A 278,697-nucleotide genomic window follows, 5' to 3' on the forward strand; every position below is an offset into this window, starting at 1 on the left:
CTTACCAGTGTGGGAAAGAAACTTGTAGGTAACCATTTAGGTAGGCAGGTCAAGGGTCAGATGTCTGGGAGATTGTCCCCAAAATGCCCTGTCAAAACCAGCTCGAAAACAGATAAGGCAGGTGGCCTCCTGTGCAGTAATCCGTAATTTTGAAGCTGCTAATCAATATAAGCATATTTTTAATTCACGATGTTTTAAAAAATTGTTTGCTTGCACTGATGTACTGATCTCCATAAACCTATAAATCTAAATCTACACGATAATTTTCTGGAAGGTCAGGGAGTATCTTAGCGGATGACCTCTGACCTCTGCAATAGCTGTCCAAGGTTCTGCCTGATGTGAGCTCCCACATATCTCATGGCTCAACTGGGTGGTCTTTACAGTACTAACACACAACCCTCTCCTGACAGGTCAGATACTGCGGGAATTCTCCCTTAAGTCAGATCTAGCAGGAACTAGCATACAATGATTAGGCATTAAGCGATGCGAAGTTGGAACGCTGCAACGAAAGGTATACTGCCAAACACACTGCAATTCCAGTTTCCAGCAAAAACATAATCCACTCAACATGGGCCCCGGATCCTGCCAAAAATCTCTATCTGAGACCTTGAACTGAACTGAGCGATATGCAATCCTTCCCTCCTGTGTAAGTAAATATTAAATATTCAGTGGAGAATAAAAAAGGGTCATTCAAATCCTACTTTGTAGATGCAAATTTGATGCTAAAAAGAAGCTAAATGAAAACTGATATTTTAACTTAATTGTATGTTAAAATATCTTCAGCATCTCATTAAACAAACAAACAACAACAACTAAGGGAAGTTGCCTTCTTTGGCAACTCCAACTATTGCCCAGTTTTTCCAAAGCTCTCACAGTCCTGCAGACGAGGTGTCCAGCCTGCCGACGTCAGCAATCTCATGAGCCCTACACCCCTGCTTTCTGTCTTCAGTATATTTGAAGGGGTCGAAGTTCAGACCTCTCACTGGGACCCTTTTTATCACAGGAGGGGTTGTGTGACCAAGGCAGCGGTGTAGAAGAACTGATTTGTGTGGGAGCAGAGGTTGATTTCAAGAGGTAACCTCCAAGGAAGCTCCCAGACAGAGCTAATGACCCACGGGTAAAAGCATGGTGAAGAGGACATGGTATAAAAAGAGCTGAAGGGCCAGATAGGCAGAGGCAGACAGTGGCAGCTTCAATAACGGAGGAATATTTTTGCTCATACAGGCATCTTTTTTTCTTTTTTAAGCCACAATGATACTACTGACTAATTACTGGATGTGTGTAGTTGCGCTATCACTGACAGTGACCACGAGCCATGCTTTGAGAAGGTAAGAAACTCATGTACTCGCTTTGCTTAAAGATGGAAACACATGGAGTAAGGGCCTTACAGCTACACCAACTGCATCCGCACGCCTAAAAGAAAATTGTGTACAAATATTGAAAAGAGTCACAGCCGCAGTTCCTCTCTGCATAAATTTAGCTTTAAATTTAGCTTGAAGATCTTTTTCCTGGTAATGCTGTTCTGTCTCCAGAATCGCCCTGAAGAAAATGCCGTCCATCAGAGAGACACTCCGGGACATGGGTGTTTCTGCAGAGCAAGTGTTAACTGAGCTGACCCAGAGGAGCATAGCTGACAGCAACAATGGGACTGTTCCCACACCTTTGACCAACTACTTGGATGTGAGACACTTTGGTATTTTACAATGCACTGTAGTTTTAATAGAACAATTCTCTAGTTTACAGAGAAACTGCTTGAGCCTGGGAAACGAGTCTGAGTCATTCAGATGCTAGCAATCAAAATCATCTGCATTTGTTTTTGTTTTATTTATTTATTTTTTTTCTTCAAGACAAAAACAGACTTATCATAACATCTAAAGATTAAAACCTCAATTTGCCTCTGCATTAACACTTGGGATAGGAAAAAAAATCGAATAATATTAAACGAACACTGGTTTAGGAAAGTCAACATAACATAAATGTACGTTTTCCCCTTTTATTCCCAATAGACTCAGTACTTTGGGGAAATCAGCATCGGCTCTCCTGCCCAGATGTTCAATGTTGTGTTTGACACAGGCTCAGCCAACCTGTGGGTGCCCTCGCAAAGCTGCTCACCTTTCTCAACTGCCTGCTGTAAGTGGCCATGAGCACATGTACGTTGTGGAAAATAGCATTTACCTAGAGTGGTGATAATTAATATGGATAATGTGCATTTAATAGTAATCAAATCATGGGGAAAAAAATGCTTGTTCATCGTGGTGAACCCACAGGGAAGTGCCCCCTGCATCTGTGGCTCATTGCTCACAATTATCACTCTCAAATTGTTGTTTTCATCCGCAACAGGCAGCCGAAGAGCTCTAAAAACACCATACACTATACCTGCTTAGTACCAAACAACAGAGTTGAGAGAGAGAGAGAGAGCGCGATGAAATTGAAATATAAATACATTTCAAATAAATTTCTAAACCTATTTATCATGTAGCTGACACACAACTGCCAGCGAATGATCATATTGTGCTACAGCTGATGATATCAACCTAAGACAAGTAACCTAAACAAAGCTCACTGAGTTTCTGCTGCACCCAAGTGAGAATTCAAGTTATTGCAGGTTTGAATAAATGAAAGTAGATATTGTTTTCAAATAATTATGAACAATATTCTTTAAAAACTGATATTGGAGGAGTCGTGTTTGCATAAATCTTTCCTGGTACACAATTGTTTCATGACTCAAATACATTTTGAACTGTTAGTTACTCATAACAGGTATGATGCTTCAAAATCTTGGACTTACGTCGAGAATGGAACAGGATTTTCCATCCAGTACGCCTCCGGCAATGTTCGGGGGTTCCTGAGTGAGGATGTGGTCGTGGTGAGTTCAAAATAAAATAACATTTTCTACGTAAATGCGTCAACCTCTTGCGTGTAAATCTGTTGACACTCTGTTTGTTTTTTCTGTGCAGGTGGGTGGTATACCTGTGGTGCAAGTGTTTGCAGAAGCCTCCTCTCTATCTGCCTTGCCGTTCATCTTCGCCAAGTTTGATGGAGTCCTGGGAATGGGTTACCCCAACGTGGCCATCGATGGCATCACTCCAGTGTTTGACCGCATCATGTCTCAGCACGTCCTCAGGGAAGAGGTGTTTTCTGTCTACTACAGCAGGTGGGCAGAACCGACATTGTTGTCGAAAATTTGTTTTGAGCGAGACAAATATGAGCATCAAGGCAAGTTTATAACTGAATACAGAAGAGTGTTTGTGTAAAAAAAAAAAAAAAAAAAAAAAAAAAAAGCTAAATCTGGAATCAGTGAGAGTCTTGAAAAACATGTACCAATTTACAATGCCCATTTGTGTCCCTTTCCTCTGCCGAGCCAAAGAAACTTCTGCTGGATGATGTTCATTATTCGGTTTAGAGTGCTGCCTCTCTTTCTTTCAGAGACCCAAAACACTCCCCAGGGGGAGAGCTGGTCCTCGGTGGCACAGACCCAAACTACTACACTGGAAACTTTAACTATATGGACACCAGGGAGGTGGGGAAATGGGAAGTTACCATGAAGGGGTAAGCTGTTTGCCTCATACCATTAACACACTGCACATGTGCTTGTGTGTGTGCCCTTTCAGAAACAATTTTACACCCCCTCGTTCATTCTTCCAGAGTTTCTGTGGGAACGGAGATGATGTTTTGTGCAGAGGGCTGCACAGCTGTGATTGACACAGGCTCTTCCTACATCACCGGCCCCGCCTCCTGTGTGTCTGCGCTGATGAAAACCATCGGAGCACAGCTGGATGAAAGTGGGGTAAGAGTTTACGCACACAAGATCCTTTGCTACACAAACACTTCAAACCCGTCCTCATTCATTATTTTGTGTTTCTCAGTACAAAGTCGACTGTGACAGTGTGAAGATGTTGCCCAGTGTCACGTTCCACCTGGGTGGCCAGGAGTACTCACTTACTCACGAGGATTACATTTTGTGGGTAAGGATGACAAAAATCGGAATCATTAAATTATGCTTATGACACTCATGAAGTATGATAAAATACTGTATGTGCTCTTTGTGTGAATTGAATGCCCTGCAGGTGTTTTCATTGGAGCAGTGGTAAACTTGATCAGGTTTCAGTGAACATGCTGGGAGTTCAGTTCAGAATGTACTAGTACAACTTTGTTACAACTTTGCAACAATGAACAACAGGCGAGCTACTGAGGACCTAAAACTTTATAGGTTCTTTTTTTTTTTTTTTTTTTCTTTAGCCAATGCAAACAAATTTGTTTTTCCCAGCCTGGATGATTTAGCCTTCTCAGAAAACTTCCTTTTGATACTTCAAGTACATTTTCCTGTTCTACGAATTTTAATTGCAGGATTTTGAGTTGTTGTAGTGTATTTTTGCACTCCATTTTTTGTGCTTTCACATAAGTAAAGGATCTGTATAATTCTTACTGTTATCAAAATGACCGCAGAATGACCCTGACCGCTCTGCCCCTCTGCAGCAATCACAGATCGAAGGGGACGTCTGCATTGTCACTTTTAGGGGTTTGGATGTGCCGCCACCTACAGGTCCCATCTGGATTCTGGGGGCCAACTTCATTGCCCGCTACTACACAGAGTTTGACCGCCGCAATAATCGCATAGGCTTTGCTACTGCAGTCTGATACGAAGTTAGATGTGCCTGTTTTTCTTCTGTCTCTCTTTTGCTGCTATCTCCCAATGTTTTCTTCGTGCTTCTTTGTCCAATCATCCCTTCTTTTGCATTTCACGAAGTGGGATCAAAAAAGGTCTGTCACATGAAATTGGTAAAGGAACTCATCTTCACATTTCTTACAAATCATGGTCTTCTTTTACATATACCTTAATATTTCACGCAAGTTGCACTGAATGCCTTTTAATATGTTTTTTATTTATAAGTTTTTACCCGCAAATGTGTGTATGTGTGTGTGTTAGTGTGGTTGTGTATGTATGAATCTGCTGATTATCATCACAAAGCAACGGTTTAAATCTATATATGTGCTGTACTCACGCAAAAAGAATAAACTTGTTAGCTGGGGTGTCATTTTGGTTTACATTCAATTCCATCAGTGACCGCAGAACCAATTATTTCAGCCCACGTGAATAAAACAGCTAGACAAGACCAGTTACTGTGACATTTGACGTGTCATTGATTATTGACTGTATACCGAGTGTAAATTTCTCTTATAGCTAGGTATAGAGAAACAATACGTATTTGTTGAATGTGTGTTAAATGTGATATGAACAGGCATCAGTGGCTCATATACAGTACAGTCACAATTCTATTTTCCACATGAAATTATCCCCTTTCAAATTGTGGTGCAGCTTGTGAAGCCTGACAAATCTCAGTGGCATTCTTTCACTCATATCAGAGTGTGAACTTAGTGCAGAGATCCTGTGTTTTTAGTTTCAGAATAGCGCTCATCAAAAAAGTTTCTGAACTATGACTCTAAGGAGTAACACAACTCTAACCCTAACCCAACCCTGCTTGTGCAGGGTGATTTTTAGAGATAGACTGGACAGAGACAATTATTACTGCTTACTTAGCAGACAGAAGAGACACAAAGATAACAAAACAATAAAAGCACACATATTCATCAGAGACTTTTGTCAGATTTGTTTTTCTCTTTTTCTCTGAATTGGTCAGAAAAAAAAAAAAACAAAAAACCCATCCTCTGGTGAAATGGCAGTGGGGGTGTCATGCTTCCTTGCGTGCACATCCATGAATTGTCTACTTTGGGTTTTTTCTGTCGATAGTGTGCTATGAGGTGAGGGTGAATAGGTCTGCCCTGGTATTTGCTCAACTGTATATTCAAACCATTGCGTAAACATCTCTCAACATCTCTATGAGTCAATCAAAGTCAATCAAAGTATTTGTCCTGGAAAGTTGCCAAAACAGTCAGACAGGCAGACCTTTCTTCGGGATTATTGCTATCAATTTATTTGCTAAATAAATTGATAGCTGATACCCTGAACTTTGAACAGCTGCTCAGTGTTTTACTCCTAGAACAATAAATATACTAAACATATTATCCAATGGACATACGAAAGAAACTATTCATTTATATTTCATTTGTGCTGTTGAAAGAATAATACTCCCTCACTTTCTTGCAGAGTGTCAGATGAGTAGGTCAGTGCTGCTCATATTACTCTGTTCAGTATGACGCTGGAAAAAGGAGATGAATAGCTGTTCTGAGAATCAGCTGGGCTCCACCTTTGACTGTCGAAGACATTGTAACTTTTGTTTAATACGAACGAAAGCCAACATTTAAAAAGGCATTGTTCCTTTGACACATTGTCAATTATTACATGGTGATCAACGTAGCCTCATGTGAAATTCCAGAAATGTCAGCAGTCAAGGTATTTTCCCAATTACTTGGACACTAGTTCCACCCCTGTGCTTTTATTCTGGACATTATGTACAGAGCAGAAAGATTGAGGAGGCACAGAAACAAGGCAAAATAAATGGCATGTCGGCTGACGTTTATACATGTATACCGATTTTATTGTTGATACTAAGAGCTGCATTGCCGTGTTTCTTCTGTTTCTACGCAGAGCTAATCTCTGTGTAATCATGCTTCATTTGTTTTTCCACATCTTTTCTATAAGAGATTAAACTCAGAAGTAACTGGTAGATCAAAAATTCCTCTGTAGTACGTCAGAAATGAGTCACTCCTCTGCGTGAGTAATGCCCCCATTTATTTTATTCCACTGATTCACCCCCAAACTGCAAAAACACTGCAATCCACACTGCCACACCGAAAACACAGCTTTGCACAGAAATTCCAAAGGTAAGTGATCCCGTCGTAATCGATCTAAGGCCAGATGCTTTCAGTTTGAGTCTGTTCATCTGAAATGTGGGTGATTCATATCATCATCATAAATAGGCCATTAATGCATATTTGTGAATGGGGGGTGTCGCTGCAGCCAGTCCTAACTTACGCTGGACAGGTCGGCAGTCCACCACAGGGACAACATACAGACACTTAACATAAACGTGATGTCTTCGGACGCTGGGAGGAACCAGGAGCGCCCGGGGGAGCTCCGCGCAGAGAGGACCCGTGCCCGGGAACCGAACCCGAGACCTTCTCACTGCGAGGCAACAGCTATCTGGGCTTGGTCAGTTCTTTCAGAAATCAGCACACAGTAAATCCAGTTAAAAAAAAAAAAGGATAGATAAAGCAGCGAGCCTCTGCACACACCCGATCTGCGGAGCCGCAGCAGAAGATCTGGTCCAGTTAAGACTGGAGCGACTCCAGCACAACGCAGCACACAGGAAAGAGGAGCTGCACGGATTCCTTCTGAAAGCTTGTGTATGGAACTGTTTTGATTAAATATTGCTTTCAGGGAATCGAGTTTGGAGAACAGAAACAGATGTTGCCAGCAATCTCTTCCACCACACACAAGATCCCTCCTCTCTGCAATCCTTAATTTACATATATATATATATATATATATATATATATATATATATATATATACATATATATATAATAATTTCTTTTTTGTTTTTGTTTTTTACCCTTGCTGCAGACTTGCAGAGACTGCATGCTGACAACGACGCAGTATCTTGTCAAGCAGATGGGAGGTCTTTATAAAGGGCCGTCTGTTGCTAGAGACAGCTAGTCTCATTTTGAACTCAGTGCAGGAGGAGCACATCAGGCTTTGAAGAACAGCGCCACATGACGAGGGGTCAAATTTACCTAACAGCAAATTCCTTCCTGTGGAGTGGAACTGAATTTATGAAAAGGATCTCTTTGCTTCAATGTGTGTGACAGAGGAGTCTGGTGTTTTCCACAGTCAAACACTTACCAGATGACCATCCTTGTGTCAACCCTGATTCAGAGCAAAGCCAAGGTAGGTGAGAAACTTCTTTCTCCGGCCACTTCGGTAAAAAAAAAAAAAAAAAAGTCCAACGATTTACTGAGCAGCAACACGAGGAAAAGCACAGAAATGGCTTATAGTTTGATTTTGCAGTCTGCTGATTTTCTTACACTTTTTGGATAAAGTGGAGAAAATAGATCATGTGGTCGGTGACATTTGCATCATGTGCTCCACATACCATTCACACCAATAATTTAATCAGATTACATTAATTTGATTATTATGTGTCCTAATAAATCACCAAACGCTTTCCTAATAAGACTTGATGGCTGGGGTGACGGTCTTTGATCTCAGACAGCGCAGTCACTGTTGCTTTGAGAATCACCAGTTTAACGCATGGAAGGTGATTTAATCTTATAATAGATATAATAGACAGTGAAATGTGAAAGGACTCGTTCTTTTGCCTGGAGAATTCTCCTTTGTGCTTTAATACGTCTCAGAGGTCCAACAGACCTGAATAAATTGCTTGTTGCTCATTGGTTCAGTTTGGCGTTTTTTGTTTTTAAAAAAAAAAAAAAAAAAAGGTTCGAGAAAAAATTGAGATCACAAGTCAAGATAAGAGGCAGGCTATCATGAAAAATCCTTCTTGTGTAAATACAGTATATTGCCCACAGCATTAGGAATGTATGCTTGTCGCCATGTTTTATACTCAAGTTGAAGAATTAAATCAATCTGGAGTGCATTTCACTGTTAGAGTTGCCAAAAGGTGCCTGAGAGTAGACATCACTGGCCACGGGCGCAATGCGTGCACGGTGCTCTCTGAGGCCAAGTTCTCATGGTAGATGGCACTATTTGACCACGGCTGGAACCTTTTTAGCTCCGAGTCAGGTTCCTCTGAGGTCATAACTCAGTTGCTGGTTGTGTGACAGAAAAGAGGCTCAATATTAAAGCACTGCACAGTCAAGAAGCAGGGCGGTTATGCAGAAATGACGTGCAGGGATGGAAAGAAAGTATTGTTAGTGTAGACAGCTTCCAACCACGGGCTATTAGACTGTGGTGGGAAGTGCTTAGATGCCTGCTTTTATACTTTCTAAGTTCTATTTAGGTTTCCTTTGAACTTCTTTTTTCTTAACCTTTTAAAATGATTTACACGATCATCTTTCCTCTGTTGCAAAAGAATGATAATCCCGCTGACATGTGGATTGTACTCAAATGTGGGAATGTTTGACAGCGGCACCCCACAGCGCCTCTTGGATGAGTGTGCGGCTTGGAGCGCGGCTTATTTTGGAATGGATATTCCACTTCGGTAGTGTTTGGAGGCTGGTGCACTTTGCGGCTGAGACAGTTTCTGAGTGAGCTTCCCTTTGAGAGTCACGTGGTGTGAAGAGGATTTACGTTTGTGTCAGTTGCAGGTAAAGTGTCTGTGTGTGCTTATGTTCCTGAGCTTCCCTCTGAACATGGCCGAGATCCCTGGGCCGTGCCGACACTCCATTACCAGGGAGCACCTGCTCACAGTCAGACATCTGGTAGGTGTTGAGACAACACTAGAAACAGCTGCTTAAAGTAAGGACGTTGATCACACAACACTCCGTTTGCTGTTTCTGCAGATGGATAACCAGTTGAGAAACGGGTGCTCGATAACCTACACGTTCATAGAACGGAGAACTCTGGTAAGGCAGCATTTGGTTTTGCCAGTGTTTGTGTCATTGATTCAAATTTCCCATGGACTGGATCATGCTTTGTGATTTTAGCATCTCACGCTCTGATTTCCTACAGAGCAAATGCTGCTTTGTAAAAGCTGCTTTACCCTGGATCCTGGAGCTCCTCACCACTCACTTCAGATATAACCGCGGCTCAGTAAATGATGACTATGTTCAGTCCCTGAGAGCGCTCATCCTCAACATATATTCTCAGAAATGTGTGCCGCAGATTAATGAGGAGGTCGAGGTGAGCGAGCTGTGTCCTTTTAAGCCTATGGCTTAAAATTCAAAATGAAACATATCTTATGATGTTTTGCTTTTCTTACATGTCCTTTTTTTTCTTCCTCTGTATTTTCCACTTTGTTCTCAATCAGAAGATAAATAGATTGATTTAAAACCGGCCAGCAGAGAGGTATACTGCTATATTCATGAAGACGTTCAAGATGTGTTTCTTTGATGCATGCAGGACAAGCCAGAGAGTTTTGAAATTGTCTACACGGGGTCGCCTACGGAGGCGCTGCAGAGCGCCTCGGAGGTGTTGACCGTTTACTGGGAGCTGGTCACCGCCAGCGACACACCGGTAGACTGGAGATGTCAGCATGAATACACAGAAATATTTGACTGCTCCACAGAGCCACCCTCTGTGCCACCCTCAGAGTCAGCCACAGAGTCAGAGTCATCCGCAGAGTCATCCACAGAGTCATCCACAGAGTCATCCACAGAGTCATTCACACATTTCACAGGTCGGAACCTCACATTTCTGGACAACCCCGTGGTTATTGATTCAGATGTCCGAGGCTGTTGGGATTATGGATCTCTTTCTTCTTTCTCTACAGACAGTTATGGTAGAAAGTCAGCGAAAGCCTCACAGAGAAGACCAGTCAGAGACGACTTCAAGCTCGTCTTCATCATTACCTCCATTTGCGGAGGATTGTTGTTCATACTTACTACCTACTGTCTCATCATACAAAAGGTACCAGTGGTTTGCACGTCGCATCCGATCACATTCTTTGATTTATTTCACAAACAAGGTTATCGCTCAGTTTTTATGTGCCTGTTAAAATATGAAACAGGCAGAAAGTGCAGCAAGAGCTAAATAACCCCATAAAAGGCAATAAAACAACCCAGCTGCAAAATGGTAAACACATAGAATTTATAGAAAGTAATAACGTTGCGGGGCTGCTGTGCTAATGGCGTTAAAGACGAAACATCAGTTTCTTGGACTGCATCCAAAGCTTGTTTCAGTTCAGTTGGATCGCTGTACAATTTATGGCTTACTTCCTAAACATTTTATCTCAGGAAAAAATATCTAATGGCTCACATATGGTCACATATGAACCATCTCCCTGGCTCAAGAAGAAATTAGAATCTGAAAGTATGGGGAACTGGTAAACAACGGCACTCTATAGCCGCGTCCAGTGTTCACATCATCACTTTAGGTCAGCTTCCTTTTGTCATTTGTGTGTTCTGTGTTTGACCCAGACGTATATCTCGGAACATTTGTTGTCACTTGATCACCTGGGACCGACGAACTCTGAGGCCGGCTATCAGAGGCGTATTGCTTATGTTGGAGATGCACGGGGTGCAAGTGTTTTGTTTATTACATAACTACAAGACTGCAATCATTACAAGATCAGTGTAGGCCCCACTGAGCTGCTACAGTTAGGAGGTGACAGAGTTAACGCACTCAGTTGGAAGGCCACATTGTGTTTGCTCCTCTAATAAACTTGCATAATGCTGATGATCACATGGGAAACAAGTGATGGATTCTAAGTGATCCAATTACACTAGAACTGAAAAGGAAACAGAAAGGTTGAAATAAATTGGCCAACACTTTGTTTTAGTTTGACTGATAACTACATTAAGGCTCCTTGTTTTGGCCACAGAAGCAGCACAACGGGAATTTTAAGTGCTCTAACGAGCTAAATCCAAGCTCATGGGAAGGAAATGAAATCCTATGAAATGTCTTCTCGACAAATTTTGAGATCAGAATTTAAACTATCAGCAGGCAAACACAATGAGGTAAAAGTTAACCAACAAGGGAGACCCCCCCCCAAAAAAAAAAAAAACAAAACAAAAAAACTCCAGGCTGACAGGCAGCACTGGACATCAGAGGGTTTGGTGTTTCAGATGCAAATTTTACAAAATGTTATAAAAGGAGATACGTTGCACTGTGAAGCGTAGAGCTTAACTACACTTAACTGCAGATCGTAACTGTCTTCATGCTTGATAAGATGGGTCATCATGCCACCGATATCCTGCTAGCCACAGCTTTTGTTGATTGTCTTGCTTCTCGCCACGCTGTGTGGGAAAGTTTTACTCTGGCGGTGGCCTCAAAGAAACCAAAGATCTAAGCAGTAAACCCGCTCTGATTTTAACTGGCATCATCTGTGTTCTCAGTGAGAAGCAGTGACGCACAAGATTAAGATGCTGTTTGATGAGATGGACAACATTTTTAACTACTGTGCTGTCCCATGACTGTCAACTGAATGGGCAGTGTGACAATAGTATGCCTTTTGCATTTTCTGCAGTATGTGTGAGAAAAAACTGAATTTTATGCATGCATTTGAGATCAATGTCTTGTGCAAATGCGGACAATCAATTAAAAAAAAAAAACACAACACGATAGAATAAAACGAGTACAGTGAAATTTCATTCGCACAACGTGTGAAAAATATTCTATTATCAAATATCAAAACTTTCCTGATTGAAGCTTCAACCAGGAGCCAAACATCTCCTGAGTTGCCTCTTTCAGCAGGGCTGGAATTTCCATCACTACCGCATAGTTTCTTAGCCGGAAGAAGCAGTATGGCTAAATTCCTCAGTGCAACACTGAGAATACTTCAACAGATATATTTATTTCATTAGGATCCCCATGACCTGTGACCCACCTGGGGTCGCTACTAAACTACCAAGACCTTGCTCTGGTTTGTCTAGAGGAATGAAACAAGGTAATTTAATAAACATTACATCTCCAAGGAACTGAAAAAGTATGTGTTGACCTAAATTGAAAAAGTTGTAGTCCAACTTGGAGCCACGGCAGTTTCTTCCAGATTCTATTCACGATAATGAAACGTTTAACAACGGAAAAGAAACTTGCAAACATTTTGACTTCTTACAAAATAACTGCTGGCCCGTCCGTTGATGTGCTTGATATGTTTCAACACCCCGATATTCTTCACAAATTATGCCAAAATACATTTACTTTTGCACACAACTTGTCAGTTGCCAGGCGCTTGCTCTTTTATGATTCACAATTCTTGGACATTTTTATCGAGTCATTCAGTCTCTTTAGAAATGTAAAAAAAGAGGTGTTTCTTTGTTTTTACTCACCCTGTGATTTTAATTTCACCCCTTCGCTTCCTTTTCAAAACAGAAAACTCTCAACACTCACAGATCACGATTTCACACAAACACAAGGTAAGAATTTACTGGATGTATGGACTTTAAATTGAGGCCATGTTTGTTGACGTGACCCTGACAAATTCTTCTGCCATCTGGATTAAAGCGGAGACTCTCCAGACGTAGAGATGGAGCCGCATTAATGTGAGTATTCCTCCAAACAATAAAATTCGTAAAACAGTTGAAACTGTACCCTTTGGCATATTGAGGCTTTCAAGTGTTTGTGTTTAGATTCTTTGCTCTTTTATTGTTTTTCTCTCCCGCTCAGGTGGTAAAGAGCACATCACCGCAAACGCAGGCTGAAAACTTGTGAGGCTGTACATTTTCTCCATCGTTAACAAGTTTATGTGGAACGGAGCAGGCTCACCTGTTTAATCGGAAGCTTCGCTTTGACTGAAAGCAATGATTGACCTTATTTGGAATAGTATGCCATGTGTATTATGTTTGTGCATTATCTTTTGCAAAAATCTTTTTTGAGTTCACAAAAAATTTATATTTTTACATTAGCTATGAATGTTGAATGGTGTGTCTCCATTTGGTGCCACTTAAACAACTATTTTGAATGTTGTTTCCAAACAGTTCCGCGAGTTATTTATTAGTTTGACTCATTCAACGATTGTATTGATCGTAAAAACTAACCAACAGTGCTAAATGCAAAATCTAATACTCCAGCTCTGCAGGTATATACCCCAACTACCACCCACAAGCTCCGCACACACTCACAGACACACCCACAAATGCAGCTATATGTATCGCTGTAATTGGGTATAATAAGACTGTGTGTGCTGCCACGGAGTTTTATGAACACCTCATAAAATCCTATCTAAAAAACAGTCAGAAGCCTCACTAAGTGATTTATGCCTTCAGGCCACAGGATAGCCAAGCCTAAAACGCTGCATCCTTTATGAGAGATCAAAAATGCAACAAAACGTTCTTTCCAACACTTTGGAAAGGAGTTTAGCTTCTTTGATCTTCGGCTTTCACTGCTGATCAACACACCGTCTTCATGAAAACAACTTGGTTATAAATATGACCAACCAAATGTTTTGAGTTGTATGAATCACATTGAGTTTCACTGCAAAACAGTATTGATAGTCTCAACATTAACCTTGCAGAATATTCTGTTGCTGGAGAAAGACAGAGATTACACACTATGCTGAATCAGGGTTAAGATCACTGGACAGAGAAGTACGGCACGTTACTGCATCACTCATATACATGTATGATATTTAATTATAACTACATATCATCAGTAAGAAACAGGATCATGCTGACAGAGAGGGAGAGGTCAGTGGATGTGTTTTCCGCAATGTTCTCATTGTTTTTGCTTGTGTTTACTCAATAGCCCACCCTGAGAGGTCTGTCAAAAATAGGATTATGTGCATGTGTGGTGGTTTCTGCATTGTTTTCAAAGAATCTGTGTGGGAAACAGAGGAGCCAAAATAACAAAGCCCCACCCTGTCATCCTCCACAGAATTGTGTGCAGCTTCAAATGCAACCTATAACTCTATAACTAATTTCACGGGCTGCTTATCAGTGAGCAAACCACTTGTGCTCTGGCAGCGACCCATTCCCTATCGTTCAATGCTGCTCTATTGCAAAACAAAGAAAGTATTTCTGTCATGCAATGTAGTATATTTCAGTGAAGGATTAAAAGCAGCTGTGGAGGAAAAGGCAAATTGACCAAAACAAGTAAAAAATCTCTGAGGCCATTTGGAATTGGTGATAGGAGTGCTGCCTCTTTTTTCTTTCCAAACCTCTGAGTCTACAGTCAAATTAGAGGAAGCAGACATTTTTTTTCCCTGTTGCTAAAAATATCACTGCAAGCAGTTAGGGAGACAAATAAATGTGGAATGTGTGTCTTTTTTCTTTTTTTTAACTTAATTAATTCGTACTAATGGGTAGGAAGTGATAGCATTTCTCTACATATTTCCACGTGATAAACAATAAATACAACAGTACAAGAAATTATGCTTCAGAAATGGAGTTACTGAAAAATAGTTGGACTACAAAACAGACACCAATGACAATGGTAAATGTCAATGAAAAAAATTTGTCACAGTCTTTAATTTAAATGTTTAAAGTGACCTTACAAGTTGATAATAAGTAGAATGATATCCAGGAAAGATTGTGGGCCCGCTGAGGTCAAATATTGAAAAATATATCAAAATAAAAGGAAAGTTATAAAAAAAAAAAAAAAAAGAAAAAAGAATGGACTTTTCGATGATCCACATCACATCCCTCCACCCAGTTTGATGCAAATCAGTCTAATACAGTCTAATCCAGTCTTTCTGCATCAATCTACTTGATTGGCATAAATAAAATTGCCACAATTAAACCTACTTTAGTCGTGTTGTACCACATGGTGGAGGCAAATAGCCAAACTAAACCTCATATGGATGATTGATGGTTTTAGAAAGCTATACTTTGCCAAACATGACACACGAAGAACTTGCTGTGTTCAACATATTCACGGCATATCAGTTTTCCAGAATACTGACACCGATAATTGAATCAATTTGTTCAACAGATGTCCCTCATCACTATCATCTGCAGGCTGACATCTGGAAACATGATTGTACAGCTGTGGTATTTCCCGTTGAATTATGCTGGAACAGTTTAAACATTCGGAAGGATAATAGCTATGCTCGTGACAGCTCAACAAAACATTATCTTAAAGGTGATTTGGTGGAGAGGGCACAGAATAAGATATAAGATAAGTGTAGTAGCAGCACCATGTATTTAATGGAGGTGGCCCAGTGAGAGATCAGGAAGTGCTACACATCAATAAAGGCAACACGACGCAAACAGTAGGCAGCCTCAGCAGGAATGTCTCCGGCACTGATCTGATTGGCGTCGAGACGCAGCACGCTGAGCTTGGAGAAGTCCGTCATGTCGTTTGTACCGCAGAAGCTTCTCAGGGAAAATTCTGAAAGACACAGGAAGGAATATAAAAGGGGGCGTCAAGCTGTCTCTCCAAACCGAGAAGCCACACACAATTCACATCACACGTTATCAAGTCAAAGCTACTTTCAGAAGACCATGTGAAAACCTGCAACATGCATGTAAGTGGACTGTGGAAGTGGTTCATGTCTAAAATGATTTTAAGGACTGGATGACTGACAGAAATTTGTTGTATTTTATTGCTGCACTGGTCATTTGTTTGCAATTGAATAAATAATTCTATATTTTGAAATATATAAAATAAACGCAAAAATATTTTAAAATATTTTGAGCTATTGTTCTGTATTTGGTCGTTTGTATTTTTTTTTTTTTTTTAACTTCGACTTCTGTTTGTTTTCTTTCTAAAGACTTGTTCTTTTTGTGGCACTCCAGTGACTCCACAGATTAAAGTACTGAAATACAACCTTTATTGTCATGTACTGGCAGAAATTTGTGTTCTTCTCAGTCAAAGCCCAGAAACTGCAATGTCACTGTTTGCACTTAACAAGTGCAACAAATCCACCCTTAGGAAATGGAAATGATAAAAAGAAAACAGATGAAGTTTTAGGAACTGGCTTAATACAAAGCCAAAGGATGTTCTAAGCACAACTGAATAATACTGTTAAGAAGAGGCAGCTGGAAACATCATGGTAAACTGGTACAGGTACAACGAGAAGTATCCAGAGTAATAAAAATCCACAGTGTGGATGAGGCACAATAGGGAAATGACCACAGTTGCGTAGATTTTGTATTTTATCTTACTGCTCTTGTATGTTTTCATAAGATACTGTATTCCAGGCTGGCACTGCATTACCTTTTCACTGTGACCTTATAATACCTCCATTGGATTTTGGTTTCCTTTGGATAAATAAAGTATCTTTTCATCTTAATCGAACCACCACTTCTCTGAAATAGACCACTTTTTGGTATTTCGTTTCCTTCTACCCTAAAATCCACCCACCCAGTCTTTTCTGCTGGTATGGTTTAAAGTCTTCAAGTTTGAATTCATAACTGAACTTACTGCCACTGAAGTTCTGTGTGATCTTGATTCCTCAGTGAGCACAGTACCGAGAAATAACAAGCTTAAAACAAAATCTTCAAATCTACCTTGTCACAGATTAAAATGGCATCACAATCAAAAATATATATTTAAAGGCTAAGACTAAAAGTAACAAGATGCATCCATACCTTTGATTTTATTGGCTTGCAAGTAAAGGTACTCCAGGTTCTTACTGACAACTGGGATCTTTTCCAGTTTATTAAAGGACAGGTCAAGCTCAACCAGCGTGCTGACATTGAACACATTAGATGGAAGTCCTTTATCCGTGACTTTGTTATGAGCCAAACGAACAAACTGCAGTTGAGGATACTTGGTGAAAAAGCCTGCTGGCACACTCTCAATGCTGTTAAACCCCAGGTAGAGCTGCTGCAGAAGCTCAGGGAGGTTGCCAGGGATCTTCCTCAGCTTGTTCTTCCTCATATCCAGCGTGGTCAGAGACTTCAAGCCCTCGAACACACCTCCAACATCCTCAATCTCGTTCCCTTGGAGATGAAGGGTAGTGAGGTTAACCATCCCTTCGAAGGAGCTGGGGAGCACTTTGGAGATCTTGTTGTGGTCAAGTCGCAGGTCTGTGATTGACTTGGGTAAGTTCGCAGGCACATGGGTAAGCTCATTGTGATCCAAGAGCAGCCGGTCCAGGTTTTTCAGTTTGCTGAAGACGTTCTTGCCAATCTTGTCTGAGTTGAGCTGGTTATGAAACAACACCACCCAGACCAAGCTGGTTGCATTGTCAAACACCCCGTCCTGGATGCCAGTGATCCAGTTACGCTGCAGGTAGACATACTTTATATGCGAGGGGACAAAGGGAATGTGCTGAAGATTGCGGCTGTGACAGTACATTGCTGTAGGGAAGTTTGAGGGGCAGTCACACTCCAGGGGACAGTCCACTTCTTCAGCCTGCCAGCTGGCCTGCCAGCGCCGACCACGCAGGCGTGACAGCCATTGAAACTGGCTGTGACGATAGCTGAGGCTCATATCCATTAATTGCACAGTGAGGAGGAACAACAGCGTCCGCATGGTGGCTGATGGGAAAACCTAGGGAAAGAAATCTAAAGTTTAGGATATTTCCTCATTACCCAGCTCCTAAAACAGTGTTGACCGATAATAAATGCGTCAGTAATTCATGTTTGGCTCTAGGTTTCAAAAGCAGGTGCAATGTACCTACCAGGTGTTTGGTCAGAGATGCCGCCTTCCTTGCTCACCTTGCTTGTGTGCTTCTCAGACTGAGCAGAATATGTTGTTGGTATAGAGTAAATATCCCCCTCCTGGCAGCTCCAGCTCCAGCCACACAGTCTCATTGGAGCACATACATTTTTCCATTTGCTTGTTGAACCTATACAACAACGTATAACCTCAAGCCATGTCAGTATCAATCCCATCTGTGAACTGGCCCAAACATCTGCTTTTTTACAACCCTCTTTTATCCTCCTGTGTCATTCCTTATCATTAGCGCAGCCATGCCAAGTCTGGCTTGCTGTTTATTGTTGTGATGTGGAGACTATGGAGCAGGAGGGGGTTTATGGTATATAACAGTGAATAAACCAGACTAGACCGTATAATTAGTGGTGCATTATTTATTCGTCAGATAAAACAATGCAGCTTAGTTACAGTTTAAAAGGTTAAGTTGTGGCGTGCTTGTGTCTGTAATGTAAAATTCAACATGTACAGTTTCTGACAAGCCCTGAGGTTTTTTTTTTTTTTGCTTTCTCTGTTCCAGGTACCTACTATACTTTCGTCAATTACAGTGTTCAAGCTGTGGAGAAAGTTAACGTGTTTGTGCTGGCGCCTGCAAAGAATCATTAAAATCCTGCAGATTTTCTTCACAACCAGCCTCAGTGTTTATGGCTTCCACTAGGACAGGAACTGGAAACAAATTCAATGATCAGATTTGTTTTCCCCAACTTGTTTCCTGATTTATTTATTTTATGATTTTTTTTTTTTTTTTGTCATTTTTGCCCCTAACCCTGACCCTGTTTGTTAAAAAAAGGGTAATATGGTGAGTTGACATTACTCATAAAACAACTGCATCCTCTTTGAGAGGGGAGGGAACCCGTGAACACTGATTTTTAATTATAGCATACAAATGTAAGCCAAAAATATTAATTTCAGTTTCTATGTTTAATGGGTTGTTTCTATTACTGTGTTTATCTGCTCTGTCAGCATTAATTAGAGAGGGAAATCCATACACACTGAACCGTCCAAAAATTCGATTGAGTTGATGTTCAAAAATGATCCAAATTGCCTCAAAATGTATTTAATACAAAAGGCATTTCTATTTTGTATCTGGCAAATCAAAGTTGATTTTCTGTCTGCGTCGCTCTAAAAGAAAGCCTTAATCAAAACAGGATGGAAAGGTCGAAAATATTATTGCATAATTAAAACATTGTGTTTACATTTTAATCAAGTATGGATTATAATCTTCCATTCATACCATAACACAGAATAATTAATCAGCCTGAAAACCGTTCGGTCATGAGCTGCAGATTAAGGTAAAGCCCCAGTTATTGTGCTGTCACGGGTGCTTTTAATGGAAGAAATTAGAAAGACTAATGAAAACAATACGTTAAAATGTGGGAGATATGGGTGTTTTCTGCATGGGAGCTCTTTTGAAAAATTTGTTGAGGGAACTGTAATTTTTAAGCATGTGTTTGTATGATATTCAGTGGTATTCAGCTTGTTTACTATATTATGACTGATTTAAACTACATGTTAAGGTTATGGGATTGCTTTCTTTCGCACCATGTGGTTCTGTTGTCTGATATTCCTTAATGAGCTGCAGGATGGATTGCCATGACATGTCAACACTTCACTTCGTATTTGTTTAATCTCATGACACCATGAACAATTTTTTCCCCCAGATTCTTGCATAAATGATTGAGCCTGGATTTGAATGGGCTGCAGATCATCACATTTTTCAGTTCTTTCTTCAAAAGTAGAATTCCCTCTTTGCTAAACTTGCCAGGATAAATTCTCAAACAACACCATTTAGTTGAGGCCTTCAAATGAAAAATGTCACGTATAAGAAATTCTAGTGTTGATTAATTTAACATGACCACAACTCTAATTTATCTTTTATTCACTACAGCATGTACAAACAGATGCCAGTTTATAGCTCAAATACAAATGAACTCGTATGCAGTGAAAGCAACCAAAAGGTGGACAAAATGCAGCAGGGTTTATGCCCAATAAGCACTTTTATGTAATAGGCACATAATGTCTTTGATTCACTAGTGGGTGGTCATTTATTTTACTTTAGATGCTCTTGATGATTGGCTAATTGACAAATAAACAAGCAGGGTTAAAAAAAAAAAAAAAAGAAAAAGATAAATGAACAATACTGGGTATTTAATCTGGCATAAAAGGGAGACAGCATCATAAAGATACGCAATGTTCTCACTGAACATGTCATGGCTACCCCTTTGATGTAAAGGTTTACGTCATCCACCCTTATATTCTGCTTTGGAAAAGGAGAGTGCTACACAGACATGAAGAAAGATTTCATAAGCATAGTAAGTGTGATTATTGGTAAAGATGACAAGTTCTAGATTGCACAATGTGGAAAGCAAAGAATTTAATTTTACTGTCCAGGAGAAACGCTTTTGTTGTTCCTTCAGCACACAAAACAAAAGTTGTCGTTTCTGAGCATGAGTCACTTCATAGATGAACTGGCAAAGTTTCTTACTCCTGACACCCTCAGGGAAAAATATTCTGTTCAAAACGTTTTCAGCACTCAGAACAGACTAGCAGTCCATAAAGCAGCCCTACAATAATGCAGGAGTTGGACAGCTTGCTCAAATGTCCAACTAAACATTTATGTTGAAATATTAACAGAATCCATATATCAGCGATGGGACAGACGAATAAGCCTCAAGAGTCCTGATAACACATTTACCAAAATGCCAAGGCGCTTTTCCTTCTCTCAGATATTGAGACTAAAATCATGTACAGTTCACGGATGGAAGTAAAAACAGCTGCAACATATAAGATTACAATCGACACGTTGTAATGTTATATGTTGCAATACACAGATGGCTTTTTGCATCTGTGTAAAATTAAATACATTTTTAACATGTAAAAAATTTTATGTTGCTAGTCTGGAGTTTTTGTGGCTGACTTTTTAGTTTTCTTTCTTCTCTTCAAGAGGAGACGATTTGTCGAGTCTTCAATAGTTTTGATTGTAATTTGTTCATAATCCACTCTCATTGATTGCAGGGCATTTGTCATTTCCTCCTAATGATGACATCAATAACAATATAATTTTTCTCAACAAACAATATACTATATATCCATGAAAATCTAGAGCAGTTTCTTTTTTTTTATTTTGCTGACATGTTTTCCCGGCATACAATCATAAATAAAAGCAGAAAAACTATTCAAAGTGTTTCTTTCCTTTCCAAGAAGCTACAAAACTGTTGCACGCATTAGCATCACCAACACTGACCTCAACTTTCTCCCAGACATCTTTTTCCTCATGCAGCACATGGCTGGTGTGAAGAGGCGTTCGTGGGACCTCCACCGACTGCTGCGTTGACAGAATATGGTGTTCACTATATTTCACAAACACTGAGGTCATCACCAAATCAATTACTTGAACAGACAAGCCAACTGAGAGCATCTTACATTAATCCAGGGATGGTTAATGAACTCTGTGATGCCCATTCTCTGGGTGGGCTCAGTTTTCAGTAAGTGGCGGATCAGCTGTTTGGCTGCAACAGTAAAAGAATCATCATCATCACTGTTCAGCTTTCGTGGGTCTTTGAAAATCCAATGTATGCCTGTTTCAGTTTCCTCAAGGAACTTCTTATTTAAAAAATTAAATGATTAATAAAATATCATTCCATCACTGCTGGTGGGCACTAATCTGCTATTGTCAAACCAAAAGCCGTGAAGATATGAGAAAATATAGAATATAAGTGTTAAGAAAAACAAAAAAAACAAACAAACAAACAAAAAAAAATCAATAAAATGCCACTAGCCCCATGATGATGGTTGACTGGATGAAGAACTTCATCACAGGGCAGTTTTATTTCTGTCGCCTTTATATTTTTTCAAATATTAATGATTTCCTGCATGTCTCATTAAATAACTAATACATTTCAACAGATATCAAGAAACTGTTTAAATGGTTTGTGCCCAAGTCTGGGGAACATTTAAAATGGGAGGTTTTAAATGTCAGCGATCCAAATGCTTTAAGAGCACGTCCATGTACCAGTGTACATTGTCGTTACCCCAGTTGCCTGCATCAAAAGGGTTGGACGAGATGAATAATCACTGGACTGTTTTGGGCCTACCAATAAAACAAGCAGTTCCTTTGAAAATCAGGCAGGTTTGCTTAGCACATTGCAATTACAATTTTGCGGCGCTTCATGCAGAATTACATAATATTTGAGGTTAATTGGGTTCGTGTTAAAACTGGCCAGTGAACCTTGTCCAAGTAAATGCATGCAATGGCTCTATGTGCCCTGAGAGACCAATATGTCATACCCATGCAGTAACAGTGAAATACAGTGCCAAAGGCAGGACAGGTTTTTTTTCTGGTCAGCCACAAGACAGCAATATGTCAACTGAACGCACTTCATTCTAAGATGAGAAAGAGCATTATTTTCTTTTCCACTCAATCAAACATGATTTTGTTCAACTTCAACCATTGATTAGAAACACAGAATGATGACCAAAAATGAATACTTGCTGGAAGAAAAGACAAAGAACAGGGTGTTTACTGGTAATATGGAGAGAAGCCATTTGCCAATTTATTTTCCGTCCAGCTTCCTTCTCACCTTCCTCTGACACATCACACCACTCCGGATTGGGAAACTCATACTGTCCGTTACGTATCCGTCTTTTCATTCCCGGAGATATTGCGAGACCGTGATGTGAGAAAAAAGGCGGATATCCACAAAGTCTGTGTGCAAGAAAGATCAAAATTACTCAATTACGTTTATGACAGAAATAAATTGAGTCAAATTATAAAAAGTTCACCACAGTCGACTTACAGAATATACATTATGACACCCAGAGACCACATGTCACACGATCTGTCATACTTCTCTGGTCCAAGAACCTCAGGAGCTGCCACAGTGTCAAAAGAATTATTTATTGATTTATTAGCTTCTGTTTTCCCTTTTATCGTCAATGAAATAACACATGGCCGTAAAAACCAGACCATTAAAGTAGCATGTTCATTTTCCAACAACTCCACAGGATGTAATCTCTTATATCCGACAGCATTCATTTTCCACAAGAAGAAAAGCGTCTGTACATTTTTGAAATGTTATATCCCCTCAGGGAAAGAACTGAGCTAAACAAAGTTCAAGTTCATCTTGAAAAAAAAAAATAAATAAATAAATAAATGAAAGTAAAATCGCCCATCTTGACACAGTCAATAAAATGCCGGCTGCTTATATATTGCACTAACAAAATAACACTTTCAATCTGAAATTTTACACAGCGACTTTCCTGGGTGCGTATGAACGCAATTTTGCTCTAAAATATGGTCAGATCAGAGGACACAAATCATTGTAATCCTCTCATCTATTGTGAAAACAACATTCACAGTCTTCTCCAGAAGTGAAGTGTAAAACCCTAGACTAATGGCAAACGCTAACTAGAGTCAGGCGTTTAACCAGATTGGAGATGTAGGTTAGATTAAGACTTTTTTTTTTTTAAATACTTTGAGTTTCATATTCTCATCTTCTGGTATGAACATTTCTTTCCTTGCAGATTTCCATTCACCCTAGGATAAAGAATTCTTCAGCTCCACAAAGCTGCCAGGGTCAAGTGGTCATCTTAATGAGTTTAGATATTCATCAGACAGCCGTCAGCCAAGCTGTTAAATGGATATATTTTAATTTTCTGGCACCTCTCCATGGAAGTACGGCACAGGCCATGGCCATGGACACCACAGAGGAAGCCACCGCCTTCGAACAAGCTGAAACGTAAACATCTAACATCTAAACATCTACTACAGACTGTCACCAGAAAATACAGCTGATCCAGTGAGGTTAGATGAGGAAGAAGGGTCCAAAATTCGTCCTAATTTCTAAAGTGACTCACACAATTCCACTGGATATTTATCTAAACAAAAATTCATATTCATAGCAGAGACTGCCTCACACCAAAGAACGTTTATAGGGGCTGCTGTGAGCCGTGCCACTCTTATATCTGTAGCGTGAACGTGAAGCTGCGTCCAGCAACGTCTTGTTTGGCAAACATAAAGCTAATAAAGCACTATTGTGGTCTTACCAACATAGTAGGGGGTAAAACACGGCGTTGCCAACGAGTTTAATGTCGTGATCTCTTTCGCAAATCCAAAATCAGTCAGCTTGAGGATGGCATCTGGTCTTTTGGATGTGTACAGCAGGTTTTCTGGCTGAAAGAAGAAAGCAAGACAGATTTTGAACGGTAGAATTTAGACCATATTCACACAGCGGGCCCAGGTGGCCCAAATCAGATCCATAAATTTAATGTGTGGTCTTAAGTCAGGTATAGGTCAGATTTTTTTTTTTTTTTTTGGGTAAAAAGCCACAGTCTGAAGAGCCATGCAACCCATACTGGAAATCCAATGTGACCTTTTACTCACTGCAGCTCGACTGACTGTCATAATTTTCAGTTTATATATTCAAACTGCGGTTTTCTCTCTGTGTGAGATTCATATGTCACGTGGTTTGGTTTGAACTTGCACAATTAAAAGTATTTCACATGTTCAGCCTTTTCTGAGCTTATTCCTGATATCATCCACTAGTACCCACTGGAAAACACTAAAGCATCGGACCTCATTTTACCTGAAAAAGACTTGGGAGCATGTATAAGCACTAATAAAAAAAGATTTTTCAAGGATGTTGCCGTAAGAAACAGACAGGGAGCTGTTCACTTTGAAAAGGGGATGTTTGGACTTAAGCGATGATGCCAACGTTTGTTTCCATCAGCAGATGTACTTTTTGGTGAAATACAGCTTTCATCAAAAATATTGTTTTGTCCTTCAACTTCCAGCCGAACAGCAAATAAAGGATTAAAGACGCAGAAAAAAAAACTGGGGAACTCACAAAACGCGCAGGAAGGTTTATTGAACCTGGGCTGATGTGGGGCTCACCATGTGCAATTAAAGACTTAGAATTCATTGCTGGAACAGAAACTTGTGCACGAATGACTAAATACAAAGAGCACAAGAGTACGAACATCAGCAAGGGGCGGGAATTGAAACCAAATTATGTCAATTTCCCCACAGTCCAATCCTAAGAGCTGACTGAATAAAACCAGCTATGGCAGAACAAAGTGTTTTAAATTACGAAAAGATGTTACATGTGAACACGTCCAGCAGAAGATTTACTGCAGGAACCACATCATATACAAACAGTACAGAGGAAATTTTTCAGGCAGAAAACTTGACTGTACCTCAAATTCATGTTGACACATGGTTAAAGTCCTGGAGAGAAAACAGATACTCCCACTTGATTTATACAGTATATGGATAGCTAGTGATAGCAGTCCTGGAACTCCATATTCCTTTAGTACTTCCCAAAAGACACCAAGGGGAACCCTTGACTCTCACCAAGACCACAAATTACAGATATGTATAAGCTTCCCATGAGCTTTGTCAGGGTTAACATTTGGTTTACTGTTGCAAAGCAAGGTTTATATATATATATATCACTGGGTACACAAGAATACTATTGGTTATGTCTAAGATACAAACACAGTGACATTTAAGAGTTACCTTGACGTCTCTATGAGCAATATTGTTGGAGTGCAAGAAAAGTATGGCTTCTCCTATACTTTTCATGATGTCTGAGGCCTCTGAAGAATAACGAGGAAGCAGAGGAGAAAGAAATAACATGGCGGAAAGAGTTCATACAGAGGGGAAAAAAAAAAAAACTGATGAATCCACAATACATTCAGCAGACGATAATCTCTTCCTCCTACCTCTCTCGGTAAATGCATGATTCCCTCTGTCTTGGATATGACTGAACAATTCACCCCCATCCATACTGAAAATTGCAAAGAAAACATGAGTTGAGGTTTGAGGTAGAGCATGACATAATAGCGCAAAGTTGATGGCTGCAAGGGCTTTTTACACGTGGCGGCCAGAGACGTCTGAGAGCTACATAAACAAGAGAATGAACAATCACCTCCATATGTTCATTTAGGGACTGAAGCGGACTTTAAACATTCCTGCTCAGGGCTGTAGCTAGCAATCATTTCCTCATTTATTATTCAGTTCATTAATCAGTTCTCACAAAAATACAGCAAACTGGTGAAGTGGTGAATTGAATTTGAATTGAAATGAACTGCTGAATTTATTTATTTATTGCTGGAATATGGGACGATTTTGTTCATGTTTTGAAATTTGTGAATGTGTCACTTTTGCTTGAAATGTTTTATTTTTATTTAATAATAATAATATAATAATATAATAATGATCTGCCAAGGAGTCCTATGAGGATGAAGCTATTATTCTAAATCTATCATGACTCAAAGCATTCAACATTCAACATTTACAGTCTCTTAAACTTCAGGGATCATCTCACATTCTGCTCCAAGGGCATTTTGCTGCTTTCTTCTATTTGTGGTGGCTGAAGCTATAAAGTAGACGCCTGCCTGATTTTGATGTAGACAAAGCAGCTTGCTTTGTGCTTACTTTGTGCCCTGAAGTGTTGTTGGTGATCACCTCAGTTGGTTTGTATTAAAAATGCTGGCTCAACCATCAAACAGAACAACTGACACAAACCACAATAATGGAGAAACTCCAAAGAAGAAAATCTACTTTGGTTAATCGCTATCACGCAAACATTATTAGTTAACACACCACTCCATCACAACCAGGAGGCATTTCCGGCCCTGGTAGACATTTTCATAAACATCTATGATGGGCACAATGTGGGGGCAAGGGGACACCCTCCAGTGGAGTTCCACCTCCCGTCTGGCCTCTGGACAGTCATGCAGCATCTAGGACATTGTGGGAAAAAAAACCAGCATGTCACATTTTGTTCAATCAAATAAAATATTATGGATTATGTGACTGATCTTATTGAAAATTATTGCTTTGAATACTGAATAACATTCACGTTATTCACGTTATACAACATCTTGGACGTGACACATTTTAATGTTGTTTGAAACTATAAAGGCAAAAAAGATCAAGAATCCAAAGATTATGAAGATGATCTGCTATCCTTCTTTTAAAACTGTGCTATCATTTTCCCACCTTAAAAACACCTTCACAGCCCAATGAAAGCTCAGAGTGTGCTGCCCGCCTGTACCCCACCACACGTCATAATCTCTCAGTCATCTCAGGCTTCCAGTATGAAGCTACTTTTAGACACAGACATGCGCTCCTCTCTCTTTCTGGCTGGCAGCATTTCGATAGGGAAAATTTTAACCTCTTTCAAAACAGACGTGTCAGAGCAACTGCAAAATGCACAAATTACAAACTCTAACACAAAAATTTGAACATGAAACAACTCATTTGTTGTAATGTCGGGGGGGAAGAGGGGTGATCACAGGTTAAATGCCTGAAAAATCTACAATTCACCAACAGCAACCCAACCTCCTGAACTCCCGAAGCTCTCAGTTGAACACTAAATACTGCCTGTCAGTGCAGCCACACCAAGCTGAACAGTTTGTCTTCGGTTGGAAAAAGGCCACACATTCCACAGGAATGGCTAATTGATCCCTGAGGAATGTAACGGAATTACTTTTTCATCTTGACTGAAAATTATTGTTTTGAGGAGTTGAAAAAGGAGGTGGAGTTGTTTGGCAATCTGCTTTTCTAAAATTAGAGAGACTCGGCTACCACTTGATAACTTAATTTTACACATCTGGTTTTTGCCCTTCATCAACTCTCTCTCAGAGCAGGGAAATTTAATGTGCGTTGTGTGTTAGGTGTTACAGTAGGCGTAAACAGTCTGAGGAATACAACAAAAGCCTCTATCGGTTCATATTTCATAGACCTGTTGAAATTTGTGGGTGTGGTGACTTTATCTCGATAGGTCAAAATCAAACAAGGGAATAGTTTTCATGGATACGTTCTGTAAAATGTGCAAGACAATGATAAAGTTGTTGCATTCACAAGAGGTGATATAACCTGTTGAAGAGCTTGTCAGCTGCATATAGAAGTGTCACCTCTGAATGAACTCAAACATAAAATGGCATATTGTAAAACACAAACAAATCAAAAATATTTATAGGAACTGGCTTTGGTGTTTTTATAACAAAACCAGTCCATCAGTAGTCAACAAGTAGAGCGATCTTAATATTATATATATATATATATATATATATATATATATATATATATATATAGACTCGATCTACTTTACGGTCACATGCAGCAAAAATACATTTTAAAATAAGTTTTTCTGTTTTTCTTGTCTGGAGTTCTTAAGCTGTCCTCGCTTAATTCGTTTGAGTATTTTCATACACTCCCTGATCAAAGAAATTTAAATAATTCTCCTGAGGGAAATTTCTTTGAAACATGTTTTTCCATCTGAAATATCTGGCTTTTGAGCATGATGATCAGTAACATCGGGGAAGGGGGTTGTGTTTTTTTCAATGTTCAGTGTTTTTTTTTTTGTTTTTTGTTTTTTTTTTTTTTTTTTTAGGCAGGACCACATACTTCCTACTTGATAAAATTATATCAATATTGCAGAATAAAACGCATTTATATATATATATATATACACACATAATGAATTGCAAATATTGGCCACACTGGTGACTTAAAAGAGAAGCTTCAGCATGAATTACCAGAGATAAACACTTCTTGGCGGTTACCTTCAGTGCAAACTTTTGTCCACTCTCATTGTGGTGTATTTCCAGCACCCTGCCGTTTATTCCCATCCCCAGCACCAGACTCGTCACGCGGTAATCGTCCGTTATCACATTCCGTCTCATTTGCAGAGGACTGTTTGCGGGCTTCGGGTGAAACAGTGGGAAGGGTTCAGAGATCAGGGCTGGCTGGTGCTGATTCGACATCTCATCTGAAGGTGACACCTGAAGGGAGACAACGCGGCCGGACAGGTGTCCGCTCTGCTCCGGCTGCACTTGTCCGACATTAGTGTGTCCCTGACTGGACCGCCGCGATTCACAGTGTAACGTCTATAAATACACAGATCGACGTGAGCGTATCATTTAATGGTTAAACTCGGAGCCAAACTGCATTTCCGGGCGAGCTGGAGCTCAGTCCTGCAGCGGCGGACCGGGTTAGTGGGGGCACCCACTGTGTCACAATCAGTACATTTACTTGAGTACCGTCCCTAAGTGCAGTTTTTGACTTCTGAGTGTCTGTATTTTACTCGAGTATTATCTTTGGGGGACACTTTGACTTTCACTCCACTACATTTCTATTGTTGCTCTCCTTACTCACTATTGTTGAGCTTACATAAGCTGATGACTTTTTTTTTTTTTTTTTACCCGCAAAATAAACTTTATGCTGATTTGTGTATGGGTTGTCTCAACCGTACGTTCAAGACGAAACATAACTTTGGCGGTGTGGATGAGATAGAAAATGGACGAAGAAACAATCTATGACAAGAAGTACTGTCGTAAAAGGAGGCAGAGGAGGAACACAGGACAGTCTATTCATCAAGGTGAACAGCAGAGACAGCAACACGAGGTAACACACAGCACAACATCCACAGACCTCCACGGACTTGACCCCCAGACTCCCCGGAGTTTAGACTGAGTTTACTGTGTCCATATAATATATGTTTTGTGACTGACTGCTGCTGGATATGAAGCCGCAACCACAAATACTTCAAACTGCAGTTTTCTGCCTCTTTCCTGATCCCCTAAAGTGGAACTGTGTGGATATTAGCCAGCTGTCGTAGCACAGTATCTGATGTGGCACAACTACATACATTTCAATATACTTCCCCATTGCTGGGCTGATTTTGTGTTCGCCAACTTTTAATCATCTTATCTCTACAAAAGCTCTGTTTGACTGTTATGTTGGGAAGTAAACCCTTGAGCAGCACAGTGGCATAGAGGTTAACGCTGATAGCCCTACAACAAGAGGATCGCGGGTTAGTAGTCAGTTAGTAGATGACCCTAAATTGTCTGTAGCTACAGCACGGAAAAGTAGAGACTAGACCAGACCCCTCTAGAGACTAGAGATCCCCTCCAGAGACTAAACCAGACACCCCCCCATCCCCCAGGAGACTAGAGACTAGAATCCAGAGTAGACCGGACCCCTCCATAGACCGGTTCTTGTAGGGCCTCTTTAACTGAAGATATTTTTGAGCTATAAACATGACTGTAGCAGAATGGCATCAGTATTTCCAGAGGCTTTTTTTTTTTTTTTAATACTTCTACTTAAGTAATTTTTTAATATTTGACAATATTTGACTTTTCAAAACAGCATCAGTGTTTCCTCTATAACCGTCAGGTCGTTATTTAATAATTGATTAATGTATCTATATATCTAACTTTTATTTTTGTAATGTATGTATTTGATTACTTGTTCAGTTATTTACCAATATAAGTCTTGTACAGCCAGGGGGAATATTTCCCCTCTGAGAGCCAAGCTGGTGAGCAGACTTTTGCTGCAGGTCGCTGCTTGGACCCGGAGCAGGAGGGCTGCTCTGGCTGCTACTACCAGAGGAGCGACTGGTGTTGCCATCATCGCCCTGTGAGCGTTTTAAAAACACTGATATTTTGCTTTGCTTTTTCTTGTGCCATTCTTCGACACTCGCTGGCGGGAGTCTGCTCACCTGTGTGCGTGTCTGCGCATGGAGGCGGAACGCCGCCGTGTGTGATGCAGAGCGCAGAGGAGAACTGTGCAAACATGGAGAGAGACAAATGACATTCTGTCGCGTAAATAAAATAAATAACATATTACTAAGTTGTTGAATAAAAGTACAAGGTAGCTATAGGCATGTTCCATAGGAAAAATAACCTTAAATGACGTCTGTTGTGTTCTGGCGCTATATAGAAAATTATATTAAATTAACTTGACCTTCTAGGGGGGTGCAGTCCAGTGGAGTGCTTTACAAGGCAGCAGAAAGTTTTGAGTACAAAATATAAGGCTACACCACTGAACGAACATAACAATACAAACAAGAAATAGGTGAAAGATTACGCATGAGGATGGGACAAGTCCCACGCACTTTTTACAATAACTAGTTTGAATCCACTTTTATCAGGTCAATAATCAGTAAATTGGACTTTGGATCCACTAAGTGGTTTATTTTAATTAATGATTTTTATTTTTTTTTTTGGTGACATTGATTTATTATACAATCCGTTCCCCTTGTTTACTGAGAGAAACCCCAAATCAAAGAGACTCCAGTCCACGTTTTCACTGTCAGCTACTTGTCAGCAGCTGCCAGTAACTGTCAGTAATTTAAAACAAAACCAAACATTTTTTAGCTTACTGAATGTCTCAATGATTTATAGTAGTCTTTAATAATGTTATGATTGCAGATGGCTCTGAATTAGTCATCAAATCAACTCCTGTACTTCTAACTTTTACACACACACACACACACACACACACACACACACACACACATATATATATATATATATATATATATATATATGTGTGTATGTATGTATAATCAAATCTGTGCACAATCTGGGCACAAACGCTTACAAAAATCTCATGGTATCTTCAGATTAAACTGTCAACACACACACCTATTAAAAGGCATCACAGTATAGGAAATTAAATCTATTCTGTAAAAAAACGTGGAGGGGAGCGGGGGAAGACCAGCATTTTTCAAGTATAGTTAGGGGTTTTGGTGGTTAGTGGATAAATTACTCACAAGTGTAAAATGAAAAGTATTTTTTTGTAAACTAACTAATGCGTTTCATTCGCTCTGCGGAACCTTCGTTACGTCGCTTTGGTGCGGTCCAGTTTCCGGTCGGAAGTAAATAATCGTTGGACCATTGGGCCAGTGAGGCACAGCCGAACATTGTTGAGCCAAAATAAGACACATGTCCGCTGGTGTCTTCTCGAAGAGCGGCTGTTTCGGGACATCTGCTCTGCTGGGCTGAAGACGCTTTCTCAGTCGCGGACATGTTGAGTTGGTTGTAGTTCCGGAAAGCAAAAATGTTCAGCAAATCTTTCCGTGTCAAATCAAACACGGTGATCAAAGGATCAGACAGGTGAGTCAGTGCTGCTGCCTGCCAGCTCCCGATAAAAGAAATCTATCAAATATTCACCTGATCAAGGCAAACAAGTTGAAGCGTCAAAAAAGGGAAAAGGAAGTGTTGGACCTGACAATCTCAGCGTGCTTTTGTCTTGTTTGTCCCTGAACGCCCCAGATTCAGCGTGACTGAGCTGCATTTAATTACCTCAGATAACCTGTACGTTTCAGCTGAACGTTGTTTATCATCGAAATGTTATTTTTCCGATTTATGTTTGTGCTGTGATTAAGTACGTCACTCTTTTCTTTTCAAGCAAACGCCAGAAAGCCAACAGCAGCGAGAAATATTTTGATATGCTGATAGGTTAATGTCTGATGGGATGATGTAGTCCCCTAACCAATGATTGCTATCATTACTAGTTAACGTTGATATACTGTAACACACGAAAAAGGAGCAAATTCTCACTATTGACAACCTGGAATGATCAAATATCACTATGTGCGCATTGAAAATGTCATCAATCATTGTTTATTTAACGTTTATTTTGCTTTCAATTAATCCTCATATAACATAAGTTTGGCAAGCAATTGCTAGGAAATATAAAATATGTATGTAAAAAAATATGCAGCACTGTGTAATATGTTTGCAAGTTCCCATTATTTGGCAAGTCTGAGGAAGTATATTTTATGGCATGACTCTTAAGTGTGACAACAGCAGAGGGCTGTGCTGAGCCAAAGTGACCATAGAGCAGATATTTTTGATAAAAAGCAATCAAGAGATTGCATCTGTAAATAAACAGTATATGTAATTGCAACATTACCCACTGAATGACTCTTTTGTGCTGTCTACAGGAGAAAGCTCAAAGCTGATGTATCTGCAGCCTTTGCATCACTCTCTGCCGATGAGCTGTCAGAGCTCATCCCCAACAAGGAGGAAATAAATGTAGTAAAGATATATGCACATAAGGGAGAAGCTGTGACGCTCTACGTTCTTCATAAAAATCCGTTGTTCTTTGAACTGGAGAAACGACTTTATCCTACAGGTAATGAACTGGCTGTTCAGTCACATTGTGATAACCGTGTTGTTCGAATGCCGTGAGTAACTTCAAGTGCGTTATTTAAACGTTGTCTTTTTATATTTTTCAGTCTATGTGCTTTGGCGCTACCCTGCTCTCCTGCCAACATTCAAGACATGGCCTCCTGTGCTTCAGAAGTTGATAGGAGGGGCAGGTATGCCTCTTTTAAGATCAACACCTGGACAGATGTAAAACTGTTCATTTTTATTGATATAAAGTAACAAATCACTGTGTGTCCCAAAGATCTCATGCTGCCCGGTGTAGTAGTGCCTTCAACCGGTCTCCCGCAGGTGAAACGGGGCGACTGCTGTGCCGTTACGTTAGTAAACAATGGGTATGTATTTGGGAAGACACAGTTCCGACGTGCCCTTACAGGAAACAGGTGTGACACTGTTTTCCTGGCTGATTTTTAGGGCTTCTGTTGCAGTTGGCACAGCTGCACTGTCCAGTGAAGAGATGCAGAGTTCAGGCATGAAGGGAAGAGGAGTGTGTGTTCTCCACACATACATGGATAATCTGTGGTGAGTAATTACATTCAGGAATAAATTGATTTGGTTATTTCAGCCTAAGAATATCCCTTTTTGGACATGTAATTCGGACATGGGTTGTGTCAAGCAAATGACCTCCACACTTGGGAGGCATTACACAATAAATTGCTCAACTCTATCCTCCTCAGCTCAGCTTCAAGTAATGTTTCTACTTCCATCACAATTGAAATAAATATTCGTCAAAATTATTCAGCATTTTTACATTATTAGAATTTTTTTTCTGAATTGTTGAAGGAAGAACCCCAATAACATTAAACGTTTGCGATTTGTTATGGCCTTTTTTTTTTAAGGGCTTTCGGAGACAAGTCAGGTCCTCCTACTTTACTGGATGCAGAGAGCAAAGGACAAAGGGTCAATGAAGATGAATCTGAGGAGGAGGAGGAAGAAGAAAAGGAGGGGGAGGAAAAGGAAAAGAAAGAGATCGAGAAGAATGTGGAGGAAGAGCATGGCAGTGCCTATGGAACAGCCACAGATCATGTCTGCCCTGATTTTGAGGAGCTGGGTTTGGCTGAAAAGAATGAAGAAGAGGATGAAAAATGTAAGGAAGGAGTGGAGGAGAACCATGATAACAGCAGAACACCACAAGGTACCAAATTGATTCATGTTACCATCATTTTTGGTACAATTTCATTAAAAAAGGGGATGTTTTTAAAAGGGGGGCTTTGAGGTACTAACCATCAATTTGCATTTAACAAAACGGAGTTGAAGTGACATTTTCCTTGATTTAAATCCAATTTTCACACATTCACCAGCAAATGGTCTCAGGGGGATTTTTGCGTTATCGTGTTTGCGCTTTGTTGTTTGAGATACAAAGATGTGACCCAGATCTTGTCACGACCCCTCAGAGATAATGGATGCCCTGCTGGTTCAGTGTTTTCTGCATGCTCTTAAAAGCAAGGTGAAGAAACCAGAGCTCCCTCTGCTGACCAGCACATTTCTGCGTAACCACATGTTCTCCTGCTGGTAACGTACAATCTGACTTTTAAGAAATTTGAGAAGGAATGAAATTTATTGCTGAAAATAATGTGCTTTTTTTTTTCAGCCCAAGTGGAAAGCAACTTGATATAAAGAAGTCCAGTTATAAAAAGGTATTGAAAATCCTGACGATGACACTCAAACATATAAATAGATGACTTGAGAGCGCCTCATATAAATCTATTCACTGTTTAAACAGCTGTCCAAGTTTCTTCAGGCCATGCAGCAGCAGCACAACCTTGTGCAAGTGAAAGAACTGACCAAAGGTGTGGAGAGCATTGTGGAGGTCGACTGGAAAAACCCACAGTGAGCTAAGCCCCGCTTAAACTTAAAGAAATTCTTAGTGTACGTTCACACCCAAAACCCACCTGCATTCAGCCCGACTAACCCTGCGCCTTTCCTTTGGGATGACTTTGATACTTTATAGATTGCGTTCCTTCATTGTTCCTGAAGAGACTGGCGGCGAAGCGGTTCCCGCGCAGGGAGGAGGTGAAGGAGAGGCTCCCTATCATCCTCCTGAGATCTCAACTTTGTACTGTGTGTCTGCTCGAGTGGAGCCTCTCTTTCTGGAGGCAAACAAACGGTGGGTTGTGTCAATGTGTGCGTGTTTTGTGATACTGCATGTGTACATTTGTTTTTGTTTTGTTTTGTTTTGTTTTATTTTAAGCCATACACCAGCAGAAGACCAGACCACCCTGACTCACCACACCAGTTTTTTTTTTTTTTTTTCTCTTCTTTTCTTTGTAGTAATGACTAACGAAAACGATGGAAAATGTATATATGTTTGCCTTTTTATTTCAGAAATGTAGCGAGGAAAAAGTTTGTCATAATGTGCTGCTGGTGTGATTTTTACCTACATTAGCTGAAACACTGACAGTGTCAGTCTGCAAATAGCGTGCTGGCTTTGGAGATGCACCTTGTTTTGTTTTGCTTTGTTTTTATGATTTGATGTATAAGTTGAAACACTAAGCCGGGCAAAGTGACCTTCCTTGTTAACATTGCTACAGACACGCAGTCCTCTGTGTTGTCATTTTTGAATTTAGTGAGTTGAGCTTATGTTTTGTGGTAAAGATGAAAAAAAAAAAAAAAACAACCAACACAAACCAGTACAAAATACATTACTTTTTTTGTCAAATCTGTCTTGTATGCAAGATGATGTTCAAGTCAGTAGCATTACAATGATTAAAAAATTATTTCAACCAAAGATGCCCTGAAAACATTTTCACTCTTCCCTTTTTTTTTTAAACCTACATTTGTTTCCAACAGAAAAGGAGCAATTGTGCAGCCTGCTGAAGTAAGAAGTATTGTCACAGAGTATGTGAAGAAGAATGAACTAGTGGATGAAAATAATAAAAAGTAAGTAGATGCTTAAATTCTCTTCAGGGAACTTAATGTGTCCATTTTTTTCCCTTCTTTTTTATTTTGAAATCAGAGCGTTACAGAATATATTGTTAAAGCTCATACTTTTGGGATACAACACACAATCCCACTGTGTGTGTGTGTGTGTGTGTGTGTGTGTGTGTGTGTGTGTGTGTGTGTGTGTGTGTGTGTCAGCTGACATTAGTGGAAGCAGGTCTGCTGTTGATGAAATTAGGCTCAGATTTAGTTTATATGTGACTGCCGTGCTGCTTTTTGTAAAACCTGATGCAGTGGTTAAAGGGCAGCTAATTGGTTTCTTAAAATGTGACTGAAATGAAAGGGACTTTGATGTTTGTTTTTTCGATCAATGAAATTTGGACATCGTCACATGAGAAAAAAAAAAAAAAAAAAAAAATCCGTTAAATAGAACCTATGCACCTGACGCATCGTAAAACAGCACTGTCTTGCCCTCTGAGTGTGTTTCAGTGCTCTTCTCCCCTCTTCACAGTTATGTGTCCATAAACACGACTCTGTGTGACTGCTTGCTGGAGAAATCTGAATACCAGGAAGTAGAGTTTCTCAAGTGGGATGACCTCTTCAGCAGGTTCATTATTTTATTTCTCATTAAATTTTTCAAGTGACCGAATACACCATTGCACAAAAATGTTGAAATTCTACAGTGCATTTAGCCATGGAATATTACTATCCATCATACCAATTTGCAGTTGACGTGAAAAGGCAGTCAGCATCGTCACAAGATATAACAATCTACAACAATAACACTGTTATTCTGAGTAGTCAGTCTGAGTATTATTGATTTTAGTCAGCTATATTCCTTACATTGCTTTTTTCCTACTCTCAGGCGTTTTTAAGAATTCTGTCATGTTTGATTTGAATAACTTCAGATGACTTATTACTTATTTTTTTTTAGCAGCCTCTATTTTTAAGCCAGATTTATGTGACTGCCTCAGGGAGCTGCAGAAGTACTGTAGCTACATTTAAAGCACAGGACATGCTGACATGCACCTTGTCAAAACATTTGGATACGCACTGTGTGCAAAACCAAGAACTGTGATTTGCCCGGCGAGGAGAGATTGTCCATAGCAATGACAACAGAGCAGGTTGAAGAAGGGCTCAGTTAAAAGAATGTCTTACATCAAAGCCTTTTACATGACAACCAGTCTCCATCTCTCCACCATCTAATATTTGTTGCATATATAACTATCAAACATAATTTCCACAGGACGTTGGGAAAAATGCAGGAATGCTACCAAATTGTGTTTCCTGGACAAACAGCCATTATAAAGAAGGGACACATAGAGCCCATAGACATCTCTGTGGCTTCCCGGGGCTCCAATAAGAAGGTAACACTTTGACAGTCTTTAGTCCACTCTCATGCAAGGCATCTTACTGTCGCAGCCAGTTCATTCAAACCACAAATATGAGTGTTGTGAAAGTCACTGGTTTCATGTTCTGGGGACTTTTAATGTCTGTCATGTCTTTGGTTGCAGACTGATGGGTGCTTGCAAATTTGCGAAGAACTCAGAACTTTACGCTACATAAATTTTTTTCAGGCTACACATTCTGAATGATAAACAAATCATTATGGCCATAATTCATTTAGTCAGCCGGTGATGATGGTTTTATATGGACAGGCTCATTGATTTACACAAAGAGAAAAGATGCATATCATTCATGCCAAAAGCAAATCCAGATGTTTACGCTTAGATCATCAAACTTGTAAATAGTCAAAACTGCAATAACTTATAGTTTATCAAAGAAAATGTTATTTGAGGAAGAGTTGAACCAGGACCTTCGACATGACCTTGAAATGTGAGTAGTGCAGTTTTATACAGATGACCAGTGTTCCCTGCTTATGTCAGGATTAGGATTAAATGACAGGAAGAAGTTGTTTCCCCCAAAACTCTGGCATGCCCTACTTGTGCATATCAGGCAAGTCTTCCCCTCAATGTGCACTCTGCCTGTAGGCATGCTAATTACTCTCTTGGGGAATGAGCCCTGAATGCAACAGTAAAGTTCTGCATCACTGACTTCAGGCCAGATTTTTTGCCAGTCAGTTTGCGGTCTCTTTTCACTGAGCCAAGAGAGCACTGCATCAACAATGCATGGCACTATTTATATTAAAACCAACCCCTTCTTGGAGTTTTGATTGGTTTGATTCACTATTCAAACTATTTGGCCACTGCATGTTAAAGTTACAGATTTGTTGGCCGGAACTAGCGAGGACATTTGTGAAGTGCAGGACAGTAAATCAGCCCTGTCAGAATGTAGTGGATGAGACTACATGTCTCCAGTAGTTCAGTAATCCTCATTAATCTCAGTGAACAACGTCCTCTGAAAGCATTTCAGTTGGCCGTGCATCTTATGTGTCTGGATGACTCTGAGTATTAATGTGTTCCTTCCCAGTGCTCACACACAACATAGTCATGAAAAAGAAAAAGAATCGGAGGTTCTTTTGGATTTTTCAGAAAATTACAGCTTTCTGACCCAAAATGCACCCCAAGAATGTTCCTAGAAAAACTCACACATCACTATCCATCCCTCTGTGGCCTGAAGAAGACAATGGTGATACCCATCACATCAGCATATGTGCTAGCGGCGACCTGCTTCAGCATCATGGAATAACTTGAGGATTTCTCATATACATCAGTGTGGTCCAGGAAAATATTTGTATATCAGATGAGATGTGTTGTCTTGGATGTGACCGATTGTGCCTGACAGATGTGCATGCGAAGACTAATGTGGGGAGTCACCCAGGATATTTTTTGTGGCCACAGTTTACAGATATCCCTTAAAGACTTCACAAACAGCTGGATCAGTGGACTAAACATCTCACAATGAAAGTGTTGTGAGATATATATCGCAGACCATTAGGCACCGTGAGCTTCCTGCTCCCCGCTCGTTCAAGTTTCAGTGACAATAAGTGCAATGGCTCTACTTGGGATAATGTACTGCAGTCAACTTTACGGGTTTTTAGCTACAAAGCCATATTTTACTCCATCTGTGACACTCAACTGGAATCTGCCTGCATTACAGTTTGACTCATTCATTTGGTTACTCTAAAGCATGAAGATGCTGTGAATGTTATGTTACGACTCAGCAGGAGATCTAAAAATTCATTTGAAAACTTGACGTAATTATATGTATACATCTTCTCAGACATGTTGCTGTAGAATGGTGTTTGTGCTCAATACAGGTGTATACAGGTGAACTTCATCTCTCAGCCAGGCTGATATTCTAGTTGTAACTGTTTCCGTATGCTGCCTCAAGGTGACTCTAATAAAGAACTTGGAAGTGTACTGTTTGGATCCTGCAGTCGTGGCCACTGCTCTGCAGCACAGAGTCCAGGCCAGCTCCGTCTTACAGCCCATCCCTGGAGCCAAAGATAAAGTCCTTGTCCAGATCCAGGGCAACCAGATTCACCAAGTTGGCAGTTTGCTTTTAGGTTTGAAACTTAATTATACCTCACACTTTCTACCGCTTGCATTTTTCGTACAAATAAATTAAGTTTGTCTAATTGTTTATTTCGATTTCAGATCACTATCGAATTCCTCGCAAGTACATCCAAGGACTAGAAAAAGCCGTAAAAGGTGGCAAGAAGAAATAGCATTCCTTCCTGCTATGGTGGTGTGAGAAAGTGTCTGCCCCTTTCCTGAAATCTTATTTTTTTGCACGTTTGTCTCATGTGTTTCAGATGATCAAACAACATTAAAATTGGCTAAATATTAGCTAAAGATAGCACAAGCAAACGCAAAATGCAGTTTTTAAGTGATGGTTTTTATTTTTAAAGGGAAAAAGATCCAAAGCAAAAAACAAAAACAAAACAAAACAAAAAAAAAACCTAATAACTGGTTGGGCCATCCTTAGCAGCAACAACCGCCATGAAGTGTCTGCGATAACTGACTGAGTCTTTTACAGCGCTATGGAGGAATTTTGGCCCACTCAGCTTTGCAGAATTGTTGTAATTCAGCCACATTGGAGGGTTTTTGAGCATGAACTGCCTTTCTACGGTTATGCCACAGCATCTCAATTGGATTGAGGTCAGGACTTTGACTAGGCCACTCCAAAGTCGTCTTTTTGTTTTTCTTGAGCCACTGAGATGTTGTCCTGCTGGTGTGTTTTGGATCGTTGTCCTGCTGCAGAACCCAAGTGTGCTTCAGCTTGAGGTCACGAACAGATGGCCGGATACCGTATTCTCCGTCAGGATGTTTTGGTCACAGCAGAATTCCTGGTTCCGTTTATCAAGGCAACTCTTCCAGGTCCTGGAGCAGGCTTTGCAAACAGCCCCAGACCATCACACTAGAGCCTCCATATTTTCTGTTGGTATGATGTTCCTTTTCTGAAATGCTGCATTACTTTTATGCCTGATGCAATGGGACACACACCTCCCAAAAAGTTCAACATTTGTCTCAGTCAACTGAGACAATGTTTCCCTGTTGGGATCATACAGATGTTTTCTGGCAAAACTGAGACGAGCGGTTACACTCTTTTTTGCTCAGCTGTGGTTTTTGTCCATTTTTCCCCCGAGTCTCCTCTGAACGCTGACCTTAACTGAGGCCTGCAGTTCTTTAGATGTTGTTTTAGGGTCTTTTGTGACCTCTTGGATGACTGATCACTGCGTTCTTGGTATAATTTTGGTTGGCCGGCCACTCCTGGGAAAGGTTCAACACTGTTCCATGTTTTCACCATTTTAGGATAATGTTTCTCACTGTGGTTCACTGAAGTCCCAAAGCTTTAGAAATGGCTGATAGATCTCAATTACTTTCTCATTTGTTCCTGAGGTTCTTTGGATTGCAGCATGTCATCTAGCTTTTGAGGATCTTCTGGTCTACTTCACTTTGTCAGGCAGGTCCCATTTTCAGGAAGCAGTTTCTCAATTGAGAACAGGTGTGGCAGTAATCAGGCCCAGTTGTAACTAGAGAAATAGAATTCAGCTTTCCAAAGGTGTGATAAACCAGAGTTTTAAGAGGGAGGCAGACAATGACTCACCCTCCCCCCAGAGGGCCACGAAGAGTTGGATTTCTTTTTTCCTCTTTATAAAAACCTTAATTTAAAAAGAAAAAGTAATCTTTGCCTAATATTTTAATTGATTTGATAATCTAAAACATTTAACTTAAATATGCAAAAGAAATCAGGTAGGGGCAGGCACTTCCTCACACCGCTGTACATCAGCCTATTTACTGTATGTTCACAACATGTAATAAAAGTGATTCTTTGTCAATCTCAGCGTTGAAGACTGAAGCAGTCTCTTTTTTTTTGGGGGGGGGGGGGGGGATTTGACTCTGGAATATTTCAGATTTACTGATGACTCAGATAATCCACACCAGCATTGTTTTGCTTTCACCACCAGAGACAAAAAGAAAAGTCTTTTCCTTAGGTTCTGACATTTAAAAACAAGGAAATCAGTGAAACTAGCATTGATTAAATTATTTTAATGTTAATCCTCACGTAAATCTCATGAATAAAAAGTAATCAGTTAAATATAAAGCCAGGTTATTTCACAAGATACAGTGATACAGTGACGTGAACACTTCATGATTGTGCAAAGCTATATAAAAAAATAAAAATAAAGTGGTTCAGAAATAAAGCCACTTTAGAGTCGTGTCAGCAATATAAACACCCTTTTCAAAAAAAAAAAACAAAAAACTATTGCAACACTAAATGTAAATAAAAACTAATGCATTGAGTTGCAAATCTCAAAAACTCATATTTAATCCCAATGGAACAAAGATGTCAGAACATTTTACCATTTCAAGGAAAATATTAGCTCATTTTTAATTTGATGGTTGCAACAAACAAAACAAAACAAAAAAAAACCTTGAACAGGGTGATGCAAGGAGACTTTTACCAGTGAAATGTTGTTCTACTCTTGTCTGATGCAAGATTCTGCTCAGTCCTGAGCCTTTGCTCCTGGAATTTTCCATTTCCTGATGCGCCAAATACATTCTAAAAATCAATCAAAGGTCTGGACTGCAGGCAGGCCAGTTCAACACCCAGACTCTCTCTTTTCCTGTGAAACCATGCTGTTTTGATGGATGCAGTATGCAGATGCAGGTGGTTTAGCATTGTCTTGCCAAACTATGCAAAAAAAAAAAAAAAAAACCTGAAATGTACTTTTCAGCGTTGATGATTCACATCTTTCCAGATGTGAGCTGCCCACACCTTAGGCACTAATGCAACCCCACATCAGATGATGGCTTTTGAACTGTCCTCTGATAAAAACCTGGACGGCCCAGCTCCTCTTTAGTCCATGGTTTCCAAATAAAATTTCAAATTTTGACTCACGTGACCACAGAGCAGTTTTCCCACGTTGCCTCAGATGATCTTTGGCCCAGAGAAGACAGCAGCATTTCTGGACTGTGCTCACATACGGCTTCTTCTCTGCATGATACAGCATTAATTTGCATTTGGGGATTGGACAGCAAACTGAGTTCACAGACAGTGAGTTCTGGAAGTGTTCCTGAGCCCATGTAGTGATATCCAACGGAGAATCATACCTGTTTTTAAATGCAGCAGGGCCCAAAAGGTCACAAGCGTCCTGATTTGACCTTGGTCCTTGTCCCTTGCGCACAGAAATTTCTGCCAATTCTGTGAATCTTTGGATAATATTATGCACTGCAGATGGTGTGAGCATCAAAGTCTTTGCAATTTTATATTGAAGAATAATAATTATTATCATCATTTTATTTATTTATTTATTTATTTATTTTTATTTTTTTTGTGGAAGTTCCTCCTCAATTTTTGGACATAGTTTTGTCGCAGCCCATCTTTTCATACTACCTTTATATGCAGTCATGCTACTGGCCTGTTACCAATTAACCTAATTAGTTGTCAAATGCTCCTCCAGTTGTTCTTCATTTGTGTCAATTACTTTTCAAGCCCTTTGTTGCCTCTGTTCCAAATTTTTTGAGATGCGTTGCTGCCGTCAAATTCAAAATGAGCTAATATTTTCCATGAAATTGTAAAATGTCTCAGTTTCAACATCTGACATGTTTTTATGTTCTATTTGGAATAAAATATGCATTTTTGAGATTTGCAAATCGTTGCATTTGGTTTTTATTTACATTTTACACAGCATCCCAGCTTTTTTGGAATTGGGGTTGTATTTGCATCGTTCCAAATTATTTTTAATGTTTTATATTTAACCCAGCATATTGGGAGGCATTTCAGACTGATAACAGCAGAGATGTAAGAATGTAAAGACTGAGAGAGGGGAGGAATGGTACACACCAAAGGTTCCCATCTCAAAAGCAGCTCAAAGATGTGTAGCATCATATTATTAGGGTTAAAAAATAATTAAACAAAAACGAATATGGATACAATAAGAAACTAACTGAAACTGTTTTAAGCAGTCCAGTATTTTTTGCAGTGTTTTGCCCCAGCAAAGGAAATTTTAACTCTCCTGCTGTAAAATTCTGGCTTCTCACTGAATTTATTAGAAGTATTCTTTTGATTCTTTTGATGGTTTTGCCAAGTTTTTGTTTTTGTAAGTGATAGACTCAGCTGGGTCTGTAATATTAATGCCTCAGCTATGCTGCAGTCAGATCTCATGTTGAGCAATGAAGAGCCCCTCCTGCAGTTTTTTATTTCTTTCTTTATTTTGATATAGTAGATATAAGGATGGAATTTGTGTCTGCTATACAAGTATTGTGCTTTTGATAGTTGCTAAGAAAAGCTTATATCTTGTAAAATGTCATTTCTTACATGCCTAAAAGATTCCTTTGAGCTCAAAATGTCAAATTTAATACATATATGTGTTAAATTTGACATTTTCTATTTAAATTTCACTTAAATCCATAATGTGTATACACATATGCTATGTGTTGAAGTGAAAGATACTCATTATGCTCCCTGTTTGATTCAACAGGCTTGCACGTTCTGTAGTAAAATCATTTTATCTCCTTGTTTGTTTGCTCTGAGTCTCAGCGCAGGAAATTATTCTGAAACTTGAAGATTGCAGGTGGGTGTCAGAATTGTTTACACAGAGGTATAATCTCCATGGAATACAGAATAAATAAAACACAGTGGTGAAAAGCATTACACTATGTTTTATGAGTCCTCATGGCTTGTTTTAGCTATCTGTCATTAACTGATTATGAGAGCATTTCCTCTGTTCTTCGAAACTGGGCAGAGTGCACCTCCACGAACTTCCTCAAAGACAATGTCACCAACTGTTTTCAAGTAACAAGAAAAAAGGCCTCAGCTCAACATGACCAACAGCTTTTTTTCTAGAGCTTTGCTTTGCAGTAGAAGGACACTTGTCTCATACAGGCTACGAACTCTCTGCGAAACTTGGATTGAGTGCAGATATACAGGTACATGTTGACAGCTGCATTGCTCAGGCTCAGCATGGTGCCGGTGTCTGCTGCTATATTTATCTGAAGGTTGTAATCGTTGCGGTCAAAAGAGTACATGTGAGTGGTGCGGAGGATGAGCTGAGTCACAGCACGGGTGGCGGACAGCAGTATGAAGCTCATGGACACCATCACTAGAAGCACCACAGATTTCCTAATCCTGGATTGCAACAGGGGCGCGACTTTGTTGACCCTGGAAGTTAAACCTGCAGTGACGTGAACTCGATTGCTGTGAGAGATGAGGCGCAAGGTCAGCCCGTTAAGTGTGAGGATGATGAGGAAGGGGATTATGCAGGCCTGCAGTGTCTGAAACCAAACCAGGGTATGGATGAACTGCCACGGAACGTCTGTGTTGTAAACGCACCTCGTCTGGTTGTTCTCATGCACCGAGGCATTAGACCAGTAGTAAGGAAGGGCAAAAAGATGACTGAAGAGGAAGACGGCTGCGATAGTCCATGCTGCACATCTTGGTGTGCAGAGTTTCGTTTTCAATTTCCACGCGTGGATGGCAATGAAGCGTTCGACCGTAAATGCAACCACCAGCCATGTCGAGGCGTTATAGGCTCCGTAGTTAAAAATGTCCCTGAGGCTGCACCACGGGACGTAACTCCAAAAGGGCTCCTGCTGGTGGTATTTCACAGAGAGCTCAAGAATCACGATGAAGATCAGAACAAGGTTGTCAGCCACAGACATGGCCATCAGATAGAATGTGCTGGACCTGGAAAGCATGCAGTTCCTCCTCCATAATACCAAAAAGGTGATGGTGTTGGCTGAGGAGAGGATTTGTGTCAGTTAAGGTCTTACATGCAAGAATTTATCCAATAGATTAATATAAGTGACCGAAAATATGGATATTTTTGAATCAAATCGGCCGCCCGCTCTAACGTGATGTACTCACAGGGGATTCCCACGGCTGCCAGGGCAGGGTAGAAAACTTCTTGTAGTGTCACCATCCAGTGTTTCTTTTGAGGGCTCATCGTTTCACGCCACAGGCAGCGCCCCAGCCTGCAGGCTGATCAAAGACTCCGTTTGAACACACTGCCGAGGGCACAACATGGCCCCTCCCATGTTACGTCAATGTACAAACAATGGGAGTGAGTCTACAGCACCGGATGTTGATAATGTGAGAGAGTTTTTGAGATTGCAATTAAATGAAACGAAATGAGCTATTTTAAGCTATTGCCTACCGCGACCGCACATTTAAACAGTGCATTAGCTGATTTTGTGCACCCAGAAATATATTTATTTACAAAATGATGCATACAGTTGTGGCCAGCTACTGTTTTTTTTTATGAGGCCCAGTTTTTTCTTTCTTTTGCTTCCAAAATAAATAAATAAACCCCCGTCACTGACCAAGACATATAGAACAGGGCTGGGGGAGAACACAGGGTTTCCTTCTAGCGCTCAGTTAAGTCTCACAAATACAGGTTAAAAGTATTCAGTTCTCAGCGACGCCTCTGTTCCACACGAGGTGTTTCATGGACTGTTTCATGTCCAGATAATTACTGGAGATAGAGATGATTGACTCCTACAACAAAAAAAAAAAAAACAAACCCTGTGTCTTGTTGAAGCGTCCAGACCACAGAACAAACACCATTCGTTACTCTGCTGCCAGTTACTGGAGGGTTTTTATAGAGATATCTCAATAATCTAATTCTTTACACAAACGCCTGAAGACTATCTGGCAACCTTTGGATCCTCATGACATGGGAATTCAAATGTTGTACAAGCAACACACACTGAGACAAATCCTGGGAAAAAGAGACTCCCTCCCCAACCTGTAACCAATCCCTCACTCCAGATGTCCTGCCTACTGTGATATTGCCCAGATTCACTCACTGTTCTCTGTGACCATTTTCAAATTCCTTCCGACTAATCAATTAAAGATGCAGCATGCATAAAAATTATACACAACATGTGCACCATGTTAACTTGTTTTCAACAAGTCTAATCAGCACGTTGACTAAAGATAAATGTGAATTTGCTCTCTGGTCAGTAAAATCAGTGATATGTCAGGAGCATGTCATGGGAATATTAGTTTTGACATTGCCATGTGCTTCTATAAAAAGTCAGCTTGATGGTCTTTAGCAAACAAAAGTTTGGGAAGCAAAGAATTTGATTGCCTTTTTCCAGCAGATATCAGGATTAATGCTGGTGATCTCCCCGTGTCTGTTACATGTCAAGCTAATTAAAGACAACACAACTTTCTGTTGAGTTATTACTTAACAGTTGAGGATGAATGATGTTTTTTTTTGGCTGCTGGATGTAGAGGGGAAAAGGCAGGTGATTTGAGAAGAGTTTGAGTTGGGAATATAGTGGAACAGCTGTGCAAATCAGGGGTGCAATGGTACGCTAAAGTTTTGTCAGTTTTGGCCGTTAGACTGGTTCATAAGTTAGTGGACTTACTCAACTTTGTTTTGGTAGCTCAATCTCAGTGATGCTGGTCTGTGTTGCGTGCTAAACGAGGTTGCTAGGATAGCTCGACAGCAACATATGGGGCTTTGTGATAACGTTCTGTCACCCGGAGGACACAAGGAGTGGCGAGTCGTTCCGCTTTGCTTTAGCGTGGTGATATTTTCGATTTGTTTGGTCCACTGGTGTGTTCGTACTGAACACCCTGTACCGATGCCTTTATACCACGGGCATGCAAACTGTTCTGCTGCTGACAGGAAGGTGCTGCAGAAGGTGGAGAAATGTCAAATGACATTGGACCGTGTTTCTTTGGAAAGCAGGTTTCGTTTGCTCTCTACAGAGATGTTGGGCTCATCTGAGGAGGGTTCAATGTCTCTGGTTGCATGGAGGGTCATAATTCACATCACATCTTCACAGGGAGCCCACAGCAATCAGCTGGTATTTAAATAGCTCAGCATGTAATGTGTGTGTGTGTGGGGGGGGTGCTCCACCCTGCAGGAGAAGTCTGAGTGTGCTAATGCTGCGCCAGTAACATGGTACAAGAATATAACAGTGATTACTTTGCAGTGCAGAGGTTACATAATGCTCTAAGCCGGTCATTAGGAAAAAATGCGTACAAACATGAAATCTATGTCTGGCACTCATCAGCCTAACCCATATATCTGAAGACACGAGTGTCCAGACATCTGTGCTGCTTTTCTCAATTTCTAAACCCATGCTGAAATGAAGCAGAGGTACCCAAACATCAGGGTGTGGCCAGATGGACTGGTCTCGGCACGCAGCAGCCTCTCTGGCAGAAGACGGTTTTAAATATTAAGGCGTACACTGAAACTGCAGTGCACGGAGGACGCAGCTGTGGTCAAGACCTTCAGAGCATGAAACAAGCAAAAATGCTGGATAACTGCTGAGGTGTGCCGGCTGCTGAAGACCTTGAAAGCTGCGTATGGAGGAGGGTATAAGGCGGCTCTCTGTTCAGCAAAAAGAAACTTTTCAAGAAAAGCCCAGGAGAAGCTCTACAATACGGGAATGTGGGAGGACATCCAACAGTTTACAGACTGCAAGATCAGGCTGGGGTTTGAGGACAGTGATGTTTCTCAGTTTGAAGCATCAGGTGGACGGACCGATGGAGGTACAAACCTTTTTCATCGTTGGAAAATGTCAACCCTTTGCTGATGAGCTGGAGATTTTAGTGAAGACCCGCAAAGCATATCCTGAGTGCCGAACCGAAACTTCTCAGACTCCTGTATGAAACTACCTGGCTTTACTCAGATACCTTCAGACAGAGATGCTCAAACGTGTGGCAAAATAAAGATGGAGGACTGGCTATATTTGGGAACCAAGACGGTGTATCCTCAACCATAGCTGACTCATGGTCTGAGACCAGACTACATTTCACGATAATTCAATCCTGGAATTCATAACAATCCCGATTCACATCCAACCCAAAGCAAATGCTGATGGTCCTTTTGATATCAGCCATTAAGCTGTTGCTAGGATACAAACTAAACATCCTGAAGCACTTACCTTAATACAGACAGTGTGGGGCGCGACAAACGGGAGGAAAATTTCAATTTTATGCCTATCTTACCGTCAATGCTTTTCTTTATTGACAATAAAGATAATTCACTCTAAACAAAACACCCACACGCAAACAAAGCAATAATGGCTAATGTGGTCAAGGAGCATTAGGAGACCGGGAGAAAATGTAATCTGGGACTAAAGGGCAAAAACAGTGATAGATGTCGGGATGAAAATCGCAGCGGGACAACAAGGTAGCAAGTGGCCGTGAGCAACATGGATACATTTGTGGCACGGACTACAAAAGAGCCAGCACCATCACACACACACACAGAAGACAGACTGTTGCGAAATACAGATCTCAGCTCAACATTGAACCTGACTTGACAGTGGCAGTTTCATGCCTGCAACCCCGTTTTGAGAGGATGTGCAGTGCAAAAGAGGCACATTGAAAGTTCTCTTGGTTTTGTTTTTTGCACAGATTGCAAATGAAACACTATTTCACTATTTGACTACTATACTTTTTGTTTTTCATTCAGTTATGATGGCATAACGGCACTCTTATGGAACTTGGTGTTGATGTTTTTAATTTTGATCCAGTATAAAATGTGGCTGATATGCTTGGTGTTAGTCAGTCCAATAACATGAAATGTAATTTGTCGAGATTTTTGGGTTTTTGTTGGCGCGAAAGTGTCAAATGGGGCTTGAAAATCCCCACCTGTTCAAAGTGGGGAATGACCAAAACAGTTTGAGAACCACTGCCTTAATATATGGAGACTTCAATCATGTTTCCCTCTCCTTGCACCTGAGCGGAGTTTGTTAAGTGTCCCACCAGAGGAAATAAAACCGTTGACATGCTTTATGCTAATGTCACTGAGGCCTAAAGAGCTGCTGCCTTTCACTGAACTAGACGGGTCAGATTACAGCCTGGTTCTCCTGCAGACCTGGATCCACTCCTGTTCACACTGTATGCAGCAGACTTCAATTACAACTCAGAATCTATTCACATCCAGAAATACTCAGATGGCACTGCTATTGTGGCATCTCTCAGGGATGGACAAGAATCTGATCAAAGCCCTCAGGGACTGGACTCACAAATACTGCCTCCTACCGAAACATCTCAGAGAGAAAGGAAATGATGGTGGATTCCCAAAAGCCCAAGCTCGCTCTTCAGCCAGCGTGAACAGCGAGGTGGTGCCACCCTACAAATATCTGGGCGTACACTTGGACATTCACTCTACAGAGAGCAGGAGTGCCACCTCTTTTTCTGAAAGAGGCTCAGCTCCTTAGACATCTGCACAAAGATGCTGCAAATGTTTTACCGGTTCTCTGCTGGAGTCTGCTGGGAGGAAGCAAAAAAAAAAAATTAAAAGCAGCTGGACATCCTGGTGGAAGGAACTGGCTCTGGGATTGTGATCACATTAGGCTCAATGGGAGCTGTGGTGGAGCAATGCAAACAGTGGAAGGCAGAAACCAACTTTAAATGTATGGACCACCCGCTTCACAGCATCCCAGTGGACCAGAGAAACTGCAGCAGTGTACAGTTTATCCGATGAAAAAGAAGAGGAAAGACATAAAATCACTTATTTCCAGTGCAATCAGAATTTACAACTCCTTCACTTCAGGCTACCAATTTCCCTCTAGAGACGAATAAAGTATTTCTGACACGACGAAGACACCGTTGCTGCCTAGAAACGAATAGAGAAACTTCCGGACTAAGAGATTCCAGTCAGTCTGTGTTTGGAAAAACATCCTCGACTCCATCACGCAGAGAGGCAGATCTCCTCAAGGAGGTCATTCCAATGTTGTTCACGTTGCTGAAGCACGATGCACCACCACGACCTGATGTTTAAGTTCGTCGACAGTCATGTATAAGGAAGAGGTCGAAGTCTGCAAGCTGGTGCAGAGACAACAACCGCACAGCATGGAAAAAAAAACCCCAAAAGAAATGATCACCAATTTCTAGAGGTCACAATTAAAGAGCATGTTGACCTTTGCCATTTCAACGTGATTCTCAAGCTGCAGCATGAACATACTGAGAGACTCTTCACAGACGAAACGTGATTTGCAGCTGCTGCCCTCCCAGAAGTGCTATCAGCTTCGACATACTGTCAGACTGTTATGTGGTGAAATGTGGATGTGCCTTTTATTGATTCTGGAGGAACTCTCATCATTTTGCTTTTAATAACAAGCAAAATGACAATGACGTTGATTTGATTCGATTTGGCATTCATACGCCACCTATAAAATCAATCAACTTCAAAGTGTTTACTGCTTTTCCCTAGCCATATAATTTTATAAGCTACTGGCTCCATCTTTACCCAGAACAGACTCATTTAAACGATTAACTCTAATAATAATATCCCATTCTAATAGAATAACAGACTAGTCTAGAGAAAGGACTTTCAGGATGTCATTTAGCTTCTGCTGAGGCATACAAATACTTTAGACTCCCAGGTAATATTTGCTAAAAAAAAATAAAAAAATAAAAAAATAAAAAAATAAAATCAGGCTTTTCTGAGGATATTTATCTTCCACCAGTAAAACTATTGTGCAGTTAAATCACACATCTCTCCTTTTGTTGTTCTTTGGACAATGCACTGTGTTGGACCTGTGTTCGCTCAAACAGAGATAGTCATTTAAACTTATACACTATATTGCCAAAAGTATTCGTTCACCCGCCTTGACTCGCATATGAACTAAAGTGACATCTCATTTTTAATCCATAAGGTTTAATACGATGCCGGTCCACCCTTTGCAGCTATAACAGCTTTAACTCGCAAAGGTGTTCTACTAGGGTTTTTTTTTTTTTTTTTTAAATCTCTTGGCATGCCACCATGCCATACCATGCCATATGTTATATGACATTGTATGTAAGAGATTTTGGAAAATTCCATGCTCCCAACTTTGTGGGAACAGTTTGCGGATGGCCCTTTCCTATTCCAACGTGCCTGTACACCAGTGCACAGAACAAGGTCCATAAAGTCATGGATGAGAGAGTTTGGAGTGGATGAACTTGACTTGTCTGCACAGAGTCCTGACCTCAGCCCGACAGAACACCTTTGGGATGAATTAGAGCGGAGACTGAGAGCCAGGCATTCTTGTCCGACATCAGTGTGTGACCTCACAAATGCGCTTCTGGACGAATGGTCAAAAATGCCCATAAACACACTCCTAAACCTCACGGAAAGCCTTCCCAGGAGAGTTGAAGCTGTTATAGCTGCAAAGAGTGGACCGACATCGTATTAAACCTTTTGGATTAAGAATGGGATGTCACTTAAGTTCATATCAAAGCAGGTGAGCGAATACTTTTGGCAATAAGTGTAAGTGCACATCTCATGTGCATTTCAATTCAAAAGAACAGATTTTCTGATTGCATAACAAGGCAATGCCTCTTTTGTGCTTATGTCAGCTGGCCCTAACCCATCAGCTGAGAGGATGAGAAGATCAAAATTATTTAGCCATAGTTACAGAAAATGCGAATCTGATTAATCTGTTTTTATAGTATCTGTCAATTCTCAAGTGCGCAGCTCATAAAAATGTCAAAAAGGCATATTGCAGGCAAGCCAGTGTTCTTTTCGGTTGAGCATCGACACAAAATAATTATCTCTCGCTTTTGAAATTATGTCATGGTAGAATCCAACCCAAGTTGTGAAAACATAAAACAACAAAGAGATGAAAAGATTTGTCCCGGATTTCTTCTCGTAGTTTCCATTCTAACTGGCGTATGACAGCTGTGAATCACAATGGTGCTGCCAGATGAATGAGAAAATTGAAATTCCAGTGTGCTCTCATAAGCGAAGAGCAGAGAAAACCTCACGGCAGAAACAGAAGGCAGATGTCAAAACACACAAAAGACAGAAATAATATCGTTGTGAAAAAAACTGATGAGAACAATATAGCCCCATATACCTACCCTCCCCTATCTAATACGATTAACCGTGATTATCCAGGAAGTGGCAGGTGCACAGTCAATGTTGCCCTCTGTTGGACAGATGCACATCTACTAACCATCAGAATGGAAAGGCACTCTCTGCTAATGCAATGTGAATTCAGCTTCCTTTCCATTAGTAAAACCTATGATCACGTTCTTTGGTGTAAAAAGTTAGCCTGTGTAAAGAAAAGAGAAATCATTATTGTTTTAAGAGCACAGTGAAGCCGGGTCCACTGAATTATTTTCCAAAGGTGTAGGGTAACCATTCAGAGCCTTTACGTGACGGGAATATAGCAAGACCTGTGTGTTATTCAACTACCCGAAAATTCAGACGGTGCTTTTCAACCTTTAGGACACACCAAGTGAGCTCGGGAGATGGTGCTGCCAGCCGTTGATCCATCAGAGGCTACGGGACGTCATCGTGCTGAGAGGATTGCACTGCTAGAAAGGATTACACCATTTGACATTTTTCCTGACCAAAAGTACTTAACCACTTTGATTAGAGAACCAAAAAAAAAAAAAAAGATAAAATACATTTATGACGAGGGCAGATCAATTCAGAATATTTTTAAAGGCTGAGCTGATCTTGTGGGATTGATGTGGCCAAATCAGGGATGGAAGAAAGATTATTTGAGGACAGAGATGCAACAACATCCACACATTTTGGAAGCCATGAAACACTGTATAATGTGATTTTTGATCATGTCCTGCAATTTCACGAAAGCTGGATAGTGAATCAAAGCACGTCAGTTCTCATAAGGCACCTTTGCAATGTCCCTGAACACAGTCATCCATCAAACAGATAACAACTCTATAAGAAAGCCTTCACTGAGGTAAGGGCCGGTTGTTTGTGTGTCTGTGTGCGTTCAGTGGATATAATAACCTGCATATAGCCTGCTTACTGTGTTTTGTCCAGCTGATATGAATTTCAAGTATTATGAATCTATAAAACAAAAATCAATCTGCCGTTAACCCATAAAAGCCGTGTCATAGAAAGACACAAGTCTGGAGATGTTGCATTTTTTTCTTCTAAACAGCTGAGATGGCGTTTGTGTCAGCCTTTTTAACATGCCACCCATAAGTGGAACAAATGTAAATCTGCCAGTCAAATCAGCTCAGCAACAGTTAGCCTCTGTGTCATCAGCATCATTATCATTTCTCCTGTTTCAGACCGCTCTACATTTCAGCTCCCAGAGCACTGTTGTGTTCAGCACAGCGTCTTCTTAGAGCCCATTTCATACTGAAATCCATACCACTCTAGCATGGTGACTGTGGGGTTTATTGAATATGTATACATATGGCAGCACAGTCGTTAGCGATGTTACCCCGCAACAAGAAGTTCACTGGTTCGGTTCACAGGTCTGGGTTCATTCTCTGTGGAGTTTCTATGTTCTCTTGCCCGTGTGGGTTTCTTCCGGAAACTCTGGTGTTTTTATGTGACTAAGCGTATGTATAGAAAGACAAGTCACTGCAGCACCACGGAACGTTTCAGCATCTGGTTCAGGTTTTGAAAACGATGGCGACCAAAAACAAAGTTAAAGGGCAAGAGGTCAGCCAGATGTGTTCTGTTTCACCACTGACGCGGCAGCACATACAGCACACCTCAATTCTGCCCTCTCAGCAGTACAGGCACCTGTCAAAAGACAAATACTGCACCAGGGACACAGAGAGGGGAGAGCAAGGGAAGGGCGGAAGGAAAGAGTGAGAGAGAACAATAACAGCAGTTAAGGGAGCACAACGCGATGCAACCAGAAAGTACAGCTGTGCAGAGGATTAATGACGGATACTGCTAAAATTACTTTAGTAAGATCAGCTGCAACAAAAGTTGTGCCAATAATGATCTTAAAAATATCACCAACTAATAATAATTATTGCAAGTGTTGAGCAGATGTTGAGTGGGAACGTGGGCCGGTGTTGATTCGGTATTTGCAGTATGACGGACAGGGAGAAAGAGCACAGGAGAGAAAAACACAAAGTACAGCAAAGGGAATACGCATACAGACACTGTGTTCATTTTTATGGGCGAAGGAGAGTTGTCATTTTCTTGTTTTGGAGGAAAGTCTTAAGCCTTGTGTTAAATGTACAGAGAACATATAATTATTTTTTTTTCTGTGCACTTTTTTTTTTTTTTTTTTTTTTTTTTTCATTTTCCACAGGAATAACAGGAAAAAGGGACTAGGTGAAAATTACTTCTCCACATTCCTTTTAAATACAGCCAGCTCTAAAATGATGGATATGCCTGACACTCCTTTTAGATTTGTGTGGATACGAAGATGGTGTGCTGGCAGGTGGCCGGATCACTCCCCCTCTTATTGAATGAGGGTGATAACAGACAGATGGTTTGGCGAGCAGGATCAGAGATCATTTCTGCCTTTGGATTCCCTGGCACAGTTCAAGCTTGGAAACAAATTCTGAAGAGCTCGGTCTCTCACCCTGTGTCCCAGCGCCTGTCAGAGCCCCATATCAGTCATAAATCTTAACTGTACCAGGAGATTGTTGCCAATAATGACTAATGACTGACCCCTGTAGGTATTAAAGGAATTTGGGGCTCTACAGTCTGAGACTGCAGCAGGGGTTTAAAGTGGTCACTGATGATGACGTTCAGCGATGGAGGTGAAGGACTCCTACTCCTACTTTTAGGATACATAAAAACCTGAACCCCCTCAGAGAGACACGTATTGTATGGCATGAATTGTGATTTATGTGTTGATTGTGATGCAGCGGTGCAGAAAACCTCGGATTAAACCGCTCGTCTAATTAGAGTAAACTTCACTGATCAAACGGGTCTGTTATCGGAATAGATGTTTTTCAGATAAGTGGTTGTGACAAGTGTTAGATGTCAGCTCGCAAGCTGACCAATAGATAGAGCAGGCCCTCTGTTTGATCAGGAAAAAGAATAAGTGGATTTCAGCCCATCGCTGCATGGCCTTAATCTGCAGGATTAGGGCATCATAAAGTCCACTCCGGTGTGTGCGTGTGTGTGTTTGCATATGGCCGTGTGATTGTGCTTTCTGTTTAGGTAACGTACATGTGTGTAGCGTCCGTTTGCATGTTTTTGTATACCAACAGAGGTGTGAATGAATTTGTAAACTCTCGTATCCAGAGCCACATGTGCAGCAGCGGGCAGACAGGAGTGGGATGGAGGGAGGGAGGTGCTCATGGGTTAAGAGCCAAAGCCGCTTGGCCCAGATGACGATTGCTCTCAGGCTTTCTGCCAATCAAAGCCCAGCCAAGAGCCCACTCTCATTGACAGGGCAGGGAAATGGTGTACAGCACATAGAGCACCGAGAGCAAAACAGAAAAACATAAAAGCACATACCATAACAGAATTTGGTGTGATGACAATCACATTGACATATAATCGCCTTTTAATCAATTTGTCTATCACATTTATAAATAATGAATCAATGATTATTTACGGGTTTATTTCCTATAACGCCATCTTAATAAATAACGCACACTACTGAAGTTGTGAATAGAACAGACAGTAGGTGAGGTGAAGGCGCACTTCACCTCTTCTACTGAGTGATGGATGGATGGAATGTTTCTGGGTGCCCTGTCAAAGCCAAATTTCTGTCACCATGCGGGACAGACAATGTCTCTTCCGTCCATCTATGGAGGACTTCATGCTGAAAGATTAAGTCCAGGATTGCATCTTTATTGTTTGCATAGTTTTTTTTTTTTGTTTTGTTTTTTTTTTTGTTTTTTTTACCTGCAACTACATGGATAGAGACAAGGGCATTTATTATTCTATTCCTCACTTGTGCTGAATGCATAAAAAAAAAAAAAGGTTTTTCTGAATTCACATTTTACAGCTGGCCCTGTGAGATTTTTACCTTAAGCTTAATAACTGCTCACATCTTTGCTCCCTATAATAAACACCAGACTAAAATATTATTTCCAGGAAATCAGGAAAGGATGATTATTTAAAAACTAAACTGGACTTAAAATAACGCATTGCCTTGCTGTGTTAAACATTGATGAAGTAAAACAGCATGCGATTTTTCCATCGTAAAGAGGAAAGCCTGCGCACATTGCTGTTGGTCTTCGCCTTTATCTTTCCAATGCAAATCCCAAAATTTCAAGTTGCGCACACTCTCACTCTGTTTTTAATGAGTCTCCTGTTGCGTGTGTTTCTAATGGTAGAATTTATTGACTGAACTGCCCATAAATTTATCTCAGTAAATTCCATCCTTCTCTCTTGGGCCTCACCCTGTGAACATAATTCAGTTTATAGCTGCTGCTCGCTTTCAGCACACTTCTCCTTCTCAGGATAAATATTTTCTTTTTACTCCCGCCGTTCTGTCACTCAACCATCAGCACAACTTTTTTTGCAACTTGTGATCATTACCGCGGAGCCAGAGGAGTGAACATCTGATGTCAGTGCTTATCTGGCAGGCCTTGTAGCTGGTTTCCGATAGTCAGGATTAGATCCCGCTGAACATCTGCCAAAAGTCTAACCAGAGATGGTTTCACAGGTCACTGTGGCAGTCAAATATACAAATACTAATGGTCTGAAGGGGAAAAGCTCTCTCTCTCACTCCTCTCCATTAAATGCCTGTTGTGTTTTTGGCCATGCTATCTTTATCACTCGACAGGTGGTTCGGATTAATGATGCTCTCTAAACTTCAGTGTGGGATGATGTGTAATCCATGAGTGTGCAGCTTTTTAGACTTTAACAGCCTCTTTAAACGTCCCTATCTTCTTACTAACTTAACTTACTGTTAACCTTCCCCCAGTTTCGTCCTCTTCTCCCCGTCTACTGGTTCTGGTTCGTCCTTTTTTTTTTTCTCCTTCTGCTCCTCTCAACCTCTATATTTTCACTAAACCATCTGTCCTCGCCTGTGTGGGGCTTTCCTCTTCACAAATTGCAATTCTATAGGGGAGTCCTTACAGTAACCTCTAGTGCAATGATTGAAAGATATTGATAGATTGATACATAGTCAGAAATGAGTGAGGGTTCAGCCTTGTCAGTCTTGCGCCTGTTGTTTGACAATACATTTAAAACAAAGTGGATATTTTCTTCTTATTTCTTCAACCATAATCTTCATAATTTCCAGATGAAAGCCTAAAAACGCGCTACAGCACCACTGTGATGGATTTCCGCTACTGACTCCAGCCGAGAGCTGAGCTTTTCATTCAGATTAAGATTTTAAACCAAAAGAAAACTTTGACGTTATGCATTTTAAGTTCATGGAGTATTACAAGTGCAGCCTGGAGCCTTTTTAGTGGTAATGGGTTGTGATCATGCAGGAATGATGTGTGTGTGTGTGTGTGTGTGTGTGTGTGTGTGTGTGTGGATGAACACTAATGAAATGGAATCTCATTTTCCATCTGAAAAGAACATCAAAGAAGATGTTTTCTCTCAGGAGACAGTACCTTGTCTGACCTGCGTCTTTCATTCATTCATCCATCCATTTCATCAAAAGAGACATTTGGATGGATGATGATGAATATGCGTTCGGGAAAGAACGAGGGAGGGGGGGGGGGGGGGGGGGGGGGAGGAGAGGGATAATACCTTCTGAATACATGATGAATGTAGTCAACAGGCTTAAACTGACTGGGGGGCGAGTAGCGCACAGACCGAGAGTGTGCGTGTGAGTGACACTGAGCATCATCATCAGCTCTCCTCTGCAGCCGCTCTCAGTCTCTCCGTCCTCTCCGTGACGAGATCACGCAACAATCAAGACAAGTAAAAGAAGGGATATAACAGATTTTTTTCTCAGCAGTTCTTTTTTTTTTATTTTGTTGTTGTTGTTTGTTTGTTTGTTTGTTTTGGGTTTTTTTTTTGTTTGTTTGTTTGTTTTGTTTTTGTTTTTGTTTTTTAAACTGAGGCACCAAAAAGAAGAGGAAAGAGGCGTCAGGAAGCAAAAGTTCAGGACATCTTGTTATTGTCTCCAACCCATCCTGTGCTTTTTTTCTCAGCAACAAGCTCCACACGGTGTTGCACAGCCTGAGGAGGACACAGGATGTTGAACAGCATGACGGACTGTGAGGAGGGAGAGGGGGGGCCCAATAGCCAGGGTGAGTGACAAAACCTGCTGCAGACTGGTGAGTCAGGATCCCCTGTCAGTGTGCATAACAGTGTGTGGATGTGGACGCATCAGTTTGCAGCTGCATGCAAGTGTCAGCACTGGGACTGAATGTATGTATGTACGCACACCTGCAAGTCGGGCAAAGTTAGGAAAACCAAATTACTGATTACATATTTTGGGATGCAGACGTGAATATGGGAAAAGCTAAGAAAGATCGATATGGACGCAGGAAATTACTGGACCAACAAACTCTTTGTCTTTTGCTTTGAGTTTGGTTGGTTAGGCTTAGATATGGCTGTGCTATTGCAGATGTTGTGAGAACGGAAGCAGCGGGATGCACTTCGATCTGATCTAACCACTTCGCACTGCTTCGATAGTTTGTTGCTGATTTCTCACAATGAGTGAGCCCTCTTGCTGGAAGGATCGGCAACTGGATGAATTTGGCACCTCGATGCAGTAAGTGTGTGCCAGAGGATCATTCAGCGTCAGTAGGTTCTTACGTCCATCTCAAATACTTCCAGCCCTTTGAAAGAAAAAAAAAAAGAGGCTTATAGAGTATGAGTTCTAAAACTCATTCATTGCTATCCCCATTAAGAAACCTCAAACCCTGGGGCAAGATGCGGCTTTCATAATAGTCAGAGTGTGTGTAAATGCGTGGGTGTGTGCGCGTGCATGCATGTTTGTGCATGTTTGTTTCTGAACATACTGCATGGATGCAGTGTGTGCCTAAAGTGTGTGTCTAAAACGCAGTACGTATCTCTTATTCACCAAAACAGTTCATCTTTTGAATATTTTCATTATTTACTACCTTCAATTTCACTGTTATATAAAAACTAATCAGTTGCTCAAAGGTGAAAATGTCGTTATGATTTTGGAATGAATCAGACAGAACAAGTAAAGCAATGAAAACACCGTGGGAAAGTTTGGGCCATTAATTCTTAGGTCTCTTAGGTCATGACAAAGAAAGGGAACACAGCTGAAACTGAAATTTGGAATAAACGGAGGAACACGAAATACAACAACTTAATTTCTCAAATATCCAGTCAATAGGACAGCAGTCCTATATTTGTCCTAAAAGGTGCTGAATATTGTGAAATAGAAACCAAATAAAACAAGACCACATCATGAGATCATGTCATCGTAAATGGATTCTGGATGGATAGTCAGTGCGCCCAGTTGCTCCAATGATAACTCCGCCTACCAGGAGGGAGGACAAAACCCAAGCAGCACCATGTCAGGACAACCCTCATCACACATTCAGCAGCGTAAACTCTGAAATCTACCAAAGCTGTCAACAGATTACGTAAATGTTCTTTTTCGCCGTCAGTACAGACGCTAGCCAGTTTTTCTCATCCCACTCTGAGACGGTAATAAAAATGCACAAAAAAGAAACGACTGCACAATTTCCATGACGCCCAGTATGGTTGCATCAGCCAAAAGTTCAGGATTTAAGTTACATCACACCACCGGCGGTAGGAAATGAGGCGGTATTTGGGGTGCAAGAGCTGGCACACTGGAGTGTGAACGAGAGGGCATCACACCTGGAGGGAAAGACAAAATGCACTGACCCCCCCCCGTCTCTGTCTGTCTATCTGTCTCCCATGGATGTGCCTTACGTGTCTCCGCAGTCTGTGTTGTGTCCCCCCTGTCCTCATCCTACAGCTGCTTCATGTTCCTGCTCAGTACCTGCTGCTGCAATAGTTACCTTCAGTAATTATTACATTCCCATGGTAACCTCTTCTCTAATATTTACTGGAGCACATTTAGAACTTCCAGGTTGCAATCACTGCATGCTTTGTGTATGTTTTGTTTGTACTCTCAATGATATCTTCTGTCTCTCTCTGCACCCCTCTGCAATCTCTCCCTCTGAACCCAACCAGGGTTGGCTGCAATAAATTGCCTTGATGTAACTTTGTTATGATTTGGCACGATATAAATACGTTTTTGAGAAATAAATAATTAATCTGTAAATTTGATTTGATTTGAAACATCAAGTTCCCACCAGTTTATAATTATGTTGATATAAAACTTAATCATACTTAACAATAAACTTAAAATACATGAAGTTGATTAAAGGCTAAACCACTTAAAACTCTTTGTGGAAAAAACATCTGCACACCAACTTATTACCTTCGTTACTACATTACATACTCAATTGTCAAATACAATTATCCAATCAGCCATCATGTGGCAGCTGTGCAGCGTATATACTCAGAAAGCTTCAGTCAATGTTCACATTCAAGCTAAAATTAAGAAAATATGTGACCTCAGAGACTCCAACCTTCAGATAAATGTGGGAGCCAAAAGAGGTTGTGGAGTTTCCTCTGATCTACGGCGGTTTCACACACAACAGTAAAGGTTCCTCAGAGTGCTGCGCGGAAGAAAATCATCCGGTGGGTAGCTGTTCTGCAAACCGAAACATAGATGACGAATTTGGTCTGAGGGGAGTCTGAGAACCTGAACGCCAAAACACGTGTCCAGCATCTGTGGCTGCAGGGGGGCACAGTCTCACTGAGACTGTACAGCCGAAAACTGGAACAAGTACGTATAGTCCATAAACTTGCTTTCATTTCCTGGACACTTACTTCAACACTGACAACACTGGCCAGGACGCACAAAGAACAGCGCTTCATAATCCGTCCATGCTGAAATGTTTAGGCATTCAACAGTTCATTACAATACAATCATCATAATGATACCACTGCCTCGCTGGATCAAACTAATGATGTAAAATTATGGTGAGGGGGGACGTTTTGTCCTCCGTTAACTGACATCAGTGTTTCCGGCATCTTTCATCCGATGTCCTGTTTGTCTTCTCTCTCAGTGAAAAGGCAGCAGTGACTACAGCATTAACATATGGGCAATCAGACAAATTGATTCACATTCAAACACCCGGATGACAACATCTGGCAAGCAGATTAAATGAATCTCAGCAGACGGTAGCTGTATCCTAAAGGGCCGGGGGCGCGCTCTCCTCTGCTCAACTTTTAACATTTTTGCATTGTTGCTGAGTTTTAGATGGAAAGACTGATACCACATAACTGCATGTTGAACACAAAGCTAAAGCAGGGATAATAATCGGTTCACTCAGAATAAATGCTGGACGCAGCAAGCCTCACTTTTTGTGGTAGTAAATAAAACTATATGGGCTTCTTTAATCTGTACAAAAAATTGTTTTATGGGAACCGGCCAGAAATCTGTCCAGGACAAACCCCACCGCCAAACCAACTATTTTTTACGCTTTTGTTTTTGTTTTGTTTTTTTATTAAAGAAATTAGTTAAACATGCCTTGAGTGCTCCAGCTTTAGTGCAAAAACATGCACATGCAATTGCCTGAAAGTGTGAATGTGATTGTGTCTGGCTGCTTGTCTCTAAATGTTAACTTTGTGATAACATCGTCTCCAGCTCCCTGCGACCCAGTAAGGTTGAGCATTGTAGATAATGGATGGATGCTCAGGAACATGTATGTAAATGAATAAAAACATAGAGTCTCTGGACAGTATCATTCATACAAGCTGTTAATGAAAACAAAAACTCTCAGCAAACCGACATATTTCCCAACATGTTGGAATGTTCCTGCGTAGATTGCAAGAGGAAAGCCAGGCAATTTGTTTAACACGGTCCGGCAGTGATTGATTCGTTTCAATAATGTAAAGAGGCATACTATAGGTGATTCCCGACCTGGTAGGTCACACAAACATCGGAAGGGATCCGATGGTTTATCATCTGATTAGAACCAAAATGCCACCTATTTCTATTTCTGCACATGAAACACATTTTTGCAGACTTTACACTCAAATTGAACTTTGTGTGTGCGTGTGTGTTTCATTCATCTTGTGTGGCTGAGTTGTCGTGGACCTGAGCAGTCATGCCATTGCAGCAGATATCTCATTGCACGGGAAGCTCTGCTTTATGTAAAACTGCCCTCTTTTCATATAAAGGATTTGAATATTCCTGCTTCCTGGTAATATTACTGATGTACAGCCTTAATAAACTGGCTCAGAACAGATAAACAATGCCAGTAATCCTCTGATGTGCTGTCCTGGTTCTTCAGTGACTGAACGCTGAATGAAGAGGGTGTCAGGCGCGAGTGACAAGGTCAGGGTGGTAAATTTGGAGACATCTTGTTTCTACGAATTGATCCAATTCCATGTCCTTGATGTGCGCATGTTACTCATTTTATTTCATTCTACATCCATCTACATCACGCGTCAGATTCAAAGGTCAAAAACAGGGGATGCAGCATCACATGGTTGTTGTTGTTATTAGATCACCAGAACGAATGCAAAACTCCAGTTTCCCTCCTAAACATAACATTCCTTTCAGTACTTTACTTTGCAATTTCACTAGTAAGTACTCTGTTCATTTTAATTTAACCCACCCACACAGGCTCGGTAAGAACATGCAAACTCCGCGCAAAATGATCCCAGACCTGGGAACTGAACCCGCGACCTTCTTATTGTGGGGCAACAGCAGTAACCACTATGCCACAGCACTGCCCCAAGCAAAACATTGTTATAGCTTATTTATTGAGCACCATTTACGCCAAAAACAAATCCCCAATGACATTAGTGGTGTTTTTATGTTAGAACAACTCCACGTGCACTGTGAGTTAGTGAGCCTGGGCTCGATAACAAAATACTCTGACACCATGACTGATGCAAATCCACATTGGTCGTTTGTCCGAATGGCTTAAAGCTAGCCATGTCTTTAGTCAGAAATGAATGGCATTATACTGAGAACCAGAGCCACATTTAAACATTACGACATTTTTCTTTCTTTCTTTCTTTCTTTTTTTTTTTAACCTCAAGTAGTTTTAGTTTTCTGTTTCGGACAAGGGCCCTCTATTTCTGTGGCCAAAAATATGAAGTTTCTCTATCTGGATTTTTTTTTTTTTTTTTTTTAACTGCAGCCATGACTGAGACCACAAGATGATTGAGAGCTATTATCTGATCCATTTTGGCATGAGAAATGAGTGTGAAATGAGTGTTCTGTGGTCACAGAAAAAGACATTCAGCCTCTACATGAGTTTCTCAAATGAAATATGTTTTGGCTCACACGGTTATGAATGTCTGGAGCAGCGTAGACTCTCCATTATTGGAAAAAATGATGCTTTAACCTCTTTGCATAATGCATACTGCATTTGATTGTTTTTGACTGGGACACTTTTGAAGCTGCTGTCTCCTCTGTTCAGAAGTGACTAAAGGGTTTTCTTATTATCTTGAAACTGCATTTTCCTGTTTATATTACTATATATTATAAATGGCCGTATAAAGATTATGTGACGGTGGTATTTGCACAGTTGGTTTCAGTTAGACAAAGCCGTTATATATAACCTTCTCAGCCTTCGGTTTCCAATAGACAGTCACTGACATAGTGGGACATCCACCAGATTAAGACATATCAATATTTTCAGAGGAATCAGTATTCAAACAGAGCAAAGTTAATATTTTAAACATCTTCTGAACATCACATCCACCACGTCACCAGAACAGCCTCTTTCCACCTCAGTTACATTGACCTTTTTCTCTTCTTAAGAGATCCTGCTGAAAACCTGATCCATGTGTTGATTATTTCATGGTTAGGCTATTGCAAATGGATTCTTCACGCCACGTCATCCAAAGTCCCCAAAAAACTCCAGTCCAACCAGAACGCTGCTGCACGTCTCCTCACAGTGACCACATCACCCGTGTTCTAAAGAAACCACTCCCTGTTTCAAAGAGGATCAAATTCAAAATCCCCCTCCTCACTCGTGAAGCCCTCCATAACCACGACGACCACTCCAACTGCACCGACATGCGCCACCATCACTCACTCTCCGCTCCTTTGATGTCAACCTTCTGGCACCATCGCCCAGGACCAAGCACCAGTCCTGGCGGGGGTAGAGCATTCTCCATTGGTCACCCCTCCCCAAACACATCCCTGACTGCACTAACCTGTCCACTTTCAAAACCCATCTCAGAACTCTCCTTTTCAGGGCTGCTCTTAATGTGTGATTGTGTCATTGTGAGTGTTTTCATTTGTGCGATTGCCATGCATCTTATATTTAATTTCTTTACTGTACTTAGTTTCACCGCTTTCTTTGTTTTTACATTTTGCGAAGTGGTTTGAGCATTGTTAAGAGTGCTAGACAAATAGAATGCTGTTTTTCTTTTTTTATGAAAAAGCTGTGGTAAATGCCACATATAGCCGCAGCCACTGTTATATTTTTCTTTGTGGGATGAGCCATAGTGGATCAAATGAATTAATCAGATTATACAAGTGTAAAAATGTGAAAATGTTGACTCAGAAATATACAGAAATATAATATGCAGCTGTATTTGACCCCAATCCCAACAACTGTGATCATGCCCTTATTTACCTACAACCAGCATATAGAGTATGCAGCACATGATGAGCTCACGGCGTTGGCTGTTTGTCACATTCACTTTCTTGCCTCATGTGATGTGTTATAAACGTCAACAAGGAGGAGAATGTTGGTCCAATTAACTGCCTTGATATCAGATTCCAGCACTGGTTGAATGCTATTTAAACACGCTGATTTTAGAGCAGCAGAAATGTCAATACATTTCAAGGACAGCATTGTTTTGTTTAGGAATAAAAGCTTCACATTTGGAAATAATGAGGCTTGTCTCACTTTAGGCAGGTTTTTACAGCCTCTGTATTTTACCTTGATTAACGGCAGATGGATGAACTGAAGTTTAGATTGAGTATGGTTGTGTCCGAAACCACCCCCTCTCTCCCTAATCCCTACTCCCTATATAGGGAGATGAATGTAGTGGACTACATAGTGAACTCCTTCACCAAATGAATGCTCAGTTTCGGACACTACTTTTGGCGCCGTTAATTGCGTCATCGCCGTCGCACAATTAAAGCGTGCCCAGCTCACGGCTACATTTTGTCACAAAAGATTTCGGACTCCACTAGAAAATGATGAACTCCCAATATAGTGCACTAATGAGGGATTAGGGAGTGGTTTGCGACACAGCCCAAGTGTTTGCATATCTTGGGAAATATGCCCACACACACGCACGTAATGTAATATTTGCAGTGTGTGGGTGTGTGTGTGCACATTTCCTCACTGGCACTACAAAGGAGGTACACTTGAGCCTCACGGGAATGTCATTAATAGTTTCACATGTTTCTGGATTAACCGAAATAATGTCACAATGATGCTCAGCCCGTCATGGGTTCATCCAATGACTTTATGAGCCAGTTCCTTCCTTAACTCTCTTAATGCCTTTTTGATGGAAAATTTGAATTTGAATTCAATCCATATTTTATTGAGGAGATCACATTTCAGTGTCTCTGTTGCTGAGAAGGATCTGAGAAACCCAGCCAGGCAGGCAACAAGCCGCGTGTGACTCAATGAAATAGAGTGTCAGCGAAAAGAGAGAGATTTAAATTAAACAAATTATTTCATGGAATTAGCTTTAATTCCTCGGTTACAGCAGAAAATGACCGTGGTATGCCGGTGAGTTTTCTGGCCGTCTGATTGGTGCAGCCCTCTCACATGCCGAAGTTAATTTCTGCCTCTGTCTCTGTGGCCTCCAACAGCTGCTGGATAATCCCCCTGAGCCTGTGTCCTATTAAGCTTTTAAAAGCCGGTATAAACTGTTCATTTTGTAATAGCCATGTCACATTAAGGGTACAAATCTGCACCACTGCCTTTCATGTGTATTGGTGTGCATGAGCGTGCCTGCGGTGGTGGCCTCAACAGAAAATATCTTCAGATCTTCATCTTTCTGAGCTGATCACTTCTTATCGATAAGTGATGGCTGTCCGTCCTGAAGCTAAAACACGGATGTCGACAGAAAGATTATCCACCAGTGACATTTGAGTTGGTCAGAAAACCTGCTCTCGGGAACAATAGTGTTAATAAAACAACAGACGATACATTTGGGAGTTTAGTTCTTTCCCATAAACTTTAAAAAGACCCGGTTGAAGTAATTAATCTGTGACCCCTCCCCACCCCCCACTGTTAGGTAGACTCAGACTCCAGTTAATTGACTTTCTAAGCTTAATTCCTGCAATATGGAGGTTTGTTGGTTTTTAAGACCAAATTTGCTTACAGTTAATCTTTATTTTTATTATCTTTTCCTGGAGAAAAAAATCTTGTAAAATTTTAGCTCCCTATAGGCTAAATTGTGTAGCATGGTAAGGTCTTTTTTTTTTCCTTAAGGTTTTTACCAGTGTTTCTAGGAGGTGCTTTTGTGACTTGGACTACAAGTGCTACCTTTATATCAGTTCAAGGATGTTTGCTTTATTAGTGTTATTTCTTACTTCTTTTATCTAGAACTTTTGGTTGTATATTAACATTGATAAAGTAGGTCGTTCCTTAATTTAATCATTAAATCTTCCCATCACATGATCATGATTGTTACTATTTAACATGGTGGTGGTGATGCATTCAATTATATTTGTTTGGGGAAAAGTGTTTATTGGCAGATGTGTATCACGATGAAATAAGAACTCAAATTGCCATCAAAGTGAAAACATCTGAAGTCTTAGCCTTTGGGAATACAGGTGTGGTTTATAATTTGAGATATGACCAGTTTAGACCAGATGTTAATTTTGAAATTGAGAGTTATATACTCTAAATCACGGGTGTCAAAGTCTGGCCCACGGGCCAAATATGGCCCTCGGTGTAATTATATCTGGCCCGCCAGACTATAGCGCATACACTGCTAGTACGCCAAATCCCAGAATGCTTTGTGTTGGTGCATCATGCAAGACTGCTAAGCGCCCCTTCTCTTTCTGTTGACAATCATCAGCATCCATTGTACCAGGCACCTCGGGTAAACTTACCTCACCCGCCGTGTTGCCTACTGCACAGTTTGCTGAAAAACTGAGCATACTCAGAGTGCACCTGGCGATTCCCTGACTTTGAAATCCAGAAACGCTGATTTGGACTGCTCAGTAATCGTGGAAAGTGCACCAGCCAACCTCCAAACGGAGCTGACTGAACTCCAGTGTGGTTGCACGCTCAAGTCAAAGTATGAGTCTGCGGGTGCTGCACAGTTTCCGTGTCTCCTCCCCGACACGCTGCCCAAACTCTGTGCCCAAGCTGCTCAAATGCTCTCCGTGTTCAGCAGCACATGTCTATGTGAGCAACTGTTCTCTCTGATGAAGATGAAGGAGTCGTCTCATTGGTGACCCTGAGGATTTCCTCAGCTCAGAGCGCTTGCATCTAAGAAGAGATGTCAGGTATCTGGCTCGAACCAGCGTGCATCAGAGTAAATCAGAGCAAACTGAGCTTGTTGTCTTGATGCACTTTTTCTACTCCAAAGCACAGACCGTTAATAGTTGAGTTTTTATTGAAGGAAATTCCTATTATTTTTTTGGTTGTTTTGTTGCTGGCCTGTGAAAAAAGATTGACATGAAATAGGAACTTGAAAGGCTACAGATGGAGAGAGACACAATAAGAAAGGAATACGACTGATATGTGTTTTATATTCAAATTTAATTTCTCATGTGTTAATAATATTAAGCTTTGGTTGTTCCAGATTCAGTGTTTACGCAAAAATAAAGTCGTTTCAACATTACATATCTGGAGAGAAGGGAAAAGATGCACAGTTGCAGTCCATTTTTCAATAAATATTGAGTTTGGCCCACAACTTAGTCCCAGTTTTTAATTTTGGCTCATTGTGAATTTGAGTTTGACACCCCTCCTCTTAATGTATATTTATATATCAAAGTGAACAACTAAACGAATGTCTTTCAACAATAACTGTGATCTGAGCCCGTGTTTCCTGGTAACGTTTTACAAGTGAAGTGACCAGTCAAGTGAAATGGAAAACGCATTTTTATTAAGCATGAAAGTTTCTTTTTTTTTTTTTTTTTTTTATATCATGACAAAATGACACGTGAGTAGGATGTTTTCTACCAAAATATAAAATTTTGGACAACAGTGTCCCCTTTTTCAGGCACTCACAGTAAGGGATCTGAGGCATTGTGATTTGGTTTAATTCATAAAAGGTCACAATGCATTCAGATACAGTATGCGCATGAATCACAATCCTTCCATAATTTTAACTGAAAGGCTTTTGGTTTTTGTTTCGCTAACACAGACACAAGCTCAAACAGGGGAAGCTGAATCCTTCCCATCCAGCGCAGCTCCATCTGACACGATCCTCAAATTATACACACAGTGAACAGGAAATCATTAATGCAATCATTAATGCAAATTCAAGAAAGCTTACCCATATTTGCAGCTTTCAATCCATTTTATTTATAGAGCACATTTAAAACAAAACCTAGTTGACCAAGGTGCTTTACCTAGACATGAAAATAAATAAAATCACTATTAAGTAAAATATAACAACATGCTAAATAGAAGCCATTAAAAGAGTAAGATAAGAGAGATAAGATAAGATATTTCTTTATTTGCCCCAAAACGGGGAAATTCACATTGTTCCAGCAGCAAGTGGACAGCGAACAGAAGAGAAGAACAAAAACAAGAACATGGACAACAAACCACAAGCACCAAAAACCATAACCACAGCAGAGAAAATATGCAACAAAAATAACAACCGTGACATTATTTACAAGAGAAATGTTGGTACTGATTACTACACCAGAGATGAAGTTGTTATTGCACATAATAAATAATGTCCTTCATGAAAGCCAATAAGAACGTAAAAGCTGAAATGTTGGGCCCCCAAACTATGTTAAAGCCAAAGAATTCAATTTTAAAAACAGCTAAGCTGGGGGCTTGTTTCACATGAAGGAGCAGGGAGTTCCAAAAAAGCATAATTTCAAACCGGACTGGAGCGCCTCTAGAATGCTGTGCTCATTTAAAAAGGACTGGAACTGTAAAAAGTCTTTGAGATAAATAGAAGTTTTGAGATGGGGCCGTAAGTTAGAGAGCACTGATGGGTCCAGATTAGATTTTTTTTAATTAGCAGCTGTACTACCGCCTGCTTAAAATAAGAAGGAACATAACCAGAAGTCAGAATACTGTTTATGTTCTCCTGAATACTCATTCCAATAGTATCCCAAACCTCTATAAAAAGATGAGGTTGGGTGACATCAGTGGGGCGGGCAGATGGTTTCGGTTTGGTAACAACATCTGTGAGGCAGGAGGGGAAAACTGGTTCAAACTGGTGAAAAAAAAAAAGGGGTCTGTAAAGTAACAGATGGGTGAGATGATGGGGTTGAAATATTGTGTTGTGTTGATTTTATTCATCAAGTCTAAAGGTTTTTCACAGGCCTGTGGGGAAGTTTCATAAAATGTGGATTGAGGAGGATGAAGGAATGATGGTAATTTGTTTATTTTGCGGTTGCATCTTAAATCTTTTTTCCCATTTATCTATTATATCTAACTGTACTTACTAATGTATCTTTCTGAGTTGTTCTATCATATGCTTTCTTTCTTGTTTGAATCTCTGACAGTATAAATCGGCATGCTCTACTATTTCGTATTGCCCGCAGGCACGAGTCGCGATATCTCATTTGTCCCACTCAGCTTTTAATTTGAACCACTGTCCTTTGCAGCCCTTCTTCCTGCATTGCCTCTGCTATATTTCCTTCAGGTTTTGTCAAATAATGCTCTTGGTTTCTCTTTTGCTGATGCGAACTGTGCATTAAGACGAAAACAGGAAGAATACCAGCCAAAATAACTGCAAAACACCATAGCCTCGTGCTATTCTATGCTACAGGCACAGACAAAGCTGGGTTTGAGACAGCACCTGTTTGTTTTTTCACAGGACTGTTCTTTTTGTTTACTTTGAGATGGTTCTAAATTTCCTAACTGCTAATTCCTAATTGCTGCAACAATCTGCCACTCTGGATCTGCAAGATCCTGGAGGTACTGCCAGGAGCTAGAGTGGGTTACTGATTCACGTGGTAACGTCGTTCCCACAGTGACCTGTAAGCTTAAATCAGTTTGTTTTGCCTTGATGATCCTCAAGAAAAGATTTTTCACCTGATGAAAACCATATGAAATTTACCTCTGCTTCGAGATTACATTTTAAACCCCACTGCAATGCTTGGTGGTTGTAATTCTATATGATTACTGAAATAACACCGCCTTGGCCATTTACAGGTATCTGAAGCTTATACAGCTGCTACAGATGAATCTACCACTGCTCTTTGGCTCAAGGGCTCTATCTTTGTAGGTCGGTTTCAACACTCTCTAATCTCCCAGCTGATTATTATCCACGCTGAGTAACCAACATGGATGTATCTCTGTCCTTTGATTTAATCACACCTTTTGGTCTAGACTTAGAGTAATCCACAGTGCTGGAGACGGCTTTATTACTTTATGGATCCACTTTCTACACACTGCCTCTTTTAGCTGGTCACTGACCTTAAATTTAATCTACAAGCAGGATCAAGTTTAAATTATTTTTGGGTTCTTTCCGATTTACAATCCTTGGAGGTACTCTATCAGAGTACCTGACTCATTCAATCATTCATTCATCTTCTACTGATTATCCGTGTCGGGAGGGGTGCTGGAGCCAATCCCAGCTCACACTGGGCGAGGGCGGTGTACACCCTGGAGAGGTCGACAGTCCATCACAGGGCCAGCACACAGAGACAGACCGAGACTAACAACCACTCACAGTTTAGAGTCACCAGTTAACCCAAACATGATGCCTTTGGACGGTTGGAGGAAACCCACACAGGCAAGCGGAGGCAACACCTCTGGCCTTCCTGTGTGGCAACAGCGCTATGCCCAGTAGCTGACTCTCTTTAAATAAAAAAAAATAAAAAAAGACCTTGACATGAACTGTAGTCTACGCCTTTACCATATGCAGAGATTTGCTATTTTTGATAATAGACATGTAAAAAAAAATTACATATATATGATAAAAGCAACACGACCTTCCACAGACCACTGAGATCAACCTAGCACCAGAGTAAATACGGCCGATACATACCAAATTTTAAATCTGACCTAATGAAAACAAATTCATTTCAGGTTATTCAGAGATTTTCCAAACCTGAACCATAAATATAAGTTATATCAACCAGTGTTTCATTTTTCATTTCTGGTGGTAGGGCTGCAACATATCAGGGCAGCTTCAATAACTTCAACTGGCAGGCAATAAATAAATGATATTTGCAATGTTGTTTGTCATTTGTGTCTTAACCTGCTCAAAAATGAAACACTCATACGTTAAAACCCATCCCTATTTTTCATATATGAAATACGAGTCATTCAAAGACAAACTATTTGTTGCGTGTCATCAGCATAACATCAATAACTTAACTTGACCTTAATTAGCAGCAGCAGGTGAGGCTGAGGACTATGACTTAGCATATTCTGTGGAAGGTTCAGCGCATGGCAGCGGGCCATCTCTTCCTGAATCCATGTTTGTGCGCGCTCTTGGAAACAGAGTGAGACATGGAGCACAGAAGGAATGGGGTTTATTTCACATCAGAGGAGGGAAATTTATCCATAGTGAGGTCACAGGGTCGTGAGGTTTTACACGGAGAGATCAGAGCATTGATCCCCTCTGGGTATGCTCAGAGATAAGTAAGTAAGAGTGGTCTTATTTGTGCCAAATAAGCGTAACTGCTTCTTTAATGTGTTCTCATGAGGATATCTGTTATTACATTACTAGTTTATTCACATTGTTGATGTAGCTGCAGAATGTAAACTTACCACGGTAAGTAAAACCATATGCTCTGTGCCACAGAGTTTGGGCCTCATTCCTGGAACTGTATTGCTATTCCTATACTCATTCGTGTGCGAGCAGCTCATGTTCTGTGGTCTTACATATGTGTACATATCCGAAGACCTATTTCTTTTACATATCATATCAGGTCAAAATATGTTGGGTAGCAGATTTTGAAATGATTTTATACCTTGGTAAATACAGTCAGGCTGTTATATTATTATGAATACTCTGCTGCATAATGGAGAAGAACTTTCGAAAAGCGCTTGGCATGACAAGAGAAAGACCATCACTGCTAATTCGACACAGGACTTGGTTGAATTTTGTGAGAAAAGTGAAAATGATTTTAGAACAGCTATTAAGGCTCAAGAGGCAAAATAATTCAGACCAGGCTGTGAGCAGACATTCAGTCACTTTCAGCTATATATTTAAAAAGCTAAAAATAGAAATTTTCATTGTATGAAATATTTAACTTGCACAGACACACATGAAGACAGACATCCTCATGTCCACATACACACACAAAAGCATTTAGAAAAATATGTTTAAAATGCAATTTTTTAAAAGCTGATTTCACTCTAAGCCAAGAGCTGAAATCAGCTTTAAATGCAGATTTAAAAATCGTGTTGGATTACAGAATACTCTGGTGAGTTGGCGTCAACATAAACTAAACTGCATGCAAGAGTCAAGAAAAAATGATCTTCTGTGGGTATTCCTGTTAAACGTTGTCAACACAGTTGAGAAAATGGTCTGGCTTTATGATTTTCTGCAGCATTATTTTATCTGTGTGTCTGATGTGACAAAAAAGTATTCCTCTACTCCTGCAACCAATCAAGCGCAAAAAAAAATCCTCGCCTTCAAAACTGTTTAATTGGTTGGTGTTACTCGTTTCCATTGTGACTTTCATAAAATTTTCAGATTGATAAAAGATCGAAACTCAAAACATTAAATTGAAATACTTTGTAATCTGATTTTACAGGCAGTGCGTCCTTAATAAAGCAGACCTTTGTTCAAAGCATTATGTTGTTTGAGGGCAGTTTGGCTGCCTGTGGACTCTCCTCTTTGCTCTAAAGATTAATGTGTAATACCGTGGCAGCTTTGGCAATCAGAATAGGTGACTTGACAGCGTCGTCTCTGCTACAGCACATTGCCTTATGTAACTCTTTCCATGATTACTACCAACTGTTAACAACCGTTGTGCTTTAAGATATAAGGCAAGGCAAGTACAGAGGGAAACCTGAACATATCCATTATACTACAGGAGGCCATGGTTTTGCACTAAGACTGACTCAGTGAGTTAAAGGGGATGTCCCACGTTGAAAAGTTTTAAGGCTGATCAGACTGAGAGCCCAAATATAAATATAAGGATACGTTGTATTTAAGAGCCACTTAAATTGCAGAATTCAGGCAGCCTGTATTCACTTGAATGTTGAATAACTGATGATACATTAAGTTAGATAAAAAGGTAAAAACATATCTGGACAACGTTAAAATTCCAAGCAGAGCATTTGATGTCTTATCAAGAGACACTGAAAGAAGCTTTGTAATTAACCTTGGCATCTAACATTTCATCAGATGGCCTGAAGATGAACTACAGCACACAAGTCAAGGCTGCGCTCATGAAAATACCATTTTAATGATGTAATATATATATGATATATATGATAAAGTGACTAAAAGTGACTTGAAAAGTTTGTTCGTCATGACCCAAAAACACGTGTCACCCAGCTCGCAGCTCCTCTCGGTTCGACCAACATATTCCAACATATAAACTAGCAGTAAAGAAAAATACTTTTCTGCTTTTTAAGGTCTGTGAGGCAGCACTGGAGGGAAGTTTCTCCAGGGACTCGCGTGGAGGAAAAGCAGACTGAGGCCATTTCAACTGCCTGCAGTTGAAACGTCCATCCATCTCCTGGCACTTTTTCATTTCGATAGAAAAAGATTTAGATAAACTGCGTGGCAGGTAGCAGAACCGCTGCAAGGATCAGACTCATTCAAACCATGAGCTCACGAGTTTTAATGATATATGAACAGGTCTCAAACTTCAAGAAACACTCGGTATAGATCTAATCTATGCCTATTTCACTTTTGTGCTTGTTTATTCTTTTCTGTCACTCGCATGGCCCCTTTACATTTGATCGTTTATGTTTTGACAAGTTTTGGACGAATTGAGTTGGCTTTCTCACTTTCAAGCATCATATGGTTTCCATCTAATGCAGACGAAGACCGTGTAACGGAGCCAAAAATGTAGCTGCAAGAACGGGCTAACTAAACAAATCTGCTTTGTTAGTTTCCCGACTGGCCATAAAAACATTCTTATTTTCTCCAGTAAAGAGTTCACCATGCTGTTTTCCCAGACAAAAGCCTGAAGACTTTAACTTAATGTATATACAGCTGTAAATTCTATTCCAGCCCCTGGCACATGTGTGATGCGGATGGCAATGATGATATTAAAGGGATGCCTTTTATATGCTTATGGGTGTTGCTATCTGTTGTTGGTATGTTATGGTTATATATATATATATTTTTTTGTTTTGCTGTGCTTGCTTGTGAAATAGCTCTGTGAGGGACTTCAGCATCATAAAACCATAAGAAGATGTTTGCCTCTGTGCAGCTGTGCAGAAAGAACTGCTAAATTTCCCAGTTGTTGTTTTTGTGTTCTAGGTGATGGGAACCCCAAAGAGAGCAGTCCTTTCATAAACAGCACTGCAGCCAGCGATGTTGAGAAGAGCCAGCAGTATGACGGCAAAAATATGGCTTTGTTTGAGGCGAGAACATTTTTCATTCACCAGAATGTGTGACCCTGGTTCTTAAAGCAATCCTGAGTAGATCTCCAGATGTGTTATATTCCCTGTTTCTGTGTGTTGTAGGAGGAGATGGACACCAGTCCGATGGTCTCCTCTCTGCTCAGCACTTTGGCAAATTACTCCAACCTGCCCACAGGTAGCAAAGAGCACGAAGAGGAGGAGAACAACGAGGAAGGGGCACGTCCATCCAAAAAGCCCGTCAAGGTAGAATAATCAGCGTGACGAGGTCACAAGTTCATCTGCTGCCTGCAGCTGCTTGAACCAGACTGACAGGCATCAGAGAGGAAAGCTCACACGAGGTTGTTTAAAATTTATCTGCAACAATTGACCTTTTCACTCTTTCTCTCCGATTGTTTACTTTGCTCTGTCTTGCTTGCTTGCTCATCTACCCATCAAACATCACCTCATGTAGTGTCATGCAAGGACTTCCAAGTACCACAAAAAAAACAAACAGGACTTAATGTGTCACTTTTGGATATTCTTGGCAGCATGGGTGGTTGAGTGGATAGCAGGCAGTCAGTTTATCCCAGAGTACCGGACTCAGGTCTGGAACGGGACCTACTGCAAGTTGTTTCCCCTCTCTCTCTCTCTCTCTCTCTCTCTCTCGCTCTACGTGTTCCCTGTTGGCCTCTCCCCCACTTAGTAAAAATAAATGTTTAACATCACTGAGCAGACTCATTTTGTAATTGAATTGCTAATAAAACAAACTGTAGTCTATGGATTGGTGAAATAGGACATTAATCTTACACGTACAAAAGCCAAGTGTTTTTATAGATCATTGTTTCGTTTGCTTTATGGATAAGTGTGAGTAGATGTTTATTTGAAATTAATTTGGTTTTTTGGTTTGTGTTGTTTTTGCTGCCTTAGTAAGCAAATAATCTCTCAATCATTTCTAAACCTACAGATTTACCGTCAAACGCATAAAGAATGAAAGAGAATAAGAATGCCTCCTGCCCTTCCTTATCTAAAAGCAGACACAAGAGCATGTCTTATGCTCCTCAAGATTATTTCTTGTCATTTTTTTATACCAGAGCTGTACTTGGAATTGTAATTGATCCAGGTTATATTTAAAAAGCAAACTAGACTTAGACTGAGAATGCTTTGTTGTTTAAATTTTTCAGGCACCACAGCTGGGTACTCTGATGGGGGTGTATCTGCCATGTATCCAGAACATTTTTGGGGTGATTCTCTTCTTGCGGATGACCTGGATGGTTGGAGTTGGAGGTGTTTTAGGTTCCTTCATAATCGTCTTCATGTGTTGCTCCACAGTGAGTAAATCAGCATTTGTCAGCAGAGCAGTGGGTGATCAGCAGATAATCAATCAATACCCCCCCCCCCCTCCAAAAAAAAAATCTATATCCAGCTGAAAAATCTCACAAAACTCTGCAGGTGTGTGTAGCAGCTGATATGAGCCAGGCTGCTCAGGCAACACACACATTTTAATTTAGAGATAGGAATGCCATTAATTTTCCAGGTATTTGGTTAGAAAAAAAGTTTGACCTGATGGTAACGCTAGATGAAAAGGATAACAGAGTTGACGTTGTCATTAAACATGACCAATGAAAATCATTGGAACCCATTCAGCAACTGTTGGAGACATTTCATCCAAAAATACAAATGTGAACCTCCAAAAGAACAAACCGGCTAAAAGCAACTTCCTCAGAAGTGAGGTGGAATCAAAAGGTCCTTCCTGCTTCTGCTTGTGGCAGAAAACATATCTGTGGATCTCTGGGTGTTCTTCTCTGCTGACTCCCTGAGTTCATCAGCTCAGCCATCTTTAATGTCATGCGTCCACCTGCTGCCTCTCAGAATCCCGTAACCCTCCTCTGTTTGTGTGCTTCTGCTTTCAGACCATGCTCACAGCCATCTCCATGAGTGCCATTGCAACAAATGGAGTTGTACCAGGTGAGTGGATGTTTAAGGGGACATATTAGTGTGTCTTTTGTGCGACAGAACGGTGACTCCCCTGTGTGTTTTTGCCTCACAGCTGGAGGTTCGTATTACATGATCTCTCGCTCGCTGGGCCCTGAGTTTGGTGGAGCTGTTGGGATCTGCTTCTACTTAGGTACCACTTTTGCAGGTGCCATGTACATTCTTGGCTGCATCGAAATTCTGCTGGTGAGCCACCTTGATTATAATTATAAAACACAAAAATTCAAGACACATTGACAATTCATGGCAGACTTTAATGTAACAAATATTTGTGATCAGCCTGCAAGCGTGTAACAAAATGTCTGAAGGCCCCAAAAACATGTTCCCTGGCCCCTGTTAATCCCCACAATACAAAACATTTTAAATATCACAGAATCACTAGAGCTGGAAGGATCCTTTGATCGATCAACCAGTCAATCAACAGAAATGAACCACAAAATCATTTGGCAATTGTTTTGGATTGTTTTTATTTTTTTTTTTACCAAAATGTATGACGTAAATTTACAAGTTTCACAGTTTTCTATGTTAATAAACTTCACAGTAGCAACCTAGCATGATATTAGTGAGTTAACTTTTTTTCTATTGTCCTTTCCCCTCACCACTTTGTCGCGTTTCATTCCCTCATCCTCATCTTTTCATTCCTTTAGATTTATATTGTTCCTCAGGCAGCCATCTTCAGAATTGAGGGCCTGGAGGGGTCCGAGGCAGAGGCAGCCCTCCTCAACAACATGCGGGTGTATGGCACCATCGTGCTGAGCCTGATGGCACTGGTGGTGTTTGTGGGAGTTAAATATGTCAACAAGTTGGCGCTGGTCTTCCTGGCTTGTGTCATCCTCTCCATCGTGGCTGTCTATGCAGGAGTCATCATGACTGCCATTGAACCTCCTGTCTTTCCGTAAGTAGCTGAATTAGCGATGTCAACAGCGAAGTGACAGTGAAGTGATATCAGTTTCGACTTTGTGACAATGAGGATTTTGGCTGGCTTGCTCTGCAGTGTCTGCATCCTGGGGAATCGAACTCTTCTCTCTAAAGGATATGACGTCTGTGCAAAGGTTATTGAAATAGACAACGAGACTGTCACCACCAAACTGTGGAGGTCCTTCTGTGATTCCGACTCCCTCAATGCCACTTGTGATGAATACTTCACCAACAACAATGTCACAGAGATACAGGGCATCCCAGGGGTCACCAGTGGCATCCTGGCAGGTAACAGAGGACAACAAATGACCTTCTATTGCTCAACCTGACGAAAACTTGACATGTCCGCCTGTTTCTCAGAGAACCTCTTTGGTAACTACTTGGAAAAGGGGATGATCCTGGAGAAACGGGGACTTGCATCAGACGCTGACTCAGACGGCCTTGTAACCAGCTCCTCCCGCTACGTCCTGGCTGACATCACCAGCTTCTTCACCCTGCTGGTGGGGATATATTTCCCATCCGTTACAGGTGAGCCCCAGACAGGAGCTGCCAATCTTAAAGTGGCTTTAAAGTTGCTTGGATCAATGCTTAACGATAAGTCAAGAAGTAGCATGTCAGCATCCTTTGACTCAGTACACATTTGGTTCACTCTGGCTGTCTCCTCTCTGACAGTCTCTATGGTGTTCATTCTTCTCTGTGCATAGTTTATCTCTTTGAGTTGCTGAAGCAAGGCGGCGTAAGGATTAAATAAAACAGCCCTCATTAAAGGTTGCTAAAAACCAAACTACAGAATAAACAGCAGTATTGCTGTTTTTCAAAACAAACCTTTCTAAACATAGAAGGCAGCCCACCAAATCTGCTGTGGTATGTGTTATATGTCATATAAATGAGGCAAGTCTGCCATAAAATGCGAATAGTTCATTTTACAGCAACATATATTCCACACAGCTTTAATTGCTGTAGCTAAGCTGCCAGACCTCCGTTCATTCAAGAGACAGCAGGGCACCGTGATCAGCTGCAGCCGATCGTACAGCTCCTCACAAGGTCCACTGCCCACCCATCGTATGTATGCGTGCGTAGGAGCAAGTGTAAAATCTCCTCATTATTTCATCTTCCAGGTATCATGGCTGGCTCAAACCGCTCTGGGGACCTGCGCGATGCTCAAAAGTCCATCCCCATTGGCACCATTGCAGCCATCACCACAACATCTACTGTGTGTATCCTTCACTGAGCTGAGGTCAATGGAAAGAAATTTTGTGCGCCTCTGTCAGTTTCGGATGGCAACTCTGAAAGGAGTAATGCAAATTTTCCTTCTGAACAAGATATTCCTTCACACTTTCAATCCCAGATATGTCCTGTGTGGTGCTGTTTGGTGCTTGTATAGAGGGAGTAGTCCTCAGGGACAAGTAAGTCTAATTGTAAATTTGGTCATTTAATCGATTTCAAATATTGCAGGTTAATATTTTTTTGTTGAATATAAAACAAATTAAGGGAACAACATTTTTAGATTTAACTGGATTACATTTATTGGACAGCTTTAGTTGTTACAATATATTCAGGATTCATCTCATCACATATTATTATTATTATATTTCTCCTTAATGGCAATTAAAATTTGGGCGAGGCTATTTATTTGTTTGTCAATGCTGAATACGGCTGTTTTGGCACTCTCCAGGTTTGGTGAAGGGGTCAGTGGTAACCTGGTGATTGGCACGCTGGCGTGGCCGTCACCCTGGGTCATCGTGTTCGGTTCCTTCTTCTCCACCTGCGGAGCTGGACTCCAGAGTCTGACAGGAGCGCCACGTCTCCTTCAGGCCATTTCAAGGGACGGCATCATCCCGTTTCTCAGAGTGAGTTCACCTAAAGCCGCGGTGTTACATTCACCTGCCATAGCAGTGCAAAAGGTCCAAACAACCGCGCCAGAAGTTGGGTGGAGGTTTGTGTAAAATATTGAACTGCAGAAAAAAATGGGGACTTGGTGTTTATCTGGCTGATGAAATTCACAGGCTCGGAAATGAATTTTGAGATAGAAGGGTGTGCATACAATGGTTTTTATAGTTTTTTGTAGTGCGATACAAACAGTCAAACGCTGAGATATTGGATTCTGCTGCAAACATGATTAAAAAATATAATATTTGTTACATTTTGATGTGTTTAAGATTGCTAACTTTGTCTCAAAAGTCTATTTAAAGATGACGAGACTGACAGATATCATTACTTATCATTACTTGTTAAGCAAGTGTTAAAGCTGTTGTTGAATTTAACATGACACAATGTGGCTGAAGGGCTTAAAATTTTTACGATCTTTTCTTGTTGCTGCAGGTTTTTGGACACGGTAAAGCCAACGGGGAGCCAACCTGGGCCCTCCTGCTCACAGCCAGCATCTGTGAGATTGGTATTATCATCGCCTCCCTAGATGCGGTCGCACCCATCCTCTCCATGTAAGAAACACACCATATGGTCCGCTGAGCTAAAGAGCCTGTTCATCGTCTCTCATCGTTCTCTTTTGCTGCTTTCCATCCTCCGTTTGTCTCTTCCTCCCTTCATCTCTTTCTTTCGTCAGGTTCTTCTTGATGTGCTACATGTTTGTCAATCTTGCCTGTGCACTGCAGACTTTGCTGCGGACCCCAAACTGGAGGCCCCGATTTAAGTTCTACCACTGGTGAGTTTATGGGTCATTGTGAAAGGAGTGTCTACAGATATAAATACGACCTGACTTCTAATAATTAGGCTGAATGCAATTTATATCCGAATCAGATTTGAAAGTATTCTGCATTGCTTACATGGGTTTTTATTTAGTTTACAGTTTTCCTCACACATTGCAGCATTTTCTTTGGCACAGTATCTCAATCTGTTGATCATTTTAATTGACTAAAACCACTGGCAGGGAAGGAAAATAAAAAGATTCACGCAATAAAATGAGGCGCAACTAAGGTCTTATTTTCAAAATGATCAGCACCTTTGTGCAAAACATTTTTTCTGCTACGTGAGGAGCCTCTTTGGTTATTTCACATGACTAAATCTGATTAAGCCTCACACATACAGTCCTTATTCAACTGAGTTTTTGAGTGATAAACCTATGCTAAAAAAAAAAAAAAAAAAAAAAAATATGTTTTAACTCTGCTGAAACACGTCGTCTTACCTGCATTTGAACCCAATTTCGACCAGTGAAAGCGAGCAGCATCGGCTATAGGAGCAGCAGACACCAGTCCCACCTCAGCAGCATTACACTGCATGTCAAACTTCTGCTGCGGTCCCTGCTGTGTCACATGCAGCGGTGCGAGACTGGCCTAAGTTCCCAATTGCATGTGACGCCTTCTCCCCCACAGGGCTCTGTCTTTCCTGGGTATGAGTTTGTGCCTGTCGCTCATGTTCATCTGTTCCTGGTATTATGCCATAGTTGCCATGGGCATTGCCACCTGCATCTACAAATACATTGAGTTCTGTGGGTAAGTAATCATCATGACAGCATAGGACCAGGAGCAAGAGTAAAATAACACTCTAGCACTCAGCTTGAGCTTTCGCCCTGTTTGTCCTTGTCAGTTTTTGCGGTACATCCATTCCAGTGGTAATTTAATTTGAGACGTTTAAGGATGGGGCTTTCTTCACTTTCGCAAGGACGTATTTGTGTATTTCAATGCATACATTGCACATGTACATGATGTGCTGGCCCACAAATGTGTTGTGTAACAGAGCTGAGAAGGAGTGGGGTGATGGGATACGTGGAATATCACTGAGTGCAGCTCGCTTCGCCCTCATGAGGCTGGAGGAAGGACCTCCACACACCAAAAACTGGAGGTCAGTCAACTCATTTGAGCCATGAGCTTGTCTTCTATCATATAAACATCTGCGTCATCACTCACTTTTCCTGTCTTGAGAAAAACATCAGTAAATTGTATTTTATTTTTTAGTAAAAAAAAAAAATCACACCCTGTAGTTTTGCAGTAATTTGAATTGTGTGTTAATAATTCTACCAATCCAACATTCAGTGAATCATCATCTGGTTTGTCTATCATAGGCAGAGCAAGTGGCACACTGTGACCTCCTGCACAACACAAAAGCTACACTTACAACAACCCAGATTAGTGTTTCTTATTTTCTCTGAGTTAGGTAAGAAGTCTCCTTCTTATCCAACTTACAAACACAAACACATCTTCTTCAGCACCTTTTACCTGCTGATGAAGTGACTAAACAAAAGTAACTATTCAGGTCAGCTCAGGTTTGACGCATTAAAAAGTATGTACCATAGTACATACCATAAAACTGCCCTTTGGTTAATTAAGATACCAAAGTTACAGCTGATGGATGTAAAAAAAACTGCATTTCTGACATTCTGACCTGAAAGACATTTTTTTTCTTTCTTTCAATAATAAACCACCTTTGAAATATATATATATATAATATATAATAATATATTTTTTATTTCAAAAGTGCGATTTCAATTGGGTTTTAATTTTTCAAACCTGTTTCACTGTCATTGCTTTTTGTTTTTCTTTTTGTTTTGTTTTGTTTTGTTGTTTGTTTTTTGGCCAGGCCTCAAATCCTGGTTCTGGTGAACGTGGATGCTGAGCAGAATGTAGAGCAGCCTCGTCTTCTGTCTCTGACCAACCAGCTAAAAGCGGGGAAAGGTCTGACAATTGTTGGCACGACAGTTCAAGGAACGTTCCTCGACAACTATATTGACGCGCAAAGAGCAGACCAGGTTTGTCCAGTGTTAATCAGTCTTGCATGAAGTGTGCAGGTTGTCATAAATACCAAGTTTTTAATCACAGACTGACTAGCAATCTTCATCTCTCTGTGTACCTTCAGTCTTTGCGTAAGATAATGGAGGCAGAAAAGGTGAAAGGCTTCTCTCAGGTGGTCATATCCTCCAACCTGCGAGATGGGACGTCCCACCTGATCCAAGTTGGAGGGTTGGGAGGTTTGAAGCACAACACTGTGATGGTCAGCTGGCCTCGGAACTGGAAACAGCCAGATTATCACCAGCAGTTCAGGAACTTTATTGGTAAAACCTGTCTACAGTGAAAGAATGATTAATTTGAATGTTGCTGTTATCTGATTGACCTGGTTTTAGATTATTTAGGGAAATCACCAACCGCCACTGAGGATGTGTAGTCGAGTTTTATGTGACAGAAAGCATTGTGAAAGTACCAGCATATTGGGGAAATGAACTTAAGGTATTTGGGTAAACTATATGGTGCTTCCACCAGAAATCAGGAAACCAGATCTATACTATACTATAAAGCATCCTGCTCAGTATATTTTCTTTAAGAACAAAAGTTAATGGATATTCATGAGAAAAAAGTAGTCATTCCATGTATGTACTTATGTTGAATAAGTTTAACCCTCTAATAAATTCAATTAGCCTCTTTAATCCATCAGTTTGGCTCCAATGTTGATATGAGGCAACGTAATCTCAGAAGTAATCTTTCTTTTGCTCATTTCTCAGGTTCTTTCTCGCTCCTTTTGATATATTTTATTACAAATCCATATCTTCCATGCCTTTGCAGAAGTGGTCAGAGAAACCACTGTAGCCAGTCTGGCCTTGTTGGTTCCTAAGAACATCTCCAGCTACCCATCCAACGGAGAGCGCTTTACTGAAGGACACATAGATGTGTGGTGGATCGTCCATGATGGGGGCATGCTGATGCTTCTGCCCTTCCTGCTGCGCCAACATAAGGTGGGAAACAACACCCAACACAACCTTTGCTTCAGAGGGAGCTTTTTTTAGCCGTGGCCAAAAGTTTTCAGACGGTGCCAATTAAAAGAACACTAAGAGTATTTTTTTCCTGTTCTGTCCCGAAGGTGTGGAGGAAGTGCAAGATGCGCATTTTCACTGTAGCCCAGATGGATGACAACAGTATCCAGATGAAGAAAGACCTCATCACCTTCCTGTATCACCTGCGCATTGATGCTGAGGTGGAAGTGGTGGAGATGGTGAGAGACTTGTCTGACACATTTGGTTGGACTCATAAATATTTGGCAAAGAGATGGTTTTATTTTACCTGAGATGTGTCTTCTGTGAAGCATGACGGTGACATATCTGCCTACACCTATGAGAAGACACTGATTATGGAGCAGCGATCACAGATCCTCAAACAAATGCATCTGACCAAGAATGAGATGGAGAGAGAGGTAAACACAAAAAGTTTTGGATGAACATAAACTTTGTCAGTGTAAGCAATACAGGCCACTGATGAATGGTATAGTAATTTTGATGTTTTCATGGACATATTATCTTGCAAGTATCAGATCCAGAGCACGAAATGCTTGGACTGGTTTCCACAGATTGGATGAAAGATGGAACCCTGTAGGGAAATGTTACATTATACATTGGAGCTCATCCTTTACTTTTTTTTTTTTTTGTTTTTTTTTTTATATAACTATAGATCCAGAGTATTACAGATTCATCCCGTGGGTCCATCCGACGTAAAAACACATCAAATTTGCACTCACAGCGCAGTGCTGAGGAGGGAACCAGTGTGGAAGAAAAACCAGAAGAGGAGGTAATGTTGCTATTGCCCCCTTTGGAACAATAACCTCTTTATTCATAGACGTCTGGCCTTGTTCCCTCCAAAACAGTTATCCCGCTGTGCTCCATCTTGGGTAAAGCTCTTGTGCCGCAGTGTTGCATTGTAATGAAGTTAGAATACTTTGTTACAGTACTTAAGTTGTTGTCTGGCTTAGCAAGTCTCACTTTTACTTCTCTACATTTCCCAAATAAATTGCATACTTTCACTCCACTGTATCTCCCATTAATATACAAGTTACTCGTTAAGACGAGAAAAAGAAGAAAAGGAAGGTGTGGTGAATCAGGGTGGTCTGGTCGTAGGCCATGTGCGGGCCATTGGTAAACCATAATGTTCTCATCCCCCCATGACTATTAAAAAACAACAATGTGCAGGATACTCAGCCTGCCAGATCTGCCCAGGGCCCTGCACATGCAGGTGGCGTTACACTATCTCACAGCAGTAAACCTTTGCTTTCCGACACCTACACCAGAAACATTAATGTTTATGGCATCCTGGTGTGAATCCTGAGTGTAAACATTGTAAAATTGCAGCATCTGACTTAACTGCTTCTCTTACACCAGGGGTCACCAACTCCGGTCCTGGAGGGCTACTGTCCTGCTTCAACACACCTGATTTAAATGAGTGGCTGCTTATCAGACCTCAGTAGAGCTCAATGATGAGCTGACCATGAGCAGGAAACATCTAAAACATGCAGGACGGTGGCCCTCCAGGCCCGGAGTTGGTGACCCCTGACTTACGCAGTGGTTATTGGTACATACCTGTTGTAACTGACCAACAACTGTGGCTAAATGTTTGTTTGAGGACTACATCAGCCACCATGGTATGCTTCAGAGTTTGCAAATGGGCCACAACTAAGGTCGTCATTTTGAGTGAGGTCTTGTCAAAGAACTGAGCGGGGAATACACAAAACGAGGGCATTGCCAAATCATGCAATGTCAGGAGGTATGATTGATAAAAAGATAAAAACCTTGGGGTCCTTTAGCTTACTGGAGTGTAGAGAGAAAAGAGGAGGAAAAAAACGGAGGGAAAGAAATGGAAGCAGGTGATTGAGTGGCCTGCTGTGTCAGATCTCACTGATGGTTATCAGAAAACCCAGAACGTGTTTGGACTAATTTTATTCTCCTTACACACCTACTTCACTTCCACTCAGTCCTACAGACACCAGGTTTCACCTCTGCTAACAGATGTGTCTTCCCTCTCTTTCACCCCGTCACGCTGTCATGTCACGGTGTCCCTCTCTCAGTCTGTGGCTGTCTCCAACCCAAAACAGGTACAGCTGATCCACAGTAAGAATGCCTCCACACCCACCAGCCCCACCAGCACCACGGCCCCTGCTGCACCTGCAGGGGGTGCTGCCACCTGGACCGACAAGGGGAAGACCTTTTTAGCAGCAAACCCGGAGCCGGGCAAAGACCTCTTCAACATGAAGCCGTAAGTAACCCATCAGTTTCCCTTCACTCATTCATCATGTGCACAGGAAGCAGAACAACCCGTGACATACACAGAAGGGCATTGGTCAGGAGTAAATATTTGTAGGCATCGACCCGTGCTCCAGGGATTGAGGAGATATGCGTTGTTTCCGTGGTCGTGACAAATAAAACTTTGAACCTAAAATACTAACAAATGCAGCGTCCTATCCGAACACATATCTGATATGTGATTCACACAGTATTATTATTATTTTCCTCCAAACATGCTGTTGCAGGGAATGGGAAAACCTGTAAGTATTACAATTTTCCAGTAAGACATGCATAACTATTTGAGCAGAGCTGCTCAAAAGAATAAGCTGATTTGTAACCCCAACAAATTGTGACTGAATGTCTCCCACATCAGGAACCAGAGTGACGTGAGGCGCATGCATACAGCTCTGCGGCTCAATGAGGTTATCACAAAAAAGTCTAAGGAGGCAAAGCTCGTGCTGCTGAACATGCCTGGGCCGCCAAGGAACCGTGTGGGCATTGAAAACTGTATCCTACACATTATATCCGGTATTTGATTTATCTTTGGGTACTTAAGATCATTTCAGTTCCCATTTTTCCTGTCCCACAAGAGAAAATTCTTTGAAGAGCAGAGTGACATCAGAAATTAAGCATAACTCAATAAAAGCATCCAAACAACTCACCCAGTTATATGGCATACACACATGTATACGTGTGAATGCCATATAACTAGTCGTGATCATTGTGAGGACTGTAAATAATATCAGTCATTATATTTTAGCCACAGAAACAACTATTACAACACAAAGTATGATAGATGGATTAAATGTACATTTATTAGTGCTAGATGAAATAAAATAAATGTTATTTCAATTCTATTTCAAAAAGTTTTGAAATGACAAATACAGATAGTCAAATGTGTTGAAAGTGATGGAAAATCCAATTAAATATTTAGCTTGAAGTAAGACATAAAGTAGTTAAAATAGCTTGACTTGACAATAATAACATTACATCTTAAAATCTGTTTGCCTCAATCAGGTTACTTGAGTACATCTGCCAGGCCTGTGACAGTACAACCCCCCCCTCCAAAAAAAAAAAAAAAAAAAAAAAGCTTTGTTCAGAATGTTCAAAATGATTGATGTTCAAATTGATCTTGTAGTGCCATGTATGTATAAAAAAAACTTATATTCCTTCATGAGCATTGTAAGACATGGAGTTTCTTGAGGTGCTCACTGAGGGTCTCAATCGGGTCCTCCTGGTGCGCGGAGGTGGACGTGAGGTCATCACCATTTACTCCTGAAGGGCTTTTGCTGGCATCTATATGGACTCTGCCCTCTCCTGCCTATGTGTTATTCCAGGAAAATCCTCCCGCACCTATCCAGTCACCTGCCGTCACATGCTGTGTTCAGACTTTGGAGTTGACAGTTGACATCTAACAGATCAAACACTATCGTTTACCTTCTGGTCGCCCACATACAAGAATTATAACAGTTATAATTTTCAGTTGTGTATAAAAGCATGTGTTAGTTTTGATAGCTGAATTGAAATTGAATATCAAGACTGCAAGAAACTAGCCACAAAATAAACAACACTCTTTTCTTTTCTTTCATATTCTTAGTTTTTAATTTCTCATTTATTGAAATACATGGGACCGATTAACATCCTCCATATTTAAATACTGCAATAAGATCTTAAAGATTGATTTAAATTATTTAAAAGCTTTCACTCCGTTCCTTTGGTGAATGACAGAAGATGCTAAAGATGAGTAGCCGTAGGTGATACAAATGAAAATAAGTAGTAATAAAATGGAAGAAAATTTGAAAAGCAGTCCAACATTTCTTTTCGCTGTCTTGTATGTTTATTTGTTCTGTCTTTTTGTTTTAGTTCCTGGTTATTAGTGAAAGGGGAATGTTTTTTCTTTACCATTTTCTTATTTTCTATTATTCAGTATTGATGTTATTTATGTATTTATCAGTCATGTCTTTCATTTCTGGACATTTTTGGGGGGTTTTGTATTTATTTAAATAGTTGGAAGCACGTGAGTAATAATGTTTCAGCACTAGCCATAATAATGAGAAAAGTTTGGGTCCTCTTATGTTCATGTAAAACATTCACATGAAGTTACCGAAGAATGCAGAATTCAGAGCTGTATATATATATATATATATTATATTCCCAAATGAGACAGAGGCAAAGTGGATACGTAAATGTGATACTATTTTGTATTTATTTTATTTCTTAGGTATCACGTTAGCCATCTGTGAAAACGTTGAGGTTATTTGTGCAACTTTAGTTTATGAACATTATGGGAACTCTTGAGAAATCAGCCATCCTGATTTATCAGTTTATTTTTTTAGAGCTTGATTGAAGTAAAATTAACCCAAACCTGAGTATTTGACTTCATTATCCCTCATAGTTGGAGAGGGGTCATACAAATGTAATGCACTTCAGAGCAGGTCAATTTAAGTACCGAGCCTTGATGACTAACATATGCAATACCTTCAGTGTTCTGCAGTCATGCAGCAGTATTTCCCCGTATATCCAGAGTAAATCCCAGATAATGTCTTGTGGTAGATGATGCACTAGTGGGTTTGTAATCTGCATTGTGTCATATCGGGTTTATTTCATTATTTAGGGGTTCAGAAAAAGAAATAATATCAGCATTTAAATTCATGATTGATAACCAATTATTTGCAAATAAAATGTGCCATTACGTAATGCATTTTTTACAGCTGACTTTTGGAAGTTTTCCAGACATAAAAAATTTAGAACAAATTGTACACCCGAATTCTCTTCTGGTGTACCAATCTGATGCAATTTATTCAGGAGGAATTAAGCATTTTGTGTCTATTATGATTATGTAAACCAATATACAGCTGAAAGATGTTTATATGTGTAAAAGGCACTAGAATACATTGTGCTAACTAAGCATTCCTCACAAATTTTGAACATTTAATGTCAAATGGTCATATATTTTATTTGCTTCTACATTCATTCACAGCATTTAATAATTTTATGGAATTTGCTTCATTGTGGCAGAAAATTCATCAAGTAATGGTAAAAAATCAAAATAAAACATTCAAAATTACATTATAAAGGTCCCAAAATATACACTTGCAGTGACGCTATACTAGGTGAGACATCCATAAACTGGCTTTAATGCCCAGTTTCTGAATACAGGCTACCAATTCCACAGCACCTGGACCGCCTTTAGAATCAAAACCTTTTAACAGTTTAAGCTTAACTAATGCAAGTGACAATATGCTGTTGGGTACTTCTCTATCTATGACATCTAACTTTGTGTGTGTGTGTGTGTGTGTGTGTGTGTATGTGTGTGTATGCAGTGGACGTTTAGTGTCTGTGCGTTGTGTTAGGAACATATAAAACTCTTCTGCATGTTCTGTTTTGTCATAGACATTTGTGCTCTTCAAAATCCATTGAGTATAAGAGTTGGTCCTCTTTGCATCAAGTAGCACACCAGAATTATTTGTTTTTATGATATCTATCAGGAAACAAAGTGTTTATGATGTGTGTTGGATGGAGGTCTTATACAAAAAGGAAATAATCATCCTCATAGAAATGTATTTTTGTCTTTTGTTAGTTTGTTGTATACATGTTTTGTTTTCAATGCCTGATTTGACCAAGCCTGACCTCATGTATGAATAGTTCTGTACTTAATTTTAATTTATGACATAATGGGTTACTTCTGTGGGTATATACAGGGCCGAAAGTGTTCCAATCCTTTAAAATTTTTCCCATTTTGTCATGCTAGAGCCTGATGCTAAAATCAAAAAATAATTATTGTTATTTCTGTCATCAGTCTAGACTCCATACCAGATTGTATCAAAGCGGATACTTTTTTTTTTGTTGTTTGCTTTTTAGCACTTTCTAAATCTTATTTTTAGCTAAATTATTAAAAATGGGAAAACAGAAATATCATATTGACATAGTGCACTTTACACCAGTCACTGGTCTGCAGAAGTTTAGAGTTGCAGTTTTTACACTCCCTCAACAAGAATGTGTGTGTAAAAAGCGTAGCTTACGTGATCTTACACTGTGCATGTGACTCTGGCATTATGAGCACCCTTGAGAACATTGTATGTAGGTGAATATGGATATCAAGTGAAGATGGGGCATTTGTAAATAGATGTGTGATTTTACGGTTTGGGATTACGTGTAAGATGAGTATCAATACAACTTTTATAGCTTGATTATAGGCTGTTTGTATTGTCTTTTAAACTGTAAAATGGAAAAAAAAAAAAAACATGTCTTACAAATCATGTTCAAGTAATGGTTTAAAGGAACCATTTCATATGTTGGCAGAAACTGGAATAAATTTAAATAATTTTAATACAACGATAACAGAGCAAGAATTTTTGGTCATGTTTTTCCATTGTTGACTTAAAGGTGAACTGGAAACACTTTGCAGCAGTTCAGCTAAAAAGTTGGACTTTTAGGAGAAAAGCAAATGAAATTTGGTAATTCAGGAAAATGGTGACATTTGAAGAGAGGAAGGCAGAGCCTTGGACTGTTCTTTATCTTAAATCTGAAAATATTGAAAATGCACAGCATCACAGTGCATTCTTTCAAGTAGGACTTTAATCACATTAGATTCAAAGTATGGTCTTTACTGTAAAGGTAAACCAACTACAACTGTCTTAAATCTCCTGGGATTTATGCTAGTTGCAAGTAAAATGCTCCAGTGACTCTTCCACAATGTGGGCGCAAGAGGGAAAGTGGAGGACTCCCCAGAATGAGAGGGATTTAGCAACCCAATATTGTTCAATATGATCTTTACACTACACTGTACTGTATTTTCGATGTACTGTTATCTGAATGAATGAGGCAGGTAAAGTATTTGCAAAACAAAATAGCTTGCTCAAAATAATTTCTCTGTCTCTCTGAGCTGATGTGCACTAACAAAGTCATCATACCAAGCCTAACCGGAAGCAAGAAAATAGACAAATGAATAATTCAAATATATTCTCAAATAAAACTGGATTACCAGGACCACAGCACCATATTTTGTGGACCGTGATTTCATTTCTACGCAGGCCTTGTGGTGCAAAGAATACAGTTCAACTACAACTGACAACAAAGAAGCTGAATATACAAACTCAGTATATACAACATCAGTTTTTTATTTCACGCTTTAAATTACTGCTTACAGAAGAAGTCCTTCAATGGGATTGATCTGAAGAAATCTGTGCCAAAGGAAAAGACAACCTTACAGCATATAACTGAATCTCATGTAAGATGCATATAGTTTTAGTGACAAGCTAATCTGAATTTATAGATTTGATGATGTGCACAAAAACGCTGATGTATCTATGTCGTATTACAGTGGTCAAAGTCCATCCAGCTTCATTCCCCTCTGCAGGCAATAATGCTTGTGTTTGTTTGAGTGAAAGTAGGTTCGACCCATACCTTTGACCTCTCTTATCTAAACACATAGAAGTCACACTGCAAAAGAAATTCTCACCATTTGCTCCAAAGAGCTGTGAGGATGAAGACACAGCCGATCAGCCTGCGCGTTCGGTTACCTGTGTTTGTGTTCTCCACTGAGGTGATTATTGTGATCCTGTATGCTGCCTTTGTCACCTATGATGAACATGCTGATGCCAGATTTCAAACCAACCGGACTAACCCCATGGACAACGTAGTGTACAAGGACTACCCTTTTTTTACAGACATCCAGGTCATGATATTTCTGGGCTTTGGATGCTTGATGGCCTTCTTCCGACTGTACGGCTTCGGGGGGATGGCTTTTAACTTTCTCACAGCCACTTTTGCCATCCAGTGGGCCATTCTCGTGCAGGGGTACTTCCAGTTCAGCCACGATGGTAAGATACACCTTGGGGTGATCAACCTCATAAATGCAGAGTTCGCCTGCGCTGTGGTGTTGATATCTTTCGGCGCAGTGCTGGGGAAGACAAGTCCGCTGCAGCTGCTAGTCATGGCTCTGCTGGAAGTGCCCATTTTCGCAGTCACAGAATGGGCTGTGCTGAAGTATCTGAAGATCAACGACGCAGGAGGATCAATTCTCATTCACCTCTTTGCCTGTTATTTTGGCCTGGGTGTGACTTTTATGCTTTATAGGCCTCATCTAAATGAAGGCCACGCAAAGGAGAGCACCAGCTACCAGTCTGACATCCTGTCTGTGATGGGAACCTTGTTCCTCTGGGTGTTCTGGCCTTCATTCAACTCAGCATTAACCCTAAAAGGAGATGACCAGCACAGAGCCATCCTCCACACCTTCATCGGCCTCAGCGCCTCCACACTCACAGCCTTCGCTCTCTCTGCAATGCTGAACAAAAACGGTAAGATCACTATGGCGGATGTTCAGAACGTCACCCTGGCTGGAGGTGTGACAGTTGGAGCATCTGTGGATATGATGATAACACCTGTAGCTGCATACGCTCTGGGTACAATAGGCTGTACCGCATGCATGCTGGGATACAAGTATTTAAGCCCCTTCTTGGCACGGCACTGCAGGATCCAGGATCAATGTGGAATACATAACCTGCATGGTCTGACAGGACTCATCTCTTGTGCTGCAGGGATATTTGCTATACTGATGGCTAATGAGGAGGCTTATGGCCCAAGTTTGTATGAAATATTTACACACAGGGCACCTGTGGAAGGGGACCCCAAATTGCAGGAGCTGCAGATGATGATCCCTGGTCTGAAGCCAGGTCTCGGGAGGACTGCACAGGAACAGGCTCTCTTCCAGGTCGCAGCTGTGTTCTCCACCATCGGAGTGTCAGCGCTGGGAGGCGTCTTCACAGGCTTCGTCTTAAAACTGCCATACCTCGCATCGCCATCTGATGATTTCTGTTTTGATGATGAGCCGTTTTTTGATGTTCCCCCGGACTATGATGCACCCCTTAAACTCAATGACATAATTACAACTGATGATTCTGCTGCCTAAAATGCAATTCACACGCGTATGAATTAAGCTGACTGAGGAAGAAAAAGTGTTGGTCCTTGTCTTTATATATGAGAGAATTCATTGATTTTAAATGGCCTAATATTGAATATTAAATGTTTACACCCATTACATTGTAAATAACTACTAGTGATTATAAATGGCAATGAAGAACAATCCAGTGTGACTATCCAACAATGCTTATTTATTGTCCTACAAGAAAACATTAAGAGGAATTAAACATTGTAGCTCTTTTTGCCAACCTATCACAAGTTGGAAATAAACTATTTTAAAGTTGTGTGCAGTTCTTTTTTCCCCCAGTCATTAAGTCCTATATTTCAGTTAGTGCAGAAGGAACTCTGCTTCCCAATTTCAACATTTACATTTGAGAAGTAGTTCTTTGAGGTGAGCATTCTTTAAAACGGAGAATCAATTAAATGCTGTCACTGCATCTATTACAAACAGCATCAGCATGAAACTGGCAAATGAAATGTATATACAGCTGCTGTAGATACGTCACAAGGTAAAAAAAAAAAAAAATACAATAATGGTGTAATAGTTAAGTGAGTGAGTTCAATATAAACAAGAAAATTGTATTATGAGAGTGTGGTGTGTGTGCTATAAGGGGAACACACACACACCTATAAACAAATATTGCATGTAACACGAAAAATGTGAACACAATATGAAAATTTAACAGGAAATAAGAAGATGGACACAATTCTTGACATGGATTGGATATGAATGTCTTATGGAGAACATGAGTTTTCTTTAGATTAGTCACTAGATGGTGACACGGAGCCAGAAACAGAATTGTGCCCTCAGTTGTTTTTGGCAGGCAAACCAGGAACTATGGTGGTCATTTAAATGTGTTTTGTGATGTTGGGTGGTTAATCTGTGTCTGTTCTGTAAAAAGGAAGTGGTGCAATGCTGACGCCCACTAGTAACACAACATCGGGCTGTGTTCCAGATCCTGATTTGCTGATGAGCATCAAAGGTTCTGCACATCAACAAAGCAGATCTAGCTAGCGACACAAACATAAAGTCCATGAAAATCCTCTTTGTGGCTCAAAGGTTTGTGTTTAAGAGATAAGTTTGTAATGGAAACCAGGCACTGTTCTGAATACAGACATCTGAAGCACAGCACAGCTTTAGTTTCAGGTCAACAAAGTGAATCAGTGTTTCAGTAAGCTCCAGCAGGGGGCAGCAATCTGACCGGAAATACGGCAGCTGCCGCGAAAGCGTCCCAGAAGAAGAAGGCGACCGAGGAGGAAGGAAGGAGCGACAGACTGAGCGATTTGATAACCAGGCCGCGAACTGCTACTAAAAAAAAACCCCAAAAAACAGGTTACATAATTTGGGGAAATTTTGACATCTTTTTAGCTTTCTGTGTCCCACCGAGAAGGAGACGTCGAAAGAAATCACCCCAGCTGCACGTTTTCTGCGATATTTTGACTTTGGCAAGTCGTTTCGTCCATTTCAAACGCTAACGTCGATGTGTGCTAATGCAGTTAGCTCGCCGCCGCCATATTGGCACTTCACTGGCAACTTAGCGCCTGTTTTTACAAAGTTAACATTGCTTGTTTTTTGTAAACCTTTATTAATGAGGGCGATTGCATTTGTGTGGCGCCGATTGACATGTGTATCGATAAATGTATATTCTAACATCAAATGTGGCTGTAAAATGCTAACAAGGGTCGTTGAAATGCGCTAACGTTGAAGCACGAATGTGGCTAGTTAGCATCTAGCTTCGCGGTTAGCGTAACGCATGTTTACGCTCTTATGATGGCTCCCAACACTACACATACGGTGGACGTTGATCTCTGTTGAATCTGTGACCTAATAGGAAATGGTAGCAGACTACCTTGGAGCTAAGTTTACCGTATTTGGTGAAAATTATATAGTATGAAAACAGTAGGAAGTTTCGGTAACTCAATCGAGCACATTACATTTCCGCTGTAATGTTTTCACGTAATATTCACCAATAAACAAGTTTGAGCGATTCGTCTAACAAAATGCACACACAAACGTGGGAGGAGGGAAATTTTAACTTCATAATAATTGTCAACACATATTTGTTTAATCATTACCACAATTAGAAATCAAGAAAATTATCCGCGGCGTGATACGAAATGTAAATATCGATGTGAGAAGCGCCAATAAAGGTTTGATTTACTTAGTCAGGAAAGGTGTCCGTGTGGAAACTTGTAAGCGGGGCTGCAGCTGATTATTTTCATTATCAGTTTAACTGCAGATTAGTTATTTAATCAACTGCTGGGGCGTTTTCGCGGTAAATGGCCCATTTTACCCCCAGGTTTAACCGCAGATAAATACCGACAATGAAACAACAATAAACTTAGCATTACGCAAGATTATGGTTGTAAGCACCTCTTCGTGGGTGACAGTTTGAATAATGGGAAAGTTTTAGGCTTTTTGTTGTTGTTGCAAACCTAAAAAGAGTTTTTTATTTGCTTGTTTCAATGTGATGATTTGCAGGAGCAAAGGTTTTCTGAGGTATTTAATGTTGATTGTTTTTTCACAGGATCATCATGGCTGATGATTTTGACGTTGAGGCCATGCTGGAGGCGCCGTACAGAAAGGTGGGTTCAGGACATAAGGCCTGTTTCACTGTTATGATTTACTCTTGAGTCCTTTTATATTTGCTACTTTGACAAAGTTTACTTGAATGTTGTGTGGTGTGTGATTGAGTATTTAAACCGCAATACAGAATTATAAATAAATCCACATCTATCTCTCTTTATAGACTTCCCTAATGATATCTCACCTCTACTCCCATGAATTCATCTTTGATTCCACTGTGAACTGTGAAAAAAAGGAAGGTAGTTATTGTGCATATACTGATGTACTGTGGTTCACCTTAGGACTAAAAGAGATTCAACCTAGAACAGCCAATCCCTATTCGGTTGCAACAAGGTGAATGCCAATGGTTGATAAGCCCATCTTTACCTGACCAGCAAAGGAGGCAGTATTCAGATTTACAGTCTGCATGCTGTTACTGTCTCTGAACGCGCAGGCAGATCTGAACCTCGATCCTAAAATGGAACGATAAATGTCCTGCAGAGTGTGTCGTTGGGAAGGGATCGCTGTGTCACGTCCAGAAATTTGACTTTTCATCAAATTGCTCTGATGAGTAAAGCCGTAAAGTAAGGGAGACTTTGTTTGTATCAAAAAACTGTTGTCATTTCAAATGTTTTACAACAATATTGCAGTTTTAGAGTGTGACTGTGCAAACTCATGAGCTTTTCCACAATTTTATGGCTAAATGCTGGTGAATAATTTCCCCTTGTTTGTAAATATGAATACTGCCTCTTTGCCATAGCCAACTGTAATGTGAATCAGCATCTTGATTTTGCATGCTACACAACACCACAGATAATGATAAATTACTACAATGACTGTTAGTAGATACTTCTATCTGGCATCATTGTATTATAAAGTAAGTTATTTTTCACTAGTTAACAATTCCTTCTCAAGTCAAAAGGTTGAGTATTACTTCATAATGCAAAATAAATAACAGTAGTATAACACGTGGCTGAATTAATGGATTTTCTAATTTTAATTTTTTTTATTTATTCATTTATTTTCTTGGGCATCAATATTACTAAGAAGTGTGAATCCCTGTTTGCTTCAGGGCAAGATGTGTGACAGAGGTGGCATCGAGCTCTTACAGTCCAAGAACGAAAATGGGTGAAGATCACTGGACTGACACCAACCACACAGGATCTCTTTTAGTGGCTGTGAGCCATTCGTGGTCACATGTTTAGGCACAAATAGTGGCATTGGTACGATCTATTAGAAGGGGGATGATGGAGATGACCTGAATTGTCAAAGCTTCCTGAACTCAGCTAATATCTTGGACACGCTCCTTATCTTTGTTTTAACTATTCACCAGTCTTGTTAAAAAATAAAAAAAAAAACAGCAGTGGGATGGGAAGCTATTGGGGTGGTGGAAGGACACTGTCCAGACATGACAGTAGGAAGTTTGAAGTATTATTATTAATTGAATATATTTTGCATTTTCTCTTGTCCCTCCCAATCCCCTGTACCTTGACGACTTGAAATGTTTCACCTACGTCCTCATGATGTTCTTCTATCAACCTTGCTTAGGATGAGATCAAGTCCTCTCATGCAAACGGCCATGACGACCAGAACAAGAAGTAAGTTTTGTTTTCCTTGCATTAGTTTCAATTAACCACAGAGACTGATCCAATCCAGTTTAAAACTGTTCTATGTGCACCTCGATAGCACTGCTGTAAAATGTCTTTCTAGGAAAAGGAGGAGCCGAAGCAAGAGCCGGAGCCCAGGCTCTAGGAAGAGACGTAGCAGAAGTAAAGACAAAAAGAAAGGCAAGAAGAGGAGCCGTAGCCGTGACAGAAAACGAAGCCGCAGCAGAGAGCGTCATCGCAGCCGTTCCCGCAGCAAGGAACGATCTGGGCGGTACAGAGCACGCAGAAGCCCTGTGTATGTGACCCTTTTTACTTCGATGTTCCCTCAGGGGCCTTTATTTATGTAAATTATTTTTAAGACTTAATGCAATACAGCCGCAAATTCCACCTTTGACATTAATAATGGTGTACTTTGAAAAGTTTATTCATAAGATTATAGTTTGCAGTGGTGTAGAAACGGACATCCTCGTGTTGGGGGGATGCGTTTGTGTTTTTTGCAAGCATGAGATTACAATAAGCACATTCTATTCAGTGTAGAACATGCAAATGCAAATTGTGCTTCTTTTTTTTTTTTTTTTTGTGCATGTGTGAAATTAAGTAAATGAACAGACAAAAATGTTCTTTCATTCAATGTTAATGCTAATAATTAACAATTTGAGGACTGTTAAAAGTTCTATTGCAAGTACAATATATTTACTGGGGTAACCCTCCTTTGGCATGGGGGTGGAAATATTCCGCTTTGAAGTTGTGGCAGCCAGTGACACAGGAAACATTGTGGAGACAGGAATAATTAGATTCTATGAAACATAAGCAAATACTGGATTCAGATGTCATGCAGTCAGTGAAGAGTAAACAGAGGCTTTATGCAACGGTCCTAGACAGATTTCGTTTCTACATTAACAGATTTTGACCCCTGTTCTTCCATGTTGCCCACATAAAGAAATTATTCTGCTTAATGTTTCAGCCGGAAACGTTCCAAAAGCCGGAGCCCCTTCAAAAAAGAGAAAAGTCCAATCAGGTGAGAAAAATATTCATCTTTTACACTGATGATGTTACAGCACCCCCAGATCCAAAGATCTCCTCAAACCAAATTTTAAGAAATTTAGAGATTTTTAGTTACTTATTTTCTTTTCTTCATGTGTTTTGTCATCAGGAAACAACCTGGAAGCAAGCATATTTAAACATTTTAGCATTTAAGTCAATTTGCAGATTATGAGGATGCTATATGGAACTACAACAAAAAAGGGTGTCTGATTTAATTTATTGTCATACATATTTCTAGTTTCTGTAATATAAGTGGCTCACTTTAACAGGGACATTCTTGTTTTGTTTAATTCAAGTTTGCATTCTATCTTTTTAGGCAGCCAATTGACAACCTAACACCTGAGGAGAGGGATGCACGCACAGTTTTCTGTATGCAGCTCGCTGCCAGAATCAGAGCGAGAGACCTGGAAGATTTTTTCTCAGCCGTCGGAAAGGTCAGTTGATTTGCATGTTAATATGATCCAACGTGTATTTATGAAGAAATGATCTCTTAAACTCACGTTTCTCCCTGAAGGTCAGAGATGTGAGGATGATCTCGGACAGAAACTCGAGGAGATCGAAGGGTATTGCATACATTGAGTTTGTGGAGGCTTCTTCTGTACCACTGGCAATTGGCTTAACTGGACAAAGGCTCTTAGGAGTTCCCATCATCGTTCAGGCCTCTCAGGTGGGTGTCTTCACCTCACAAAGTATTCCTTCATCCTAAGTGAGTGACGGTATTAATACAGTTCTGCACTGGATCTTCTTTGCTCCTGACAACTGTTGGCTCACTTTTGATATTAAATGTTATGTAGCTAATACATCAAACTGCTTGAGGTGGAGAGAAGAACTTAAAATGTTTATCTCTTTAACCCTGCGAATTAATTTACCTTAGATTGCATTGGTATGGTGAAATATAGAATATAAGGCAGTTTCTTATGTTTGATGCATAGTGAATGAATGTAATAATACTTCTGCATATAATCACAGGCTGAGAAAAACAGAGCTGCAGCTGCTGCCAATAATCTACAGAAGGGCAGCTCAGGTCCGATGCGGCTGTATGTGGGCTCACTGCATTTCAACATTACTGAAGAGATGCTTCGGGGGATCTTTGAACCTTTTGGAAAGGTCAGGCCCAAGGTTCACTAAAACAAAACAATTGTTACACTGTCAACATGCATCGGTTACAATCTTCTTCATTGGTTTCCACAGATTGAGGGAATCCAGCTTATGATGGACAGTGAGACTGGACGATCCAAAGGATATGGTTTTATATCGGTATTAAAATTTCTGTATTTCATCATCAATGCTGTATTGCTCGCAGTGACTTTGACTCTAACCACTTGACCTTTCCTAGTTTGCAGATGCAGAATGTGCAAAAAAGGCCTTGGAGCAGCTGAATGGATTTGAGCTGGCCGGTCGTCCAATGAAAGTGGGACATGTAACAGAACGCTCAGATTCGTCGACAGCCAGTTCATTTTTGGACAACGACGAGCTCGAGAGGACTGGCATTGACCTGGGCACCACAGGGCGTCTACAGCTTATGGCTCGACTTGCAGAAGGTACGTGTTGGTGTGCGACACATTTGAACCAAAATAAAAAATTACTCATTTGGATTGAGGTGGTGGGGGGAAAAAATGTGCAGACACATTTTGTGGTTCAACTTGTATTTGATATTTGCTCCTCTTTAGTACTTGAAGGGCATAAAGTAAGTGCATATCATGGCAATACTTAAAATAGAATTATCAGTTTCCCATTGTGTGTTAAGGTTAATTTAACTGGCAGTTAATTTTTTACTTTTCTGTATGTACACAAAGCACATAATGTTGGCTCATAGGACTAGGTGAATTCATGGAAATCCATTTGTCATAACGTATTTCAGCTCAAGGTTTCTATCAGTCTCACATAAAGGGCCCCAATGAATGAAACACCAAAATTAAGCGTTATTACTGTCAAAGCAAAAACTCAGTTGACCACTCAAATAACCAGAATTTTTATTGTCGTGTATTTTACACTTGCACAAATCAATTTTTCTCTCCTCCACAGGAACTGGACTTAAGATTCCTCCTGCTGCTCAGCAGGCACTACAGATGAGCGGGTCCATACCGTTTGGAAACATGGGGGCTCCAGCAGGTGAGGCTCAAAAATAGAAGTCATGTTTTGTGGTTGTCTTTAGAAAGCCATGTGAAAAATTTACTTTTTTTTTTTTTTTTTAACAGCTGTTCCAACTCCAGCTCCAAGCCAAGCCCTGAACCTCCCCTCACAGCCACTGGCCACACACTGCCTTCAGCTGTCCAACCTGTTCAACCCACAAGCGTAAGGACCGTTTCTCAAGTTTGCCTTTAAAAAATAGTGACATGCACTTTTCCTCCTTTCCATGCTGCCTGAAGATTTCAGCAAGCGATGGGGATAAAACGTGACTATAGATCTTTCTCTATAAATGTGTCTCAGCTAAACATTGTCTTCGACCTTGAAAACTTGGAACCATTCTTTTTGTTTGCAGTAGGAACAGCAGAAGCAAAACCCTTTCAGTGTAAATAAGGGCGCATCACCACCCAAAGCTTGATGTCTGATATGACTGAATGTTTTTCAGTGAAAATGATCCGAGCTGGGCCAATGAGATCCAAGATGATGTCATCGAAGAGTGCAACAAACATGGCGGAATCGTTCACATTTATGTCGATAAGAACTCGGCTCAAGTAAGTTGAGGTTTATGGGAGTAAATGTGCTGCAGAAACAAACATGCTGTTACAACTTCTCTGTAGCTGTAGGCAAAGTAATGAAACAGATGTTTGAGATTGTTAGCTAAAAATTTGAACATTATATGCCATCTACTTTTTACAATGCAAGACCTAACTGTACACGATGCCTGTCTCGCTCTGCTTTATGACTAATAAGATCTCTCAGATCTTTTGACACTTTTCAAATTCAAAGAGTTGTCTGAATATTTATTTTCTTTGTGCACTCAGGGTAATGTGTATGTGAAGTGCCCCTCGATTCCAGCAGCAATGGCAACTGTCAATGCACTTCATGGACGCTGGTTTGCAGGTATGTCGTCCTGCCATTTAGTTTTGAATAATTCAAACTAAATGGAGATAATTCAGCAGGTTAACTTTTTCTTTCCCTCCTAGGCAAAATGATAACAGCTGCCTATGTTCCCCTTCCCACCTACCACAACCTCTTTCCTGATTCAGTCACAGCGAAGCAGCTTCTAAACCCAGCACGCCGATAGTCAGACATGCTTACGAAAGGCAGTGTAAATACATTTGTTTGCATTCATGGAGATGTTGAAACAGACACATTGGAATTAGTTGGCTGTGTGTAATAAAAGTTGCCTCAAATTCACAAGTTCACTGTTGAAAATTAGGCTTTTTTTTTTTTTTTTCCTCCAAACTTTTTTGTGGGTTTGTGTTGTAAACTATTTGAGGAGTAATCCTCTGGTATCTACAGGTCTGTATGCTTTTAAATATTACAGTCTTATCTGCTTGTTTAAATCCATTTTTAGATTTAAAATAAATGACAAGGAATCGCACAAATGTTAGGTTATTAGGCCTTAATGCCAAAACTATATCAATGTCAACAATAATCCTTTGTAACTTTTTACAGCCATAATTTCATTTTTTTGTATGAAGGCTCCCAATAAATTTTGGCAAAATGACAATTCATTTTATGTTTTGTCTCCTTTTTGGGAGTTTGTCTATCCCAAGTTCAAATAAAAGTGACTTTAAAAAGAATGTTGTTTCTCTCCTTTTTTTTGCATACAAATGATAAACCAATCTAAAATGCTACGCTACAAATTCTGTCGCTCTTATACGAAGTTCTCATTCTAGATTTGCTCCCATTGGCATTGTTCAAGACTTAAGACGTGAACCTCCAAAAGGTTTTGATGTCTTAATGTTAGTGTGCCATTAGTTATTTATGAACTAAAGAATTCAGGCACCCTACTGAATTGGCACTTAATAATTTCCCCCCAATCCTCATTTGAGTGAGTGCTGCAGAGAATATCCATTTCTGGATGTAACTGTCAAGTACGGTGCCAAAACATTTGCCTGCTGGGGTTGTATTGAGCTCTTGACATCTACTTGTTTGATTTTAAGAGAAAGTAAGGATCGAGATGATTGTTGGTTTGGCTAAGCCCCCAACACTGAGGGGCCGCACAGCTTTCCTGTTGGCCCTACGGCCAGCACCAGCCTTGAATGTTTCACAAACGACATGAGGCAGGTTTAATGCATATTCTGTAAATTTTATCTTCTAACAAAAGATTTAGCAACAACAAATTTGCTTTTACTTCACAGATTTCTCAGTTCTCAATATAATCCACCTTTTTTTTTTGGTTTTTTAACTTTTCCTCAAAACTGGTCAAAATATTTTCTTTCCTGCAGGAAGTCATTAGACATCTGGAACAAAATGAAATGGAACATTTAACATCTGACAATATGAAACAGCTGTGCATGTCAACTGAATTGACTTAACTGCTTCGGAAAAAATATCACTTAACCACATTAGTAAATAGCATCTGGAACGTGTTAAAGAAATTTGCTGGATTTTGGGGGACTAGGCCCCAAACTGGTTAAGTGATCAATAGAAATTGGGATGAAAAATATACTCTCGTACTTCTTTGCCTGTATGAATTGAAAAACATGACTCTTTGCATGTGTGAACATTGAGAAGCTGTAATGATCAGCTGCTGCTGAAAAGTTTGCACATAGGAAGACAAGATGCTGACCTGAAAGGTCCTCATTTCTTTGGAGAGCATTCCTTTGCCTGGTGAGCCTGCAGGACAGCAATCGCTTCGGCCACCTGCACAACAGAGACGAGAAAGATGATGGTGATTAGCAAGAGGCACTTGTTTACCTCAATGCAGCTTCATTTTTAACGAGCTCGGAGGAAAGAAGCAGTCACCCTACCTGGCCTCTACAGCTCTATAAAGGCTGTTCTCTTCAGCTGTACAATTCCAAAAACGAGTGCAATTATTATTATTTCTCTGCCAAGCAGCGAGAGTGGTATTGCCCTCACAATCAACAATTGTTATTTGGTTATTATATTCCTGCTTTCCCTCAATTACATCAATTATTAAAATACTTAATAATAAGGAAACTGTCACAGTCTAAACCAGGGTCTCCGACTGCCCTGCATGTTGTACTTGTTTCCCTGCTCCACCACACTGATTCAAATGATCAGCTCCTCATCGAGTTCTGCTGAGATCTGACAAAGAGCCACTCATTTGAATCAGGTTTGTTGGAGAAGGGAAACATCTAAAACACGCAGGGCAGTAGCTCTCTGGACTGGAGTCGGAGACCCCAGGTCTAAGCTAAGTTTAAGGCCCCAGGATGCAGTTAACATAATTAGTAAAACATATTCAGTTTATTTTTCGTTATGAAGGTCTTGACTGAAAACTCAGTGCTAACAATGGTGAGATAGTTTAATGTGTGTTTATGTAATGTGTGAGCTTAACAAATGATGTTAAGCTGCATGTAAAATTCAGGGATTGGTGAATGTGCTGGTGAGTCAGACAAAAATGAGAGGCAATTTGAAAGTGGTATGCAGATCAATTCCTCACTATTAAGTGCTTAATATCAACAGATGTGACTGTTGCTATGCCAACCCAGAGAAATGTCTGACCTTGGAGTGCAGAGACTCCGGCGACTCCAGCATGTGAAGAAGCTCAGAGTTGTCGATCTCCAGCAGCATTCCTGTGATTTTTCCAGCCAAGTTTGGATGATGGGCATGGATCAGAGGGTACAGTCGCTCACCTGTGTGTCACAGCAGATACAGCTCAGCAACATTCACACTGACGTTGGTTAGTTTAATAAAAAAAAAAAAAGAAAAAAAAAGAAAGGCAGAATGATGCCAAACCAAGAAGCTGCTTCTGATCTACAGGTGGAGCTGCAGCCAGCATCAAGGCAGTGAGTGGCTCTGGGCCTTGGACGTGTACTGCTGGCTCTGGGGCCGAAACAACCTGAACACATTAAAGACACCAATATTAATACAATTATCACCTGACAATTTCTGTCATCATGACACTGTCTAGGTTTTCTGAATTTCAGGCTAAAGGATGACGAACAAACTCGTTTTAGACGAAAAACACATCATCAAGCTAACCCATGCCTCAGACCAACAACAAAATATATAAAAAAATAAATAAATAAAAAAAACAAAGCTCATAAATTGTGGTTTATCAGCTTTGTTATGGACAAAGCTGTGAAAAAAAAAAAAAAAAAACAACCCACAGACAGCGGTTGAACTCCTTCCTCTGCTGCTCTGTAAACAGCTCAGTGGTTAGCTGCACATCCTGAGTTCCTTTATTTTGAAAAACATCTTTTTCCAAGAATTCACTGCACCAGTACAAGACTTAAAGCGCTCAGTGTAATGTATTACTTTGGACATCTCCTTGGAATCTGGCCATTTGTGTGACTGAAGCCATTGTCTAAGTCTTTTAGTGAAACTGGAATCAACACTGTGGTGTGGTACAAACTCACTGCGCAAAAGATCTGACATTATTTAGAGATGAAACCATTACTGTCAAAATACTTCATCATCTGAGTTATTGTGTTAGTCTTTTGTATCTTAAAAGCTACATTATTAAAACAGTACTTCTCAGATTAGATTGGTGGCCTTTCCTTCATATGATCTCCTCCATTAACAGAGCAGGTACTAATGAACATTAGTTTTCTTTGAGTCGGATAAAACCCACTTAGCTGAGAGCAAAGTTGCGGACAGCTGGTGATGCTGTTAGTCACTATTACATGTATCGAACTCTGCTATGCAACCATTTTATGGGGGGGGAAAAAAAAAAAAAAATAAAAAAAAAAAAACGACCTGAAAAGTCCACACAGCACCTTCAACTTGAAATTAAATCCCCATTTGGGCCTCAGCTATTTATAGTCCTGAGTGTGTATTAGAATTAAGGAATGGTGCAGTACGGACTTCGGTACCTGCAGTCTCGTCAGGGGGACAGTCATGACGTGCTGAGGGTTCCTCACGGCGGAGGAGTATTTATACTGGCCGCTCCTGGTCACACCAGACATATCTGTGCGTCCTCCTACAGTCTGGGTACCAATGTTGTCTAGACAAAGTCATTGCACGTGTCAAACTAACAGCCACATAAATGGCAACATTTTGAGGAATTGGAGCTCTTCCTGCTGCCTTCAAGCGGTTTACTAACTTGTCTTCTGGGTAGAGCTGACATGTGGCGCTTGGGTGGAGGCCTGTCTGACTGTAGCAATTGCTGTCGATGCCCGTCGGGACACAGGACTGCCAATGAACTGGGTTGCATAGGGGCCTAAAAATATGGAAACAGCATTTATACAGCACATATATACATTCACACACATTTCCATGTGCACAGAGCACATCGTATATTCACCCTGTGGTCTTGGTGGTTGTCCTGCCCAGCGAGGTGCTGGCCTCATGTTGCTGACAGCATTGTGGTTGTAGAAGGAGCGATTGGGTGGCTACGAGAAAAGTATCTGTTTAAATGCATTGCATCAAACTGCAGGTCAAGCTTGGTGCCATAAAAAGAGTATTTATGCGTTCGTACAGAACGTGAAGCAATTCTAAACAAGATGCCGGCATTGAAAGTGAAAAGATTCAACTTTGCCCAGGATGGCAAAAATTCCCAAGTGTCTGTACAGAGCTGAAAATTAAAAGGGAGATGGGGGAATTTATTAGATACAGTCTAACAGACAAACTGACTTCGGTTCGTGAGAGCTAAGTTTTGATGTCACTTTTGAGTGAATATCCACAATTTGTTTTATTTCCTCAAAATTGCATAAACATTTCCTATAAAGGACAGAATGACATTTGGTACCAATTACAAGAAAAACAAAGTAGTCAGACTGTGACAGTTCTTTGTCAGTGTGTTGAGTTTATTGTTGATTTTCAGGTGCATTTCCATGTTTGAAACTGCTCAATTTAAATGACTGAATATCAAACTTTATTGCTCTTGTTGCATGGATGTAGCCGCAGTTAACATTTCACGTGTTTATGAATAGGATCCTATGCAAATTAGCATTTGGACAAACTAAGAAGCGGAGCGACTCATCACTCCATCTTTGACCTGTAACTGGTACCAAACTATGTTCTATGCAGAAAACATCTTAGGACGAGCATGTAGATATAAAAGGGTGTGCAGATGAATCAGCTCAGCATTTATCTGACCAAAAACATTTTCTGTTTTTACAAACACTGATTAGGGGCAGCACAATGAAACGCATTCAAAAAGGGTTCCCTCCTGTGTCACTGTTCAAACATCCGTACCTGTGGTACAGTCACGTAGTATCCGGCCTGCTGGTATGAGTCGATGATTGGACTTGTCATGGTCCTGAGGGTGGCAAGTCTCTGCATGTACTTGTTGGTAAGGATTGCTTTACGCTCCTCCCTCCGCTGAGCCAGAGCCACATAGAGTGGCTTGGTTGCAATGATTCTCCCGTTCATTTCTGTTACTGCTTTTGTTGCTTCCTCGGGTGAAGAGAAACAGACAAATCCAAAGCCTTTGCTCTGAGAGCCATCTGTCATCACCTACAGAAAACAAAGAGGCATTCAGAACATTCAGAAATACTTTGTAATACTGAAAACATTTCAGCACAACAAACAAGGGTCCCATTTTTACTTTAATGTCCTGATCCGACAGCGACGTACCAATAGCTGTTTACTTTCCCCAGGTAATGTTTCCCATGGTGCCACACCCTGCTTTGGTTTTGCCGTGTCCATTTACGACATGAACAGTCAGTCTCTGTTTGATCAGTTGCCAAACATGGAAATATGGCAGCATCAAATGGAGGCTCCACATTTTTAAACAATTTGTTCCAAACCAACATCAACCACTGTTGATGGGGCATTGAATCACGCTGTGGGAATAGCGTGAGAGGTCTTTCTTGTGTTATGAGTTTGTTTCAAAATAAAGTCCTCTCTCTTTAAAAAAAAAAAAAAAAAAAAAAAAAGTAATTTCTGAAGTGTACCAGCAGGTGGTATTTGTTGTACATTGAATATGCACTTTATTGATACGCGTCACTTATTTACAATACCTTGGCACTGGTGATGGTGCCATAGGGGGCAAACTCCCTCCTGAGTCGCTCATCATCTATGCTATCATCCAAGTTCTTCACATAGAGATTCACCCCCTGGAAACAGAAATCAGGTAAGGGCGACTGGTAAGTTTGTGGCTTCTCTGATGTACATATGTGCACAATGCAGTCCTACCTGATAGCGCTGAATGCGATCCTGTTTGATCTGCTCAAACTTGCGTTTGAGCTCTCCCTGACGCTCCAGACGCTTCTGAGCTCGGCCTACGTAGATGATTTTCCCATTGAGCTCCTTTCCATTCATTTCATCCACTGCCTAGGAAAATAATAGGAGCGTCAATAAGTTCATCTTTACTTTTCCTATTACGTAAGATAGTTGACACTGATTGAAATGACTCCTGGTTACATTTAGTTTCGGTTACTCTTAGCTATACGCTTTCTGACCCATGCACGGACTAGCATAAAATACAAATTACCTCCGTACACCAGCATTGGGGGACATTTTTCATATTATGCACACACTTGCTGCCACCATGCCACATTATTGACCACTGCAAATGTACAATTGCTCAAATCGCAGGTTCCTATGTTTTCAGTCACCATCAAATTCATTCATTCATGCAATTCATTCACCAGTTAAAAGTTAATCATTTTTATTTCACATGTTCATATTGTAATGACAAAAATATTGTGTGATCAGTCCATGCGCTGTAGAAAACAAGTAGATACTTTGCATCATACTATCAGTTTTGATATTCAAAGAGTTTCTTCCTGCACATGCGCAGATATATGTATAGCCAACCGTGAGGAGCGCTTCAATGAATTTGACCTTTAAGATAGCTTTAAAAATCAAGCATCTCATTGTGGAGAAATACAGTCATGGTTTTTAGCACTTTGTTCAATGCCAACAAAATTTCCAAGCCTTCTAAGCTGTAGAATAGGAGGGCATTGCTGCCGGTCCACCCTAAATGTCAATATAAACACGCTGCTACAGTTTGTTGGAGTAGACATAGAAACTTGATACACACTACCTTCTGAGCATCCTCGTGGTTAGCATAGTTTACAAAGCCAAATCCTCGTGAATGCCCCCTCTCGTCCTTCATTACCCGTACACTGAGGGTCCTCCCTGTGAGCACAATTCAGACTATAAGAGTGAAATTAAATGGGAATGCTCTACTTTTCCTCCAATTGTAGCTGATTCATCAGAAGAAATGACAGTGAATGGGAGAATTTTTTTTTTTTTTTTTTTGTATCTTTACCAAATGCAGAAAAGACTTCCTTAAATTTGTCATCACTATAGTCTTCGCCAAAGTTTTTGACGTAGACATTGGTGAACTTCATAGCCTTGGTCCCAAACTCCACCTCTCTTTCCTTGCGCGACTTAAAGTGGCCAACAAAACTGCGGAAGGAAAAATTCCACAAACAGAGCATAAATGAAGGCTAAAACAAGTTTGAAGTAGAAGAAAAAAGTTGATTAACAGAAAGATTTAATGAATGGAAATGGTTATTGGACTTCAGGACATGATACCAAAACCACTACCAGACAATTATATGAGGGGGAGGGGGGGGGGGGGGGGACAAAACACAACAAACACACACACCAAGAAACAACAAAATTGTGACATGACTGTCACTAATAACAGCACATAAATTTACGTTGGCGCAGGATTACATTTAAAGAGGACTTCAATGATCTGGCTTTTTCTTGGCCCTGAAATTGTAATAAAACACAAAAGACAACAAACCTAAGTAGAGATCCTACCAATTCACTGACCTACACAGGAACAACTGACTTTTTTCCCCCAGGATATGGGCCTTTTGGATGCAAGATTCCAACTGACCTTTGCCTGCCTTTTTACTGAGCAAAAAAAAAAAAAAAAACAAAACAAACAAAAACAAACAAGGCACATTAGTTACATTAGTACATATTCTACGCTCCTCTTTGCCTCAACTAACTTTTTTTAGATCACATAATGCCTTTAAAAAAAAAAAACAAAAAAAACAAAAACATCACATCTAAATATTTTGGTTACTCACACTTTCCTGTCATTCAGCAGCATTCCATTCATGGTTTCAATGGCCCGATTTGCTGCCTCCTGAGTCTCAAAGTGAACAAAACCATATCCTCGAGATCCCTTATCATCACAAACAACCTACAAAGACAAAGGCTCATAATTGAACCACAAATATGTGGCCTTCATTTGAATATCCAAATAGCCAAAGCAAACTATTCAAAATTTTAGATTTTGTTTTGCACGTCTAAAAAAAAAAAAAAAAAAAACTGATGCTCCATTTTATTTAAATGATCATGTCAGTATATTGATCAGCATCATATTTATATTAGTACACCACCAATACAGCAACCACAATGTCACACAAATTTAATGTGTATAACAATATGCACTTGATGGTCAATATTGCAAAACTTACATTTGTCATTACAAATAAACTGCAAATTAGGAGAATAGCATTACAGCATTCCTGTAGACAGTGAGAAATCCTGCTCCCTTACCTTGCATGACAAAATATTGCCAAAGGCTGAGAAGGTATCATACAGCGCCTTGTTGTCAATAGAGTCGTCCATGTTCTTGATAAAGATATTACCTACACCGGACTTTCTAAGTCCTGGGTCACGCTGAGACCACATTATTCGGATTGGCCGACCCTTGATAACATCGTAGTTCATCGTATCCAGGGCACACTCCGCTGAAACCAAATTTGAGAAACATATTTGATTGGAAATAAAACGATTAACAACTATATATTTATATTTATTTACTGTACTGTTTTTCTATATCACATAAAGTTAAAGTATTGGACATCTGCTTCAAATGAAGATGACAATTTATATATAAAAAAAAATAATAATAAAATATTGTGTTTAAGCATTAACGTGATTTAAGCAGAATTTTCCAAAACTTAACCATCAGCTGGTTGTTGGAAGTTTATGTAGGCATATCCCAGAGATCTGCGGGTGATGATGTCTCGGCACACACGGATTGACATGATGGGTCCAGCAGGAGAAAATTTCTGATAAAGCATTGCCTCTGTAACATCAGGGTGCAGGTCCCCGACATACAGAGAGGCGAGGGGATACGCTGGTCCACTGCTGTTCATTTTAGGTCACAGCTAGTTGAAAATAGCATTTGTTTAAGAAGAGCATTTTCAATACAACTACATTTTATATGCACGAGTATTTATTTGGCAGTTTCTAAGACAACTACAGCTGCTCATTCATTAAAATCAACCATTATTCACAGTGAAAAGGCTGCAGGTAAATCTGGGTTGGCTAAAAATAATATTTGTTAACAGAATGTAGTTCAACAGCACCACAAACACCCCTAAAATTATATGTTGCATCTCTTTACAACAGATCAAACATTTGAAACTATAACCTTAGAGGAGGAAGGGTTTACTGCAGGACTGCTTTATTTTAGTTTGTGTCTCCTAAAGTATCTAAAATGTAATAAAAAAAAAATAAAAAAAAATATATATATATATATATGAAATCATGCTTATCAAACCTGGTACACAAATTTATCTCAGTGACACTAAGGTCGAGAAAGAAAATTAGAAATCTCTTAAACTTGGCTTATTTTAATTAAAACACGTTTACTGGCTGACAAACACATTAAATCGGCTCCCCTTCAGCTCCAACACTGCAAACCAACATCGACTCCCATGTTTCAGCTCCTGGTTGGTTAATCACACAGGTTCAATCAGCATCACACTCCAAACACAGCTCAAAATTCATAAAATAATCACGTTGTGATGGCAAACACACTGTAAAGGGCCCTGGCCTCAGCTGACCAAAGAAACGGAAACTTTTCTTTTGGAGCATTTCACATTCACGTTAGCAGACATCCGCTGCAGGTGAAACGGCAACGTTGTCTCAGAAAAAAATAAAATAAAATAAAAACAGAAACGATCAAAGTGGACTAAATGAACGTTACTTACAGATTTTTAATTAATCGAGGAGTCGCCTTCTGATGTTGGCCTTTTGGAGCCGCAGGTCTGCCGCAGGCCGGAGCTTGTTTTGGTTTAATTAGGACCGTGGAACACCTGCACCAGCTCTCCTCCGCGAACCGTATCAATTAAGCTGCGAGAGCGCCTTCCTCTACGTAACACTCCGCGATGACAACTAGTCCCTGCATGAATAATGCCAAACTGCAACTTATTTCGCTTCCTGGTTGTTGTCCGTTTCCTTTGTTTTTTTTTTATTTATGGATTTAAAATTATGTCAACACTAATCTACCAATACTCCTGGTGAACAAAAATGAAGACGTAATTTGCCTGTTATCTTAAACGAAACTTTATTTCACTGAATGGTCTTTGACACTTTCCTATTTCTTACATGTATAGTGAAACTAGAATGGTTTTAAAGATACATAAACACAAAGCTAGAATTACACCAACCATTGTTTATCTCCATTTCGTCATTGCTTTTTAGAGCTAATCTAAATTTTCACAACCACGTGTGTGCACTGGGTAATAGACTGTTACAGAAGCAAATTTTAGCCATAAGACTTGTCAGTAAAAACAAAGCAAGTAGATACCTGATATACAGACAGGCTTCGTTCCACATTCACTAACTGCATTTTCATCAAGCATAATAATAAACTGACATGATTTTTTTTTTTTTTTTTTCAACAGAAATTATTTCAATTCATTGGAGCATTGTCAGAGTAAACAGACTGTCAGCTAAAATGTGGAATGGTGTCTTCAACTACAATATGTGGAATGTAGTGGTGATAACATGGTATTGTGACACTGAGCTTCTTTCCAAATTGCACCTTCAACACAGACCTAATTTTTGAGACAATCATTCACACAGGCTATCTTTAACAGCAGATTGATGCACCTGGGTAAAAATAAAAGAAAAAAAAAGAAAAAAAAAAAAAAAGGATGTAGATATTTACTAGTCCTAAGTTCCACTGGTCTAACTCGTTCACTTTTGATTTCTAAAAACAAGCAGATGCTGCCACTAAACAAAAACCGAGGCTGCAAGAGAAAGCCAGGCACAAAATTGTTTTTGGAGAAAACAACCGCTTTAAGAGGAATATTTTGCAAGCAGGGTTGATACAGTGTGGTAAGACATTTTCAATTAACATCAATAAAAGGTTACTTTAGGGTTTTACATACAGATGATAGTCAATCTTGCAAAATACATGGAACCACATTTACGCACATACAAATTTCATTGTACTGAGATCAAGCAGCACCTGAACAGTGAGTAAAACTACAATGACAATCCGTACTTAGTCCAAAAAAAAAAAATAAAATAAAAAAAAAAAAGGGGAAAAAAAAAAAGAGAAAAAGAGCACTGCCTTTCCAAAAGCCTAATAATGTGGAATGTCTTATGTCTGAATAAATCTAACATGATAATTTAAGGGGTCCCTTTGAAGTTTGTAACTGAAGTTGTGAGCATGATCAAGGAGCATTACACCAAGATGTCAGTGTCACAATACAGCCTGCCTCCTTTCTGTATGAGCCCACAGCAGAATTGCAGTTAGTTGAAAACAGGATTGTACGTGTGTCTGGAAATTCAAACACAAAACTGATTTGGGGTTATGAAGTAAATGGAACGCCTACTATCACAGTGTTTGGTGGAAATCAACTGCCAGTTTAATCACCATACAATAAAACCTGTAAATATCATGAGGAATCACAAATAAGAAAAGTAACAAAAGGAGGGGATGAGAAATGCACAACAAACTACCAGGGACAAAGGAATTTGGAAGGACGATTAGAATTCACAACACCCCCCCTCCCCCCAAACCGTATGCACAATCTTTCATATCCATTCACGCTTGCTCATTCGCTACATACAGACACACAAAGCTGACAAAAACAACAGCAACATGGACTCACTAATCAATACAACGTGTTTCCACAAAGTGACTGAATCTGCTAACAACTGAAAATTACCCTGTCGCCTCACAGTGAACTGAGAGGGGTAAACTAGTTGGTCAGGAGCAATTCAGGCTGCTTGTCATACAGAAGTGGGAGGGGCTGATGGAGTGGAGGGGGATGTATATAAGCTGTCTGTGTTTAAGATAAGAGTGTAGGTGGATTAACAGTGCAATTCCATTAGTTTTCCCCGTCTCCGGTCTCTCCCTCATCTGCCTGGTTTTCCGATGTCCACAGCTGGGAATAGATACAGGACAAAGTTATGATTTGCTGCGAAGAGCAAATACACAAGTACATTGAGAGATAAAAGAGTGGCACTTAAAACTCACAGTCAGGTTGTCCCTTAGTAGCTGCATGATCAGGGTGCTGTCTTTGTAAGAATCCTCGTTCAAAGTGTCAAGTTCAGCAATGGCTTCATCAAATGCCTGAAATTCAAATCAATTCCACTTGTTGTTTAAACTTGTATAGCTAAATATTCTCTGAACAAAGCTAAACTGAATTACTGAAAAATGTGTCTTTTTTATGCTTACAAGCATTTTCTTTGCAATTAAACGTTTTAAAACTATGCCTTTAGGCTTCAGTTCATACCGTCTTAGCCAGGCTGCAGGCCCTGTCTGGGTTGTTGAGGATTTCATAGTAGAACACGGAGAAGTTGAGGGCCAGACCAAGCCTAATAGGGTGTGTTGGCTGCATCTCCCCCTTGCTAATGTCAAAAGCTTGCTGGTACGCCTGCTGGGAGTTCTCGACTGTATCTTTAGGCAGAAAAAGATTTCACTTTTTAAAATACATTTCAAAGCAGTATTAACTGAATATTTTTGGGGGGACAGAACAAGATATGACATTGGCTTGTAGTTGAAATGACAAACTGTTGGATTTTACTCATCAAACAGGGAAGTTATTTTTTTGTCTCACAAATCAAGGTCCAACATTGCTACACCTTTTTGCTCTGTTTTTAGTCTCCACCAAGTGCTGAGGGGGAAAGTAAAAAAAAAAAAAAAAAGAAAGAAAAATCAAGCTCTTTGTGTGCTAATCTCATTATATAGGGCAAAATTTGTCTATCTGCCAGTTGATGCCGAGACCAAGCCTATCAGCTGAATAGCCTCTTATTTAAGCCGGAAACGACACTGATCAGGTGTGAATGAGTAGTGGCTAAAAAAGTTGAGTGAAAGTTATTTATAGGATCATCACTCGAAATGTAATATATCCAATTAATTAACAGTGTTAAAAAAAAATCATTGGAGGAAAAAAAAACAAACTACGTTGTAAAGTATGTCCTCACTTACCCTTCTTAGTATCCCCAGATGCAACTTCAGACAAGTATCTATAATAGTCGCCTTTCATTTTCAGGTAGAACACCTTGCTTTCAGCGGCAGATGCATTGGCGATGAGATAGTTGTCCAGTAGGCCCTGAAAACAGAAAACAGTTTTAAGTAATGGAAGTCAAGCATGAATATATATATATAAACATTTACAATTTGACGTTTTAAGCATCAAATAATATAAACTCTTACAAGCACATCATGGCAGATTTCCTGCAGCTCAGATTCGATCTTCTCCCGGTATTCACGTGCCATCTGCTGTTTTTTATCATTGCCTTCAGTCTTCTGCTCAATGCTGGAGATGACTCGCCAGGATGAGCGACGTGCTCCTACCACATTCTTGTAGGCAACAGAGAGAAGGTTGCGCTCCTCGTTTGACAGCTCAGCACCTTGCTCCGTCACCGATTTCATGGCCGCGGCCATGTCATCGTAGCGCTCAGCCTGCTCAGCAAGCTTGGCCTTCTGTACCAGGTCGTTCTTATCCATTTTCTAGACTTGGGGAAAAGAAAGCACAATATTAAAAGTTGCTGTGAAAGGGTTATCAATAGATCATTGTTGCACAATTGTCCTATCACTTTTCATTCACTGAAAGTTCATTCTGAACTCTGCTGGACTCGTGTTTGCGTTGGGAGAACAGGTCTTAAGTTAGGAAGCCAGAATCAATGGTAAGTAAGGACAGCCATTACGAACTGGGCCCCTTGGCAAGTGGGTCAACCATAGACATCACTTGCTAAGGTTAGCTGCTAGCTAGATGGGAGTTCTCCAATCATATCCCGACCTTATCTTTTTTGGCCTGAATTGATCTGATTGACGATGAATCGGATCCATCGAAAAGAAATAGCACTTGCTTTAGTGTAAAATTGACTACTGGCTCGATTAGAATTGTTTTAACCGACACTTGCTGCACCAGGCGAAGCCTTCCCGGGTCAGGTTTTAATGCCCTCCCCTGATGTTGCTAGCAGTGCTAGCGGGGAGATATATTTCGCTCAGTGCATTTAGCTTGCGAATGGCGACCGATGATATTTTATCGCGTATCTTATCGCCATTATTAGCAGTCGACCTAACTGGATTAGATATAGTTACCGGAGCTAATCGGGCGTATTCACGATAGCGCAAACTGGAGTGGAGTGGCTAAAATTAGCTAGCAACCGTCGTCCAATGTAGCGTTACCGCTAACTAACGGTAACGCTCGCTAGCTAGGCCAGCGAAAGCAACGACGGATTGTTCATTTAAAAACCACGGCAAGGGTTTTGGCAATCAGCATGTGCCGTCTTAAACAATTGAAAAGGAAGATTATCTGGTACTGTGGTGTGTTACTTCGGCGTTTAATTCATTTTGAGCAGCCTCGCCGCGGCCCGCCCAGGCTGCCGAGCCCGTCAGAACAAAGTGTCACGGAATCCGTCCGTCGATTAGCTCGCTAGCTAACAGCTAATGCTAACGTTAGCCGGGGAGCTAACCGACTAGCCTTTCACAAACCCAGCTAGCTACGTTAGCTACGTTAGCATGACGGCTTCTCAACGGGATCCAACCGGACACGATGAACAGGCCATTGTAACATCGGGCCAAGGATGAAAACCCGGTGTTGTAAAAGCGCATTTCATACGCGAGAGGTTGTTCTACTCACAATACTGGCGACTTTTATTCCTGCTTTTTATTTCGCTCTCTGGACGATTCAGCCTCCGTCCTCCGTCTCGCTCAGCGTATCGTTCAGGGCAGTACCACTTCCGCTACACTGGCACTTCTGTTTCCTCTTTCTCACCGCACATCTGCCTTACGTAATGCTGCCACAGCTAATATGCTAAATAGCACAATTAATACACGCCGAAAATCGTGCTCTTTCAAAGCATAGTTATTACCAGCTCTTTGTAAATCCAACGGATCGTATGAAACCAATAACACCACTTTCACAATAGCTCGGCGTATTCGGCTTGATGGATTTATTTGAATTATGTTTTAGGTTTGTTTTTGTGTGTTTGTTTTTTAAATAGGATTTTACATAAGTGGAATTGGTTTTGCCTGTCTTTATCTAATTTTAACGTTTTCTATAATTTTATAACCTGAGTTTCGGAAATGTCTTGCCTCTAATTCAATTAAATCAAGTATGAAACAAAGGCCAGGCGCCTCTGTGATCGCTGACGGTTTTTTCTTGTTGTCCACATTCCTCCTATTCACAGTGGCCATTGAAAAGAGGGGCGACAACTTCTCCTAAAAGTCCCCTTTTTGTGCAAAGTACACCTGAAAGGCTTAAGCAGTCCGAGTTTTACCAATCCAATCAATATCTTCCTAAGTTTCAGTCTATATTTCAAATGTGTAAGAAAGCTACCTGTGATGTTTCCAGCCAGGATGAAGGTCAGAGGGCACAGCCTTTCTAGAGCTTCATTGTTTTGAACAAGGACACTCCAGGAGATGTTTATCAATACAGAGGTCCTAACTTGATATTCCAGTTGTAGGTTGGTTTCTGTTTGGCCTGAAGTGCAGGTAATATATCGAAAAACATCTCAAAATTTCCTTTCAAAGTACAGATTCCATTATTTTATCTTTGGCAGAATAGAACCATTCATTTTCATTGATCTGACTTATGGTGCGACATTACCACTCTTTGTTACAGGGACCCACGAGAACACCTTCAAATTGCAAAAGTAGTTGATTCATTTATTTGAAGTTCCCACCCTCACTGATAATTTCATATAAATGTGGTCTAAATTACCTGATGTGGGCAATCTCTGGATGCAGAACAGTTGGTCTTTTCTAAAGCAAGTGTGTTTTCCAGGTGAGAAGTCTGGACTCTATGAACAATGTTGTTAACCCATTATCTGCTGGGGTGGGGGAAAAGGCAGTTTGGTTCATTGAAGACTGGAGGAACAAAATCATCATCTTATAAAAACTGGAGTCTCTGTTGAACAAATGGCAGAATAATTAGGAAAAGAACCAGTTAAAAATAGAAACTTAAAAAAAACTGCCTTCTCCTAAAGAGACATTGACTGTTTTTCAGTTTTGTGAATTTAAGCATTATGTTGTTAACACTTACTGTCAAAATACCTTTCTGTCTCCAGGTCACTGCTTGCTTTGGCAATTTGTTTTGAAAAATGAGCCTGTGACCACTGCTTTTCCAGTGATAACATTTTTCTGTTTTTGAAACTAAAACATAATATTTTGATACATAGATTCAACTTGCAGAAAGAGATTTTTTTTTTCTAGATGCCGTAATGCTTTTTTTTAAAAAAAAATCTATGTTTTAGTCTTAACGGGCCATCATAATCGCCATCAGTGGGAGAAAAGCACAGCACCTATTGAGTTAAAATTTGTGTCCCTGTCTTGCTCAGTGGTATTCTGGCAGCTTAATAAAAAGTCTATGGAAAATTTTTCTTACTCACATGTACCTCAGATCCGTGCCTAGCAGACAACACTCTCTTTTCTCACCAAGACACCATGATGCAGTTAAGGACTTTAATTTTCACATCTGTTGTGCTCCCTTGGATACTGTCTTCTGCAGCTAAAGATCAATACGTGGAAGCAAGAACACCTAAGGTAAAAAATCTGAAATAAAGGCACAATAGTCTAACTTGTGGGGGGGAACTTTCTTTATATTTGTTTATTTTTGCAGAAAGACATAAATCTTCCCGACTATGGCTTCCTTCAAGACTCTGATCCAGCAGCTGCAAAAGCTGATGGTAAGGTTTGCTTTCGAGAGATTAATTGTTTTCAACAACAGTTTCAAAGCTGATTATGCAACACTTGCCGAGGCATTCTTCCACATTTTTGTGAATGTAGCTAAAGCCCATATTATGTAATAATGGGGAAGATCAAGTGTCCTCATCTAAACTGTGTAGTGCATTTCAAGCTGCAGTGTTATGATACACACCAATTAATACATTTAATAAACATATTAACTCACAATCTGAGTTTGTGATTTAAAAACACAAGAAATATTTTGATTAAAACTTAGGTGTGACTTTTTCAGAGTTGCCAACATGTCTCCTGTGTGTTTGTCTGAGTGGATCTGTTTACTGTGAGGAAGTGAATCCTGAAATGTCAGCTGTCCCAGCGCTGCCAAAGGAAACTGCATATCTCTATGCACGTTTCAACAAAATCACAAAAATACGCAATAAAGACTTTGCAGATATGGGTAAGTTATCTTTTTTTTTAAAATTATTAATATATTAACCTAATTCTACTCGTGTGTCCGTTCATCTTTCGAATCCTCATCTATTTTTTTCCCCACTAGCCACATTAAGAAGAATTGACCTAACTGGGAATCTCATCTCTGAGATAGAAGACGGAGCTTTTTCCAAACTTCCCAATTTAGAGGAGCTCACTCTTGCAGAAAATAGACTGACAAAACTTCCTACACTTCCCACTAAACTAGTTTCATTCAATGCAAATTTCAACAGGCTTAAAACCCAGGGTGTAAAGGCAACTGCTTTTAAGGTGAGGTAAGGTGTGATAGTTCATTTACACTTGTTTGATTGAGCAGATGTCTCATGCACGATACTGGTCATTTCCTGCTGCAGAAACTGACAAAACTGGCATATCTGTACCTTGGAAACAATGAATTGACAGCCGTGCCCCAACTCCCAGAGTCTCTTCATGCTGTGGATCTGCATGTAAGTTCCTCTAATTCACTGACTTCAAAACGATTAATCAGAGGTGTTCTGCAGAAGCAATTAGATTTTCCTCTCTCTGCAGAGCCAGTAATAACAACATGATGGACTAATTTTGTGTCCTTGGATTTGTCTCCCGCAGAACAACAAGATTTCAGTAATAACGGATGAGACATTCTGCAAAGGTAACACCAGTTACTACATCCGGGGCAACTTGGACCAGGTGAGACTGGATGGGAATCCTGTCAAGCTGTCAGAGCATCCTAACAGCTTTATCTGTCTGCATACTCTCCCTGTCGGATGGTATAACTGACATTACCAAAGATTGGTTTTAGAGAGGTGGGCAGGAGGGGTGGGTGGGTGAAAATACCAAACACAAATTACAGTTCTTAAGTTGGATTTAATACATTTAAATTTACTATACAGTTCAAGACGACAGTTTTTTTTTTACATTTACAGAGAAATCATCTTCATTATGTAGATTTAAAAGGGAAGTATGAGACAAATCTGTGCAAAATGTATCTCTATAAATACGATGGCTTACTTTGTCTTTTGTCTTTATTTTCAATTTGGCTGAGACAGCTCTGTCTTGGCAGGTGCTATGCTATGTTTTCAATAGACAGGCTCGCTGTCAAACCAATACAGACACCTGGGCACAGTTATTGCGAAGACATTAGATACTTTTTAATTTTTTCAGTCTTGATCTCAAACCAGTTGTATTATCACTGCTGTACTGCTAATGTTTCTTAAACCATTGACCATATATACACACAATAAAACCTGCATGCTGTAAGAGATCACTCCATCGGCCTTTCACTCTCGACTTTTCATTCAATTGCCTGCGATGTGGTTGTTGTTGATGAATTCCACTGACAAATTAAAGTTCACTTCAGCCTGTTTGAAACAAGTAAGGAACTGAAAGGTCAAAAATGTGTCTGGGGGAAAAAAAAAAAAGAAAATGAAATCCACATCAAGCCCGATCATCCTTCACTTGGCAGCAGGCTCATTGATAACTATCAGTCCATCTGCTATTTTCTTCTCGTACTCCCGTTCAGAACGTTTTCTTCTGTAGACATCATCTGGCAGGAAAAGAAAATATTTAAAGACTAACATGAGATACTTCTTACAGATTCAATACAGTTGAAACTACAGTGGATAAAACAGTGGCACTTTCTGGACCGCTAAGAGTCATTTGTGGCAGATGCCTGTGTCTTAACAATAACATCAGGCAGTTAAATCTATCAAAGAAGGAAGCGAAGGTGAGATTAATAATAAACAGTGTTATTCTTTTCAAGAACTCTTGAAAACTATGACACGCTGAGTGAACCAGCATTGATGAGGAACAATTCTTCCACAGTAGATGTGTTGGCTTGTCATATTAGTGAATGCACAGGTGTGATTTAAAACATCAACTGATTTTCCTCAGATAGTTCCTGGTATGCTCTTGTTATCAGTCACATTAATGGCAGAGAACCACTGGTAGTGAAACTGTTTGACCTGCCCTTTCTATATTTGCAAATGTCTCCAGTCAGAAAGTCTGTACTAAGACTCTGAAACTGCTCTGTTCCATTTTTTCCGACTGTGACACGCCATATTTCAGCTGTGAAAAGGAGCCTTCACTTTTTCTGCAAGCCTTTCTTTTTCTTTCTTTTTTTTTCCTTTTTCACAAATTCTGGAAAGATGTGTAATAAGAAAATTACTTAGAGGATGAGAAATGAATATAGGAATTGGAGGGAACGTCGCTCTGTATCCAAACATAGCCTCAGGATACCACAGGATAAAATGTGCACTATTCTCCTCCCCCCCCCCCCCCCCACCCCCCCCCCCCCCCCCTCTGTCTGTTTTTTTGGGTCTCCTGAAATGACACATCTGGAATAATGGGATAATGTAGTATGAATGCAGTGGGAGCAAAAATACGCCAGGCCATCTTGTGCTAAAGTCAAGCACAAAAACATTTTAAAGGCTGACTGGCAATATAGAAATATCCGAGACTTCTGTGAATTCACTTTGGCGGCTACCAATACGTGTAAAAGTCTTCTATTTATGAGGAAACCAAGAATTGTGTGAACCTGCGATAGTCAATACAGGATCGAAATATATCGTGATATTTACTTTTCTCACCGTTACAGTTGTTAAGACAGAGAGTACTCAAATAATCTAATCTAAGTGGTCTGGATAAGGTAAAATTCTTCTTTTCCCCCCCAAGAGAACTGAGCGGAGGCTGCAGTAAAGGAAAGTCAGAGGACGTATTTGAAATGTCATTGAGAGACAAACTTGGTCCTTGCAGCTGGAAAGGCGTTTAGTTGGATGACCAACTAAACCAAGTGAGCAACCAACCGAAAGATGCAAGTTTTCTCCATTTCATTCAGGCCAACTTAAGTTGATTTATAAGATATAACAAATGCATTAAAAAAAAACATTCACATGAATTTACTGCCAACCGATATTACTATTATATTATTATAGCTTATTCGATGAGTGAACTTTAAGTTTTTAGCTTTACATTTCAGCTCTGGAGTGCCGGTTGTTGCGGGTGGAATAATGAAAGCGAGATAAAGGCGAACAGATTGATCTCCGGTGGAGACTCAGATCAACGTAAACAAACTGAACTGCTGCGCCATGTGAAACTTTTCGCGGCTTAGCGGTCTGACGTCCAGAGGCGCAGCTTGGCATCCAGGAAGGTCCTGCTACAACATGGCGGGTCAGGGGGGACACGAGAGAAGAGTCGGGCCAATGAGCTGGAGAGTTGGGGGGTGTTTCGCTTTACGTGTCGGTGACGGAAATCGGACGGGTCGACCACAGCCGGGTGCTAACAGGCTAACAGGTGTCCCGCTTGCTAGCCGCCAACGAGTCGTTTACACTCACAGAAGGTCTCTTTTCCGATCCTCACGTTGATCATGATCCACTCCATGACCCCGCCGATGCAGAAGAAGACCGGCAGGAAGCGGTACATCCCGAAGCGACGTCTGCCCGGCACAAGGCTCACTAAGTATTTAATGCTTTTACTCCTGGTAAACATCGTTCAAACGAACAGGTCTGTCCCGTTTGCCTGTTGGCGGGGGAGGATACATAAAGCATGGGGCTTTTTATTTCTCCTTTACGGTGTTATGAGAGCGAGGGACACGACAGGGTGAGCTCGTTCTGTGGCCTGGCACGGAGCGAATGAGCGGTGTGCTATAGAGCATCAATAGTAACGCCCACGCCAACAGGACCGTGGGATGAAAAACAAACGCACCGACGCAGAGACGTCATGCTGCGTTCAAGGCGTATCGCTCTGAATAGCGATGAAGAGACACTCATCTCCTACACTAATGTGAAGATTCAATCATCAAACTACTATCTATTGTAAGATTCAGGCAATGATAATAATTATAACAATAATAACCCTGGGACACTCTGGCCTTTTTTTTTCTTCATTAGCAACACACCCAAACCAATAAAGTGTGTTTGAATGAGACAGGAGTTATAAGCACTACAGCCATAGTTATGGAAGTTTGGGAAGAGATAAAGGCCGCTGATACAGGGAAATATTGTATTTGTGGTCAATGCTGAATGTTTTAAATTGGTCAGTTTGAAAGCCGATCAGTGAGAAATTCTGCAAGGCTAAATCATTTTGTTGATGAAGACTACGTTTTTACTGACAGATTAATTGTCTCTTTTTAAAATGTTATTTCCTTATAAACAATTTCCGATAGGGCCAAAGATTGGACTGAAATACAAAAGAAAAAAAAAATACATACAGCATAGATTTGTGACAAAGCAGTTCGATGTTTGTGAATTCTTTCAGTGATTTATGTTATGAACTCTCTTTTTTTTCACCCATTAAATGAAAAATGTTGTAATTACGAATATATTTTCTTCCCTGCTTATCCCATAGTAAAACAAATTAAGATTCCCAGGAAATTAACATTAGCGGCCAGCTTTAAATTTGGCTTTGTCGCAGAAAGTTATATGTAAGAAGTGGTCTAACTAGCACTACATCATGTGCAAGACAGAGCTCTCCATTTGTACCGCCCTTATAAATCTTGTCAGTAACTTTGCCAGAACATTTGTTTCCAGTTGCAGAAGTTTATTCTATATATTCAGACAATCCAAAATTGGCTTCTTATTTGCAGTTAGAAGACTGAGCAGTCATCTATTTGTAGCACCATTTATATTTGTGAAAGGGTGTTGAAATCCAATGAATATCTTAATGCTATCTGAAACCCACTTTCTTTGTTAAAACCTGATCCAATCTTATGGAACCAAAAAGGGATGATTTGCTTGTGTTCTACATCCTGACAACAGTAAACCAGTTCTATATCAAAGGCAACTATATTCAAACTGGAAACATCTGGACTCGACCAAACCAGAAAAGCTTTTTCCAACCTCCTTTTTAATTCAACTATAGTGTTCTTTTATGTATGCAGCCCTGCTTTGATGTGGTCTGAACAGAGAAAATAAGTTGTGCATTCACAAATAAAATAGATGTTTCAAAAGTGTAAAATTGGGTTTTAAAGAGTGCTCAGGCTTTAACATGTCTTACATCTTTTTACAAAAATAGGAGGTGCAAAAAAATGTAAATCAGCTGCACAATATTCGAATTTAATTGTCCCACAACAGAATGCCAACCTAGTAGCGCTAAACATTATTGTGAGCTTGGGTTCGTCCAGTTTTAAGGAGCTTGGAAGTGGTTGAATGTTAGAATAGCTGAATCACAGCATGATCTCGAGCACACACGTCATTGAGTTAATGGGAAAAGTTGCACCGAAAAACAAAACTTAATGACTGACAAGTATACAAATGGGTTTATTTTGGCTGAAATGGCCAAACACACTACTGTCGATATGAGTTCTAAAGTGTAACAGCATGATATACTTAAAAGCACATACAGCAAATACAGACACATAAACAAGACAGTCAGACACATGCAACAACTACTAGGGTTTTCAGAAATAGTACCATACTTGGAGATAATAAAGAGCTAAGAGAGTAATTTTAGGATCTACTACAAAATGCACCAGAAAAATAATGGGCTAAAGATATTTATAATTTATCATAATTATCATTATTTTCAAAAAAGTCAACTCTGGACAGCTTAGGACCTAAAACAGTGTTTTGTTTACTGTCTCCGGTCCAAGAAGAGGCTTCAGGCATGGCTGAGAGATTTTATATAATCCCTTCTTTTGGACTTTTTTTTTTTTTTTTTTTTTTTACCCAATTGTGGTCTAAATTGACATTCAGAAATATCAGTTCATAGTCCCTATTAATGACATCGGGAAGAACAGCCGGTATTGGAATCACATTAAATCACTACTATTACCTGTAGAAATCAATCTACCCACATTTTTACCATTGCTGGGGAACAATACAGCATCCCTGAATAAATAATATCCTAAACATAGTGTCATTCTGCTTCATGAAAAATATTTTTTTTCCTCAAAGAAACATTAACAACAACAAAAAAAAAAAAGTCAAGTATGTGGTGGTGGCACAGATAAGACAGTGTTTTACTACAATAACACTGTTTTCACATGAACTTTCTGAACAGTGAAGCTTGTATAAGTCCTTGACCAAATAAGAAAAAGGTGATAGTGAGTGATACATTATTGAGACAGAGGTCAGATTTGTTCTTTTCTGATCATTATTTGCGTAGTAAAAAAAGACAGACGTCCGCCAAAGCATCTCAATCCTCAACTTTGTGAGCTGGTCTACAGAAAGTCCAGTGATGCTCCACTGTGTTCTCATTCGCACGTTCACTCATGTGATGCACACGCGTGTTCCTGATGGTGAAGCCTTGTTTCATAATGTAGTCCATGAGGTGGACCCTTAGAGACACCTCTTGATGGTAGTCACATGGTCCAAAGGTGAATGACACCTGGCAGTCTCTGGTGTCCATCATGTGTTTGTTCCACTTAGTGAAGTTGTTGGATATACCTTCTAGCAGAGCATGAACCTTTGTGGTTATGGTTAGCTGCGTGATGATAACAGCAACTGGGTTTGAGTATTTCGACAGTTTCCGAGTGCTAGAGAGCTCCACGACTTGCTCAAAGATGTCCGGAGGGTACAGCGGCTTGGGATCATTAAGGCACTGGATCAAAGGTTCAATCTGGTAGAAGTCTGCCTCTTTCCTCAGGAGGTCAGTCTCTGTGAAATCAACAGGGAGGGTGAGCTCTGATGTCCGCAGGAAGTTCAGAATGTACCGGAAAAGTGTGCCATCACGATCTATAAAATAGTTCCCCTGAGAGTCGCGGGTAGTGGGGAAATCTCCTCTGAACATGGCACCCAGCATTGAATCTGGATAGCGTTGCAGGGTGGATAAACTGGTGGTATAGAGGTGGCCTCCCACGTTTAAAGTAACAGGAGTAGTCATCTAGGGCAAATGGAGCAGAGAACAAGTTAAGAAAAAAGTTAGATGAAGTCACTGTTTGCAGTAAAACAATAATGTTATGAACTGTACTGAATTATACTGAGGAGTGTTTCTAAAATTGTGTCTAGACTATTCACATCTATTTACATTTCCTTGTTACATCACTTGCTTCTGGACACAGGTAATATGGTTTCTGCTTAATATTATTATGACACAGTGAAGGCTTTTGGGCATACATTTGCTAAAAAGTGTCATAATAAATCATATGACTTTGTGAGTTATGGCCAAATAGTGTTTTTTTAGTGAGATCACAGTGACATTGACCTTTGATCACCAAGCTGCAATTTACTTATTCTCCAATCCTGGTGACTTTTTCAGCCAACTATCATGAATGTCCTTGATAGTTTGCATTACCAGCTCTCATTTTTATGAGTCCAAATTGATGTTTTTGTCAAAATTTGGACAAATGCCTTTGAGGCATTAAAGCTTGAACACAAAAACACCCTTGAAGGTGGGGTTTACCACTGTACACTGTGTGCAACTCACAACTGAGCGAACATCGGAAATTGCTTCTATCCACGTCTTACCCTATGGCCCCAGTCTCCATTATCCATTTGTAGAGGAGGACCCACTTGGTCAGAAACAAAACAGGGGGAACAGATTTGGTTTCAGTGCTCCCTGTGGAAAAGAACTGACACATTAACCTCAGCTATAAAAAAAAAATAATAATAAATACATTAATAATGGTACATTTCATTTTTAAAAAGAAGAGCTTGCAGTTACTCTCTGTATTTGCGACATATCTGATTACCTTTGACATTTTATTAACAGTTAAATGAGGAAATCACGACCTAAATTACTGGACTATATATGTTGTTCGCTACAGCCCCAGTCCTTATTGGGCAAGACTGATCTACCTCAAAATCCAGCTTTGAAGATTGCATTTCACACAAGTTTACAGTTCAAACATTGGACATAACTAAAGTCCACGTGATTTTGATGTCCTTTGAGTTTGAGCTCCAGCTAATGTTGGTTTTCGTTATCAACAGCGGTTTTAAATTAATTTTTTTAACTAATCACTTATCCTTGCCAGCCATAACACCAGCCCATAAGCAACAGACTGAAACCTGAAGAAATCCACATTTATGAGGCTTCCTTTATATTTTTCATTCTCGTGATTAATTTAATTGCTGACTGTCCTCTTGATTTATCTTGCAGGTAAACTGTGCGTGCTCCCATTAAAAACATCAGACCATCAGATGCTGAAGATAGCGTGCTGCGAGTGAGAGCTCCGGGAAAGAGACGAGAATGAGATGAACGTGCTGGCTTTCGTTTCACTGGTTCATGAACCGCGAGCCCGTTCACCGGCCAGGAGTCATCGATGTTTCCTCCGAAGTGAAAATGAAACGCGGGGCTGCTGAATTAAAACAAACTCATACTGTCTGACTGAACTATGCGGAGCGCGTTTCAATTGAATGGTGACCGAGCGAGCAGCGTCCAGCCTCGGCACATTGCACTGTTGTTGTGACACGGACGAGCTAACGAGCCGCTGCCAACACCGACAAACGCCGATTCAAATGTTGCTTCTTTGTGAGTCCAGGTCGGATGAATTGAAAGTACGTCGCGCTGGGAACAAAGTGGTGATCATGCTGGAGATGGTTATCTCTGCCTGTTGGCTCGTGAGCAGATTACCGACTGACCAGCTCACTAGCATGCTAACCTGGCTAGCAGCCTGAGCCTTTAACGCCAGCTGCTGTTCCTCTTTAGGTTAGCGCCGAGAGACTACCTGGAAGTAAAGTGGACTTTAAATAGGAAAATAAAGAAAAATGGAAAAAGCCCCTACCTGCCTTATTTCTCTCTTGTCTGCCTGCTTGGCCTGCGGTTGGTATTTAACGGTGCAGTCCGACAGCCATTGATGTTCGCAGCTGGTAGCGCCGGGCAGCTGTGCTCCGACTCAGGCTGCAGCAGAACTGCGCACACGGGGGGAGGAGAGGGAGGGGAGAGGGTGAGACAGGAGGGGGAGGGAGAGGGTGAGACAGGAGGAGGGGAGGGGGAGAGGGTGAGAGCAGGAGGGGGAGGGAGAGGGTGAGACAGGAGGAGGGGAGGGGGAAAGGGTGAGAGCAGGAGGGGGAGAGAGGGAAGAGCTGGGGGGGGGGGAGAGAGGGTGAGACATGAGGATGGGAGAAGTAGGGGGAGAGGGGGGAGGAGAGGGAGAGCAGGAGGGGAGAGAGGAGAGGAAGTCAGAGGCAAGAGCTGGGAGGAGAGGGGGAGACAGGAGGATGGGAGAAGGAGGGGGAGGAGAGGGAGAGCAGGAGGGGGGAGAGAGGAGAGGAAGTCAGAGGCAAGAGCTGGGGGGAGAGGAGAGGAGGACAGAGGGAAGAGCTGGGGGGAGAGGGGGAGACAGGAGGATGGGAGAAGGAGGGGTAGAGTGGGGAGGGAGAGAGGGAGGAGGAGTTCCTGCTGCCCTCACAGGCACCTCTGCATGAATAAAACCATTTACAGCCTCTTCCACATTCAGATCTATGCCTGCTTTTATTATCAGGATCCGGTTTACACAACAAATAAGATTGGAGGAAATGCACTGAATAAACTCTGTCTGCTGCCTGCAGTGGAATTGTTTTAATACAAGCATGTACTTGTATGCTTGTCAGGCACAAGGAACACATGAAGCATTACAACACAAGGAGGTGATTGTCTTTTGTTCAGGAGGATTTTTTAGCCCTTGCATCTTGCTGCAAAATGATGAACTCCAGAATGAGTTTGGCGGTCCGACAAGGCCTCTCCATCACCACAGAGTGGCCGCAGTTCTCCAGCAGGTCCACTCTGCATCCAGGGATGACCTTTGCTATCTCCGCAGCTCCGGTGACGTCCACCACCTGGGCAGATATGGGACAATCATCGCGTCTGTAAGGACTGATGATATGAGACTGAAATGTCTCTCATCAGACATTTAACTGAGCAGCTCGTGAAAGCTGAGCCACCTCTTTCAGGTTACAAGTTGGGGCACAGCCACATGAATCTCAGGGTTAGTTTAGAGGCAAAGGTTTTAAGGTAATCACCTCTGTATTTATAAACGCTTTGATGACTCACTGCAACATTAGAACATATAATAACAGGAAGGCAGAGTAGCACAGGCCCACAAAAAGCCCAGAAGCTTGTTTATGTTTTTATCTGCAAATTTGATTTTTTTTAACACAAAAATGTAAACATGTTTGAAAATGTTGCATTTTGAGTCAAGGGAAGCATATATATATATATATATTTATTTATTTATTTTTATTTTATTTTTTTTTATTTTGTAAGACTGTGAAATCATCATTACCTGGTCTTGTTTGCCCCATATCACTTGTAAAGGTGCAGTGATCAGATGTAAGTGATCCTGTAAGGCATATCTTGATTTCTCATCCACAAGCTCCATAAATACTACAAAAAAAAAAAAAAGAAACAACATTACTGAGAGCAAATGGACTACATTGCCTATACTGCATTTTTATTTTTTTTTTATAGCAAAGTGAACTAACCTTCTCTGTAAAAGGCATTGTGAGGCTCCCGAACATCTACTAATCCTTGAAGAATCTACACAATCAAGACACATTGAACAATTAAAAAAATGGAGAAGCAAATGCTGGCAATCACTGAGGAGTCATTTATTAATTCAGCCCCCTCTCTCTTCGTCTTTCCTTTTAATTTTACTCCTTTCCAAGTGATTTGTTCTCCCAAATTTGTGACCCCCCCTCTCGCAGGGTGGCGATATTAACATTATATATGATATGAATTTACTGGTATTAAACTAATTTTATCTTTAATATCCATTGTTGTCTATCCCTCATAGTTTGAAATGTGAAACTGACCTGCTGAGGGATTTTAAAGCGAACATGGGAACAAAGCCTGAACATGTCTTCCATCTCTTCAGGTGTGGTGGGGATCAGCGGGATGTTTAGTGTGTAATCGCTGTGCTCCAGGTCCTGCAGATGGTTGTCAAATTTGGTCTCACATAGCTGTCTTATACCTGCACGACAGAATTATTAAACGTTTAAAATCACTTTTGTACAACAATAATAATAAAAAAAAAAAAGTGGTCACGTCATACGACAACACAGGGCGTGTACCGTGTTGTGGTATGAAATGCAAAAAAAAAGAACTTACAGAACAGCACAAGATCCAAAAACTCCACAAAGCACAGTTTAAATAACAAAGATGTAACAAAACTAGTTAACGCTAAATCTGCTAGGAATCTGAGCCTTTGATAGTAACTGCTGTTCCTGCTAAAGTTAAAAATGGGGCTTTCATTGGACCTGGAAGTACGCAGACTTGGACATAGACTGCTGGACCTGCCTTCTTTCTAACCTACAGTACTCAACTGTTTCTCTCCTGGAACAGAGGCCTGTGCTCAGTACTTAACATGCATCAGGTTTCTGAGCACCTCCAGAACCTGACTTCAGTATTAGCAGATGTAGCGAGACAACCTACACGGAATATGTTCGATTTCCTAAGAACGTGTCAGTGTTCATATTGACTTTCTGTCAATTTCAACAGTCAAATTATACACTGGGCTGGCAATTTATTAGGCTCACATAGCTAAAACTACTGTGGTCTAATCAAGCATTCATCCAATAAATGATCTTTGGTGAAAGTTATAATATTGAGATTTCTTTCGAAATAAAATGATCATTTAGGAGGCTGTGTTTTAGAAGTGTGATGAAGTGTATTGTATTATACTAACAGGAGTCTGTCAGTGACATCAATAGGGTGGACAAAATAATAGAAACATTTGTCGGTATAATACAATAGAATGCAACAACAGTGAAAACTGCAGCCTCCAGTGATCATAAAGTTGAATAAACACTTAATAAAGTTGTGACTGACCATCTGGGCAAATGAGCGTCATGCTACATATTTCTGAAGGATAGCAGGCTGCATAAACCCCAGCTACGTGTCCGCCCATGGAGGTTCCCACCAGGTGGAACGTTTTTCTGTTTAAGCGAATGGTTTCCACAAACTGAGAAGAATGAAGCACAAACAACAGCTTTTCAGTGGAATGATTCAGTTCCCTGAAATGTAAACACACATTTATATCTGTTACACTGTAGCCCTTTCTTCTGTGTACCTGATGGATCCGTTTGACCTGCCCCTGAATGGAATAATCCTCTGCGTTGGTGCGTGTTGTTCCCTCGTGGCCAGGCATGTCCACACACACAAGGTGTAGGTGTTTTGGTAGATACTATAGCAGTAGACAAAGCACAGCTTAAAACCATTCATCTTACGTTTGACAGGCATGATAGAAATGTGATGGAACATGCAAATGGAAAAATGCTATAATCTGAATCTCAGCAGCAGAGCACGTGCTCTTGAAGTGACATTTCATAGTCATTTTAGCGCCACACAAACAATGGCTTTAAATTGACATGGCAAACCTATTATTTTAGCGCAATTTGTGTTCTCCTCCAACCTCTGATGAATATAGTACCACTGTTTCCCAGCTGCTCTCTAAGTGTCTGCACTGACCTTCCTCAAACAGAGTTTTTTCAAGCAAGTCTCCTGCAGCTACAGTTAAGAAACAAAACTAAACTAAATTAAAAATAAGCCAACAAGGACTATTGCAATGAACTTTAATCGTAGAGTGAACTTGTTGTGTGAGTGGTGTCCAATCTGACTGCTCTACTACCCAGATCCAACATTTGACACCTGATTGACACTCCCAGTGTCAATCAAATAAATACACCAATAAATTAAAAAAGATTAGGTGATACTGTCAAGAGGGAGGTTTGGTACATACATATTAGAATTTTCAAAGAAAGCCATCAAAATTGATATTGAGTGGTTTTTACATTTCCGCATGAAGTGTTATTTTTGCTGAGTCAAATTCTTGTAGCGTCCCTGTACATTCATATACAATTTATTGGACTAAAACTGCTTATGTTCACAGGAAATGTCCTTGATAAAAGGGACTCGTTTTAGCTTTTATCATGAAGGTTTAACACAAACATCAGCTCTCTTTCGGCGAAACAAGCTGAGCGGTGAAAGCAGCCACCTGTAACACCTAGCGTTCCCCTGACCTTGACAACCGTGAGCCATGTGTCCTTGTGAGCAGAGAAGCCGTGCAACATTAAAATGGAGGGTCTCATCCCAGGCTTCCCTCTGTACGAGTAACAGAAGCGATAACCACCACAGTCTGCATATCGAACCTGCAGGCCCAGGGTCCTCCTCCAGTACCTGTGGAGGAGAGTTTATGCCTGAGCGGGGGGGGGCGCACACAGAAACGCGACTTCACTGGAATTCAAATCTGGGCCATGTGATACAGAGCTTCGAGGCGCATTTTTCTCAGCATCTGTTGCCAACTTTAAATTTTATAGGTTACAATTAAAAGTACATTTAGAGCGTTGAGGCGGCTTGATGATCACATTTTCAGGTCTTATGTAGAAAATTCAGACTGAAGCAATTTTGGTGGATGTGCTGATAAGCAGGTTTTTATTGCTGTAATGGACAATGATCCTTTAACTTTGTTTGAAGTGGTAATTTTTAACCCAAACTGCCTCCACAAGTGCTTCTTTAAACCAAATTGGTGACCTTTCCTTAGAACTCATTAGGATGTCTTTGTAGTTAGGCCTAACTTAAGTTTAACCATAATTCCAGCACATCATAAAACTGATTAGTTTTTTTGCTATTAGATATTTAGAGGACAATTTCAATTTCTTCCCTTTTTCTTGCACGCTAGAGAGAATCACACAGTGTATGTAAAACAAAAGAGGAGGGCAGAACATCACAGTTGTCTCTCTTACCAGTAATAAACTTTAATGAGAGCTGAGGGCCAGAGAAGGAAGGAGGCAACAAAGGCCAGGATGGGAATGGCCAGCGTTCCCCCAGCAATGATAAACAGGTTCGCCACATCCAGCTCGGCTGCCATGGCTGCCTCACCAAAAGTTACACACAAATCAACGCAATAGAAAACTCTCCGAATCAACAGGGTAACATCTCAGGCGGTGGTATGGTCACAATGTTGAGTAGGAAAATAAAACAACTAACAGCATAAAGTAAAGCACAGATTGTGTCTTCGTCTATGTGTTGTGTTACGAACAATAACTGCATGATATAACTTTTTTTGTCCCATGAGACATATTTTCAAAATGTGAAAACTTACCTATCTTTTAGATTATTTCTGTCCTTTGTTGTCTCCTCTGTCACAAACACTGTGAGCACTCAAACAAATGGGACTCTGTTGATTATTTTCTCAGCATGCGGACACATCAGTGTATATGTATCACTGATGTGCGGAAAGGGTAAATACTTGATTTATGTTTCTCAATCTGCCATCAAAATGTCCCTGTGGATGCAGCTGGTCCCAGCAGAATATGTTTGCTCTGGATGAATTTATTGATTATTCCTCATCACAGAGTAAAACCGGGCCACCACCATATTCGGTCAATCTTTTAAAGTGAACGTACAGACCAGACCGCTGAGTTCAGGCTGTATGTAGTCAAAACTGTCAGAACTAGCCTTTATATAGTATTCAATACACCACACAGGGGCAATAAAGGAGCAATATCAAAAGATATGAAAACAAGAGAGAAGATCATTGGAAGTAAATACTGTCAACTCGTCTTTTTTCAAGCCTCAAGCTTCAGGTCAAAAACATACCACTGGGTGTCATAATAGAGACAAAATGTGAGTGAGTGTCTCTCCCTGCAGCCAACAGTGTAGACCTGAGGTTGTTTTTTGTTTTTTTGTTTTTTTTCGCACAGACCTCTGGATGTCATGACATCCACAGACACAGAGACTGTCGGCACAGGCCTCCCCCTTATTGCGGTCCTGTGGGAAGACCTTTAAGAGGAGGCTGATCCCTGGGTGCCTATCAGAGGGCCGGCCGGGTATCCAACCCCCTAAAGGAAAGAAAAACAGAATTTAAAAAAAAAAAAGGAACAAATACAAGGCGAGAGGTTATGACTGACGTTTCAGCAGCTTATTTCCATTTCAAATCACTGAAAAGATCAAAACTCCTCACTGTGATTTAGGAAATTGTATGTAAGTTATAAAGGTATTTTATTAGTTGTTATAGGTACTCAGGACTTCAGCATGACTCATAACATAACTTGGGCTAAATTGAAGCTTACACTGTAAATACCATCTAATGGACTGTGCAGCTGCATCTCTGGTCTACAACCAATGACCTACATACAAACTGGAGCATAGCAAATGGACATGACAACTCGGCAGAGGGGCTTGCCTTGCATGGGAATGATTTTCAGTTTCAGGTTTATAAAGGCGCCGTCCGCGATCTGCTCGGGCCTCACACACAGTGGATTCCCCAGGTTGAGCAAGAACCTCACGTGACATTAGCCACTTCATCAGCTGTCCTGCTGCAACCTGGGAAGGACCCACGCCACAGCAACGCTTGCAGAGCAGAATGTTGCAGTCAAGGCAGCAGTCCAAAAATGTGAATCGGATGCCAACAACTCATCCACAGAGCTGCATTGATTCTTCCAGAGCTACAATTTTATTCGTGTTGCAAAATCTCAAATTCGGCGAGACATTTTGTCCTGTTGAGAAACACACTAAATCCTCCTTTCATAGAGTCAAGGTCAAAAGGGTCTGGTCGTTGCTTAACCCTCATCTTCCAGTAAAGGCCACCACAGCAGACACAGTGACTCAGATCAAGTTGTGCTTGTGTGATACTACATCACACCTTCACTTTAGTGCTCACAGAATTCATGTTTTACTCAGAAACAGATGCATGAGGAGCAAAAAACTGAGTTCCAACCTTTTCCTACTTCTGTCCAGCCCCCTCCAAAAAAAAAAATAAAAAAATAAAACCCAAAGTGTGAATGTGGATGAAAGTAGATATAAATGTCTTGCCAGTTTTTTAGTTTTTGACATTTTAAATATAAAAAGAAAATGCCTGGAGTGTCCCCATAATATGTATTTTTTTATTTACTAATTACTGAAATAGAAAATAAAGCAATGAACTCACTAATCAAGAAAAACTGAACCTTGCGTTTACCTTTTGAAAAATAATAAAACAATATAATCTAGTCTAATGCAAGTCAACGTTGCATCCACACGGTGCAATAGGAGGATTCCGAAGAAGGAAAAGTTCCAGCAGCAGCAGGCCTGACCTGAGCTACAAAAAGCTCAGTAGCTTCCGTGACTGCATGCTTATGCAATGACTATGAGGTGGAATTGGGAGCTTGAACACTTTAATTGAGGTCACTCTTACAGAGTTACTATTCATAAATGTTTAACCCAAGAAACTCTACTTTTCCAACTCTTTACAAAATAGAGATTTTGAGCAGATTTACAGGAAATCAAACTAATTCAGAATGTCCATAAACACAGTAACTAAGCATACATTGTTAATGCCAACATGTTTTTTTTTTTTTTCCCCCCCTCTCTTTTCCTTTTTACATACTCATAATGCATGCAAACATTTAAGTAACAGAAAACAGAGTAAAAACCACATATGCTTGAGCTTGTTTACAAATTCAGAGTAGTGTAGCAGTTTCAAAAACCATGACATTTAAAGTATTATTGCAGCTTTTTTTGTTGCCTACTGGTCAGACGTGACATAATCATCACCAGATAACACATAATATGAATATGTAATATTGTAATCTATTGTTGGTCTCAATTTTTTTTTTTTTTTCCCCCCTCTCTCAAATATTCATGTTGCGGGTGGCTTAATCTGGTCCATGTTTTCATTGGCTAAACAATGTTTAGAAAATAGGGAATGGACAAGTTGTTGAATTGTTTGATCCTGTTGAGAAATAGAAACAAGAGCTGTAATGTCAACCACACCTAAGGGGTTGGCAACTGATGCGGAAACAAAAAAAAAAAAAAAAAAACCTAAATGAATACATTTTATTATTATGCATCTTCGACGAAATGCCGATGGTTGAAGGGAAGCACAGAATCCTGTACTAGATCCTCTTAGGCTGAGTTGCTGTGGTTCTAAAAGTAAATAAATTCCTGCTTAGCTAAACCCTCTGCTTGAACAGCCCATTTCTGATAAGAGATATCAGAAATGTCCACCACGATCGACAACTGATGTATTGTTGTGTATCAGGGGCATCCATCAAGTACTCAATTTTAACCTGCATCATTGTGATATTTATTATTCTGACAAGTACAGAAATTAGTTACATTTAAGGAGGTTCAAACTTCAAAAATAACCTCACATATTTTTCACTAATTTACTGTGACTGGTACTTTTACATTCATTAATTAACAATTAGCCAAAATAGCAACCAATAAAAATAACTCCACTAGATTTGCACACAGAACTCACATTCTTTTATTAACTTCTCTGCCATCTAAAATAGAGGATCTTAAAAACTAAACAGTGTTAAGTAAGAGCCCTCCCCATTAATAGTGCAGATATGATAAGGGGGCAAGTTTTTCAGTGCAGACAAACATGGATTATTGTGTTGGAGTGAGTAGCCCTCAGGTCCTGAAGAGCACAGCCGCAGTCACAGCTGTCAGAGCCACAGCAACCACAGGTCCCCAGGTCATCCACAGTTTCTGAAACAAGTGGTGGCACACAAATGGAAATATGAGCATCACCATATGAAACCACCCATCCCAGGACCGCCAAAGCTTTGACAGAGGGAGCTTTCCATTGCGACCAAAGCAGTACACAGAGAACACAGTTAAAAACGGCTCAAAAAAAAAAAAAAAACAAAACCCACAAGGTAAGGCCACCCAGGCCAACTGAGAGAAACAGTTGTTAAGCATTAGCCATCCAAACAAGACAAACAGATGTTGGAACTGTATGATTAGAGGTTAGATTCCAGATACATTAGTTTTTGAAGATTCCCCAGAGGAAGGCATTCTGGGAAAATCAGGAAAACCTGATTAGGTCATGCAATGATCTAAAAGACACTGATGAAAATGAAAGATGTAGGCCAACTTGACAGGAGTAATGTGTACCTTACTACCACAATGCGCTGAAGCACCAATACAGCAAAGCCAGGATAAGGCCGATGACTATGGCTTGAACAGGCAGCAATAGGGATGTCTACAGAAGGGAAGGGATATTATAGTAATCAACTGCAATGGGACATACTTTAGTTGGGCGTAGCTTAATTAATAAACCCCCAAGTCAGTAGTCTGTCTATAATTGGTGTTTATACAAAACTCAATGTTGCACATGGCTGTAAATGTCTAAAAGCAAAAGAGCGGATGAGTGGAAGGGAGCAGGTGTGCTGAGGTAAAAAAAAAAAAAAAAAAAAAAAAAAAAAGTATTGGGATGAATCTCACTACAGATTCACCATTTATGCCTGGAGATGCTTCAGAAAATGTACGCATGTCAACAGATCAATGATGCTCCCAAAACCAATACAACTGCAGATGTTTGCTTCCTATGAAAATAGAAGCTATCAAACCTATGGTGCTATTATTTCTACAAATGATGCTACTCTTCATACATTGTCAAGGCATGACATGATTTTAAGAATCACCCACCTTTGCTCCTTTCTCCTGTAATTCCTTTAAGTTGGCTTTATACCCTTCAAGCTCATCCGTGAGCGACTGTTTTTCCTGCTCAGTCTTCTCGTATTTTTCCTTTAGGTTGGACAGCTCCGTCTTAGCCTCCTCATACTGCAAAAAAAAAAAAAATCATCATTTTAACTATTATTACTATAAGAATAATTGTAATTTCATGTAATCCATTGTAACCGTAAATCCTGCTAATCTGTGAATGGTTTACAGGCTTAATCTTCAACAGGACTTTAGATGATTGTCTTTTTCCTTATGCACAGTGCTCTACTACTGAATCCTGAGAGTATTTTCTTTCAGTCTGTTGCAACACCACATTGGGATGAATGGCTTGTAGTCTAAAATAAGTTCATCCATGCTGCCTTTAATACGTCCCTGCCTGTCTTGGACTTGTGTCACTGTAGTGCCCGATCCTAATCCAAACTACAGGATGTTTTCATTTTCATAGCTTTGTGATAGATGCTTGTGTTTTCCAAATCATGTAATTTGAGCAGTAATTTTCTTAGGGAAATGTTTTGGAAAGTGTGTTTCAGAAAAAGGAAAAAAGTGTTTTGGTATTCAAGTGTACTGCCCTTTCCCTGAACTTGCCAAAATCCAACAGTATCATTTGATTTCACAATTGATTTATCCCAACAAAATGCTTGAGCTTGTGGTTGGCATTTAAAATTCTGTTGGACTTAAACATTCAGCCATGCCAGCTGCCTCTCTGTTGGGCTGGGCAACTCCAATGAAAATCACAGAGAGCAGCTTCAGAGTCCGTCTTAATTGGTTGTCTCAAAATAGAAGAAAAAAAAAAAAAAAAAATCACTCCTAACTGGCTCAAAATACCCAAGGACGCATACTTAGTCCAGCTTTTATATGAGGCCTAAACCCTCACCCTCTTGACCAACCTAGAGAAATGATCCTGTGTACAGATGTCAAATAACAGTGAAGCAAAACATCTAGCATAGTTCACAACAGTCAATACAAAATGGTTGTATTTAAAACTATTAGGTGATTTGAAGTACATAAAGACTCATTGGAATGGAGTCAGATTAACACAGTCAAGCAATTGTATAAACCACTATTTTTGAGATATACTTGTCATTGATGTTGCTAAATAGCAGATGTGGACATACAGTACAATCAGAAATTTGTTCAATTGTTAAATAACTACACAAAATTTAATGTGTAATATGTATTAAATTCTCCTGTTGGAGAGTAATCTTTCAAGAGATTTCTCCCCAACTCTGCTGCTGTTGTGCTCTTAGGATTGTTTTGACCTGGCTCACAGATCAATAGACTATCATGTGCTTATGTGTATAAATGATAGAAAAAAGACTGGAAGTCGTGACCGTCAATTCAGGCTGCATTAATGCCTAAAAACACAAGTCAAGACTGAGTCAGTAGCAGGATTGAACAATGTGAGCAAATTAACACAGTCTAGAGCGACTGTGAGGTCAAGTCCGAAATATTGTTAGGCATGGTCAATATGATAGTGAGATTCTTGTTAATTGAGGGCCTAGCCAACTGATACCGTCATTATTTGAGGGCATACCTCTCTCTGCAGAGCTTTGCTGTGACCGTCCGCCTCATCCAGTTCAGTTTGTAATTTAGTGTTATCCTGTTGGTGCTGGAGGTGCAGGGATGTCAGCCTCTTCTCCAACTCCTCCTGGGATCTCTCAAGGGCTTTGAGGCTGTTGCTAAGTTCAGCATTCTGGGCATGTGAACTATGGAAAGAAAACAATCCAGAGGTGATGTTTACAGTATATACTGTAGTAGATTCTGGAGCAGAATCAACTAAACAGTCAAACCACAAATGTGGAGGTGAAGCTGAACTGGTGGTAATATTACACTCTGACCTGAAAAGGTCTTTTTCCAGCTGCTGCTGGATCTGCAGCACTGCCTCTTTCTCAGAGCGCAATGCTACACATTCACTCTGCAAAGTGCCCTTGTCGTTCTGGTGACTCTTGAGGAGATCCTCCATCTCAGCCCTGAGGGAAGCACATTCATTTTGCAGACTGCTCTTTTCCTTCTGATGCTTATTCACAATGTCCTGTTTCTCAGAGCGCAGGACAGAGCATTCCTTCTGAAGGCCACTACACTCTACCTGCATGGACTGCAGTTCGCTAGCTGTGGAGGGGGGGGAGGGAAAAAAAAAAAAACACAGTTTATGTAATGCTGCATGAGCAGATGCTCAATTGTTAATTAGCCAACTTGCAGTAAAAATCATTGCAAACATGTTTCAAGGTTCATGTAAGTGTATATACATACATATACTAATATTTTCACAATATTGCCATTAAGGGTGATTCCTTAATGGTCATATTTAAAAAAATAAATAAATCTGAAACTTAATACTATGTCAATCAATCAACATAATTGCCCCTTTCATTATTTGCACCATTTAGTACCTTGTATCTCTGCAGTTTTCTGCCACTGCTTGCTCTGCTGCTGAAGGTCACGCTGTAGATTGTCAATCTCGTGCTCATATTTGTTGGCAGTGTGACGCCACTTGTCCAAATCCTTAGAGACGGTTGCCAGGTTAGTTTGGATTGCAGTGACATCACGGTCTCGCTCAGCAGTGGTGGACTCCAGTGCACGTTTCAGTGACTTCACCTCATCACGCGCACTCTGCAGCTCCTCGTTTGAACTGGAGGAAACGTCAATCTGCTCTCTGAGAACACCAATTTCATCTTGGAGCTGCTGCAGCTGGCCTGTCCAAACCAGGGTCAATATTTAAATTATTTATGTTGGCATTTTTACTGGGATAAGACAGAAGTACAACTCTGCCACTTTGCGCTTCCATCCATCATTTGCAAGCAAAAGCAGGTGGCTTTATACACAGAATTGTACCTTGAAGACGTTTTATCTGTTTTGCAGAATCATCAGCTTGTTGTTTATTTTCTTTTCTTTCTTCTTCCAGCATACCTGCAAAATATAACTTAATTTACTGTATGCATTTGTGGGTGGCTGTATCTAACCAACAGAAAACGGTATTATTATTATTAGACATGATTTTTAACACTACCCTGCAGCTCCATGCATTTTTGTTTCTCAATGTTGGCTAGCTTCTGGGCCTCTCGAAGGTCATCATTCAAGCGCTGGATAATTTTATCTGAGTCACCAGCAGACCCCATATTTGACCTGGTCATGTCACCTGAGGATGAAAAAAGTAACGATTAAACCAGAAGATCTCATGAGAGTACCTAGCTCTATGAACAGAAGTTAATTTCAAAACAAAAATCACTGGAGGGCATACATAAACATGAGAAAGTAAAGTTTAAACCATAATGATACATAAATCAAAAATGATAGCAATTCAAGTTTATGAAAACAGAAGGCTTACTCACAGTTGCCCAAATATTTAACCAGGGCTTGTGCATTAGATTTTTTTTCCCCAAGATATTAAAATGGGCCTATTATACTAACTAATTGCAACCCAGAAATAGACAACAGTGACATACGTGCCTCAAGCACGTCTGCAATGCTTGTTAACGGTTACTGTTACCGTAAACAATACACAAAGGAAATGGACTAGCCAACGTTGCCAGGGGTCTGTTGTGTTTCCTAGAGGGGAAAGAACCTCCACAAATACTTGGGCTTTGCACATGTCGAGTGAATATCTAGATCCCCTAATCTACCATGGATACAAAAAGACATGACCTCATCTTAGACTGCATTTGGCATTGGCCAAAAAAAAAAAAAGCAAGGTAGGTCATGCATGTACACTAGAAATGGGCACACAAAAGCACCGGGGCTGCTATTAAATGCATTTGTTTTGAAAGCTTTAATTTAGCTACATTTGGCACACATGGCTATATAAACTCACACTCATTTGTTGTGATGTAGTGTGTTATATCACTAAAATAAATAGTTAAGCAGTGCCACCACACATTGGTAAAGGCCCCTGAAACTATTGGGTATGAAGCAGCTGCTGGAGGCTGGTGGCACCCTCTGACTCACATGACCACCATAACCACCACCAGTGTATGCCAGACAAAGAATGGGTGGGCAGTGCTACGTCCTGCATGTGTATATAAGGTTGTCTGTTGCTTCATGCATGCATATGTATGAGTGAGGGTCAGAATGTGAGTGGGCTCCCTGTATGCAGAGCTGTCTCTGTCCAGTTTGTGTGAAAGATGAATGCCCTCTGAAGAGAGCACGAGGGATAGAGGGCATCTCATCATCCATCGTGTTATCTTTAGTAACATTAGTTATCATAGCCATTATGCCTAAGTGTCACAGAATAACACCTGACGAAGTGATAATGGGATTAGTCTGAGTAAAAATACTTCTGACTAGTTGGGGACAGAGCAGCACAATGCCTCAAGTCGGCCAGGGGAGGAAAAAAAAAAAAAAAAAAAAAAAAAAAATTGTGGGAGAAAGTCTTTTTTTATCTCAAGCGCTGAAGGCAAAAGCCATCATGGTCCATCTTTCCTGCTGTCGGTTCCCTTTCAAATTAAATGTGACAAAAATTTGAAGCTTATCACTACTCAAACTGAATGCCAGAGTATTCAATGAGTCCCTAAAATGTGACTAAATTGACATAGAAGCAATGTTCTCAGTCACAAATACTTCCAAAATATACTAAATATGCTTGATGCTGAAAAATACGGTCATCAAATGACTGAGCTACCGATGTCGTGAGTGCACTCTTTGCTTTGTGCTCCCTATGCACTGTACTGTGCAGTGTAGCATTACAAACTCATTCATCATACAAAATTGATTCATTCACTAACTTGCAGATTCCATCTGAGCCACACACTAGATTCTTATGTTCTATCCATTGCACTCATTTCATTATTCCCTGGATTTTAATAAGTCTCCCAAAATGTCAGCTAACACACATTAGTCAGCTGATGTGTCCTCTGTGTAAAGAGATTCCATTTTCTAATAAGCTATTACCATTAGAGAAATCAACCTCTCAAACAAGGCCATATATAGCACTTTAAGCTCTAAAGCGTACAAACTGTCCTTGTAGGTCCAGAAACTCATTTTAACTGTGACTCATGCTTTTCCCCCCCCCCTCCCCTTATACTGCGAGTTAGTGAGATATGCTGTGTCAGGGAAGGGCCAGATGGGGAGGAAAAAAAAACAAAACAAACAATGCCAAGTCATTCACTGTTGGTCCATTAAAAAAAAAATAATAATTAATACTACAAATAATAATAATAATAAATTTTTTTTTACCTTTAATCAGTGATACATTATTCAGCGGATCACTCAATTCTTTCTCATCCATTTTCTTATCTGCTGAAAAAAAACAAGACACAAATATGAAGACGATAAATGCATATCAATAGAAAAAGTGCTTTAAATGTTGTCATACAAAATATATTTCAGATATATACCGTCCCTAAACTGATCAAGACTATGTATGTATTGTTAAAGGTTAAGTATTTTAGTTTCAAAAAGGTAATCACAAAATTGCATCTTCACTAGAGGACATAAAACACAAGTACTTTTGGAACTGGCAGCTGGTACATTCTGAAAATTTCCTTTCGGGAATTAGGTTACAGACAAAGTGCTAAATAAAGGTTAAAAACGAAACTTAGCATGAAATATTACCTTATGTGATCCAGGAGCTACAGTTCTCTTGTTTAGGCTACAGCAGTCCCTGACATGAAGAACGCTTCTCCAACTATCAGATATTTTCAGATGCGAAATGGAACAGCCCAACGGGGAAGGGAAGGGGGGGGAGCAAGGGGATAACAAACACTGTGCACAAGACCTGCCTGCTATATCGTTGGACTGCAGGCAGAAAAGAACTGACTGGAATAAATGCACAAACACTTGAAGTGTGGTTAATAGTCTACAATCAAGGTAAACAAGATTAACATCCTCAAAATAAAATAAAACAACCCCCTATTTAGAGGCTGAAGTCCACAGCCCCTCAACAGTAGGTCATGTATCCGAATAGGGAATCTCGGAAGCTGCAGCTGCATACTGACACAGAGATGTTTTGTTCTTAGATCTGAGCTGCTTTCTGACCAGTTGGTACTGATGTAAAAGTCTACAGAATGGCAGAGGATAGGGACTGCTACTGTGAGAATGTGTTTTATCTATGTAATGCATCCACCTCCTGTTTGTTTTGCCCTGAAGGCAACTCTCTCTCTCTCTCCCCCCCCCCCCCCCCTTTGTATCCATGAATTATAAGTTAGACCAACATGCCACCTTTGTATGAGCTGTATGTTTTATTTAAGTTATATTGCACTATAAAATACCTGACGGTCTTCACAATGGCAATTTTCAGTTCACAAACTGGCTATAAATTTGTGAGAATACCAGGAAACTTAAAATTCATCAAATTGTGTAAAGTGTGTGAAAAAGAAACCAGGAGGGTGCTTTAATGAGTTTGGATTTTGCTGAGAGGCCAAATTCCTGCCTGAGATATTAACCTTTGCTGGGCAATTAAATAGTGGAGGTAAGTGTTTAAGATAAAAAGCTGCAAATAAGTGACATTTTTTCAGTCAATCTTCAACCATCTAACTCCTTCTGCAGAAGACTATTAACAGTGGTGATGGGAAGTTCAGATTTTTTTTTAGTGACTCAGGTCTTTTAAATTTTGTTCAAGTCATTCGTTCATTGGAACCAGTGTGGCGCTTTAGCTGTCATTTGAGTAGTGTCTGAAAAAGCACAGCTTTCAAACACTGAAGAGCAACATGGTTTGCTTCACCTGGCATATAATACACAAATGTGCTTTTGTTAATCTACTGAGCACCGTTTTGGGCCATGGGCCATAGCCTGCTATAGTTTATTTGCTGGTAGGAGAGTGCTCCACCTATCATTAAAAAAAAATAATAATAAAAAATAAAAATCAATCAATCTCATTCTATGATGGCTATTCACTTTAGCCTACCTGGTCACTGAAGACCCCTTAGTATATGAATTTGTTCCAACAGATCCATCCCATAGCTATATGTCAGATAGCGCTCCTCACCAGTAACAACAACATTGGTCATGTTACTGCTGTAACCACGTGAGTAATGAACGAAAGACCGGAAGACCCGTAGTTATGAGTCGTGAATGAATCAGTCGCGCCTACACTGAGAATGCGCACTTGTCATGTGACAAGTGAACGAGAGACTCAGGCCGGAGGACCCTATGTTATGAGTCGTGAAAGTCATGATTCCTACACAGGGAATATGCGGCAGAAAGACCCGTTCTTGAACGAATCTGATTTTGACCACATTTCATAGGTGAACCTTTGCTTTCATACACCTTTTTAACATCAAGGTTTTTTTTCCTTAATATCACCTTTGTACATCGTAAACTTAGTTGCAATGCCAGTAAATTGAGTTGATTGTTTCAGAAGTCAACAAGTGCGATAAGTGTGAAGAAAAAAAAAAATTAAATTGAACACTTGACAACTTCATAAAAAAAAAAAAAAACAACAAAAAAAAAAAAAAAACCCCACACTCGAGCTACACTACTTAATTGAACCGTAAGTATTACATCTAACAATTTTTACATGTCCAAGGCCAAGAGTAATATTTGATCATTGGTGGAGCAAAACTCTGAAATATAGCTGTTGGCGTTACGCCTGTAACGGCTAATTAGCATGAGCTAAAAGTCTATTAGCCTAACGGCTAATCATTTAGAGAGAAATGGCTCCATTGGCTTAACAACTGTTATGCTTAATTATTAGTTTTAATTGGCAGTAATGTGTTCATCCCTCCAGGGGTAAACTTAAAAACAAAACCTTGTACTGGACTACATACCACAGGTTAAATATATAACTAATAATTAACAACTTCCACGTGTATCGAAGTAACGTTTAGACCACTGGTTGATAAAAATCTAAGGAATATCGATATGTTGATATCAATTGCCTGTCACGGATAACTAGCATTAGCTAATTGATGTTTGCGTAACGAACTACCTTCATCCGATAACCCTGTTAAAACTACTTTAATAATAAAGTTGCACGCTTAAGTTTTCAAATGAAGTTACAAACACTTCGACAAATTCATTCCCGCTGTCACGATTTCCCACCGAACAAGTCCAAATTATGATAATACTTATACTAATGCTAATTGGCTATAGCAGCTAACTCACCTGGGCTAATTATAAAAATGGAGGTGTAGTTGTCAGCTAACTTTTTTGTATTTCTGAGGCGGTGTCTCTCACTCAGGCCGGACTGGAGCACAGCGGTAATGCGTTCATCCCTACAGAGTAAAAGTTGCCTCATCGGTGATGTGGGTGTTGCCTTTCAGCCCTTTCACATTCAAGCTAGCGGTCTGCCCGACTCGACAGGAGCCGAGCAGAAGTGATGCTTAGTCCGCCTGAAGTCAAAGCGGAGAGAGGAGGCGAGGACGCAGCTGCTCAACTTTTCCTCAGAGCTGAAGCAACACGCCGGATGTCCGACAAGTAATCCTCCCTCTCCCCCTTCCCCCGCGTCAGGTTTTGGATTTACCCGTTTTTGATTCTCCTGCAGCTTCTGATCTCCGGCGTTTTCCGCTCCCCCGATGACTTCCTCTATCTCCGCCTGGATTTGGAGTGAGCGGTTCTGGCTTCCCGAGAATGTTTCCTGGGCGGACCTGGAGCATCCACCACCTGGAGAGGAGTACCCCAGAGCGGGACACATACTGTACGCGCTGCCCCTGGCTGTCGGCGTTTTCCTGCTCAGGCTGCTCTTTGAAAGGTAAATCAGGTTCATACTTAATTGCTACAAGTAGTTGTGGTGTCGTCTCCTACGTTGATACGTCTGCTCTCAGTGACTGCACAGCTGAAGAGATCCAGGCCGAGATTCAGCTGTTCTTCATTAACCAAAAATCAACACTGCAAAAAGTATAGTTCACCCTCAGCAAGAAAAAATACACACAATTTCACAGTTCCAATGATCTTGTGTTAGCTCTGTCAAACTTTGAATAATTTTGACATTTGAGAGAAAGTCATTTATAATCAAATTAAAACCATCCCTTTGATTTCTTTTATTAGGAAATAGTTCCTCGAATACAAAACCTGCAAGAGTTTCAATTGCTGTCTTTGTCTCAGCCTTTTGTTAGCAATCCATTGAGGTGCTGAAAAGAAAATTACTCCACAGACTTGACTGGCTTGTTTACCTTGCCCAGCAATGGTAATTTTGTGACAACAAAGTCAAATTCCTTTTGTGAACATGAGAAACTCCACTGACTTCGGAGTATTTTAAACCCAGCCTGTGCAGCCTTTCTCAATCCTAACTGAGAGTCATGTCTTCACAGAAAAGTAATTTTAGGTCACACAAATGGGCCTAACTTGCTGAGGGCCATTTCATTTTCAGGAAACTCACACGCAAGCCAACATGCAGTGTGTACCTCTATTCATTCAGTCTTTTTCCACATCTGGGATGTCAGATAAATGGGATGTTGTGGGAGTGAGATATAATACGTGTCTCAGAGTTTGAGCAGGAATACTGATCAACTTTACCAAATGATCTTGTGACACACAGCAGTATTTTGGTTAGAGGCCACCCTCCCATCTCTGTCTCCCATACTCTCACATGACAGGTCATCATGCTCTGTTTAAACAAGGTGTTACATTCCCCCGTCTCTGCCATAGCCTCTATTATGCCCCCCCTTCCCTCCCCCTAAGACGCACACATGCACGTCAAATGCAACTTTGTGGGCCAACTGTGAAAGTTCGACAGCATATGTCAGTCAAAGAATCATTTGGTTTGTAGTCCACTTGTTTCTGTAGCCAGTAAAAAAGTAAAAGTAAAAAGTCTCTTAATGCCACACCATCTCTGTGTCCCTGCCCCCACCCACTCTCTTTTTTTTTTTTTTTCCTTTTTTTGCCTCTGTCTGTGTGTATACAGGCTAGTGGCCAAACCCTGTGCCCACATACTTCAGATTCAGGCGGGAGTGCCTCGGCGAGCTCAGCCCAATCCTATCCTGGAGCAGCTCTATCAGTCTAAAGCGGTGCGTAAGGCCTATTTCAGTTTTCATTTCAGTTTTCCTCTGCACACTAGTGCACTGATGTTACTGCACTGAAATACACTACCACAGGCATAATGATGTGACCATTAAATACCTCTTATAGTGTGACAGGCATAGGTACTCATACAGTGGTTTTCCAAGGGAAAGCAGGTCATTTGCAATTGTATTGTGTTGTATTCAGTGTCCAGACACAAGGCAATTGGAGGGACTGTCCAAGCAGCTGGACTGGGATGTGCGAAAAATACAAAGATGGTTTCGCATCCGTCGAAACCAAGACAGGCCCAGCATGCAGAAAAAGTTCTGTGAGAGCATGTAAGTTCCTGTTACACAAACTGCTGTGTAGTGTGACTTACATTCATGAGAGGAGAATCTCTACTAGAGCAAAATTTTCTTTCATTTCAGGTGGCGATTTACATTTTACCTGGGGATTTTTATCTATGCCATTCGCCACTTGTGGGTGGTAAGTTGAAAACGGCCTCCTATGGTTTTATACGAAATTAAGCTACGGCTTTCACTTTTATTGAAAGCTGAATTAATGAAATCAGAGATTGCCTTAAAGGAGACGCCTGTCTCAAAACAATGGCACGCTGCCCACAAGTACAATGAAACAATATTTCTTTTGGTGTAAACATTAAACCCCTTGTCTTTTTCAGTGGGTTTATTGCACCCACTTGGAGATTCAGTAACACGAGGTGCTTATCTTGATGTGCTCATCTGCTTATAGTCAGAACAGAATGGAAAGTTAAGTCAGTTTTTATTATGTCGTGCCCAATCAGAGCAGAAGTTCAGGGCACTGTTCATTTCAGTAGCTCTAAAAAAATAATCTTTATAATACTAAAAATAGAAACCTTTACCCTACAGTGGAATAAATACATGAGTTACACAATTGTGTGTGTGCGTGCGTGTGTGTGTGCGCGCGTGCGCGTGTATGTACAATAAAAAAAAATTTGATTTGTGTAACTCAGACTGCTTAGGCTTTGTACTGGCTTCACTTAAACTGTGAAAAGGATTTTTACAAAAAATATCAAGACTTTGTTTCTCCACAATTATACTGGAGGGACACTAGCAATGGAGTTCTTAAAGCTACGTATAAACACAAACTATGTCAAGCAGAAACTGTTACATGTTCATATTGGCATCTGACTGAGTGTAAAATCTCCAAACCCCTCTTTTAATTATATCCATATGTATGTTTTACTCAGTCGCCTTGGATGTGGGACACCAGACAATGTTGGCACAACTTTCCTTTCCAGGTTTGTTTGTTTGTGTTTCTTAATTAACTGAACAATCCTATTTAGTTTGCCATGGTATTATTCTAATTAGTTTAGCACATGCAATAGCATCATAATGTTTGGAGGCCTGTATGGCTGCATATTTGTTAAAGGTGTTTCTCTTTTACTGCCTCCTGAAGTCTCTGGTTCCTGAGCAGTACACCCACTATGTAGCTGAGCTGGCTTTCTATTGGTCTCTGATGTTTTCACAGTTCATAGACATTAAGCGTAAGGTGAGTCAACATCAGCTTATCCTACATTATAGTGCAGCCTCTCAATGGCCTCACTGAATACATAACGCTATTTTTGTCAGAGCTGATTTACCAGTTTTTTGTTTTTTTTTCATATTGTTTTGTGTCCATTTTTCTTAATTTCTTTGGACACCGTGTTTACAGGCTCAACGAAATGGAAGAAAGGTCTTTTGATTCTGTGCTCTGACAGAACAGGTTAGGCAATGAAATGCTGCAATGCCTTTAAAAATCTACCCCCCTTGCATACAGCTTAACACCAACCTGCCATCCCACTGTTGACACAATGTCTTTTAGTCGCTGTTGTAACTTCCAGCTTTTAGTACAAAAGCCAACAAGTGAGGATTAGTCTTCAACTAGTAAATTCTTCTCATTGTTCCTTCAGCTGTGGGAGTTTTTATGAGTTTGCAAATTCTAATTGCTGACTGAAGCAGCTTGAGTTCCTCTATCTCCCTGTCATCTCTTCATTTCATTGGTGACAGGATTTCATCATCATGCTTGTCCACCATCTGGCCACCATAATCCTCATCACATTCTCCTATGCCAACAACATGCTTAGAGCTGGCACTTTGGTCATGTGTGTGCACGATGCATCTGACATCTTCCTCGAGGTAAAGAATTTATTGGCCAAAACTTTGTGTGTGTTTGTGTGTTTGTGTGTTCCAACCTGATTTGAGGGATGGCTGGGTTTAACTCAGCCACTAATTGTTGGACAAAATGTAGGTAAACACAGCTGGGAACACATGAGGCTGGAAATCCTGGGAGGTACTTCTGCTACCAGTGTGGCAAAAACATATTATGACCAACTGGCATGTGAATGATAAGTAAACAGTGAGATATTTGTTTGATATTTGATCACATTATGAATCATGAATACTTATTTATTTCTCAAGGCAGCCAAATTGGCCAACTATGCCAAGTACCAGAAGCTATGCGATGGCCTGTTTGTGGTGTTCAGCATAAGCTTCTTCCTCACTCGCCTTGTCATCTTTCCTTTCTGGTGAGGCAAAGATTTCCTATACACATCACATGACATAGTTTTTAAATATTTCACATTTTTCTTATTTGAAGGCACTTTACATTCACCATCTCTCACCAAAGATTATGTGCGTTTATTGTTCTCGACACATTTTGATTAAAGTCATATCGATGGTCTCTTCTGGCAGCCTATTCTTTAGATTTCACAGGAAAAGGCAAAATGACTATAAGAGCAGACTTGTCGATATTTGATGATGTTTCCCTTAAACATGCAATAGCAATAATATTGAATATTGCAATATTTCCCACCAATTACAATGTTTTTGAAAGTAAGCAAATAAGTAGTTTTTCCTGTTTTGCATAGACTGACTCTTATTTCACGCTATCACTTGCCTACCATATACCTATGAAGTAAACTATAATAATACAAAACTGAAACATAAATTCAACGATTTATGTGCAGGAAACAACCCTCTCAAAGAAAATGTAATATCCAGTAACGTGCATTTGTTGTAGGATTGTTTACAGTGTTCTGTTTGAGAGCTGGGAGATTGTTGGGCCATACCAGGCGTGGTGGCTGTTCAATGGGTTACTCTTGGTCCTGCAGACACTTCACGTCATCTGGTTCTACCTCATCACTCGGATTGCTGTCAAAGCCATATTCAAAGGAAAGGTTAGCGTGGTAATCTTTTTTTCTTTTCCTCAATTTCTATCTAAGTGGTTCTAGGAATGGCATGATCAGCCTTTAGTGAAACTTCTTAACTTACTATATAGATTTTTGTAGAAATTGAAATTGTATACAATTCATGAGCCCAAGGGAATGAAAATATCTGACACTGATTATTTACTCATTTTTACTTTATTGCCACCATGAAGTTGACATGGTTTGATTATTGAAATGTTTCAACAACTATTGGACCGATGATAAATGAAAGGCTCCTTTTGACAATCGCCTCACAGTTTGCTGAAAGGCTGCTTGCTGGGATACATTTGTAGTTTTGAGTGAAATGTCTTGGACTTTAGCACGGACACTAATGTATAATGTCATTATAATAATTTTACTTTGCTAAGCAGGCTAACACAGTAACATTATTGCTTTTTTTTATTTATTTATTTTTGCTTTTTTTTTTTTTTTTTTTTGTCATAATTAAAATAGTAAAACAGCTATGTGAATCCTTTTTACAGGTGTCAAAAGATGACCGCAGTGACATTGAGAGCAGCTCGGATGAAGAGCTTTACTCCAATGGCAGTAAAAATCTCCGTCAGACGCTAAACACAAAGGACAACAGCCACACTGGGAATTTTAATGGAGAAGCTCATGACCACTGAGAAGCAGGAGGACATCCAGTCTGGCTTCATTCACCTCCTGCAGGTCTCACAGACATACCTTGTCATTTGCCTCCTGAAAGACATTAACTTTTCTTTTTTTTTTTTTTTTTGTGCTGCGTCATTCCAATGGATGGAGGACTGGACACAAGGCATTTCCATGCGTGGAATAGAGACTCTGTGTCTGTGGTGTCAGGTTTACACCGTCTGAAGTTTACTCCTGCCTTTACATAAAATGGTAGACAGAGGTGTGTGTGTGTGTGTGTGTGTGTGTGTGTGTGTGTGTGTGTGTGTGTGTGTGTGTGTGTGTGTGTGTGTGTGTGTGTGTGTGTGTGTGTGTGTGTGTGTGTGTGTGTGTGTGTGTGTGTGTGTGTGTAGTTAGAAATAGCAGCAAACACATAACACTGCTACTGACAAAATTGCTATTTGGGAATTTGGCAATATGATTTACATCTGTGTTTATATTAAAAAAAAAAAAAAAAGTCACTGCATTTGCCTCACAAAATGTACGGCTTACTTTCCTGTAAGATGAGAAATTCCAAAGGCGTAATATCTCTTTAAAATGCCAAAGTTATCTTAATAAAACATAACTGCATAAAATCCAGTCCCAAATGTGTCAAGGGACCTTTTATTATGTCATAGATGCTGAAATTGATTCTATAACAAGTGCAGCTAATAACTGTATAATAATTATGTTTGACCTAAGAAGGGTAAAAGCAACAATTTCCCACTTTGTAGTGCATCAGCTCAAATACTATGTTATTTCCAAAGCAGTCTGTGAGACGGCTCAACCCATTCGCCCTCTTCAGAAATTCACTTTACCACACTCCTCTATCATGTCCAAAACGTCCTCACTGAAGTCGTTGTACTTCAGGCTGAAATAGTTACAGACAAGAAGCAGTGGTTAGATTCTTGTTTCAAAGGGCTTTCTTGTGCTTGGAAAGTTATTGTAAATTGTAGTTTATAATTAACCAAAGTGAATCACGCGTACCGCAACTCCTGCATGTTGGGGCTGTCCTCCATTACTTGAATGAGGGCTGGGACAGAAACATCAGTCAGAGAGTTATTGCTCAGTTCCAAGTTCTTCAAAGTCTTACTGGCTCTTATAGCAGCACACAAGTCGACAACGCAGGCGTCCGTCAAATTAGTCATTTCAACACTGTAACAGGAAGAAGCAGAACGATATGGATTCAGTGGACACTGTAATGTGGAAATAGAAAAGACACAAGAAGAGTGTTGGGTGACTCACTCCAGTTCCTCCAACAGACAGTTTGGATGAGCAACAGCAGCCAAAAGAGGCTTAACCCCTTGATCTCCTACTGGATGCATACCGACAAGCAGGGACTCAAGTTTAGAATTCCCGCTACTGAGCACTGAGCCCAGCTCTTCAAAGACAGGCCGAGTTAGCTCACATCGTTTCAGTCTGCAGGGTGGAGCAGATTATGTGGTTTAACGTGTGCTTATCTGAATTTCACCTTATATTTGTGAAAGGTGGTAGTTAACCATGGAAAAGTCTGAGGAATGTTAATGCAGTGCCTACCCCAGTTTTTTCAGTGGACATCCGAGTTGGCTGAGAGCTTGGCAGAGCAGCAGCCCCCCCTTCTGGCCCAATTCATTCACTGACAGATCCAGTTCTGAGAGGACACAGTGCTCTGACCTCAACGACTCCATCAAATGAGAACAGCAGGCCCCGGTCACCTCATTGTCAAACAGTCTTAAAGAAGGAATAAAAGATGAGTAAGAAGTTTAATTTAGTGCCAGCGGACATCTAGCAAACACAAGTGAGACGTGCACCACGCACAAAGATAATATTCATTTCAAAAATACTCTTGGTTGTTCAAAAGAAAAGTGAAATCCATCCATCTAAAATAACAGACTGAGACGCTGATGTCATAATAATACCGAATGTTTTTCAGGCCCATGAGGAAAAGGGTTTTTGAATACATATTTTTTTTCCCCCCATCTATAGTCTTTTTCCTGATTTGGGGTTCCCACACCAAGTCAGCTCTGTGACTTGCAACATTGATTTGGCTGTAGATTTGACACCAGATGTCCTTCCTGTCGTAACCCTGCCCATTCCTCTGGGCTCCGGGCCTGTGCATGTAAAACATGCTCTCTACCACTGAGCTGCGTCCCCAGCTGTTTCTGAATATACAGTATTCAGCTAAATACTGGATGTCTAGCTTTTGCTAGTCAGGCAGAATATGAAAGGAAAGGCAATAACTGCACTTTTATCATCTTTAAACACAGATTTACTTCAGGTTTTGCAGTTTGCAAAGGGGGTGCTTCAGGGCCTTGGACAAAGCCTCCACTCCACTGTCACCAATCCTGTTTTGTATCAGATCCACTTCCATCAGCTCTGAACAGCCAGAGCACAAAGCTGCAGATAACGCTTCCATGGATGCTGCAGTCAACTCGCAACCTTGTAACCTTTAAAGAAACAAAATAAAGTCATTCAAACTAAATTTTAACCCTGCTGGAAAAATACCAAATCTAATATAAGACTAGATTTATATTTTATACATACTTGAGCTTCTGTAGTTTGCATTGCGGGTTGGACAGTGATTTGCACAGCTTCATCAAGCCCTGGTCCCCGACCTTATTGAAACTGATGTCACACACACGTAACTGAGAGCTGCCTGAGGTCAGCACAAGCCCCAGATCTTCACAGCTTGTCTCAGTCATTCCGCATACTGTAAGACTGCATTAATGAAAAAAAAAAAAAAGATATTACAAATGTATTAATTGAATTGCGTTCTGTCTTTGAAAAAGCTGTGGTAGGATAACGGCTATGTTTAAAGGGTGCCTTGAGTAGATAGTACTTTATATTTTGCAGTTTAGAGTCTCTCAGTCCAGCACAGAGGATTTTAAACTTTTCCTCTCCGAGGTGAGCGTGCCCGAGATCCAGCTCCTTAGTGACTCCTCTGCTGATAGCCGAAGCCAGATGGAGGACGGCCCCTACACTCAAGGAGCTGTCTGACAAGCTGGGAGACACAAGACTCATATCTGATATGTGATGGCAGAAACACCTGAAATAAATGATGACTCCAAATGTGAAATTGTAACATAACTTACATTATCTGATGCGATAAGCTCATGGCTGGAACGAGGACTTCTGCTTGCTCTTCTGTGAAATTTTCGGTTCTGTACAGATTCAGCATTATCAGCTCAGTGAGGCACGTCATGACATAGTTCAGAGATACACTGTCCTGGAGGCTCAGGCCGCCGTAGCTGAGGCCTGTTCGTGCTGATGGTGTGATGATCTCTTTCACCAAATTCTCATTTTGAGCTTGATGAAGCATGTGGTAGAAGCGGATGTGCCTGTCTTTTTCGTAAGCCTTAAGTGCTTCCTCTGAACTGCTTTTAAACCAACTTTTGAAATTCATAATCTGATCAGGGTCGAACTCCCCCAGCAGGGTCTCCAATGGTCTGCGCTGAATTGGCTCGGAAAGTCCTGACAAGAAGAGGTCAAGAAATTTTGCACGACCTTTCTGCTCTTCAAACATTTTCTCGACGCTCCCACCTGTTGACTTGTCCAAAAAGAAAGACATGGCCAAGATGAACTCCTGCATCTGCTGGGAGGTGAAGGAGAACACACACGTGTCTGAATCCAGATTACCGTCTACTCGCAAGAAAACACCAACTGAGGTGAGAAATTGTTGAAAGCCAAAGGAATTGAGTTCCTCTCTGGTGCAGCTTGAATGGTGGCTTAAAAAGCAACGAGGAGCCATCCTGCCGAGGGCCAGCACTAGCTGTCTGCTGCAGGCCTTGTTCAGTGAGAGCGCCTGAATCAGGTTAGTCAGGATATCTATACACACCTGAGATAGTGTCTCAGGAAGTTTTTTTCTAGCATCCATCAGGGTCTTGTAAATAGAGCAAACTGTCCAACAGAATCTAGGAGAGGTGCAGAAATCATAAAATCCTAGAGTCCTTTCCATATGTACTAGTGCTTTATTGGCAGCAGCTGGGTCAGTGAAGAACCGATTGAAGTAGGCTGCTCTTTGGGGCTTCAGAAAACCCAACATTTCTATCTGGGTGCTTTTCAGAAACGTCAGACGTTTAGTGGGCCTGGTTGCCACCACAAAGGCAGAGCCTTTCAGAAGTGATCCATGAAACAGACTGGCAATCAAACAGGACACCGAGACTGCTTGGCTGGGGTCGGAGCAGAGGGTGTGAACTGAGGGGTTCAGGTTGTATTTGTATCTATCCAGATCATCAAAAACAAACAGCACCTCTTCAGGCTTCTGTAGAATTGGTGGGATGCACTCAGGGGGGATACGACTGTGATGGTTTTGCATTAAAGTCTCCAGTGACAGCACAGCTTCAAGACTGTTCATTTCCCTCAGTCGGAAATAGAAGACAAAAGAAAGGTTTTGAAGGTGATCACCTTTTGCCCAATCCAAAACTAACTTCTCCAGTGCAGTGGTTTTACCCGAGCCTTCTGGACCCATCAGTATCACGGTTTTGGTTTCAGCTGACAGAGCAGTGAGGATGGCATGATCAAGGGAGGACGGGGTGTCATCTTCATTTATATCTGCCACTCGATCTCCACCAGCGAGCTGGGATATGTACCTATTGCTGTTTATCACACTGACAGGCGGCTCTCCACCCAGGAGTGTTGACAGCCCCTGTGGCTTCAGGATGTGAGTCAGCACAGTGTCTTTGTCCATTTGTGTGCCTCTGTTGAGAACATGAATGCACGAAAAATAGTTCACAGCTGCATATGTGTAATTAACTCTAACTCTCTGCTGTGAAAGCTGCCCGCCCACATGTCTGCACATACTGTTCACATACAGCATACAATTTACAGTGGAATTTTTGAAAACACTGAGAAAAAATTAAGTTACCTTAAACACAGGGCTGCGGAAGACAATGCAGATGTCTGTCAAGAAAGAAAAGCGTATCCTGACAGTGCGTTCATTTAAGGCCGAAGTTATGCCTGAATTTGAGATTGCAACACCAGTTTGTCAGTTAAATCAAGGGCGGCTTAAAACAGGAAGTACTTTTTCTGTGTTTTTTTTTTTTTCCCTGAGCGTTGCCTCACAGGCTCAAAGGGGCAAGTAGGTTCAGGCAAATGGTATGAGCCAGTTTGAACACATCCTGTAAGAACCAACACTGGGCAAATTCTTGGTGGGAAACCACTGCGTTGCCTCACAGAGGCCTGTTAGTACAGCACACAAAGTATTACACAATTTCAGTCGCACACTATAGACTATTCATTCAAAATATGAATCATAAACAATGCTTTATAAACAGTTTAGGCTCCTGGTAGCATATGATAATATATGCTAATATGTTGATGACCACAGATCAATAACACAGACTATTTCTAACATTCTTCTGAAGTCAACCACTCAGCATTTAGTACCTACATTATATTTTACTTTTAATATGACTAATTCATTGAATACCTGGTCTTGGTCATCAATGAAGTAATTTTTTGGATACACAATGTTTTTACACTCTGGAACTTTTACTTCTGCTCAAGTAAGAGACCTAAGAACGTTTTCCACAACTGAAAAAAGAACACATATATGAAATAATGTGTGTGTCTCAAACAGTGAATCATATCAATTGTGTAACTAATAGTAACGGATGATAACCTATGTGAATGAAAATAATATCCCCAAAATACAGACTGCAATCATAGTTAAGGTTTCATGGGTGCAATCAGATGCTGTCAGATGCGTTTGAAAATAAAATTATTCCTCTCTTCACACATAATATAGTATTATAACAGGGGAAACTGTGATAGAGCCCTGAATGCACACTGCCCCACATGTGCGCTTTAGGCTGTTCGTCAGAAAACAATGCTACAATTCATCAAGACCCACTTTCCGCCATCTCTCCTGTGTCTCTGAACTCCAGTTCAAACTATGAGGCAGTCCAGGTTGACAAGTGCTGCAAGTACATACAGTATTCTGCACTGTGGAGTGTGTAATTGTCAGTTAATTGCGATAATGTGAAGATTGTCATATTTAGTATCAGTTCAACGGAATAAACCTAAGACTTTTTTAGCCAGTTAAGCAAAAGATAAAAACGTGCAGACAGAGAGCAGCAATATGCAGAAGGAACAAGCCCTGAATTTAAGGTTGTGGTCTGTCCGTTAAAGTCAGCACACACTACACACTTGCAGTATGTTTTATTGGGATAGAGACAGAATAACAAAATATATTGAATTCAATGTCCATTTATTTCTTACTCGTGAAAAATTAGAGTTAATCATTATAGCTGAGTTCATTTGTTACATACAGAAAATAAACAACTAACACAAACATTTGGCTCATGGGTGCAGCTGGCTCACTGTAGGTTACAAGGAAATGAGGTAAAGCTGTTCAGAGTGAAGCTGGGTGATTTCTGCCTCAGTTGTAGGATCTGTCTCCGGTCTCCACTGTCTTGATGAAAATTGGGCCTGACCTTTGCCGCTGGTGGGTATAAATGGCTGATAAAAGAAAAGAAAAAAAAAACAAAACAAAAGATGGCCAAAAAGTTACACACACAACACAGACAGAATGTCAGTTTAATCCCAGTGACAGTGACAAGTGTTGTGTCATCGCTTACCGTTGGGCACCGTTTGGATGTTGAGAACAGACTCCTGTCCAAGTCTGTAAATGAGAAAGCAGGAAATATTCTGAAAACACTGATGGTGATGATGAAGAGCATTTGTCAAAGGGGAAGCTCCCTGCAAAGTCTCTTTTCAGTTATGGGGTGTAACTGTTGCATCGGTCAAAAAAGGTGCATGACGCCTTTTATGACTCAAGAGGCAGCTGGCTCTCCATAGAAAAGTTTGGCAAACATCAAATGTTAAAGGTTGTGGACCAAAAGAGGTGATTAATCTTCAATCTTTAAGTCTTCCTGTGAAGCTGTGTCACTTGTCAAAATGTGACCTCCTGTGGCAACACTGGGAGAAAACACGCACAACAACTGCTTTTCTGATCATTCCTCCAGCTTTAGAGGATGCTTTCCTACCAGATGTTAGACACAAAAACATCTGAGCAAAGTACAGATTCATACAGTCCAGTTCCAGAAACTGACTGACAAAAGAGGAAAAGAGGAGCAACTTGTGCGGATGAAACAGCTACACCCTCCTCAAATAGTCGACATCCACAAATCAATAAGCAGTATTGTAGCATTCCTGACAAACAGGCACATTTTTTTTTTTTTGTCTTGCTCTGTCTTTCCTATATCTGAAAATTTATTTCATGTGTTTAACTGCCACATTTTTAATATTGTTTCACAGCTATTTATTTTTATTGGCAAAACACAAACATTCAAAGTAAATCTTTGCCACGCTGTTGTTTAAAGTGATAAAACACAAATTAAAAATAAAAGCTCAATCCGCGCCGATGCAGTCAAAAGAAAGTGAAACCATTTAAAATCTGCTGTTGCAGTCAGGTTTTTAAAGACCTTCTTTTTTCTTTTTTCTTTTTCTCAATTGTTTAGTATTACCACTGTGTTTTGGTTTTGACGCACACTCAGAAAAGAGTATTCACGCTGACCATGGTATACCAGACCCTTTTGGACCGTTTCCATAAAAACCAAAATGAAATGCAATGAGGTTGGTCATTCAGATAAGTCATTGAGATCAACCCACTCACCTCGCCTCCTCTCCCTCCAGGAGTTTCCTGTAGGTGGAGATCTCTATGTCCAGGGCCAGTTTGACATTCATGAGCTCCTGGTACTCTCTCAGCTGGTGAGCCATGTCCTGTTTGGCCCTCTGCAGAGCCAGCTCCAGGTCCCTGATGCGAAGCTTGGCTTCTTTTACAGCCGCCTCCCCACGCTGCTCTGCTTCAGCCACCTGCGCCTCTAGAGTGTCGCACTGAAAACAAAACAAAAGAAAGTATAAAATGCCGACTGTGCAGAGATAGGTTTTGTAAGCAGTCAATGGCATCCTGAGCCTGTTAGTTACTCCTCTCAGGTATAACTGGAGCAGACTAACATCTAGACCAAAACGATACTGTTTCATAACAATTTGGAGTCATTGTATAGCACGTGTCAGTTTGACCCACAAGCCACTACAAAGCAAAACCTGAACCAATTGTTTGTTTCCCATTTCTGTCCACGTACCTGGGCCTTTACTGCATGGATCTCATTCTGCAGGCGGGAGATCATCCTGTTGAGCTCAGATATTTCTCCCTTAGTGGCACGCAGCTCATTTCCATACTGGTCAGCGTCAGCAGCCATCTGGTCAAACTGGTATGGCAGAGAGCCAACAGAGGAGAAAATCATTAACTCTCGGGTGTGACAGGAGTGATTGTTGTCAGGAAGAAAGGGCAGACTTCAAACATTTAAAGCTTTAGTTGACCCCTTTTCTGTTTTTACTTTGAAAGAGAAACTTTAAGCAACATGTGAATCTTCTCAGATCTAGGCTGATTTATTTTACTTCTTCACCTTGGTCTTGTACCAGCTTTCTGCTTCTTCACGGCTGCGAGTCGCAATGTCTTCGTACTGCGCCCTAACGTCCGCCACGATGTGATCCATGTTCAGGGCGCGGGAGTTGTCCATCTGCACCACTACAGAAGTCTCCTTCAGGCTGTCCTGCAGCTCATGTAGCTCCTTTTCCAAAACAACGCAAACAACAGAAAACATAATCAGGATGAGTACACCTTCTAAAATACGTATATATCTTTAAAATATATATATATATATATATTTTTTTTTATTTAATATTAGAAATTTGGGGAAGATTTTCAGGTTCTATACCTCATCATAAAGAGACTTGAGGAAGTTGATTTCACTGGCGATATCAAACAAGCTGTTATCCAGTTCAACTTTGGACAGGTAGCTTGCATCCACATCCTACAGGCAGTCAGTGGAGAAAGCAACTTTTTCTCAGTAAAAGGAATTATGAATCTTTGAACAAGCCATTCATCAGTGTCGCACTCTCACACAGCATACTGTACCTTTTTGAGCATGACAAACTCATTCTCTGCCTCATTCCTCTTTATGATTTCCTGCTCATACCTGAAATATACCACAAATATCGCATTATACATAAAAATCTCATCAGCATACATGTACTCATACTAATATTTCTCTTCTTGCTGGTCTACAGGCCTGATAAATGTCTTACTTGGTCTTGTATTCGTCCACATTTTTGTGCATGACATTGTTCTCCACATCCAGTCTGTGTTTGTCGTTATTGAGAAACTCCAGCTGTTTTTGCAGGTTGGCGATGTGGGCCTTCAGCATGGGCTCGACATCAGAGGGTGCAGCCGTCTGTCCCTGCAGCAGCTTCCATTTGGTCTCCAGAATTTTATTCTGCTGTTCCAGGTATCTTACCTGTGACACAAGGAGGAAGCACAAACAAAATTAAACATATCCCAGCCCCTTTTTCATATAATTTGAATATAAGGTCAAATTACAGTACACATTATTTCAGGGGTCAATAGTATATGTATTGTATAGAAATTGACCAAAGTGATTTAAAACGGACACAAAAAGTTCATCAGCAGGGAAATTTCTTTCCTACCTTATCAATGAATGAGACAAAGCGGTTGTTCAGAGTCTTGATCTGCTCCTTCTCTTTGGTGCGAACAGCTTGGACAGTGGGATCAATGTCTATCTTCAGGGGGCTGAGCAGGCTCTTGTTGATGGTCACCGGTGTAATCTGGTTTACAGTTCCAGTGCTGATTTTGGGGATGGAGTACGATCCCATGGAAAAGCTGCTGAAGCCGCCTGATGACATGTGCTGTCCTGGGCGGTTGACGCGTTTGGTCCTCAGGCTCATGGTGTTGCTGCGTGGAGATTTCGCTGCTTGACAGGATGTAGCAGTCTTGTGGAGAGTGATTGTGGAGATGTTGTGCATCTCTTATCATTTGGGTGTCATTTTATAGGCAGAACTGGGCGTGGTGTATCAAGGAAGTTATGTGTCTCCCCAATGCGGGTAAACCAGTCTGACACATGCCACCTGTTCTCCCACCTACCCCCCCGCCCCCCCGCCCCCCCTTTGTTCCATGTTTTGGTGGAATTCACTTCTGCTCTGTGATTTCAAACATGCTGCTTTTGAGCGATACTTAATAGTCAGGAATGTGATCTATGTTAGACATCCCAAACGATTTACTCATAAAGGATTAGAGTGCTGATGGAACCACAGTGAATATCTGTATTGGCTTTAAGCCTTAAATCGGTTTCCATCATGCACCTCAGTGCTGAATGAGTGTGTGTAGGAAACAGATTTTATCAAACACCACATACTGGTGTCAGCTTCATTGGATGTAAAACATAGCAGTGTCTATGGGACACTATCATTATATATGACATCTACGAGTGATCACTGTAATTTTAGAGACACAAAGGAGCTTTTTGGTCTGGTCTCGAAGAAAGAAGCTTACTCTTTGTTCTCTGGGCAAAAAAAAAAAAAGGTTTCTACAGAGGTAACGTTCGACTTAAACTGTTCATTAAAGAAATCCCTTGCCATTGTTGGTGAGAACTGGTTGCAGCCAATAAAATGTGTCTGTGCTCCTTGGCTTTGTTTTCTTTTCAAGCTTAAATCCTTTTGAGGCTGACTGTCCAATCCTCGCCTTGCCTTAAGAAAACACTTTTATTCTTGAGGTGACTTCTGTTCCAGTGACGCTGGGTGATTTCCAGAGATCAACACAAGACTGGAGGTGTGTTAGGTCGGTGCTGCGTACATATATTCTGTGAAAAGACATTTTTGGAATTTTGTCAGTTTTTCATTCAAGAATGAAAATTGCTTCATTCAACGTGAGGAGGTTTGGAGTGGCAAAAGTCTCGGATCAAGATGTCCTATCAATTCTGGTGAAGGTAAAACACAATTCACTGGCTTTGTTGAGATAACATGAATCAGTTGTTATTGGTTTATCAGGCAGCCTTGGTTTAAAAGAGTGAACAGTCAAAGAGGAGGTGATTTGGTTTGGTTTTGGTTTGGCCAGTTACCGAACATTTTATTCTGTCAGAATGAAAAGGGTACTTTTATATTCCCCTGTAACTCTCTTTATCTGATAAAGCTGTTACAAGTTGAAATGCAGAGAAGGTTGGAATGGCATGTGACATCAAAAGGCTGTCCTTACTCTCAACTGACAAGTTTTACTTGGTTTTGTTTTTTTTATAGATTGTGTCTCGTTACGACGTCATATTGATTCTGGAAGTGGTGGATGTGAGCGGAGATTCTGTAAAACTGTTCTTAAATGAACTGAACAGGTCATTTCACAATTTTCATTTCCAACAGGAGAAAATAACGTTGATGGTTTTTTAACAACGCAGTATTTATACTTACTGTAGCTGTCCGGCTCATTTCAGGGTCAACACAACTCATCACTATGATCTGCAGATCAGCACCCGACTGGGAAGGAACAGATACAAGGAGCAATTCCTGTTTCTCTACAGGTGAGATTAAATCTTTTTGCTCTGCTACAATACTTATTTAATCCAACTACTGAACAGTGACACTTAAAGTGATTCTGTCCTGTTGGAAGGGATGATGTGGTCAGCTTGGTTGACTCTTATCAATATGAAGACAACCAGGTGAATAACGTGGACGTTTTTGCGCGGGAGCCATACATCCTTCACTTCAAACCACACAACGCAGGTCAGTCTCATCCCTGTTGGGAGTGACAGGGAGTTATCACCTGAGGATCACTGTTTGTTGATCTGATCAGCCGGGGTTTTGTCTGTGGCACGTCTGAGTCATGTCTGTATGTATACTTGTTTGTTTTTCTGAAGTGAAAAAGTCTAAGTTCATTTGACACATGAATGCGAACAGGCAGCAGGTTTATCAAGCTCAGTCGATCTTACAGGAGCACACATTTGCATTATGTCATGATGGAACATTACTGAAGAAGGGTGGTTTTTATAATATCCTTTCTCTTTACAGTGCTGAAGGACATAGTTCTGATCCCAGTTCACACTACACCACTGGACTCAGAAAAAGAGCTGGATGAGCTGTACGACGTCTTTGTGGCGGTCAAAGACAAATGGAAAACTGATGTGAGCTAAATCCTTTTTCTGCACTCTTTGAGCGTCATTGCAGTGCATTGATGAGTTCACGCTACACTAAGCTAGACCTATAACCACCTATACATCTCTTTTATATTCTAATATCAGGATAAAGCCAGTTACATGGCCAATAAATAATCTCTTTAACGTGGTTGTACTGAGGCCACATTTGATAGCATTTTTCTGTATTTTTATATCCCAACTACAGGATATTTTTAGTGATACTGAAATGGCTGTTTTTCCTTTAGAACATCATGATCCTGGGTGACTTCAACGCAGATGGTGCGTACGTGACAAGTAAAGAAATGAAGGGCATTCGTATTCGCAGTGACAAGAATTTCCATTGGCTGATTGGGGATGAAGTGGACACGACTGCGAATACATCAAATGATCACACCTATGACAGGCATGTGTATTATTATAGTTTAAAAAAATTGTTTTGTGTTTTGTTTTTTGTTTTTTTGAGAGAGAAAGCAGAGGGTAGTGGAAGGATTATTTCCGACACAAAGAAAATGCACGTATACTTTCTACATTTTGCTCAATGGCGTGAACTGACTATTTCTCAAACAGGATTGTGGTGTATGGCGAAGACATGCTCGCAGCTGTTGTTCCCAATTCAGCCAAGCCATTCAATTTCCACACAGAGTTTGATTTGACGGAAGAAATGGTGAGTTCATGTCTTCAGTGGATGTTACAAATGCACTTTATCTTCTCTTTAATGGCTTTTTAACAGCTCTGGTGGTGTTGCTCATTCAGTTTTTGATACCTCCCACAGGCCCTCAGAGTGAGCGACCACTACCCGGTTGAGGTAGAGATACATGGTGCTCTTCCTTTCTGGGTGGCAAATGGTGGCCAAAGCCGTAACAATAGTAACACCCAGCAAGCATCTGATCACAAGGCTGTCACAGGTATCATGCAATACTGTAATGTACTCTAGCCTGCACTGTCTGAGTAGACCTACCTGTACTTCGTGTGTTTTGTCATTTGCAGTGCAGCATTGCCTCAATGAAATGCATGGGTACAAATCATAAGGGGGGATGCTTGGGAATTGGGAGCGCCTCGTGTAAATATGTTTACAGATTAAAAGTATGGGCTTTAAAGATGGGACATCCCACTTTTAGGATTCATCTGCAGTCTATAATCATTTAAATTTGAATAATAGTGCTCTGAGGTAGATATTATCTGTCTTCCTTAAAATTCTTAAAATCTTCACAAATTCTAATGCCAACAAAGTTTTTCCCATGCAGCAAAATTATTCACTCAATTCTGGCACATATACAGAAAATTTTCGTGGCTGTAAACCAACACTGTTGGATGACCACCAGATATGGGCCAGATTTGAGCAAGTTACGAAAGTGTATAACTGTGAAAGAATTTCTGTATTATCTTTCCTGCAAAGTATAAATGCAGTAACTACTGAACATATTTAATCAGATTTCATTTAACTGTAATAAACATTATGACATCTTTGTATTTGGTTTACTACTCAAATAAGATAATGTTGTTTGCTGTAATTTTAATAAAGAATTATCAGCAAAGTCAAATATCCCTACTAAAAGGTCATTTGTCATGCTAAAGTAACTGAATGACTGTTACCATGATATGAGACAGATTTTTATTATATATTTTATTTTTTGGCACATTTAATGACAAATGTATTTTAAAATGTAATTAAATGTGTGTCTTGTATGGATTTTTCTACTCCCAGAGGGATTACAGGCTGATGTGCTGAAACTGCAAAAGGAAAACCTTCTGATGTTGCGTGAAAAACTTCAACTTCAGATCGCCATATTAAAAAAGCGACTTGCCAAATTGGAAATGGAAGAATGATTAGTAAATCCCAAGAACTTCCACTTAGTTCTACTAAGCTGCTTTGGTTTGCTATCTATGAGTACAGTTCATAATGCAAAATAAACAAATAATGGTTTGGAACCATATTTTGCCCTCTAATTGTTTATGATGATGTGAATAATGTAATGTATGTGATATGTCTAAAGAGTTCACTGCTTTTTATTTGTCTCATGGTTTTTGTGGCATTGAGGGTAGTTCTGTTTTGTACCTTGTAATTGTTGTCAATTGTTGTTTACACGTCTGTGGTGTATTTTGTATAAGAAGCTGAGTTGTTAATGGCAAGCAATGCTGTCAGAATTACAAATAAAATGAATCATATTTTTTAATTTTAAATTTCAACTAACAGAACTGACCAACTGACAGCTTGTTCCTGGATATATAGCTCAGGGCAAGATTTATAAAAACAGACTTATAAAAAAGCCTAATAAAAAAACAAGTTAAATCAGATACAGGACGCCGACGGGTGTTGCATTCATGTGAATGACGTAAACTTTGAATTTTAGCCCCCAGGTCGCTTATGCAACTTAAGCGGTAGGCAGAAATGACAACAACCCGGACCTTTTGTAAAATATCCTTTAGCCAGCCGACATATCACATCATATTAAATAGAAGTGAGTACATACCTATGTGTTGCGGGGGAGTAATCCTGATAAGAAACACCCGCCCTTTTACGGAACGCCCAGATTCCCGATTTTCACTGCAGCGAAACGGCGTGAACGCACCCTGGTCATGTGACTGCTGCACTTCTTCAACCAAAACACCGAGGAACGGAGCGGACTGTAAACAACAGAGCAAGGAAACAGTGACAGGCCGGCCAACTTCCTCAGCACCGAGACAGCCCAGTGTGAATCCCCGGCAGACATCGTCCCCCTGTCCCGCAGACAGGCCGCCTCAATGCATCACAGAGGACCGACAACACCGAGGGCATCATGGACGTGCACGATTTGTTTAGTAGTTGCAGAAAGGGCGACATTTGTAGAGTCAGGTAACGAAGAGACTCCGCGCTGGCGCTATATGTGGGCTCGCTCTTCATTTAAGATCATGCAATCCACTTGACACGGTTGTTGTTTGCATCATTAGCTTCCCCCTTTCTCTAGCTAACAGCGTTCAAGCCGAGCACTGCATCGTTTTACAAAGACGGCGTAAACATCCCAGGCAAGGCATGCTAACATTAGCTTGTAACTTTACTGAGCTCAGCTCCGTCTCCTGACAGCTGACAGTGTCGGGTTCACGTGGAGAATATTTTCTGCTTCCGGACATTTCCCCCTCTTCGGGACTGTCCCAGGGCAGTCTGGCCACCTAACTATACAAGGACATGTGTCCATTCCAGCAGGAGACACAGACATACTGTGTGCACAGAGACTCCGCCCATCATCTCACATTAAAGTCTATTTTGATTTTTTTTTTTTTATCAAACCATCCCAATAAAAACCCACAGTAAACAATCAGCAGCAAAGTGTCTCCTGTATGAACTGGTATCATTCAATACTTGTGTGGCAGCAATGATGTTGGGATGATTTGATGCAAAAGAAGATCAGATTGATTTGGACCTGAGATAAGAGGGATGGGTCAGATTTGAAAGTGGATTGTAGGCTCTATGTTCATTAACTGTGAAGCCAAAGTGGAGGAGCCTTAAATCTGCTCTCCATCTAATGGCCATCAGGGGGCCAATCGACCGCCTGCAATAAGTCTGTTTGTGCAGAGGTCTATGAGAAAATGATTTACTTCTCACTTGATTTAACAGCTTAGTAGGCATTTTCCAAAAGAGTTTTTGTGTTTCGTCGCTTCTTTTAAGTCTTTTTCAATGCAACATGACGCTTATTTCAAGGAAAATAGTCAATAAGGCGGGATATGCATTTGGTCATTTCTACCATGTGACTGACAGGCTGTACCCGACCAAACCTTAGCCTGCCTGACAATCTGGACAGAGTAGCGAGCAGGAAAGATCACAGAAGATTTCTTCTGGTGACAAAAGACCAACATGACAACAACAGCAGAGGGTTGCCACTCGGTGCAGCCAATGTTTAGACTGACCCCTTGGATTCTGTCACTCAATTTCATTCAGTAAATGAGATTTATCCAATTTCCCTTGCTTTAAATAAATGAACCATGTTATTGTTCAATCTCTATGTTCTTCTATGTTCAGTCTCATAGAATATAATTTTTTTTTTTTATAAAATGTATCCCCATTCCTCACATTTTCATTTAACAGTGTACATTTTTCTTTATTTAATTGTAAATGTAATACAATTTATTAAATTTAACACATTCTTTACATCATACTTAATAAGCAGTAAAAATGTAATTTGATTTCATTTAATGAACATCATTAAGTTTTTAGTTTGGTAAATTATGTTCCCATTAATCAAAGCTCACTTTGTTATTTGATTAATTCCTCTCATGTAATGTAATTAAGCAATAATGTTTGTTTGTTTTTTTTATGCAGTGTCCAGTATAGTAAAGTGTGTAGAAAGTGAGCTTTCACTTCTTCTATTTTCCCTCAAAGATACCTTGTTGAACAAAGAGATGTGGAGCTCAATATAAGAGATAAATGGGACAGCACCCCTTTGTAAGTATAACTGGGTGAGTCAAATTCTTCGACTAACATGACATTGTTATCCCAAAGACCTGAAATGTAATCAGTCTTGTTCTCCAGATATTATGCCTGTCTCTGTGGTCATGAGGAGCTGGTCCAGTATCTGCTGGCAAGTGGTGAGACTGGAAACACAAATATACTGAGAATCAGAAAACTGTGGAAGCCGTTACTATGCCGTGACTTTTGCACGGGCATCATCATTTCCTTGACGCTTCCTGTAAAATAATACAATAATACTTTTTTCCTTTCCTTGTTTTCAGGTGCCAAATGTGAAGCCAACACGTTTGATGGTGAGAGGTGCATGTACGGCTCGCTAAATGACACGGTTCGACGTCTGCTCAAAGACTACAAGTGTGTCAGTGTCCGCGCCATGCAGCGGGATGATTTCAACTACTTTCTGCACATGTAAGGGACAATCGCCCAAAAAGTTCATTGAGAAATTATTATTAACTTCGACACAGTGCAGGTCGTTTTACTCAAGTCTTCTTCTCCATTGATGTGAAAAAGAAATTCAGATTCATAAGCAAAGTTCACTACCTTCAGAATTTGTACATTAATCAGCTGGACGATCTACGTGCGGTTTAATGACATTTTTTTGTATACTTTTGCCTTAGGTTGCTGGAGCAGGGTCAACACAGTGACGTGAAGTTCCTGGTTCATGGGCAAACGTTTCTGGCTCACCGCTGTGTCCTCAGTGCACGGTCTGAGTACTTCACTGAAATGTTTGAGACCAAATGGAGATGGAAGAACTTGATAACTCTCAAACATCCTTTGGTAAATCCATTTTAAATATTAGCTGTGTAGTTTGTTCTTTGTTATTCCACTGTCATATCATATACACTGTACGCGCTGTTTTTATTTCAGATCAACCCTGCAGCCTTTGGAGCCATCCTGCGATATTTCTACACAGGTTTGTATGTTTAAAAGCAGCAAATATTCCGCCTCCTATGTCGCTGTGGGCTTCCAGGTCGGGATTTTTCTTAAATTTGTCTTTTTAAAGCTCAGCTATGTACAATGATTTCTAATTGGGCTTTTACATACTCTTTATTATAACATTGTCATCTTGACAAAACTACTTGAAAACTAAAATAGAGCATTTTGTGAAAACACTAGTAGTAATGGAAAATGAGAAAAGAGCAACATATGCAAGATGTAGATCACAAGAACTGAAAATTCAACACAAACATATAAAAGTTTCTTCAATGTTATTGCAGGACGAATGGATATCGATGTAAGTCTTGTGGAGGACTGCAGGAGACTTGCTAAACAGTGCAAGATGACAGATTTCATGGAGGAACTGGAGAATAAATGCAAGCAAGTGTATGAATTTGGTAAGTTGTGGGAAAGCGTGTGGGACTTTCAAAAAGCCTGCTGGATTTTCCACATGAATGAATTCTTTTTGTTTTCCTTTCTTTCTCTTACTCATACCTCAGTGTCAAACAAGCCAGGAATTTGTGTGAAAGTCCTGAGCCTGGATCCTCACAGCTGTCAGCTTCAGGAGGAGATGGCTCAGTTAGCCAACTGTGCGCTGCCCACAGAACTAAGAGTAAAGACAACCAAAAAAAAAAATAAATAAATAAAACAAAATCTTAGCTGCTGGTATTTAACTGCATTCATGATTTTGGGGTTGAATCACCTAGGTTGGATTTGGAGAACTTCCGTTTAACAGAGTCGACCACTTCCCTACTTATCCTGACATCTGCTTCAGAGTTGATGGTTACGATTTCTTATGCCACAAGGTGCCAACTGCAAATTTCACACAACATTCAGTTATATTACTAACCTTCGCACCAAAGTCCTTGCGCTAAACTGATGATGATTTGGGTTTTGTTGCATGTGTCCCAAGGTGTTTTTTTGTGGGCGTAGCGATTACTTTAAAGCCTTACTGGAGGACCATTTCAGTGAGGGAGAGCAGCTGCAGTCTCAGCCCAGCACCCCAGTGATAACTCTACACAACATCTCCCATGAAGTCTTTATCCACGTCATGTATTACATCTACACGAATGACACAGAGGTGAGTGTACCACTTCTGTCTGAAGGGAAGTGGATAAAAAGTGGAGAAAATGAGGAAGTCAACAAACATCTGGGGATGTAATGTGCCTGATATTTAAACTCATTCCATTTATTAGGACATAGTTTATATGATTTTTATCTGGGTAACCAGTAATTGTAGACATTGTAAATCGAATTTTTCAAATGTGCAGCATTATTGTTTGACAGCTTGCCTATTCTTCTCTTCGTCAAGCTAACAACAGAGAACGTGCTTGACGTCCTCTGCGTGGCTGATATGTATCTGCTGCCGGGGATGAAGCGTCTGTGTGGGAAGACGCTGGCTAAGACTATATGTGAAGATAACGTACTGCACATGTGGAAGACGGCCAAGCTTTTTCGTCTCTCTCGGCTGGAGGATCACTGCACAGAGTTCATGGCTAAGATCATTGAACGGGTGGGTGTCTGCCCCTCTGTTGACACTAAAACTGTCTTTAGTTCATCTGGATCACAGGAGAGTGTTTGGGATGTTTGGCTGTTGGCTCAAAATCAGGCGGACCCAGGATATATGGATAGATGGATTTAGCTCAGTATAAAGAAAAATGCGGTGCAGGGAAAGGTTTACATGGACAAGAGGACTTTGTTTGGCTTCAAACTCCCCGTAAAACCACAGTTGGTCATTTTAGCACTAACACTAGATATACTCATTCGTATTTGGTGTTCATTCATTTTCTAATTTGGTCAAGTACAATGAACAATTCCCTCTTACGTCTTTAAAAATCTTCACAAGGTGTAAGAGAAAGGGCAGACATGGAAACATTCAACCATGAGGCCAGACTTTAAGTTATTTGAAAGATTCAAAAGCCATGGCATTATTGTTAAAACAGTAATGGCCAATGCCAAACTTTGAGTTTAGGGTTAGATTTACACTTTATAAATGCCAGCATTCTGTTTGGATTAGAATAACCTGACTTCTTTACGTTAATGCATTACTTTTATTTGTTTCCATTCTCCTTTTACATCCAGTGTTATTGTTATTAGGCCAGAAGTCACATTCAAGACCTCTCTGAGACCACTTGATGATATTTCTGTAGCTTGGCCGCTATATGGGACAGATTTTACAATATAACAGTTAAGAGCGGAGGTTGACGGCCTCGAGTTTGTGGTCTGGTGCGCTCGGTTTCCCCTGGGATATCTCAGACCTGACTACCTGTTGTACCCATCTGTCGCAGCTGGTGGAGCAGGTCGAGTTTGCTGAGATCATCAAAGAGGATGCAGCATCGTTGGAGGAGCGACAGGAGACCGACTCTGTGCCCCTAGTGGATGACATTCGCTACCACATTGCCAGCAACGTGCAGACGTACAGTGCGATCGAGGAGGCCAATCAGAAGCTGGAGGCTTTGGAGGAGTTGCTGTCCAGCATTAATATTGACTGTTGAACGGGTCGGTAGGTTTGTGGTTTGTGGTTACAGCTGCCGTGGAGTTTGAGGTTTTTTCGGTGGACACTTTGGCAGGATACATCTGGTAGCACTTCTGTATAGATGGAAACAAAAAAAAAAAAAAAAAGAAATCAATAAGCGATGAAAGAAAAGCATATGTTTCTGTATGTCCATAGGTTTCATTTTATTGTACAGAATATATATTTTAAAAGTAGCTGGTTTTGATGTTACTGAGGAATATGTATTTGTTTTGTTGAGATATCCCAAATATGAGAAGAGATATTTGGTTTAAGTATCATGAGAATGTTTTGTTAAGTTTAACAACATAGAGTTGGACGAAATTGCAAAATTGTACATGCAGTAATTTATTTTAGCCATTATTTGTAGCTGCTAGCATTTAGACTAATTGTTTTAAGATATAATTTCGCCCCAACAAAGTTCCGCAGCAGCACTTATGATTAATTTTTATGAAGTAAGCAGAATGAACCAGTGCAGTGTCTTTGCTCACACTTAACAGCTACTGGTAAAAAGAAATGTGTTCATTTAATTTATCCAGAAAATATTAAATTGTTTATTTTTTTTGGTTTTTTTTTAAAGTTAAATAGGGTATAATTTTATGATGTGTTCCATCCACAGAAACAGTTTGTGTTGTTGTTGTCCTGCTTGCGGCTTGTATTTTGTATTTGATTGCATTTGGCAGCTGTATTTCGCCTCACTACTGGATAGGCGACATTCCTCTAGTGCAAACACTTAGACCTAGCCAACACACTGCTGCAATTTGTGTTACAAGGAAAATAAATCTATTTCCAGCGTGCCTCTCTCCCCCAGTGTGTGCACCAGAAAATTAAACAGTTTTGAAAATGTTTCCACGTCAAATTCACCATTAAAAACAGCAAATGACTGATATATTTGATTTCATTATGTCATCCATTTCTCGGCCCGAACCTGCCGCTCGAATAATGGATGAATAAATCCTTTTGGTTTTGGCAAGTACAATTAGGTTATATTCAACATATGAATTTTCTCAAAGTGGCGTCATTTTGGCCATGTTGGCACCATTGCTGAAGAGATAGAAATGTCATTCATTTGATTAACCACTTTGATAAAGTGGTTCACCAAAAAAAAAAAAAACGGAACAGGGAACAATGGGAGAAGATGGCCTTATCTGATTAATTACGTTTTCTTTTTCAGCATGTGGATGATGGGATGTGTAAATGTCGCCTAGGAAGGAAGCTGGCAGAGGCAGCGCGATGCTTTGGACAATGTTCTGCTGGGAAACCTTGGGACCTGCTGCTAATGTGTTTTTGCCAGAGGTCTATTAGAGTTCAAGCTTCAACAGGTCAGAGCTGTTTTGGCGACAGAAGGGGCACCTACACAAAATTAGTCATGTAGTCGCAATATCAGTGTTTGTGGGGTTTTTTTACACTGTTTTTCAGACAATTTCCACTTATGGGGTGAACACAGGAAGCTTTTATAGTCTTTGACGCAAGATCCTTCCTGCTTATTATAGTGTGTTATAAGCAATTAATGCTAATACTGCTTATAAATAAATAGCAGGTTTGGAGAGTTACTGCTGTGCACCCTAGTCATGTTTTTGTTTATTGTGGAAAAAATATATAGTTTTCTGACATGTTTAACATGTTAAATTCAGTTTTGATAAAGCCACAAGTTACCTTAAAAGACAAAAATCCACAAGAAACATTAAAGCTGCGCAGAGTTCAGAGGGTTTGGTACGCTATTCATTAAGCATTGTAAGTACTGAAAGTTTTACTTCTATTTCTTTAATTAAAATGATCTTTAAAAACAGATATTATTGAGTAGGTCCGTGGAAACCTTTCTATGAATCTACACTTGAATATCGAGTTTAAGGAGCCACCTAAAGATGGTGCCATTTCTCAGCTTATCACCACAGCGGCTTTGGTGAGTCGCCTGTCACAGAATGGCAGTTTCTCGGAGAAGCTCAGTTCTGCATGCATTGTGGGAAAGAAATCATTCATCCGGGGCTCTGAACTCATGAGAACTCTTTCTGAATGGGTACATTACTCAAATCTGTTGGAGGTCATTAAGAAGTGGGCGACAGTTACACGTTAGCAATGATTTAAATATGTGCATGTGTTTGCGTCAGTGTAGTTGGTCTGTAGTGTAGAGCTTGCCTCCCTGTGGATTTCGTCATTCTCATTTAAAAAAAAAAAAGCGTTGGAGTCGAAGATAAGTTGTATGTCACCATAATGGAGCCCTTCGGTTGGTAACAGCGGGTGAGCTCAAATTCCACAGGGGAGGACGCTGTAGAGCAGAGCTGCTGTTAAAGCACATTAAAGTGGAGTTCAACCAAAACACTGAGGCCAATCCGTTAGATAACAAAACCTTTGGCTTCCAGCCCAGCTTCTGGAGAGCTTGCATGTTGAAAAAAGACACGAATAAACAACACAATTAGTTATTACCCCAGCAAGCTTCCTTTACAAATGTTTTATGGTTGTTGCTAAGTAACTCGGTGTGGTTTTGGTGTTGGGTGGGAAAGTCCACTTTATTGGGTTTCTTTCAAGATAAATAGAAATTCATGCAGTGTACAGGAGGATCTTGTATTTGTGTCATTTTATTCAATTTCCACAGAGACTGTGCTAAGGAATCCTTTAAACTACAAACTGATGAAACCCCTTGGATAAGAGGCGACTCGTCTTTGAGAGTCCGAAGTCCAGGTGTGTTCAGTTCAATTCTTGGCTGAATTTCACTATGACCTGGATGAATGAGAATATGCACAGACATAAAAGCATGGCGAACAAATTACTTCCTGTTAATTGCGTCACACTTGCTGGCCCCAAATCAGAGGGTGAAACCTGAAAGCTCTGAGACTGGATTTAATTCACTGCAACACCTTGTCGTTTATAAATCTTTGGCTTTTATGATACTATTTCAAAAACTATTCCACGGGCAGCCATAAGGTTGGATGTAGATGACGGGAATACTCAATGGATGAACCTTTCTTAGTTTGATGGTCCCCTGATTTTAAATCTGGTGCCATCATTAGTTCAAATCTGTCACTTATGCTGCAATGTTTCCCTTTGGTTTAAAGTACCGTACTTACAAAACGTTCCCTCGTCCTCGGCTGCAGTTTTAGTTCGCAACGTGTTTGTAAGTGTAAACTTCAGTTGTGTAAAATTGTTGCTCAATGCTCGGGCCTTACACAACTTCTATCACGGCTGTAGACTAGTCATAGTCTTGTTTTCTTCACCTTTATTGCACAAGCCTTCCGATGTCAACATGATGCGCCCAAATCTCAATGGTGCTTCTCAAATCAAGTTGCGGTCGCCTTCATAAACACTTCCTTGTACTAAAACTAATATGCCTTATTTCTGATGACATGACTCAGATTCCATGTGTCCTGTACATTCCTCAAAGCACATTGCAGTGATGATCTCCGCGTGCTTCCATGTGTCAAGAAGTCTCGGACATGAGATGGCTAATATTGCTTGCCTCTTTACTCATGCCACCATGTGACTCACTGAGACCTAAGTGTGACACTGTGACTTCATACAGGAATTTGCAATGGTGGAAAAATACCAGACGATTGGAAAAACAGCTGTTTTTCTTCCATCCTCATTCCTCCAGTAAAGGTGTTATCTGCCTGGATATCTGTGTGAATGCTGAGGGTGGAGTGGTGCACGGCCTCTTTTGATGCAGCGACTGGTAATAAAGATCAAGAGTATATAACGCGTTAACAGCAGCACGATATTTTGCTGATGTCCTTCTTTGGTCATCCATGCGGGCTTATTCTGCTGATTTCTACGCTGCATCAAATTTCACCTCAGGTGCTTCACGGCTGACGTGCACAGAACATGCAGAGTTGTGTTGTTCATACCATCTGTGCACATGCTTTTTCGAGGAACAGACGTTCTCTATTCAACCATGACGTTTTTCAATATGTGGCTCACATGTAGGATTCGTTTGATTTGGAGCAGATGGAGATGGCTGCAGGTGGTCGGACATAAAGCTGATGAGCTTTCTAGCGAGTAATATACAGTAAATATGTTACATATATGTAAATAGACTAACCAGCATATTTGTAACCTTGTCCTTTACTATTGATACTGTATGTCCTTTGAAGGACATACAGTATCAATAGTAAAGTGAAGGTAAGTGAAGTAAAGTGAAGGAGAGAGAGGGACGGAGAGTGGTAAACCCATACTTAGCCGGAGAAAAAGTGCTGGCTCTTTCTCCCACTCCACTTATATTCAACTTAAAAGAAAAAAAAGGCATGCAGGCACACAGACTCACAGCATAGAAATGCAGAATAACATTGTTTTAGTGTAGTTTGGCAGTGAAAGACCTGTGTTTAAATTTTATTGGACAGTATTAGCTAGTGCAGACCCCGCCAGCAGTTATGTAAGAAATGGCACAGGGGAGACAACACACTCACTAAATTAAAAGACAGGTTCCCGCCAAGAAGATCTCTTTATAGGATTGTCTTTAATTGAGAGGGCATCAGAACCCAAGCACTATCCCCCAGATTTCCACCCTCAATGTCATGACGATACACGCCTGACGATGCCTATGAAGTTGACGCCACACAGCCTTATTAGCCAGATTTTGTATTAATACTCCTGCTTTGCATGGAGTCCCATCTTGGAAGTGAATGACAGTCAGGTTTTTGCACTTACACACAGAGCCATGGGGATTAAGTCTTATATGGCCCCTTGAAGTATTATCTGCCAGGACACAGACAAGCAAGTGAGCAGTGGTCTTATTAGTCAGCTCTTCCAAATGCAGCAGGCTCGGCAAGAAAGCCGTATACATACATGATGACGGGCCCTTGGTTACACACATCACAAAAACAAAGCGTCCCTAGCTTCAGCACTTCTAATCTTTGTGTATTTATTTATCAGGAAAGTCTTTTGTGCATCTTATCCCTTATTGTGGGTCTATATTGTATGTTTGTGTACAGTAAAATGCTCCACCTGGGGTAAGTCACAAGGTTGCCGGTGAAAAACACAGGCAGCTTTGCACAGAGATACAAGCAGCGTCTGCATGTGAGACAGGATTAAACGGTTACCATGTGACTGGTCTGCCCTTAGACAGACCTCTAGCAAAAGACTGGCTAAATCTATCCAGGGCAACAACCTCTGGCCCTGAACCCTTCAGTGTAAACAATCAGACGCTCTTCTGTGAATAGACACAGCAAACCCGCAGTGAGAATGACCAATCGTGACCTTGAAGTTATTTGTCTCTTTGCACATCAACTTCATGACTTCCACTGACAGATACGAACTGATAACGCTCTAAAATTCAGTTTTGCTGACAGCCCAGATCAAAATGGACAAAATGTCCGATCAAAGCTAATGAACCGGATTCCAAGCATTTAAACTGTTCTGATTTGGAGATTTTGGCCTTATTTTATAATCAGTGAGTTCCCAGTTTCGGACTGTTTGTTAATTCTGTTTATATACCCATATAGTAACCCTGCTATCTGCCCAGTCCAGTTTTGCCTATTAGGATTTGTGTTTGCCTACTCTGGTCTGTGGCTTCCTGTTTGTTTACCTCACCTGCTTGTTCTCCACTGTGAAGTCCCTCCATGGCCATCATCAACTCAGTGCTTCTTTCTTGTTCTTTGCTATTTTAAATCAAAGGCTTGCTTTCACTGCCATTTTGTGATCTTGATCTTTTGTGAACGTGACAAAATCTAACATAAACATGGCTTCATGATTATGAGCTGGTTTTCGCTGCAGCAATTGTAATTCTATACAAGTTAGTTAAAGCTTTTGGTCCCCTGTGAGAGTCAAGTTACTTGGAATTCAAGGATGTTTTTCGCATAGTTACAACAGTGAGCGTCCAAACTTGCATTTTTTTTTTCCCCCATTCACTTTCCTGTTTCCTGGCTATTTCACCCTCAGGCATCAGAGAGCAGTTGTCCTGCAGACAGAGCTTTTGTTCTCTGCAGGGTGAAACCATCACTGAAATTCTTAGTGGACTTTGTGGTGACTGACACAAACTGTTGCCTCGAAGACCAATGAGGAAAAACGCAAGTAAAAGCGTGTGCAGCATAAAAGTGCAAAACAAAACAACCCTAACCCTTTAATTTGATTTGAGAACTTTCCCCTCATAAAATTGCGCAATACTTCATTTCTGTTACAGAATACCAAAAAACAACTCCCTCGGTTTGGCATTTCCCAATATTACATGCCTTAACTTCCTGTTTTTGAGTTAAAGCTTTCTTAGTGATATTTTTGTCATATACTGTATAAGCAGGGACTCAGATAACATTAGATTAATTCACAATATCAGTCAAATTGATTCAATTGAACCGTTGTTTTGTGTTAGCAGGAGCTATTGTGGTACAACTAGAGAGAATCTCTTCATTTCCTGACATACAAACACATGGTGGTGCCACCTGTGTGCCACCTGATGGTCTGGATTAAGACAATGCTGAACTACAGTGAACTACATGCACAGGTTTTACAGACATGTGCTCCATTTGCAAAGATGAGAAATGTTTTCTGTTCTCACTGTGAGAACTTTTAAAACAGACTTTTCATTTCTCTGGTTGTCTAAACACACTTTGACCATTCTTGTTAATGTGATATCGAATTTATATCACATTATAATATTTACTTGGGCCTAAAATGAACTGAATAGATTTTGCTGGCCAGAGATTTAAGTAACGAATTATAAGTAGTCGTAGTAGGTGCAGCATTAGTAGTCAACAGCTGAAGAACAGTTGATCAACTGCCTACTCACTAGTGGGAACCCCCCTTTGCAATAGACGATGAATCCACAAAAAAAAAGACCATTTTGAGCCCTGAAACATGTTTTTAAACTCGTAGGAACATGCTCACACTTACAAAACGACTTGCTTCCAGAGTCTAAATCCAAAAGAATGTGATTTTGAATTTCTTGTGCAATACTAGTTACATTTTTATGGAATACAGGTATTATAGTTTAACAAACTTCTTCCATAGAATTGATCAGATCGTTAACATGTGATGTCAGTCCAACCAAAAGCCTAAATTGCGACGCTTTTGAGTTTTTGATGAAGGGCCTTGAACGGCACAAATTTTAAAGTTTCTTGTACAGACAGAGAGTTGCTCTAACTAGTACATCTTGACTGGAGTGTTCAGACTCCTTAAATATTTGATGTGCTCTACCTGCCAATACGAGTTTGTAATTAAACCACAAAACTTGGCAACAGGGGATGTTTCTCATTTATACTTTTCTTGTCCTATTCTTGTCCCAGCAAGTTGACTGCACTCATCTCAAAGCTTAAGATCTTAATGATGCCTAATTTTCCACTTGGTCACAATGACCCAATAAACTTTGGTTAAGCTTTCCTATCACCTTCTGATTTTATACTTCATGCTAAGTCAGCAGCAGTTTTATAGCTTTAAATGTTATATGGATTTCATAAATGAGCGTCAGTAGTCAGTAATTTACCTGCCTTTAGCACAAATATGTCTGCAGTTTTAAATGTTAATTGTATTTTAATCCATTAGTCCTGGTGCATTTGAAATTGGGAGAATCTGAGTTAAATTGGCAATTAAACAGTCTGTTTGAAGGGCCAATCCTTGTTTGTATTAAACACACACTGAGACAAAACAGTTGTCCTTCTTAATCATTAATTTAATGGATATAATTGCTATCATAATAGTTCACTGTAATTAACTAATTGCGGTTTTTGCTTCTTCCAGAAAATGATACCAAGTTTACCTTGCATGGCAGTTACTTGTATTGGAAAGGCACGTTGAATATACGTGAGAAATTGTCCTCTCCCTGTATTTTTTTTTGGTTTTGTTTTTGCATATCGACAAACGTTGCAAGTGAAGATGCAAATGCCTGCAGCAGATCCTGCTCGTGGCTGGTGAGATTTGTTTGTATCAGTCAGCAGCGACTGTGGCAGAGCTGGCAGAGGGCGGACTGACTGAGGGCCGCTGTAGCTTTAAGAGGTTGTTGCGCGCAGAAGCTGGTGATTTTCCACTAAACTCATATAAAACGCGCAGCAGCTGATAGAAACAATGATCTCAGAAAAATAGATGAGCTTGTTTAACTCAAGAGCAGAGAACAACAGGCTGCTTAGTAAAACTAAGGGCGCAGGTAAACCGGCATCTTCTTTACATATAATCGAGCCAGTAAATTGTAATTGATTGTCATTCAACTCCAAGAAAAGATGTTATAGAAAAAAAAAATTACAAAAAAAAGCCAAAAAAAAAAAAATTATATATATATATATATATATAAAACTGCGAGTTTGCGTCTTTTACTTTATTTAAAACCTGCCATTTGCCACAGTATTTTGATGTTGTGTTTTAGAAATGTAGAATCATACATTTTTTTTTCTGATATCTTGCTCCCACTCACTGTTTCCTTCATGAGAACATGATGCTGTGTCCTAAATGTTTCGTCGGTGCTTCCGCTTTATCGGGAGGAGCAACCTGCGTTATAACCCGCTTTAAAACAACTTCAGTCAACAGATCATCGGGTATAAAACGCATTTCTTTGGCCTTTGGACCCGCTTTTCTCGTGTGTCTGACTGATAACACGTTTTTTTTTTTTTTTTTTTTTGAGGGCTGTGGTGATGCGTTCAGGCGTGCCCGGGCTTTACGGTAACATGATGCATCTGGGGTGGGGGGGGGGGGGGGGGGGGCAGGAGGGGAGGATCATTGCACCCTGCAGGTGAAAGGTGCCTTACTGCTAATGTGTGGAGTGAATGAATGAGTGGATGAATGGATGATTCTGTCATGCATGTCATGCCTATGGAGGAGAGTCTGGTGTACTAAGTCGTTTACAAGCTTATATCTTGTGCTTACTGGCACAGACTTAACCTACTTCCTGTGTCTCCGCCCAACCCAATATATGATTGATTGACGCGTGTCCTTTAATGAACCCAATCCGCCCTCTGAGCAGGGTCGCAGCTGAGGTCCATCTCCACCTTCATAGCTGTTGGGGGTGAGAGTAAATTTTCCATAATGGGTCTCTGAGCCAAATCTTGTAAAAACATAAGGTGTTTCCTGCAACTATTTAACTACCACTGAGTGTGAAAGTGAGACTTTCCCAGTTAATGGTTAAATATTTTTTATTGATTTTAATAAAAATGGGCATTTGAAAAACAGATCACATTCTAGTATATTACCCACTGTATTAAGATTATAAGCATACTTTTTCTTAGTTTCACTTTTCATGTTTGTGAACAAATTTACTTTATCCCCATGCATGATTTCAAAGCCGCTGCCAGTTTGCAGGTGGAAGCCTCTCTGCGATGTTGTATCTACAGTTTGCATGAATATAAATCCATTCTGACACTAAACAAATACAGATTGTTTGCAGGGCTCCTGTGAGTTATGTAACTTTTAAGAAAACAAAGACAATGCTATTGCATTTTTCACAATCTCGCCTTCTCTTGTAGTGTCTGTCAAAACTTCAGGACAAAAATAGTACAAAGAGAAAAAAAGGTATGGTAGTGCGAGCGAAAGGGTGTGTGCGAGCCTGGAGTTTATCAGCTGCTCTTTGTCCTTCATTTCGCTCCTGCAGAGTAATTCATTGATTTTATTTTTTTAATTGAAACTTGAATCCTAGACTTTGTTAGTGGTGTCTTAAAAAAAAAAAAAAAAAAAAAAAACTTAGACATGCGGAGGAGACATGCTACCTTATTAGGCATTGTTATATGCTGATACTGTACTGGTTTATATTTCCCAGATAACCAACCACAGGTCACAAGAGAAGAGAGGGCAGTGATTCACAACATTTTGCATGCCAGAAATTATCACAGCATACTCCTGAATAAAAATAGTTTTCACACGGAGATGCTTGAAAGTGGCATGCTGATGCTATGAGAGGCATCTTATGAAACCATGCTTCATATTTTAGTGCTGTTAAAGTGTGTGTAAAACAAAAGCCAGTCCAGCTCTAACCCTTTAGTTTCTCCATTTGTATCAAATTATAATTCATGACCAACCCACAGCATTGGACCAACCCAGTCTTTCTCCTTCCCTGACTTGTCCTCTGTGTGAGCAACATGAATAAGGAGTGTTGTGTGCTTGTGTGACATGCACTCATCCCTTCCACTTGGCTGCGTGTATGTTTGTGGGCAGGGAGTATTTGGAAGTGGAAATTTACAGTCTCCCATGTTGGTACCTGAGTTGTCTGTCACAGCAGAGCTGCGTCCAATCTCCACTTTGGATTTAATTGTCTTTAGCCAGGGGGCGGGCCCTGCTGTCAGCTCCACTTCTTGTGACCCGTGTGGACATAAAGGCATTTAGTACAGAGGAATGGTGACAGCTAAGAGACAGCAACGCTATACATAGTCGCAGCCATGAAGGAAATGTAAGTTTTATGAATTTCTTTGCTTGAGAAGAGAATTGATTTTATGTGTTTGTGCAAGTTTTTCTCTGAACATTTTCTTGAAAAACCAAAAGCGGATCAGTGCTTTCGTTTTTACTGTGTGACTTTGTGCTTCAAAAGGTAAAATGAAAAGAGAACGAGCTACAAATAGGTTTTATTGCTGTCGTTGTTAAGTTTTAAAGAAGAGCGAGGCAGTAATTGTAACAATTAAAGTAGATGTGCCGAGGTTTTTTTTTTTTTTTTTTCTTTCTAAGCTTTAGGAATTTCTGCCAGAGTATGTCTGGTTTATATCCCAAGGACAGTTTGCCTTAAATCTTATCTGATGGGCAGGCAGCCTCCTAACGTCATGCAGTCAGGTGAAAGCATACGCTGAGCAGGCAGAGTGGACAGAGGGGGATAAAGAGAGAGAGAGAGTGAGAGAAACAGGATGAGAAACGCAATGGGCAAGCGCTGATGCAGTTATGTAAGGAGGATGTTTGAGCATGGAAAGTGGTTTAAGTTGACTTGTCATGCATAACAGGAAGAGAGAAATCCTAGAAAATGATGGGATGCAGCATGCAAGGAGGGGGAGAGAGGAGTTGTTGTTCGAGCATTGATTAAGCGAGGAGACACATAGTTCCCAGTAGGAATGTTAGAGGTTTCACAGTCTGATTCATGTAGTTTTTGGCAGAGAGGCTCATTCCTGAGAGGTGAAAGCTGCTATTATCACTGTGGTGATTGTAAATTATTCTTAGGTTGTTATTATTGCTTATTTATCTAAATCTTCCACTTCAGTTTTATACTTTAAACAGAAACCAAAATTTAAGTGACTGTATTGGAGCTTTAACATATTTCTGCACAAACTGTTTTTTTTACATGAACCCCTGAATTTATTTTCTGGCGTGCTAGTGTTAACGGGAAGTCTCTAAATTTGCTGTGGGAGCCTCTCCACTTGAAAAAAAGAGGAAACCTTTTGAGCTTGCGTTACAAACATCTGAGTGCACAGTTAATTATAGCTTTCTTGTTGTTCCTCTTTTGTTCTCAACTGTATTCCAGCTACAAACTTAAATCATATTCAGTCTTGACATGTCTTACATAGTTATGTCTGGTCCTCTCTCCTCTTTGGCTCACGTAGGGAAAGTGGATACCTAGGTTGGTAATAAATCCTCTCTTTCCTGGAAAGTAGTGTAAACACTCTGTGATCTTAAGCTGCTGTATTTGTCCTGAGAGGAGCCAGGGATTTGGTAATGCAGTGGGATATCTTCCTCTCTAAATTTGGTTTACACTGGGCTCGTGGCTGATAGAGTAGCTTGAGAGCAAGCCGAAACATAAACTTTATCTCAGGTTCAGGCTAGGCCTTACAGGCATGTATTGTCACCAAACAGTTACTTCCTCTTCCTTCTGTAACAATATACCACCCTCTGAGCAGTGAAAAATATTCCCTGAAAACAGGACTACATGTACTGCTTAAGAAAAAAAAAAAAATAGGAATAAAAATAGACATGTGAGTGTGCATTTGCTGCCACTAGGTGATTTTCTTACAGTTTGGGTTCTGCAGTTACATAAAATGCAGCCTAAATATAAATTATATATAGTATTTTTACTTTAAAGCAAAAGACTCTGTAGACTGAATGATTTAGGAATATAAATATTGTATATTTCACAAACTGTGTGAGGCTGGTGTTTGTAATGTATGCTCAGCTTCCATTGCACAAAAAACGAAATTATTTCGGCCCATTTGTCGGTTTAAATCAGCTCCCGCAACATTTCTCTATACTAAATGACCTCCATGCATCAGTCGCTCGGATTAGCAAGATTAGCAACATAGCACTGTCTATCGTGTACTCACGTAGCACGCTGTAACGCAATCAGGAGACAGCATTAGGTTCTTAATGCTCCTCTCTATCTATGTCTTATCCCTTTCACCTCTCTCTCTCTATTTATCTATCTTAGTCTGTTTCTCTCTCAGTCAATGTGTCCTTTTCCTTTTTGCTGTCCACAGCATGGCACAAAAAGAGAAGCTCCAATGCCTGAAGGACTTTCACAAGGACACCCTGAAACCTTCGCCAGGGAAGAGCCCAGGCACACGGCCTGAGGACGAGGCCGAAGGCAAGGTCCCTCAGAGGGAGAAGTGGGCTAGTAAGCTCGACTTTGTCCTGTCTGTGGCCGGAGGCTTTGTTGGATTAGGAAACGTCTGGCGGTTCCCTTACCTTTGTTATAAAAATGGTGGAGGTAGGCAGACGTCCCAAACAGGTGTCAGAGTCAAAATGTGGTGTGATTATTGTGACAAACATGATTAAATCCCGTGTTTGTCTTCCAGGTGCATTTCTCATCCCTTACTTCATCTTCCTGTTCGGCGGTGGCCTGCCCGTGTTCTTCCTGGAAGTCGCACTGGGCCAGTACACCTCCGAGGGAGGGATCACTTGCTGGGCCAAGTTGTGCCCCATCTTTACTGGTGGGTCACAACGCATAGACACTGCGCACATTCACACACAGGCACAAAAATAGTAGTTCTGTGTCGTAAATCTGTGTGCACAAATCTCCTCTGACAAGATCATTTAATATTTCCTTCTGAGCAGATCCTGCCCTGATTTTCCTACTCTGTCAGTTTAGTGCTCATCATCCAGACTGTATTTATACTGTGCTGCGGTCAACACCGATCACAACAAGCCCCCTCAGTCTTACTTCATTAGGCCAGTTTGGGTTGTGTAAATGTCATTAAACAGTGCAGTGAAGCAGCAGCTGAACACCGAGCGTGCCGGAGCCCACGGAGGATGCATGTTATTAGTAAGCTCCAACTCCACAGTGACCCCCGTTATGGAATGTATACAGACATGCACAAAAATCAACATAAATATAGATGCATAAATGCCCAGACTGCATGCCGGAAATTGATCTCAACTGCAAAACATAATGTAATCTGCGGATTGCAGATTTAGTGTGAATAATGGAATGCTAAATTCTTGGTTGCCATGGAAACAGAAGAGCAAGAAATAGATAAATAAAGAAATCAAGTTGCCTAGCAATGTGTATAGTCCCGCGCAGCAGGCCTACATGAAAATACCATGATCGACTTTGCTGACGTGGAGCAGCAGTGTTTTATTTAAGATTACAGGATATTATAAATATTTGATGTCCTTGGCGACAGTCAGGGTGGGGCTCTCTCAATGGCCGCTTGACTAGGGACCAAGAGTAAGAGACTAAGATTCTAAGGAACTCCAACAGCTTAATTTTATGACTGACAGCTGTAGACAAGCACCGAGGCTCCGATCCCTCAGCAGCAGCTGCTGCGACGCCCTTACTCGTGTTCACGCGAGAACTGTCACATGAAAAAAGGGGAAACCGTGCAACAACTGATCTCTTGCAGCTGCCGATGGTTTCCTCTATTCAAGGAACGCTGAGGCTGCTGTCCGTCCATCTGTCGGATAGTCTGGCACAGCGCAGGAAGTTTGACCAAACTGACCAATCGCAAATCTCCTGATTGTTCCTCCTGCCTTCACATGTTTTTATCATACAGTGAACGCATACCTTCACTCAACAAACACTGCGACTAGTGGTTCTCAAAAGTGGGTATGTGTACCCCTGGTGGTACTTGGGGGCACTCCAGAGGATACGTGAGATTTAAAAAAATAAATAAATAAATTAAAAAAAAATGTTAAAATAGCAATCAATTCAAAAGCCCCTAAAAATGGTTTCGCGTTTTTTAGCTGAGTTCCCCCTAACAGTGAGCGGGTACTTCACTGAACCTCTGCTGTAGACTACACACACACATACACACACACACACACACACACACCTACAATCAACAGTGTTGACTTGCCAATCAGTGTGCATTCGCTATGTGGGAATGAAGAGATGGGGGCGTCTGAGATGATGAGTTTAAAAATACCCTGAAGCAGTGAAGGAGAACTGGGGATTTCTGTGTCCAGGTTGGTGGCAAAGTCATCTAAAAATAGCAAAGAACGCTAAGGACATTACAACAGTAGAGAGCAGAGTCAAGCTGGAGAGGTTAATTAAGAGTTATTTGTAATAGCCCTCAGCAGCAATTCCTCATCTCACTGAAGCAGTGCCACTGAGTTATTCAGCTCTACTGACTAATATTATATAATGTAATATTCTGTACTTACAACCCGAACCAACAGTGACTGACACACCCTATCGCACATACACAAGGTTTACATTTGCTCTTAAATCAACAATAGCCAATATGGATCATGTGACTGAATATGGTTGGATGTGTAAATAGGCTCCTCTCTGATAACATTTCATGTTATCAGAGTTACGTGTTATGTTGAGAGGTGGTTATACTGGTGTTGTGCACACCACTTGTTTTTGCTGCCTCCAGCTGGTGGAAAAAAAGAAACCTGGTGCTGTAAAACTAAAAGCAGCAACGTTATTTTCTAAAATGGGCCTGTTTTGGAATGATTACAACTCACATTGCCTAGTTAAGTGGCGGATACCTTGAGATGATGTTAGAATCCGTCCTCTTTCTTCCCTCCGTCTCAACAGGTATTGGGTACGCCTCTATCGTGATTGTATCTCTACTCAACATCTACTACATCGTGATCTTGGCGTGGGGGCTGTACTACCTGTTTCAGTGCTTTCAGCCGGAGCTGCCCTGGGCAAAATGCAAGCAGCCGTGGAACACGGAGCACTGTGTGGAGGACACAGTCCGCAAGAACAAGACCCTCTGGCTGGCAGCCAATGTTACCAACTTTACCTCCCCTGTCACCGAGTTCTGGGAGTGAGTTAGATTAATGCACGCACGCACGCAAGTGCACACACATGCACAAGTGGTTACACTAAGGTAACCGTGCCTGTTCAGCTTGCTTCCATGTGTTTGTAGGGGGAGCTCTTGCAGGAGACAGTTCACTTAAGTTGCGTTTTAAAAGAAATTACAGTTTTCCATCCCCATTTACTTTGTGACATATTTAAAATTTGATGACAATTCTTCACAAGAAATGATACCAAAATAGAAGTGTTAATGCAGCATCAGATGCTTTAAGGCTCAGGCTTAGAAATGTCCTCAGCGTTAGACTGTGCTGTATTCAAACTGTAGGCATGCAAGACCAGTAGACCAGCGCCTGAGATTTCCACTTTTACTGCCCCCTGAGCTAAATTCTCGTGTCATGGTCCGTGGTTGTCCCCTGACCCATTTCCCGAGGTGTCTTTACAAAACATGAAAGATAAATAAGTTCCAGAATATGCCACCATTGCCACTGCCTAATCTTTGCCTCTATATCCCCTGCAGGCACAATGTCCTGAGCATTTCCTCTGGGATTGAAGACATAGGGCCCCTGAAGTGGGACCTGGCCCTGTGTCTCCTAGCAGTGTGGGTTATCTGCTTCTTCTGCATCTGGAAAGGAGTCAAGTCCACTGGGAAAGTGAGTGCTGAGGCGTATACACATCCTGTACTTATTGTGTTGCCTGGATGCAGTTTGGACTTTAATCTTTACCTTGACGATTTAGTGACAAAACACTGTTGCTCAGAGAAAACCCTCAGGCCTGGAAACAAGGTTGATTTATTTGATTTAGACACAGGCCTCTGTGCTCTCCTGAAAGCTACTTCTTGGCCAGACTTTCTGTCGGCTGTAAACAGTTGACTGCCACTCCTTAAACTCTCTCTCCCTCTCTCCAGAGCACAGAAACTTGGCCTTAGCTAGCAGGAAGGACTGTGTGAGGAAAATGATTAACCCTAATAGGAACTATTTGTGTGATTGGTTGCATATTTAACACAGGCTTCATTGCTGTAACAAGTGTACTTTCCAAGGCTGATCACACATAATGTTTAACCCGATAGCAGTTCAGAAAATGATGGGTAACCGCTTCAAGCTTTACTCTTGCTACTGTGCGTATACTGGTCACAGATCAGGGCAATGCTTCATTTGTCCAGGAATCGGGAACATATGAATAAACGCTGATGGAAGTAGTGTTTTTTCCATTGTATCTCAAAGTGAAAGAGCCATAATTTTACGCTATTGTTAATTGTTTTGGCCAATAATTCCTTTGTTCTGTCAAGGTGGTGTACATAACAGCCACTTTTCCCTTTGTGATGCTGATTGTGCTGTTGGTTCGCGGAGTTACCCTGCCGGGGGCAGCTGAAGGGATCAAATTCTACCTTTATCCCAACCTGACCCGCTTACAGGATCCAGAGGTACTATCAAAAATTCATCCACACAGACACACAACCCACTCCTAAAGCTGTTCGCTTAGTTCAGCAAAAAGATTGAAAACATATCTCGGCACTGTCACTGAAAATTAGCGCTCTCTCTTCAGGTATGGATTGATGCCGGAACTCAGATTTTCTTCTCCTATGCCATTTGCCTGGGAGCCATGACATCACTGGGGAGCTACAACAAATACAAATACAACTGCTACAGGTGAGGTGCTCTTCCGCTGGGGGGGGGGGGAGTGGGACTGTGGTAGTGACAGCAACTCACGTCAGAGACGGTTGCGTGAAAAAAGAAAGAAAAAAAAAAAAGAAAAGAAATGGGAACTTCGGTTCCGCCTGTGTTCATTAACAACCTCCCTGACATATGTGTGACATAGGGACTGTTTGCTGCTGGGAGGCCTCAACAGCGGTACCAGTTTTGTGTCTGGCTTCGCAATATTTTCCGTCCTGGGATTCATGGCACAAGAACAAGGGGTGGACATTGCCGATGTGGCAGAGTCAGGTACGAGGGTCCAAGGTGATGGCAGCAGTGATGGTGGGCGCTGTTGCCAAAAGAAAAAAAAAAAAAAAAGAAAAGAAAAGGCAATTGGAAAGATAACAGCGAAATTTAAATGCTAGGAAAAAAGTATTAAGTCTCGGAAACGATGATGCTGAAATGTAGAGGTATCGGCAATTGCACACTCCTTGAATAAAAGCATCAAAGAAACAGAATTGTAACTTCCGTGTGAAATCCAGTCAGTTCCACCTTTTTGAGGATGGATTACATTGCATTGGAGATGTAATCTGAAGTGCTGTGTGTTCTAACTATACAATGAAGTCCGGTGTCGCAGAGCTCCTGTACTGGACCATCGTCATTACTGCAGGGGCTCAAAGGCACCAGGTGTTTCTATGTGCCGCATTTGACCTGCTCATGCAATTTATAAGTGGAACATCCTTTTTGACCATGATAGATTTGAAAGAGGATTGGCACCCTTCTCTAGGTACTCTACTGCATGTGCACTGGCACCTCCAAGTGATATTTCTACACTGCACTGTAAGCCTAGTTCTTTTAACAAGCTGTGGATCTCCTGAGCGAGGTGGACGTCACCGGTTCTGTTTCTGCCCTCCTTTATACTCTATGTTTGACTTTGAAGGAGATGCATCTTCTTTCAGCATGCTCGCTCTGTTCAGTTATAATGAAACTGCTGTCTTTTGAGACTGCAACTTGAAAATAATCATGTTACCCCAAGCTACATTTGCATGACAATGATAGTACTTCTATGATGGGACACAGACACGCACTGAATGTACAGACATATTTCATCACATTTGAAAACATAAAAGCAAAATTAATAAATCTGAACATATATATATATATATATTTCCCCTACAATTCTTCAATTGAGGCTCTAGTTTATATGAGCGTGTCTCGTGCTGTCATTGTATCCTGCTGAACTGGGTCAAGGCTTTGTTTAGATTTGAGTCCATTAGATTAGATTAGAGTCCACTAAATTCTTATTGCACAGAGATAGGACCAGTTCAACAACACACAGTCACAAGATAGTGATAACAGACAGTCATCATGACCACAGAAGTCCAGTGAGAGACCCTCCATGCACACAATGAAGCATAGACCATTAAGGTAACAAGGGATGCAATATACACAAAACAATACACCAAGTGTGACGCAGCTCTAAACAGAACGTGATTGTGTTGTAATGATATGAACTGTGAGCAGATCTGAGATATGTACAGTTGAATGTGGTTCTTGATATTTGTCCTGCAAGTGAACGCACATGTAACTGTAAGAAAACCTTCTAACCACAGAATCAACACTTCAGTCCAGTTAAATTTATCACATCTTTTAACTGTCTGCCAAACTAGATCATATTTCCTGTAAACTGTTGGCAGCATCAGGCCCTCCCGAGCCTTCCTAGCTCAGTCCTTACATGATGTTTTTTCCCCCGATCCGCTTACAGTGTATCGTCCAAGCTGAAATCAATTAGAAATGTTAATTCTGTCCTCTGCCCCCTTTTCCCCATCCCTACTCTGTTTTCCTTCCAGGTCCTGGCTTGGCCTTCATTGCCTACCCTAAAGCTGTGTCCATGATGCCAATGCCAACTCTCTGGGCCATTCTCTTCTTTATCATGCTGCTGCTTCTGGGCCTCGACAGCCAGGTCAGTGCTCTCATACAGAATAGCCGCTTGGTGTAGCGCCCATGAATTTCACCCAGCCACCTCCCAGGTCCCTCGGAGTTAGTTGGCCCCGCCACCTTTGAATTGTAACACGCATTTAGTGTCTTCTCCAATCCATATCTCATATCCCCAAGCTATCAGATAACTGGTAACTGACAAGAAATGCAGCCTGTTCCCACAATGGCATTTTACTACTACACTTGTGAGGATTATAGGCGCTTTAATGCTCAGCAATGCTTCAAATTAAAGGTTTAAATGTTGTTAAGACATTTGCCAAGCAAAGCTATTATAAAAGCTGGCAAACTATTATTTAACTTCAATAGCAGCACAATATTTCACAAAGACAAGATCATTTAAGTTGGTAAAACAAAAATATGACACTTATTCATACAAAAGTATCATATTTCCTGCCTCCAAGTGTATTTTTACTCTTAGCTCACTGGCTAACTGCACATGATTGGCAATTAGTTTCAGCAAACATGGTTCTTTAAATATGTGTACAAGCAAAAAGTTGTGCCAGTGCGTGGCCATTTGGAAATTGTTGCCAGTGACAGTGGTTGTGCGTGTGGGCAGTTGTGTGGGTGCATTTTATGACCATAAGTCCTGAATTTGTAGTCCTGAATGTTATATACTGTCAACCTCGCTCACACACATGCCACAGTTATGTAAGGAGTTTTTGTTTGGTCTCTATACAACAAAGGAGACAAACGGCCTTGGTGCATAAAGACAATTTAGTAAATGTCATTTGATAGAGGATGACATTTTTATAACTTACAGTTAACAGTAATTTTTCATAATCAGCCTGTTATGACATTATGTAGTTTACGTGGTGTAACAGTGAGGAGACACAAGGGAGAGAATGTGAGGCACAGACAGGGAGACAGAGACGGTGATTTCATAGTTGTTTTGTTGCTGTTGTGTCTTGGTAGCAACAAACTAATGTTGCAGAGAAGCTTTGTTTAAATTCTCATTATTGCCCAACAAAGACAGCTCTCATTCTCTAATCACTGGTTTGCAGAAGGGAGGGGAGAGGAGCGTACACACACACAGGAAGAGACTCTGATTGTGTCTGCGAACTAAAAAGTTGCTCTTGTCCCCGCAGTTTGTTGAAGTGGAAGGACAGATCACCTCCATCGTAGATCTGTATCCGTCTCTCCTCAGGAAGGGTTACCGGCGAGAAATCTTTATCGCTTTCATGTGTTTCATGAGCTATATCCTGGGACTCGCCATGGTAACGAAAGTAAGTTCACCAGCAGCCGCACTCCTCCAGCCTCTGTGCTCTGAGTTCTGCTGCTCAACGTGTTTAGAAAAGTAAAAGAGACTCGGTGTATTTGGATTGACAGCATAGATAACACCGCAGACTTTCCTCTTGCCTCTCGGCTGCTGCATTGTTACACCCAAATATGGCTTCCTACCACATTCACCACTCGCATCCTGTGTGTCTGAATGGGAACGAACTGGAATGCTGTTTTCCGTTTAGCAGTTAACTGTGCTTCAATGACGTCTCAGCACCTGTTCAACTCTCCCTCTATTGGTAGAGAGCCAGCATTCTTGTGTACTGCATTCAACACCCCAACTCTGCCCTAACGCCCCTTTCTATCTTCTATGACTTTCCTTCTTTCCACACACACACACACACACACACACACACACACACACACACACACACACACACACTAAAGAGATTAATAGAATTAATTTAGTTTTCTGTCTTTTCGTTTTCCAGGGTGGCATGTATGTGTTCCAACTCTTTGACTACTATGCAGCCAGTGGTGTGTGCCTTTTGTGGGTTGCATTCTTTGAATGCATTGCTGTAGCCTGGGTTTATGGTAAGTGGAAACAACTCAGCGTGATAGGTTTCTGTAGTGTCGTTTTCCCAAAGTAATGATCCTTTAGAGTCGAAAAAAGCACAATGATCTCTATGGCGATTAAACAAACGTGTCCTTGTGGTGCTTTTCACATAAGTACTAAATAACTTTAACTGCATACAGGGGTGAGGGGAGGAGGTTGGAGTCGTTTACTGGGTTGTGATTGGCTTGTCCTGGTTTCCGGACACCAAATTGCACCCTGCAATCATTAATGAAGGAAGAATATTCAGCTTAATGTGTGCGTCGTGATGCATACATGACATTATGTGTAAAAAGAAACAAAAGACAAAAGATATTTCTTGAAACGTTTCTCGAGTATTCTTATATTTCTAGTGAAACTGGGGCTCTGAAAACTATTAAAATCAACAACATGAGATGGGAAAACCACTCAGGTTGAAGTGCTCATTGCCCACAGACATTCACAGTCTATTTTCAAAATGTAGTTTTAAGAGGTTACAGACTCAATGTCCAAATGACATTGAGTCTGTAACCTGTAACTTCTGCTCATTAGTTTACATTAGTTTATTTTTACTTTATTATTAAGCAGCAAATGAACCACAGGTAGCCTTACAAGCCAGTTTTGATCGGTGGTCTTTATCGTATGTTGAAAGAAACCAAAATGGCGTAGCATAAAGAAAGGATCATAAACAGGGACTTAACAATACTACAGTCAGACCAGTTCTGTTTATGGCAGACAGCAGCAATAAAGGCAATTCAAGGCAAGTTTATTTATATAGCACCATTTAGACTCAAGGCAATCCAAAGTACTCTAAAGGGCTCATAAACTTGCTAATTTCCAGCGCTAGATTCGAAGGTGATTTTTACAATAGTACCACGTGTACTGAAGAGACTGATAACAACTTATCTTAGTAAACATACCACACATAAAAGTCCGCTTGTAACTCTTTCTTTTCTCTGTGTTTTGCAGGTGTTGATAATTTCTATGATGGAATTGAGGATATGATTGGCTACAGACCAAACCCATGGATGAAATGGAGCTGGACCATAATCACTCCTGTCCTCTGCATGGTGAGAGATCCAAGATAACTGTCGCTAAATACATGTCACAAATGCTGATATTTGAACTTTCAAGGTCATCGGAAGGCATACAACTCGTACTAAAAGAAGCATGTGATTGTTTTTCCTAGGGCTGCTTTGTCTTCTCCCTGGTGAAATACAAGCCCTTGACCTATAACAAGGTGTATGAGTATCCTGACTGGGCCATCGGACTGGGCTGGTGTTTGGCCCTTACCTCCATGATATGCATCCCAATGGTGATGGTCATCAAGATCCTACAGTCTGAGGGACCCCTGATTGAGGTGAGCTGACACTTGGTAGTTTGGGAAGTATGCTTAAGCTATTTATTTCTTTGCAGGGAATACGATAAGATAAATAATACTTATTTGATATGCCATTTACATTTACATAGGCCAGAGCCCTAAAATCTCAAATCTATCTACCTTCCTATTCTACCTTAGCTTAGGGAAAAACACCAAGTCAGGCTCTGTTGCAACATGAAATAAATCGGTTACTATAACCTTTAAAGTTTCACCATAAGGACTCCATTCGGTGACAAATTGTAATTATTAGCTGCAAAAACTAAATCAATTTTCAAGGTTTGCCAGTCGTGTTCAGCCAGCACTTAAATCTCGCAGCCCCCTCGGTCACATCAACTTGACGTAACTATGGGATCGCTAGTTGATGGCTAGCTAAGCTTTTTATGCTTCGCAGCACTGAGACATGCGCTCCGTTTGACTTTCCTCCTGAAGAAATAAGTGTCCCCCATTGTTTCCCGCCAGCTTCCAGTCATCATGCTATAGTAGGATAATCTGCTGGTACAGCAGCTAAAACCTGGCTTGTTGTTTTTAATGCTAAGATAGACTAACCTGCTGGAGATGGGATGCAGCGAACTCAATCATGCATCACACACAAAACAAATGCTGAAATCCGATGTGATTTTTGGTTTTAAACCAGTTCTGGCTTAAGCAGTTACTAATGAGCATCATTTGATCTCCGTCCCTCAGAGGATTAAAGCAGTGGCAGCCCCGGCGAAGTCTGGTGTGAGCTCTCGCCCGAAAGAGTACAACCTGAAGGGCAGCGAGCTGACACAACCCCTGGACCCAAATGGGAACAATGGCTTGATCAAGCCAACCCACACCATTGTAGAAACAATGATGTGAGTGCTCTCTGTGAGAGGAATAAGATTGATGTGCTCTTTGTGTTATTATCATATTTGCTAACTTTGATAATGGTAGGTTTACATTGTTCAATATATCCACATTAGAGATATTTTGGTTTGATGTCTATGAAGAGAGTTATATATTACTGTAATTTTTTTTCCTGTAATTTTTATTTTTTATTTTTTACTCTATCGATATTGTCGATGTTACAATTGTTGTTGCTGTAGTTGGCACTGATCTTAGTTTAGGCAGTATTTTAAGATAGAAAACATTCAATGTTTACTACCCTTCTGTTGATTCCTTGAGAGATGAGGAATTTTCTTTTTTTTTGATCCTTTTTTTTTTTTTTTTTTTTTTTTGTAATAGAAGAAAAGATTAAATTCTCGCTTCTCATAAATTCTAAACAAGTCAATAACCATAGAAAAGGTAGGAAACATCTTAACACCCCCACCTGATTGTGGCAGTCTCACTGCCCAAGTTAACCTCTAATCTATTGCTGTCATTGTTTATCCTGCAGTCAAAATGAATGTACCTCCGCTAGCAGCAGAAGCAAGCCACCCACATCCCTGAATATATATAAATAGCATATTCAGTAGTAAAATACAATGTACAAAGTTCAATTAGCTTGACATCCTTTAAGTTACATGGGCAACAAGGCCTTGGCCAAATACAGTGAGAAATGCATTCACAATTCACCTCAAAAACAACTGAGGTGAAAACAATACAGAAAGGAAGAAGGAAGGAAGAAGTGGAAAGTGGCATTTTTATTTGAGTATTTGTACGCTGCCTGTGTGACTACCATAGTCAGTCCCAGTGCATTTATTGAAACCTCTCTTTGCACTTTATATGTCAGTTCACCTTTATTGTAGTGTTTGTTGTTATTGTTGCAGGGTATTGCAGTTACATTCGCAACGCATTTCAGGAGGAAATATTTTTAGCTTCTAACTTTTTGATATTGTAAACTTTGATATGCGTTACCTAGTTGTCTAAAACAGTGGCTAAAACAGTGAAGATTAGAAATTTGATGTCAAACATTCATATTCATAATAGTAGTAGGAAATGCGAGAACATTATTGAACGTAAAAACATGACTTTTTTTTCGACACACTCGGACAGCCCTCTCCATTGTGCTCATTTAAGTAGCAGAAATACCGATGGACTGTAGTTTCTAATGTTCACTTTAGACGTTTGTACGTAAAATTTGAATTGTTTGTAAATCACATATGCCTTTTTGTAACAATTTTATACTGTACATCATATCAACATCACTGATTAATTCCTGAAAACTCAGCAATTTCTTTCTTTTTTTTCTTTTTTTTTTTTTTTTTGACTACGCTGTGAGCCCGGATTACATTTTCTCAGTATGCAATATTCATTGAAGCAATGGCATTCTTTGCTCATTCAAACACAGTGACAAATTCAAACAACATGTACAGTTCGATGAATGGAAAGTCGGAAGGAAATTGTTATCATGAAGCATGTGCAGACAGACCACAGTAATGTACTGCTTTGTCCATAAAAATCTTATGCTACTTGGAAATTCAAGTGTACCAAAGTATCTTTGTCTCACAGTTGTCCCCATTGAGATGCACGTTGCATCATTCTACGGAGATTACAAATAAACATCTTTTTCTTTGGATTTATTTGTGTTCATAATTATTGTCTTCTGTAAATATCATGTATACATAATCAAACCTGCAGAGCACAAATGTTATCCAATACTGTTGTTCTACTAAAAGTCAGTTTTTACAATGCCTGTTTATTTGGGGTGTTAACGATATATTTTAGTTCTGAGGTCAAACTGCACATCCGTGATGCTGACATTCGTAACCCTTCTCGTCAAGTATCTCAAAAACTTCACAGCTATGTCCCAGCGCTGGTAGACAATTGCGCGTTCTTCAGTAACACTGTGGGAAATATTATGTTCATGTTGATGGATGATCAAGCATTTGTATCCATTATGAAGAGAGACATACTTGTTTTTTTGTTGTTTCTTTTAATTACCAAACGCAGACAGAAATCTCATGTATGGAGTCAGCTTGTATAATTTATTTTCTGTAACTTCATTTTTTCAGGAACTAATGAAGCATAGAAGTCAGACGGAAATGACGTGTTTGATGCTCGACCCTTCTTGACATTAACAGCTGAGGAATGTCAGACATCATTAGGGAGGGTCTCCTGAGTGTGAAAACAATGGCGCCTTGGTACAACAGTTGTGTCAAAATGGTGCAGTGAGTAAAGAGTGAACTCGGAAGCCAACAATAGGAGTGAGAAATAAAGATTAAAAAAAAAAAAGATGTGCAACTGAGACAGTTCAGTTTGCTTCCTTAATTGTACTTTTTGACTCAGTAAAATTGATCTCACATGGAACTTAAGAGTCTTTGTATTTATTTAACTATAAATTGTGTGTTTGTGTTCGGTCTTTGGGAAAATTTCCATTTGAATGTTGAAAGATTATCCCAAAGCCCCTTTTTGGTACCTGACTGCCTCCCTGTAGTTTTGGTCAGAGTTGTTTTCACAGTTGGGTTTTGGCTTTTGGCCACTCTACAGGATTGGAGCCAATCCCAGCTCACACTGGGTGAGGGCAGGGCCCACCCTGGACAGGCCGCCAGTCCATCACAGGGCCAACACACAGAGACAGACAGAGACCAACAACCACTCACACTCGGACAATTTAGAGTCACCAGTTAACCGAAACATGCATGTCTTTGGACAGTGGGAGGAAACCCACACAGGCACAGAGAGAACATGCAAACTCTGCACAGAAAGGCTCCAGGCCAGGAACTGAACCCACGACCTTCTTGTTGCGGGGTAACAGTGCTAACCACTATGCTGCCCCAAGCTGAAAGCAATAATATCACCAAAATGACCCTGAAAATTATAGAGTTTGGTATATAAACAGTTCTCATAAAAGTTTCTTCTAATTATAACACTCAAGACAGCTTATTCAAAGAACTGTTGCACTCAGTCTGAATTCCAGCACACTATTATTGTATCTGTCCTGACAGAAGCCCAGCAGGGCCTGTATGCCGCTCTTCATTTTCAAGGACAGTTAACCTGCAACTACTACAGCAAAAAAAAAGTTTTAGATGACACTTCACACCAATCAAATTCCCACTTCCTTGCCTACATCAATATTGAGAAAGCACAAATCACAACACCTTTTAATTCCATCCTTGAAATAGCTGTCTATATTTATTTGAACATCCACCGCCCCAAGGCTACCAATGTCATCCTGACCTCCACCTCTCGCAGCTCATTGACACTTGTCCTAAATTTTTCAATGGCTATCTCACCATCAATCTAATGACTCCTAGCAGGTGGAAACTGCTTTGACATCTCACTTAGAACTGGCTAATTTTGGCATGTCACCGGTCTCCCACTGTCCTTGAAACACCAAACTCCAATTCACACAAGCTAATTTCCTAAGTCTCCTAAGTGCAGGAGGATGCAGGAGCTCCATGTTTTTTTTTTTTTACTCCATGCTGTAAAAAAAAATAAAAGATCGAGTTATAACTCCCAGCTAAGATCTGACAAAATTGCAAATACTTGTTAGAGTTATTTTGACATAAAAAAAACCAAGAGCTTGATGAAATAAGTCTTTTCACCAGGTTGGAGATATGAGCATGATTTTCCCCCACTTGACTAACTCAAATTAATTGATTAACACTGATGTTTAGAATTCTCTATTTCAGTTTAAGTATGCCAGCATGCTAACATTAGCACAAAAAAAAAAAAAAGTACATGTAATCAGAAGCTCAAGCCATGACCAAGTTATTAGACAAATTTAAATGGTCAAGTGATTTGAACACCTCAGTCATTTAAAATTTCTCATTGAGAGTTTCACCATGTTTGACTGCAATCCATGTAATATTTGTTGAGATCTCTCACCCCAAAACTAAGAAGGAAATGTCAACAATTTAACAATTGGTGGGATTTGTTATTTGGAATCTCACTGCAATCCATTTTTGGATGGCATCCAAGTGTTGGTTTGAGTAATCTCTGTTGGAAGAGTAAAATGAAATGCATACAACCAACTCATCCACGGTTTCATAAGTTTATTCTGATTAAAAGAAATACTTTTATAATAAATAAAAATAAAATAATATTCATTAAAACTTTCAGGTTTCTTTGAACTGACTTGACATAATCTGGGAGGATGTGGAAATCAACATTCCATATCAGAGCTTACATGAAGATACTACACTGTATGTGCATGTAAACAAAAAAATAAATAAAATAAAGCACTGCATACCATGATACATTATACAATAAAGTAAGGAACAATACGATAAATTAATATAAAACCTTAAAAACAGGCCTGAATATACAACATGATACTCAATTTAAGTCATGAGTCAGACATGTGACTGAAAAAAGTTACTGGCCCAAGGATAATTCAGTCTCTAAGGCTGCTCGGAATAAGCTCACAACATTTTCATATCAACCAAGACATGAAACAAATGTTAATTTTTCCAGAGAGGCAGCTTGATCAGCAGGCCACTTACACAAATGCTTTATAAAAGACAACTCCTTGATTTAAAAAAAAAAGGGAACACTCACTTATAAAGAGACACGGAGGAACTAGTTGTTGAGGAGCCTTAGGCATGCTTAACATGCTCGTAGATACTGGTAGGAGAAAATGAGAGAAACACACCGGTCAACTATTCATCTCTCAAAAAAATGAAAGGCATTTCATTCTGTTTTGGTAAAAATTGTGACTCGAAACGTGAAGAGACTCGGAATGAAAGTGAAATGTGAAAAACTGAACAGTAGCTGAACGCGAAGTGTGATTATACTAAAGAATTGTGGTTTATGTGCAAATTTGAGCAAACGTCAAACAAAACAAAATCCTTGTAAACATGTTTGAATCAACAGGAGTGTGACGGAAAAAAAAAACAAAAGAAACAAAAACACAAAACATTGTTTCTCTGAAATCATTTGGAAACAATTCATCCCTCAAAGAAACACCCACTTTGAGAGAGAAAGGACAGAGTGGCTTCAAAAGCAGTCATGGCATTCAGGCATAAGTGGCTTCAAAATGTAGTCAATGATAGTTGGCAAATAATGACTCCGAATCTCTATTTGGAGCCACTCTCTTCTCCAGGGCAGCCAGTGTGGGGGGAGAGACTGGAAATGGGGGCAGTATGCCAAGATGTGGCTAAAATAACTCATCCACTTACACCTTATGTGGCAGTGTATGTTTTATATGCATATACAGCACTGCGTGGAAGTCATTTGTGTCAGCATAAAGGAACAAAATCCATTTCATACAACGGGGTTGTTCTTTCAACGAGAGCACAAACCCAATTTAGAAAAAATAAACAAATAAATCAAAGGATTATAAATGTATGCAGTGCGTGTGTGCCGTGTTGGTCTCGCTCCAGCAGGGAGACTTTTGTGTTGACATCCTGTCTCCGTCAGAGGCTATGACTCCACTGTTATGTAACTTCACAGTCCTCTACTGGCTTTGCCTCTGGAAAGGGAAGGGATTGTGATGGGGCTGGGGTGGGGGATCTGCCCCAAAGCCAGAGCCTCTTCTGAACTGAGTCATGTGAGCGCAGTGACTAAAACAGTGAGTGTGAGCACATGCACTTGTAACTCTGAGTGAGAGATGCTTTCAGGTGTTGGAAAGAGGGGCGGTTTGTGTTGGTTCATGTGAGAGGAAGCTCTGTGTGTTCAACATGAGTGCGAACGGTCTCTGAGAGGTACAACGTGACAAACCTAACCGTGTGTGTGCGTGTGTGAGAGAGAGAGAGAGAGTGTGTGTGTGTGTTAGATCCCAGTGCTACAGCGTTTAAAACATGCTAGTGTGTGCCTTTGTGTTCACAGGGCGATGCTGTTGGTCTTGTGCTCAGGAAAGCAGAACGGTGAGCTGGAGGGGCCGTCACAGTTGTCAGACAGCCCGGTGACTGCTGCTGCCAGTGGATTCCTGCTAATGACCAAGTCCAGACTGTCCCCAGCCTCCATAATTAGGGGCACAGTGAGACAGCAGTCCAAGTCCCTGGTCCTCACTCGGTTCACCTGGAATATTTAAAACAACGAAAACCTTCATTTACATCACATGGCAGCTTATTTTAGTTTAGATTTTATTTTTCAGCAGGAAGAACAGCAGCAACAACAGAGCCATTCATTTGCTGCATTTAATTTATGTTGTTTCTCTGAATACATCTGAATAATCTCACGAGATGTAAACACCCAAACTATACGTGAATTGTTCCTCAGGCTACGGTCTTTTACGCAACATAGACATTATCTTAGCTTATGAGACAGGCTACTTGATTGTCCTATTTTCAGGTTTTGGCTCAGCTAAGCTAACCCAGCCCTGTCTGGAAAACCAGAGTGATATTGGTCCTCTAATCAGAAAAAAAAGAAAGCACTTCCAAAAAAAAATGTTAGATTGTCCTTTAAATATGAGCTTTATAACCAAAAACATTACCTGAAGAATCCGGTCGAAAGGCTTTAAACCGGCTAGGTCAGCTGGGCCATCGGGGCGGATCATGTTGACATAAACTCCTTTCTCCAGGAGCCCATCGGATACACTGAAACCGAAGTCATGGCTCTCAAAGTCTTTTCTTATTGTCACCTGAAAACACCAGGCAGATTAGATTTACATAGCACTGTGGATTACATTGTAAAGCACAGCACTTTATCATGAATATTTAGAGGGCCATGTGTCCTACTGAAACTCAGTAAGAATGTAAATCACTGCCCCCTAAAAGCCTGAAACATTCAAACATTCAGCATCACTAAATCTAAATCGATTTTACAGTATTTAAAAAAAAAAAAAAAAAAAGTCTTCATTGTCAAGCGGTGAAGAGCTGACTAGAGCTCCTATGAAATAGACCTCTCCTACCTGGAATAACACACCTTGTACCATCTGTTTCAGTTTGGATTTGACAAACACATTCAGGTAACTTTCCATGAAACAAAGATGTGTCAACTGAAAATATTTTGATTTGAAACAGGGCAGGGCTTTATTTCGTCCGTTGTTACTGGCTCAGTTTCGTTCAATTCAGTTAGAGATCTTCAATGAGATGGTTGGATAAAAGCAAACAGTAGATTGACATTCTTGGCTCACAGTATGTACACTCAGGCATTGTTTTGTGATGAGAGTTATTGCATGTCCTGACTAGCCAGATATGCACCCCTTCCACGTACATTAGACTCAGATGTTTAGTTAGTACACATACTAAAGACTATTATGTAACCTTATTCAGCGAACTGATCACATCTGACTGATGAGTCATTACTAACCTGAATGAGTCAACAACAAAACAAAAATTTTATGTAACACCTTATTGATGGGATGAAAAGTGGAAGTTGGTCGATGTGATTATACCGTTTTGGTATATTCAAGTACCTACTAAGTTGTTACAGAGTATATTACTACAATGTACGTTTATATTATTGGTACCAAACAACGGGGGGAAAAAGGCTGTATGAGGAAAAAAAAAAAAAAAAAAGTCACTTTCCCGTTCAGGGTAAAGCTGTATTCATGCAATGTCATTACATTGGAAAGTATTTGAAAATATTTCTTATTGTGACAGTGACCTAACATGGTCAGCTATAGTGCTGACACTAGTAGTCAAGCTAAACAACCAGATAAACAGTTTAATTTGGCTACTACCCAACAAACTCACATACAACAGCATAAAGATCCTATAAACTTGGCTGATCGTTGATCGTTCTGGTATTAATACTGGACTTTGATGTTTTAGCAGTGCATTTATACATCTTGTTTGCCCCCCCCCGCCCCGCCCATTTTGTCACGATATATATGGCATTATCCTAGCAGTTGTTGGCCCATTAATCTTTCGCCATGTGTGAACTGATGGGAAAAGCCACTCCCTAACTGTATTACCTTGTGCAGTGCCAGAGCTGTAGGGGACACTATATGGGAGAGATCCTCTTTGCCCCTGGCTGATACCTCGCCTGCTCCAGTTGACATGTTAAGGTTGCTTTTGCTTTCAGACTTGGCATGAGCTCCCTCCCTTTTAACAATACTAATTTCAGTCTGAAACATCAAGTCTTCACTGGTCTTAGTCTCCTCCAGGTATAGACTAAGTGCACTACCTGTCATGGATGCCTGAAAGAGCACAAAATGAAAGGATTTCGTTATGTAATCATAAGGCAGTGAAGAGAGGTGAAAAGATACTGTATTTGGACATATGTATTAACTGTCTGTTTAAAGGCTGGGTCATTGGACACATGCCTACCTCAGTCAGCTTGGCAGCAGGTGCCCAGGCTGTCTTGTCAGATTTAATAACAGATTACACACTCTGGTGATTATCATAATGCGTCATCTGGCATGATCATTTAGGCCGACACCAGCGTATGAATACATGAGTAGGACAAAGCAGATGGAGGAGGAGAGGTGGGAATGGGAGAAGGAGGGGGTCGCCCTACCTCCAGCTCCCTGAGAATCTCTGACTGGCCACAGGTCTTGAGGTCCTGCAGAGCCTGCGACCAGAAGCTGTCCTCCTGGTTCAGGGTGCCATGGCAACGGGGGGGGCTGACGAATCTATGACAATGCAGGAACCAGAGCATGAGAGCAGCCCTGCAGTCTGGAGGCTGGTACTGCATACAAAGGCAGCATGGGAAATGTATTTTGGGCTGCACGTTGGAGAGTCCCTTTGACAATCTCTCAGGACCTCATGATGGTTTATAGCAAATTCTCTCTCCCCTTTGGCAACTCGCATGCTGAGGAGTCCGCTAGATTAGATAAAGCCTTGAAAAGAGTTCAAATTTACAAAAGTAATGTCACCCCGCCCCAAAAAAAGGGCAGGAAATTGTAAGCATGTGACACAAAAGTTCAGGGGGAAAAAAAAGTCAAGTGTGAAGAGACAGATAAAGCTGATGTATCCTTGGGCGTTTAAGGTTTCGTTTTCTGAGGAAATGTTTTTGGTGTGGACAAGGGACGACAGAAAAAGATGCATCAATGTGAAACACCAAAGAGCTCGCGGGCAGTTAGTAAAGCAGATGAGACAGAGAATACCTGAGAAAGAAGAGAAGAGGACAATTTGGAAAAAACACAAAATGTGAAAGCGTACAATACAGAATGAAGAGAAAACAGTGCATTTTGCTTTCATCAGTGAAATCAAAAAAGGCAAAGACAGAGGCTTATACACAGTGGTGGTTGCGAAACCCAGCTCCTTTACATTAATAAAAGTAAATATCCTCCTTACAAGCGTCTCCACCGCTGCACTGCGCTGTAAATTAAATAAAATGTTCTTTGCCGTGAAATCGGAAACATTTAAAGCTGCACTGACAAAACAAGATGTTGACCTGAAGGAAAACTGCACTTACCCAGGTATTTTGTCCCACTCATCCTCACTGAATCTCCCATCATACAGTGCCGTATGGTGGACTAAACCTGCTGAGCTGGAACCAGTTTGGCTCCTGTGCTTCGAGCGCCTCCACTCATTTGGATTAAGCAATATATCAGATGCTTTATGAAGATATGTCCCTGACACAAAACAAAACAAACAAAAAAAAAGGGATCTCAATGTATGTGAGAAAAGAAATTTGTTATTTCATGGCAGCAAGCGTCCCGTCGGCCTCACCTTGGCTGCTGTAGCCTGCGTCAAACCCTGAGCTATCCCATGAGCTCATGGCAGAGTCTATACTGGGGACGGTTGCTGAGTAAACTTCTGAATGTTTACTGGTCTTCTGGGAGCCGGTCAAATCGTCCTCCGTGTCACTTAGAAATCCGGCTTCTCTGTCTGGATGCTGACGGCCATCAGACTCTAGAAAGGAACAATGATTCAAGTCTTCAACTCGGAAAAAAAAAATTGCACTTTCTACAGCACACACACACACAAAAAAAAAAAAAAACAAGCCAAAAACCTACTGCATCACCTCCACTGCTGATACATGTAAGAAAACCTAAGAGCATATTAAAGTATTTATCCTTCTTGAATGTATGAATGGCAAAAACAAATATCGGGAGGGGGAGACATGGGCTTAAAATTAGTTTTTGCTGTCTTCTGCTTCTGTCTTATTTGTTTTTCCATGCAGCTGATGTGACTACATCTAAAAGATCATGTCTGTGAAGTGCGATGAACAACTAAAATAATAAATAAATAAAATAAAATGTTAGGAATTTCAGTTAAGTAACCCAAAACCGTACGGTCAGCTTGTTTCTTGATCTTAAGGGTGACAGACTCCCCGGCCATCTGCAGGAGGTGGATGGCCTCGCTCAGCGGTTTTCCTTTTAAACTGACACCATTGATGGCCAGGACTCTGTCCCCTATATGGATGGCACCGGTCCTACAGGGTGAGGAGGGCAGAGGACACAGAGATACCAGAGTATACCAGACAGTACTGGCAGTCAAGCCAGGAAACCTTCCAGGCTGCCAGCATGCTGACTCACATTGAGACAAAGAGGCTTCTTGTTAAAGGAAAAACGAGACGGCCTTTGTTTACTGTTATCTAAAAACAGTTTCCACTATAGTTTCACTGCTCTCAGTATGAGAGCCACCATGTCCAGCCTCACCATCTTCTCAAATAACTGCTTTGACCCCCACTTATCATTCCCCTCCTCTCACCTCTCCGCAAGGCCTTTCTTGGTGAGGCCAGAAATGACGATGGGGTCAAAGGGCTCCTCAGTGCCTGAAATTGTGATCCCCAGCGGTCCATTGTATCTCTTCAGCTCAACTGTGTAGATTATGGAGCCCGACATCTCCAACTCATCTACAGCAGGAAAACACCAGTTAATAGCAGCAATAACTTTCAGATTTCATGACAAAGACTATTTGTGCAGATGGACAAAACGCAGGAGCAACTTAAATCCAGGGATCATTTGATTCATACTTCATTCTCACTGAATTGCTTTCAAACATTTGGCAGCCTATATAGGGGAAAGAAATGGTTGAAACATTTGATGGCATTTAAATGGACCGAACGCTGAGGCAATGAACATTTGAGAAACTAATGGTCAAAATATTATCTGCAGGCAGTATTTTGCCTTTTATTTTGAAAAATTGGGTAAGTCTATGTTTTTTAACTGAACAGTGATATAAATCATCTGACAACTTTATAGGGGGGGGGGGTTTCCCTTTGGTTGGAATCACAAGCCACAAAAAGATTGGGAACCCTTTTTAAACCCTTAAGTCCACATAAGTAAACTGTCAAATTTACTATATCTGCATAAATCATACTAAAAGGGACCCAAGTGCAGTACTTGAATAAATGCCCTTGGTGACTGTCCTCCACTGCTTATACAGTTGGCTGATGTTGCGTATTTGAATCATTTATGTACCGATGTTGTCCTCATCCTTCTGGATTCGGAGTTTGACCATGTCCTCAGCCTGCTGCAAGACATGCATGGCGTCCTCCATGGTGCAGTTCTCTAGACGCACGCTGTCGATGGCTAGCAGCCTGTCTCCAGGCTCCAAGGTGCCTGTTCTACCAAGTATAAGAGCAAGAGGATCACAGCTATTAATTGGGACCAGGGAGCTATTGCCCCTGACTCACTATCACAATCCTATTAGCCTGCAGTCTCAGTGGGATCCTTCGGGGTGACCGTAACCTCACCCTCAACCTAATCAACACTGAGCTCTCATGAAATGCAGCTGCTCTGCCCTACTGATCCAGTTTTGATATTCAATCCAATTAGGTTTGTATTACAGAGTTTATTTGCAAAACAATTTTAGTTTGTTCATGAATAATCCCGCATAAGCCTGGAAAAGTGAGTTCACCATGAGCTAGAAATATTCAGACCCATCATCGTAGCGTCAGCGCCACATGACTTTGTGTGTTTCTAAGTAAATGTATGATTTAACGCTGTACAGACTCGAGCAGTTAAACATTCGGCGGTAACATGAGCTCTGTGTGACCTCAGGACATACCTGTGTGCTATACTTCCTTTTCTGATGTCAGAGATGATGAGGGGCTTGCCAGGTTTTTTACTTGCTGGTTAAAAAAGAAGAAAGAACAAATGTTTTTTTTAGTATGTGTTTTGAGGACAAAACAACTGCCACTAAACTTTAAATGAGCGAAGCTCCTTTTATTTTTGTTGTTCTGGTCATAGTTGGTTTCCTGTAAGAATTTTTCCACAGCTAGTTAGAACAGAGAGGGTAATGATGAATGCTGGCACAGCCCATTATTCAGAGGTAATGAGGTATGTCCCCTCAAGCCTTTACAAGCCTGGGTTTTATGGATCACAGAACATTGATTCAAAGGAGGTCATCTGAATGCAGACCTGTAGGGTATTATTGAGCAGCACTGCCCCCTGCTGTATGTTCGTCTGCCAAGAAACTCACCGCTGATGGTGATTCCCAACTCCATGCCTCTCCTTTTGGGCAGTTTTACATGGAAGGTGCCACTGCTGGGAACCACTGACTCTAAGTGAGATTTAAAAAAAAAAAAAAAAAAAAAAAAAAAAAAAGGGGGTTAAATGTGAGCAGGAAAGCATCAATAAAAAGACACATTCTCCCAACAGAAAATTGCTTTAAGTGAATTACGTGCACTGTGTGGTACCTGCAACATCAAACTCAATCTCTACTGTAACCTTATTGGATAAAGCAGAGTCTCTGAGCAGCTGATGGGCTTCCTCCAATGTGCCGTCTTCAGTTGGGATCCCATTAATGGACAACAGCCTATCTCCAACCTGTAGCAGCCCACACCTTTAACCAAAAGAGACACAAAAACAGCTCAGTATGAAAAATATCAGAAGAGAGACATTCCCAAATGACCAAGTTAATTTGTTTAGTTTTATACATTACCTTTATTAATGATTCAGTGCCATTAACTAACACCTTCTACAGGACTGGACGTATAATGTACAATCTATATGGATACATACATGCCAATAACCTCTGGCTGTGACAAAACATGTTCAAAGGTGATATTTTTAAACCTGAAATCTGCCTGAGTAAGTAAGCAAATGCACTGCAGAAAAGGAAAAAAAAAAAAAAAAAAAAACATTCATACGCCTTACTGCGAAGGCATACAGTGAAACGCTGTCAACTGATGTTCATTCACTAACGGCAGCTGCTCATTAACCTTGTGTGGAGGCTGAGACACCAACATCACAACTGGATGCTGTATTTGAGTCACCCTAGTCCGACTGCTTCTGGACTACTCGCATTAGAAGACCGAGGGGAGATGGCTCTGCACTGTCGGCACAGACACCATCATTAATCTTGCGAGACAAGGACAGATCCTGTGCACTGGCCTGATAAGAGCTGAGCGTTAATTGGACTGCAACATGTGCCCTTAATCAATACAGTACATGTAAATATTAGAGAAGAGTCAGCATAAAAAAGGGAGGACCGGGGGGGGAGACCCCCAAAACACTGGTTGCATTAATTGACCATGAATAATGTGAGATCAATCCATTTCTGGTAGTTGAGTAATGGGAGGATGAAAATCAGTACAGGCTTCATCCTCTGGACTCTGGAGTGCAGCTGTGGACCAAACTAATAGACTCTCTGTTGTCCCTGGAGTCAGGAGGTGAGAAAAGCTACAGATTTCTAACAAAAAGATTAGTAAGAGTTTATGTGACAGTCTGTTTTCCAGCTTATCATTATCTGGTGACTCATCTAATTTAATTTATGCCCCCCCCCTTTCCCCTCGCCGTGGGCCCAGACCTCCAGTTTGGGAATCAAACTGGAGCTCTGGATTAGACAATGCTGCGTTACTGCCCTCTGACGAAACACTCATTTAGACAGTAGCCCTTTTTCACATGCGGCATTTCATTGCCATGAAGAATGATTAGTGCTAAGGCCCTCTAGCTCAAGGTGACTTCATATGACATTTGTTTACTCGTTAGGTGTCTCCGCCCTACCTCTCTGCTGGGCTGTCAGGCTCTATAAAGCGGATGACGGGGGGAGCAGAAAGGGTTTCAGTGGCAAAGACGCCACCCTGCAGCTGGATCCCAAAACCTGTGAGTGGATCCCCCCTCAGGAAGACCTCGCTCGTTTCCACATGAAATATCTGGCCCCCTGGGCCGACAGAACTGGACGCCAAAGATACTGATAGGGAGAAAGAGTGAGAGGGGAGAGGGGATATTTGTGGGGGGGTGGCAGATAAAAATGGAGCAAGAGCAGGATTATACGGGGACAAAAAAAAAAACAAAAAAAAAAAACAAAGGAGTGTAAGGGGAAGAGACATGCACCCAGAGAGTAAACATGGTGAAAGGAAAGAATGAGTCACTTATTAGAGTTTACGTCAGTCATGTTTACATCAGCGATCAGTCACTTCTGTTCACTTTCACTGATCACCCACTTTACATCTGTTAAATTTCTAGCTTTACAACACTAGAACACTTTTGGTTCTATACACAATACGTCAATATACTCATGTATAACTTTTATGACTTGGAGTCCTAAAAATTAATTTGATTTGTCCTTTTTTTTCCTGTTATGAGCTATAGCTTCACTCTACATCTCTTCACCCAATATTGGGTTATGTGTGTTTTACTTTGTGTTGATATCATAATACATCAAGTGAACAGAATGGTTTGGGGTTTTTTGTGATGATGAGTACATCAAATTACATTTAACTCCTTATAAAACATCCCTCAGAAGAAAATGTTTTAAAAAGGCTGAGTGCTTTGCTTTAAGTTGTTACTGTTATGTGCTTTTAAACTTCAAAAAAAAACAGGCAGCCTATATAACGGTAAATCATTAAGGTACATCAACAGTTTTAACAAGCCAATAGCTTGATGCAATGTTTAGTAGATATACCATGTTTATCGCCATCGTGTCGTCTTTATTTCCCATCATTTTGGAGGATTTGGTTTGTGGTGTCACTAGTGAGGTATTTAGCCAACTTCATTGATATAAATTAGGTGGATAACAAACACCTGTCAGTGGCAGCTAAGAACATTAAGAACAAAAACTGTGCTCACTACACTAGTACGTACTAATGCTTGAACTGCATCTTTAATGTCGGGGGTTTGGGGAGGGGAGGGGAGGGGGGGGTTTGTCCTACATGAGCTTTTGTGGTCCTTCTTCCTGTTCCTCCTTTTTCCGGTTGAGCCGCGGGGGCTGGTTGGGGTGATTGGAAGGATGGGACAGGGCAGCGTGTTGCTGCCCTGGCTGCTGAAGCCTGAGGTGGCCGTGGAGGAAGGGGAGAAGCCGCCACTCACCAGAGCTGAAAGGAGACACACAAGCACACATACCCAAAGGCTCGTACAGTGGGAGCAATATCACAGTGACTGTTCATTCACCTCCATGTGCTGCAACAACAGCAAGAAATGTGGAACAGCGCTGCAGTAAACCCCCTCGGAAAAAGATGTAACAATTGCGCAGAAGAAAAGGCTCCTGCTATGGTGTCTTGCCAGCAGCAGTGCTGTCACTAGTGATAACTTACATTTGCAGTGGTCCTGCTGGTTGTGTGGGTGGCTTGGGCTGCTCCATGTCTTGCTGTGGCTGGCATGTGGGGGATGGCAGTAGTTGCTGCTTTGGTCCCAGTGATGATGATTGCTCTTCTGCACTTTTACTGCATCGCCAAGGAATCAAACATGTCCATTAAGTAAGACAGATCCATTCCCTTAGATCTGCTGTGCACTTTCCTAAATTCTACCCATGAAATCAAGCTTTTACTCGCACATCTAAATTTGTATCACACCACAGAGTGCCTGGAGGATAATATAGAGCATAATAATTGATATTTAATGTTTTCGTCATGGTACGCTAGATTAAATGCTGTGGTTGAATGTATTTTGATGAGTGTCTGGAACAGGGAGCTGAATGGGAAGTCGTGCAGTTTCTAAAAAAAAAAATTATAAAAAATCTTACTTCTACTAGCCAGCCTCCAAAAAGCTGAATGCAAATTTGAGATCATTTTTATAATTTCATTTTCAAAACAGCCCTAAGGTTCAAAAACAGACTGACTGAGCTGACTGCCTGGCATGCTAAGGAAAAACATACAGGCTGTTGGGAGGCAAGTGGCTTAACCCTGATTAAGAACAGCTGAACACTTGATTGATGATGATGCAGAGAGTCTGTACCTGTGTCTGATTGGAAGGCCTGACCAAGCCTTGTTTCATTTCACGTATTGCTTGTTGTTTCGTTTTAAATATTGTTGCCTTTTCTTCTTTGAACCAAAGGAAGAGCGGGGATTGTAAATTCTGAAAGGCATTTTTATCCCTCTGATCTAAGCCTGTGTAACAAAGTGCATGACGTCAAGTACCTTTCATGAAGCATGCTAAAGGAAACGGTTGGCCTACTGTATGACACACACCTCAATAATTAACTTCCCTTTTCCGTGCAGCTAAATTTGTCACTGAATGTTGCATGTGACAGTAATCCTCGCTGCTTCATTTGCAGGGGTCTAATCTTTAACAACTTGCTCACATGGATGGAGGATTTTCTGGAAACATGGATGACTACAGTAGCCCGTGGGGCAACTCGCTGCACATTCACAGGACCTGGTTAAATCTCACTGTATATAATCAGAATACATGCAGGAGAACCCCTGCCCCCTCTCAGAGAACCGGTTTCTTTTGGACTCAATCAAACCTGTAAAGCTCTCTGCCAGCTTATGTTAAGCCCACCTAGGGGGAACTCTGAGAAGTGGTGTTTTCAATCTATGCCAGTGGAAAGAAACATTAACGCCTAATCTCTTAGTGGCCATATCAATCACATAAAATCCTCAGAGGAGATTAAACAAATTGCATTTGATATTTGTGCCATATCGTTATCAGTTTTGTTTTTTTTTCTTTGATAGGTACGTTAATTTCCCTTATTCTACACTTGGATACTTCAAAATACAGGACTTGTGGTTTACCAACTTTAAAACAAGAATTTTTAGATTGTGGCCGATCTTGATCAGAAATACGAGTGAATTTGGGTCGACAAAACAGAAAATGACAAAAAAAAAAAAAATGTAGAACAGCCGTTCAGTGATGGCTTAAAATACTTAACTCCAGCTTTGCCGTGTTGTATGGTTTTTCCAGCATTCACACGTTAACGACCCCCTACAGCTGCTGACCCAGAAATAAGCCTGTATGACATGGCACGAACATGATCTCTAACAGAAAAAGTGAGTGTGTGCATCAGTATCTATTTGTGTGTAGCTTGTTGGTATGCATAAGAGGGCAAATAGGAAGGCAGCAGGATTTCAGCCAGCAGCGTGCGTACACATAGACACACGCACATACACAAACGCATATACAGAGGCTGATTCACAGCATGTGAAAGAGGGCAGCTGGGAGGTGGTCTGGCTCTTAACAGCTGTAGGTAAAACAGCTAAGAGCAGAACAGTGGCAATACATATGGTGAAGACAACATGCTGGAGCTACAGTGTGTTTTCTGTATTTTCCCTGCACACAGAGCTACTGCAAAAAAAGTTCAATGGTGTAGTGTCACTTCTCACTACTCAATCTCATATCTTTGTCCAACAGAGACTTGCGTGTGTTGTGTTGCCTCCAGGACATACCTGTGTCTTGTGGCCTAATAGGAAGTCTGCTCTGACTGGCTGGAAGAATCTCTAGCTTGACAGTATCTGAGGTGCTGGCTAGTAGCTGTGTGGCCTCCATCAGGGAGCAGTGTTCTGTGCTGGTCCCATCTATTGACAGGAGGATGTCGCCTGCGTGCAGTGCTCCGCACCTGAGAGATTCAGACATGGTCAGAGTGCGTCAGAAAGAGTTTCTGTCAGGAACTGTCTGAGGAGCTGTGAAATAAGAGCTTGGTTTCACCTTTCCACCACACTAGCTGCCTTTATCTTGTCAATAATAATGACTTGTTTGCTTCTGTATATTGTGGTGGTGAGGCTGATCCCCAGGCCAGCAGAGGGACCTTTCACGATCTCCACCAGCAGAGGGCCCGAGGCCTGCTGCACTGCCTCTGGAACAGATCATTCACACACAGAGTCCAACAACATTATGGGATGCGTTCAAGTGTTACAATAGTTACATTTTAAACTGAGACTGAAAAATCACTATCAAAACTATCAAAACCTTTAAATTAAAGTTATGCAATACAAGAAGACATTTTCACCCATATATAAAAAATTAACTAGATTTTCTGTTTGCCGGCCTTGATAAACTATGACTATGCTTTTTGAATCCTTTGTCAAGAAGCACAATTATCTCATCATGAGTTATCAACGAGCTCTCACATCAAAGATATTCACACAACTATCATCATCATTCAAATGTATGTTTCATCTTTGTTGTGAATCTGATAATGCATGGGTGGATGAGTGAGCTAGCCCCCTGACCTCATGGGTCTGTGCCTAATGGACAAGCTTAACATACAAAATGTTACTGAAAGAAACAAACCAACTCTGAAACGGTGCAAAAAGAGGACACAAAGAAGATGCAAAATGACAAGAAAGTAATGCAGAGATCTAAAATGACTAACTGGGATGGGAAAAAGGGCAAAAAAAAAATCACTAGATAAACTACAAAGACATGCAAAATGGCAAAAAGAAGATGCAGAACAACTAAAAGAAATTCATACAATGAAAAGTGGACACAGTAATGAAGAGTTGCAACATTACTCCAAAGTAATATCAAATGAAAACAGAAAACCCCAAAACCTTGCATGACAAGCAGAAAAAGGATGCAAGGTGGCCAGAAACACATTGTCATGAAATTCTAAAATCGTATATAGATTTGGACAGTGGAGGAGCACCTAGGGGGAAATCCCATTATGGCCAAATATTTCATAGTTTGGTTCTAAAATAGATATTCCTTCTGGTTGTGAACCCACTGACTGTTTCAGGCAGGAAGTCTGAATCCTAAATTACCACACACAGAGATATAATGTGCGTCAACTGTCCTTGGTGACCTGCCCTACTTTGCACAGGCTGCTGCAAATCTTGAGAATTAGTCTTGATGACCAAATGGAGCTAATAACCAGGACGTTGGTCGTGGAGTGATCTCCCGTGTTTAGTGCCATACATCACTTTGGCCAAAGGTTGAGGGTGTCATCCCACAGTCCCACTGGCTCAGGATGTGTTTTTAATCTGATCAACCAGTTGGCTTCATAACGATATAATGTGGGCAGCACGGTGGCATAGTAGTTAGCGCTGTTGCTCTACGACAAGAAGGTCGTGGAAATTGGGAATATGCATTTATTCAAGAACACCTGTGTTTTAAACTGGGGATGTCGACAGATGTTGCAGATTACCTAGTTACTGACAATTGTGCGAGCAAGCAGCATTATGAGAATGATAGGATCTAAGGTTCTTCTAATTTCACTCAACAACCTAACAGAGGAGCCCCTTTGTTGTCCACTTCAGTACACTGCTTTGAAAGTTTGTTATATTTACTCGTTGTCAGGGCTTAGAGGACAGAGAAAAAAATTCTCAAGTGGCTCGTGTCCAACCTTCTTTCTTTGAGGTGTTCCTGAAAGTTGTTCCAAGTGATATTCTCTGGAAAAAAATAAAATCATAAGCACAACTCTGGCATAGAAATGTTATTTATCCTTTAAAAAACTGGGGTTAAACCTGCTTCAATTCAGGAGAGGAGAGAGACCCACGCATTATGATAAAACACTACCTACACTATCATCTACCCTTTCCCTGTTGAAGTGTGCTTTCGGGCCCAAGTGACTCCCCTGGTGGCGTCTCTCGTACTAAAACTCACTCATGTCCACACAGCCAAACGGCCACATTATTTACCCTCAGAGCAACGCTACCCTACCAAGCCTCCACGTACTCTGCGTGTGTTTGTGTGTGTGTGCTCACCCATGACAGAGACGTCATACTCAATCAGGAACAGAGCTTCCTGGCCACTCTGCATCATCATCGTCAGAGCGTCAGCGTGCTTCTCTCTGTTTACAGGCATCCCATCTATGCTCAGCACTCTGTCTCCAGCTTTCAAAGTGCCCTCTCTGGAGACACAAAGGAGGACAGAGAGGGAGAGCAAAATTAAATATTTGGCCGTTAGTACAAGATGCTCATACAAGCGTTTAAGCACCAGTCACAGTGAATTATTAAAGAGTTCCACATGAGTGTTCCCTCCCAGGTGAGATGAAGGATAAACGAGATAAACGGCTGTAAAAGTCTTTGATGGTGAATTATGTGTGCTCCAGTGTTTTGGTACCCGCAGCTTTAATGGGGAAAGTGCAGCGTTGCGTTTGCCTGGGGATGACCATTGCCCTTTCTGCTTTGAAGATAACATACTCTAAATGTGTCATTGATGCAGTTTCATGCAGGGCTGGAACGTACGCATATGTAAATATCATGATTATATGCACAGAATTTTTTTGCAAACTAAGATGAGGCAATTAGTAAAACACATACCTTTTGGTCTAGCCCTTCACACGCGCGCGGGCACGCACGCACACGCACGCACACATCAAATAATCTGAATAGGCTCATTCATGCATGATCACATCATAAAATGTCTACAAGCCATTTGCTTAAAAGGGAAAGTGGCGACAAACTCTTGGACCCCACCGTAAACATGCAAACACTGACTCATCTATCCACGTCCTCACCTATCAGCAGGACCCCCAGGTCTGACGTAGGTGACCACAAGAGGACGAGACCTGCGCCAGTCTTCATGGAAGCCGCCTAAAAAGAAAGCACATACATGAATCAGTGGACGAAAATAGAGCTATTTATTTTTTACAGAATGGTTTATTTAAAAAAAAAAAAAAAAACCATCCCCATCCGCCTACCTCTCATGACAAACCCAAAACTGTTTCCCTCCTTGTGAAGACACACCTCTATGGTTTTGGTTATGACTCCTGAGGGGGCCTGGACTAAAGAAAAAGTCATAAATGGCAAATTATTGTTAGAAGGTTACAAATATGAGAGTCGGAAATGTAAAAAGTCATCTGTGGCTCTCATGTGGTGAATCACGAGAAGGAACAGAGCATTGTGAAAATGTGTTTAATTAATCTCTGTGGAGGGAAATTAATTCTCTGTAGTTAATCCATGTTAACAATTTATGATTTAAGGAAATCCAATAAGTATTGCTTTGGTAATTAAAACAGGGCTAAATATAGTTTGCAATTTTGAATAAGTCTTGGTTATAACTATGGTTTAACACAACTGAAATGTCGACGTTCCTTGAATCAGGTGCGCTTTACAAAAATACACATGAAGATAAAATCACTGTCGTGTATGAAATAGCTGTTTCGGTGGCAGTATATATATATTTTTTTCAAATGTATTAAGAGTATTCATCATTCACACTTCACCTACCAAATGGAGGCAGCTCGTACTCCACCTCCAGCACGACTCGCTCCCCGATGTTCTTCAGCAGGCTGATGATCTCATCATGGCGAAGCTTTGATAGGTTGATGCCATTCACTGACTTGATGTAGTCTCCTACATTCAGCTGGTCGCTCCTGTGCAAAGCCAGAGACACGCTGACAGACTCACGGCGTGTCAACTGGCATTTCAGATTGCATGTTTGTGCAAATCTTCAGTACTAGAGTACTAAATATCCACGGATCTGCATTTTTGCCTTAGATCATCATAATTTGTCACCGTCGGGAGCTCAAAACCGCAAGTATCTTTAATCTGACAGGTTTGGTTCATAATTGTGAAGCCACTGATATTCATCAACCGCTTTTAGCTGCACAGATGGGGTTACGTGCGTCAAGGAATTAACCCATTTAGCAAAGCAAATGATAATACAGTTTAATTTAGCAGAAAAGGCTCTGTTGTTTGAGGAGGCTCTTAATGAATCTCTGCAGCAACAGGGATTCTGCTGAGAGAGCTAATCCATTGGAATACTAATGAACACCTACATGACCATAACTCTTAGTCAAACCAACAACACAGAAAACCAAAAGCGGAGGAGGCTGAGGCAGGGAGATGGAGCTCTGTGAGCACTGCCATGAGCACGTTTAGCATTGCGTTGTTCACCTGCATGATTTTGATTAGATACTTTTCCCACACAACTGATTGATCGTCTACACAATCAATATGACGCATATTGAGTCTTCCCTTGGTTTTCCATCTGAGGCACTTTTGCGTTCATAGTTATCAAAGAGCTATATATAGGTTTTGGTGTTGTTGCGTCAACAGCCGTTTACTTACTCATCAAGAAAGTTCAGAATCAAACTTCCTTCCTTTATTGTGGAAAACAACCACCTTGTTTCCCATTTTTATCTTTCCTTCGGCTGAAGTTAGCATGCTTGCAGCTGTGAATGCTTCTACTGGCGGTGGAGCAATGTGTTGGCTATGTCGCAAATATTACAAACAGGCCCTTTAAACTCTCTACAAACCACTGTCTGCAACGGTTAGGCCGAAGCAACATCTTCATCCAAACAAGTTGATCTGGATGTAATCTAGTTGTGCGTCTAAATAGATGTTTCCATTTATAGCTTGATGCTGTAGCGGGAAAAAAAAATGGAAACTGATGCAGTAGTAGAACTATGCGTTGAATGCCCACCGAGATAATAGTGATTGGTTGTATTCAATTGTGTTGTGGATGTGGCAGCTTATTAAAAATTCCTTTGCTGTATGGAGATTAACGCTCAGAGACAGCAGTGCAGAACAAAGCGGGCTATTATTGAGTTGAGTGGCTCCAAGCCTATACAGACAGTGACGGAGATGAACGTGCGTGCCGTCTCACACATGACATTCTGAGTCAACATGCTGCTCGTTGGAGAACTAATTAATTAAATAGATGTTGTGCCCCGTGCGCACCTCTCAACTTTAGGCAAGTGCCAATCAGCAGTGACAGCAGACAGACAGGTGTCCTGGCCAGTGGAGTTGACCGTCCTGTCATCTGGTCCCCTCTCATCACACACAGCCTCTGTGCAAACCCCCCCCCTGTCTGCCTGCATGTCTCTCCACCCAGTAAATTAGACTGCACTTCCACACAAGCATGAAGTCAGCTGTGGGACGACAATCTGCTTGGAAGAATTAGCACAGTGTCTGTCTTTAAACCTTCTTGGGCTTGACAAGCGATGACATGTTGGGCCGAGACATTTTCGTAGGGGCTGTGTCACTCTTACAAGATGTGCGTGCATGCGTGTGCGTGTGTGTTAGCATTCAGTGACATGCCGGTTAATCATCGCAAAATGTGAGTCACCTGCTGAAATTTTTCTAGAGGTTGGTGTTGAAGAAAATGAGTTTAATGCAATTGACTAATGAGGAAATTAGTTTAATTGAGTAACCAAGTCATCTTTGAATATAAAATAAAATTTGCCAACATGCAGTGAATTATGAAGTAACAAAAAATAAAACAAAATAAAACTAATTATCGCTTGGAAACCTCCTATTTGTTTCTTTGGATGTTACTGAAAACAAGCCCTGTTGGGGTATTGCTTTATGTTTTGGCATTAAGCTGATGTGGGGACGCCTCCGGACCAGCAGTTTTGATGAGCTGGTGTAAATTTGCTACACGCGCATGTTTAGTGGGAGCAGAATAACATGTCCGGACAGCTTGGTGTGGTTGCCAAGTTGTAATCGTGTCAAAGAGCCGAGATCTCACCTGGCAGCTAGCCCACCTGGCCGTAGGTTTGACACTCTGGGCTTGCCGTCCTTGTCGGACCCTCCAGAGATGGTAAGGCCAAGGCTGCTGCCTTCCTTTTTCATCAGGTCCACGGTGGTCACTCCTCTGTAGTCTTCTGCTGACGGAGACAGAGAACGGCACATGTCCACACTCAGCATTAGCAGCTGCTTGACAGAATCAGCCTGTGCAACGAAAGAGCGTTCTTCAACTTTCTTTCCTGGAACTCTCACTAAATTGCTCCTTGACACGCAACCACATATCTCTCAGTCTGACTGGATCTTTGTGATGGCTTCGGGAGGAGAAGGACAAGGGTGGTGTTTTTATTCAGATCATACTGAATACTGTTTACAGTTTATCTTTAAGGAAATGAAAACCAAATGAAAATGACGACAGAGTCATCAGATCATGAACGGATGTGAAAATGTATCCATTTGAGAACAAACATGAGTTTGACATTAACTCTGATGGATACGTGGTCACATAGGGCCATCTGAAGACTCATTCTGTTTTGCGGTCCCCATTGTGCTGTGCTGTTAAATCACTCCATTTGAAGTCTATCAAGTCAGGTTTAGTACCAATGACAGGTATGCCTCATAAGCGTTTTTGTTTTTTTTTTCACCTTATCTAAGCATTCAAAACAATGCAACATCAACTAAAATACGGCAGACGTGAGTCTAGATGCACACAAAACCTCAGTCCAACACAGCGTGAGTCCTCTTCCTTTGTAAGGACACAGGTGAATTGGGTGCACTTGTGCGAATCGGACAGCAGAAAACTAAATGATGTATAGTCAGGTTTGATTGGATTATACCTGAAAGGCTGCGCCTCCTGGACGAATGTGATTGGTCAGCTCCCCCGGACTCCTTGCTCCCCTTTGAGTATGGTCCTTCATCTGAGTAGACAGCGGGGAGGTATGAAACATCGGAGTTTGTATGCAGGGAAATTCAACAGCAGAAGCCTTAATGAACACAGTCAACCACTGCACATCGTGACAGCTGCCCACGCTTTAATGCCTTTAACTGCACCTTGGGTAACATGAGGGCTCTGGGAGGGAAACATCACTGAGCCAGTCCCATCCACCCATCAGGCATTAGCAGAAACAAATTGATCAGCTCGGACTGAGGAACCTAAAAGCTCCCTCCAATTTGGCTACATGACAATCCTACAAAGGGTTTGAGGGTTTAAAATAACGCCTCTCTGTCTGCAGCAGAGACCCTTGAAAACCATTAATTTAACACAAGAGTACATTTGCAGCATACATTTGATAAATGTAACCACCAAAGCGTGGGAATTTTCCTGAAGGAACAGCATGCAGTTAATGGACTTTTTGAGCACAGAGAGAAAATCATCATTTTCATGTCATTTGCAGCAGCTGCTAGAGAACACAGGGAAACGTTCAATCTGCACTGCAGGGTGAATGTATCCTTTTTATTCTTTTTTAACCCACAGTTGGACCTATTTCTAACACAGCACTGGGCTGGACTCGGATTAGCAGAGCCACTGCCGGGGCCATCTGAACCTGAATGCAGCAATACGAACATGTCAGCAGTCGCGGTGATGGGGAAACTGACTTGGCACTTCTTTAATCCTGTCCAATGTGAATTACCTTTTGAGCTGCCCAGCACAGTGACCGAGCATCATATTATAAACTTAAGGATGAGCTGTGGCAAGTCTTCTCTTTAATAGTACTGGGGGCATGACTGAGAAAGATTAAAATGTAACTCTAACCCTTCTCCAAAACCACTCAGTCAGAAACTGCCTAACCAACCAACAAATGAGAGGTTTTCAGTTTGAGTTGGGTCCATTGATTTGGTCTGTTCAATACAGGCGGTGCTTACAGGCAACAGCAGTGACTGTGATGTCAGCTCCTAGAGGCAAGCGAGGTACTGCAAAACCCTTTGCACCCAATTACTGCAGTTTGCTTCTTCTGTGAGTCATATGTCAGTCAAATCTGCATCTCAAGGAGTCTAAAGGATTTAATTATCTCCAACCTCCACTAGAATGAATATATATATAAATATGTTAAGGAATCACTGAAAATTCAGACCTTTAAAACCTGCCTGAAAATCAATGTATGTTTAACCTTTCAATGTCATATTAATCCTGTATAATAGCCGTGCAAGAATCGCCGACAGCAATTGTGGAATACTTTGTCTTTAGCAAAATTGTAAAACAGTAAGTAATTGTAGTATAAAAATTTGAGGCAAAAGTTGTAGTCCACAGCACAACTCCCCCATTACGCTCACCAAAGCTAGGCTCATGCTCTTTTTGGCAGTTTATAGAGCAGTATAATATATTGGAGTGTGTTTTCCTTTAAAAGGTGACATCTTGACATGAGAAGTGACATTTCATGGACTCTGACATTTCTTTCACTTTATATTTGTGCTGATTTGTAGAGGCGGAACTGGGGGAGGAAAGTGCTAGGAGGGCATCCAACCTACTGCCTTCTCTCTGGCCACATCAAGATTTCACATGTGCCAGAGTGAGGATGAAGCCTTCAGACAGCTGAGAGGCATGGATCCTTTGTCAACTCCTCCCTGACCTGATACCTTTGGGCAAGCTCTGGGTATAAGGAGAAAAGAAGAAAAACTCAGCTTTCTTAAGCTCGCAGCAGCATGAGTCAGACCTGAACTACAGACACGTCTCTCCTGGGCTTGTATGTTTTAGTGATGTATAGAACATACAGTGAGTACGTATGATACGCTCTTCGCTGCATAAGCATTCTGTCCAGTAGCAGTGAGGCACATACACAAAGTGAGTGGCACATCACAAACACATTAGACTAGGCAAAAGCCTTGTAACCATGCGGACACTTGAGGGCCCCTGACAGTCCGGCAGCTCTCATTGCAGTCAAAAGGCAACATTAGCTCTGGGTTACTCAGACTCAGTGCACTGCATGTGACTGAATGCTACTATACCATCAAAGCAGCTCTGAGCCATCTTCCTCAAGCTTACAATAACCAACACGGAGAGCCTAACGGTTAGGATTAGGATCCGGAGTCATTCTACTGCTTATCCGCTTCTGGGTCGCAAGGGGTACTGGAGTCAATACAAGGACGGGGTCAACCCTGGACAGGTCACCAGTCCATCATAGGGCCCACACACAGAGACAGACAGAGACCAACAACCACTCACGCTCACACTCAGGCCTACGGACAATTTAGAGTCACCAGTTAACCCAAACATGATGACTTTGGACGGTGGGAGGAAACCGGAGCACCTGGAGGAAAACCCACACAGACACAGGGAGTACACGCAAACTCCGCACAGAGAGACCCCAGGCTGTGAACCGAACCCACGACCTTCTTGTTATGGGACGAAAGGGCGAACAACTACTACTGCCCTAGGATCAGGATGCAGCCAATTAAACAGGCCCAACAATGAACAAAAAAAAACAAACAAAACATATCTGGTGTCTTTTTAAGGGATGTTATTGGCTAATGGACGTGTCAAAGAAGCCAAAGGATTTTGGAGCTAACAAAAATAAAATTGCATATAAATTTGTGCTGAGTTAATTAACCACTGATGTCATTCAGAGCGCTGCATTCCATCCCTCCCATCTCCAATCAGGATGAAGGTTGCATTTGGGGCAGTACAGACAATGACAATGAAATCATAATGCTATTTTAAGAATTCAAACTTTATTTATAAACTGGGTCCTGCCAGACCCAGTTTACATTGCAATATCTGCCCCAAATACACATGGCAGGATGGTATAGACAGCTGTAGTAGCTGTAGTCCAGTCTGATGAAATTTCAAACTCTTGCAATATCCCATCCACTGTGGTAATAATGACTAATGATGAAAATAGTGTTATAATAAGCAGATTTGCAATCGGGGTAAGTAGGGGACCTAGTTGCTGTGGCTGCCTCTTGGATTAATACACTTAAAACATAAACAGCTCCTTACTGGTTGGTAAATAATCCGGGGGATCACTCACCCCCTCCTGCCCTAAAATCCTCGACTACAACAGACAAGCAGAGCCTCTTGATCAAAGTGCCGTGTCCTTACCAACACTGTTCTTGCTGTCTCTTCTCAGACCACACAGCATGGCTACAGTTAAGTCAGCGTTGCCACCGTCAGGAAGTAACCCTGCTGATCTTCAGCAGTGGCCAGAGAACTGTGGTTCCACCTGCGGTAAAAGCAGGCGACCCAAGTCTTAGCTGCTCAGATTAAACAGAAACCCTGCCTTCCTTTTGCCATTCTTTTTCCGTCCAGTTGAACATTTGCTTGACCCTTGTCCTTGTTTTTAAAAGCCAGTGAATCTGGAGCTCCAGAGGGCAAAATGTGATCCTAAGATGCTCTCAAGTTTCCTCGTCTTAATAAACTTGGTCACAGAAAGGTTGACAGTGTTAAATTAGTCCCTTCAGTCTTCAAAAATGTGCATCTGCCAAACTATGTCTCTCTATAAAATCCATCGCAAGGTGGAAAACGCTTCATAGCCCTTCCTTTTCATCTTGTCGGGGTTCAGATTTTGAGTTACTCTTACTAATCGTTCGTCCTTTCTCCAGAGGATTTATCATCTCTTGTTCATACACTCACATGAGCGCACACATAACACTTCCCTCTCTCATACAGAGCTAGAATGAGTGTGCTTTGTTCTCTCGCTCTCTCTCTCTCTCCCTCTGCCAGAGGGGTTCAGTGAAGCAGCCACACACGCTAGTTGTTCCCTCCCCCAGCGCGTGCACACTCACACACACTCTACCCATTTCCCACCAAGTCAAACACAGCCTCAAACCCACCCACTCTCTCTCTCTCTCACACAGAAACACACACACTGAGATTAGACATGACAAAACTGTAAAATCCCCACACATTCAACTCTCGCCACAATTAACACCACCTGCACATTCAATGCCAGACTGAGCCTTGTGCATTGTCACATTTATCATACGCGCGGAAAATCACATACCAAGTGAAAATTCCTGTGCAGCTGCTTGTTTGAGGACGTGTTTAACAGCTGCAATTCATTTGATTCACACAATACAAGTTTGGACCCTGATTATGTGATAATAAATGATTCAAATACGCTGAGAAACGGGACAAGTATGAGGCTGAAAAGGAAAAGCGTCGACTGGGGGTCAAACGTGCTTGGTGGCTGAACTGTCGTCACACCTGTCTGACCATTTGTCATGAACACAAGCTTCGACGCCTGCTACTTCCTGACCCCCAGTGCAAGCAATACTACCACTCAGTGGCAGCCCGTCTTCACCTTGTCTGCATTATTTGAAAGCGTGTAAAAGTGTTCATTTTTGCAGGTGTTAAAAGCGAATACAAACAAATAAATCAGTGTTTCAACTGGCTATTGCATGAAGCCTAATTAGTCAGCTGTACCGGTGGACACAATGCTCTTCGGTGTAGATAATTTCCTCTGAGAATTTTGTCCTTAATACCCCATTTACAATGTGAGCAAGCACAGTCTTTCAGAGCGAGACTAATTAATTTCCAGCAGAATAAAGAGAATCAGGAGACGGAGCAGTGCGCTGGATGTATAAAAACCTCTGGGAGCAGGGTGGCAAACGTTGGGTTATATTAGAAATTGACTGCTCTACACTTTCACTACACTAGAAATGAACATTATTGATGCAGAAGGGGGGACAATGATATAATTAGATAAGGAGAGTAGAGGGGAATAAAGAATAGCCTTGTTTGAAAAGATTGTTAGGATGGAGGACAACGGCATGTGGACCTGTTCCTGTCCTTCGTAGTGGTGGTTTGTAAATGATTCCTCTGAACTAGCATTATTATTTTTTAAAATTCTTTTTAAAGGATCTTTAATCCTCAGTTGGGGGGGCTGAAATATAACCTCATTGATCAAATTGACCACACTGCCATCTTATGGTGATTGGCTCCAGTTGCATGTGAAAATCTGAAATACTGATTCCCTTGTTGGCCACAAAGAGCATGTGGATGAGGATGCTCATGTTTCACCTTTAAGCGTGTTCAAGTGCAGACAAACACTCAACAACATTCTGCAACAGACAATCTTTTCTGTCTTTTTGAAATGAATTCAGACGATGTGAGTAGTTTGGTAACTGTGGTGAATATTACTGAGGGTTAGGGTTAAGGTCTAAATCTGCTTCTAACTATAACATAGTGCATTGTTAACATTTTAAAAATGTTGATATACTGCTTGTAAGTACAGTGAAGGGTTGCCCTCATGTTTTCTGTAACATTACACAATTGATAAATAAAATACCTCACATTTCACATGTCCATCTTTACAATGTTTAAGGTATGTCTGAATATATTTTCAATTTTCCATGAATATGACAGATTTTACCTTTAGTTCTCCCTCTGATGATGCCCAGTCGACATCGGAGGGAGAAAGAGAACATCCTCCTCTTTCCTCCGGAGGCCCGGCTGCCTTTCCTCAGGGTCTCTGACTGAGGGAAGCTGAAAGCAAACTGCTTAGGAGTCAGGCGCCCCTTTCCAAACACTACCCTCGCTGACATGTTCATTTTCTGATCGGTGACAGGGAAAGAACAGATTGCGTCTTGTCCCTGACACCTTCACCATCCCTCAGACATCGCAGTCTCTGTCTGTCCCGCTGCTGTCCTGTCCTCTTCTCTCTGGAGAACATCCAGTTCTCCGAGGTGAGGACCACTCCACAAGACCACCCCAGAAACAGGTGTAAAAAAATAAAATAAAAATAAAAAATAAGAAGAGGATTCAGATCCAATGCTGTACACTTCTCCCAAACACCAGTAGTAACTCACTTCCACATCCAAACAGCCACAAGCTGAGTGGCTGAATAAATGTAATGTTTTAGTATCTTTGGCAAAGTCAGTTTTACAGGAACAGATGGCAGAGGGTTCAGGGCTGTGGGGCCACAGCTTGCCTGCCAGAATGCAATGGAAACTTTCTCAGCAGGGATCCAATTCGGAACATCGCAAAACAATGTATATGCAGGGCAGGGCATTTCAAAGCACTCACTTCTGATAGTCTATTTAATGTATTAAGTGAGCAATTAGTCGAGCGTGTAGGACAAGGATTTGTTGGAGCAGGCTGATACATAGTGCCAGATTGACTCCTTCCTATGAGTCTAAAACCTGAAGAGACTGCCAAGGACTCCTACTATGAACCCCATCTTGGCTTCCTCTATTTTAACCTTTAGATGTACAGTAGTAGTCTGTGTAGGCTCTATGATCTGGGGCATCAGCGGGTTAGAGCTGAAAACTAGGTGAGGACCGAGAAGCACGAGGAAGTAAAAGGTCGAGCAGGATATGCAGTCTCACTGGACCCAGCTAATGTTGAGTTAATTCATTTGTAGTAGCTTCAGTCTCATGTCATAACTGAGATGTTTCAAAGCTGAATAACATAAAATAATCATCCAAGAATGCCTGAAACAGTTCAAGTCAACGGCCACTTAGAATCAATGGCATGGAAGCGTTTTCTGCTGAAGTGTTAGACTGAATTAAAGTATCACGTGACAAGTAGCAGGTCACGGCTAAAAAAGCATGTCGTGACTTCCTCGATGTTGAAGCGGTAAGGGTTGTTATGAAGTTGCATTTTAGGTAACACATCAGAAAATCTTCCTGATTCATACCATGGGCTCCAGGCTTCCGAACAGCAATTTCAACTTCATTGGTTTTGACTGTTTACTTTTCACAAAGTTGAGGCGTAACCACCTTCCTGTTGCAGGATTTTTGCTACACTTCTCATTCCATTACAATGCGACTGTCTTTAAATCAAGCATATTCAGATATTTATTAAACATGCCTTTCAATTTTGAACTTTTTTTAAATCCCATTAATTGTCTCAGAGGCCTGGAGTAAAGCGAGAGGAAAAAAAAACCTAAATTTAGCCTATAACTTGGATAGCAAAAAGCTTTACAAACTGTAAAAGCATGTTCCCTTTCATAAGATACCCTGGATCACATCTTAAGAGGCAATACTGTGTTTACACAAAGTTATGAGGTCTCTTCCATTTATAATATGGGTCAACACTGTTCTTCAGGCATCCTGCCCCTTTTGTTCTGTTCTAGCATCCAGTCAACTGGAAGTAGGTGAGGAATAACCCCACCAACCCCAGGGGGGAATAAAACCAGCTCTGCAGCCAGCCAACTGGTGTGGGCCTTTCTGTACCATTTTGACGCTTGTTCCAACACACAAAAATAGCTCTAGTCTCAAAAGTTATCAGTCCACAAATGAACTTTCTATTTATAACTCCTTGGTTACGCTGCAGCCTGCTGATGAGGCAGTCACATTTTTTTTTTTTTATTAGATTACTACAAATTTAGAAGTAACTTGTTATAAAAATATTGACTGGGTTACTGCTTTTACTCAGCAATCGCTTCCAATCGAGGTACTCACTGTGCCTTTTACTGAATGGCATTTAAAAACCACAGTGTCTTAACTTGTATTTTTTAATTCTATCCTCAGACAGTTATTTACCCGATTTGCAACAGCTCTCCAATTTCAATCTGGCTATCTGAATGGCACCAGCCACCTCAAGTCTATTTCTTCATTTAAAACCATCTATTAGTGCTACATAAAATTTATGAATTAATTCTCATACAATCAAAATTGACATTACAGATTTTCCAGACCGTTGCAAAAACTGGGCTTTAAAGAACCATTCTTGAGACACTCTCAATTTCTAAGCATTTATTGTGAATAACCAGTTTATTCGTTCTCCTCGCTCCTGAGCCTGGCGTTGGGGTTGGTGATCTTGATGGCCAGCTGAGCTGCCCTCTCCACGATCAGCTTCCTGTTCTTGGAGGAGACGTTGTGGGCGATCTCAGCACAGTGAGTCCTGAGGGAAGAGATGAGGGGGAAATTACATAATGGCAAGTGGGAAACACCCCCCACCACACTCCAAATGTAAAAACAAGCCATTGGGAATTCAAAGTTGAAAAAAGAAAAAAAGGCACCTTTAATAGAAGTTACTATTAAACTAAACACATAGATTACTAAATAAAGACTCAAATAAATGATTTACCAAGTCCCCTCGTACAACAAGCTCAGTAATGCAACAGTTTTGCTATTAGCCAAAGTTTTGTGATTTTGAATAGTGTACTTGTGCAACATTTATATTTTAAATGAAACAATCATGGCATAATTTCTGTTGGGGGGGGGCTGTCTCACCAGGCTGGAACTAACCTAATTCTACATATTTTTTTTTTTTCTGCTCTTCTATTCACTGCACCACTTGCTGCTGGAACAATACAAATTTCTCCATTGCGGGACAAATAAAGGAATATCTTATCTTAGACTTTTCTTAAGGATCAATATGAAAGGTGGAAAAACAAACAACCATCAACACTAAGCATGTCGTTTGAAGTATAGATTCAACTGTAATCCTTTTGAAAATATTTTGGACTTGCCTCATTTTTAGTGTCACTAAATCTCGAACAGACAGGTAAAAAAACAAAAAGGTAAAAGGTTTGGTTCAAAGATCTCATTCTTCAAACAGTTTAATAAACTCAAATTCATCTTAGCTCCGGCTTTTCTTGGACTGAATAGATTTGTTTGTTACAAAACCTCATACCCTCATTGAACTAACCAGCATTTTCATTCTGCAGATTGCCAAACATCTCTTTCAAAATACTTTAGATTTGTCTTTAGGAGGCTTCTGAGCAAGAATTCCTAACTCCTAAATTTGGTTTCACTACAATATCATTCATTCAATTCCATACCAAATTCTTGGTGAATTTCCCCTTGGGAATTAATCAAGTTATATCTAGCTATCTATATCAGGATTTTAGACTTGCCCTAACTAAGTCAGACCACATTTGTGAACTCCAGATTTGTTAACCAAGGACAAATTTAAATTGCAAAAAACAATAGAATTTTTCCTTTTTAATCAAATCACCTTGCACTTTTTCTGCACTAATTGAAAAGGATACAGTGTCCCTTCTGATCTGATATTGAACTCCTCAGTTACATGCCTTTAAAAATTAAAGCCATTTTATAGCTGCTGTGAAACTTGCTGGACAACAGTGAATTCAATCATTTGTACACCAGTCTCAAATTCAGTCACTGGCAGGGTTAATAATGCGTTATCAATTATCAATGTGACTACAGGTTGTAATCCTATTGGGTGTCCAAGGTGATGCTTCATGTTTAACTGACATTTTAAAAGGACAAAGGGGTTGCTTTAACAAACATTCCTCTTAAGCGCTTGGACATGGGAAGTCTGCTTTAACTCTCATGCTATCAAAAATTAGGCTGTTTGTCTTCCTCTTTTTAAGTTCCTTTTTTCTTTTAAATTACAATTATTGGTCACGCAAATCACGGTAAGCAGTTACAATTAGATTCTAGACTAGTGGCTATTCCTCTGTGGAGCTATGCAAATTTGGAAAGGAAAAAAAAACAAAACACCTTGCTCAACAAATCTTGTCAACTCTTTGCTGCTATTCAACCAGGAGATCAGATCTTGCTTTGATTGTGGTTATAAAAGACTGAAGGGATAAAAAAAAATCATCACCTCTGCAGGTAGATCAAAGTCTCTACTAAGGCCAAATCTGACACCAATGTACCTCACTTGAGATCCAGATTCATTAACAATACACGTAAGCACAACTTACTTGTTACTCATCATGAGGACCTCGAGTTCCTTCACGTTATGTACCAGGAACTTCTTGAAACCACTTGGCAGCATGTACTTGGTCTTCTTGTTGCTACCATAACCGATGTTGGGCATCAACATCTGACCCTTGAACCGCCTGCGGACCCTGTTGTCAATACCTCTGGGCTTACGCCAGTTTTTCTGTAGATAGGACAGAGATGCACAGAGATCACTTGGTTGCAAATCCATCCTAGATTTAAAAAAATGGAAATCCCACCCTGATGAGCATCTTGTATGTGGCAAAGACTTACTGCAATCTTAACATATCTGTCAGACTGATGGCGAATGAACTTCTTGGTTCGCTTTTTGACAATCTTGGGCTTTGTGAGGGGCCTTAGGGCTGCCATGGTGACTGAGGGAAGAAAAAGTCAAAAATCACACATCCAATCCACTCAACAGTATGTTGTCAGTTTCATTGTTGCAGCAAAACACCACCACAAGCTTTATATTGCAAGAACTATTACTGCAGATTTTTAAATAGGCAAACGCATTTTAACCAGGGTGTGAATGACGCTGCCAACAGCTCTTAGGCTCATTTATTTAAAAAAAAAAAACAAAAAACAAAAACGCTTCAATTAAGTTCAGATTTAACAGCAAATCGCCATGTATCCGTATACTCCTGAGGTTAAAACGTGTTGACTGGGATATGCTAGCTGTCGTTCACCGTGTTTAGCTAACCTGCTAGCTAGCCAAACTACATTGAGAGGCGAAAGCTTCCGCAGTTTGGAGTAAAATATGAACTTTTTAATCACACATGCTTAATACTGTTAACAGTACGTAGTTGTTTCATAATGCCTGGGCGACAGAGTCTAACGTAGTTTATACGACAGTCCCATTTTAGGGGCAGAGCGCCGGCAGCACTTTTCTCTCCACATCGACGATGTGAACCGATAGAATGGTCAATATCACCCAACACTTATGGAGTTTGTGTGTAAGATTGACAAAACACTGTCAGGTGGTCAAATTGTGTCTTATATTTCGTGGATTATTAAAGATTGCATTGACTCACCCGCCGATGTAAATCCAAAAGGGACTTCAGCGACGGAGGAAGGAAAGAAAAAGGACTTCCGAGAGTGACACAAAGCCTTATGGGTAGAGTAGTTTTTCTGGACTAACACGCTACAGCGCCTGCGTCACGCTGCAACCCCTACCCGCAGATATAAAGTAAAGTAATATAAACTCCCGTTGTACATTTTTTTTATTAACTTAATGTAATATCATCATCACCGTGTCTGTTATTATACACATATCTTTTTCCACCTTTCAAATGTGTCTGCAGCTCCTAAAAGTTTAGTGCGCACTTCCTTTAACCGATATGGTTGTTTTTTGGGGGGGCGGGGGTCCAGAGGGGCTGGATTTCTGCCCTCATATAAACCGAGGCAATGTGAGGTAACACGGAAGATCGAGGTTCAGTCCAAATCGTCCCCAGTAAAAAGTTTGGTTCCTGCCTAACTGTCACTGCAGATCAGTCAGCTGATAGACCGTTGGAGGAAACGTGGGAGGGGAGCCATAAAAGGTACGACTATTTTTTTTGTCACATGATTCTTAGTGACACCCCACAACAGGCGGAAAAATACACCTATGAAGAGTTTAACTCGTCTTTTTCACTGTCATTTAGCTGCTTTCTTGGACCTGGATGGAAAATCAGCCTCTAATGAAGTAAGTACCTGACGATGTTTTTTTTTTTTATTTTATTCATTTAAACTGTGGTTTCCTTCTCACTGGATTCAATATCGTTTTCCGTTACTTGCAGCAATCAGGTCAGAAACTACGGAATAGCTAACCCCGGCTATGTGCCCACGGCAGAAGGAGGGCCTGGTAAGATACATTAAAGTGTGATATGTTTTTGGACTAAGCATCACAGCCATTTTTAATAATGCATAATATGAATAGACGCTCGGTGGTGTGGTACAATCCTCCCTCTCTGTGCCACAGTCCGGTTCACACCTTGGATGACGTCATTGTCGTCCTGTAGGTTACTTGAAGTCGTTAACAAGGAGGCAGCTGAGGGAGTTGCAGTGTTACCTTAAACTGTGTTTGACAGGTCAAACGGCGGCTGTAGGGTTTGTATAGAGGTCAGGTTATTGCTCGTTAGCGATTAGTGTTTGTGGGAAACCTCTCGAAAATGGATCTCACCACTGGTAAGTCACGTACTCACTTCTGTCCTATTGTGTTACCAGAGAAACGTGTTACAGCTTGGGAGCACCTACATTTCTTATTTTTTGCTGAAAGGATTCAGGCAGACCTCTCACGCCATCTTATACGCTATTTGTCTGTGTAAAGCAGGAGAATTGCACAAGAAAGATTTTTTTAAGCAGTTATTTATTTTTTTTTTTTTTACTTTATACGATTTGAAAGCTTACATTTGTGGGAATGACTGAACCGGTTGTTCTGGTTTGTTTTAGCGATGTTCGCCCCGCCCGCTGCAGCTGCTCAGGGCCCCAGCGCTCCTCCGGCCAGCATGTTCGACAGCGTGCCTGGATATGAAGGAACCGTGGCAGGAGGAGGTACAGTGTGATGGACGGGCTCCCTTTTTAGCCCCGTTTCTCTACCGATTAGGATGAAACATTAGCACACTCTCGCCACATCCTGTGCCCTTTAAAATAGCCAGAAGTTGCTCAATTTTTGAAAGTACGAATTTGTCAATCTAAGCATCTTGGAGACTTTGCCTTGTGTGTGTGTGTGTGTAACAGATTCATCCTTGATGGTTCTCTGTAAAGAATGAAAATCTAACTATCGAAAGTGCTTAAAACTACTGTACTGTATACAATCAAAGGAAACAGTGAAAACAGTTCCTTTTAATGCTGTGTTTTTTGCTGAAACAGCAATATAGTTTAACACCACTATATAAACACACTGTTATTTTGGCAAAGTTCAGTCGTTGAATCAGATTTAACAAACATCCAATATTCACTAAGTAAATAGTCTGTGCAAAAAACGCCAGAAGTAATTTATCTTTGGATAAATAAATTATACAGGTAAATTACATAACAAGGGCAGCATAGTGGAATAGTGGTTAGCGCTGTTGCTCCACACCAAGAAGGTTGTATGTTCGGTTCCTGGGCTTGTGGCCTTTCTGCATGGGGTTTGAATTTTCTCCCTGTGCTTGCATTGGTTTCCTCTGGTTGTTCCAGTTCCCTCCCACCGTCCAATATCATGCATTTGCCCCCCCCCCCCCCCCCCCCCCCAACCCAGAAATGGATAAGCAGTATATAGCAGAATATGAATGAAATTTAATAATAATAATAATTATGATACATTCCGTAGGTGGATTCCTTCCTCCTCCCATGCCTGCTCACCCTGTTCCTCAGCCAGAGCCTGGACCTGAACAACCACATTGGAAGTAAGGGTTAAGATGAATGCTCTGAGACAATCTCCATTATGTGGTTTAAGAATGAAAAAGAATGAAGTTTTTCAACTTCTCTCCCTGTAAAATATTGTATTTCATTTAATTCTGTGAGCAATTTTTCCTACTGGCAGTATCCCATCTATATCCGAAGACACTGCTCGGGAGGCATTTGCTCTGTATGCATCCAGCAAGTGCTGCTACAGCTCTGCACCTGCAAAGGATGGTGTGATCACGAACATGGAGGCATTCAATACATACAGGGTGAGAGGTCTGCACATTTGAGTATTTGTGTGTTTCAGAACAAGAATTTATAGAAATTGTAATAGTTGATATGGTAGTTTTGATTGTGTAAGAAATAACTAAGCAAAGAAATGCCAATCTGTTGTTTCGTCATGTTTAAAGTGTGTTGTCTCCACCCATCCTTTGTTTTAGTATCGCTTGGAAACCTTCGCTGAAACAAGATCAACAGAGTGGAGTCATGAGCCATATCATGGTACAGTGCTGTTACTTTGCATATCTCCTGTTCAGAATCTGTTAGCCGGGGTCTTCATCTAGAGTAAACTCAGAAGTTTGTTTTTGTTGGCTTTTTAAGACAATAAAGTGACAGTCAAGTATCCAAACCCCAACACCCTTAAAAATACAACTAAAAGAAATATTTAAGTCATTAGTGATTCATTTTCTGTCAATTGAGTCAACATCAAATATCTTTGATAGTATTTCTGCTGACAGCTATTAAGTGTCACTACTCGGTAACATACTAAAATGTTTTGTTTGACCAGGCCAGCCAGTGGATGCTTTTTCCCAACCACCACCAGGGCCTTGGGATATTCCAGCTAAAACCCCCAGTTTTTTTCAGGACGACAAACAGGTTATCAAGGTTCCCTACACATCATCTGTAAAGGTGAATTTTAAGAAAACTGATATAATCATATAACACATGTTTGAAGAAAAAAAAAAATCCTGAAATTGCTATTTGAGATCTTCCTAATGAGAAACATTTCATCTGCAGAGTTGCCATGTTTGTTTGGGAATGGGGCGAAAAGCTTGCAAAGAATGTGCTGGTGCTGGTAATGTAAGTAATTTCCACAGACCTCACTAATAAGGTTATTTGAAGACATTATTAATGTAATAAGACCATCTGATACCTTTTTCTCTGTCCCATCAGAAAGTTTGTTGGGTGTGTAATGGATCTGGTTACCGCCATGGAAATGATCGATGCGGTCATTGCAATGGAAGAGGAAGAGACAAGTAAGCATTACTAGTAGATGTTTTATTAAATGAAAGCATCATTGGGAAATATTTATAAACAGTGCTGTTGTGCCCTTTTTTTTCAAACTCACTATTACTATACATTATTATGTTACAGCTGCAACCATTGTCATGGACAGGGATCAAAGCAGTGTGACACATGCCATGGAAAACAACAGCTTCTGGTCTACATCAACCTCACAGTGAAATGGTGCTATTCTTTGTTATGGCTTCTATGTCAAAAAGAGCAGATGTGTTTTTATTTAAAGCAATAAATAGCCTTTCAGAATGAACTTAATGCCATATGTGTTTGTGGTTAATTCTTGTTTCCTAACAGTTCTAATATTAGACTTGATATTTTCTCTTTTATCTCATTCCTTTAGGAAAAACAACTCTGATAGCTATGTTGTAGAACAGTTGAGCGGACTACAGGTGGACAACCTCAGCAAGGTGTCGGGCAAGGAGCTTTTCAGAGACTCTCAGTTCATGGTAAAAGATTGCTTTTGAGGTACCACACTTTTTTGGTACCACAAATAAGTGGGTGAGAACATTCACAATGTTTATTACTTAGATTTACTCAACTTTGATAACCATGCATGCTCATTCGTGTAATAGTTGTCACTTGTTTACCTACACAAAAAACAGACTATTAACGCATGTTTGGTTTCAGTCATCTTCTCATCAATATAGAAACTTTTCATAGCTCACATATAATGTGGGGGACACTTGTGCTTTATAAGGCTGATGGTCTGTTTTTATTTGATTTAATTTTATACTGGGCTCAGGGCACTGTGAAGACATAGAGACACCACACAAAAGGAACGGGCTGAACGTTTCCTGTGTGACACTGTTGGAGGACTGAAACAGCTGCATATTTGCATGCTGAATTCACTATCCAGCCTGTGTATCTACTGATGCCAAACTGAACACAGATCATAGTAAATGAAACACTAATGTGTTTGTTATCAGATATGATCCATCAACTATAGATTAACAAAATTTAAACAGTGATGTCGATTAATGATTTGTGGATATTTTCTGATAATTTTGTGCAGGTGTACCCGATCCTAGGCTTTCCAGATCCCGCAGTTGTAAGTGCTGCACAGCGCCTTGTGAATGAGCACCAGAACAAATACTCCCAGACATCACGCATTCTACAGCAGGTATTTAAAATATTTTAATGTTATATAAAATTATTTAATTTGAATATCAATATCACATTGTTTTTCTTTAACATTCTGATTTATTTATTTATTTTTGTTCTTTGTGTGTAGCGTCAAACTATCGAGCTGATCCCTGTTACCAAAGTGACGTACCTGTGGAAAGGGAAATCAAACATCTACTTTGTGTATGGGAATGAGTTCAAAGTCAACGCAGACAACTATCCTGCTACCTGTTGCTGTACTGTTATGTGATTGCATTGGTTGTGTATGAAGCTGATCAGCTCGAGCCAATGGATGACTAATTGAGTCAGTTTTACTTAGAAGTCAGTTAATCTACCAAATAATGGAGCATTCCCTGAAATGAAGGAAGTTATGGCTTTGTTACTGGTTATATTCAACAGAGTTCATACCTTTAACCTCTCGGCTCCCAAGTGTTACTCACACAGAAAGGTAATTTCTCTCTTTAACTACTTGCTACTGCAGAAATGATGCCATGAAAGTACAAAAATGCTTGCACCCCTCCCCAAAAAAGGGTTGATACAATATAAACAATAATCATACTACATTCAATACATTCTGAAAGTTTTTGCTTTTTAGAATTTTTTTTTAATCAGTATCGCAACTGTTTAGTAAAAAATAGTACTGGAGTGATTACAAAAGTATATTTTTATGTAACATTTAAACTTAAATGGCTTTATGTCATTGATACGTTTTTTATATATGAATGTCATATTTTATTAAATATGTAATCTTATCACACAAAAATTGTAATACATTCCGTGCAGTGATTCTGCTATTTTAATAAACATTGTTTTGCAATGTTTTGTTCGCGAATCATTTCGTCATTAAAAGTGGACTGTCGCTCCTGAAATGACGTAGAGAACGTGTTCGCCATAATGATAATAAACCGTGAACAGAAAGCTACAATAAAGCAAATTAAGTGGTTGCTGTGAAGTGGAGATTTATACGCAGACACAGAGAAGCAGAAGAGTTTGGACTAATACCTCTGCACGGAAGTCTTGGCGGATTCGGTGAACCCGAAGAAGAGGTGACCGGCGCAAAGAGGTGGATTTAGCATGCTAGCTAAATGTAGCCAGGTTTACCTGTGATGCTGCAAGCTAACATCCTTAGTGCTTGGTTTTACGTACAGGGAGGTTTCGTTTCGTACAATTTGGGTTTAAACCTCCCACAATAAGATGTGCATGTCCGGACAGCTTAGATTCAGCGGAAACTACACCGGCGGATTAGGTTGCGGCTTCTTTAACGGTGTCGCCAGGGAGCTAAGTGGTTTAGCTTCCTTGTTTAGCCACAGTCTGGCTAGCCAAACATCGCAACAGGCGGTGTGTGAGTTTGTTGGCGCCCCAGGCGATAAGTATCCTCTGCGAGTTAATGTAGAGAAACGCAGCCTGTGTTGGAGATTGGATTGTTGTTCAGAGCCAAATTAGAAAAGGTGTTATGTAACATTTGTGCGGACTTGTAGAGGGAAAGTGTTTGGTTGTTTGACAGTTAAAGTCCCAGGGGGGCTTCTGCACCTGCACACTGTGATGTTTGTGAAGTGAAGGACCAAATCCGCTTTTTTTTTTTTGCTAAATAGATGCTGCTGGGAGGAAGTTGTACCTCCCTTTCTTTGTGTTAACTTATTTTTTTTTATGTACGGTATGCAGCAGCGTCGTGTCTTACAACCCTCTGGAATATTAAGATAATGTGCACTGTAATATAAATAAAATATTATCTGTGTTAGAAAGTAACAAACAACATTCACACACATCTATTGTATAAATTCAAGGTACTTTACATTATTTGAATACTGAGTTTTCATATTTTCACATTCTTATTTATGAATATAATTAGATTGGATTACTAATTTAACAGGGGTTATACAGTTTGACAATTTTGCAATACACAGCATTAAAGCAATGCTTTGCACAGAGAATTTATCGCTGCTCTTACTTTTTTTTTTTTAAGCTTTTGTCTCTTGCTGTACATTGCAACGACCAACCACAATGAAAGTAAAATAAAATATACTGAAATGCACTTAAGGAAAAATGTTGCACTGTTTTAACTCAGATTTAATAAATGATCTTACACTATCCACCAATGGCATTAATAATGTAAGGAATCTATATTAAGTGTGTTTCATCCTGACAGGCTATGGCGTCAGCATCTGCCAATGTGGATTCCAAGGCAGAGCTGACTACTCTACTGGAACAGTGGGAGCGAGATCAACAAGGCAGCACACAGGAGCTAGTTAACATCCTCACAAAGTAAGAAGTGCTGCTAGTGCTTAATATGATGTCTTTAGGACGGGTTTAGAGTAAGTAAATAAGTTTATGAACTGTAACTTGCAGAATTTCAGAGCTTGTTGAGAAGGAGACAGAGGAATACCACAAGGCAGATCCAGATCCTTTTGATGATCGACATCCTGGTATGGAACAGAAACCTGCATAATAGCAACGTTACTTGGAATTCAAATATTGTGCATGTATTTGACATTTCCATTTTGGCCACTAGGGAGAGCTGATCCAGAATGTGTGTTGGGGCACCTGCTCAAGATACTATTCAAGAATGATGACTTTATGAATGCAGTAAGAATAAACTAAGAATAAGCCACTAAATTTGGCCCATTATTTTATACAAGTCAGAAGATTATTTTAACATGCTCTTCCCTTTGTAGCTGGTGAATAGCTATGTGATGACCAGCAGAGAATTTTCACTCAATGCATCAGCTTGTCGGCTACTTCAGAACATCATGCCTGGACTGGAGACAGCGGTTGTGTTTCAAGAAAAGGTATATTTTATCCTAAGTCGACCATTTAGTTTTTTTCTTTGTCTTTTTTCAGCTGTAATAGTAGCCTATAGTAGATTTGTGTAAAGTTTACCCATACAGCAAGTAATACGTGCATTTCCTCTGCTGAAAAATGATCGTAGCTTGTTTAGCATGTTGGTATAACTAATTACACCAAACATCACAGCACTGAAAGGGAAAGCTGCAAAAAAAAGAACAGTATTGTTTTCTGCTGTCCTAGATATTAAATAGTTTGAAAAGGAGAAGAGGCATATGGTTATAGCATATATAAATTATATGCTATGCTGAAATATATTAGTGCCATTCAGTAAAATTGTGAAAGCCATATTTTCACAGAATCCTTTGTAGTGACTAGCAAACCTATCAGATTGAGTTTCATTAACCAGAGACAGCAAAAGATGGTGCATAAAATGTTACTTGTTTGAGGAGTCACAGTTCAGCCTGCAAGGTTATTTAAACTTTGACCACCATATAGATACTTAACTCTTTTCACAAGATAATATGTGATTCAGAGGCTAAGTATTGATCCTTTTATTTTGAACCACACTTATGAAATTGTTACGAAAGCAAATGTATATTTGTATTTGACCAAAAAGTAAGCGCAATGTGGAAAAAACAACAATACAGCGTTTTTTTTTAATTTTTGTAATCTCTTGACATTCTGACATTCAATCTGGTTTTATTTGTATTTCAACATTCATCTGTGTTTGTGTTACTCAGGAGGGTATAGTTGAAAGGCTGTTTAAGTGGGCTCAGGAGGCCGAGCAGCCACTCAGAATTTATGCCACGGGTCTGTTGGCTGGTGCCATGGAGAACCAGGACATTGCAGCCAACTACAGGGAGGAGAACTCTGTTTTGGTCAGTAGGGATTCCGCTGTATTAAGTATCCATGTATATTAATAAATAATGTCAACAATATTTCATGATAGCTGAGAAAACTGCCCCCCCATCAAGCACCAGAAATATTTGCACCTCATCATGGTGGCGTGAGGTAGCAACTGTCCAGTAACCATATTTCATGCTTTTCTTCGACAGGTGCCTTTGATGCTTCTAAGGTTACGTGAACTTCAGGATAAGGATGCTGAGAACAAAAGGGAAATCAAACGGCCCAGCCCTAGGAAGACTTTGAGCGAGCCTTTGCTACCTTTAGATGAAGAGACTATTGATGGAGGCTTTGAAGAGAAGCCCTTCACCCCAGGCAGAAATAGAGCTGAAAGGGAAGGGGCAGGTCCGGTGGGAGATGGCGAAATTCCGTTCTCCACCATTGAGTCCGAAAACGAAGTTTCATTCCGTCTCAACTCCCCTCATAAGACCAGCATCCGTGCCAACTCAGCTGTTAAAACCATGATGAAGCCCATGTCTGCCCCGAGTTCACTGATACACCAAAGCATGCCTGATGGCAGCAGTTACCTCAAAAGAAAGTTTGAGAGGGAGAGCGGCAGGACCTCAAAACAGAAGCTAAATTTCTCTTTGCCAGAGCCAGAGAGGAACTTCAGTGAACTTTCCAACAGCAGCTGGTCTGAAATGAGTCCCTGGGTGATTGGCAACAACTATCATCTGTACCCTCTAACCCCAGAGATTGAACAGAGGCTGATCCTGCAGTATCTCACTCCTCTGGGAGAGTATCAGGAGGTAAGTTCATTTCAACCAACCTGTGTGGTGCATAAGAATGTAGAGCAGCAACAACCAATCAATCGTTTTATTGACAGAGCTCCAGTTAATATTATTTTTAAAAGATCAATATCCCCAGCAGTTTTGGAAAACATGGATTTAATAATTTTGTGCTGATGAAGGTAGTTGTAGTCCTTGTTTTTGCTTTGCTTGTCACAAACGTGCCAGTAGATGTCAGTCTTTCTTAAGGATGATTTAAAAAAAAAAAAAACTATTCTGTTGTGACATTGTCAACAGTTGTCTCAGTTCATCCTGGAAATGTAGGCCGGTTTTGAAATTGTAGCAATATCTTGTTAGCTTTATTTTAAACAAAAATGGCATGGCTTATTTGCCACTGATGTCCATTCCCCCTTTTAATTTCTACAGCTGCTGGCAGTGTTCATGCAAATGGGAGCTCGTGAGCTGCTCATGCATTATATGGATCTAAAGCAGACCAATGATGTGCAGCTAACCTTTGAGGCTCTCAAGGTAAACACTCTCTTTTGTAGTTGACCCTCCATGGAGCCAAAACACAATGTCAAGGTTGTTAAGTACTCCCTCTCAAATCTTTTCCCTTTCCTCAGTACTTGGCATCTTTACTGCTGCACAAGAAGTTTGCTGCGGAGTTCGTCGCACATGGAGGAGTTCAGAAGTTGCTGGAAATCCCCAGGCCATCTATGGCTGCCACTGGAGTGTCTCTGTGCCTCTACTATCTCGCCTATAACCAAGATGCCATGGAGAGGGTACAGAACAGACACACACACACACACATGTTCTTGTCGGGTGATGGCTGTTTAACATTTTTAATTTTTAACGAATGTTAATGTTCACAAAATCATCTTGATATTAGTAGTATATGAAACATGATTATCACTTATTATATTATCACTGTCAGCCGGCTCTTACAGCAGTTTACTTGTACGTTATTTGCTCTGTTCTGTCCCCACAAGGTGTGCATGCTACCCCACTCCATCCTGTCAGATGTAGTTGGTTACACGCTGTGGCTGCTGGAGTGCTCACATGCGTCCGGCTGCTGTCACGCCACCATGTTCTTTTCCATCTCCTTTTCTTTCCGTGCCGTACTGGATCTTTTCGACAAGCAGGATGGGCTCCGGCGCCTTGTCAATCTGGTAAGACAAGCCTAGCCGTCCACTACATGTGATCATTATTGTAATAATTTTAACCCAACCAATTTTATCATTCATAGAAAATTATGTATAATTTGAAAACTGGTGAACTTAGTGACAATTTTACAAGATAAAAGTTGAAATGTTTTAAGGATAAAGTCAGAATTTAGTTGGTTTATTTTAGAAGAGAGACATCAAATGAATGTTAAACTGAGGGTTGTGGATCACTTTGTTAAATTGTACTTCAGTTTTCTTCATATCAATACTATATTATCACCAATAGCAAGACTTGGAAAAAGAATATGCGAGACTTGACCTTGTGGCAGCTTGACACAGGAGACTTGCTGAGGAGACAGCCTGTGTGCTGGGTTTGTTTACTTCTGTTCCAGGTAAAAAAAAAAAAAAAAACCTTCTGCTGCAGGGACTGTAATATCAGAGTTTTCCCTGCACACAAAACTATGAGGCGGCTGCCACCAGCAAAATTCACAGAAATGTTGAAAGCTGCCCCCAGCTCACAAAACTTTGATGTTATGAAAACTGTTTTTTGGTGACAAACGTTCTAGGAGGGTGTAATTTTTAATTGCAATTGTATTTGGCCAATGTACCAACACTGTGTCAGTAACAGTGCACCAGTATCACAACTAAAACTGCCAACAAAAGAAGACAAGAGCTGTGAGTTTTCTATAATTCCTCGCAGATTTTCTTCCCTACAGCAGATGTGTCGAGCAGTATTTCATGGTGGTATTTCTACCATGACATACCGTCCGCCCCATATTTGTTTGATATTCAAACTAATAAATATTGTTTCCTATGCATCAAAGCACTTCTAGTTTCTTTGAAATTTCTCCTAATCGAGCATTACAACCCATCAGTGTAACTTTGTTAATACTTTATTATAGATATACACACTAAGCCAAGCAGGGTAGTTGATGAATTAGAAATGTTCAGCATTGCAAGATGCGCCTCCAAATTTCCTAGGCCATTGGAAAGTCATATCCCCCGAACAAGGACTTTTTTGGGGGTAAATCAATGGCCCAGGAACTTCTTTTTTACACTGGGTCCACCAGTTGGAGCACACATGGTCCTTCAATAGGTTCCTGGTTCCTGGGGGAATCTCCTCTGGTCAGATTGCAGCTAATGTCAGATCGGTGTACCAGATGCTGGTTATGTACTAATATATAATATGAACTGACTGCTTCCAGATTAGCACACTGGAGATTCTGAACCCTGAGGACCAGGGAGCGCTGTTGAGTGATGATGAGATTTTCTCCAGTAGACAGACAGCCAAGCACACCTGCATGGCCCTGCGTAGGTATTTCGAGGCCCATCTGGCAATCAAGGTGGAGCAGGTGAAGCAGTCCCTGCAACGAACTGAGGGGGGTGCCCCCATTCACTCTCAGCCGTACTATAAGGTACACAGAGGCCAAAGGATAACTGTGATTAACATTACTTGACATGATTTCTTAATGTGAACTTTGAAAATGTATTGTAGAGTGATTATCTGAATTTTAATCATTGTGAAATAAATGCGGAAATGTGCATTTCTGTATTGACCCTTTGTGCTTTCGTCTTCCCAGGCGGTCAGCTATAGCCGTGAACAGGTAGTGGAAATGATGGAGTTTCTGATTGAGTATGGACCACTGCGGCTTTACTGGGAACCAGCAGAGGTCTTCCACAAGCTGTCTTGTGTCCAGCTACTCCTGCAGCTCATTTCCATTGCCTGTGAATGGAGGACCTACTATGGCAGGTAATGAGAAGGCTATGATTATTCTGTTTGAATGTCTAGTACCTTATCCATTTTACATGTTTTAACAGTTTCCAGGACCAAACTGAGATTGAGTGATTTGAGTGTAAAGGTAATTGTTAGTGTGGTTTCATCTATTTTCTGCAAAAGCCTACTAAAGCTGTAGAGCCTAAGCATGTAGCTGATGCATGCTTTCAAAACGAAACTTGCAGTCCATGTTCTTCATTTGAAATGTCTATTGAAAAATATTCCTTAGTTTGCGAAAGAAAAACTGTACAGTAAGCTGATAAGAACAATAATTGCGTACAAACACGGTCAAAAACTACTGTGCTCTCTTGGCTCCATAGCTTCACTCAGTTAACTAAGAAACACACACACACATGCGTCACATGATACATCTTAACCAATAAGAAGAAGAAGATCAGATCAAATTCTAAAAAAAATTAAATGATTTATTATTATATGTTTCTACTATACAAATGGTTCTAACAGTAATATAGTCTGCTGCAGATAACAGATAATTTTTCTTTTGCTGTAGGAGTGATACGGTACGTTACGCTCTCGATATCCTGAGCATCCTCACAGTTGTTCCAAAGACCCAGCTGCTGTTGTCTGAGGCGGTTGTTGTGCTTGATGAGGGAGGATCCAATGTCTCCACTGTTGGTTGGTGTTCACAGTCTTGTAGTCAGGAAATACATGAAATGTAATTTATATTTGAATCAGTTGTTATCAGGCTCATCTTAGAATATGTTTACAGTGGCATTTATTATTTCTATGCATTCAAGCAGAGTGACCAACTCTTATTTTACCAGTTTAACTGTTTTTGTGTACTGTAGTGCATTGGTTAATTACATCATTAGAAATTTTTTTGGCATGTGAGCATTAAGTTCAGTATTTTTTTAGCCGTTTGGGAATGTAGAGCAATTCATATTGACAGAATAGAATAAGTTGCCATTACTCCGTATTTTCAGTTGTGTGTATTTCATAAAACCTCTGCCCAGTTCTGCTCATAGATGGCACGACTCCAAGTCTCTGCAAAGCTTTTCATAAAATTTTGGGATTTTCTCTAAGGTATGAGTATCGTCCTGGCAGTAGCAGAGGGAGAGGTATTTGTGAATGATGCTGAGATTCAGAAGTCGGCTCTGCAGGTTGTCATCAACTGCGTCTGTGCTCCAGACAAACGTATGTCCAGCATTGGCAAGTTCATTGCAGGTACCCCCCGCCGCCGCCTGCCCCAGCAGACCAAAGCAAGCGAGAGTGTCCTCACAAAGATGTGGAATGTGGTGCAATCCAACAATGGCATCAAGGTAGAAGGAAATTATTCCAGTCTCCAGCATGGTTTTTGTAAGGCTGTACTTCATATTTTTTGAAAGCATTGACAAAAACTTCTGAGCATTCTGTGGACAGGGGCATGCAAGGTTATACCAGTGGTCATAGTGCTAATGCATATTTATTAGAGTTGGGCCTGATCCAATCCAATATCAGCATCTGCTGCCAATACTGACATAATTTGCTAATTAAACATCACAAAAATGTTACCAATCCAGACTTTTTCAAAACATGAAAGGAGTTGCTATTGCAATTTGCTCTCCTACACCTGTTCATGTGCAAAACTGGAATTGAACCGGAACTGAAAAAAGTGGATCCAATATTGGACTTGTACAGGCTGTGCCTCTTTCATGGGAACAGCTCAAGGCTCACATTCACCCACAAACAAAAACATCCAATCACTGAGTGCAGTGAGAAACCAGACTGACTTGAGGCTGGAGTTTGTGGTTCTGTTGCTCTGTAACCCGTTATAATGTTTATAGTCTAGAAGGAATTTTAGCATTATCTTTATCTTCACTGATATAGTATAACACAATGCAGTCTGTATTTGCCTGCATTTTGTTCTTACTGCATTAGTCATACATGTCATGCTGTAAAACTGTATTTTCAAGAAAATAAATGCATTGTCTTGTCAGTTACGTTATTTAAGTGTAGTAATAAGGTATGAGTACAAGGTAGTAATTTTAAAGACAGCAAAACAAGCTCTGCAGCACCTCTTTGTCCAACTCTGATGATGGGTGCTACACCAACAAGTCAGTCATCTGAGTTGTGACCCTTGGTAATGAAGAAAAACTTTTCAAACCTCAGTTTTGTCTGTTATTCTTTTTAACCCACGTTCTGTGTCTTTTCTGCAGGTGCTGTTGTCCCTGCTGACAGTGAAGATGCCCATTACAGATGCAGATCAGATTCGCGCTCTGGCCTGTAAGGCCCTGGTTGGGCTGTCTCGTTCAAGCTCGGTCAGACAGATTATCAGCAAGCTGCCTTTGTTCAGCAGCGGACACATTCAGCAGCTCATGAAGGAGCCTGTGCTCCAGGACAAACGCAGCGAGCATGTCAAGTTCTGTAAGTTTGCTGCTGAACTGATAGAAAGGATTTCTGGAAAGCCGCTGCTGATTGGTACGGATGTGTCTCTGGCATGGCTGCAGAGGGCCAGTGTTGTTGCTCAGTCCAGAATAACGTTCCCTGAAAAAGAGCTGCTGCTGCTTATTAGAAACCACCTTGTGGCCAAAGGTCTTCATGACACAGCCACCACACTCACCAAGGAGGCAGATCTCCCAATGGCATGTCTGTCACACTCTTCGCATTCAACTTCGTCTTTCCCTCCTGTTGCTCCTCCTCCAACGGCCTCTGCTGTTGCCACACTGCCCCGCACACCACGGCTGGCCAATGGTGTTGGGGCAAGACTTGTAAACCATCCTTCTCATTCATCTACACCTGGCTCCAGCCATCCACAAACAAGGCCTTCTTCATCACAACCCACTGGTTCTTCTTCTGCTGCCTTAACATCTGTCCCTCACTGTAGCAATGGCTCCCCACTTATCGGCCGAATCGTTTTCTCTCGGGAACGGCAAACGGGGTGCACCACATTGAGCTGCAAAAAACCTCGGGTGCTTAGGCAGAAGTCTGACCATGGGGCCTTCAGCCAGAGTCCAGCCATGAAGAAGCAGTTTGATAGGCACCTGCCCTCCCCCCCTGCTTTAGACAGCATCATCACCGAGTACCTGAGAGAACAGCATGCACGCTGTAAAAACCCTGTTGCAACATGCCCTCCTTTCTCTCTCTTCACACCACATCAATGCCCTGAACCCAAACAGAGACGCCAAGCACCCATCAACTTTACATCTCGACACACACGGAGAGTTATTTATCCTAAATACGGAGGAGTAGATGGCGGATGCTTTGACCGACATCTCATCTTTAGCAGGTATGCCCTCAAATCACTCTTGTCTTTGCTATATTCATGTTTAATTTTATGTGATTGTCCTCGACAATTATTCTTTTGTTTTATTTGCTTCTTGTCCAGGTTCCGCCCCATCTCCGTGTTTAGGGAGGCTGACGAGGATGAAAGCGGATTCATGTGTTGTGCCTTCTCAGCTCGCGAGCGGTTCCTGATGCTCGGGACATGCACAGGACAGCTCAAACTCTACAATGTCTTTACTGGCCAGGAGGAAGCCAGCTACAGCTGTCACAGCTCAGCGATCACTCACCTGGAACCCTCAAGGGTCAGTATGGGAAACTACCAGTCCATAAGCAATATTATGATGTCTAGCTGTCAAAGCTGCTGTGTATGTTTTACTTTTTCTCTGGCAACTAGGATATTTTAAGTTCCCTCCACTTGAAAAGGTGTTTTTTGTATTGAGTTTTAACTAGGATGTTTGACTTTCACAGTTAACCATGTTGTGCTCACCATCACTTTACAACTAATTAGGAAGCCAGTCCATAAAAATATTTTATCATGTACACAAGCAATGATGAGATTTACACTGAGAATGGACAATACAGTCCAGTCTATATCCAGTAGTCAAAAATGTAAGATAAATATTTACATAATCAGATACACTCGTTCTTTTTTGTCTCAGTTCTCCCATTTTATGAATTTTCTATTATGCAATCAAATATTTTTGAGGAAAAACAATATGAGACGCATCATTATCTCAAACAGAATGTGCTAATGTCTTGAGCATGCCTGGAAGGGAACCACTCAACACATTTTGTATTTTTAGGATGGGTCTCTGCTGTTAACATCAGCTTCTTGGAGTTACCCTCTGTCTGCACTGTGGGGCATGAAATCAGTGTTCATCATGAAGTAAGTGCTGTTCTCACAGCAGACTGAATTTGTACTTTCAGCAGCTAAACACAAAGCACCTTTTATTAAATACTTATCTCTAGATTTTGAATTATTTGCAAAATTGCCAGAAAGTACAGCCTATATGACAACCTATTGATTAACAATTCAACTACAGACTTTTGCCTGCGAGTGCTCTACTTCCTCAAGGTTGTATGTGGTCTTGTAATGGTAAAGCAGATTTATGCTGTCAAAAGATGGAGCTACCGAAAGCAGATGACATGCTGTTTAATTATGTACGCGAACAGCCTGAGGGTTGCAGTCTTCAGTTCATGGAACACAAGGACTTGGCTTCATTCATCAGCACAAGTTTAAAGAAGGCAACGCCGAGACTCTACCGATACATTCAGAGTTGTTCTACAATGTCTTTAAGGAATTATTTAGCTTTTATTCTCACACTGGCTGCATGTTTTGGATTAAAATTTCAAAGGTTGCTCTTGTTGTTTCCAGGCATTCCTTTCTTGGTGACCATTATGTGGAGTTCAGTAAGCTTTCACAAGATCGTGTCATTGGAACTAAGGAACATATAGCACGTGTATGTTTGTCTGTATTTTTTTTTTTTTTTTTTTTCACATTGCAATATTTAATATTAAATACAATAAAAACTTGAAGGAATAAGGTGAATACTCACTATCCGCTGCTCTCTTTGCCAGATTTATGATATCCAGACAGGGCAGGTAACGCTGACACTCAACAACCCAGACCTGGCGAACAACTACAAGAGGAACTGTGCCACCTTCAACCCCACAGATGACCTGGTGCTGAATGACGGTGTGTTGTGGGATGTGCGCACAGCTCAGGCGATCCACAAGTTCGACAAGTTCAACATGAATATCAGTGGTGTGTTCCATCCCAACGGCCTGGAGGTCATCATAAACACAGAAATCGTATCCTTGCGCCTTGAATACTTGTTGACAAGAGAGCAGTACAATAGGAGCTTTTAGGCATTACTCTGCCTTTTCTGTTGAGGACAGGATTTCTGCCGACAAGAGAGTGAATTTAATCCTAAACTAATTCCTTAACTCCTCTATGTTTGAGGCTTTACACAATTAGTATTGTAGAATAGTTTGTAAAGTGAATTCCATTAAAAGTATTCCTAAACAAAAATCTTTTTTATAGTACTCTAAATGCACAATTTTCAGCTGCTGCATTGATTTTATATTTATCACTAGATTAATTACTAAAGTTATCGGAGCTTGTTCAACAATGGACTTCAGTTAAGTGATGAGTACACAGCAATACATTTTGTAAATCTGATTAGGGCAAAAAGCACTTGGTTCATTGAGTGATTTTGTTTGTCACTGCCATGACAGGATCACTATTGAGCATTTATTTCACTGCTCGACATTAAATATGTATTGTGCTTAAAGCTGATTGTACTACCCTGGGGATTTACTTAATTGCTGTGTAATTAAATTAACAGCTGATGAAGCTGATACAGAAGAAAAAGAATGTCATTGTCCTTAGCTGGAGTTTCAGTGGGATCTACGGACCTTCCACCTTCTCCACACAGTTCCTGCTCTGGATCAGTGCAGGATAGTCTTTAACAATAACGGCACCGTCATCTATGGAGGTAAATGGGGGAACTTTTACATGAAGGGAAATGTGGAGCATTTGGCATGGAGCCTGCAACTTAATGGAAAGTCACTTCAAATGTGTGTGAAAGGTGGTAATCATGGAGCAAAATGAACAAGTGTGCCTTTTGGAGAGAGGTGTGAACAGAGCCTGCAGAGGTGTGTGTGCGCGTGAGCCGTGTATGCTGACTGCACAGTCACTCAGAGCCATATGGGCAGAAGGATCAGTGTTGTATTGGCAGCAGACAGAACCAGCTGGTTCGCACCACCTCGCAGGAAGAGAAATGGGTGTGCCATAATGGCTCTGTTCAATTCAATGACCACTTGAAGCTCTCAGAAGCTAGTACCCCAGCTAAGTGTGTTTTGCACAGTTTTTATTTTGTGCCACTTTGATTTTGCAGCAATGTTGCAAGCTGATGATGAAGAGGATATGATGGAGATGCAAATGAAAAGTCCATTTGGTTCATCGTTCAGGACTTTTAATGCCACAGACTACAAACCAATTGGTAAGTCATTCTGTCCACCCCATATTTTGAAGATAGATTCCCTCCCTCCCCCCAAAAAGTAATTCATGCTAACTAAGTGTTGTGCTTGGACACCTTTTTATATTATACCCTGTAGTGTTTGGTAATCATTTTCAATTACTGTAATATTTTATCTTATGACATTGTAAGATATTCAGAAACTGTCCACTGACTGACTGCTCTTTGTTCTTCTCTCAGCCACTATTGACGTCAAGAGGAATATATTTGACCTTTGTACAGACACGAAAGACTGCTACTTGGCTGTGATTGAGGTAAATCCATGTGACTTTAAAATGGATTCAGGTCTTCGAGCAAATGTGATAAATTATGTGTTCATAAATACTGTGTATTTTCATTTTCTTTTCCTGTTACATCTGATTTATAGAACCAGGACTCGGTTAACACAGACACAGTGTGCAGGCTGTATGAAGTTGGTCGGCAGAGACTTGCAGAGGAAGAGGAGGAGGATGAGGAGGATCAGGTTCATACTTAGATTAATTTTTTTGGCAAAGTACAGTCTCTTTGGTTACTTTAGGCAGAGACAGAGGAATTTAAATTGAACTTTGTTACCATCTGTTCACCAGGAGGATGACGATCAGGAGGAAGATGACGATGATGATGAGGACTCAGATGATGATGTTGACACAGATCCCCTTATTGCCGAGCTAGAGAATGAGAATGGTGGAGAAGATGAGGATGACGAAGAAGATGATGATGGGAATGATGAATTCTCTCCCTCTGATGAGGAGGTGGTGCGTCTTCTTGAAGAGGATGTTGATGTTGGCGATGATGATGATGACGATGACGACAATGATGAAGAAGACACTGATAACGACGACGTTGATCTGGAAGGGGACAATGGTGAGCAGTGCTTTAGTTTAACTATATGTGGGGCGCTTGGAGGTTCTTATGAAGCCTTACAAAGTGTTCAGTTATATTTACCCAAACTCATTAAAATGTCTTCAAAAGATTTACAATACAGTATAATACAATATAGAATACATAGCAAAACAGTTACCATAAAAAAAAAAGACACATAAAGCTTATGGCTGTCAAAAGACAGTAGATTGTTTAACTTATGGCATAAATACAGATTTTTTTTTACATGGATTTCAAAGTTGTTAAAGTTTGGGAACTGGGAAGGTACATTATAGAAAAAACAACAGAAAAAATAATCTTTCTCCTCCTTTAGCATTTATCTGGGATTTATATAGCGCTTTTCTGAGTACTCAAAGACGCTTTACAGGTGTGTGTGTTTGTGTGTGTGTGTGTGTGTGTGGGGGGGGTCTAAGGTAAGAAAAAGGAACATTAAAAATGGAAAAGTACAGTCAGACATAAAATCAATAAAAACAAGAATTGATACAAGTTCAGCTCGGAAATGCTATTGTAAACAGATGGGCTTTTACAGATAGAAGATTGATTTAACGGGATCACTATTGCATGATTAGTTAGCCAAGATTTGCTGAACTATGTTTAAAGAACTCAATACTGCTGTGCAGGCTTAAGTAAATGATGCATCACTGTACAGTTTCTGTGTTTTAATGCTTGTCTGGTCACAGTGAGGAAAGGCCTTTCCCAGTAGAATTTAAAATCTGCCGTCTATGTATACTGCAGAAGCTGAGAGATTGAATGACAGAAAAAGCATGAATTTATAAAGAAAAAAAAAATGGTGTAGTACTGTTTCACTCTCTGCCTTCTTGGCAGTTTTCCTCAACACCCACTGACCTCTGCAGCGCTACATCTCTGTATCCCTTCATTTCTATATCTGTATGCTATTTCACTAACAGACAGCTCCGATAACTCTGACCTTGAGGATGACATCATCTTATCCCTGAATGAGTGAGGATCCTTCGGCATTTGGGACCAGAGGAACCAGACATGTCAATATGGCTGCCCTCAAAGTCGGGAGCCGCAAAATAGAAGGCAAGAAACGAGAGTATAAGCAGATGAGGTGGGAATTACTTTGGAGCACTGCCAGTTTGAAACAGCAGGTATCTGCACACCTTTGGTATGACAGGGCAAGGGAAGTGATGTACTATTGGGCAAAGTTATTGCATATGATATAGTTTTATTAAATAAAAGTGGGCTTGATGATTGCAAAAGCCAGTGTGTAGATGCAGTGAAAGGAAGTTTTATATTTTATCAATCACATTAGTGGCTCTTTAATTGAGCCTCTTCATTTGATATTGATCCACTCACTTTGTAATTCTCCATTTGGCCACAGATTAGCCTTTTTAGGGAAAACATTCAAGCCAGGCTGTGGTTCTGCATTTGTTTTGTATCGCAGAGGATACAATGCCCTCCTCCAAACTACTTCACATCCCCACCGGGAATAATCACCAAGTATTGAATTAGGCAGCTAATGCAATGCACAAACTTGTTACCGATGGTTCATCAAGCATCACACCCACTGTCTGGTGTTGCTTTCACCGTAAGCCGATGACCAAAACGCCACACACCGCAGTGCCATTTGTGAACCTCAACCCCTCGTTTCATTATGTAAATAGACAAAATAAATCGGCTCCGTGCACACAAATTGCTGGAGAATCAATAACTGGTGTGGACACCACAACAAAGTTATTGACAGATCTGCTCACTGTCAGCACACGAGAGACGCACAGTGTGATGACTTCCACGATGTTTTAGCTCACACTTTTTGAGTGAAGAGGAGGGAGGTGGATTTGGTGCAAGACTGATAGTATAGAAAAATCATCCATTTGATCTTGAAAGAGATAGCTTAAAAATTGGTACCAACATTAGAATTCAACAAAAAATTTTTCTTAAAACGGATTTCCTCTGATTGACAGACACATGCTTCATAGATGTTTCAACATTGTGAAACCCAACACCCAGCACTTGCACACTTTTTGAAAGCAGTGCAAATAGTTCATGGTTTTTTTTTGTTTTGTTTTGTTTTGGTTTTTTTTTTTCATTTTTTTGCCTTGTATCTATTCATTTTATCTGTTTTCTTTCCATAAGGAGACTTCTATGTTGAGTTTCTTGAGACAATTTATGTACAGCTTGTATGTATCTAAAGTATTTTTACTATAAATAAAGCTTCAAAATCAGTTTATGTGTGCTTCTTTAAGTGTAACTCGTGCCAGGTTGTGTTATGTCTGTTGCAAGGAAATTAACTGTGGTTTGATAGTAATGGAATTTATTGATCAGTACATTACCTGCAAATTAATCTACAACTGTTTAGATGGTTGAACAATAGTTTTAACATGCATTTAGGGAAAAAAGTAGCTATTTTTTACAATCGAGTTCTTCAAAGGCGACAATTTCATGTGAGTCTTTTTCTGACGATACTGAACTCAACAGCTTATAGTTGGCATTTTGTGGACCAAATAATTAATTGAACAACTAATCTAAAAATCATTATTTTATGAAACTTCAGCGTCAAAGCAACAATAGCCAAGGGGATACCACAAGGCACTGTACTCAGACCACTACTTTATCAAATAATTAATACAGATTGGGGTTACTCCAACGTGGACTTCCTTTATGCAGAAAGTATAATCTTTTTAGAATATTTTCTCTTAATATTAAGCCAGTTTAGGTTTCAGAAATTGACAACACTTGTGGTAAATCTTTGAGCTGTTCTATAGTCCTTTGTAACTGGATTGAGAAAACAAGTAATTTGAAAGTCTCATCCCACTTCATGACTTTAACCAATAGAACCAAGGGAGCTTGCATTTCTGCTTTTCCCACAATTAAGGGAGAAGATGCAGGAAGCATTTAGTGGGATCATATAAAAATCAGATCACACATTAAGAAACTGAATCCATGTATTCCACATTTAAAGAGTTTTTGTTTATATTATCAAAGAATAAATTTACATTTTCATTGTAAATATTTTAAGAACAATTTCATGGCAATCAGCGTGCAGCCCATTGACTTAAGTGATTCTCAAGCATCTGATGTCTTCTCTTTAACTTGGCTGCCCAGATAAATAATCTTCAGGTCCAGAAGCATTTGAGATTTTGAATTGTATTTGAATTTAATTCAATGAACTGTGTCGAAACGGTAAACCAAAATAATATTTATCTACTTATCAGTGAGTTATGTTTGGTCAACTATTTTCCTGTTCAGTTTGCATGCTTGTTATAAGTGCAGCTTATTCTGGAGAAAATGGTGCTAGGAGGAAAGTCTAGAATGTTAAATATGAGAGGCAGCTCCAGTTGCATATTTATGTTTAGTTATTATGTACGTTTGTAGATGTTAATAATCACATCTTTAAGGCTTTAATATACCCTACCTTTCTCTGCCGTGCAGTTCCATTACTTGGGTCTCTTGATTGTTGAATTGTGCGTGCAGGGATTTTCCACTAAATGTCCCCGTGTTCTCCCCCACAGTTAATAATAGAACACATTAAAATAGTCACCAGAACCACATTAACGGGGATCACATAAGTCCTAAATATTGTGCACGCCTGCAGAGGCACGTGTGTGTCCATGTGTGTGAGGGGCATTGAGTTGTGTAGAGATAAAAAAAAAAAAAAAAGGTTGTTGGGTGATGGATGGCTGTGGTAGGACATGCTTCTTATTACCTCCTCAGCTGCCTCCTATTGTCGACTGCCTTTGAGAGCTTTGAAAGCGATAGCAGCTCTCAGTATATTGGGCATTCCCTGTTTGCAGTGGACCTGCCTCATCTTCTCTGTGCTGCTGCATCAGAGCCGTAGCTAAATCCAGCCACCGCAATGAAGAGTGAATCATTTTAGAATTTCTTATCATTTAAAACATCCCCCCTTTTTTTTTAAGGTTTTGATCATTTTCATGCTATAGAGACTCTTGAGCACAGTTTCAGAAAGTATGACAGGCGCTTCTAGTTTGTCGGATCAAATTTTTTTCTTTAAATGTTTATTAATTGGGGTGCATGTTCAGCTTGCCAAACACCCCGCACGCCTCTCGCTTTATCTTTGTGATTGGAACACCGCCCACAGTGTTTCACTTGAAGTGAAAGACAGATGGGAGTCAGTCACAGCGTCACTTTGATGGAGAGAAATTACCCTGCTGAATACTGCCCTCCCTCCCACACTACATCAAACTCACTGGACGCTCGATATTCACCAAATCACTCTGTTCTTCTAGCCATCGCCGTCTTGCCTGTACGACAGGACGGCTCCGTGCGCTGAAATGACCAGACATGCACTGAGAGTGGGGCGAGGTTCTGTATTACAAAAATGTTAGGATGAATACTGTGCATTTGTGTGGCTTAGCACACCAGCTTTTAAACACGTCCTCCAAAGCCAGGATGACTCCAAAACATTCAGATCAAGGTCTGGGCGTGACTGCTTGGCAGAGGAACAGTTTCAAGGTGAAACATTCAAATTTGAATAGAATGAGGCTGTGTTATGCTGAGTTTGGCTTGTGCCATCCAGCCATACTGAGGTAACCAGAAGGCCTTATGAGTGTGTTTGTGTGGATTCCAGAAGCTTCACAGCTAAGTGAAGTTGTATGGCGTTACTCATTACCCCCCATAGACGACTTCGACTGCAGTAAAAATGTGTGTGCCATAAATCCACGTTGGTCATTCATGCACAAATCTAGTTTACAGTAATTCCATTCCACATACATCACTGCAACAGCAACCCATCACAGTTGATTTCAGGGCAGCAGTTACCCCTCAAAGTACTGCTCAGGTCCTTTATTGTTTTCTCAATTGATTATGCTTATTATGATTATTGGTTATGCTTTTAGCATCCTGGGGGAAATGTGTGGGGGGGAGCAGTGGTAACACGGGATGATTGGAACACCTTGAGTTTAGTTAGCGTGATAATGCTCATTCTGCACTTTCTCATTTAGATCGTCCTCTTGCTAAGATTTAACTTTTCTATCAGACATATTTTTTGGATACTGTCCTGAGATAAAATGTTCAGCAATCCAATTATGAGAATCACTGTTACAGGCTGAAAGCAGAAAAGAATTAAGATGTGACAAGTTGTACTATCTTGTTCAAACCATTTCTGAACCAGCTAGTCAGTGACGTTAATTCTAATTCTCTCTCTCATGCTTTCATTTCAAAAACATGGATCATCAACATCCCCAACATCAATGATTACATTTTTTAACTTCAAATATCGCACAGCAGCTTTAAGAGCTCATTGTTTACACTCCCAACTGCATGACCAAGTATTCATGGGACTTTTTCCTCTGACTGTGCAGCACAAAAGAACGAAAGGCAACTGTGATAAATGTTAAAATGCAACAGTTCACAGTTCTCGTTCATGTCAGTTCTCATTGTTATAAAAAAAAAAAAAGAAAAGAAAAGAAGAAGGGCAATGTTAGACAAAACAAGCTTATCTATCAGGCCTAAACTAAACTACACTTAAATTGATGACAGCCAGTTGTGTCAAATGTGGCAAATATCAGAGAGAGGAACACAAACAATCAGCTTTCTTTAAATGAAATAAAACAGGACAAATAATGAGACAATAGTCACAGTAACCTAAATGATTAAAAAAAAAAAAAAAATTAATTTTAAGTCTTTATTTCTCATGTGTTCTTTGCTCATGTTGCAGCCGTCCCAGTGCACTGGGGAGGCTGTAACAGTGCGGTGACAATTTTTAAATCAATTATTCAACCCGTGCATATTTCATAAAAGGTCTCCAATACGTTGTTTCAGTAGTCGACGCATTTGAAGCATATAACATAGCAAATTGGTTTTTCTTGTGTAAGCAGCGCTTGATTTAGTGGCAAAAAAAAAAAAAAAAATCAAAAATAGTGTTACATACTAACATTAATAAGTGGATGGTTCTTTGCTTCTTTCGCCACCAAATTTTAGTTCTCAGCAGAGTTTTGAAACTACAGTTAAACCTCCATGCTGGGAAATTAAAAAAAAAAATACAGAAACAATTGAACAGTTGATCAGTAAAATAACAAAACAAACAAAGGCAACCTCAGCTCACCACTCTTATTGTTGATCTGTAGGTTTAACAATCCACACTTTGTCAGACCTGCCTGTCACATTGAGGGGGGGGGGGGTTGTATTCCATGTGTGTGTGGGAGCATGACTGCACTATGACAAAGCAGCGTCCGCTTCTTAGAAATGACTCAAACAGGAGGTGCTTCCCCACACATGGTCCGGCCCGATCCGTATCACCCAGCTACTTCAGGGCCAGCATCCAGGGCCCGAGGGAGCGGGAGAGTAAAAAAAAAAAAAAAAAAAGCAGTTTGTGTTGGCAATGGATGCCATGAAGGGAGAGAGAGAGAGAGAGAGAGCGAGAGAGAGAGAGAGTGTGGAGCCGCTCATATGTGCACATGCTTGACACATCAGTGTTGACAAAACAAGTCATGTGACGGCCATGAAGATGAAGATGGCGCAGCTTCTGGTTTATTGCAGTTTGTTTTCGGAGTGTTGTCCGGCGTCAGCCCCGCAGACCGGCAGATCGGATGTGTGAACGATATCGCAGCCTATTAGCGACTAATTACCGGCAGACTGAGCCCTTTGAGCCGGCTGAGCAGCCTATTGTGGATCAGCTGGAGCCGAGCGCGATTGGCTGAGGGGGGGGGGGGGGGGGGGGGGGTAGGGGAAAAAAAAAGGAGGGGGCAAAGAGGGAAAACAAAGAAATTAAATAAATAAGCTTCGAGGAAAATAAATATCTCCGTTTCACCTGGAAGGCGACTGACACCTCACATTTTATTTCCTTCCGTTCTTTCTTCTTTTCTTTTTAGTTAAGAGCGGAAAACCGCGTGCGTGCCAGCTCCCGTGCGCTCCCGTGCGCTCCCGTGGCGTTGCGCGTGTGCATGCGTTGCGTTAGCTGGACACGGAGACTGCATCAGACTGGAGACACACGCCGGGACACCACAGAAAGGAGATATTGAGGTTTCTGATGGTCCTTCTTTCCTCCCCACCTCCCCCCAGCCCCCCCTTTAGCTCCCCTCCTCCCGCGCTCACACACACACACACACACACACACAAACGTCAGGATACTGATTCCGGTCGAGACATGTAGTCCCCGCGTATGAGCAGCCCGGATAATTTGTTGCTCTCAGCTCTTCTTTTATTTATTTATTTTGTATTTATTTGTTTTCATAACCGCATCGTCTCACCATATCGACATAATGTGGCCGGAGGGAAAATAACCAAATATGTGGATACCTACAGAAGAGGAGAAAATCGGAGTTGGTGAGTCCGTTGTTTCCTTTTGTTGCCAATTTTCTAGGTTTTTTTTTTTTTTTTTTTATTAATTGTGATTTATTTCTTTTTTTTTATGGATTTGAATCGTTCAGCAATAGGATGGCAGCTTCTGCATGAGGAACACCCAATTTTGTCCATCGACATTCCTATCTAGCCAACCACCCCCCCCCCCCACCCCCCACCACCACCTTCCTCCCCTGTTATTATGGCTATTACACCCTATGAAAAACACATACACTTTATAATGGCTGATATGCGCGGCCAGTGACTGCATAGAAAGGGAAATTGCGTGGGATGATACAGCCTACAACCTGCCTGCCTTACAGATGCTATCGCAGTCCTTCCCACAGCCACAGGCGGTGCTTTAAATCGGGGATCCTGCTCTTATTGTTGTCGGTGTTATTATTTATTTATTTATTTGGTTTAGTTGGGGAAAATGCGTCAGTGTAGCATTTTAGCCTTTTCTCTTCATATGCATTGGTGGTGGGGGAGGTGTGTGTGTGTGGGGGGGGGGCACGCGATTCGTGATAATACCACGAGGGGGCATCGTGACTGCGTACCTCCAACAGGTGTAGGCTGGAGTGAAACTGGAGTCTACCTGTAGACAGAAAACTGAAAAAAAGAAGCCCGCCGCTGCTGCTGCAGTGACAGGGACTACACTGTACCTCGCTGTATGATTCCCCCGCTCTGCTTGTAAGCACTCTGACCTTTGACAAGCAAGTGGAAGTGCTTAGCCGTTCTTGGATTTTCCATTTTGTGAGAATGAAAAGAGAGAGGAAAAAAAAAAAAAACAAAAACAAAACGAGCCGCAGGCTGTAGAGTCGTCATAGACAAACAGCTGAGCGCCACAGTCGCGGATAAAGCGTCTACAGCCATTATCCTATAGAGCTTTTCCACTTGGGGGAATGAGTCATGTCCAGATGCTCTACAGCTTCTTACTTGCAGGGCTACTCATGCTGGCTATCACATGACACCACCCCCACCCACCTCACCACACGCATATGTCTATACACTTTGTTGGGAGGCATTATGATTGCTTCATAAAGACCGCAGAAGGAGAGCTCCGCATAGTCGCTCGTAATCCTCCGACCTCTGATGGCTGCATACTGATCTTAGATCAACCTGATCGTTCGTACGTTCGTCACATGCAGCCATCGTGGAATCACTGCAGTTCTTTTTGTGCAGGCGGAAAAAATAACAGTAAGCTGTATGGGGGGTGGAGGAGGGGGGTAGTTTTGTGTGATGGAGCAACAGTTCGGCGCAGCCTCCGTATCAGTCGCTGTGGACTGACCTGGCGCTGTCCGCGGTGCTGAAATGCGGGGAAACCACAGTACATACTGTACCTTAGAAAGGCAACCCAAATGATTCCAACCCCCCCCCCCCCCCCCCCCCCCCCCCCAACCCCACCCCATTTCCTCAGACAAGGTGTTTACATGCTGGATCTTATTTCTCTCCCAACAGGTTTGAAAGATGAAGCCCACCCTGCTAAGTTGACAAGCAGTCCAGCCCCTTAGCTTGTTATCGTGTCTTCTCCTTCATCTGTGTCATTACTGGCGCAATTTCCTTATCATCTTGGCTAATTTTGTTATTGCCTGTAAACTGTCCCTCACCAGCATTACCATAATACACCAATATAAAACAGAGTGGTGTCCTGTCTGGAGCCAGCCAAACCTCTCTGTTTTGTTTTTGTTTTTTTTGTTTTTTGTTTCTCGCTCTCTTGGGTTATCTTAATGAGCTCTGTCTAAACAGGAAACAGTTAGAGACCACCTCATGAAACATTAATGCCTTTCTTAGAATTGCTGCCTATTCATTATTTTGTTCTTGGGTGTGTTTATGTAGAGATTAATATGAGTTTGTAAATCATTTGTAGAGTGGTAGCTCAGGTCACAGCATTGCATGTGCTTCCCAGCTCTTTTCAGGTCAGAACTGCAACTGATAATTACTGTAATTGCTTATTAAACTATAGTGTATTAGTTCATTGATTAATGAGAAGTCAACGTCATATTCAAAAGTAAATAGTTAGTCTTGGCATCTTGGCATTCCAAATTGAACATATTTGGGATTTGAATTGATAAATGACTCGTAGATTTAGAATTTCTAACCATTAACTGATTAATTAATACTCATTTCAACGTACTCAACTCTAAGCAGTCACTGATAGATTTGTCTCATGTAAGAAGCAATATTGAGAAAATTTCTTTCCACTTTTATCGAAGAGAGCTCTGACTGTTAGTCAGTACCTGCCCACATGAAAGCGAGTGAAATGAATCAGATGGCTTCATCTGTGGCCACATGGATGTGAGTCAGACAGCAACTACTGTAGCAGTATGTGAAATGATCAAGTCACCTTGGACACCATTATCTGAAATGGACTACTCTGGGATCAAATATGTGCATAAAAGAACAAAAGTTAGGGTTAGTGTTCAGCTTTAAATAAAGGAGTGTAACCCAAAGTAGCCGTCCTTCACTCGACTTACATGCACAGTCAATGTATTTATTATAAAATGGGTCTTTGGATGACTTTCATCATCTTAGAGGCTGTTTTTAGACCGGGCAGCACGGTGGCGTAGTGGTTAGCGCCGTTGGCATACAATGAGAAGGTTGCGGGTTCTGAGAACACCCAGACTTTGGACGTTCTTCCCGTGCCTGCGTGGTTTTCCTCCCACTGTCTAAATACATCATGTTTGGGTTAACTGGTGACTCTAACTTGTCCGTAGGTCTGAGTCTGAGTGTGAGTGATTGTTTGTCTCTGTGTGTCGGCCCTGCGATGGACTGGCGACCTGTCCAGGGTGTACACGGCTCTCGTCCAATGTGAGCTGGGAATGGCTCCAGCACCCCCACGACTCTTGGATGGATAAGTGGTAGAAGATGAATGAATGAATGTCTTTAGACCAGATTGGGTAAAATGCTCCTCTACCTGTGTGGTAGAAATCCCTGAGCTAACAGGGCTTCATTGCAGTAATATGTCTGAGTAAGTGAGCATGCATACAAGTTGTGCTGAACAACATGATTCTGAAAGACTATTGTGTAATTTTTAACTTTGCTACATCTAGGATAGGACTACTCAAGGCAAAAAAACAAACAAACAAACAAACAAAAAAAAAAAGCCCCAGCACCTTCATTGTCTCCATACGCATATTGCTTCACTGGAATGGTTTTGGGTGCACTCAGTAAGCAGCTAAACCTCAGTTGTAACAGTTATTATTGAGACCTGAACCAAAAGGAATAAAGAATCCGAAGCAAATCTGCTCATTTAAGAGCTGCAGTTTAGATAAGCCCAGTGTCCTCTTTAATAAAATGTTCCTCAGTGCAGCGATGCCATCGACACTCACACACAAAATCAGCAGATCATTTAAAAGCAATAATCGCGTTTACTGTTGTTCTGGCAGCCAAGTGATGATGTCTTCCCTTTCCCCCGCAGAATATTCCTCTCCCCCGTGGGTCATCGTGCAGTTGGTTACTGTGTATGTGTCTTACTATTTCAAAAGCAAGGTCAATGGGCCATGCATATTCTGTGTTATGCTTAACTATATTACATACAGCGGAAAGGCATTTTGGCAGGACACCATGTAATAGCGGGCATGGATACTGGAAAGTGATACTTCCTCACTGCTTCAATTGTACAAAAGAACAACAGATTTTATTACAGATCACATGTTGCCTCAAATTTCCCCAGGAAGCGGATAAATGAAAGGTAGATAAGGAAAAGAGGTCAGACGTCAAACAAAAGCACCTTTCGCTGGCATGTGTACAGTGAAATCATGTCTTCTGACTGATTGTGTTATCGGGGGATTTGTTATCAATACAAGTTAAAGCTGCATGCAGCAGATATATAGTAATTGTGATTTCAACATGTTCAGGTCTTGGGGTGGTATTATAATTTGCCACTGAGACGTCACTGTGTACTTGTGACATAAGCCTCTCAACACAGATACAATGTTCACAGCGCTACAACTCTCTCAACATAGAGAGCTCTCAGCTGCCACATTTACCTGTAATTAGTCCCTTCTCTGCTGCAATACTGCAGGATTGGATGAGCAAGGGAAGGGGTTTTAGCATTTGCTCGTAGGTTTCCCGTTTAGGAAAAAAACGAGCGTTCACACATGCCAGGACAGGAGAAGGAATGATATTTGCTGTCACACGCTGTTTAAATGATTTTTGAATCTGCTTTTACAGTTGAGCACCAGTTTATCTCTGGTTTGCTGACTATTGTTTATTTTAAACTATGATACTCTAAACTCACAAAGCGATGGCACGCATTGGCATTATGTCAACTCTACAGTACAGACCAAACGTTTGGACACACCTTCTCATTCAAATGAATAGGTACTACGTAGCTACTGTTGTCAAGTAAGAGCTGCTATTGGTGGTACGAAAAATCAAAAATCATTCTTGCCAACACAGAAAAACTGATTCTTAAAAAGACTGTTTCCAGGCTGTAAACACCTTTGGTAGATATCTGAAGAACAGCTCTGAACAGGGAACAGACTTGTCAAGTCTTTAAAATCACCATGCCGCTCTCTTTGGAAATCTAATGATCCTAAACTCTTACTTTGAAATATTATAGTTGTTGATGCTTGCCACTTTGGCAAACTTCATAAACCTAGTGTAAAAGATGAAGCTTTGCAGACTTCATTTGAGTCTTGGTGAGAAGCTTTAACACTTCAGGGACCCTTGCCGAGCTGTCAATGACTCCCTTTCGAATGCAGGCTGCACCCAGCAGCCACATTTTCAATTACAGATATGTTTGATAGTTGATGAATGAATGAATGGAATTCATTTTACATGACGAATGGATGGACATACTGTATATATATATGTATATATATATATATATAAAAGAGTATCCATGGAGGTGTGGTGGTGATAAAAACAGAGAATAGCAGGAGTCTGTTCCTTCCTGTGTGCAAGCCTCATTATTCCCACCAGTGAGTTACTGGTTACACAATAATGGCCATAGGGACGATGAATTCAACTGGATTCAGGGACGGTCTGGATTGGTATACTGTTGCTAAGTAGAAATGTTTGCTTTTGCCAGCATTTTCTTCTGCCGGTCTTGTCAGTCCTTCCAACATCCTACGTTCAACATGCTGAAGTCTAAAGGTGAATTTGGTTGGTTTTGTTTTGAGGATATGCTAATCGTCTGCAGGCTTTAGGCACACTGAGGGAATGGTTTCACAGTTTGGAAGGACTATGAAGATAGTCTGAGTCTGAGGGTGCCCATGTCTCCTGAATGTGTCATCTCATCTTGTCCTGACGTGGCGTCCACTGAGGAGTTTTCAAATTGCCTGAGCCCAGGTTTTGCAAGTGAATTGAAATATAGGCTATGAAAGAATGGGGATCTGAAATCGAAAATACTTAGTCGTGGCTGGAAAAGGGTCCAAGGCAGACTGAAAAAGGTGAAAAGGAGGCTATTTGAGTCCATCCATCTCTCTCCCTCTAATACAAGCCAAACACAAGACTTGAACTCTAGAGCCATGCAGTATCCATAAGCTTGCCATTTAAAAACACTCTGATCCCTGCAGCAGATACAGTGAAGAAAGCCCTCCAGTTTGTGGATGATCTGTTGCCATAGTTACCCGAGCTCAGGAACTGAGCGCTCGTTACCCTGAAACAGGCGAGAGAGACGAGCCCGGGCCCCTCCTTCTCTTCCTCCCCCTCACTGGGTCCCCTGGCTAGTTCATTAGCATAATGATTCACACCAAACTCTCCATGAAGGGCCAGCATTTGTAGGTTTTTAAAATCGTCAGCGGAGCCCTGTCATTATTAAACAAGTTTGTCTTTACAGAGGCTTGTGCACTAAATGTTACACAGTGAGCTGCAGTGCTGCAGGCTCCTGAAGCTACCCTATTGTGAAGGCCTTTGCTGTGGCATCAATCCCCTCAGGAATAATCGTGTTCTTAATCAGGATATGAGTCGCAAGATAACAGTAATATGTTGTTTGTGTGTATGGTCAAAGATTGCATGACGCCGCAATAGCGGGTGGCACGTAGGGTCTGCGCTAATACCGACTGATAATAAAGCAGCATTTAGCCATACTCCTCAGCAGCCTGTGTGGGCTCTATTTTGGGAGGAAGTTCAATTAACTTAACATTGCACAAAAATCAGGCCGCTTAAGAATTAATTGCCTATTAAAATGACTACCCACTTCAGGGTGGGAGCTTGTTTACAGTTCACTAAGCAGCGGCTCCTGTGTGACACTGTGTTCAGATGTTTGCATTAAACAGCTTACTACAAAGCCGCAGTAACTGTCCTGATGCAACCCCAGACTACATGCTGTGAGGAGACACAGCAGCTCAGGTGATACGCCTCATTTATTCAGAGAACACATGGTTGAAGCCATGCACAGATCTTTACCTGTAATGTGATTTCTGTCAGCAGTTAGTACGATAAGGTCGACTAGTTCTTCATCGCTGTTGTCTCATGATGTATTTTCTTTCTTTGCGCAGTGATCTGCAACTTCCGGTCACCAATATGCCAGGCTCTGGTCCTAGAGATTGGGGAAACGGTGCAAATTCTGGAGAAGAGTGAAGGTAAAAATAATCAGATCACTTGTGGTAATTAATTTATATTGAAATGGATTTTAACTTTTGCGAGATATATAGTAAAAATCTGAATTAAGATTACATTTAGTTGTGAGAACCGCAACATGTTGGTTATTTTTATGCAGGCAACCATAAAAATAGATACATATAGAAGATTTGATATTTCCTCAGCAGGATTTTATTCCTGGAACTCCCCCTTAAAGTAATATTTGAGCTGTATGTTGAGGAGTAAAAAGTGAATGCCTCATTTTATGGATATATATAATTTGCTATAAATTTTTTTATTTACCTGTAACCAGGTATTGTGGGACTGATTATTGGGGGAAAACAGAGGCGTTTAAATGTTTGTTAATTAGTTTAGTAGTCGTTATTTTGAGAAAAATAAATTCTATATTAAACAACTGAAAAATAAAGAATCCCGGCGACCCTGATGGCTGATATTGTTGAAAATGAATGGATGGAAAATAGAAAATTCAAGTCAGTGGCGGTGTGCTTTGACTTTGCGACTTGATGACTTCAGCATTTCTAAAATTATGGCTACAGCTTTGTTGTTAACAGTCTTGGCTTGACGGCATAACATCAAGGCAAACCAATGGTGCAAACTCAAAGTCACAACAGAATCAGGAAGAAAAAAAAGAAGAAGTAGCACCCAAACCAATCCGATTCCAATAGCAGCCATTACAGTCGTTTTCATTGGCTGGGTTACTCGGGCTAATGAAACCTTTGTTAATAGTTACTACACCTTTATGATCAGTTAAGACTCGTGGTTTGCTTTTCGTGGTAAAAAGGACAAGCTAATGCATGTTAATCATTTTGTTGTTAAGTGGAACTTATTCTGACAGTTCTGCAACCTTGCTTGCTTATGCTGAGCCAAGCTAGTTGTGGCTAACGTAGGTGTGCTGACAGTAGTTAGCTTTACATGGCGCACAAAAATGACACTATTTACTGTTGTAGTAGTCACAGATAAACTTTACACGCACACACCAACTTAAAAGTAATTGTGCAAACGTGATGGAATGTCATGGCACGTACTGAATGTGCTAATATGTTTAATTGTTTGGTAACAAGGTTGTCTGATGTGTATTTTTATTTTTTCTTTAGGCTGGTACAGAGGCTTTTCCACCAAGAAGCCATCCATCAAGGTAACATGACACCTTATATTGTGCGGACTCCTGCAGGCTGCACAGTATTCAACGTTCAAATGAATTCATTGAATACAATGCCTCACAATGCCTCACAATGCCTCACAATGCCTCACAAGACTCACATGTCCTCACATGAAGCGAGGACAAAAAAACAAGTGATATGGTTTGTAAATGAAACCTTTTATTATATTAACCCACCATAAATAATGCAACATTTTTCAAGACCAAACAAAGTAACTCCACTGAAAATTAACCAAAAATATATTTGCCGTCCAAGTGTTCAATACAAGGTTAACTCAGATAAATTAACCGTCAGTTATACGTCTGTAAAACTGATTGCCCTGCAAAACAAAGCGATCTCCTCACTGAGATTGTGTCAAGGAACAATGCATTTTTGTGACTGATAATGTGATGTGAGAGCTGTGCATCCCAGAAATAACTGTCTAGACAACAAAGACCTTAATGACTGATTAACTTATTGAATAGAGCTTTGATTCGACAAAAATAGAAATCTCCCGACCTGTATTTCCAGAGGTTCTTTAAAGCAAGTGGTTCTGACTTCATACTGTGTAAGCAGTGAATTTAATGTCATCTTTAAAACATATACAAGCCATGAAAAAAAATAAAGCCAAAATCACGATTACCCCATATTGTAAGTACATCACATCTGCATGGTGCACGTCGCAGGATGAGGCTCTGTTATTTCCAGTTGAAATGTAGTGTAGGATTTCACAGTTTCAGCGCGGTATCACGGACCCTCAGAGAGTATGCACTGCTTTCTTTCCCCCCTGCGCAGAATTTGCAAAAAGTCCAAATTTTGTTTTCTTTTCTGCCAGCAGATGGTGCAAATAATAATCTGAAAACCAGCCATTAAACCAAAACAAGCCCCCCCCTCCCCTTTTTTTCCCCCCTCTTATAATAAAATGGCAGTTCTGTAGTTCTGTTCTAACACGGAGTTAAGTGTTTTTGTCATTGAGTGTGTGATTGCTGGTGGACACAAGCAGCAACACTTCTTTGAAGTTCCGTTTTTGATCAGAGGTTTTGGTGGAGAAAGGGCAACAGAATTGGAAGTTCAGTTTGTTCACGGAGCGTCCTCATAATAAATCTGCTCAGCGGTCAGTAAGAAGCAGAACTTAGAACAGTACAACACCATTAGTCCTATCAAAAATCAATATTCGTCACTGGAGTAAATTGTTTATTAAATGTGGCTGACACATTAGATTGATTGTTCAGTAAAGAATGTTTAACGCAGACTTAATTCTTGATAACCTGTAGCAGTAGCAGCAGAGGGTAAAGATATGAAGCCACCCCATCCACAGACCAACATTAGTACTAACACTTTTCAGAAATATGACAGGAGCAGGTAATTTATGCTCTTTTCCATGTCTGCTCTGAAATTGACATGTTAGAAGCTCGAGTGTTATGTGATGCTGCCGAAATGTTTTAAAGAAAGCACAAAAGCTGTCCAGTCCTGGTAAATGTAGGTGTTAGTGGCTACATGCTGTCCTTCTCTATTCTTGTCAGCTATTTACAGTTTTTACTAACACCCTTCCATTTTGTTATGTATTGTGTTGCCCACATTCATTCGCCCCCATACTCTCTCTGTGCTGCAGAGAATTTGGTGTGTTCACAGTGGCCAATCCTTCACATCTGGCAGTTTAGAATCTATAAAGATGAATTGCAAAGGTGGCTGTTGGCATCACTATCTCATGGCCCTTCCCCCTGCTGAGCCAAACCACACTAGAGCTAATGCATGTCACTGTCTTTAGTGTATGCAAACAATAAGGACTAGCATCTCCCTTTTTTCTTTTTTTGCAAACAGCAAAGCACACATTGCCAAAATATATGTGAAAAGGAAGCATTATCTTGCACTTCCATCAACACACAATGTCTGAAAACATGACTATACAATTTCTTTTTGTGTATAATTGTGGCATTCAACACATTTAAGTTAGACTACCTAATAAAACAAGCATAATACAAAATATCGGATGTGATAATGCACACTATGTGTTACAGGAGAAATAAAAATGCAATCACACTTACACATCTCTTGTTCTTCCTCTGTCCACAGGGCATTTTCCCAGTCAGCTACGTCCACTTGAAGAAATCCACAGTGACCAACAGAGGGTGAGTTGAAGGTTTTTCAGTTTGAGCTTGTGTACCATCAGAATTATGGATGCGCTGATCAGATTTTTTTTTTTTTCTTTTTTGACTTATTCATTTGATTATTAAGTATATTCCACCTTGATACACCCACAGCCATGGAATGAAAACCAACAAAACAAACAAAGTGAAGGAGAAAAGACAGAGTAGCAAACGTAAATATCTATGCAAGCTCATATATGCTGAATGACCTCTCCTCATGTCCTCAGTTGCAGAGATGGATGATTACAACCAAAAGTTCAGGAAATTATATTATTGAGCCACTTCTCAAAACAAGGAGGGTTTGATTCCTCTTCCCTCAAAGTAACACTGTGACCATACAAACACTGAAGCCTGTTGGCTCTCACGTCTGCTGCAACATTTTTTCCCAAATGTAAAATTTGCATTGCCGACTGTGAGAAACTCCATGCAAACACAAAGCCTGGCTGTTCTGTTGTTTAAATCTGTGATTGGATTTATCTGTGACTTGGCAGCTCTCTGTGAATGATGAAGTAATGATTGTGACTGACAGTGTGGCAGCTGTTGCCCCACAATAAGAAGGTTGCGGGTTCGGTCCCCGGCCTAGGGCCTTTCTGTGTGGTGTCTGCGTGGGTTTCCTCCGGTTTCCTCCCACCGTGACAGTGGAGAGGCAGAACTTTACTTTGACAGAGAAAATGTATTCTAACACGAAAAAAATAAAAACATTTTCCTCATCTGCTTTTTACTGTATAATCTCACTGCCATACGTTTTTGTCCTTGTTTTGCTTAACTTGAGGTTTAGTGGGGCAGGCTAGGGAGAATAGGGCGATGCCATTTATTTCTGTGCACTATTCAAAGATTGGCAACATTCGCATCAAAACATGAGAAGCTTGTGCAGTCACGGTTTAACGGTTTTAATGCAGGTTGGCTATGCTATGGCTCTGCCACCCTGTTAAATAAAACTGACACTGAGATCCAGAGTATTGGACTAGTGCATCACTATATATTTTAATAACAGCAAGATTTCAATTATTTGAAGGCTTTCGAGGCTACACGGTGATATGCTAACCTTTGTTGGGCATACGTTTGGTGATGCTGAAAAGACTAGAATTATCTCAGGTTACCGATTTTTCTTTAGACTTCATTTCAGGCTGTGGGGAAAAAAAGCATGTCTGAGAGACAGCGTGAAGGTAAATAAATGCACAAACTGTCTTGAGATAGGTTAGTTGTTCTGGTATGTCTGAATATTTGATATTGAATAGATGTTTTTATGGCAAAATTGGATTCCCAATATTTTTCATTGTGAAGAAGGGTTGGATTTATCAGGTATGTTATACTGCGATTTCCAGGGGTTCCTGTTTGCTTCCAACTCAATTTGCAGAATGTTAATTATAGAAAATGTATGATATGTGTATGTATTTATTTAAATCATAATATTAAATAATTGCATACACATACTATGAACAAATATTTGATCTATTTTGCCCCATGTACCTTCAACAGACAACTATACCCACTAAACACTAAGATTAGATTGAGGCAATTGTTTGCATATGCTTATAAAAATTTTTTAATTTTCTGTCAATGACTCTAAATGTTGTTAAAAGAAGTCAGTTTAATTTGTTGCTGCACACACATTTTTGGAGGAAGGGAGTGAGAGAGGGTTTGCTACCAGAACTTTACTGAAGAAATATTTTAAGATGAATGAGCCATGGCCAAGAAGAAAAAACCCAATGTTGTCTATTCTGCACAGGTCAGGAGCTCCCTGTCACTCATTTCAGAGAGCACGAGATACAGATTCATCAACTGATCAACGTCAGGGCATCACTATTCCTCCCTCCATTGGCGCCTAATTTCACCTCACCACTAATTTATGACAGTCTAATCTTCAAGAGAATTACCACCTGACAGCTGCTGAACACACACACACACAGACTGGTCATCTGCAGTTTCTTGCACAACAATTGTTAATGGCTGTAAAGGGCCAAATGATGCCAAAGATGGAGACAAGCGGCAGAGCTCTTTCTCAGCCTGTACTCTCAGTGCGGACTGGAAGTTTACTACTGTTATATTGCCCGCCTCCAGTTGACTTAGCACATAGCAGGAGCACTCTCGTTTGCACTGAAACAATTAAAAGTGAGACTTGGAAATTGACATTATCATACTCTGTCGCTCCGGGAGTTGCACTTTGGGGATTCTGCTTTGCTGTCTCATGGAGTTAATGAGGTGACACACCTACTGCATCTTTGTAGTTTTCCTAAAGTATCCCCACCACAGACACAGTCACCCTGATTCATTGTGTAATGGAGTCATTTCCCGTGTTGCAAAAGCAAGGATGCAGTTTCAAAGTTTCTTGGCCGCACAGGTCAGAGTTTAGTGAACAAAGTGCAACATGTCACAGGGGATCTAACCTTTGGTTTAACGTTTCCTCATGAATGTGGTCACACATGAGGGACAAATATTTTTACTGGAGAGCACCAGCAGCATTTCTATCTGCTGTTGGACATACCAAAACATTATAATTTTACACTTGCTAGACACTAAAATAAAAAAGACGTCTTTGAAGCAATGACATGCATGCATGCATTTTTCTATCCACCAAGACTGGAAATCATACATCACCATTCAACCCTGACATTTTCATACGTATCATTGTGTATGCTCACATTAATGCTTGTGTTTTGTTTTCTTTGTTTTCCTGCAGGCTGTGCGAGACAGTGGTGCCCCTGGAGGACCCTATTATCACAGAGACCACCTCCACACTGCAGGAATGGGGTGTATTGTGGAAGCAGCTCTATGTGGTCAGTAGCATTATATTGCTGTACATCTCACTCACACTGAAGCAAAATACTGAGCAATAAACATGAGGTAAGATGGAATATTAGGAAGACATCTGAGGGAGTTGGAAGAAAAACTAATTTAGCAAAAAGAAATCACGTCCATTGCCACTGCATTGGTGTCCTTCTGAGGGGATTTGATGGACTAAGGCTTTTCTAGTGTGTTTTTTGCTGCTGTACCAAATTCAACATTTGGTATAACTAGTAAAAAGTGGTAAATAGTCTGATACATATCCCTAACCGACAGTGACATCTCCTTTAGATATTTCCCCCATAGCATGTCGTTCTGACTGTCACCCTACATTTTCATGTACTATCTATGTAGGAGCAGAAATGGTGGTTGGACACAGATAATGGTCTACAAACCTGTCATATGCAATTTCATGCTGTGTTATTTCGACCATTGGTTGAGCTTGGCCTGCCTCTCATACTTTCTGCCTCATCTTAAGATCCACCACCTTCAGTCAGCCTTTACTTACCGGGCAGAAGTGATTACTGGAAATCTAAAGCATCCTTATTCCTGCTAAGTGTCAAGGGGGCTGGCAGAAGTGGTTGGTAGGACTTTAGGTTTGGAGTAGAGTGGATACATTGCAGAGCTGGCAGCAAGTTTTTACATAACCTCTCACTGAGGACTGCTCATGCTCTGAGCAACTAAGGTGCCCGAGGCATTGATGTGGTGATGTAATTTCCTCTGAAGCTCGACTAATGTGAAGGGCTGATTTAACAGTGCTTGTTTTGGTGCTCACCCCCTGTGTGATATGGGCCATGTTGCCACAGTTGCGCCCATAATAACAGGATGTAGCTCTGACTAGATGTTAATACATTTCACCTTATTGTTGCCAATTAGAATTCATGGCGCCACTTCAGGGAGCAATGGCCTAAGCATAACTGTGTATCTGTTATAATGTACATAATTAGTCCTGCAGAATAGTCGTCCAAAAGGGCTCATCAACCCTGACAAAAACCTTTGTTTTTCAGCAGCACCCAGCCTTCGTGAAAATGGACTGTTTATCCTCATTAAATTTACATGGATATTGTGGTGGCGCTTAATCTTTCCATTTATGTAAACAAACCTGGGTGGTAATGTGGGCTTTTCCCACCATCAGGCAGAACAGAGAACGTCTGAATTAAAAGTATTTTTGTGTCCTGGCCCAAGAGAAATGATGACGAAATACATAATAATAATAATAATAATAATAAAAAGAGAAAAGAAAAAAGAAATACATTACCATCAGGAGGTCAGGACAGACTTGTAGGACTTGTTATGTTTATTTAACAAAACTGCAGGGCTTGAATCGCAGTGGTAAGAGAAATATTTTGTCCTTAACATACTATAGCTTCATATCACACAAATCAGCAGATTCTGGCGTCACAGATTGACTTTGACATAGATCAACATTTTTTCATTATTTTCTTTACAGGCATTTAATATCACAGATGGCATAAGACAAAATCTGGGATGAGTTTCATTGATAGTCTAATTAAAATGCTGCAGTAGAAGATCACATATCCACACAGTGTTTTTTGGCTTGTTTAACAGAAACACAAAGTGGATCTGTTCCACAAGCTCCGTCATGTGATGAACGAGCTCATCGACCTGCGTCGGCAGCTGATCCAGGGTCATCTCGCCCAGGACCAGACTCGTGAGATCAAGCGACACATCACCGTACGGCTTGACTGGGGCAACGAGTGAGTGACTCTTATGCATAATGCATTTTATTGAGGGGAATGAAGGCTTCATAAAAATAATAATTTAAAGAAGAAACACACAAAAAGCATTTGGTTTTAACTGTTGGCCACCAAAGAAGACATTTCCTTGGCACTGAAGAGATCTACCGTACTGGGTGAGTGGGTTCATAATAGCATCTTCCATGATGTAATTTTAAGGTCATTTAGCAGATGAGTGAATTTCAAGCAGCTTAAAGTCAATGCACATCCCCCAGGAGGAACTGTAAAGCTGTATTCTTACTGTTGCCAGTTTCAAACTCGATCCAACCAACTAATGACAGACATCCATAACAGAGATAAAGATGTGAGGGCTTCAGCTCGACTGAGGAAAAGCTTTATGTGGGGGGCCCATCTGTCAGTAGAATTTAAGAGTCACTGCACAATTTCGCATTGAAACATATGCGTAAAATCACTTTGAGCTAGATCACTTTATTTATCAAAATTTGTGTGTTTGAAAAATATGCTTTAATCTAAAACCTGGTCTAAGATAGTGTTGTGGTGAAGATGCTTGTCATTGCTCTGCGGTGCACACTGACCTGAAAGTTGTAGTGATTTGATGTCACAGTAAAACTTGTGGTACGTAATACTTGGTACTTCGTACTTCATAATTCAAGGATGCACAGCAGAGGTGGAAAGAGTACACAACTTCACTACATGAGTAAAAGTACAGATACTAAAAAAGCATTAGCTTAAAAAATTACTTTAGTAAAAGTATATATATATATATATATATATATATATATATATATATAAAATCAGGAAATACTGATGCGATTCTGCTACACACATATATAGCTCAAAAATATCTTCAGATAAAGAGGCCCAACAAGAATCGGAGGATCTGGTCTAGTCTCTAGTCTGTGGGTCGGGGTCCGGTCAGTGGAGGGATCCGGTCAGGTCTCTAGTCTCTGGAGGGGTCTGGTCTAATGTTTACTCGCTCGAGTCACCACAGGCCAAAAGTTTGGACTCACTTTCCTATTAAATTGAATGAGAAGGTGTGTCCAAACTTTTGGCTTGTATTGTACATTTACAACACTTAACCTAGACATGTTCTGCTGCCCAGGCCGGGAATCGAACCAGCACCAGCGCTTATCCACTATGCCACTGTGCTGCTCAAGGGTTTACTTCCCAACATAACAGACAAACAGATAAGATAAGATAAGATAAGGTTTGCAAACACAAAATCAGCCCAGCAATGGGGAAGTATATTGAAATGTATGTAGTTGTGCCACATCAGATACTGTGCTACGACAGCTGGCTAATATCCACACAGTTCCACTTTAGGGGATCAGGAAAGAGGCAGAAAACTGCAGTTTGAAGTATTAGTGGTTGCTGCTTCATATCCAGCAGCAGTCAGTCACAAAACATATATTATATGGACACAGTAAACTCAGTCTAAACTCCGGGGAGTCTGGGGGTCAAGTCCGTGGAGGTCTGTGGATGTTGTGCTGTGTGTTACCTCGTGCTGTCTCTGCTGTTCACCTTGATGAATAGACTGTCCTGTGTTCCTCCTCTGCCTCCTTTTACGACAGTACTTCTTGTCATAGATGCAGGATGATGACAGAGATGAAGGCGAGAATGAGTGAGTTAGAGTCGCACTTTAGCTAGCTAAGTCTCTTTGGCTCGTTGACGCTGGTAACCATGGCAACTAGCAGTCCGGGCTAAGAGGAGAGGCGCAGTAGTTGAACACATGGACCGGCTTTATTCAGCTCTTTTCTTCCTTCCAACATTAAAACGTGGTACTTTTCTGGCTGCAGAGTTGAGTTCCATAACACTGACTGTAAAGACTACAGTGGCCATAGCTGGCGTTACTTCTCACACCATTCACCGGAGAGAGGGACATACAAGCTTCTCTGCAAGCGTACACACAACACGACATTACCCGCAATGCCACCTGCTTAAAGCGGAATGCTCAGGCCGGCAACACTGCGCAGCGGCCATGGCTCAAGTGAACGAGAGACTCAGGACCCGAAGAGTCGAAGTCGGCTCTCTTTCCTGATCCCCTGAAGTGGAGCTGTGTGGATGTTAACCAGGTGCTTTAGCACAATATCTCATGAGCCACATTGGCCATGTTACCGTAACCACGTGAATAATGAACAAAAGACCCGAAGACCCATAGTTATGAGTCGTGAACGAATAACTAATTTCTACACTGAGGACATGCGGCAGAAAGGCCCATTCCTTGTCGAATCTAAGCCTGTGGCGCGCATGCGCGGACCAGGCGATAGTTGTTTCTTCCTCCATTTCTTCCTCCATTTCACAGTTATGTTTCGTCTTGAACACGAGTCATCAGCTGATGTAAGCTCAACAGTAGTGAGTAAGGAGAGCATCAATAGAAATATGGTGGAGTAAAAAGTAAAATATTTCTCCTTCAAATGTAGTGGAGTGAAGTCAAAGTATCCCCCAAAGTACAGATACTCAAAACCTGTACTTAGGTATGGTACTCAAGTAAATTTACTTTGTTACTATCCACCCCGATGCACAGTTTAGTGTCAAAATATTGGTATACAGCAGTGGGACATGAGTAAGCAAAGCATATTCACACCATTACTGTACATCACCTTTCTGTTCCCGCACTGTTATGGGTTTGTCAGTTTAAACTCCAGCACTGTTCATTCTTCTTTCGACTGTACAATTGAAGCATTTCCACAGATGCCAAATTTGTCTTACAAAGGAGTTTGAATAAAACCATGTCCTAGACAACTCTAAAATTGTCCTCTGGATGTGATGATGTTGCCATGAAAAATGGATTCTTGTCTTTGAATATTTCATTCAGAGTCACTAATACATCAAACCCCTAGCTTATGGCGATCTACTACATCCCACGGTTTGTACATTTTAAATAGAAATTAAACTTTAACTTTTGCCACTTCGTATTTTTACTCCTCTACATTTAGAGGGAAATAATGTACCTAATATATTTATTTGCGACCCAATTGCTTTGTGCTACATGTATACATTATTGATTATTGAAAGAATATATCAATTCATAACTGGGGTTATAAAGTCGTAGCTGGTTATGGTGAAGCTATGCTTAGTTACTTCTAATGCTGTTTAGGAGTTACTAAGCATTCATAGCTTTTGACTATGAGGTTTTTTTTTATGTTTCATTGAAAGTAAATGTATTTGAGGAAAAGTGTAGCATTTTCAACTGAAGTGTACTCAAACGATGAAACTGCATGTACAAGAAAGATTCAGATAACATACGGCAGAGTTATAACAAAGCAAAGTACTTGAGTAAATCTACTAAATATTTTCAATTAATGATAGTTTGAGTATTTTATTACTTTGGGGATTACTGATTAGATGACTGAATTGAATAAAATGAAACAAACTTCAAGTTAGACAGACCACCAAGATTTCAGTGACTGGTCTGCGTGTAGAGCAACATTTGGGAAGCCCTTTGTGAAAGCTGTAATGTGGCAGTGTTTTGACTGTCATCAACACAAATCCCTCTCTCACCAGGCACCTTGGCCTAGACCTTGTTCCCAGAAAAGAGTTTGAAATGGTGGATCCAGATCAGATCAGCGTATCGGAGCTATACAAACTGGTAGGTTGGGTGGTGTTATTCTTGTACCAGTGTGTGCTGTGCAAAATTAATCTCTGAATTATTAAATGGATGCAATGAATGAGGTGAATTTGTAATCTTTGGATGATGAAAATACAATAATTTGGACCCTACACCATGCATACCCAATATCTGTAGCCATGACTCAAATGGCACTGTCTTTACAAAGTATAAGCTGTTGTGCACACGTTGTAGAATCACACAGTCTGCTTTTGCATATAAGAACGTGTTGTTGGATGTGTAGGGATGTGTGAATCTACCGATTATCAAATCATCCATAAGAGGGTGACTCATAGAGTACAAGTCAGCTGGAACTGCCTCACATGACTTGTTCTTTATGCTTATCTTTCTGCTGTGTTGAGTGTGTCTCTTTTTATGCATTCATTTGATTCTCACGTGTGTTTGCAAGCTAGTGATGCAGACATAAAGTAAAGTGACAGGCCCAAGTGAGGCAACAGGAAAATACATACAAATGAATTATTTACTGTTATTTAAAAAAAAAATAAATTACATATTTTAGGCTTAGTCTCTGTTAACCACCAACCAGACCAGAGATCTATGTTCATAAATAATAAATGTCTGAAATGCATTTTGGCTGTAGCGACGTGGGACTTCCAAACCTGTACAGAAAGCGAGAGGAGACTTTCCGAAGCAAATCTAATTTTAGCACTATGCAATTACAGCACAGATGTTATGAAATCTAATGTAATACTGCTGGAGAGAGTTATCTAGGAGGGAGATCCTTTCTGGTTACTTCTTGTGGCTCCATATGCTGATCAAAACACTTTCCAACTGCCCTGCAGCTTCCTGTTATCCCATTGCCATGTTTCTCAGCTTTTCATGCAGGATGTATGTGCACTAAATGCTCTGTCCAGTAACAACAGTGTGGACATTCTTTGCCAAAAAGCCTCCTGACTCTGCCGATGAAAGTGAGCTTGTTTTTGGCAGGGCATAAGGCCTTGGCAACTCTTCAGGTAGGGGAGTAGACGAGTTCTTTCAGGCTGCTGAGCAGCGAGGTGTGTGTGGGTGATGCTGGCTTTGTGCTCCCCTCTCCCACATGCTCACGTTTTGCCTCGTGGGATTCTTTTAGCGCTGTAGAAACAGTAGTGTAGCCTCTCTGCAATGTACGTAGGTGAGGTTTTGTCAGATGTGAGGTTTAATCGGAGGCGTAGCTCAGGTGTCATGTGTCTGAAGCTGCTGTAAGGTAAATGAGTTCAACGCTGTAATGAATGGGGCGATTAATGTGACATCTTTCCTTTGAACCTTCCTCTTTTCCAGCATGTATCCAGCAGACACTGTGGTCAGCAAAGCACAAATCAGGTACAAGTGTTTACGAACCTATTTGTTTATGAAGTCATCACAACCTTTCTCACTGTGGTTGCCTCATCTGCTCTCATTTTTTTTTTTTTCCCAGTTTGTATCACAACCTCACCCTGAGGTCAGTGTACTCTGACGATCACCGTCAGACTCTTTACTAATCCTGGCCATCTCGGGATTTCTTTAGTTACAACAAGGGCATGAACTCGCTGGGTTAAAATCCCTAGATATTAATATCAAATGATTTTGCGTCACTACCATGTTCACACTAACGCTTCCAGGATGTGATGAATGATTCCCACTGGGCCTACATATGCCCAAATGTATGTGCAAATAGTATTATAGGGCACTAGATATAAAGGTGTCTTCTGGATTTAATTGGTATTGGAACAGTAGTTTAACTTCCTCTTATGCTGTGGCTCAATCAGGGCATGTCATATTTTCTCTGTGAAATTTCGGACATAATTGATTGGAGTAGATCAACCGTAGAGGCTAAATTAAACATACTCTTTCTGAGAGAGAGCCATCAAGCAGTAGTAGGCAAATAGCGGCACAAAAATATTGCCCCTTGATAAAAGATGAAGCGTTCAGTGTATTAGTCATCTAACTTCTCCATCACCTGAATGATTTTTCATAAATCTAGAATAGATGGTAATGTTCGCAGATAAAGTTCAGTTTTATCTTTAGCCTTCATATCATATTTCTATACAGTATTCAGCAACTCAGAGCACCTCTTATATTCACAAGTTTTTCTGACACATAGGTAACATCACAATACAATAATGATGACAACTATTTGTCCCCAGATACGGTCCTATTAAATGCAGCTTTAGGAATTAATGAAGGCAAAAAATTTTTAAAAGTATTATTTTTTTTAAACGCAGAGAGAGAGCAGACTGACATGCAGCACAGGTCCACGGGTTGGCGTCGAACCGATGCTGCCAGAAGCACAAAATTTTAAAAACATCCAAGACTGTTTCCTCAGCATCTGTAAACCACACTCATGAGCAATGTTGGGGGGGGGCTAACCAAAACAACAGCCCGTTGTTGAATCTAATTAAAGGAATAGTTACACTTTCTAAAATGAAAAGACTGTTTGTACAGTATGTGCAAATTTGTTCAGTACAAATGTGAAGCCTAGATGCAAATTTATTCTAGAAATTGCAAGTCTGCAAATGCAATTCTAAGTCACGCTAAGATCATTATATTTATTTCCTAAATTGTCAAAATATTTATTTAATTGGCACCCGAAACAACACGTTTATTTTCAGAAATGCATCTTTAGGTGAACAGCACTTTGTACCCCTCTCTGCTGCTTCTCATGACACATAGAGACCCACAACAGCTGCAGTTTTCAATAATTTCTCATTTGAATGCCTCCCTGTAGGACCACTGTAAATAGTATATAATTACGACAAGATAAACAGAGCCATAGAGCATATATTAGTGAATTATTCAACCGATCCATTATTGCCATTGATCCATTCAATAGGCTTATCTGTGTACACAATGACAGTTACTTGGCCTTGTTTGTCTTGTTAGCGGTCACTATTTTCCTCGTTCCCAGGGTGACAGCATGAGACAGCGCCATGGTGACGGTTGCCGTGTCCCCGTGTCACACCATCTCTTCATCAATCTGAAGAGCTTTACTTATAACAGCATCAGCGAGGATGCAGATGTCTTCTTTTCTCTGTATGACACCCGCGAGGCCAAACAGATCAGGTACATGGAGGAATCTCACTGAACACATAACAGCTCTGAATGATCCTGCAGTGTGTACTGAATACAAACACACACACACACACAGACTGACTGAACCTGTGGCTGTCTTTGCAGTGAGAAGTTTATGGTGAAACTGAACAAAAATGGAGGACCAAAGAATCCAGAGAAGATTGATCGCCTGTGTGCTCTCTTCACGGTAACAGTTTCCAACTTCTCCTAATGAACAAAAATATTATGTATTTCGCTGTTACGCCAGTATACTGACGTTTCTCCTGGCTTCCTATTTCTCCTCAGGACCTGAGCAGTAAAGACTTGAAGAGAGACCTGTACATTGTTGCACATGTCATAAGAACTGGTAAGAAAATAATTAGTGTCCAACTACTGTATATTCTTCATATTTAATGAGAGAGATTTTTGAAATAAATAGTGCCTCTTTTCTTTTATGTGTCTAGGTCGTATGCTGCTGAACGACTCAAAGAAGGGCCCTCCTCATGTGCAGTACAGACGACCTTACGGTTGTGCCGTACTTGCCATGAGTGATGTTTTCCACACCATCACAGACCTCAAAGAGGAGAAGGACTTTGTGCTTAAAGTTTATACGTGAGTATAGAAGCTCATCTCTCTTATGTTGTTCTGTATTTGAAATTTTCCTTTTATTTTCAAGTGAAAAATTTGCATTATCATAGACACACACTTCTCTTCACACTTGGTAGTTGCAGGAGTCCTGTACTTTTGGAAATCCAGTCTATGTAGTGGGGTGGGAACGTGTAAATGTTCTGCAAATGTCATGCATGATAACCAGGTGCTTCAGTGTTTACAACCAGAATGATAATGAGGTAAAAATCAATGGCTCCTCACACTGGGCCTGCGATAGGTGACTTGGCTGTTTCTGTCAGGCTTCGGCACAAAGAGACACACCTGTGCACCAGCCGAGCCGCTGGAGGACTGAAACACAGGGAGGGAGAGGGGAAGGCACTGAGAGAGATGACATATGGATGATTGACTAAAGTTAGAGGACAAAGGAAAATTGCGAGCTCAGCATTTTCTCCTGTCATTCAACAGCGACAATGTCTCCTTGCGTCGACTGTTTCCTTCTCTGCATCCGATCTGGGTCAGAGGTCACTCATACACTTTGTGATCCAGTTATGTGGCTTTTTTTTCCTATGTGGTATTTCCAGGATAACGATACAGCTCAGTGTGAAAATAAAGATTTCTGGAATACAGGGCTGTCATTTTTATTGGTTTTCTGGACTAAGGCGCTGAGGCTCTTCCATTTAAAAAGCAAGCAGTGATTCAGTGCTGAGCTGCCTCCAAACTGTCGACTCCTATATCGCTCCAGTCAGTGCAGTTCCCCATGCTTTTCCCAGGGGCCTATGGGCCCACAGTAATGAAAAAGGCTGGTAGAGAGCTGGCTGTCAGGTTTGCTTAGTGTGCTGTGCATTTGGGCTAATGTGCTGCTTGATAGCACCTCCCCCTGCTGCTACCTTTTCTCCAGGAGGAAACGGCTCTAGGACACATGCTGTTAATATCGTCCCCATGCACACAGACCTGATCCCTCCATTTGGACCCATTAATGGGTGCATTGTTGATGTCCCTACTTGTCTTCTCTCTCCAGATGTAATAACGAGAACGAGTGGTACCAGATACACGAGAACATCATCCGGAAGTCCAACACCAAGTACTCAGCTCCAAGTACCAATTATGGTAAATATGTTGTCTCAGCAGATCCAATGTACCGTATTAGGTTTTTACCTTTTTTTTCCCTCTAATGAGAATATGGAGACAAAAAAGTCAAAGGCAGTCAACGTTAGTTGCTCATGCTTTTATCCAACGCAGCTCGCAGGAAGAAGGAGGGGGATCACTGTCACAAAGATGCTAATGTATATATATTCACTGAAAAGTAAGATTTGCAATTATCATGTAAATAGCCTTGCTTGTATTTCGCTTAGTTTTTCAGAAATCCAACTTTGTGTGCCTTGCAACATTACATTTAAAATTCTGCATCAGTATTTCTTCTGAAAACTTTATCCCAGTTACTCTGGTTAATCCACAGAACGGCGCTAATTCACAGCAATTTTATCTGTAAATGAGTCTACTATTAACACTTATGGTCAATTACAGTCAGCTCTCATTGTAAATGATTGCAGCTACATTGCTGACCTTTGTCAGTACGATAAAAATCACCTCAAGGAGAAAATATTTTGAAGCTAAAAAGTTCAACCAGTGTCTTAGATAAAGAGTTGGGTGATATCTTTGTTAGTAAACAATCTTTCTAATGAAAGTAAAAAAGAAAACTGAGCCCGCTTTAACGCTCAACTTTTTCAATTCCCTATTACTTCTCTTCTTATGAGCCAGCCACAATTTAAATTATGACGCATGTCCCCCAAAAAACTGTCACTAGATTTGTGCTGTACCCATATTTCTGTTTGCTTCTTTGTGCAATTCCACAACACCATTTCTCTTCCCGCCCTCTGTTTGCTCTGATCACTTCTCTCCTTCCACTCTCGTCTGTCTTCTCTTCCCCCACATACTGAATCATGTCCCTCCCTTTTCCTATCTCCCTTTCTGTTCCCGCTTTTTCTTTCTTAACCCCCCGCAACGCACACACACGCACGCACACTCACATGCCCACCCCCTCCTGCCCCCAAGGCCTCATCATATCCCTGCAGCTGCTACGGGGCGAACTGGAGCAGATCAGACGGGAGAACCAGGCTGTGTTCAACAGGGCTTTGGCACTCACACGCAAACTGGGTTTCCCAGATGTCATCCTGCCAGGTAAGGAGTCAGAGAGCATTGGAGCGGGCAGGTAAAGGGGACATAGAGAGTCTGGGGCAGTACATAGGGCAGAGGCCAGATGACTTGGAGGAAAGAAAGACACTCAAATGAACGGACCAGGTTTCAGAGGAGACAGATGAGGGGAAAAAAGCTCAACGATGGGGGTGAAACACTGAGTAGGTGAAAAAAGCAGGGAATATTGTGAGAAAGTATGAGAGAAGAGAAAACTGTGGGTCATGAGAATATTGTCAAATATAAGTTGGTTTCACAGAATATAAACAGTTTTGTCATGGGGCTGAAATACAGAGACAAACAACATTCACACTGACCGTCACACCTGCTGGCAATTTAGGATCACCGGTTAACCGAAACTTACTTGCCTAGGCACTGGAGGAGCTGCTGAATTGATTTCTAATTCTTTATCATTACGATATTTCCATTGTATTGTATTGCTAATTTAAAATCAACTAAATCCAGAGAAACTGACATGAAACTGTACTTTTTTTACTGTTCCAGAGTGCAGCTATTGTTTTTTATGACTTTTCAGATTATGTTTCAGATCATAAAATAAAATATTTTCCAAAGATTAAACAGCTTCTTCCGAAACTTTTGTAATGAGTGCCTGCGTAATGTAAAACCGTCGCCATTGATTTGTTGTTGAAACAAGGTGTTATATGTTATAAATCCCTCCCAACAGTTTCAGGCCCAAAGAGGTTAAACAAGTCAGCAATTTACAAATCCAGCAAAAAAAAGAAGAAAGAATTCACATTGATGCATCATTATTAAAAATTCTGTCATGCCATATATGTTGTATCACACACAGTGGCATTCTTTCTTCTATATTAATATTTTTGTTTAGATACTGTTACTTTGATTGTAGGATTTTAACTTTTGATGGGTTCTCATTAAATTGTC

At 40.7% G+C, this 278,697-nt stretch overlaps 27 protein-coding genes across 41 annotated transcripts in view; 14 read left to right on the top strand and 13 right to left on the bottom strand.

The window, feature by feature from the left end:
• The first annotated feature begins 1,251 nt into the window (after nt 1–1,251).
• Nucleotides 1,252–4,638, top strand: ren (renin). Its single transcript, XM_029506409.1, has 9 exons — nt 1,252–1,328; nt 1,533–1,680; nt 2,007–2,130; nt 2,748–2,866; nt 2,958–3,154; nt 3,427–3,549; nt 3,646–3,787; nt 3,867–3,965; nt 4,477–4,638. The coding sequence occupies exons 1-9, from the start codon at nt 1,252–1,254 to the stop codon at nt 4,636–4,638; spliced, it is 1,191 nt and encodes a 396-aa protein (XP_029362269.1).
• A 3,058-nt stretch (nt 4,639–7,696) lies between these two features.
• On the top strand, nt 7,697–15,142 carry csf1b (colony stimulating factor 1b (macrophage)). Its single transcript, XM_029506489.1, has 9 exons — nt 7,697–7,849; nt 9,223–9,342; nt 9,424–9,486; nt 9,593–9,763; nt 9,983–10,259; nt 10,353–10,489; nt 12,893–12,936; nt 13,025–13,062; nt 13,187–15,142. Exons 1-8 carry the CDS (start codon nt 7,808–7,810, stop codon nt 13,059–13,061), a joined length of 891 nt encoding a protein of 296 aa, XP_029362349.1. The 5' UTR covers nt 7,697–7,807; the 3' UTR covers nt 13,062; nt 13,187–15,142.
• A 110-nt stretch (nt 15,143–15,252) lies between these two features.
• Nucleotides 15,253–17,938, bottom strand: fmodb (fibromodulin b). Its single transcript, XM_029506488.1, has 2 exons — nt 17,050–17,938; nt 15,253–15,847 (listed from the first exon to the last, which is right to left on the bottom strand). Exons 1-2 carry the CDS (start codon nt 17,936–17,938, stop codon nt 15,696–15,698), a joined length of 1,041 nt encoding a protein of 346 aa, XP_029362348.1. The 3' UTR covers nt 15,253–15,695.
• Nucleotides 17,939–20,251: 2,313 nt separating this feature from the next.
• On the bottom strand, nt 20,252–29,031 carry LOC115046233 (MAP kinase-activated protein kinase 2-like). Of its 2 annotated transcripts, none has more exons than XM_029506477.1 (10): nt 28,691–29,031; nt 26,724–26,863; nt 25,841–25,905; nt 25,635–25,714; nt 24,164–24,290; nt 22,915–22,990; nt 22,699–22,823; nt 21,542–21,627; nt 21,363–21,440; nt 20,252–21,151 (listed from the first exon to the last, which is right to left on the bottom strand). In XM_029506477.1, exons 1-10 carry the CDS (start codon nt 28,889–28,891, stop codon nt 21,011–21,013), a joined length of 1,119 nt encoding a protein of 372 aa, XP_029362337.1. In that variant the 5' UTR covers nt 28,892–29,031; the 3' UTR covers nt 20,252–21,010. The 2 variants fall into 2 exon arrangements, with proteins under 2 accessions (XP_029362337.1, XP_029362336.1); XM_029506476.1 differs by having other exon boundaries at nt 21,363–21,443.
• Nucleotides 29,032–31,812: 2,781 nt separating this feature from the next.
• Nucleotides 31,813–41,207, top strand: eif2d (eukaryotic translation initiation factor 2D). 3 transcript variants are annotated; one of them, XM_029506244.1, is made up of 15 exons: nt 31,813–32,026; nt 32,860–33,050; nt 33,154–33,237; nt 33,327–33,417; nt 33,497–33,604; nt 33,922–34,217; nt 34,477–34,594; nt 34,674–34,719; nt 34,806–34,912; nt 35,034–35,189; nt 35,873–35,962; nt 36,474–36,569; nt 37,209–37,329; nt 39,257–39,431; nt 39,523–41,207. In XM_029506244.1, the coding sequence occupies exons 1-15, from the start codon at nt 31,971–31,973 to the stop codon at nt 39,591–39,593; spliced, it is 1,806 nt and encodes a 601-aa protein (XP_029362104.1). In that variant the 5' UTR covers nt 31,813–31,970; the 3' UTR covers nt 39,594–41,207. The 3 variants fall into 3 exon arrangements, with proteins under 3 accessions (XP_029362104.1, XP_029362106.1, XP_029362105.1); XM_029506246.1 differs by lacking the exons at nt 33,922–34,217; nt 34,477–34,594; XM_029506245.1 differs by lacking the exons at nt 31,813–32,026; nt 32,860–33,050 and having other exon boundaries at nt 33,187–33,237; nt 33,511–33,604.
• A 3,007-nt stretch (nt 41,208–44,214) lies between these two features.
• Nucleotides 44,215–45,317, bottom strand: LOC115045674 (probable G-protein coupled receptor 139). Its single transcript, XM_029505460.1, has 2 exons — nt 45,239–45,317; nt 44,215–45,110 (listed from the first exon to the last, which is right to left on the bottom strand). The coding sequence occupies exons 1-2, from the start codon at nt 45,315–45,317 to the stop codon at nt 44,215–44,217; spliced, it is 975 nt and encodes a 324-aa protein (XP_029361320.1).
• Nucleotides 45,318–47,778: 2,461 nt separating this feature from the next.
• Nucleotides 47,779–86,793, top strand: slc12a5b (solute carrier family 12 member 5b). Its single transcript, XM_029505461.1, has 26 exons — nt 47,779–47,881; nt 74,529–74,632; nt 74,735–74,875; nt 75,793–75,939; nt 76,522–76,576; nt 76,659–76,789; nt 77,251–77,498; nt 77,598–77,809; nt 77,882–78,049; nt 78,640–78,738; nt 78,870–78,927; nt 79,197–79,371; nt 79,844–79,962; nt 80,085–80,183; nt 80,851–80,970; nt 81,215–81,319; nt 82,055–82,223; nt 82,331–82,526; nt 83,032–83,201; nt 83,327–83,458; nt 83,549–83,656; nt 83,911–84,027; nt 85,298–85,485; nt 85,760–85,774; nt 85,888–86,021; nt 86,702–86,793. Exons 1-26 carry the CDS (start codon nt 47,779–47,781, stop codon nt 86,791–86,793), a joined length of 3,405 nt encoding a protein of 1,134 aa, XP_029361321.1.
• A 4,206-nt stretch (nt 86,794–90,999) lies between these two features.
• Nucleotides 91,000–92,424, top strand: LOC115045850 (ammonium transporter Rh type B). Its single transcript, XM_075353368.1, has one exon. It carries the CDS (start codon nt 91,000–91,002, stop codon nt 92,422–92,424), a length of 1,425 nt encoding a protein of 474 aa, XP_075209483.1.
• A 1,242-nt stretch (nt 92,425–93,666) lies between these two features.
• Nucleotides 93,667–101,365, top strand: rbm39b (RNA binding motif protein 39b). The gene is made up of 15 exons (XM_029506700.1): nt 93,667–93,881; nt 94,964–95,021; nt 96,550–96,599; nt 96,712–96,903; nt 97,573–97,626; nt 97,969–98,086; nt 98,167–98,319; nt 98,622–98,759; nt 98,844–98,909; nt 98,989–99,193; nt 99,678–99,764; nt 99,851–99,947; nt 100,225–100,330; nt 100,601–100,679; nt 100,763–101,365. The coding sequence occupies exons 2-15, from the start codon at nt 94,971–94,973 to the stop codon at nt 100,861–100,863; spliced, it is 1,497 nt and encodes a 498-aa protein (XP_029362560.1). The 5' UTR covers nt 93,667–93,881; nt 94,964–94,970; the 3' UTR covers nt 100,864–101,365.
• Nucleotides 101,366–101,853: 488 nt separating this feature from the next.
• On the bottom strand, nt 101,854–109,771 carry pabpc1l (poly(A) binding protein, cytoplasmic 1-like). The gene is made up of 15 exons (XM_029506467.1): nt 109,579–109,771; nt 109,167–109,360; nt 108,692–108,807; nt 107,914–108,053; nt 107,686–107,780; nt 106,833–106,970; nt 106,658–106,753; nt 105,891–106,151; nt 104,998–105,085; nt 104,797–104,913; nt 104,567–104,697; nt 103,488–103,590; nt 103,254–103,384; nt 102,358–102,431; nt 101,854–102,028 (listed from the first exon to the last, which is right to left on the bottom strand). The coding sequence occupies exons 1-14, from the start codon at nt 109,769–109,771 to the stop codon at nt 102,369–102,371; spliced, it is 1,866 nt and encodes a 621-aa protein (XP_029362327.1). The 3' UTR covers nt 101,854–102,028; nt 102,358–102,368.
• A 1,455-nt stretch (nt 109,772–111,226) lies between these two features.
• Nucleotides 111,227–115,612, bottom strand: LOC115046087 (14-3-3 protein beta/alpha-1-like). Of its 2 annotated transcripts, none has more exons than XM_029506213.1 (6): nt 115,508–115,612; nt 114,076–114,377; nt 113,848–113,971; nt 113,153–113,316; nt 112,894–112,989; nt 111,227–112,801 (listed from the first exon to the last, which is right to left on the bottom strand). In XM_029506213.1, exons 2-6 carry the CDS (start codon nt 114,367–114,369, stop codon nt 112,745–112,747), a joined length of 735 nt encoding a protein of 244 aa, XP_029362073.1. In that variant the 5' UTR covers nt 114,370–114,377; nt 115,508–115,612; the 3' UTR covers nt 111,227–112,744. The 2 variants fall into 2 exon arrangements, with proteins under 2 accessions (XP_029362073.1, XP_029362074.1); XM_029506214.1 differs by having other exon boundaries at nt 114,076–114,372; nt 115,508–115,611.
• Nucleotides 115,613–117,271: 1,659 nt separating this feature from the next.
• On the top strand, nt 117,272–119,338 carry ognb (osteoglycin, paralog b). The gene is made up of 6 exons (XM_029506411.1): nt 117,272–117,411; nt 117,488–117,554; nt 117,845–118,009; nt 118,109–118,311; nt 118,395–118,487; nt 118,627–119,338. The coding sequence occupies exons 1-6, from the start codon at nt 117,313–117,315 to the stop codon at nt 118,795–118,797; spliced, it is 798 nt and encodes a 265-aa protein (XP_029362271.1). The 5' UTR covers nt 117,272–117,312; the 3' UTR covers nt 118,798–119,338.
• On the bottom strand, nt 118,871–121,599 carry uqcc5 (ubiquinol-cytochrome c reductase complex assembly factor 5). Its single transcript, XM_029506415.1, has 2 exons — nt 121,350–121,599; nt 118,871–119,563 (listed from the first exon to the last, which is right to left on the bottom strand). Exons 1-2 carry the CDS (start codon nt 121,501–121,503, stop codon nt 119,472–119,474), a joined length of 246 nt encoding a protein of 81 aa, XP_029362275.1. The 5' UTR covers nt 121,504–121,599; the 3' UTR covers nt 118,871–119,471.
• A 2,042-nt stretch (nt 121,600–123,641) lies between these two features.
• Nucleotides 123,642–126,829, bottom strand: kctd6b (potassium channel tetramerization domain containing 6b). Of its 3 annotated transcripts, none has more exons than XM_029506413.1 (3): nt 126,681–126,829; nt 125,421–125,511; nt 123,642–124,836 (listed from the first exon to the last, which is right to left on the bottom strand). In XM_029506413.1, the coding sequence occupies exons 2-3, from the start codon at nt 125,445–125,447 to the stop codon at nt 124,150–124,152; spliced, it is 714 nt and encodes a 237-aa protein (XP_029362273.1). In that variant the 5' UTR covers nt 125,448–125,511; nt 126,681–126,829; the 3' UTR covers nt 123,642–124,149. The 3 variants fall into 3 exon arrangements, with proteins under 3 accessions (XP_029362273.1, XP_029362272.1, XP_029362274.1); XM_029506412.1 differs by having other exon boundaries at nt 126,677–126,823; XM_029506414.1 differs by having other exon boundaries at nt 125,421–125,524; nt 126,677–126,808.
• A 658-nt stretch (nt 126,830–127,487) lies between these two features.
• Nucleotides 127,488–131,737, bottom strand: abhd6b (abhydrolase domain containing 6, acylglycerol lipase b). The gene is made up of 8 exons (XM_029506410.1): nt 131,613–131,737; nt 130,890–131,046; nt 129,941–130,054; nt 129,700–129,832; nt 128,685–128,842; nt 128,355–128,409; nt 128,156–128,256; nt 127,488–127,709 (listed from the first exon to the last, which is right to left on the bottom strand). Exons 1-8 carry the CDS (start codon nt 131,735–131,737, stop codon nt 127,536–127,538), a joined length of 1,017 nt encoding a protein of 338 aa, XP_029362270.1. The 3' UTR covers nt 127,488–127,535.
• Nucleotides 131,738–134,169: 2,432 nt separating this feature from the next.
• slmapb (sarcolemma associated protein b) lies at nt 134,170–144,763 on the bottom strand. 2 transcript variants are annotated; one of them, XM_029506055.1, is made up of 11 exons: nt 144,719–144,763; nt 141,871–141,943; nt 141,493–141,552; nt 139,331–139,459; nt 139,156–139,230; nt 138,714–139,016; nt 138,162–138,432; nt 137,858–138,029; nt 136,288–136,422; nt 135,754–135,841; nt 134,170–135,345 (listed from the first exon to the last, which is right to left on the bottom strand). In XM_029506055.1, exons 3-10 carry the CDS (start codon nt 141,542–141,544, stop codon nt 135,758–135,760), a joined length of 1,221 nt encoding a protein of 406 aa, XP_029361915.1. In that variant the 5' UTR covers nt 141,545–141,552; nt 141,871–141,943; nt 144,719–144,763; the 3' UTR covers nt 134,170–135,345; nt 135,754–135,757. The 2 variants fall into 2 exon arrangements, with proteins under 2 accessions (XP_029361915.1, XP_029361916.1); XM_029506056.1 differs by lacking the exon at nt 144,719–144,763 and having other exon boundaries at nt 141,493–141,555.
• On the top strand, nt 144,412–150,561 carry LOC115046009 (ceramide synthase 5-like). 3 transcript variants are annotated; one of them, XM_029506058.1, is made up of 10 exons: nt 144,412–144,946; nt 146,099–146,210; nt 146,401–146,531; nt 146,622–146,679; nt 147,422–147,472; nt 147,631–147,723; nt 148,221–148,349; nt 148,632–148,738; nt 149,233–149,395; nt 149,881–150,561. In XM_029506058.1, exons 1-10 carry the CDS (start codon nt 144,771–144,773, stop codon nt 150,043–150,045), a joined length of 1,185 nt encoding a protein of 394 aa, XP_029361918.1. In that variant the 5' UTR covers nt 144,412–144,770; the 3' UTR covers nt 150,046–150,561. The 3 variants fall into 3 exon arrangements, with proteins under 3 accessions (XP_029361918.1, XP_029361919.1, XP_029361917.1); XM_029506059.1 differs by having other exon boundaries at nt 144,437–144,946; nt 149,233–149,389; nt 149,902–150,561; XM_029506057.1 differs by having other exon boundaries at nt 144,476–144,946; nt 146,099–146,201; nt 149,233–149,389; nt 149,902–150,561.
• LOC115046005 (NACHT, LRR and PYD domains-containing protein 12) lies at nt 149,813–155,030 on the bottom strand. Its single transcript, XM_029506050.1, has 9 exons — nt 154,890–155,030; nt 153,118–154,722; nt 152,865–153,026; nt 152,570–152,743; nt 152,299–152,472; nt 151,583–151,756; nt 151,292–151,465; nt 151,034–151,201; nt 149,813–150,917 (listed from the first exon to the last, which is right to left on the bottom strand). Exons 2-9 carry the CDS (start codon nt 154,710–154,712, stop codon nt 150,848–150,850), a joined length of 2,691 nt encoding a protein of 896 aa, XP_029361910.1. The 5' UTR covers nt 154,713–154,722; nt 154,890–155,030; the 3' UTR covers nt 149,813–150,847.
• Nucleotides 155,031–156,169: 1,139 nt separating this feature from the next.
• Nucleotides 156,170–159,921, bottom strand: LOC115046007 (keratin, type II cytoskeletal 8). The gene is made up of 9 exons (XM_029506054.1): nt 159,515–159,921; nt 159,116–159,324; nt 158,946–159,006; nt 158,746–158,841; nt 158,434–158,598; nt 158,110–158,235; nt 157,641–157,861; nt 156,604–156,647; nt 156,170–156,484 (listed from the first exon to the last, which is right to left on the bottom strand). Exons 1-9 carry the CDS (start codon nt 159,848–159,850, stop codon nt 156,405–156,407), a joined length of 1,338 nt encoding a protein of 445 aa, XP_029361914.1. The 5' UTR covers nt 159,851–159,921; the 3' UTR covers nt 156,170–156,404.
• Nucleotides 159,922–160,438: 517 nt separating this feature from the next.
• On the top strand, nt 160,439–164,267 carry LOC115046010 (deoxyribonuclease-1-like). 2 transcript variants are annotated; one of them, XM_029506062.1, is made up of 9 exons: nt 160,439–160,809; nt 161,117–161,205; nt 161,305–161,391; nt 161,481–161,593; nt 161,879–161,991; nt 162,249–162,406; nt 162,571–162,667; nt 162,776–162,901; nt 163,720–164,267. In XM_029506062.1, exons 1-9 carry the CDS (start codon nt 160,729–160,731, stop codon nt 163,828–163,830), a joined length of 975 nt encoding a protein of 324 aa, XP_029361922.1. In that variant the 5' UTR covers nt 160,439–160,728; the 3' UTR covers nt 163,831–164,267. The 2 variants fall into 2 exon arrangements, with proteins under 2 accessions (XP_029361922.1, XP_029361920.1); XM_029506060.1 differs by having other exon boundaries at nt 160,490–160,809; nt 162,776–162,908; nt 163,709–164,254.
• Nucleotides 164,268–164,559: 292 nt separating this feature from the next.
• Nucleotides 164,560–170,779, top strand: abtb1 (ankyrin repeat and BTB (POZ) domain containing 1). Of its 2 annotated transcripts, none has more exons than XM_029506053.1 (12): nt 164,560–164,836; nt 166,358–166,420; nt 166,508–166,563; nt 166,708–166,852; nt 167,062–167,221; nt 167,312–167,357; nt 167,662–167,778; nt 167,881–167,993; nt 168,088–168,186; nt 168,294–168,461; nt 168,693–168,893; nt 169,669–170,779. In XM_029506053.1, exons 1-12 carry the CDS (start codon nt 164,781–164,783, stop codon nt 169,873–169,875), a joined length of 1,431 nt encoding a protein of 476 aa, XP_029361913.1. In that variant the 5' UTR covers nt 164,560–164,780; the 3' UTR covers nt 169,876–170,779. The 2 variants fall into 2 exon arrangements, with proteins under 2 accessions (XP_029361913.1, XP_029361911.1); XM_029506051.1 differs by lacking the exon at nt 164,560–164,836 and adding an exon at nt 165,258–165,915.
• A 7,066-nt stretch (nt 170,780–177,845) lies between these two features.
• On the top strand, nt 177,846–194,941 carry LOC115046592 (sodium- and chloride-dependent taurine transporter-like). 2 transcript variants are annotated; one of them, XM_029507066.1, is made up of 15 exons: nt 177,846–177,954; nt 182,180–182,409; nt 182,498–182,632; nt 184,687–184,921; nt 185,429–185,561; nt 186,197–186,331; nt 186,454–186,557; nt 186,727–186,851; nt 188,393–188,505; nt 189,626–189,763; nt 190,250–190,352; nt 191,320–191,420; nt 191,540–191,710; nt 192,416–192,567; nt 194,647–194,941. In XM_029507066.1, the coding sequence occupies exons 2-15, from the start codon at nt 182,181–182,183 to the stop codon at nt 194,651–194,653; spliced, it is 1,881 nt and encodes a 626-aa protein (XP_029362926.1). In that variant the 5' UTR covers nt 177,846–177,954; nt 182,180; the 3' UTR covers nt 194,654–194,941. The 2 variants fall into 2 exon arrangements, with proteins under 2 accessions (XP_029362926.1, XP_029362925.1); XM_029507065.1 differs by lacking the exon at nt 177,846–177,954 and adding an exon at nt 179,896–180,180.
• Nucleotides 194,942–196,628: 1,687 nt separating this feature from the next.
• On the bottom strand, nt 196,629–222,412 carry grip2a (glutamate receptor interacting protein 2a). Its single transcript, XM_029506307.1, has 24 exons — nt 222,235–222,412; nt 216,763–216,843; nt 215,931–216,066; nt 213,686–213,831; nt 213,157–213,240; nt 212,974–213,049; nt 212,219–212,364; nt 210,222–210,369; nt 209,963–210,132; nt 207,893–208,021; nt 207,512–207,673; nt 206,364–206,550; nt 205,055–205,200; nt 204,838–204,918; nt 204,424–204,487; nt 203,835–203,980; nt 203,122–203,266; nt 202,704–202,843; nt 202,138–202,320; nt 201,881–202,040; nt 200,981–201,095; nt 200,436–200,660; nt 199,011–199,157; nt 196,629–198,595 (listed from the first exon to the last, which is right to left on the bottom strand). The coding sequence occupies exons 1-24, from the start codon at nt 222,410–222,412 to the stop codon at nt 198,398–198,400; spliced, it is 3,393 nt and encodes a 1,130-aa protein (XP_029362167.1). The 3' UTR covers nt 196,629–198,397.
• A 2,133-nt stretch (nt 222,413–224,545) lies between these two features.
• Nucleotides 224,546–227,591, bottom strand: rpl32 (ribosomal protein L32). The gene is made up of 4 exons (XM_029507091.1): nt 227,533–227,591; nt 226,775–226,875; nt 226,483–226,664; nt 224,546–224,708 (listed from the first exon to the last, which is right to left on the bottom strand). The coding sequence occupies exons 2-4, from the start codon at nt 226,868–226,870 to the stop codon at nt 224,579–224,581; spliced, it is 408 nt and encodes a 135-aa protein (XP_029362951.1). The 5' UTR covers nt 226,871–226,875; nt 227,533–227,591; the 3' UTR covers nt 224,546–224,578.
• A 287-nt stretch (nt 227,592–227,878) lies between these two features.
• Nucleotides 227,879–233,106, top strand: ssuh2rs1 (ssu-2 homolog, related sequence 1). Of its 2 annotated transcripts, XM_029507089.1 has the most exons (14): nt 227,879–228,039; nt 228,142–228,182; nt 228,277–228,341; nt 228,929–229,030; nt 229,791–229,866; nt 230,004–230,133; nt 230,305–230,365; nt 230,652–230,773; nt 230,882–230,944; nt 231,038–231,120; nt 231,239–231,331; nt 231,504–231,609; nt 232,176–232,283; nt 232,395–233,106. In XM_029507089.1, the coding sequence occupies exons 2-14, from the start codon at nt 228,160–228,162 to the stop codon at nt 232,533–232,535; spliced, it is 1,173 nt and encodes a 390-aa protein (XP_029362949.1). In that variant the 5' UTR covers nt 227,879–228,039; nt 228,142–228,159; the 3' UTR covers nt 232,536–233,106. The 2 variants fall into 2 exon arrangements, with proteins under 2 accessions (XP_029362949.1, XP_029362950.1); XM_029507090.1 differs by lacking the exons at nt 227,879–228,039; nt 228,142–228,182; nt 228,277–228,341 and adding an exon at nt 228,432–228,664.
• A 69-nt stretch (nt 233,107–233,175) lies between these two features.
• Nucleotides 233,176–248,905, top strand: dcaf1 (ddb1 and cul4 associated factor 1). 2 transcript variants are annotated; one of them, XM_029506858.1, is made up of 25 exons: nt 233,176–233,348; nt 234,432–234,547; nt 234,632–234,708; nt 234,795–234,868; nt 234,958–235,071; nt 235,810–235,947; nt 236,125–236,721; nt 237,127–237,228; nt 237,324–237,482; nt 237,690–237,869; nt 239,069–239,278; nt 239,444–239,613; nt 240,149–240,273; nt 240,682–240,917; nt 241,794–242,863; nt 242,963–243,161; nt 243,663–243,745; nt 244,235–244,319; nt 244,438–244,671; nt 245,264–245,357; nt 245,760–245,864; nt 246,081–246,154; nt 246,268–246,363; nt 246,467–246,743; nt 247,670–248,905. In XM_029506858.1, the coding sequence occupies exons 2-25, from the start codon at nt 234,435–234,437 to the stop codon at nt 247,723–247,725; spliced, it is 4,668 nt and encodes a 1,555-aa protein (XP_029362718.1). In that variant the 5' UTR covers nt 233,176–233,348; nt 234,432–234,434; the 3' UTR covers nt 247,726–248,905. The 2 variants fall into 2 exon arrangements, with proteins under 2 accessions (XP_029362718.1, XP_029362719.1); XM_029506859.1 differs by having other exon boundaries at nt 233,176–233,331.
• A 10,338-nt stretch (nt 248,906–259,243) lies between these two features.
• Nucleotides 259,244–278,697, top strand: part of LOC115045676 (dedicator of cytokinesis protein 3-like) — a 39,062-nt gene continuing 19,608 nt past the window's right edge. Inside the window, exons 1-14 of the mRNA XM_029505462.1 lie at nt 259,244–259,328; nt 260,471–260,554; nt 261,668–261,708; nt 263,786–263,841; nt 266,540–266,636; nt 268,213–268,361; nt 271,866–271,950; nt 273,247–273,288; nt 274,853–275,007; nt 275,122–275,203; nt 275,302–275,362; nt 275,460–275,607; nt 276,623–276,711; nt 277,657–277,782. Coding sequence (XP_029361322.1) covers nt 259,244–259,328; nt 260,471–260,554; nt 261,668–261,708; nt 263,786–263,841; nt 266,540–266,636; nt 268,213–268,361; nt 271,866–271,950; nt 273,247–273,288; nt 274,853–275,007; nt 275,122–275,203; nt 275,302–275,362; nt 275,460–275,607; nt 276,623–276,711; nt 277,657–277,782 — 1,300 coding nt within the window. The remainder of the gene's footprint in view (nt 259,329–260,470; nt 260,555–261,667; nt 261,709–263,785; nt 263,842–266,539; nt 266,637–268,212; nt 268,362–271,865; nt 271,951–273,246; nt 273,289–274,852; nt 275,008–275,121; nt 275,204–275,301; nt 275,363–275,459; nt 275,608–276,622; nt 276,712–277,656; nt 277,783–278,697) is intronic.

The sequence above is a fragment of the Echeneis naucrates genome, chromosome 7, assembly GCF_900963305.1.
Source record: "Echeneis naucrates chromosome 7, fEcheNa1.1, whole genome shotgun sequence".
Taxonomy (NCBI): Eukaryota; Metazoa; Chordata; class Actinopteri; order Carangiformes; family Echeneidae; genus Echeneis; species Echeneis naucrates.

Bases quoted from the DNA above. Each gene is read 5' to 3' on its own strand.
- LOC115046233 (XM_029506476.1), bottom strand. From the start codon at position 28,891: ATGTCGAATCAGCACCAGCCAGCCCTGATCTCTGAACCCTTCCCACTG. The intron at 25,715-25,840 runs GTAGGAGGAAGA...GTTATTCTTCAG, and splicing joins TCATGCATTTACCGAGAGAG to AGGCCTCAGACATCATGAAA. The intron at 22,824-22,914 runs GTAAGTCGACTG...TCTTGCACACAG, and splicing joins GGTGTCATAATGTATATTCT to ACTTTGTGGATATCCGCCTT.
- ssuh2rs1 (XM_029507089.1), top strand. From the start codon at position 228,160: ATGGAAAATCAGCCTCTAATGAA. The intron at 231,121-231,238 runs GTAAGCATTACT...ATTATGTTACAG, and splicing joins AATGGAAGAGGAAGAGACAA to CTGCAACCATTGTCATGGAC. The intron at 231,332-231,503 runs GTGCTATTCTTT...TCATTCCTTTAG, and splicing joins ATCAACCTCACAGTGAAATG to GAAAAACAACTCTGATAGCT.
- eif2d (XM_029506244.1), top strand. From the start codon at position 31,971: ATGTTCAGCAAATCTTTCCGTGTCAAATCAAACACGGTGATCAAAGGA. The intron at 33,418-33,496 runs GTATGTATTTGG...GCTGATTTTTAG, and splicing joins GTTACGTTAGTAAACAATGG to GGCTTCTGTTGCAGTTGGCA. The intron at 37,330-39,256 runs GTAACACTTTGA...TGCTGCCTCAAG, and splicing joins CCCGGGGCTCCAATAAGAAG to GTGACTCTAATAAAGAACTT.
- csf1b (XM_029506489.1), top strand. From the start codon at position 7,808: ATGACCATCCTTGTGTCAACCCTGATTCAGAGCAAAGCCAAG. The intron at 7,850-9,222 runs GTAGGTGAGAAA...CGTTTGTGTCAG, and splicing joins TGATTCAGAGCAAAGCCAAG to TTGCAGGTAAAGTGTCTGTG. The intron at 12,937-13,024 runs GTAAGAATTTAC...TCTGGATTAAAG, and splicing joins CGATTTCACACAAACACAAG to CGGAGACTCTCCAGACGTAG.
- LOC115045674 (XM_029505460.1), bottom strand. From the start codon at position 45,317: ATGAGCCCTCAAAAGAAACACTGGATGGTGACACTACAAGAAGTTTTC. The intron at 45,111-45,238 runs GTGAGTACATCA...TCCTCTCCTCAG, and splicing joins GGCAGCCGTGGGAATCCCCT to CCAACACCATCACCTTTTTG.
- slmapb (XM_029506055.1), bottom strand. From the start codon at position 141,544: ATGGATGAGAAAGAATTGAGTGATCCGCTGAATAATGTATCACTGATT. The intron at 139,231-139,330 runs GTAGTGTTAAAA...TATATTTTGCAG, and splicing joins AAAATGCATGGAGCTGCAGG to GTATGCTGGAAGAAGAAAGA. The intron at 139,017-139,155 runs GTACAATTCTGT...TGGTTTGGACAG, and splicing joins ACAGATAAAACGTCTTCAAG to GCCAGCTGCAGCAGCTCCAA.
- LOC115046005 (XM_029506050.1), bottom strand. From the start codon at position 154,712: ATGGACAAAGACACTGTGCTGACTCACATCCTGAAGCCACAGGGGCTG. The intron at 152,473-152,569 runs GTATGTATAAAA...GTTTCTTTAAAG, and splicing joins TGCAAACTACAGAAGCTCAA to GTTACAAGGTTGCGAGTTGA. The intron at 150,918-151,033 runs GTACGCGTGATT...TAACTATTTCAG, and splicing joins CCCAACATGCAGGAGTTGCG to CCTGAAGTACAACGACTTCA.
- dcaf1 (XM_029506858.1), top strand. From the start codon at position 234,435: ATGGCGTCAGCATCTGCCAATGTGGATTCCAAGGCAGAGCTGACTACT. The intron at 236,722-237,126 runs GTAAGTTCATTT...TAATTTCTACAG, and splicing joins CTCTGGGAGAGTATCAGGAG to CTGCTGGCAGTGTTCATGCA. The intron at 244,672-245,263 runs GTATCCTTGCGC...CTGGAGTTTCAG, and splicing joins TCATCATAAACACAGAAATC to TGGGATCTACGGACCTTCCA.
- LOC115046010 (XM_029506060.1), top strand. From the start codon at position 160,729: ATGAAAATTGCTTCATTCAACGTGAGGAGGTTTGGAGTGGCAAAAGTC. The intron at 160,810-161,116 runs GTAAAACACAAT...TTTTTTTTATAG, and splicing joins TCCTATCAATTCTGGTGAAG to ATTGTGTCTCGTTACGACGT. The intron at 161,206-161,304 runs GTCATTTCACAA...GGCTCATTTCAG, and splicing joins TTCTTAAATGAACTGAACAG to GGTCAACACAACTCATCACT.
- LOC115046592 (XM_029507065.1), top strand. The intron at 184,922-185,428 runs GTGAGTTAGATT...TATCCCCTGCAG, and splicing joins CCTGTCACCGAGTTCTGGGA to GCACAATGTCCTGAGCATTT. The intron at 189,764-190,249 runs GTAAGTTCACCA...TTCGTTTTCCAG, and splicing joins GACTCGCCATGGTAACGAAA to GGTGGCATGTATGTGTTCCA.
- LOC115045850 (XM_075353368.1), top strand. From the start codon at position 91,000: ATGAAGACACAGCCGATCAGCCTGCGCGTTCGGTTACCTGTGTTTGTG.
- LOC115046009 (XM_029506058.1), top strand. From the start codon at position 144,771: ATGACTTCCTCTATCTCCGCCTGGATTTGGAGTGAGCGGTTCTGGCTT. The intron at 148,350-148,631 runs GTAAAGAATTTA...TTATTTCTCAAG, and splicing joins CATCTGACATCTTCCTCGAG to GCAGCCAAATTGGCCAACTA. The intron at 149,396-149,880 runs GTGGTAATCTTT...ATAGTAAAACAG, and splicing joins TATTCAAAGGAAAGGTTAGC to CTATGTGAATCCTTTTTACA.
- ognb (XM_029506411.1), top strand. From the start codon at position 117,313: ATGATGCAGTTAAGGACTTTAATTTTCACATCTGTTGTGCTCCCTTGG. The intron at 117,412-117,487 runs GTAAAAAATCTG...TTATTTTTGCAG, and splicing joins TGGAAGCAAGAACACCTAAG to AAAGACATAAATCTTCCCGA. The intron at 118,488-118,626 runs GTAAGTTCCTCT...TGTCTCCCGCAG, and splicing joins TTCATGCTGTGGATCTGCAT to AACAACAAGATTTCAGTAAT.
- abtb1 (XM_029506051.1), top strand. From the start codon at position 165,833: ATGACAACAACAGCAGAGGGTTGCCACTCGGTGCAGCCAATGTTTAGA. The intron at 165,916-166,357 runs GTAAATGAGATT...TTTCCCTCAAAG, and splicing joins CTGTCACTCAATTTCATTCA to ATACCTTGTTGAACAAAGAG. The intron at 168,187-168,293 runs GTGCCAACTGCA...ATGTGTCCCAAG, and splicing joins ACGATTTCTTATGCCACAAG to GTGTTTTTTTGTGGGCGTAG.
- LOC115046087 (XM_029506213.1), bottom strand. From the start codon at position 114,369: ATGGATAAGAACGACCTGGTACAGAAGGCCAAGCTTGCTGAGCAGGCT. The intron at 113,317-113,847 runs GTAAGTGAGGAC...TTCTGCCTAAAG, and splicing joins ATCTGGGGATACTAAGAAGG to ATACAGTCGAGAACTCCCAG. The intron at 112,802-112,893 runs GTGAGTTTTAAG...ATCTATTCCCAG, and splicing joins TACTAAGGGACAACCTGACT to CTGTGGACATCGGAAAACCA.
- uqcc5 (XM_029506415.1), bottom strand. From the start codon at position 121,503: ATGTTTACCAGGAGTAAAAGCATTAAATACTTAGTGAGCCTTGTGCCG. The intron at 119,564-121,349 runs GTGAGTGTAAAC...TTTTCCTGCCAG, and splicing joins GATCGGAAAAGAGACCTTCT to ATGATGTCTACAGAAGAAAA.
- pabpc1l (XM_029506467.1), bottom strand. From the start codon at position 109,771: ATGAACAGCAGTGGACCAGCGTATCCCCTCGCCTCTCTGTATGTCGGG. The intron at 109,361-109,578 runs GTTAAGTTTTGG...ATTTGGTTTCAG, and splicing joins CTTCCAACAACCAGCTGATG to CGGAGTGTGCCCTGGATACG. The intron at 106,754-106,832 runs GTAGGACTGCAT...TTCTGTTTCCAG, and splicing joins ATCGCATTCAGCGCTATCAG to GGGGTGAATCTCTATGTGAA.
- grip2a (XM_029506307.1), bottom strand. From the start codon at position 222,412: ATGAACATGTCAGCGAGGGTAGTGTTTGGAAAGGGGCGCCTGACTCCT. The intron at 213,050-213,156 runs GTAGGCGGATGG...CTTTCTTTTTAG, and splicing joins TTTTGGGTTTGTCATGAGAG to GCGGCTTCCATGAAGACTGG. The intron at 208,022-209,962 runs GTATGTCCTGGA...TTGGCGATGCAG, and splicing joins TATTAGGCCACAAGACACAG to TAAAAGTGCAGAAGAGCAAT.
- fmodb (XM_029506488.1), bottom strand. From the start codon at position 17,938: ATGCGGACGCTGTTGTTCCTCCTCACTGTGCAATTAATGGATATGAGC. The intron at 15,848-17,049 runs GTATGGATGCAT...TGTGTCTTTCAG, and splicing joins GCAAGCCAATAAAATCAAAG to AATTTTCCCTGAGAAGCTTC.
- abhd6b (XM_029506410.1), bottom strand. From the start codon at position 131,737: ATGGCAGCCGAGCTGGATGTGGCGAACCTGTTTATCATTGCTGGGGGA. The intron at 128,843-129,699 runs GTCAGTCACAAC...TCTGTCGTGCAG, and splicing joins GACGCTCATTTGCCCAGATG to GTATAAGACAGCTATGTGAG. The intron at 128,410-128,684 runs GTCAGTTTCACA...TTGATTGTGTAG, and splicing joins GCTTTAAAATCCCTCAGCAG to ATTCTTCAAGGATTAGTAGA.
- slc12a5b (XM_029505461.1), top strand. From the start codon at position 47,779: ATGTGGGAGGACATCCAACAGTTTACAGACTGCAAGATCAGGCTGGGG. The intron at 76,577-76,658 runs GTGAGTGGATGT...TTTGCCTCACAG, and splicing joins AACAAATGGAGTTGTACCAG to CTGGAGGTTCGTATTACATG. The intron at 83,657-83,910 runs GTAAACACAAAA...ATATAACTATAG, and splicing joins AGAATGAGATGGAGAGAGAG to ATCCAGAGTATTACAGATTC.
- rpl32 (XM_029507091.1), bottom strand. From the start codon at position 226,870: ATGGCAGCCCTAAGGCCCCTCACAAAGCCCAAGATTGTCAAAAAGCGA. The intron at 226,665-226,774 runs GTAAGTCTTTGC...TCCTATCTACAG, and splicing joins ACAGATATGTTAAGATTGCA to AAAAACTGGCGTAAGCCCAG. The intron at 224,709-226,482 runs GTAAGTTGTGCT...CTCTTCCCTCAG, and splicing joins GTCCTCATGATGAGTAACAA to GACTCACTGTGCTGAGATCG.
- LOC115046007 (XM_029506054.1), bottom strand. From the start codon at position 159,850: ATGCACAACATCTCCACAATCACTCTCCACAAGACTGCTACATCCTGT. The intron at 159,007-159,115 runs GTAAGACATTTA...GGTATATTTCAG, and splicing joins GTGGACGAATACAAGACCAA to GTATGAGCAGGAAATCATAA. The intron at 157,862-158,109 runs GTACGTGGACAG...TTTTGTTTTCAG, and splicing joins TCCATGCAGTAAAGGCCCAG to TGCGACACTCTAGAGGCGCA.
- kctd6b (XM_029506413.1), bottom strand. From the start codon at position 125,447: ATGGATAATGGAGACTGGGGCCATAGG. The intron at 124,837-125,420 runs GTAAGACGTGGA...CATTTGCCCTAG, and splicing joins ATGGAGACTGGGGCCATAGG to ATGACTACTCCTGTTACTTT.
- rbm39b (XM_029506700.1), top strand. From the start codon at position 94,971: ATGGCTGATGATTTTGACGTTGAGGCCATGCTGGAGGCGCCGTACAGA. The intron at 98,760-98,843 runs GTCAGGCCCAAG...TGGTTTCCACAG, and splicing joins TCTTTGAACCTTTTGGAAAG to ATTGAGGGAATCCAGCTTAT. The intron at 99,765-99,850 runs GTGAGGCTCAAA...TTTTTTTAACAG, and splicing joins AAACATGGGGGCTCCAGCAG to CTGTTCCAACTCCAGCTCCA.
- ren (XM_029506409.1), top strand. From the start codon at position 1,252: ATGATACTACTGACTAATTACTGGATGTGTGTAGTTGCGCTATCACTG. The intron at 2,131-2,747 runs GTAAGTGGCCAT...TTGAACTGTTAG, and splicing joins ACCTTTCTCAACTGCCTGCT to TTACTCATAACAGGTATGAT. The intron at 3,550-3,645 runs GTAAGCTGTTTG...TCATTCTTCCAG, and splicing joins TGGGAAGTTACCATGAAGGG to AGTTTCTGTGGGAACGGAGA.